The 245,847-nt window shown below is 42.9% G+C and overlaps 3 protein-coding genes and 1 pseudogene across 6 annotated transcripts; 3 read left to right on the forward strand and 1 right to left on the reverse strand.

Moving 5' to 3' along the window:
* Positions 1 to 1,947: 1,947 nt before the first annotated feature.
* On the reverse strand, positions 1,948 to 137,945 carry TMC2 (transmembrane channel like 2). Its single transcript, XM_010591820.3, has 20 exons — positions 137,900 to 137,945; positions 133,924 to 134,079; positions 82,163 to 82,481; positions 78,598 to 78,750; positions 73,544 to 73,634; positions 63,240 to 63,321; positions 62,138 to 62,244; positions 55,683 to 55,781; positions 53,278 to 53,420; positions 51,964 to 52,111; positions 49,860 to 50,048; positions 27,619 to 27,798; positions 25,937 to 26,086; positions 23,361 to 23,489; positions 20,650 to 20,717; positions 19,579 to 19,818; positions 7,414 to 7,539; positions 6,026 to 6,104; positions 4,713 to 4,830; positions 1,948 to 2,225 (listed from the first exon to the last, which is right to left on the reverse strand). Exons 1-20 carry the CDS (start codon positions 137,943 to 137,945, stop codon positions 2,008 to 2,010), a joined length of 2,841 nt encoding a protein of 946 aa, XP_010590122.2. The 3' UTR covers positions 1,948 to 2,007.
* LOC104846039 (zinc finger protein 343-like) lies at positions 133,643 to 155,012 on the forward strand. Its single transcript, XM_064275871.1, has 6 exons — positions 133,643 to 134,519; positions 147,842 to 148,106; positions 148,289 to 148,347; positions 151,713 to 151,839; positions 152,072 to 152,368; positions 154,900 to 155,012. Exons 2-5 carry the CDS (start codon positions 148,064 to 148,066, stop codon positions 152,080 to 152,082), a joined length of 240 nt encoding a protein of 79 aa, XP_064131941.1. The 5' UTR covers positions 133,643 to 134,519; positions 147,842 to 148,063; the 3' UTR covers positions 152,083 to 152,368; positions 154,900 to 155,012.
* A 13,943-nt stretch (positions 155,013 to 168,955) lies between these two features.
* LOC100670047 (zinc finger protein 343-like) lies at positions 168,956 to 223,557 on the forward strand (annotated as a pseudogene).
* Positions 223,558 to 230,006: 6,449 nt separating this feature from the next.
* SNRPB (small nuclear ribonucleoprotein polypeptides B and B1) lies at positions 230,007 to 240,048 on the forward strand. Of its 4 annotated transcripts, none has more exons than XM_064275868.1 (7): positions 230,007 to 230,142; positions 232,663 to 232,814; positions 235,494 to 235,605; positions 237,702 to 237,854; positions 238,380 to 238,518; positions 238,849 to 238,965; positions 239,889 to 240,048. In XM_064275868.1, the coding sequence occupies exons 1-7, from the start codon at positions 230,140 to 230,142 to the stop codon at positions 239,924 to 239,926; spliced, it is 714 nt and encodes a 237-aa protein (XP_064131938.1). In that variant the 5' UTR covers positions 230,007 to 230,139; the 3' UTR covers positions 239,927 to 240,048. The 4 variants fall into 4 exon arrangements, with proteins under 4 accessions (XP_064131938.1, XP_010589879.3, XP_064131939.1 ...); XM_010591577.3 differs by having other exon boundaries at positions 230,008 to 230,142; positions 238,849 to 238,974; XM_064275869.1 differs by having other exon boundaries at positions 230,008 to 230,142; positions 238,849 to 238,974; positions 239,743 to 239,896.
* The last annotated feature ends 5,799 nt before the right edge of the window (positions 240,049 to 245,847 follow it).

Genomic DNA, 245,847 nt, shown 5'->3' on the forward strand with positions numbered 1-245,847 from the left:
TTTGTGAGGTTTTGGTGCTGGGTTAGGAAGGAAACTTGGAAGTTATTTTAAATTGTATAGCTTATGAAATCTCTGTGGTTATCTCCATCTCCCCACCAGGACTTCACCTGAATTTCAGGGTGTGGGGAACTCTCCTGAGAACCTGGAACATAGTTGGGTGGTGGCTGTAACAGTGGGGGTGGCTGGCTGAGGGAGAGGATTCCCTTTAGAACACTCAGACACATGAGGTGAGGGGGTCACTTGGTCCTGAAGCTGCACTGCACTCCTGGGTCTGGGAGCACAGGGTAGAGGGAAATAAGGAGCTTCCTACAAGATATTTGAAAGGTTCTCGACTGTAGCTCCCACCCTGCTAAGCCTTTGCCCTTTCTGGAAAAGTCTTAATGGTCTGGGCTTCCTGGCTAATTTCACCCAGTAGGCATTCTACATAGAGCCACAGTGCCGAAAATGAAGACAACTCAAAGCACTTACTGATGAACGTCAAAGACTAGAGCCTATGGTATGGATTACAATTGAAAGTGAAAAGAAAAAAAAAAAAATGAAAATCTTTACAACTGGATCAGTAATCATCATGATAAACGAAAAAGTAATTGAAGTTGTCAGTGATTTCATTCTAGTTTAATCAACAGTCAACGTCCATGGAAGCAGCAGTTAAAAAATAAAACAATGTATTGCATTGAGCTAATCTGCTGCAAAAAAACTTAAAAGTTTTCAAAAACAAAGATGTCACTCTGATGAATAATGTACACCTGACCCAAGCCATAATCTTTTTAATCACTTTATATGTATATGAAATCTGGACAATGAAAAAGGAAGACAGAAGAGCTGATGCATTCCCGTTGTGGTGTTGGCAAAGAATATTGAATATCCCTGAACTGTCAGTCTTAGAAGAAGACTGACAAATCAGTCTTAGAAGAAGAAATAAAATTAGAATCCTCCTTAGAAGTGAGGATGGTGAGATTTTTGCTTTCCTGCTTGGGACACATTATCAAGAAAGACCAATCAGTAGAAAAGAACATCATGGTTGGTAAAGTGGAGGGTTGGTGAAGGCAGGGGAGGTCCTTGGTGAGATGTATCGACACAGTGGCCAAAACAATGGACTCAAATATAGCAACAATCATGAGAATGGTGCAGACAACCTTTCATTCCGTTATATATGAGGTCACTATGAGTCAGAGCTGACTCAACCGCAACAACAAACAGAATCACCAGAAATAAGGCTCTGAATTTCATCCTTTGCAAAATTCTTCCAAGAAACTATCTTCAAGGTCCCTTATACAAAAAGTACATTATCAAATTCCTTTTAGAATTTAGTGCATGAAAAATTTCTGCCCTAAACATCTTTAAGTTTCCTTCAATTAGGGAAGAACTGTATACTGACATGCTCTTTTGCCGGGCTGCTCAGATGTTCCAATGCATTTTTTGTGCTTAATGGCATCAGCTTCTCTTAGGCCGGGTACTTGGGGGTCATCATCTTTCCCCACAAAGTCTGAACTTTGGTTCATTTGTCTTTATTTTCATCGTCGTCTTGTCCCTTTCATTTAAACCACCTCACTTCCTTTAGTTCGAGGTGATGGCCAGAAATGTGGGCCTCTCTGTATTCACCTCTTAGCTTGTGGAGCTGGCAGAAACCTGCTTCCCAAAAGTGTGCCATGAAAAAAAGTCTATAAGGGGGGTGGTCTCAGCTTTCTTCTTACCTTCTAAACCTTGGAGCCAGGAGAAACCACCATGAGTGCCAGGTACAGAGGTGCCTGACCCAAGGTTATTGGGAAGGGCACTCAGTGGGGTGAAGGTTCCAGCTTCCCTAAAGAGCAGATAAAGTCATTGTTCACCCCTCTTGGTAGCCAACAAGGACCTGAGACTAATTAAAGCTACCACAGTAAATGAGAAGAGAGAGAATGTGTATATATGAGAGGAGACAGGAAGAGAGGACACCAATTAGTGTATGTGTGTGAGACAGTGGGGCCTGAGGATCACCCTTAGAAGTGATGCTCCAGCGAGTCCCAGTTGTCAGGGGGGCGGCCTCTGTGCACTCTTTCTGGAAGCTGACCTCCAAGGATGAGTCTGAGGTAGGGGTTGGCCAGAATCTGGTCTGACTCTAGGGGACTGAGATACAGGGATGTGCCTGTTGGCTGGCAGTGCAGTTCTGCCAGCAGAACTGGAGGTCCCAGCGCCCTGTGCCTTCTTGTCTGGAGTCTGGCTTTGGTGGGAAGAGTCAGGTATGGTCCCTGGAAAATGAACCAAGACAAGAATGATGATGTGGGAGAGTTTGTTCCAGTTTCCTGGCATCAATTTAGAGCTCCCTGAAGCTGCCCTGCAGTACGAGTAGAGTTCTGTCCTGTTTGACCAAGTGAGAGCTCTCAGGTTGCCCTCAGGGGGCTGGCTGCACCTTGGGCTAGTATTTGCATAAGCAGTTGAAGGAGTAGGATCTGTTGCCTGGAGAAGTTAGCTTTGAGCTCTGGCCTTAGCCTAGCCTCAGTCCCAGTTCTCTCAAGTGTGAAACTGGGACAACAATTACAACAGCCTCACAGGGTGGCTGCCAGGGCCAAATACGATTGCAGAGGGGTAGGGACCATGGAAACTATTTGGAATCAGGTCTGATTTCCAGGTCTTTCAGTTACTTGCTTCCTTCTCTTACCCTAACTGCAAGTTAGGGGCAAAGACTGGTCAGCTCTTAATCAAACCCAGTTCCTCTTCTTCTGGGACACAGAAGTAGACTAGGTTTCCCTTGTGGATAGGTGTGGCCATGTGACTGAGTCCCAGACTCTGATGTGCACCACTTGCAAGTGTGTCTCCAGGATCCTCCCCTTGTACCAGTTGGATGCAGGTGCAGCCACAGGCTGGAAGGAGCCTGGGTCCCCACATCGTCACTTGGAAGAAAGTGGCCATCAAGTAAAAGCACCCAATTTGGACTTTACGTGGAGTGAGAAATAAACTTTTATTGAATTTGAGCCTGTTTTTTAGAATAGCTAGAATCATCATAGCTAAAACTTCAAGAAAAAGAAATAAAATGAGGGCAAGTCTACTGGGGATTTTCCAGGCTGGCCATCTTCCTAAGCTCTCCTCCGCACCCTAGTCCCACGTACACGTTCAGATAACTGTTTGATTTTTAAATGGGGACCATCCTTGGAAAATGGGATCATTCCAAAGATGGTCTCTTTCAATTAGACCTGCGATCATTCTCCTTTGAAGCCCGGGAACACTGTCTTTGCAACTTATGTGACCTTGTCTCACATTTCTCTTTTAGATATTCTGTGTTTCTCTTTATTAAGAGAACATAAACTGGTTCTGGCAGGAGTAGCAGCTGTTGGATTCAAATCTTTCTATTTCTCCTCCTAAAAATAAACATTCCAAAAGAGAGAACAAATATCTCTCCCACCACAGGCAGTTATGATCCATTCTCAGCCAACACTCAAGAGTATCTGGAAGATGGGTATGCCAGCCAGATTAAGAAGATCCAGGCAGGCACCAACAGCACTCCTACATTGGATTAAGTAGCCAGACATTAGGAGGATATAATATGGTAACCGACAAAGGAAAGAAAGCGATGAAGGAGACAAAATCATTTCCTAAATGAAGACTAAATTATGAGGAACATAAAGGAGAACAATTGCCATGGGAAACATAGTAAGGAACTTTGTTGTTGGTATTTTTTTTGTTAGGTGCCGGTGAGTTGATTTTGACTTATAGTGACCTCATGTGATAGAGTAGGACTGCCCCATAGTGTTTCCTAGGCTGTAATCTTTATGGGAGCAGATCACCTTGTCTTTCTCCTACGGAGCTGCTAGATGGGTCCGGGCTCTTAACTGTTGTGCCTCTAGGGCTCCTTGTTGATGTTAAACCAAAAACCAAGCCTATTGCCATTGAGTTGATTCCCACTCATAGAGACCCTATAGGACAGAGTAGATCTGCCCCATAGGGTTTCTAAGGCTGTAAATCTTTACTGAAGCCAACTGCCGCAACTCCTGCCTAGCAGCTGGTGAGTTTGAATGGCCAATCTTTCAGTTAGCAACTGAGTGCTTAATCACTGCACCACCAGGGTTTCTGGTGTTGGAGGTGTTAGCTGCCGTCAGTTCGGACCCTGAATCATGGTAACCCAATGCACAATGGAATGAAACACTGTCTGGTCTTGCTCCATCCCCATGATCAGTTGGGGATCTAACCTTTGTGATCTATCGCTGGGACTTTATTCCTAGTCTGTCTTAGCCTGGAAACGCCACCAAAATCTGTCCAGTATCATAGCAACATGAAAGCCTTCACTGAGGGACCAGTGGTGTTTGTGCATGAAGGGCATCGGCCAGGAATTGAACTTGGGTCTCCCCTATGGAACGCAAGAATTCTATCACTGAATGACCATTGCACCTGGTGAGGAACTTAAAAGAATAGAAATGAGAGAAAGACTGCTGTAGAGGTGGTAGTATTTTCCCCATTTCCAGATACTCCTACCCCTACTACTACTACCAGGTAGTATTTATTGATTCTCTCTCTCTGCCGGGAATTCTGTTAAGCGCTTTACATGCATGATCTCATCTCATCTTCCACCCCATGAGGTGGGTGTTATGATTAACCTCATTTTATAGATAAGAAAACAGAACTTCATAACTTGCCCAACTTCATACCACTAATAATTGTCAAAGTCTAATTTCGATCCTAGACTGGTCTGTTTTCACAGTACGTGGTGTTGTAAAATGCACTCATAATGGAATAGAATTTACCTTCTGTGGTGATTTGGAGCTGGGTGGCATTTTTGGAGCTTCCTTTAAGCATGTCCCCTGAATCTTTGACTGTGGCCCTGTCTTTGACAGTCTTATGGCTCTTCTCAACTTCATGGAGCTGCAGAAAAAAAATGAATTGTTGGTCCTGACCAAGGAAGTGGGTGTTTGAGTCTCAGAGCACAGGTGGGTGAAAGCTAGAGAGCAAAGACTCTATTTTCGGTTTTTGGTGGTGGTGATGATTTTGTTAGCTGCCATCAAATCAGCCCTTGACTCATGGTGACCACACGCAATGGAGTGAAACATTGATCGATCCTGTGCCATCCCCATGATTGGTTGTAGATTGGAATATTGTGATCCATTGGGTTTTTATTAGCTGACTTGTGGAAGTAGATCGACAGGCCCTTCTTTCTAGTTCATTTTAGTCTGGAAGCTATTTAGTATCATAGCAACATGCAAACCCCCACTTACAGATGGGTGGTAGCTGCACACTAGGTGCTTTGGCCAGGAACTGAACTCCAGCATTGGAGGTGAGAATTCTACCACCGAAACACCAATGCCCCCCAGTTCTTGGTAACTACCTTAAATCACCTAAGTTGGCAGTCCTCACAACTGACTGGAGAGGAAAGCTTGAGACTCTCAGATTCACATAGTGTTTGAAGGAATATCTGGTCAGGGGAGGGACAGCAACACTTTCGATCCTGTATTTCAGTGGTTTTCTATATCTGGGCAGGAGCCCAGTGAGGTTAACAGAAGGAGTTGTAGATGAGAAACTGGCAGCCAGACAGATGAGATTAGCTCCAGGAGAGGGGGAAAGGGAGCAAGGAGGGGGTGGGCGTTAGGGTCCGCCCTTTAAATTCTACAGGAGGTGGCCGGGGGGTTGGGAGAGTGGAAGAGAGAAGTCAGAGGTCAGAGTCAGCTGGGGTGTTGAGAGAGGCTGCTCAGGAGACCTCTTACACCAAGGGGCACAAGTAATATGTTGTTTGGACAAAAGCATTTCTTTTTTTTAATCTGTAGGAGTTATTGTAAGTACTGGGTTTATTATGTATGTGCGTTGGTTGAATCCATTAAACTTCCTCTGTTCTTCAGCAACCTCTCATAATTTAAATTATTATTGTTATGCACCCCCAAGTACTTCTAGAACATACACGCGTGGTGTTGAACCTCGAAGGCTACTTCTTGTAATACAGCTGTTTTTAGATTTCGTTTAGAAGGAAGCCATTTAGCAAATGCAACTGGACTTGCAGAGCAAATTAGAAAAAAAAGCAAACATGACGTCTTTTTACCCTCCAGAATGAAGCTTCTGCCAGACTCACCGCTTGGATTTTCTTCCTCAGCAGGGCATTAGCTCGGGCAAGGCTTTTGGAAACTGAGTTCAGGTAGTAGATGGCCAGGCTGCAAGAGAGAAGCCTCTTTTGGTCCTACCATCTTGGAAAGAACCCATGCCTTTCCCAAGGAGCCAAGGCAGAAATTCCTGGAACAGGTGCAGGGCCTTTGCCTTGGGGCAGGGGGGTTATCCTACCATCCGAAGTTCCCCACTTGACCTGGGGAATGTCCTAAAGGCCTCTGTTCCCTGCTTCTCCCTTCTCTATTCTATTGAGTGTGGCCATGACCTATATGTCTCTAGCTCTCAAAGTCCTCAATAAGGGTTAGCCTAAAGGATCGCTCCTCTTCTGGGCAGTCTGAAGAGATTGGCGTGTGGCAGGGTTTCCTGCCTGCAAAAGAAGTCACTCCCATTTCCTGGGCTCCTGCCCTGTGCTGAGCTCTATGCCATGTGCATACACACCCACATCTCATTGGTTTTGATGCAAACATCATGAAGTAGGAAGGATGAGCCCCACCTCTACAGATGAGTATCTGAAATTCAGACAGATTAAGTAACTTGCCCAAGGTCATCCATCCCTTGCTATTCTGTCTTGGTTGCTGTCAATTCGAATTGACTCATGGCGACCTCACGTGTGTCAGATTAGAAGGGCACTCCATGGGTTTTCAATGGCTACTTTTTCATAAGTAGATTGTTACAGAGGGTTTATAGGTACTGTCAGTGCCATCCATGTCCCTTGGACACTATCAGTTTGGTCCCTGAAAGACTTGCCACTACTAGTACCTCTGTGCCTGAACCTTTCCTCCCAAATGCCCCCGCTACCTCCTCTACTCCCCCAGAAGCCATTCTATCCATGAACGCAGCTGGTCAAAATTGCCGGGAATTAACATTCCACCTCCTAGCAGCCTTCAACCAATGACTTTGGGAGCTGGTCTTCAAATGCCCCAAGTCCCTACCTTTAGAGTGGGTAACTCTGAGGCATATGTTCTACGCTGTCTCCCAGTGTTCTCCAGCAGGATCAGATCAGCAAGTGGTAGTGATACTAACAATGAACCTTCCCTTCCCTATCTCACTTCCCCACCCACCTACTCAATAAACTAATTGAATTTGAACCTTTTGATTAATTTGTATTTTATTTTTAACAGCCACATTGGACAGTTCAGCTCTAGTGAGAAGAGTCAGGGTGTTAATACAGGCCTGTGTGTCCCCCAGCTAATAAACAGGGGATCAAGTGTTTGAACCAGGAACTTCAAATCCCAGAGTCTGCTTCTGGAGAATTCAGACTAACACAGAAGGCAAGAAAGAAGGACCTGTCAAGCAACAGCTCAATCATGAAGGGAAGCTTCCATGCAGCAGAGCCATGGGCCCTGGTCAACTTACAACATCAGCAGGATGGCTGGAATGATCAGGCCTGGATTGGCGAGGAAAGCAAAGATCTTTCCCAGAAAGGTTGGGAAATCGTTTTCAATGGTCTCGTGGATGACGTCGTACATTCTGTTTTTCCCACTGTAAAGAGGAGAGAATGGGCTTCAGCGTACTGAGAAGCCCATGTGGCACACAGAATCATATCTATGCCCCATGGGTCGAAAGACACCACTCACCACTGCTTTCCTGGAAGACCCAGAGCTCTGCTGCAGATGGGCTGTAAGTAAAAAAAATGCCCCACAAGGGACTGTCATTTTGACTAGAGCTGGGTCAGCACACTGGCTCACCAGTTTCATGTCCTTGGTACCCAACAACTTCTCAAGCCACATTGGTGTTCTGTGCCTGACACATTCCTGATAAAGATAAAAATGGACTTTTTCCTACGTTCTAATGGGGAGAAATTTGCCTATGATGTAGCTACAAGACCAACATGGAGCTTCCTCCAGGTCCCTTGACATGGAAATTGTTCTCCAGAGGCCGATATTATGAACAAGCTCGTGATGTCTCTCAAAAATACCTACAGTTAGTCTTTAGGTTATAATTCTAGGATTAGAACTGACTCCTGGACAGTTCACAATGGTATTTATGATTTTCTTCAAATACCTAAGAACTTCTATGCAGAGTGACTTCCACTAATGCCTGCCTGGAAACCACTGGACTCTGCTGGCTCTTGGTTGCCGGTTTTGACACCAAGAAGTGGACTTTGGGATTTGGAATTTCTGGTTTGAATCCTTGCTCCCCCATTTATTAGCTGAGGGACACACATGCTCGTGTTCACACCCTGACTCTCCTCACAAGAGCTGCACTGTCCAATGTGGCTATTAGAAACAAAATAAAAATTAATCAAAATAAAAAATTCGGTTCCTTAGTCTCACTAGCAACATTTCAAATGCTCAATATGGCTAGAAGCAACTATGTTGGAAGAGCAGATGTCGAATAATGCTATCATTACAGAAAATTCTACTGGACAGTGTTGCAGAAATTTGAGATCTTTGGGCAAGACACAGAACATTTTCTTGACCTAGTTTTATCATCTGTATAATAATATAGCATAGTATAGTATTACAAGTATAATAATAGTACTTTTCTCAGAAGATTGTTTAGAGGATACAGAAGTGAATTCATTAAAAAAAACACTTAATATGGCACTGGTAAGTTATAAGAGTCCTCCAAAATGTTGCAGCGAGCAGCCTCATTTTTCTCTTGTATAAAGTGTAGATCAGGAGTTGACAAACTATGGCCTTTGGGCCAAATCCAGCTTGCAAACTGTTTTTGTATGGCTTGTGAGCTAAGAATGATTTTCACATTTTTAAATGACTGAAAAAAAATCAAAAGGAGAATAATGTTTTGTGCCTCGTAAATGTGGAAATCTGAAATTAAAATTTCAGTATCTGTAATTAATGCTTTACTGGAGCACAGCCATGCTCAGTGATTTACGTATTGTCTATGGCTGCTTTCATGCTACAATGACAGAGATGAGGAATGTGCCAAAGACCACTGGTGGCCCTCATTGTTTAGCACTGCTGTGCAGCACACTACAAATCTCAATGAGGCAGTTACAACAGCATTTCAAGTGAAATGCATATTGCCAAATCATGACATTTAATTAATTTTTTTTATTACCAGAGCATACTCATCATGTCAACACAAGAAAAGAAGAGGAAAGTGAACTTCCAATATCATGCTTTTAAGGCACAGTCAAGTGTGGCTTATTGTGTTATCAGATTAGATGGTGTTATGGATTGAATTGTGTCCCCCTAAAATATGTGTTGTAAATCCTAACCCCTATGCCTGTGGTTATAATCCCATTTGGGAATGGGTTTATGAGGCAGGTTTATGTTAATGAGGCAGGATTAGTGTAAAATGTGTCTCTTTTGAGACATAAAAGAGATTACAGTGGCAGGTGAAAAACAGAGGTGGAAGAAGAAAGATGCCATGCCACATGAAGATCACCAAGGAGCCAAGGAATAGAAGCTGAAGAGTCAAGGACCTTCCCCCAGAGCCAACAGAGAGAGAAAGCCTTCCCCTAGAGCCTGTGGCCTGAATTCGGACTTCTAGCCTTCTGAACTGTGAGAAAATAATTTTCTTAAAGACATCCACTTGTGGTGTTTCTGTAATAGCAGCACTAGATGACTAAGGTGGTATACTAATTTCTAGTGCAGCTGTAACAAATTGTCACAAATTTTGTGACTTAATACATATTTATTCCTTCACAGTTTCGGAGGCTAGAGGTCCAAATTGGCTTCACTGGGCCAAAACTAAGGTGTCAGCAGAGTTGTACTCCCTCTAGAGGCTCTAGGAAAGGATCCATTTCCTTGCTTTTTCCAGATTCTAGAGTTGCGTTCCTTGCATTCTTTGGCTCATGGCCCTTCCTCCATTTTCAAAGCCAGCAGTATAACATCTTCAAATCTCTGTCTTCTTCCATGGTCAACATCACTTTCTGTTCTTCTATAGTCAAACCTCCATCTGCCTCCCTCCTGTTAGGAGGTGAGAGGTTAAGTACCACAAGAACACTTGTGCTTACATTTAGGGCCCAGCCAGATAATCCAGGATAATCTCCCCAGCTCAAGATCCTTAATTTAATCACATTAGCAAAGACCTTTTTGTCATGTAAAGTAACATTCACAGGTTCCAAGGACTAGGACCTGAAAATCTTTGGGGGCCATTATTCAGCCTACCAGAGATGAGAAAGCATTGTGCTTACCATGCAATGACACTATAAACCAAACCAAACCTTTGCTGTTGACTCGATTCCAACTCATGGTGACCTAACAGGACAGAGTAGAACTGTCCCATAGGGTTTCTAAGGAGCAGCTAGCAGATTCAAGCTGCTGACCTTTAGGTTAGCAGTCGGGCTCTTAACCATTGTGTAAACAGGCCTGCACAATGACACTATAGCTGTGCTAAAAGGATACTGTATGCATTGACATTACCAGACTAGCATGCAGCACATTATTCCCACCTCACAGGAAAGTAATGGTCAGAAAAAAATGGAAAATTTAAAACAGTATCGCATTACAGTAGAATTTCTTTAAAAGACAAAAAATAAAAATGAAGCTGAAACCAAAGTTATTTTCCAAGTAGCTCATTTATTAGCTAAGTAAGGAAAGCCACTTACTGAATGTGATTTAATTACGCTGTGTTTCATTGTAGCGGCTGAAGAAATGCATCCAATGAAAATAAACTTTTTAAAGACTTTCAAACAAGATCAGTTTCTTGGACAGTTAGGACACTGAGAGCAATGGCCTATAAAAAAACAAGGCAAATGATTCCAAGTGGTTTTCCTTGGCCCTTGTTTGATGAGTTGACAGATGTTACTGACACTGCTCAGTTATTTATTTGAGGAGTTAAAGTCAAGTTTGAAGTGACTGAAAAATTAGTCTCTATGAATAGTCTGTGTGGAACAAATATGGGTGAGAATATTTTCAAAGAAGTTGAGAAAATACTTGTTCAGTACAACCTGAAGTAGAATCTGCTAAGATGTGCAACAACTGATAATGGTCCAAATATGTATACAGTAGAAAAAGACTAAATTGGACAAAATTACAAAGCTTGTGAAATCTTAGGTGTTTAAAATCTATGGCTATTCATCATATTAGTCATCAAAAGATAATTTGTAAAAAATAGTTGAACGTATCATGTGGGATTGAACTAGTAGTAGTGTCAATGGTGAACTTTATTTACTCTCATGACTTAACCATTTTCAATTTTGTAAATTTTTGTCAGGAATAGAAGCTGAATATCTTTACTTGCCCTACCACATAGCAGTTCAATGGCTTAGCAGTAGTAAAACTTTTTTGTGTGTGTGATTTTTTGAGTTTGGGTTAGAGATTGAAAATTTTCTGAATGAGAAGAACTGCCTCTCAACCACTATTATTGAGCACTGAATGGCTTTGGAAATGAGCTTTTACTACAGGCTTGATAGTGTTTCTTCATAAATTCAAGCTAAAATCACAAGACTAAACAGTGCTTACATGTGAAACTTACATTGTGGTAAAGTCTTTTTGAAAAACTCATGTCTGAATCATAAATAATGCTAAGTGCTCTATACATTTTCAATGCTCTCAAAAGTTAATACAAGAATAAAATTTCGATTCCCAAACATATTTGGAGTGGGTATATTTCCTTAGCTCAAACTACAGTTCCAGCAGTATTTTCCCAACCTCAATACGAGTGCAAAGGAAATCTCCTTATTTTAAAATCCAGTTATTTGTTCAACTGAAGATCTCCCATGTAATTCAATTGGACGTGATTAATCTGCAACATAATGACATGCTAAACAGCAATTATCAACAACAGATCTAACAGATCTTATAGAATTCTATAAATGCCTTCCAAGGGATGAATATGCTCAATTAAAATCAGGCTTGTGGATTCATATCAGTTATCTGGGAGTGCCTATCTGTGTGGAAAGACATTTTCCAAAGCTAAATACATAAAATCTCATTACAGGTCAGCATTAGCAGATGAACATTTGCAATCAATTTTGATGATAGAGAACACTAATTTTGAACCACTATTATGCGAAATATTATCCCTCCCCTAAACATGAATTCCATTCTTCTCATTGGTAGACCTGTATTGTAAAAAAATATATATACTCTATCACTATATTGACATCTTTGCTTTTAATACTTTAAAGAGGTCTTTTGCGGCAGATTTGCCCAATGCAATTTGTCTTTTGATTTCTTGACTGCTATTTCCATGGGTGTTGACTGTGGATCCAAGTAAAACAAAATCCTTGACAACTTCAATCTTTTCTCCACTTACCATGATGTTGCTTCTTGGTCCATTTGTGAGGATTTTTGTTTTCTTTATGTTGAGGTGTAATCCATACCGAAGGCTTTGATCTTCATCAATAAGTGCTTCAAGCCCTCTTCACTTTCAGCAAGCCAGGTTGTGTCATCTGCATATTGCAGGTTGTTAATGAGTCTTCCTCCAATCCTGATGCACTGTTCTTCTTCATATAGTCTGGCTTCTTGGATTATTTGCTCAACATACAGATTGAATAAATATGATGAAATGTTCTGTTCGAATGACTGCCTCTTGGTCTATGTACAGGCTCCTTAAGAGCACAATTAACTGTACTGGAATTCCCATTCTTTGTAATGTTATTCATACTTTGTTGTGATCCACACAGACGAATGCCTTTGCGTAGTCAATAAAACACAAGTAAACATCTTTCTGGTATTCTCTGCTTTCAGCCAGGCTCCATCTGACAGCAGCAATGATATCCCTCATTTCACATCCTCTTCTGACTTCGCCTTGAATTTCTGGCAGTTTCCTATCGATGTACTGCTGCAACCGGTTTTGAATGATCTTCAGCAAAATTTTACTTGCTGGCGATATTAATGATATTGTTCAATAATTTCCACATTCTGTTGGATCACCTTTCTTTGGAATAGGCATAAATATGGATCTTTTCCAGTAAATTGACCAGGTAGCTGTCTTCTAATTTCTTGGCACAGACGAATGAGCACTTCCAGTGCTGTATCCATTTGTTGAAACATTTCACTTGATATTCCATCAGTTGCTGGAGCCTTGTTTTTGCCGATGTCTTCAGTGCAGCTTGGACTACTTCCTTCAGTTCCATTAGTTCTTGGTCATATGCTACCTCCGGAAATAATTAAATGTCAACCAATTCTTTTTGGTACAGTGACTCTGTGTATTCCTCCTGTTTTCTTTGGGTGCTTCCTGCGTTGTTCAGTATTTTGCCCATGAAATCCCTCATACTGTAACTCAAAGCTTCAATTTTTTCTTCAGTTCTTTCAGCTTGAGAAATGCCAAGCATGTTCTTCCCTTTTGATTTTCTAACTGCAGGTCTTTGCAATACTTTGTCTTCTCGAGCCACCCTTTGAAATCTTCTGTTCAGCTCTTTTACTTCATCATTTCTTTCTTTGGCTTTAGCTACTCAACATTCAAAAGCAAGTTTCAGAGTCTCTTCTGACATCCATTTTGGTCTTTTCTTTTTTTAATTCTTTTTAATGACCTCTTGCTTTCTTCATGTGTGATGTCCTTGATGTTGTTCCACAAATCGCCTGGTCTTCAGTCGATGTGTCAAATCTATTCTTGAGATGGTCTCTAAATTCAAGTGGGATAAACTCAAGGTCATACTTTAGCTCTCATGGACTTGTTCTAATTTTCTTCAGCTTCAACTTGAGCTTGCATATGAGCAATTGATGGTCTGCTTTGCAGTTGGCCCCCAGCCTTGTTCAGACTAAGTTGATAATGAGTTTTTCCATTGTTTTTTTCACAGATGTAGTTGATTTGATTCCTGTATATTCCATCTGGTGAGGTCCAGGTGTATAGTCGCCATTTATGTTGTTGAAAAAAGATATTTGCAATGAAGAAGTCATTGGTCTTGCAAAATTCTATCATGCAATCTCTGGCATCCATTTCTATCACCAAGGCCATATTTTCCAAACACTGATCCTTCTTTGTTTTCAACTTTTGCATTCCAATCACCGATAAGTATCAATACACACTGATTGCATGTTTGATCAATTTCAGACTGCAGAAGTTGGTAAAAATCTTCAGTTTCTTCATCTTTGGCCTTAGTGTTGATGCTTAAATTTGAATAATAGTTGTATTAACTGGTCTTCCTTGTAGGCTTATGGATATTATTCTATCACTGACAGCGTTGTACATCAGGATAACACAAACAACCCAGTGCCTTTAGATCTTGAAATGTTCTTTTTGACGATGGATGAATGCGATGCCATTCCTCTTCAATTTGTCACTCCCAGCATAGTAGACCATGCTTGCCCGATTCAAAGTGGCCAATACCAGTTCATTTCAGCTCATGAAGGCCTAGTATATCAATGTGCATTCTATTTCATTTTTGGTGATTTCTGATATCACTTTAAGGACTAAAGTGTGCCTGATCCAAGTCATGATGTTTCCAATCGCCTCATATGCATGTGAAAGCTGGGCAATTAATAAGGAAGAATAAAGGAGAATTGACGTCCTTGAATTATGGTGATGGTGAAGTCCATCAAATATACCATGGACTGCCAAAAGAACAAACGTATCTGTCTTGGACAAAGTATAGCCAGGATGCTCCTTAGAAGCAAGGCTGGCGAGACTCATCTCACAATCTTTGGACATGTTATCCGGAAGGATCAGTCCCTGGAAAAGGACATTATGCTTGGTAAAGCAGAGGGTCAGCGAAAAAGAGAAAGACCCTCAACGAGATAAAGTGACACAGTGTCTACAACAATGGGCTCAAGCATGACAATGATTGTGCAGGACTGGGCAATGGTGCAGGACTGGGCAATGTTTCGTTCTTTTGGACGTAGGGTTGCTATGAGTCAAAACCGACTGGACTGCACCTAACAATAATTATCATATTTTGAATTTGCCAATAAAAACTTTGTGGACATTTATTTTGTCTTTTGCTATATAAAAAAAAAAATTTTTTTTTATATAACAAAAGACAAAATATTTATAAGTACCTACATAATATCCCTGATTTTACTTCTTTACCTGCAAAGTCTAAAATGTTTACTATCATCTCTTTATAGAAAAAGTTTGCTGATCAAGGGGTAGATAATGCTTCCCAACTCACAGCACTGTTATAAGGATTAAATACACGCCTCATGCAATGCCTGGCAAAAACCAGTCATTCAAGATACTTTGGCTACTTCCTTATCACAACCACTGTCCCCTTCACTGAGAAGTGAATGATCACGTTGGGTTCCTGGCACCTTTCTTTCTTCTGCCTTCCCTCTGGCCAGCTATAAGGCCTGTTGATAGAATTCAACAAACCAGGGAGATAAGGGAAAGGAAGTTCGAATCAGCCCTTATCTCCCTTAGAAGTCAAAAGATTAGAGAGATCCTCAGGCCAATAGGGTGAAATGCTGACCAATGCACAGTCCATGTCCACAGGTTTGTTCAGTGGGCTGGAAATTATATATCTATATATATATATTATATACATATTATTTTATGTTATTCTATATATATAAAACTTTAATTCCTGTAATAAGAATATTAAGCAGTTTCACTGTGAGCACCAGTTGCCCCCCAACTTGGGCAGGACTCAGGCTTAACAAACTCATATGCCCCTTTCTATGAACCCACATACTCCTCTATGCACTTTACAAAAACACGCTTAATCCTCATAACAACTCTAAGACATAGGCACTACTATTATTTCCATCTTATAAGCAATGAATCTTTGGTGCAGAGAATTTAAATAAGTTGCTCGAGATCACCCAGCTGGTAAATGGCAGAGCTGACTTCAGATTCCATGCCCTAAACCAGGAGGTAACCAGTAGCAAACTTTCTCTGAAAAAGGCTAAATAATAAAGATTTTAGGCTTTATGGGCCAGATCATCTCTGTTGCAACTTCTCATATCTGCTGATGTAGGGAGTAGGCAGCCGTAGACAATATGTAAGTGAATGGACATGGCTGTGTTCCAATAAAACTTTATTTACAAAAACAAGTGGCCATCTGGATTTGGCCCATGGGCTATAGTTTGCCAACCCTTACTTTTTTTCCCCCTTTTTTAAAAATGTATTGTACTTTAAGTGAAAGTTTATAAATCAAGTCAGTCTTTCATACATAAACTTATATACACCTTGCTATGTACTCCTAGCTGCTCTTCCCCTAATGAGACAGTACACTCCTTTTCTCCACCCTGTATTCCCAGTGTCCATTCAACCAGCTCCTGTTCCCCTCTTCTCATCTCAGCTCCAAACAGGAGCTTCCCACATAGTCTCATGTGTCTACTTGAGCCAAGAAGCTCACTCCTCACCACTATCATTTTCTATCTTATAGTCCAGTCTAATCCCTGTCTGAAGAGTTGGCTTCGGGAACGGTTCCAGCCTGGGGCTAACAGAAGGTCCAGGGACCATGACCTCTGGGGTCCCGCTAGTCTCAGTCAGACAATTAAGTCTGGTCTTTTTATGAGAATTTGAGGACTGCATCCTACTGTTCTCCTGCTCCATCAGAGATTCTCTGTGTGTTCCCTGTCAGAGCAGTCATCAGTTGTAGCCGGACACCATCTGGTTCTTCTGGTCTCAGCCTGATGTGGTCTCTTGTTTATATGGCCCTTTCTGTCTCTTGGGCTCATAATTACCTTGTGTCTTTGGTGTTCTTTATTCTCCTTTGCTCCAGGTAGGTTGAGACCAATTGATGCATCTTAGATGGCTGCTTGCTAGCATTTAAGATGCCAGATGCCAATCACTAAAGTGGCCAACCCTTGCTTTTAACCACATTATACAATGCTGCCCACGTCATTCATTTATGCTACCAGCCTGGCTGCTGTATGCATTTGATCTGGTCAGAGCCCTAACTCCCTCCCTGTACAAATGAGTTCTTGCTCACTGTGAGGGATCTGGTTTGAGCATCTACCATACATAAGGCATTCTCTTTTAGACACAAAGCATGAAAAAAAAGGCAAAAATCACTGCTGTCAGTATTTATATCCGATGGTAGAGACAGACAACAAACAAGACAAATAAGCCATGATGGTTAAAATTGTGTGTCAACTTGGCTAGGCCATGATCCTCAGTGTTTTGGCAGTCATATAACGTTGTGATCACTTCCCTGTTGAGATTTGATATGAGATCACCCCCATGATGGAATCTGCTGTGGGTAGCAATCAGTTGAAAGGGAGTTTCCTTGGGCGTGTGGCCTGCATCCCAATATAAGTGGGCATTTTAGCTTTTGTCTGCTCTGGATCCCACAGCTGGCTCTTGTTCATCTGACCTCCAGTTCTTGGGACTTGAGCTAGCAGCTTATCTGCTGATCTTGGGTTTTCCAGCCCCTGCAGCTACATGAATCAGGAGAATACTTGCATTCTTTCCTGCCAGTCTTGGGATTCATCGATCTTTACAGCCTGTGAGCAAGAGCCCTGCTCTCTGGCCTGCTGATCTTGGGTTTGCCAGCCCCTGTGGCTATCTGAATCAGGAGAGGACTCTATCCTGATCCACAGACTTGGGATGTTCCAGCCTTTACAACCGCATAAGCCATTTCCTTGATATAAATCTCTCTCTATATACATACTTATACACTTTACTGGTTTTGCTTCTCTAGAGAACCCAGCCTAAGACATAAGCAAAAGGTATGGTATGGTATGTTAGATGGTGATACAGGCAAAAGAGATACAATAAGCAGAAACAGTGATACAAAGTATGTGTGCGTATGTGACATTTTAGTTAGGGTCACTAGGGAAAGCCTCACTGAGGTGACCTTTGAGTAAAGGCCTGAAGCAAGTGAGAGGACAGCTAAAGATGACTGAGGGATGAGCGTTCCAGCCATAGGTGGGTTTTGAGCAGAGGAGTGAGAGTTCCATTTTCAGGTGCTTTCTTCTCCTATCTGGTGTGGATTGTCAGGGTCCCTCAGGGTAGCGGGTGAGGTAAGTGTGGGGCAGATGGCGATGGCCAGGCACAGCACAGGCCAGCTTACTGGCCTCTTGCCTGGGGAGACATGTGCAGCCTGAGCTAAGGGCTGCTGGCATTGGCACCCAGAACCTCACCCTCCAGAACCAACAGAGACTTCTACCACGTGGTCCCCCTTCAGCTTGCATCCCAGGCCTTCTACAGTTCAGCATGTTCCTGGCACTCTAGATCTACCACCCTGCCCCACTTTTCCTTCTGTGGGAATTTCTGCTCCAGCTGGCTTGTGCTCTGCTGTGAACAGCCCTGCAAACATCTCTTCTGGGCTCCCATGCACTCACTGTGGGGGCACCAGCCACAGGCCTTCCTTCTAGATAAGTCCCTTATAAACTAAAAAGTACCCAAACAGCATCTCCCAAAGTGTGTTTTCCATGCTGATAGGCAGGGCTGGGACTGGAGGGAGGAGTCTGGGGTAAACCACTTAAGGGTTCTCACTCTCAGGGTTGTGTAAGTGCAAAGTCAACACCCACTTGCCTCACCCTGGTCACTTTCCTAGTAGGCGTTACATGAAGAAAGGATCCTGCACTCAATAGGGATGTGAATACTGGCTGAAATACATTATCTCACTGCATGTTTCTTCAAGCTTTTGATAAGGGAATGTGCACTATTTCAGGCGAGAAAGGTAAATATGAAGGGCAGCATGTTCTAGACTGCTCTACCCACAGAACTCCTTTTTATGGTGTAGATAGAAGACTTCGTCTTCCAAGGACTACGCACTTGGAAAGAGCAGTAGATGCACATTATTGCTCAATACCTCCTTGTATAATTATTTATCTTTTTACATGATATCTAACCTCTTAAACTTGTTTGACCTCTACCCCTGAACCCATAGTACTAGCAAATGCCCTGCAGAGTGAAGAGGCCCAGTTAAGAATCTCAGTGGAGAGTCGACTACAGCTGCTTCATATTTGAATGGCACTTGTAAATTTACAGTCATTTAATCCTCAGAGGGAGCCCTGGTGGCACAGTGGTTAAGAGCTACAGCTGCTAACCAAAAGGCTGGCAGTTTGAATCCATCAACCGCTCCGTGGCAACCCTACAGGGCAGTTCTACTCTTCCTCATAGGGTCACTATGAGTTGGAATCAACTCGACGGCAACGGGTTAATCTTTGGAATATCTCCCCCATTACTCAACCTATGGTAAAGTAATCCAGGGCAGTGGATTACCTATATATTAAAATGTTTTCCCAGTTACCATTGAGTTGATTCTGACTCATGGCAACCCCATGTGTGTCAGAGTAGAACAGTGCACCATAGAATTTTCAAGGTTGTGATTTTTCAGTGGATCACCAGGCCATTCTTCCTAGGCACCTCTAGGAGGACTCAAACCATTAACTTTTTGGTTAGTAGCTGAGAGTGGAACCCAGGGACTCCTATTAGAAAGTTAGAACCACGCAGTCCAGTACAATACCCATTAGTTTCTGGTTATTTAAATTAAAATTAATTAGAATTAAATAAAAATTGAAATTCAGTTTCTTAGTTGCTCTAGACACATTTTATGTGCTCAGTACTTGTGGCTAGTGGCTACCATATTGATCAGTGCAGACATAGACATTCCATCATTGTAGAAAACCCTATTGAACAGCCTGATGATTTGTCTAAAGCTCCATGACCTTTTACAGGCTGATGTGGAACCAGGGCCAGGATTTTGAGCCAGGGCCATTTGGGCAGACAGCCCTGGTGAGGAGCTGCTCATGTGCAACCAAGACTCTGCACCTGAATGGTCCACAGTCGAAGGAGGGCGGGAGGGACATGACGGTGTAGGCTACAGGCAGGAGGCTGAGGAAGAGCACCAGCAACAGGATGCCCATGTAGAAGTTGTTGGATCGGGAGGCCTTGAACACGCGCTCGTGGGGGACGTTGCTGCTCATCACCGCCCAGCACTGGAAATACATGGAGGTCAGCAGGCGCAGCACGTTAATGCCCACCAGTCCCGGGGCATAGAAAGAGCCCATCCTGGAAGGGCAGAAACCAGACACCTGGTTGGCCCAACAGCAGAGAAGGTGAGGGGAAGATGACCAAAGGAAATGGGATTGATGGGCTAGGGCCAAGAGATCATGCTGCATTCCCTGTGGGTCCCAAAGGAAGGGACCTCCTAGTTAACAAGGACATTTATCATCAGGTCATAGCCATTTGTTCCTCAGGGGAGGGAGTCTCCTTGAGCATTACTGTTTGGGGTTCTGGCCAGGACTTTACCACTGCCTTGCCACCGGGCATCCAGCAAATTACATGGCCCCTGCTTGCTTCTCCTTGGTCTCCATAAAGTTTTGGTGCTCAGAAAAGTATTAGAAGTTTTTAAACTAAGAGAATTGGACGGTGGCTTGCAGTGAGCCCTTGGCAGCTCCTAAAATCTTTGGTTGAAGTTATAAGACATCCTCTAATTCCCATTTCAGAGAAGGGAGTTCCTTAGTTTTTCTTCCTTCCTTCTTCCCTTCCTTCCTTCCTTTTTTCTCCCTGCCTCTTTCTTTCTCCTTCCTGTCCTCCTATTCCCCTTCTTCCTCTTTTCTCCCTCCCTCCCTCTTTATTTCCACGGTAGCTCATGGGTACGCCAGAAACTGCCCTGGTTCTCATCTAGTCCTAGCCCCTATTTTTCATGTGAGTGACAGAAGCCTAGGAGGCAAGGTGATTTGTCCAGTGCCTCCCAAGCTTGTTCTCACCCAAGACTACGAAGTTTTCCTTGCTGCTGAGATGGAATTGAGTAGGCTTGTCTAAATGACAAGGCTGGGAAAGGATTCCAGTTTTTTGACTCCTGAATGAGGTGATTCCTAGGCAAAATGAGTAACTCACCAGATCATTCCTTGATTGAAGATCAAACCCAGTACATTTCCACTAATATCAAACTCAGCATATGAAGGCTGGAGAGAGTTAGAGTGAGAGAGAAAGAGAGAAGCGTGTTAGGTAGTGTCAGCCAGACCCCACTACCTGTCAAAATGCCGAGCCAAGACCATTTTATCCCAAAGAGCCTGCTCTGGTAACCAGAGAGGGACCTTAGATTCAGGGTTCTGTTTCTTTAATATGTTTCTAACTTTTTAAGAAAAGACTTGAATATTCTTAAAGTTGAAATTTTTTTCAATAAAAAACCTGAGAATTTCTACCTTTTAGGCCTTCAGGCTGACAGTGTGTTCTTGGGAGATCCCTGGCCCCTAAGAATGGATTTTATCAATTCTCTAATCAGATATTTCTTGAAATTATAATCAAGGAGTAAATCTAATAATTAATTAAATACAAATAATTAAATCAACATAAAAAAAAAAAGCTTTAAAACAAACAAAATGCAAATTCCCCCTCCAACTCTCCTTTCTGCTTCTCATCTTCCCCAAGAACAGTTCATGGAAGAACAAGAGGTCAGCCTAATTCCTGATTCTGATGTTCAGAGTTTTGGTGATTTGTCGAGTATCTGAAAGAACACAAAGTCTGTGAGCATTGGTGGGCTGGAGGCCCTCATGTAGCGTGCATAAACCTGTTTCCCAATTTGCCTTTCAGAACTGGAGAGAAAAGGTGACAGGAATGAGAAAAGGAGGAATGAGAAAGTTGGAAAGAGAGAAAGGAAGGTCAGGCACACATGGATCAAAGGAGGAAACATACATAATCCACATATATGAAAGTTAAATCTTAGGAATTTAAGTGTTAACATTTTAAAAACCTTAGAAAAACCTTCCCTACCCCAAGATTATAAATGAATTCATACATGCTTTCTTTTAGATTTCTATGATTTAATTATTTTGATGTTTAAAACTTTTATTTAGCTGCTGTTTTACTTATTTTTGTGAAATGAGTGAGGGTTACACCCCTGCTTCCCCAAATGGTTAACCAGTTGTCCCAACCTGTTTATTATATAGTCCTTTTCTCCCCACTGGTTTGAAAGGCTCCTTTTATTATAAGCTAAAATCCCACATAAATTGCATCTATTTCTGGACTTTCAATTTTTTTCCATGGATAAGTTTTGTCTATTCCCCAGTACCGGTTTTAGTTATTATAGCTTCATAATATGTTTTAATATAATGGTTGTGTTAATCTCTTTCATTCTTTTTCAGAATTTTCCTGCTATTTCCACAGGCTTATTTTCCTAGTGAAATTTAGTTTTATTGTGGGATCTTGTTAAATGTATGAATTAATTTGAGGACTATGACATCTTAGCAAGATTGTGTCTTCCTATCATCTTTGTTCTTGGACAAGATTATGACGTTTTCCTTGCTGCTGGGGAGTTGAGTAGGCTTGTCCAAAGCTGTGGCTGGTGACTAAAAGAAAAAAAACATGACAGAAACCTGTACCGAGGCCCTTACTTGGGCCAGGCAGTCTGATGCAGGCCAGGATGAAACCTATACAGGTAAACAAGATATGAACCCTCTTGTTGGCTCATTTAAAGGGGGAGGCCCTCCACGCACATACCGGTGACCGCACAGTGTGCGAGTGAGGTGTCATGGAAGAGACATCCACAGGACAGATGAGTGGGCCAGCATTTCTGGCAGATCAGAAAGGGCCACTAAAGAGAGGGGGTGACACAGACCTAGGATGAGCAGTTTACCAGGTAGGTAGAGAAGAGGAGTATCATGGGTGGAGGGTGTAAGAGTCAAAAGAGATTTCCCAAAGCATAATCCAGAAGACACTACCCAAAATTATTGTTATTGGTGTGTTCCAGGATTTTCTGAAATATTTTTTTTATACATCTGCCCTCCCCTGGCCCAGGACCTCAGCTCCCTAATGAGGAAAACCTGGTGGCATAGTGGTTAAGAGCTATGGCTGCTAACCAAAAGTTTGGCAATTCGAATCGCCAGGCGCTCCTTGGGAACCCTATGGGGCAGTTCTCTGTCCTTCAGGGTTGCTATGAGTTGGAATCGACTTGACCACAATGGATTTTTTTTTTTGAATGAGAGTTGATGGGGGCAGTTCTGGTTCAGTGGTAGAATTCTTGCCTTCCATGTGGGAGACCTGGGCTTGATTCCTGGCCAATGCACCTCATGTGCAGCTAGCACATGTCTATCAGCGGAACCTTGCGTGTTGCTATGATGCTGAGCAAGTTTCAGCAGAAATTCTAGACTAAAACAGACTAGGAAGAAAGGCCTGGTGATCTACTTTAAAAAAAAATCAGCCATTGAAAACCCAATGGATCACAATAGTCTGGTCCCAATGTGTATGGGCCACCTTGAGTCAGGCTACAACTTGGTGATAGCTAACAACAACAACAACGAGAGTTGACACTTCTTAGGCATTTCTCTACCAACAATTTGCTCAGTTCTATAGTGTGTGGTCCACCTTTTCCCAAGGCCAAATGCCTCCATTTCCCGGGTAAGAAAATCGTATTACCAATTACACTGGGAAAAAGTAGGGTTTCCTTTTAGAAGGCAAATAGGACACATAAAGGAAATACAGATTAAATACTTCACAGAGCAGAGATTGGCATGAAGCATCTAAAGTGCATAAGAGCACATCTGCCTGTAAGTATCAAACAAGATTGTCGAACCGCCTTTCTGCAGAATGTCCATGAAACCACGACCTACGAAGCCAGCCTCCAGGTCCCAGCACCAGCAGTAGTTCATGAATCGGACAAAACATGCCCGTAGGAAGTCCGCTAGCAGGATTGTGATGTATGTTACCAGCATGTCAGACACCGTCAGCCTCATGAATTCCTGCCAGGAGGAACACAGAAAAAGATAGTGGTCAGGGTTTAACCTTGCCCACTTCTCAACCTAGTGTAACCACTTGATCTCTCCCTCACCCACCTGAATTCATCTCCAAATGCCCACCCCCCCCCCCAAAAAAAAAACAAATCCATTGCCGTTAGTTGATTCTGACTCGTACAGACCCTATAGGACAGAGTATAACTGTTCATAGCGTTTCCAAGGAGCAGCTGGTGAATTTGAACTGCTGACTTTTTGGTTAGCAGCTGAGCTCTTAACCACTGCATCACCAGGGTTCCATTTCATCTCCAGGACCCTCTGATTCTTGGTGGCAGAGTAAGGACCCTAGGCTTTGGAAAATGCTTAATTTAGGTCCCAGCTCCACAAGTTACTAATTGGAATGATCTCTGCACCTCTTGAAGCTGATAATAGTATCAGCTCTGCAGAGTTATTGCCTGACACATTGGAGATGCCCAATGCATAGCAGTTATCACCACTATTGCACAGAAATAGAATCTGAGGGTTCACTCCATGCCTTCCCCAACTGCTCTGAAGTACCAGTCTGCCTAGGCTCAGACTGAATCTGACTGTTGGTGATGGGGTACAACAGCTGGCATTCTTCACCTCCTGTTAATCAGATCTTGCACAGAGGAATATAGCAGAAGAGCCAAAGGCAAAGAAACAAAGCTTTACTCTGCTTTTGTACAGCATAAGACATGAATTTTTCTGAAATATTAAAAAGATGTACTAGACACCATCACAACTTTTAAGACATCTGGTAGATTTGGAGCTCCTAGGGACAGAGGGCCTGCTTTATTCATTTTTGTACCTGCCAGGTGATTAATAATGTTTGCTGCGTGAACAGCTGGTGAGTTTTCAAGCTTATTTCTCAATAAGAATTCAGGTGAATGCTAATAGTTAAAGATACGCCAACATGTATCAAGTCTCCAATCTGTGCAAGGTGATGCTCTGGGGCTTGGGAGGTGGTGAAGCATGTAGGTAAACAGGGCATAATCCCTCAAACCTCTCATTACTCACAAGCTCAGAAAGAAGCAAGCTTTCATCACAATGGAAAAGTGATGGACAGTTAGGAAGGAGGACAAGAGAGATGCCTTACAAGGATGTGAGGCAGGAAATGAGAAATTCTATCACAGAATATTCCAAACGAATCACGTATGTAATTAACTCCTTTCTGCCTTCTAAAGGGAGTCCCTGGGTGGTGGAAATGGTTAACACCCTCAGTTGATTACCAAAAGGTTGGCTGTTCAAGTCCACCTAGTGGCACCTTGTAAGAAAGGTCTGCCAAACTACTTCTGAAAAATCAGTGACAGCCTATGGTGCACAGTTCTACTATGACACACACGGGGTCACTATGAGTTGGAATTGACTCGATGGCATCTGATGGTGGTGGTGGCCTTCTAAAGAGAGTGGATTTCATTGACTTGAGCACCCTTTTTCTGTTACACACCATGATGGGTTTGAAAATGCTGGAGCTGGGGAAGCTGAATTGCTCTGCATGATAACGAAGAGGAAGACTGGACGAGTGTGGGGAGTCTGGATTGAAGGAGACAAGAAGCAATGAGTCTGAGCCTTTCATGAAGGAAGCAGGGAGAAAAGACCCACAGGGCTCCATGAGAAAGAGACTCCACAACAGGAAAATATGTGCTGGTGGAGTTGTAAGGAGTGTTCTATGGAGCGTGTGATACAATTCCATTCTCTGTTGTTGTTGTTAGTGCTGTTGAGTTGATTCCGACTCATAGCGACCCTATGTACAACAGATTGAAACATAGCTTGGTCCTGTGCCATGCTCTCAACCATTCTCTGAGGTACTCAGTTAAAAGTGCTGTGTTGTCTAATGCTTCACGTGAGTGGATTCTTCAGGGGATCCAAGAAGAAGTAACGAATTATATATCTCAGTGGGGTGGCAGATGAATAGAAACCCCATGCAAAGAGGCAGAATTGAGGAAGAGAGGACAGCTGATCCCTGTTATTCATCGATATTGAAATTATCTACCTTGGAAGGCAAAGAATTCTAGGCTCTGAAGTTCGCATTGCATAAAGCACAGGAAGAGGCAGTACATAAAGTAGATGAGGGGAGATAGTAATTCTTAATTGTGAGACTCTGATGAAAACCATGAATCCTTTCCACAGAAAAATGCACAGATGCATATACACACAAAATCTTGCATTGAATTTTCAGGATTATTTATTAATAATTTCCTGAAGAACCCGTGGTTTTAAGTGAAACCTGCATTAAGACTCTAAATAAATCTAAGCAGTATTAGCTTGATGTATGGATCATCTAGAGAAATATGTGACTAAAAAAAAGGGAAAGTAAAAAGGTAGAACTTTGCTGAGAAATATCTACTTGGTATTTTGGTGGCTTAGAAACATCAAGAAAAAGAATAACAAAGAACTGAGAAGGGTCACCTTTTCAAGACAGTTTAATTACTCACAATGCCCACAGCTGTCTCCCAGCAAGAACCCCGGGGCACATCTGCAGGGTGCAGGGGTGGCCGTGGAACACTTTCATTCCAACCCGAGGAGTTGTAATAGTTAAACAGAGTCCAATGAGTGATGTTCTTTATTCTGTCTTCATTAGAAAGCTAGAAAGGAAGATGGAGATGCAGGGTTGGAAGGAGCAGGGATAGTCCCGCCATGTTCATAGGAACTACAATTTAAGCCAACATATGCCACATCCCTACCACCTAGTCTTTGCCCTAGACCGTGGTAGAGTCTCTCCAGAAATGTTCTCCCAGGCTTTCAATCTGTATAGGATAGGAATGCAGTTGGCTGGAATCCTTAGATCTTCTCATCAAATTACCTTCTCCTCTAAGTTAGCATCTGTGATGGTTAGTTTCATATCCATTCATATGGATATCCATCCATCCATCAGTCCATATCTCCGGTCATTCATTCTTCTTTTGAGAATAATTTATTCAGGGTCTATTCTGGGTGTATAAGGCACTGGAGATATAGGAGTGACCAAGAGAGGTGGGACTTACCTCAGAAAGTTCACAGTCTAGTAAGTGACAGAAATGAATAGACAGACAATATACAACAGAGTGATGTGAGCTGTGGGAAATTTGCTCTGGCTGCTGAGAAAGATCTGCACCAGACAATGCGGGCCACAGAAGGCTTCTTGGAAGCAGTGACATCTGAGCCAAAACCTCAAGGAAGATTAGGCAACTAATGGGAAGCCAGATGGGGAGATAGACAAGAGAGAATTTTGCTCCATGGGAGGCACAGTAAGATGGACCACAATCTACTGGGGTAGGAGGAAAGCCAGAGATGACGGTGGAGGGGTAGGCAAGGGCAGATACAGTCACTTTGCTTCTTAGAACCTGCCAATGGCTCCTCGTTATCTTCGGGAAGAAGTTCATGGAGCACGATAATGAGGAGTGAGAGGTGGGGATGAGGAGCATCATATTCCGGCCCTTCCCCCAGTCTCAGTTTTTCACTTCTTCCTCTCTATTACATTGTTCAGTTACCCCGCAGGTCCCTGTTTGCACCATCTCTTCCCTCTGCTTTTTCCAATGCCTGCTCAAATCTCCCAGGGTGGGGCCCATAGCCCCTTCTATGGGCTTGCATGCTGCACTGGGCTTACCCTCATTGAAACAGATCCCACAACATGCTGTAATGAATGGTGTATTAGCCAGTCTGTCTCCTGCCCCAGAGTGTGAACACCCTTGGAGCAGCAGGACTCTACTTTGCTCTCTGCTGTATCCACAGGGCCTGATACAGAGTGCTCCCAATAACTGGTGAGGATTAATGAAGGATTAAGTCAACCATGACATGTCACCACGATGGACTCTACTCAGCTGTTAAACATTAATGGCCATTATGGAACAACATGGAAAAGACTGCAGATAAGATAGTAAAAATTCAGGGTACAAAATTACGTATATATGATTTGAGCCCTGTGAAAAAATACAACCTAAGAAAAAGAAAAGAACAGCAGCAAAACATTAACAATGACTGTCTTTGGGTCATAGGTTTCTGGAGATAATTTTTCTTCATTTCACTTTTCTAGACTTCCCAAAATTTATTTAATTAATATGTATTGTGCATAATAAAATTATATTAAAAATAAAAATATGGCAGATACCAGGCATTGGGGGGAGTTTGTGGCTTTTACCTTGAGGTGGACGTCATCCATCAGGGCCAAGAGAAACGTGTAGAGGTTCCCCAAGAAGAGCGCAAAGATGCGCCCCAGCTGCCACTTGAGTCCAATGCGTGGGTGGTAATTTTCCAGGGCTGCAATAGTTTCAAAGAGAGGTGGACAAAACATCCCAAGCAGGGACATCACAATCTCTACCTGAGAAATGAGGAAAGCTTGGGTTACTTGTGTCATCAATATCCTTTGCTTAGTCACTGTTCTTACACCCCCAGGGTCATCCATCTCCATGTCCTACTGCTACCTCCTCTATCCCTGGTAATGCCCTGGAGTCTTCACAATTTTCTATGTGGTCCTGGCTAAGGCACCAACATGCCTGCAGCTGTCAGTATATCCCCCACACATCGTAACTGTTTGGCAACTGGTTGCTATCATGATTGTTGCTATTAGTACTGTGTAAGCAAACCCCAATAATCGAGGTGCTTGGCATGACTAAAATGGCTGACTTCAGGTGTAAATCAAAACTTCTTTTTGAGTCAAACTGCGGTTTGGTCTAAAATATCTGATGCTGCTTTTCTGAACAGACAATTCAGCTTTTTATAAAAGTTTACCTGCTGGTAACACAGAAAGGAGCAAGGGTCAAGACTTTAGCTTGTTTGAGGAATTGTTTGTTAAAAGGTGTTTGTCAAGAATGTTTATGCAGCCTGATCCAAGAAGAATGCCTTGGTCAACATGTTCCAGGAGGTTAGAGAATAGAATTGATAATGTTTAGAATGTTTGTAGTTTAATGGCCCTCTGTAACTTTTTTGCCATGTACCCCCCTTTTTGTGCTTGTGAGCACATAGCCTTCGTTTATCTCACCTGTGATAGCCAAGGTTGTGTGTTAACTTGGCTGGGCCATGATTTTTAGTGGTTTGACAATTATAATGTAGTTTGGCAGTTATGCAATGATGTAATCTGGCAGTTACTTGACAATGTAATCGCCTCCGTGATGAGCTCTGATATAATATAATCACCTCCATGATGTCTGCTACAAGTGGTCAATTAGTTGAAAGTGGAGTTTACTTGGGGGTATGGCCTGCATCCAGTATATAAATGGGTGTTCCCGCAAGGCTCACTCTTGCTCCGGATACTGCATCTGACCTCTGATTCTTGGGACTTGAGCCAGTGGCCTGCCGTATTGCCTGCTGATCTTGGGATTCATTAGCCTTCTCAGCCTGTGAGCCAGCAGCCTGCCATCTTACCTGCCAATCTTGGATTGACCAGCCTTTGCAGCCCGTGAGCCAGTGGCCTGCCTTCTGACCTGATCTTGGGTTACTAGGCCCTGCATCTCTGTGAGTCAGGAGAAGCCTCCAGCCTGACACCTGATCCATGAACTTGGGACTTGCCAGTGTCTACAACTGTGTGAGGCATTTCCTTGAGCTAAATCTCTCTCTCTCTCTCTATATATATATATACACTTCACTCCACTTCACTAGTTCTGCTTCTCTAGAGATCCCAGCCTAAGACATCACTTGATAAAAATCTCACTGTCCTGCAATACAGAAAAATGTTGTACCTTACGTGGGTGCTATGGTGGGTCCTGATATGTGAATCCTTCTGTCCTGCAATAAAATTTTTAATTTCACTTCTAACAGAGTGTAAAGAGCTGGTGCTTTGCTATGACATTTCTTGGTGACCACGAAGGGACCTGAAGGTAAATTGACCTCTGCAACCTCTGAAGTGCCAGGAATTTGGGCCAGCAACAGTACCAGGTTGAGCCATTTTTGGGCCTTCCATCTCCCTGGTGGATTCAGGAGTTGTGGTAAGTTAAATACCTCTCAAGTCTGAGCCTACACTTTTCTTTACATTGGAGCTCCTTGAGTTTTATTTTAGAATTTGCCTTTCTCTTTTCATGAATGGGACATAAGTTCCTTTGGTTTTTTGGTTCCATACAGTCATTGCTTAAGGATATTTATCCAGTTCTAAGACACTGAAAACTCCAACCTTTGGTTCAGAAGCTTCCAAAGCTAACTTTTCAGTGCCTGTGGAAACAAGGGAAATGCCAAATCTAAGAATGATACTCAGCCTTCTCCAGGGACTCCCACTCTACATGAAAAAGTATTTCGATTCTTTGACATATTAGTTTCTGACACAACCTAGCTAAAGACAGCTTAGATTATCAGTGATTACTTTGGGGGACTTTCAGACTTCCTAAATTATTTTTTCTGCACAGTAAATTCAAACAGAAAGGCTCTGGAATTAAGCAAGTGCAATGGGAAGCCTATTTTTACTGGTATTTTGAAGCCTTTAAAAGACATCAAACAGCAAACTAATCTCTCTGGAAGAGAAGGTTTCTAAATCAACTAAAGAATTGCACAGTACAGATATTGAAGTCAGTAAGCAAAATAAGGAATTACAAAGTCAGAGCTCTACTATATTTACACCATCCACTGCAGCTCCTTCTGCACCTCTTCCAGCAGCTGCTACTCTGTATCCTTGTCTAACTTCCTAGCCTTCTGAAAACACTTTGCCTGAACTTCCTTTCTTCCCTGGAGAATCTGATAAAGATTCAAAGCCAGAGAGTCCAAAGCCCATTCCTGGAATGCCTTTTAAGATTTGCCCTGCATAATCTGGAGTGGGCACCAGAGAAAATCCAGAGAACCATATTATTTCTTTTGTTCCTTGGACTCACACAGAATTATATAGATTGTTAAAGATTTTCCAAATTTACATGAGGGTCCTTACAGATTTGCTAAAGAATTTAAAGTCTTATCAAACAGGGTTGCCTGATTTATAGCAATTAGTCCATAATTAGTTGGCCCTGGGGAAGCCAGATTGTGGTTAGAATCTGTTGAATGGAAAAATCCCCAAGACAATTTAGATTTTGTTGTTGTTAGGTCCTGCTGAGTGTGATATTATTGATATTGTTTGTTAATTTTTATATTCTGATGGATCATCTTTTTTGGAATGGGCACAAATATGAATCTATTCCAGTTAGTTGGCTATGTAGCTGTCTTCCCAATTTCCTGGCATAGATGAGTCAGGGCTTCCAATGTTGCATTTGTTTGTTGAAATATCTCAGTTGGCATTCCCTCAATTCCTGGAGCCTAGTTTTTCACCAATGCCATCAGTTCAGCTTGGACTTTTTCTTTCAGAACCATTAGTTCTTGATAATATGCTACTTCCTGAAATGATTGACTGTTGACAAATTCATTTTGGTACAGTGACTCTGTGTATTCCTTCTATCTTCTTTTGATGCTTCCTGTGTTATTCAATATTTTGCCCACAGAATCCTTCAATATTGTAACTCAAGGCTTGCATTTTATCTACAGTTCTTTCAGCTGGAGAAATGCCCCTGTGTGTTCTTCCTTTTTGGTTTTTAACTCCAGGTCTTTGCACATTTCATTATAATACTTTACTTTGTCATCTCAAGCCACCCTTTGAAATCTGTTGGCCTCTTTTACTTCACTATTTCTTCCATTTGCTTTAGCTACTCGATGTTCAAGAGCAAATTTCAGAGTCTCTTCTGACATCCATTTTGGCCTTTTCTTTCTTTCCTTTTTAATGACCTTTTACTTTCTTCATGTATGATGTCCTTGATGTCACTCCACAACGCGTCTGGTCTCCAGTTGGTCATTAGTGTTCAATGTGCCAAATCTATTCTTGAGATGGTCTCTAAATTCAGAAGGGATGTACTCAAGGTCACACTTTGGTTCTTATGGACCTGCTTTAATTTTCTTCAGCTTCAGGTTGAACTTGATATGAGCAATGGATGGTCTGTTCTTCAGTTGGCCCCTGTCCATGTTCTGCATGATGATATTGATCTTCTCCATTGTCTTTTTCCACAGATGTAGTCGATTTGATTCCTGCGTATGCCATCCAGTGAGGTCCACATTGATGTTGTTAAAAAAAGGTATTTGTAATGAATAAGTAATTTGTCTTGCAAAATTCTGTCCTGCAATCTCTGATGTCATTTCTATCACCAAGGCCATATTTTTCAACTATTGATCCTTCTTGTTTCCAACTTTTGCATTCCAATCACCAGTGATTATCAATGCATCCTGACTGCATGTTTGATCAATTTCAGACTGCAGAAGTTGGTAAAAATCTTTAATTTCTTCATCTTTGGCTTTAGTGGTTGGTGCATAAATTTGAATAATAGTCATACTAACTGGTCTTCCTTGTAGGCATGTGGATATTATCCTGTCACTGACAGCATTGTACTTCAGGATAGATCTTGAAATGTTCTTTTCGATGATGCATATGCCTCCATTCCTCTTCAATTTGTGATTCTTGGCATAGTAGGCCATATAATTGTCTGATTCAAAATGACAATACCAGTCCATTCATCTCATTAATGCCTAGAAAGATCAAAGACCACAGCCTTCAGTATGGATTGCACCTCAACATAAAGAAAACAAAAATCCTCACAACTGGATCAATGAGCAGCATCATGATAAATGGAGAAAAGATTGAAGTTGTCAAGGATTTCATTTTACTTGGATCCAAAATCAACAGCCATGGAAGCAGCAGTCAAGAAATCAAATGACACATTGCATTGGGTAAATCTGCTGCAAAGAGCCTCTTTAAAGTGTTGAAAAACAAAGATGTCACCTTGAAGACTAAGGTGCACCTGACCCTAATCATGGTATTTTCAATCCCGTCATATGCATGTGAAAGCTGGGCAATGAATAAGGAAGACCAAAGAAGAATTGACAACTTTCAATTGTGGTGTTGGTGAAGAATATTGATTATACCATGGACTGCCAAAAGAATGAACAAATCTGTCTTAGAAGAAGTACAACCAGAATGCTTCCTAGAAGCAAGGGTGGCGAGACTGCATCTTACATACTTTGGACATGTTGTCAGGAGGGACCAGTCTCTGGAGAAGGACATCATGCTTGGCACAGTACAGGGTCAGTGGAAAAGAGGAAGACCCTCAACAAGGTGGATTGACACAGTGGCTGCAACAATGAGCTCAAGCATAACAATGATTGTAAGGATGGCACAGGACTGGGCAGTGTTTTGTTGTGTTGTGCATGAGGTCTCTATGAGTTAGAACCGATTAGATGGTTTTAAACCTTTTAATCAATCAAAAACAGATGTCTGTCACTATTGTAAGATACCTGACCACTGGAAAGATGAATACTTTAAGTTGAAGAATAAGCTGATGGTTTCTACCTTTCCAACCCTCGATTCAGAATGAAGGGGCTGGGGAAAATACAGGGAATTTTCCTATGGTAGCTCTAAACACCTAAGGAGAAACAACTATGTACATTAGTGAAGAACCATGCCAATTTTTAATTGATACAGGATCCACCCTATCTGCTATTAATCCCACGTCTTTACAAGAGTCCCTGGCCTGGAGTAAAAAGACCATAAAAATTGTTAGGGTTACAAACAAAGAACAAACAGTAGTTTATAAAGAAATAACACGGGTTCATGCTCAACCTGCGCCAATAGCACTTGATCCCATAGAAGATTTACGTCGTTTATTACTAAGTCTTGACACACCTGTTATTTTAATAGGAAGAAATATTTTATCTAAGTGGAATTGTCATTTACAATTAAATGAAAAGGGAGAAAACATTAATCTTGCCAGAGAATCAGAATTTAGAGATGAATAAATTCTGAAGGAAAAAGCTCTTTGCCATATGCAAGCCCTTACTATGCCTCTTCTGAATCCTGCTTGTTCAGGCTCCCTCATCCCTGAAGTAATTTCTAAAATTACTTAGACCCTGTGGGCTACAACCTCTAATGACGTTGGTCAGGTTCTGTCTGATAAACTTATTAAAATTCAAGGGGACACATCTAAGACCTTCCCCAAGATTTCCCAATATCCAATTAAATGAGACGCAAAGGAAGGACTAACTACTATTATTCAGGATTTTTTTTTTCAGGATTGTCTCCTGCACTAGTCTTTGCAACACTCCTGTCCTTCCAGTTAAGAAGCCAAATAATCACAGCTGGAGATTTGTTCTTTGATACAGCAGCTTCAGCTTGTTCATATCATTAAATCCAGTCTGACTACTAAAGACAAACCAAGTCATAGAAATAGGAGATAAAATATTTAAAATACCTTATAAATGCATTGTTCCATTTTGTTGTGCCAGAATATAGACACACTTTAAGCTTTCTTATTAGTGCTTGCACATCTTTAAAAAACAAACAAAAAACATGTTCATACATTGCAGATTCTGTGTCCAAATTATTCTGTTAGCCTCCCTTTTTATATAAATTTCTCCACTTTGGCACCTTAGTTTGACAGCAGAAATAAGAAAACATTTTTTAATTCAAAACAGGTTTTAAGCCACTTGGGGCTTCCAGAATATAACAATTTTTCAAAAAGAAAAACAAAGACAAAAATAAACAAGGTCAATTGTAACGAAAACTACCCTCAATCATTTAAAGGCAGTTATTATAATTGCAGAAACACTCGTGGCATAATGGTTAAGTGTTACAGCTGCTAACCAAAAAGGTCGGCAGTTCAAAACCACCAGGTGCTCCTTGGAGACTCTATGGGGGCAGTTGTACTATGTCCTATAGGGTCACTATGAGTCGGAATCAACCCGACAGCAATAGGTTTCGTTTTTTTGGTTTTATTATAATTGCAAAACTGGCAGAGGCTATTTTAGACTACTAAAAAATCTTCAGAATTTTTATTAAAAATGTCAGCATTATCTAAAAAGCAAGGGAAAAGGCTGTGTGCGAGCCCCCAGATTGAGACACTTGACATGATTAAAATGGCTGGCCAAGGTCTGAATAAAGACCCATTTTTTTTTTTTCTGAGACCAGTTCTTCCTGAATGTGTGATCCCGGACTGCCTTAATGGAAAATTTCTAAATGCAGAAAAACGAGGCAGACAGCAAATGGCAGTTATAGATCCATGAACTGGTTAATAGAAAGTATGAATAGCTGATGCTATAAGGTAAATGGTGGTGGTCTTATGACTAATTGCGTGCTGATGCTACTCAAGATAAAGGGTGGGGGCCTTATGACTAAATAAAGAATTCTAGAAATGACTCATGAAGAGAGGAATCCCTCAGATTTATTCATAGAGGACGCCAACCTTTGTAAAATAACTTCAGAAAGGCTTTTAAAGCATCAACGGCTAGCCCAAACTGAGGTACTTGAAAAGTGGAAAAAGTCTGTCATGCAATGGGTCGCTTTTATATGACGTTTCTCCCCATGGTATTGTAACTCCCACCAAATGACTTAGTGGAACTAAGCAAATGAAGTGCTTGTGGCCCACTGAGGGGATTGTATAAAAAAAAAAAAAAAAAGTATAGCTTGCTAATAATGCAAATAAGGTGCATGACATCCTTGTTGGGGTGGAACTATGCAAATAATGTGTATGGAACCCTAATGAGGGGATTGGTTAGTTTTGCATTTAGCTAGGCTTAAAATGAGCCATCTCAGAGGCAGAAAGGGGGATACTAACTACCACCAAGAAGAACTAGGAGTGGAGAGTGTGTTTTGGACTCAGGATCCCTGTGCTGAGGACCTCCTAGATGCAGGAGAGAGAGAGAGAGTGTGTGCTGTAACATAAGAGATAGTGAGAGATGATAAACAGTGGCAGAGAAATGACAGCAACAGAGGCAGCAGAACCAGGAGACTGGCAGAAGGCAGCACGGTGGGCTTCCTGGCCCATGGAGCAACGTAGTTACAGTGGGTGTGCTGACCCATAGAGCGAGAGAGCTGACAACCTTTGGGCAAGAGGCTTGCTGGTGTAGTGGGGTGCCTCTGGGCACTTGTCAGTGGAGCTAGACTTGCTGATCCATGGAGATAGAGCTGTGTGCCTTCAGCTTGAGGCTTACTGGTGGAGTGAAGTGTCTCTAGGCACTTATCAGTGAAGCTAAAAGAGCTTTGTAATACTTGTCTGAGCAGGGCAGAGTCTGGTCTGGCCCTAGAGGCCCGAGGGGGCTGAGGGTTCAAAACCCAGAAGCCTGCCTGCAAGCATGGCTGAGAAGAGGCTGTCCTGACTGAAGAACTCTATCCTGAGTCATTTCTGATCCTGAATTGTAACCTGTTACTTCCCTAATAAACCCCATAACTATGAATATGATCTGTGAATTATGTGACCATTGGAACAAATTATTGAGCCCAGCAGAGGAGCAGTGGGAAAGACGGTTGGTGTCAGAATTGATAAAAAGTTTGGAGGGTGGAGTCATGTCTGATCTCTGCCTTATAGGCATCAGCCTTGGGCTGTTGATATTGATTCTCCTTCTCCCTAGTGAAGTTAGAGGAGGTCAGACACCTGTGCCACTCCGTTCTTACAGCAGGTTGCTTCCAAGACCTTGTTACTAATCTATGGACAGGACCCAATCAAAATTCTGTCCTCCCTAAGTTTTTCCATGTCCCCATGATGTGAGCTCTACAGGAGAACTCCCAGATGGGATGTGACAAGGTGGTTAGGAGTGTAAAGAAGTATTGGTGGGGAATTTCTTTGAGGGTGCTGAACTTGTTGCCGTTGTTCCATCTGCCCTCACCAGAATCCTGGGAAACATCTCAGGGTATCTCCCGGACAATACCCACCGCCTTCCATCCAGGCCTATGCTTGAATGTTAGATTTTATTCGCTTCTACTCTCAAATGGATATAACTATGTATTGGTAATTATTTGTAGGTTTTCTCAACCTCAACTTTTGTAGCTAAGAAACTTCTTGAAAATATCATCCCCACTTGGGGAACACCCTAAATACTTTGTAGTGACTGAGGAACTCATTTTACTGGCCAAATTATTAAGGAGATCTGCTACATTTTTCCCATTTATCAAAGGCTACATCGCCTTTACCATCTTCAATCTTCTGGGCCTGTAGAAAGAACTAATGGGCCAACTAAAACTCAACGTGAAGCTTTATATTTGCCTTGGATCAAGGTTCTTCCTTTGGTTCTCCTAAATTTGAGATCCACTCGATTTGGTTCTCACAAGCTTTCTCCTTATGAGATAGTAACAGGGAGAGCTATGTTCCCTTATATTGCTTATACTGATCCAAACATCACCCAAGTTGATTTATGAAAATATTATCAATCATTTGCTAACGAGCTATTCTAAAGAACATCATACTCAAGTTAAGGTGGCTTTTAATAGCCTAGAATTGCCAACCCAATATCTCCTTAACATTAATCTGGGAATTTATGTATATTGAAAAAGACATCAACTAAAAGATTCATTAGAACCTTGATGGAAAGACCTGGTCTGGTCCTCCTTACTAACCCACATGCAGCTAAGTTAGAAGGAATTAACCTTGGATTCACTTATCACAGTTGAAGAAAGCCAGGTTGCCTTTGTGGACCTGCCAGACCACCAGTGATCTGAAGCTCACCCTCAAATGCCCTTGAGACCAGAATCAGGCGACATGGGACGAGACATCATCCAAGTGGCTGAAATCTTTAGCCTTTTGTTTCTACTTGTTGGTTTCTTTATGATAATTGCCTTGTTATACCAAGTTAGCATCATTACCTCGTGATGCACAGTGTTGAAATTATTGGAATCCATATAATACTTATTACTTTTGAGATTGCTTTGTTATACAAACTTGGTTATATTACTTGGTAGATTAGTTAATAAGAAGTTTCAATTAAGTCTCATTGTTTTAGCTATAGGCACCTTGTCTTATGCTTGGCATGAAAATGCATTTGTTAAATTAGTCCAATTAGTAGTTAGTACCAGTAACTTAAGTGAATGCTGGATATATCATCCTTCCCCAAAATGTATGCATGGAAATTCAGATCCACTTGCATTGCCTATATCTGACTACAGCTTAACACACAGTGCTACTGTTCAGTGCCATTACCAAATGAGGTATATGTGTCAGACTATGGAATTCCCCTGGACTATTAGATCAATTCCAAATACCATGTTTAATTTAACCCCAAAATGGTATGGTTGGCCCAGATACATGATCACACCTACAGGCTATTCCCCTTGCCTCAGTAGTCCCCATTCCCCTTCCTGCACTAAAATATTACAGATAGCCCCGGAAATGCTCCAGCAATTGTTTATTTGTAACCACTCCCTAGCATAAAACTGGCTTGAACAAGCTGATCAATCCATTCTAGTCCCACACAGTGATAGTAGAACTGGAATAGTTTGTGCCCCTTATGGATGTGTATTTTTATGTGGGGAATCAAAATACCCAACAGAGAAAAAACAAAATCCAAATAATGAAATTTACACTTGGGCACTACCCTACTTGGATGGTTGGAGACTGATGGGTCAAAGTACTTTAGGTCTATTAGGAATTCCTCTAGACATATCCTCATATAATGATAGCACTTATTGGAGAAACAATTTATAGACCCTTGTTAAACATGTAACCCATCACAAAAGAGGATGAGAAAATCCTGGAAATCCTATAGCAGAGGGACCTGGCATGGGATGGGTGTTTCTTCAAGCTTTCCTATCTTGGCATGGTGTTCCTCAACTTGAAAAGCCCACTTGTAATTTATCTGCTGCTATGGCTCAAATTGCTGATGATGTTGCTGATGGAATGGTAGCTAAACCAAAACGTTTAGAATCTCTAGTTAAAGTAGTACTAGACCATAGAATGCTTATTGACTTCCTTCTTGCTCAACACAGGGGAGTCTGAGCACTAGCCAATATTCCTTGTTGTACTTAAAATAAATACCACATGACAGGTAGAAGGTAAGTCCTTTCCACCCAAGAAGTGAGGGAAACCTATTTCTGCTGACCAGTAGTTTGGAAAGGAGAAAGGAGATGCAGGAGGAGAAACAGGATTTTAAAAAAAATTTATTTATTTATTGTACTTTAGATAAAGGTTTACAGAACAAACTAGCATCTCATTAAACAGCTAGTACACATATTGCTTCCCGGCATTGGCTAACAACCCCATGACATGTCAACACTCCCCCTTCTCACCTTGGGTTCCCTATTATCAGCTTTCCTGTATGCCCCTTTACTCTCATTTTGTTTTGTGGGCCTAATTTTTGGATGAAGGGTGAACCTCAGGAGTGACTTCATTACTGAGCTAAAAGGGTGTCTGGGGGGCCATACTCTAGAGGTTTCTCCAGTCTCTGTCAGGCCAGTAGGTCTGGTCTTTTTCTGTGAGTTAGAATTTTGTTCTATATTTTTCTTCAGCTCTGCCTGGGACCCTCTATTGTGATTCCTGTCAGAGCAGTCAGTGGTGGTAGCTGGGCACCATCCAGTTGTACTGGACTCAGTCTGGTGGTGGTCGTGGTACATTAGTCCTTTGGACTAATCTTTCCTTTGTGTATTTAGTTTTCTTCATCCTCCCTTGCTCCCAATAGGGTGAGACCAGTGGAGCACCTTAGATGGCCACTCACAAAGCTTTTAAGACCCCAGACACTACTCAGCAAAGTAGAATGTAGAACATTTTCTTTATAAACTACGTTATGCCAATTGAGCTAGATGTTCCCTGAGACCATTGTCCCCACAGCTCCCATTCCAGTTATTCAGTCTCTCAGGGAGTTTGGATGTGTCTATGGAGATTACACGACCTTGCCTTGTACAAGTTGTGCTGGCTTCCCCAGTATTGTGTACTGTCTTACCCTTCACCAGAGTTACCACTTATCTATTGTCTATTTAGTGTTTTTTCATCCCCACCCCTCTCCTCCCTTGCAACCATTGAAGAATGATTCTTCAAAGAATGTGTAAATTTTTCATGAGTTTTTATAGTAACGGTCTTATGCAATATTTGTCCTTTTGTGATTGACTTATTTCACTCAGCATAATACCCTCCAGATTCATCCATGTCATGAGACGTTTTGCAGATTCATCATTGTTCTTTATTGTTGCGTAGTACTCCATTGTGTATATGTACCATAGCTTGTTTATCCATTCATCTGTTGATGGGCATCTAGGTTGTTTCCATCTTTTTGCTATTTTGAACAAAGCTGCAATGAACATGGGTGTGCATATGCCTATTCATGTGACGGCTCTTATTTCTCTAGGATATATTCCTAGGAATGGGATTACTGGATCATATGGTATTTCTATTTCTAGGTTTTTAAGGAAGAGTCATATCCTTTTCCAAAACAGTTGTACCATTTTGCATTTCCAGCAGCAGTGCATGAGTTCCAGAGTCCCTGAAGGCTTTCCAACATTTACTATTTTCTGTTTGTTTTTTTGATTCATGCCAGTAATTCCAGGGTGAGATAGTATCTCACTGTGGTTTTGATTTGCCTTTCTCTAATGGCTAGTGATCACGAGCATTTCCTCATGTGTCTGTTAACTACTTGAATGTATCCTTTGGTGAAGTGCCTGTTTATTTCTTTTGCCCATTTTTTAATTGAATTATTTGTCCTTTTGTTGTAGACATGTTGGATTTTCCTGTAAATTTTAGAGATTAGACTTTTGTCAGATTTGTCATAGCCAAAAAGCTATTCCCTGTCTGTAGGTTCTCTTTTTACTCTTTTGGTGAAGCCTTTTGATGAGCCTAAGAGTTTAATTTTTAGAAGATCCCAGTTACCTAACTTATCTTCTAGAGTTTGTGTCTTGTTAGTTATGGTTTGTATCCTGTTAATGCAGAGTATTAGGACTTCTAACACTGATCCTATTTTTTCTTCTATGATCTTTACAGTTTTTGGTTTTATATTTAGGTCTTTGATTCATTTTGAACAAGTTTTTGTGTATGGTGTGAGGTATGGGTCCTGTTTCATTTTTCACAGATGGACATCCAGTTTTTCCAGCACCATTTGTTAAAAAGACAGTCTTTTTTCCATTTGATGGACTTCGGGTCCTTGTCGAAGATCAGGTGACCATAGGTAGATGGATTTACATTTGGGTTCTCAATTCTGTTCCATTGGTCAATGTATCTGTCATTGTACCAGTAACAGGCTGTTTTGACTACTGTAGCTGTATAGGTTCTGAGGTCAGGTAGTGCATGTCTTCCTACTTTATTCTTCTTCTTCACTAATGCTTTACTTATCCAGGGTCTCTTCCTTTTCCATATAAAGTTAAAGATTAGTTTTTCCATCTTTTTAAAGAATGTTGTTGGTATTTGGATTGGGATTGCATTATATTTGTAGATTGCTTTGGGTAGAATTGTCATTTTCACAATGTTGAGTTTACGCATCCACAAGTGCAGCAAGTTTTTCCAAGCACTTTGTAATTTTACATTGTATTGCCTTCCCTGGTTCGAACTGTTCTATTCCCTCAATAAACTCTCCATTTGCTTTTACAGAGCTAAGTAGTTTAATCTTTGACAAGGCAAATTGAATGACAATAAATTTTTAAGAAAGAATAGTTTTACCTTCAAACAAAATGTTAGGTTATGCCAAAATTAAAGTCCAATGAAGAAATAGAAATAATTGTGTTTCTTGGGCTTGATCTCTATAACACTTGGTGCCAAAATGAGGAATAAACAAATAATCCTTTCTGCTTTCTTTTGGGTTTGAGATCACTACCACCAGGACCCTAGATCAAGCCTGGCTATGGATAAGTCCCTTCAGGGCCCCTACAAACCTTTATTGTATGTATTAATTGTGTTGCTATATTAATGGACAACTCTGTAAGCTTTTGCTTCCAAGCACTGAGGGGAATCTTTGCAGTTAGGGACATTTGTAATGGGGCTATATAGCTAATAACCAGGTCATTTGATCTGGCCACTGATAAGACTAAGACTGGCATATAAGGCAAGCTCCTACAGCAGCGGTGTATCTACAGAAAATGGCACCTATAGCAATTAGTTTTAAATTGCTGAATGATCTCTCACAGCTGGTGATGGAATCTGTGATGGCCAATAGAAACTCTTCATTGGCATTCCCCCTCGACCAGTGCCCAGGGCACTTGCCATATCTGCCATAACTTCAATAAGCCTCTTCCCTAGAGGGATAAGACATTTAGATAAAAATTAGTTCTGCTTTTATAAAGCTTCTGTTACGCATATGGATGTTCACCAAAAAGGCCCCTAATGCTTAGGGGGGAAAACATAACCAGTGAACAGTTCACCAAAAAGACACTATGGCATGATAAGAACTCAAGGGATTGTTGATTTATTCATTCCAGGGTGATGATGACTCTCCTGGGAATGATAAACTGGCAATAGTACTGGCTTACCTCTGGCCAGATTGAGATAAATGGGATGATGTTAATCTCCCTGATAGCAGGGATGAACTGGTGTGGTGGTTGGAAACAAAGGCTGCTCTCATGCTCCCATGCTTCCCACCTTCTCTCATGGTATCTCAGGGGTCACAGAGATGATGCCCAAGGGGAATCTGGAGCCACCATGCAGGGAGTTTCATCCAGTCTGGGCTACTTGCGGACTTGATGTTGCTGAAAATGAAACTATTAAAATGAGGTTTAGCCTGAAGGACAGATATGAGCAGAATCCAGCTGGAGTCTGCTGCAATCCAGCTGATGCCTTTGTGAAAGTGAGAGTGCTTTACCGTCCTCTTGATTTGGACTGATGAAGGCATGAGAACTGTGGTCCAACCTGCTTATAAAGCTATCAAGGCACCCTAGGTAAAAACCATAAACACCTGGTTTTATGGCCCTGTCACCACATCTAATGTTGATACTATTCTGTCATGGAAGGCACTGGAGGCTTTCATGTACCAGAACCCTCCTCAGTTAAAACTCCCTGCCTTTGTTGTTGTCTGTTGATATGACAAAGAGAGAGACAATGGAGGAGCTCCATATAAAGTCCTGCTTTTGAATGGAAATAGCAAGGTGGTGTAGGCCATTTCTACAGAGTGAGACCTGGAAACTTGGCAACAGGAATTCTCACTCAAAAGGCAAAAGAGAAAAGAAAGAATTGGATCACCTACAAAGTGATATGATTTTGGTTACTGAAACTAAGGGATTCAAGGGCCAAGGGAGCAATCCCCTAGTCCCTACTCAGAGCTGTAACACGCAGCGCAAAGTAAGAGTTAAAACTGCAAAAGGAAAATCAATAAATAAGTCCCTTAATGACTGCTTTTGCTGAGTGGCCTTGAAGAGATCTTAAAGGCTGTCTCTAAAATGCTGCCAAAATAATCAACATCATGATAAATGGAGAAAAGATTGACATTGTTAAGGATTTCATTTTACTTGGATCAGCAATCAACGCCCATGGAAGCAGCAGTCAAGAAATCAAATGACACATTGCATTGGGCAACTCTGCTGCAAAAGACCTCTTTAAAGTGTTAAAGGAGCCCTGGTGGCGTAATGGTTAAAAGCTGTGCTGCTAAACAAAAAGTCAGCAGTTCGAATCCACCAGGTGCTCCTTGGAAACCCTATGAGGCAGTCCTACTCTGTCATATAGGGTCGCTATGAGTCAGAACTGACTCGACAGCATATAGCAACAGCCCAACAACAAAGTGTTGAAAAGCAAAGATGTCACCTTGAGGACTAAGGTGCGCCTAACCCAAGCCATAGTATTTTCAATTGCCTCATACGCATGCAAAAGCTGGACAATGAATAAGGAAGACCAATGGAGAATTGATGCCTTTGAATTATGGTGTTGGCAAAGAACACTGAATATACCATGGACTTCCAGAAGAATAACAGGTCTGTCTTGGAAGAAGTACAGCCAGAATGCTCCTTAGAAGCAAGGATGGAGAGATGTAGTCTCGCAATCTTTGGACATGTTAAGAAGGACATCATGCTTGGTAAAGTAGAGGGTCAGCAAAAAAGAGGAAGGCTCTCAATGAGATGGATTGACACAGTGGCTGCAACAATGAGCTCAAGCATAACACGAATTGTGAGGATGGCGCAGGCTGAGCAGCGTTTCGTTCTGTTTCACGTAGGGTCACTAGGAGTCGGAGCCGACTTGACAGCACTTAACAACCAACAGCATCAGACTCTTGGACTTGACATCTGCAAGGTGATTTAAAATTGCAGCTAACTACAACTAGATAAATTGTTCATAAATGTTATTTTTGCTATTTTTCTTTTTTGGTTGTGTGCATCACCTACTTATTTTATTTCACAGCTAAATATTTCTGATTCTTTCAGTTATCATATGCCTAAGCAAACAGACCAGGCTAATTGTTGGCTGTGTGCTAAGACTTCACTTAGTCCCCAGTCTGAAATTTCTTTGTTAGTTGTTTCCTTGACATTAGAAAAAATGACCATTACTATACAATGTATTCATTCATGCAGACCCTATGCTTCGCCTTTCTGGAATGATACTTCTTTTAGCCTCAGGGGTGCTAACAATGGGGACTATGATATAACTAAGGACATTGGTGTTTTACTTGCAATCAGACAAATGGATATAAAATAGAGACTAGTCAATGTCTAATTACATATAGTTATTATTTTTATAATACAAGCACTGAATACTGGGCTTACTTCCCTTTAGAGATTCTTTCATCATATAACCCTTCAAGCCATTTCTTTCTATGAGGGTAATTGCCTGCTTAATGGAGTTGAAATTTATAAAGCATCTAAAATTTAAGTAGTTACACACCCCCATTAGGAATATATTCTGAATAATGGCATCAAACTAATTTTCTTTCTACAGACTTTAATATTAAGCCTTTCTTTGCTTTAAAAGGACATTATTTTATCTGTAGCCTTTGGCCCTTAACACTAAAGGGCCCTTAACTAACCAAGCCTATTTGGATGCTCAGTTGTAAGACCCATTCCCTATTTATCTGATGTTGGTATGTCATGCATTAAAAAAATAAAGGTTCCGAATGGTTTTAAAAAGTTGAATTAGAATTACAGGATTCAGCACAATAGTTAAAATCTGCTGCAATGATCATCTCCTGAGAATTGCAAACTTCACATAAAATAATTTTATAAAACTGGCTAGTTTTAGATTATATGTTAGCCTTTCAAAGTGGCTAGGCTAAGGTTGATAATGTTATATGTATATCAGTGACGCTCAAACTGAAGTCTTTCAAGATGGTATTGCAGCCAAAGGTCATGCCAGGCTATGGTTGATGCTGCCTGTTTTAAACCTAGCCTTCCTTGGTATCTATTTTCTTGATTGAATGATATTGGAACTTGGTTTTGACAGGGGTTTCAAACAACTGGCCTAAGCCTCTTGGCTATTCTCTACTTTGCATTTTGCTGTGTGGGTCTAGAGTCTTGAGAGCTTGTGAATAGCCATTCAGGTTGTGTCAACTGGTCTCTGTATGAATAATTTCAAATACGAGAATTTGTACAAAGCCAATTCCTATGAGGTGAAAGGTCAAATATATCCCAGCTTTCCACATTCTCCAAGCTGCTCTGCCACTCTACCTCTGACGCTGGCCACTCTCCCTCCCCTCAGCACTGTACTCTCCACAGTTTTGGTTTGGCAATTTGCTGCAACATCTCACAGAACTCAAGAGCTGTACTTAACAGTTAAGTGGTTTATTAAGTGAGTAACGGGGTAAAACTCAGGATCAGAATCAACAGGCAACAACTCAGGATCAGGATCAGGAAGCATGTAGGCAAAGTCTCCCTTCTTCAGTGCAGGAGAGCTCTCTCAGTTCCTCTCGACCATACAGGCCTCCTCTCAGCCCCCTCAGGACAGGCTCCTCTTGGGGCCTGCTCTCTGTCACCATCAACTCTGCTACAGGGCCCCTTCTGGGCTTTTTGCCACCAGCTTTGCTGCTGGGCCCTTTCTGTTGTCTTCAGTGTTACAGCCCTTGACCCCTGTTGCGTTAAAACTCTCTTAGAAGGTTCCTTGCCTCCTCTGTCTCTCTGCTTCTTCTGTCTTCTTTCTTCATTCTGCTTCTTCCTGCTGCTTCTCTTCCTGTCTCACAAGCCTCTGTGGGGTTGGCTGCTTATATACACAAACTCCTTGGCAATTTCAAGGCATGGCCTTCCTACTGGGGCCATGAACTGACCAATCACCTCTTGGTTGGCCACAGATACTTCATTTGTATAGTGTATAGTCGTTCATAGCCAAACCGTGATATTTGAATTTCCCTGAATTCCTATGTAAAACTGGACAGGGCGGCTAAATAACACAACAAAACACCCAATAACAAAACTAGGTGACACAGCCTCTGGGAGCAGCCTCTTCTTCTTTTCCTTCTCTTTTCCATTTTGAGCCTGTGCAGGACCAAGGCTGTCCTCTCAGTTGTACCTGGAGGTGGGGATTTAGATCAGGTTCACCTATACTCTGAGAGTAACCCACAAGACACCCTCCCTCTGCTAATCTGGGTAAATCCCAGTCCAGAAACTTTGCTTCTCTGTCTCAGAGTGTAATGGAGCTGGAGAACAAACATTAGTAGTTGAAGAAGCTGCTTTCAGGGCATAAACCATTTGGAATTGATATTCCCTTTACATTTCTGGTCACAGGTTTTCATTTAAAATTGGCCTCAGGGTCTCTCACTGCATTTTCAGATCCTCATTGTTTTCAAAGTTTGTTTGTCTTTAAACTGGAAATTTTTCAGTGTTTTCAGTTGGCTACCTGATCCAAGTAACCAGTAGCAGAAACCATCAGCCCTATCCTTTTATTTTCAACCTTTTTGTGTTCTGATGCTTAGATGAACCCACTGCCATAGAGTTGATTCCAATCCATAGCAACCCCCTAGGGCTTCCTAGGCTGTAAGTCTCTACAGAAGCAGACAGCCACATCTTTCTCCCACAGAGCCACTGGTGGTTTCACTTAGATGGGTAACTGTAAATAGCATGTTGCTGTTCTGTGGCACTGAGTTGATTCCCACTGACCCATAGCAACCCTATAAGACAGAGTGGAACACTCCCATAGTATTTCCAAGGCTGTAACCTTTATGGAAGCAGACTGCCATATCTTTCTCTCAAGGAGTGGCTGGTGGGTTTGAACACCAACCTTTTGATTAGCAGCTGAGCTCTTAACCACTGCACCAACAGGGCTCCTTAAATGTAGCTTTTTTTGTTGTTCTTTTATTTTCAACATTGATTACCTTTTTGTTCATATTTTCAACTATGAGAGGAACATGATCACTGTAACCAGTGAAGTCTTCAAAATTAAAGAAAAATTTAATATTTTTTCCTACTCCCCTTCTGTCTCAGTTATCTAGTGTGTCTATAACAGAAATACCACAAGTGGATGGTTTTAACAAACAGAAATTTATTCTCTTACAGTTTAGGAGGCTGGAAGTCCAGCGCAATGGAATCAGTGATGTGTATCTAGGTGGGAGCATTCCTCCCTTTGGAACTAAGACCTCTAGACCTTCAGAGTATAACATCATGGCGAGAGGAACCAAAAATCTTGCAAGTGGGTCAGTAGGGGTAATTGTGAGTAGTGTCACTCCCGTTTCCACCTTGATTCCTGGACCCATGAATCCTGGCTAGGGGAGAAATGTCATATATTGGATGCTGGTTTAGAGCATATACAGCCTCCTGGAGAACATTGCCCCAACCCTGCAAGATATTACCGTAATTGTGTCTTTAGGAGGCCATTCAATCATTGTATCAAGCCAGCTGCTTCAGGATGATGGGGAACGTGGTAAGAACAGTGAATTCCACGGGCATGGGCCCACGGTTGTACTTCACTTGCTGTGAAATGAGTCTCTTGATTCGAGGCAATGCTGTGTGGGATATCATGACAGTAGCTAAGCCAGTCTGGAAGTTCACGGTGATAGTTTGACAGAAGCGTGCAGGGAAGGCAAATCCATACCCAGAGTGTCTATTCCAGTAAGAACAAAATGCTGCCCTTTCCGTGGTGGAAGTAGTGCAATGTAATCAACTTGTCACCAGGTTGCTGGATGATCACCTTGAGGGATGGTGCCATATCAGGGACTCAGTGTTGGTCTCTGGTGCTGGCAGATTGGGCTCTCAGCAGCGATTGTAGCTAAGTCAGCCTTGGTGAGTGGAAGTCCACGTTGCTGAGCCTATGCATAACCTCAATCCCTGCCATCATGGCCACTTTGTTCATCAGTCCGTTAAACAATGACAGGAGTGGAGGGGCTAATTGTTCTGTTTGCAGGAGTGATTCAATGGAATTTAGAGTCTCAGTATCTCCAGCTTCCTGATTATCTGCCCACATATCCCCATCCCAAGTTTCAGGATCCCATTTCTTCCCTATCAATGCCCTCACTTTAACTCCAGACACCTCTTGAGGTTGGCAGTCGAGCTGGCAGTGTAATTCAGCCACTCTTATAATAAGACTCTAGATTTGGTTTTTTGCAATATCAGTTCTGTTATAAGGCTTTCTTTTCAAGGGACAAGTGGAAAATATGAGGTTGTTTATGTGGCACTTGAGCTTTGGCTCTGAAGCCCCGAGCTCATCTCTTTCACCAGTTTGTATAGCAAAACTAGGACCAACCAACCAGCTTCCTTATACTTCTCATTATGACAAAATTATAGAAAGGTATCATATATGCAGTCTCCCAGAGCCTTGCCTTTCACCAATACCTGATCTATTGGTGGTGATATTTTTCATATTTGAATTGCCACCACACACCACGGATTAGCAGTGCCCTCTTTACTGCCGGAATCAGAGTCATCAATATCTTTAAGAAGAACCAGACTTGAGAACCAATTTAGAAAATTCATCCTTATAATTTTGTTCCTCCAGAACCACTCTTGGTACCAAATGTCTTAGGCTAGGTTCTCTAGAGAAGCAGTAAAACATATAAATATATATATATATATATGGGTATATATATATATACCCATATATATATTTAAGCCCAGGGAATGGCTCACACAGTTAAAGAGGCTGTAATGTCCCAAGTCTGTGGGTCAGGTTAGAGGCTTCTCCTGACTCACGTAGCTGCAGGGGCTGGCGAACACAAGATTGGCAGGTCAGAGAGCAGGGCTGTTGCTCACAGGCTGTGAAGATTGACACATCCCAAGATCAGCAGGCAAGACCACAGGTAAGCTGCTAGCTGAAGTCTCAAGAACTAGAGGCCAGATGAACAGCAACCAGCTGCAGGATCCAGAACATAAGAAAGACCCCAAGCCCTGCCACACTTGATGCAGGCCACATGCCCAAGGTAACTCCCCTTTAACTGATTGGCTACTCACAGTAGATCTTATCATGGGGGTGATCACATACCAAATCTCAACAAAAAAGTGATCACAACCTCACACAACTGCCAAAACACTGAGAATCATGGCCCGGCCAAGGTGACACACAATCTTAACCATCACAAATGTGAAGATAGAAAAAAGGGCTAATGAATATAGGAGACATACAAAGACATGATTATTATGATGTGCCATAGAATCTCTACTGGGTAAGGAGGCAAATTACTATGTGAGGTGAAATGAGGGTCAGCAAAAATGGTGGAGTCAATGGATTGTTTATTCCAGTGTATTGTTGAAAGATTGCTGAAATTTTAATACTTGAAGGAGTGAGTTTAACGAACAGTTGGATATCCCCTTCCAAAAAAATTTCTACTCAAACTTTTTACACAGTTTTAATAAAATTGTCTTTTGGTCAATTTTTGTATTTTGGATATTAATATTTTATCTCTTATATGTATTACAAATATTAATAGTTATGAAGCCTTTTAGATTCAATCTGATGATTATTCCATATAAACTGTAGCATTAAATTTATTTACATTTATTGTAATCACTGATTATATTTGGACTTAAATCTGCTATCTTATTTTGTGCTTTATATTTGTCTTGTTCTTGTTGTTGTTAATTGCCCTCAATTTTGACTCATGGTGACCCCACGTGTGCAGAGTAAAACTCTTCATAGGGTTTTCAGGGCTATAACATTTTGGAACCAGATTGCCAGAACTGTCTTCCAAAGAGCCTCTGGGTGAATTCAAACCACCAACCTTTCAGCTAATAGTTGAGTGGTTATGCATTTGCACCACCTAGGGAAACTCCCCGAAAGCCTGTTGTTGTCGTGTTGTGTTCTGTCTTGTAGATTCCAACTCATAGTGACCCTATAAGACAGAGTAGAATTGTCCCGTAGGGTTTCACAGGCTGCAAACTTTATGGGAGCAGATCGCCAGGTCTTTCTCCCACGGAGTGGCTGGTGGGTTCAAGCCAGTGGCATTTCAGTTGGCAGATGAGTGCGTAACCATTGCTCCACCAGGGCTCCTTCCCAAAAGCATACTAAACAAAAAACCAAATCCACTACCATCGAGTCAACTCTGACTTATAGTGATCCTGTAAGGCAGAGTAGAACTGCCACATAGGGTTTCTAAGGCTGTAATCTTTACCTAAGCAGACTGTCCTGCAGAGCAGCTGGTAGGTTTGAACCACCGACCTTTTGGTTAGCAGCTGTGTGCTTTAACCACTGCACCAGCAGGCATTTCTTTGTTCAAGATGTTTATGATACTTGAGTGGAAAAGGATGCAATTTCACTTTTCCCCGAAATAAATCCTATAATCCAGACTTTCAATGATTTAGCTGAATAGCATAGGAATCAGTGTGATTTCAGCATTTGCCCTCAACATTTACTTCATCAGAGATGTTTTTCTTACCTCATTCCTTTCATACCAGCTGACATTCTGCATTTTGGAGAATTCCTGGGATCGCTTCACCACAAAGTAAATGAGGTACCCACTTCCACACAAACAGCATATGACGAGAAAGTTGGCCAGGACGCGGAGAAATCTTGTAAGATGGATGTTTTCTTCCTTGTTACTCTCTTGTTCATCCACTATTGACTCCTTAACGTGTGAAAATGAGAAACAGCGTCAGACCAGGAACCATTGCGGTTGGGTTCCTGAGAATACTGCTTTCTATATTCCATAACTGAAATAATAATCAGTGTATGAACTGATACCTTATGGAGAATTAGTTCTTTTCTTCAAGAACATATATTTTGTTGTTATTATTTTGGTACGTGTAATAACGAAAACTTAGATTTATTGAATACTTACCATATGCCAAACATGGTGCTAAATACTGTCCATGCATTCTGTCTCTTAATCCCAACAACCAACAGAGTAGGTATTATTATTACCCATATTACAGGCACAAGGTCCAGAGAGTTTTCAGTAACAGATTGGGTTGTTTTAAATCTACAGATTAAATAGATTCAAATAGAATCTTAACAACGTTGAATCTTAACAATGTTGAATCTTATAACCCAGGGGCCAGCAAACTTTGTTTATAAAGACCAGATCAATATTTTTGGCTTCTAGGCCATTTGGTCTCTCTCATAATGACTCAGCTATGCCATTGTAGCAAGAAAGCAGCCATAAGTAATACACAAACAAATGGGCATGGCTTTGTTTCAATAAAATGTTTTTTACAAAATAGGTAGCAGACTGGATTTGGCCAGTGGGCCATGGTTTGCTGACTTCTATTTAATCTATGAGCGTGGCATATCTTTCCATTTATTTATGACTTCTTAATTTCTTTTAGGAATCCCTGGGTTGTGCATATGGTTAAGGTGCTTGACTGGTAACCAAAAGGTTGGAACGTGGAGTTTACCCAGAGGTGCATTGGAAGAAAGGCCTGGCAATCTACTTCTGAAAAATTAGCCTTTGAACACCCTTTGAAGCACAGTTCTATTCTGATACACATGGGGTAGCCATGAGTCGGAATTGACCTTACCACAACTGTTTTTTTAATTTTTTTCAGTAATGTTTTGTCTTTTTGGTGTAGCAGCCTTGCACCTTTTTTTGGGTTGTTATTAAATTTATTTCTAGGAATTTTGTGTTTTTTGATGCTATTGTAAATGGAATTTATTTTGTAATTGTTTGTTGTTAGTATATAAAAATACAATTGATCTTTTATTATTAACTGTATGTTCTGCATCAGTAACTTTCTAAGTGGACACGAAGAGTAAGTGGCAGAGCCAGGCTGGAAATGAGGTCTCCTGGATGCCGAAGTACCTGGGAAGAGACTTTTCCAGTCAACTAACGGTTACTGTGTTCAGGTTCAGGTTTAACTAACTCACCAGGCACTTAATATACATTAACTCACATAGTTCTTACAATATTTCCCTGTTATACAAGTGCATTATACCTGCTTTTATAAACCCGGAGAATGAACGTTGTCTTTCCCAGATGTTCAAAGCCTTTTATAGAGATTGACCTTCTTTGTCCTTTTCTAGTAGACTTGGAGGAAGAGCCAAAGTTCCTACGTGGCCCTACTTGTCCCTTGGACATACGGGGTCCCTAAACCAGGGTTCTCAACTTTTTCTAGGTGTTCTTGTCACTTGGGGAGCTTTTAAGAAAATTAAAGCCAGGGTCTCTTCCCAGACCAATTACATCAGAATCTTTGGAGGTGGGGCCCAGGAGATTTTTAAAGCCCCTTAGGTGATTCTAGCATGCATAAGAGGTTGAGAACCACTGCACCAAATGAGCCCTTCCATTTCCTCCAGTAGAAAGCAGCTCCATGAGGAAACACGCAAGACAAGATCCCAGCTTCTATGATTTCTCTACCATATTAAGGAACAGATGGTGTGTACCAGCCATGAGCAGTCCTCCTCAAAGGCTTGAGAGGGAGGCTTGGGACCTATTCTAAAGCCTTTGTTACAAGTTTTTTGGGCATCTTATTGCCTTTGCAAATTTCCCGATGGCTGGCAGGACCCAGAGTTCCCCCAGGAAGTGGGAACTGCCCTGAATGGACTACCTTGAAGCTGGTGGTGATGGAGGCATATTTGTTGTCTGCCGTCTCTGAATTTCCAATCAGGTAGTCCCAGCTGGTGAACATCTTGAAACTGAATGTGAAGTTATCGTTCTCCCCCTCGCTTGTGCTTCCCTGGGTATTGCTGGCCATCCTGTAAGGCACACACCACTGTTGTTATGCCTACTGTGTGGTCCTGCTAAAGGGTGGGCCCTGGTGTTCAGATTTGTGCAGGAGTTAGTGCCTCTCAACTCCCAGCCATAGGTGATTGGGTTACCTGACTCAGAAGAAGGCAATTCATGGGCTAGGTCGAATTTTTCTTCAGAGGGTATGAATTAAGAAGTACAGACATATAGAAGGATCATTTCTGCTCACAGAGACAGGTAGAGTTGGGGCCACAGAGGCTGCCATAGTTAATCACAGCCACTTATATTAATTTAGCACAGATTTACTGTTTCTATTATGTATGTGGGAAACCCTGGTGGCGTAGTAGTTAAGTGCTACAGCTGCTAACCAAAAGGTCAGCAGTTCAAATCCACCAGGTACCCCTTGGAAGCTCTGTGGGGCAGTTCTACTCTGACCTATATAGGGTTGCTATGAGTTGCAATCGACTCCACAGCATTGGGTATTATGTATGTGAAGTCCTTGAGTAGTGTAAACAGTTAACATGCTTAGCTATTGATCAAAAGGCTGGAGGTTCGAGCCCACCCAGAAGCACCTGGGAAAAAAAGACCTGGCAATCTACTTCCAAAAAATCAGCCATTGGAAACCCTATGGAGCACAGTTCTACTCTGACACACATGGGGTCACCATGATCAGAGCTGACTCGGTTATCTCCATATGTGCCGGGCTTGGTTCTAATATGCAAGCTAGAGTTACAGAGGAGCAGACAAGGGTTTCTGAGGAAGCCAAGCTCTGGAGAAAAGCAGAAATTGGCCTTGCGAACTCTCTACCCTTTCCAGGTACCATGCTCCCTCTCAAACCTCACTGACCTTTTGACAGTTTCTGGAACTCACTGGGATATTTGGTGCCCCAAGGTTTTTGTACATGCTCTTCCTCTGTGTAAAATACTCTGCCCCAAACTTTCAGCATGGCTGGAGGCTTCCGGTCTCAGCCTCATCTAAAGGCATTTCTATGGCATTTCTCAGAACTTCCACGTTATCCTGTTTCTGTCTTTTATACCACATGTCCCAGATGACATTTGCCTTGTTCTCTCTCTGAATCCCCTACCAGAAGGGTAAGCACACAAAGAGTGGCCAGGGGAATGGGCTGTTTGTATGAAGAAAAGGAAAAGCCTGTAAGTGAGACAGTCATACTTACGATCTAATGACAATCATCAGGCTGTAGCCAAATACGCTAATCCCCACCATAAAGTAAGCCATTGGTAACCGGTACCTCAGCCACCCGATGGTCCTCTGGTTGTTGTAGTAACCGTAGAAGAGAGCCGAATACTTGATGTAGCCCTGTGGGACAGCAAAGCCAAAGGCCCTGGATTTGTAAGCTCAGTGCAGACAGTCATCAGACACTTTGTTCTAGCAGTGATTTCTTTCTCAGGGTTCTAATGGAAGTCTGAGGTGGGGAAGGAAGAGGTCTAGATGTCCTTGTCCTTCCCTTCACCTCTCCCAGTTGCTCCAGAGTTCATTTATGTCTCCCTCTCTTTCCTTTCTTCATTCCTTTGATTTCCCCATCGCACAGAGTATATAGAGACAGAGTTGAGAGAGGAGAGTGTGGTTAATATTTGGGAGTAAAATTATGGATAAGGGGTGTGTGTGTGTGTGTGTGTGTGTGTGTGTGTACATGAGAATGTGCATATAGTTCCAGATTCTTTTTCCACATCCCCAGGTCCTTAATTTCACAGTCCGGAAGTAGATGAAAGTCTGCTAGCTTTCTTAATATTTTAAAACTTCTAAGGAAAATTATACATGATGAAGCTCAGAGGCTAACCCACCTTTCAAGTTCTGTTTTGTTTTTGGCTTTTAGGTGTAATTGGATTTAAGGGCTCGGCTCCTAACCAAAAGGTCAGCAGTTCAAATCTACCAGCTGCTCCTCAGAAACCCTATGGGGCAGGACTACTCTGTCCTATAGGGTCTCTATGAGTCGGACTGGATGGTAACTGGTTAAACGGATTTAGATACACTCTTTAGAGGTAATTGTTTAGGTGTAATTACATAACACAGGGTTTTAGCACTTCCTTTCTTGATGTAAAACAGGGAATTAGTTATTGTTAGATAAATTCAGTTTGTTTTTGGAAGATGGGATGTTTCAACTGGGGTTCTTAGTGAAATAAAGAACTAAGGAAATTCTTAACACTAGTGTAGTTGGGCACTGCAGTTCCAAATAACTTAGAAAAATTCCCCAACTCACTTTCACAAATTTCTGAGAGGTTTCAAATCTATGAGACTGAAGGATGATGACAGCTTTTAGCATCATAGCAATGTCTCCAGGTCTCAGGAGCTCTTGGAGCTGCAGAATCAAACTCCCAGAGGCATGAGGGTGTGGTGATCCAAAAAGGGGAAGCGTACGCCAGGCAGATGAAGTCCCCAGGTGGTGCAAACAGTTACGTGCTCAACTAATAGCCAAAAAGGTTGGCAGTTCAAACCCACCCAGTGGTCCCTCAGAAGACAGGTCCGGCAATCTACTTCTGAAAGGTAACAGCCTTGAAAACCCTATGGAGCAGTTCTACTCTGAAATGCACGGGGTTACCATGAGTTGGAATCGACTTGATGACAGCTAACAACAACAATATTCCAGGCACAGGACCACGAGCAAAGACAGAGAGGTGGTAGAAGAGTGTGGTGCATTCAGAGAGCTCCCTAAAACTTGACGAGACGGGAGCATAAAGTGTGAAGAATTAGAGAGGGATGGGGCCAGAGAGGTGGGTAAGAGCCAGGTCACGAACAGTTCTTTTGTAAAAACAATTAAAAACACTGAATTTTATTCCATTTGGTGATGGGAAATCAAGGAACATCACAGGTAGGGGAGTGACAGAGTCAGATTTGCATTCTAGAAAGATCCCCTGCAACAGAAGGCATAGAGATTTTAAGAACCAGGCCAAGGTAGAGGGTAAATTTAGAAGGCTGTGAGCAGTTCTGGCAGGATGAGGGCATAATTCAAAGCAGAAGTAAGAGGGTTGGAGAAAAGGGGACAGATTCAAGAACCTAGTAGTTTGATTCAGATTGATTAGATATAGTGCGGGAAGTGTTGGTGAAGATGAGGGAGAAGTATAAGATGATACTCAGGTTTCAGACTTGAATCATTGGATGAGCGGTGATGCCAACAAAGGAGAAAGGGAAAAAAGACAAGTGGGTTTTGGTAGGATAGATGTTGAATTTGGGTAACAGGCAGGACATTCAGTTTCAGATGCCATGTGAAACTGTGGCAAAGGCTGGAGTGGAGACTGACCTGGGATCTCAATGTGAGTGTGATGAGGCAAAACCATACTGTAAGATCATCTTACACAGAACTGTTAAATGAGGGAAACAGTGGCCTCATGCGGAACCCACATCCATCAGGGCGTGGCTGGAGAGAGGAACCAAGGAAGGAGACCTAGAAGGACTGTTGGGAGGAGACATAGTTTGCCAGCTCATTTTGCATAGTGCTGGGATCCTATTTGATTAAAGCACTGGTTTTTCAATAATTCAATGCAACATTGCACACTTCTTCATGCAATATTTAGGCCTTACAATCACAAAAATGGAGGTACATTGGTATGCTGGGAACGGTACCTCAAAATCCCAAAGGACTGAAAAGTCCATGGCTTTTTCTTCCTCAGCCCGAGGTACCGTCTTCCTGGGTATACTTCCATAGGGCATGCCCATCAGTACCTAGTGTAGAGACAGAATGACACAATTTTAAGTAGAGAAAACAAACACAGAGAGACATTTGTACGTTGGGTTAAATACTTTCCTTCTCAGAGCAGGGCATGCCCATTTTCTTCTTTAAACAGCATTCACACCTTTCTGATCATAAAAGTAACACACACCCATTGTAGGAAATGTGAAAAAGTGCAGAACATTAAAAAAAGTTACCTATCACCCCACAACTCAAAGGTAATGACTGTTAAAAACCCAGTGCCATCGAGTTTCAGCTGTTTCTGAGTATTATATATATTTTAGCCTGGTTATTTAACTTAATATTATTTTATCACCAATTTTTTTTTTATGGTACAGGTTAAAAAATAAAAAAACAAACTGAGACTAAACGCACTGCCATTGAGGTGACTCTGACTCATAGTGAGCCCATAAGGTTTCCAGGACTGTAAATCTATACCAAAGCAGACTGCTACATCTTTCTCTTGAAGAGCCCCTAGTGGGTTCGAACTGCCAACCTTTCATTTAGCAGGCAAGTGCTTTAACCGCTGCGCCATCAGGGCTTTTCATGATGTGGTTCCAGTTCTGACATAAGTCAAATACCTCATTTTTCTTTTTTAATTTTCATTATTATTGCCTCTTATGATTGGTATCTTTATAAATCTGATCTTTTATTGTCTTTGGGGGTCGGAAACATCACATATAAACTTACGGATATATTTTAATACATACATACATATTACTAAAGATAGGATGTACAAGAAAAACATGATCATAAGTGCAGTTTGTTGTAACTTGAATACATCATAAGTAGAGCACTACCTGTATTTCTAAAAATAAGATGACTTTGGAATAGTTGATCACATGTATGTACCATGAACTTAACTAGCTAATTCCCTATTTGGGGGCATTAGAGTACTTCTAGTTATTCACTGATAAATAATTCTATGGGAAACACAGATAAGGGATTTATCAACAATGAACATACAGAACGCATAGATCAGCTGAATATTGGTGAGTCGAAAAATAGAGTTAAAAATATCCAGACTTAAGAACCTAAAGAAAAGGATGGAGAATGTTGAAAAGAACATCACACATGGGAATATAGACACAGGGTTCTACATGCGTATATGTGGAATCCCAGGAGAAGAGAGAAGGAGTGGCACAGAAGCAACATTTGAAGCGATAATGGCTGAGAGTTTTCCAAAAATGACAAAAGACGTTTTAAGATTCATGAAGTGCTACAATCCCAAGCAGAATATACATTGTAATAGCTTTTAATTGCTGTGTAACAATGACCAGGAATGTAATGGCTTAAAACACCCATTTATTAGTACACAGTTCTGTAGGTCAGAAGTCCAGCATGGCAGGGCTGGATTTGCTGATCAGGTTCTCACTGGGCTGAAATCAAGGTATTGGCAGTGGCTGAGGATCTTATCAAGGGTTTGAGGTTTTCTTCCAAGTTCACTGGTTGTTGTCAGAATTCATTTCCTTGTGGTTATAGGATTGAGGTCCCATTTTCCTTGCTGGATGTCAGCTGGTGGCCACTCTCAGCTTCTAGAGGCCACCCACATTCCATATCACATGGCCTTGTCCATCTTCATGCCAGCAGTTACATGCCAAATCCATCTCTCTGACTTATTGTGCAACACCCAGAGAAACCTCTCTTCCTTTAAGGGATTAGATTAGATTTACCAAGACAACCTCAGATAACCACATCATAGACACAGGTTACACCTATACTCAAAGGGAGGAGATTATAGGAGGGCAAGGATCATTGACAGTCATTCTTAGAATTCTTCCTGCCATATGTACAAAACAAAACAGAAAACAATAATGACCACAAAAACACCACTTAAGCACACCAGAGGAAAACTTGCACAAATTCCTCAAGAGAATAGAAAAAGAAGCAACGTTTCCTAAATCATTTTATGAGGCCCAATTTTGATCTCCAAAATAATAAGGACATTATAGACATAAAAAGGAAATTTATCATACAGTCTTTTAAAGGAGTCCTGGTGGCAAAGTGGTTAAGAGCTCAGCTGCTAACCAAAAGGTTGGAAGTTCCGATCCACCAGCCAATCCCTGGAAACCCTATGGGGGCAGTTCTATTCTGTCCTATAAGATCACTATGAGTCAGAATCGACTCCATGGCCACGGGTTTGGTTTGTTTTAGTCTCTTAAATATAGCTGTGAAAATTTCTAAATAAGATATCAGCAAACCAAAATCTGGTGATACATAAAAAGGAAGGATCATACATAACGATCTACCCGTTGTACCTGTTGCCATCGAGTTGATTCAGTGATCTTTGACGTTACTATTGTGATTGTTCTGGGGCACCACAAACCATCTCCATATAGGATGGCAAACTTAATGAATGTTGTGTGCGTTCTGGCTGCTCCACTGACTGGCCATTCCCCTGTCTCTCTCTCCCTCTCTTCAGGCCTCCCTATTCCCTGAGACATGACAGTATTGAAATTAGGCCAATTAATAACCTTACAATGGCCTCTAAGTATTCAAGTGAAAGGAAGAGTAGCACATCTCTCACTTTAAATCAAAAGCTAGAAATAATTAAGCTTAGTGAGGGAGGCATGTTGAAAGTTGAAATAGGCCAAAAGCGAGGCTTCTTGCACCAAACAGTTAGCCAAGTTGGGAATACAAAGGAAAAGTTCCTGAGGGAAATTAAATGTGTTACTCCAGTGAACTCAGGTATGATAAGAAAGTGAAACAGCCTTGTTGCTGATTTGGAGAAAGTTTTCGTGGGCTGGATAGAAGGTCGAACCAGCCACAACGTTCCTTTAAGCCAAAGCCTAATCCAGAGAAAGACCCTAACTCTCTTCAATTCTGTGAAGGCTGAGGGAGGTGAGGAAGCTGCAGAAGAAAAGTCTGAAGCTCCAGCAAGTTATCCAGAGATCTAGCTAAGATAATTGATGCAGGTGGCTACACTAAACAACAGATTTTCAGTATAGACGAAACAGCCTTATATTGGAAGAAGGTGCGATCTAGGACTTTCATAGTTAAAAGGGAGAAGTCAATGCCTGGCTTCAAAGCTTCAAAGGACAGGCTGACTCTCTTGTAGGGGTAAAGCAGCTGGTGACTTTAAGCTGAAACCAGTACTCATTTAACTTAGAATATTACATAAATTTAGACAATAAAGCAGCAGCTGGGTTTGAGAGAGTTAACTCCAATTTTGAAAGAAGTTCTACTGTGGGTAAAATGCTACCAAACAGCATTGCCTGCTACAGAGAAATCTTTTGTGAAAGGAGGAGCCAATCAGTCTGGCAAATTTCATTGTTGTTTTATTTTAAGAAACGGCCACATCCACCCCAACCTTCAGCAACCACCACCCGGATCAGTCAACAGCCATCCACATCAAGGCCAGAACCTCCGCCAGCAAAAAGATTACGACTCGCTGAAGGCTCAGATGATGGTTAGCATTTTTTAGCAATGAGGTATTTTTTAATTAAGGCACGTACTTTTTTTTAGTCATAATGGTATTGCACATTTAATAGACTACAATATAGTGTAAACATAATCTTTACATGCACTGGGAAACCAGAAAATTCACATGACTTGCTTTGCTGTGATACTTGCTTTATTGTGGTGGTCTGGAACCAAACCCACAATATCTCTGAGGTATGCCTGTATGAACAATGAGTTGCTGATTTTGTTATCTAGAAACATTTACTATGTTTAGTATTTGGGATCCTGTTGTTGTTAGGTGATGTTGAATCTGTTCTGACACACAGCAACCATATGTATAACAGAATGAAACACTGCCCAGTCCTATACCATCCTCACAATCCTTGTTTTGCTTTGATCCCATTGTTGTAGCCACTGCGTCAATCCATCTTGTTGAAGGTCTTCCTCTTTTTCGCTGACCCTCTACTTTATCAAGCATGATATCCTTCTCCAGGGACTAATCCCTCCTGACATGTCCAAAATATGTGAGATGTAGTCTCGCCATCTTTGCTTCCAAGGAGTATGGAATCCTATAATAGTGTAAGTGCTCACTTATCTCCCCATATGATTCACTACTTTGTTCTTGAGTTCTGCTCATAATGTGAAAATCTGCACCACTTTTCTGGACTACTGTGTAACAAAGTTTTGGCAATCTCTCATATGTCTCATGTGCCTATAGCATTTCTCTTCTCATGGGTAGACTAGATACCTTCAGAAAGTAAGCAAAGATCCTGTAAAGGTAATTTTTTCATACTTGCCCAGATGTGGAGGGGAGAAGGGAAATTTCCAGTTAATTTCTGGCAATATTTTCCCCCTAGTGCAAGGGCATTTGTACATATTTGCCAGAAGTTTTAAAATCCTCATTTGGGAGTCAGAGAGTGATACTGGCTTAAGAACTGATTAAACAGACTCATAACCCTTGATTTCCAGGCTTGCACATAAAGTAATATAAAGACTTAGTTAATGACATTTTTATAACTACACTTCTCTCATGAAATGAGTTCCTTTATGTGGCCTTTTGCCTTGGTTCTCTGGAAAAACAGCTTGAGAGATTTTCCCCCTAAGACTGGAGGAGTTATCGTTGCCCCAGTTTTCTACCTCAGAGAGTTTGTTACATTTCCTGGGTAAACTGTAAATGACTTGGTTTGATACTTTTTGCCTGGCCCTGGGCTGCAGCCTGCCCTGTGATTGGTATGCACCTTGCAGATATTGGTCAATATGTTACCCAAATGAAGTGACTATGGACTATGCAAACGAAGTGACTGTAGCCTACTATGCAAATGAAATGAAATGTCTGTGGCCTACCAAGGTCAGTTTCTGGCTCCCAGTGGGAAGGCCATACCTTGAAATTGACAAGGTGTTTATGTGTATACACAGGCAAACCCACAGAGGTTTTTCAGACAGGAAACAGGAATAAAAAGAAAGAAGAAAAGGCAAGAGAGAAGAAGCAAAGAGAGAGGAGGCAAGGAACCTTCTAAAAGAGCTCTAACGTGGGTCAAGGACTATAATACTGAAGACAGAGAGAGGCCTGGAAGGGGCCCCGTGGCAGAGTCAGTGGTGACAGACAGCAGGGCCAAGAGGTGTCCCAAGGAGGTTGCAAGAAGCCTGTCCTCAGGTGGCCAAGAGGAGCTGAAAGAGCTGTCCTGTACTGAAGAAGGGAGACTTTGCCTACATGCTTCTTGATCCTGACCCTGAGTGCTAGCCACTTAACTGTAAATGTGGTCTGTGAGTTCTTTGTGGCTATTCCAACAGATTTTCTAACCCAGCAGAGAAGTAGAGGGTGCTGTGGGGAGGATAACTGGTTCAGAATTGGTAAAAAGCTTGGGAGTGGAGGTATATCTGACCTCCATCTCTTGGAAATCAGCTTTGGGCTGATCCCAGTCATTATCCCTACTGAAATTAGACAGGTTCTGACAACGCAACTACTAACAACAAAACAACATTCCTACGCAACTACTACTACTTGAATTTCACAATTTCTTAGGTAATGTAAGAAAAACTCAATGGTTTCAGAAATAACGTAACACCCCTGTGCTTTGAAGTGCTATTACAATACACCATCAACATCTTCCAAGAAATCCGAGTTAATTTGCATTATGCAGAAGGTTTTCGATTTCCTGAAAAATGGCTGTAGAGACTAGTTTCCTAAGGATGCTGAATGCAGGTAGAATTGACTCCAGTATGCTCTATTTATAATAAAATAAGAATCATCATGTAATCATTGAACTGATTAATAAACCTGGAAGGAAGAACATACTAAATGCAAATATATCTTTACCTTGAAATCTGTTGAATTAAATCCACTTGTGTGCCCAACACCAGCACCAAGCACTTCAGGCAGGACCGTAGCCGTTACTGCGCTCAGTGCTTAGTGCACCCCAGGCTCTCTTGGACAAGATCCCAGAACTCTGGCGGCCTGGGATCTCATTCACTACAAACTTACTGTGTAAACTTGCACAAGCTGCTTATCCCTTTTTTGTCCCTTAATTACTTATCTGTAGGTAAGACTCTACCTATATCCTTAATAAGATTATATCCGGGAGAATAGTGAAGATCATTATTCAAATGCAAGTTTTTTTTTTTTTTTTTGGACAAATTATGATATAATGGATTCCTTCCCTCTCTTTTTTTAAGGTAAAAGAAAAAAAAAACCTATAAACAAAACAAAAAACACACAGTAAGATATTGGTTCTTCACTAATCTTAAGGTTTAAAAAAAAAATTGGTAGACAAATATGAGGCCCACCTTTTAATTCTGAAGCACAACTATTTGGTTCCCAGTCTTTGTATTGAACTGTCTGGACAAAGATGTGCTTCGTAAAACAGAGAGTACTTAGTTAATGTAAATGAAGATGGTGGTGATGATAAGCCTCTACACTATCCAAAGATGTAGGAATTTGTTTCCTTACCTCTGGAATTATGATTAGACCAAATATTAAGCCAAAAAGGACAAGGTTAACTCCATACATCCACCGGAGAAAGATGAAATATGATGCCACTGAAGAACCAAAGTGACCTGGACAGAGAAATGATGGTGGACTTTAAGTGCTGCAGGAGGAGGAAATGAACATGCACTGAGAATTTTATGTGTGTTATAGATCTAATTTTCACACCAGTTTGTGGAACCAACACCCCAATTTCCTTTTTTCCCCTTGATAAATAACCCAAGACTCTGTGGGATTAATCAATATGCCTGAGTTCCCAAAATAAGAAGTTTAAGAAACAGACTTATATCTTGACCTGACTGTTTGAAAGCCTGTTTTTTTTCCATTTTGACACAGCTATCTTAGGCTGGGTTCTCTAGAGATACAAAACCAGTGGAGGGTGCATGTGTGTGTGTATATATATATATACACATATAAACCCAAACCCAGTGCCGTCAAGTCGATTCCAACTCATAGCGACTCTATAGGACAGAGTAGAACTGCCCCATAGAGTATCCACACAAAGAGAGAGAGATTTATATCAAGGAAATGGCTCGTGTGGGTGTAGAGGTTAGAAAGTGCCAAGTCTCTGGGGCAGGCATCAGGCTGGAGGTTTCTCCTGACTCATGTAGCCACAGGGGCTGATGAACCCAAGATTGGCAGGTCAGGTGACAGGCTGCTGGCTCAAGTCCCAAGAACTGCAGGTCAGATGATGATGAGCAGAATGCAGGATCCAGAGCAGAGCAAAAGCCAGCGAGCTTTGCCAGAAATTTCATACATATTGGATGCAGGCTACAACCCAAGGAAACTCCTTTTCAACTGATTAGCTGCTCACAGCAGATCTCATCATGGATGTGATTACATTAAATCAGATCTCATCATGGAGGTGATTACATCATTACATAACTGACGAACGACATCATAACCACCAAATCACTGAGAATCACAGCCCAGCCAAGTTGGCATACAAGTTTAACCATCACAACAGCCTACAAAATAATCTATTCATGATGCCAAGAAAACAGCAGAAGCCCTTGGAAAAAGCTTCAGTAAATGAACTGAAAAACAACGTTGTTAGAATACTCACTTTCAATGTCCTTGATCTTCATCTCCCATGGAATACATTGAGTCTTGAAATTACCCAAATCTCTCTTAAATTTGACCCATTTCTGAAATAAAACAAGCAACATCCTCAGTACATTAACATGCTGACTTGGGTCCTGGACAGGCACTTTGATGTTGACGTATCAACATGAGATTGACATGTAGGTGAGGTTGTCATCTTGGAGTTTCCATTTCCTGCAGTCCATGAGGCCCAGGCTGCCAGGGGTGAATGCTTCAACTTTTGCTTTCTCAAATTCAGGTGTGGAGGGTGAAAGAGAAGCCAGGGCAACAATACTTTGTATTTGTCTGCAGTTCTTATAACATTTCAGGTTTGGACAGTTTATATATGAACTTAAAAGTTCTGTCTAGAGAATCCCTGATGGAGCAGGAGAACAGTGGGATTCAGACTTTGAATTCTCATAAAAACACTAGACTTAATGGTCAGCCTGAGTCTGGAGGGACCCCAGAGGTCATGGCCCCCGGACCCTCTGTTAGCCCAAGACTAGAACCATTCCTGAAGCCAACTCTTCAGACAGGGATTGAACTGGAATGATACTGCTGAGAAGTGAGCTTCTTGGTTCAAGCAGTCACATGAGACTCCGTGGGCAGCTTCTGTCTGGAGGTGAGATGAGAAGGCAGAGGGGGACAGGAGCTGGTTGAATGAGCATAGGGAATACAGGGTGGAGAAGAGGAGTGTGCTGTCACATTAGGGGGAGAGAAGCTAGGGGTACATAGCAAGGTGTGTATAAGTTTCTGTATAAGAGACTGACTTGATTTGTAAATTTTCACTTAAAGCATACACACACACACAAATTTCTGTGTATAGGTTCTGGTTTGGGGGATCAAATTGTCTTAGTAACCTCTGATACATCTTTCTTGATCTTGAAACAAACATTCAAGGGAGAAATAGAAACCTGAAATCTTCAGATCCAAATTTGGCAGAAAGCCAATGCCTAAGTGTGATGGGAATTGTTGCTAAACTACAATACTAGTAAAGAGACCTCAATCCATAGCTGCTCATTCTTCCCCTCATGGAATAGCAGCCACACTTTTCTGAAAGGAGGCAGGAAGGCATTTCACCTCCTTCCATGATCTGTTTCCGAGCTCCAGCACCCAGAGTTTGCATTAACAATCTGCTGGCTGGGTGCTCTTTTGTCAAGTCTCCAAAAGGCTGCTCTCTACCAACCCAAACCCCTGGAAATAAATCTATTTGAAAAAATTAAAACACCATGTAGAAAACAGTCAGGCCAAGAAGTAGTAGGGAGCAGGTTCTAAGCTCAGTTTCTATTGTGAACAAGAGTCTTGTAAGGACTTGATCATGAAGAAAGTGAGATTTTTTTCATTCTAGTTTCACTAAAGGATGAACGGGAAAAATTGCCTGAAGGAATCAGATGGGTTTCTAGACAGAGCGTTTTGACCGTATCCTGATTGGATGATTGCTATATAAGGAAACCAACTGTGAGAAGAGGGAAATGGTCACAGACACAGAAGAGAAGAGGGACTCTGCCTTAGTTTCCTAGTGCTGCAGAACAGAAGCACAAATGGGTGGCTCTAAAGAGCAGAAATTTGTCCGGAGATGAGATGACAAGGCAGAGGGGGACAGGAGCTGGTTGAATGGACATGGGAAATCTGGGGTGGAAAGGAAGAGTGCACAGTCACATTATAGAGAGGACAACTAAGGTCACATAACAATGTATATATACATTTTTGTCTGAGAAGCTAACTTGAGCTGTAAACTTTCACTGAAAGCATAATAAATAAATAAAGAGTAGAAGTGTATTTTCTCACAGTTGTGGGAGCTAAAAGTCCACATCAGGGTCTCAGTCATGTTGATTCCTTCCTTGTTGGTAGCCCTGGGCACTCCTGGGTTCCACAGGGCTCCTCACATGGCATCTGTCTTCCCCTGTGTGTGCCTACCCCTGTGTCTAATCTGTTCTTTTAATAACTCAGAAGTGATTAGAATTGCTCCAGAGGGCTTTCAAGCAGATCACCAGGCCTATCTTCCGAGGTGCTTCTGGGTGGGTCTGAACCACCAACTTTTGTATAGTAGTTGAGCTCTTAAACATTTGCACCACCCAAGGACTCCTTGATAATAATGACAAGAGCTTCCCTAAGACAGAAAGGAAAGGATGTGGGGAATGGTAGATGATGGACATTGGGCGCTCTGGTCCTGTTGCTTCATCTCTTACTTCGTTCTGATTCTGTGCTCAAAAGGAAACCTTTGGTTTATGTGGCTTCCTTTGTAGATCTGCCTATATGGAGAACATTTGCCAGTCACCTGAGCTGTGAATATTTTGGTTTCTATAAACCACCAACCAAACCCAGTGCCGTTGAGTCGATTCCAACTCATAGTAACCCTATAGGACAGGGTGGAACTGCCCCATAGAGTTTCCAAGGAGTGCCTGGTGGATTCAAACTGCCAACCCTTTGGTTAACAGCTGTAGCACTTAACCACTATGCCACCAGGGTTTCCTTGGTTTCTATAGCAGCAATTTTTTACTGTAAATCAATGAATTGAAATTAGGATTATGGTTTAGTTTCCCATATTACTAACTCTACCACACTACCGATGTGGACTTCAAAATTTCCAGTTCTTGCTTCAGTTATATCTCCTTGTAAATTAATAATGTGGCATTTGGTTTTATATATCCATCTCATAAGCTTTATTAATGTGAGTCCTTCCCTGAGAGATAGATCCCCTCTCAGGGTGCTGGTAAAATCAGTACAAAATACAGGCTTGCAAGGCCGATGACCAGTCGGGGTAAGGAATGTTGCCAAGTGAGGCCCCTGGAGAGTCAGTCTGCCAGCTAGTCGTTTGGCAACCACCTGACAACCTTTCAAGGCTGGGGGCAGCTCTGCCTGAAAGGTGATGCCCTGGATGGGCAGAGGCAGACAGCCAGGCCTAGGAAAACCCCTGACATTGAAGTTCTTATCCATCATTAGTGCAGAGTGTCAGAAAACCAGGCTGGGTGTGGGCAGGAGAAAGCCCTAGCTCCCTTCTTCAGAGCTGTGAGAGTGGCAGCTGCTGACCCTGGGGCTGGATCATTAGCTGTGCATGTCATCTTCCTTTCCAGGAGTATATAGGAAAAGAGGTCTCAAACTGCTGTCGAGTAAGCCACAGGCAAGCTACGCATCCGGTCTGTGGGTGAAATCCGGATCTGGATGAATAACATGAGAAAAAGTACTGCAGAACTAGGGAAAAAGGACACTACCCTTTGACATTTTTGGACGCATTTCCTCTAGGATAAACGAAATGGTTTGGCAGTCTTAATAGGATGTAAGAAATATGGGTTCTAAAGGAAAGGATAACCATTTGAGATTTTTGAAAGAATATAGGTGAAGCAGGGAAGGATTACAAGGAAGCTCAAAGTCCAGTAGCAGAATGAAAATAAACATTATACGTAATAAATACTGTCATTGATGCAGAGAAAAACTGATTCAATGATATTGAGGATAAACTGTAGAAATTTCTGAGCATGCAAGAGAGAGAAAGCAAAGAATTAAAAAGAACGAGAGAAGGTAAATATACAGGACAGAGGATGGGCAGCTATCCTTTTCTTAAGGAGAAAGCTAGAAGTATTTGGACAGAAACATGACTAACCAGAAATATTTATCAAAGATATTTGAAAAGCATATTCTTCATTTGGAAAAAAAAGATTTGTGTGTGCAGTTGCTAAGTGGGCAATAGTTTCTAGACAAGTTTAATAAAATGACCCTTAGATAGTTGTCAGGCAATTATAACTGAAAAAGAAGAGAAAAAAGGGTATTAGTGACATGGATTAAATTATGTCTCCCCAAAATATGTATTGGAATTCTAGTCCCTGAACCTGTGGATGTAATCCAGGTTGGAAATAAGGTTTTCTTCCTTAACTTAATTTGATCATAGCCTGATTTGGATGTTTAGCCTCCATAACTGTTCGAAAACAAATTTCCGTTCTTTAAATCTACTGACTTGTGGTATTTATGTTACAGCAGTATTAGGTAACAAAAATAGCATTAAGAATAAAAAAGATGCAAACCCAACAGATATAGAAAGTATTGAAAAAATTGTGAGAATACTACATGCAACTTTCTGTGAATACATATGAAAATCTTAATTAATGATCAAGTTCTGAGAAGAATATGAATTATCAAATGATCCCAAGAAAAAGCAAAAAACCTGAATATACCAATAAAGAGGGGATACATAAAAAAGTAACAAGGTACTGATATAAAAATGACTCCTCATCTATAAAGTTTTATGAATGTCACCAATTCTACTCAAACTATCAGAGCATAGAAAAGGAAGGCATATCCCCAAATTCATTTTATGAAGCCAGCATAATCCTGATACCAAAACCAGGCAGAGACATCACTAAAAAAGAAAAGAACAGACCAATACCACTGAAGAATATAGACGCAAAAATTCTCGAAAAAAATCCTAGCCAACAGAATTCAACAGCATATAATAATAATAATAATACATCTTGACCAAGTGGGATTCATACCAGACATGCGAGGATGGTTCAGCATTAGAAAATCAATCAGTGTAATCCACCACATAAATAAAACAAAGGAAAAGAATGACATGATCATCTCAACTGATGTGGAAAAGGCATTTGATAAAGTCCAACACCAATTCCTGATAAAAAACTGTCAGCAAAATAGTAATAGAAGGGAAATTCCTTGACATAATAAGGGAAATTTACACAAAACTAACAGTCAACATTATCCTCAAAGGAGAGAGTCTGAAAGCATTGCCCTTGAGAATGGGAGCAAGACCAGGGTGTCCTTTATCACTACTCTTATTCCATATTGTAGCAAGAGCAGTAAGGCAAGAGAAGGAAATAAAGGGCATTCAAATTGGTGAGGATGAAGTAAAACTATCCCTATTCACAGTTGATATGATCATATAAATAGAAAATCCCCAAGATTCCAAGAGAAAGCTACTGGATCTTATTAGAAGGATTCAGCAAAGAGGCAGGATACAAGAACAACACACAGAACTCTATTAGATTCCTTTAACAAAGAGAACATTGAAAAGAAAACCAGGAAAACAATACCATGTACAATAGCCTCCCCAAAAAAGATAAAATATTTAGGAATAAATCTAACCAGGGATATAAAAGTCTTATACAAAGAGAACTACAAAACACTACTGTAAGAAGCCAAAAGAGATTTACATAAATAGAAAAACATACCATGCTTTTGAATAGGAAGACTTAACATTGCGAAAATGTCATTACTACCCAAAGGGATGTACAGATATAATGCAATCCTGGTCCAAATCCCAACAGAATTCTAAAATTAGATGGAAAAACTAATCACTGGCTTTATATGGAAGAGAAACAGGCCCTGAATAAGTAAAACATCATTAAAGAAGAAGAATAAATTGGGAGACCTCACATTGTCTAGTCTCAGAACCTACTATACAGCCACTGTAGTCAAAACAGCCTGGTCCTGGTACAACAACAGACACATAGACCAATGGAACAGAATTGAGAACCCAGAGGTAAATACTTCCATTTACAGACAGCTGATCTCGACAAAGGACCAAAGTACATTAAATGGTGAAGACACAGTCTCTTCAACAAATGGTGCTGGCAAAACTCTGTAGAAAAATGAAACAGGTCTCATACCTCACACCATACACAAAAACTAACTTCGAAAGACCTAAATACAAAACCTAAAAGTATAAAGAACATGGTGGAAAAAACAGGGACAACATTAGTGGCCCTAATATATGGCATAAATAAATACCAAATATAACTAAAAATGCACACCCAGCAGATTAACTAGATAAATGGGACCTCCTAAAAATTCAACACTCAAGGAAAGACTTCTCCAAAAGAGTAAAAAGAGAACCTACAAATTAGGAAAAAATGTTTGGCTACGACATATCTGACAAGAGTCTAATCTCTAAAATTTATAGAAAACTTTAACACCTCAGTAAAAGAAAGACAAACAATCCAATTTAAAATATGAGCAAAGGATATGAAGAGACACTTCAAGGAAGAAGGCATTCAGGCTGCTAACAAACATGAAGAAATGCTGGCAATCACTACCAATTAGAAAGATGCAAATCAAAACTACAACGAGATACCATCTCACCCCAACATTACTGGCACTAATCAGAAAACAAAAACAGAAAATAACAAATGTTGTTGAGATTGTGGGAGACTGGAACTCTCATACACTCCTGGTGGGAATGTAAAATGGTACAACCACTATGGAAAATGGTATGGCACTTCCTCAAAAAGCTAGAAATACCATATGATCCAGCAATTTCACTGCTAGGTATATACCCTAAAGAAATAAGAGCAGTGACGTGAATAGACATATGTCCCCTCATGTTCACTGCAGCATTATTCATAAAAGCAAAAAGGTGAAAACAAGGTAAGTACCCATCAACAGATGAATGGATTAACAAACTGTAGTACACACACACAATGGAACACTATGCAATGATAAAGAATAATGACGAATTCGTGAAACATCTCACAACATGAATAAATTTGGAGGACATCATGCTGAGTGAAATAAGTCAACCACAAAAGGACAAACATTGTACGAGATCACTATTATGAAGTAACAACAAAAAGTTTACACACAGAAAAAGAAAAAAATTCTTTGATGCTTACCAGGAATGGGAGGGAGAGGGAGAGAAAATTACCGAATAGTTAGAAGACATGTGTTAATATTGGCGAAGGGAAAGGGAATACACAATGTGGGAGAAGTCAACACAACATGACCAAGGCAAGAGAAGACCCTGAGAGGAACACAAGAATAAATGGCTACTATGGTAACTATGGGGCCCTGGTGGCCCAGTAGTTAAGAGCTATAACGTGCTATGGCTGTTAACCAAAAGGCCAGCAGTTTGAACCCACCAGCCACTCCTTGGAAACTCTATGGAGCAGTTCTACTCTGTCCTATAGAGTTGCTATAAGTTGGAATTAATTTGATGGCAATGAGGGTATGGTAACTATGGAGCCCTGGTGGCACAGTGATTAAGAGTTCAGCTGCTAACCAAAAGGTTGGCAGTTGGAATTCACCAACCGCTCCTTGGAACCCCTACGGCAAAGTTCTATTCTGTCCTATAGGGTCACTATGAGTCGGAATGACTTGAAGGCAACATTTTTCTTTCTTTTTAAATGGTAACTATTATAGCATAGACAATCTTGCAACAATAGTATTAACAAACAATAATTTACAAATGGATGCATAGGTAGATAGACATGCCAAGAGGTGTGGGAGGGTGTAAGAGAGCACACCCACTGGCAGATACAGGTTAGATGGTGGATATTTCTACATACATGACAGAAGATGCTCCTAATATATTAATATAGAAAATAGAGCACACAAGGGGCACAGTCAGCGAAACCTCTTAGACATAACCAAACACCTCGCAGGATGAAGTTCCTAGGCTCAAACCCACAGACTCGGGGAACATATATAAGTCATTGGCATAACAGTTCATGAAGACGACGTCCTGCATTCTACTTTGGTGAGTAATGTCTGGGGTCTTAAAAGCTTGCAAGCAGCCATCTAAGATACAGCTATTGGTCTCTTACCATCCGGAGCAAATGAGAGGTAAGAAAACCAAAGACTCAAGGGAGCAATTAGTCCAAAGAATAAATGGGCCACATGAACCACACTGTACATGACCTTGAGATGAGAAGAGCTAGATGGTGCCCTGCTACCACTGCTACTTGGATCAAAACAAAGGATCCTGGACAGAGCAGGAGAAAAATGTAGAACAAAAAATCAACTTCACAAAAAGGAGCAGACTTACTGGCCTGACAGAGACTGGGGGAACCCCTGAGACTATGGCCCTAAGACACCCTTCTGGCCTGGGACTGAAGCCATTCCCAGAGACCACCTTCCAGCCAAACAACAGACAAGCCCATAAAAGAAACAGTAACACCCAAAAGGAATGTGCTCCTTAGAACAATCAATTATACGAGATCAAAAGGGCAATATTTGCCCAAATGCAAAGATGAGAAGGCAGGAAGGGGTAGAAAAATCCAGATGAAGGGAAAGAGGGAACCCAGGGCAGAAATGAGGCGAGTGCTGACATAATGTGGGGAATAGAGCCAAGGCCATGAAACACTTTATGTACGAAATATCAAATGGGAATCTAATTTGCTCTGTAAACTTTCACCTAATGCAAAATTAAAAAAAAATAGAGAAACATTATATGGACCCCCTGCTGTTTTATGTTAGTCAGGAGTGTGTTTATATTTTAATGACTTGGAGCTTTTTTGATTGTTAAGATTTCGGCGTTTCTATTTGTTACATTGTTTCTGGCATATAAAATTCTATCATACACATGAACTTGAGGAAAAAAATTGTTATGGGTATCAGCTTTTAAGGAAAAAAATAATTATGTTCTATAAACTGATTTGTGTAATACAAAGGAGGCAAAGCACTTGGTTCCTAACTGAAAGGTTGGCGGTTCAAACCCATCTAGCAGCTCTGAGGAGAAAGATCTGTAGATCTGCTTCTGTAAAGATTACAGCCAAGAAAACTTTACGGAGTAGCTCTACTCCGTCACACGGGTGGCTCAGAGTCTAACGACTTGATGGCGTACAGCAACGACAATAAATGCTGTTCATTTAATATTATGAAATGAGTGTAGCCCTAATCTTAAAATCTGCCAGAGAACAAGCACACACACACACACATTCAGACCAATCTTACAAAAATCTATGAAAATATCATAAATAAAATACCAGAAAATCAAAGGTGGCTGTGGAGTTAAAAAATCATACACCCGATCATACACCCAGAAGGGTAAAAAGATGTTTAATAACAGAAGGAAAAGGCACTTAATAAAAATCTTATATTTATTTGTAATAAAATACAAATTTAATTAAATTGGAACTAGAAGGATAATTTCTTATCATGATAAAAAAAACTATTTCAAGCCAACAACTTCATAAAACTTAATGTGAAACACTACAGTCATTTTCATTAAAGTAATTGAAAGACAAGGAGGCCTACAATCAGAATTAGCAATTGAAATTGTCTAGGATTCCTTACCCACATTTTAAGATGGGAATAATAGATCACATTTTGAAGGATCCAACAAAAACATCTTTACATACAGAATCAGATAAAAACAACTGGAACTAAAAAGAAGGTGCAATAAGGGGACCAGATATAAAATGAATATACAAATGAAACCGGCAACAACTAGTTATTAAGTGAATGGAAAAATGATCCCATTCGCAAAAGCAACTAAAATATAAACAATGTGGAAATAAATTTAAGACATAGAGAAGATCTATATGAAGAGAATGATAAACTCCTGAAGGAAATAAAATAAGGCTTGAGAAATGTATGATATTTTTAGATGTGAAGACTAGAATTGTATAGATAAGAGTTTTTTGCAAATTAAATTGAAGATTAAAAATAAAGCAATTGAAATCTCAATGAGCTATACTGGAACTTGGTAAAGTGATTTTTAAAATGTGTCTGTAAACAGAGCCAAGAAATATTTGCAAAACAAGGGCAATAGAGGAAGCCAGCACTATCAGGCATTAGTACCAGCCGATAGCTAAAACAATGAGGTCAAACAATTATTCAGGATAAAAAGTCACAAAACTGGCCCAATGCAAAAATTAAGTGAATTAAAATGGTGGTTTTTCCAATCAGTGGATAAAGGGGGACATTTCCATAAGTCCCATGTTCAATATCCAGTCAGAACCAGAAGCCCTGGCTATGACCTGCGGGCATCACAGTTTATCATCCCTACTATTGCAGTCCAGTCAACTGACTCATGGCAACCGCATGTGTGTCAGAGTAGAACTGTGCTCTACAGGGTTTTCAATGGCTGTTTTTTCAAAACTAGGTCACCAGGAATTTCTTCCAAGCTGCCACTGGGTGAACTGAAACCTCCAACCTTTCAGTTAGCAGCTGAGCATGTTAACCATTGCACCACTTGGGACTCATCCATATGACCCTGATTATACCATGGTGTTCTGGGAGTCCACCAAACCCTGATTTGGGGCTTGGAAAATAAGATCCCGGTGGTTATACTATCATTAATTCTGTGAATTTAGTTATTTACTGAAGTTGTGGAAACAAGTCTCAGATATATTGAAGCCCAAACAAATAAGTATAGAAAAATTGGCAAGATAGAGTTGGTTTCCATTCCTGGATGAATCAGAATGGTCAGCTGGGCCTCAAATTCAGGATTCCTGGGGTTGCTGGACACAGACTAGGGAGGCCGTTGCTAGTGCCTGTGCCAGCAACACAGATTCAGAAGCAGAACAGGCCCTCCCACAGGGGTCTGGCACCACACACCTTGGCCATCAGCATCCTGTAGGCGTAGAGCCGCTTGCCTTTCCCCTTTCCCAAGGCTCCTTCATACTTCTCCACAAATGCTTGGGCCTCCCTGGTTAGGAAAAACAAAAGGCAGGAATTCAATTAACACCTAACCAAAAAAAGTTCGAACTATGAGGGTATATTGTGACTCGAAGCCTCATGTGTTTTTATACCCATAGGTAGAATATAAGTTCCATGAGGATAGGCCATTTTGTCCACTGAAATTTACCAAATGCCAAGGGCAGCAGCTCTGCAGGCTAAAAGACCTAGCAGTCTGCTCCAGTAAAGATTACAGTCTAGAAAACCCAATGGGGCAGTTCTTCTCTGTCCTATAAGGTCACTATGAGTGGGAATTGACTCCACAGCACACAAGAACAATGCTGAGCTCTTGTAAGAGGCAGAATTTATACCCTGGTGTTATATCCATGAATATGTTATGTTACATGGCAAAAGAGCCTTTGCAGATGTAATTAATATTACTAATCGACTGACCTTAACATGGGGAGATTATCCTGGATTCTCCGAATGTGCCCATAGTAATTACATGAGCCCTTAAAAACAGAAAATGAGGGCAGAAGGGTCAGAGAACTGGGGCTGGAGGGGAAGTCAAGATTAAAGCAAACACTCCTGACCACTGCACTGGGTGCTCTTATGCGAACATCACTTTCTACCTGGTATCATCATTCATTATGTCCACGTGCTTCACTGAGTCATTTTTGTACCCTAAACTCAATTCTCAGGGCTCAGCACAACGTCTGGCACAAGAGAGGTTTGAACTTTAACAATAACAGTAACTAAAAAAATTAATTAGACATTATATGCTGGGCACTTTATCTCAATATCTTCACTCCATCAGAACAGCCCTCAGAAGTGAATTTTACAAATGAAGAAGGTGAGGCTCAGAGAGGTCAAGGGAAGGAAAACAGCCTGGGACAAATCTAGTGGCAAGCCAAGACCACTGGAGTGGCAGAAGTGTGAGCTTAGGTTGGCCTCAACCCATTGCCATTGCACCAAGCTTCTCAGAATGTCTACAACTATTATGCCAAGGCCAGCCAAATGCCTGATTGGGCTTCAGGCTGGGACCCCCACACCATTGCTTGTAACAAAGAGGATGTATTCTGGGGATGCTGTCTGTGGTTAGAGACATTACTTCCAGGAGAAAAATCATACAGGAGGCAATGGGGTACATTCTAGAATGTCTGGTAATTCTGGAGAGGTGATTACAAATTAAGAATGAAGGTTCTCAGAGACCTACATCATCCTGAGACCAGAAGAACTAGTTGGTGCCCGGCCACAATCGATGACTGCCCTGACAGGGAGCACAGCAGAGGACCCCTGAGGGAGCAGGAGATCAGTGGGATACAGACCCCAAATTCTCATAAAAAGACCAAACTTAATGGTCTGACTGAGACTGGAGGAATCCCGGCGGCCATGCTCCCCAGACCTTCTGTTGACACAGGACAGGAACCATCCCTGAAGACAACTCATCAGAAATGAAAGGGACTGGTCAGCGGGTGGGAGAGAGACGCTGATGAAGAGTGAGCTAATTATATCAGGTGGACACTTGAGATTGTGTTGGCAACTCTTGTCTGGAGAGGGGATGGGAGGATAGAGAGAGAGGGAAGCAGGCAAAATTGTCAAGAAAGGAGAGACTGAAAGGGCTGACTCAAGAGGGGGGGAGCAAGTGGGAGTAGGGAGTGAGATGTATGTAAACTTATATGTGACAGACTGATTGGATTTGTAAACGTTCACTTGAAGCTTAATAAAAGTTATTAAAAAAAAAAAAAAGAATGAAGGTTCTAGAGCCTTAATTCTGAGTTCGAACCCTGGCCTGTCGATTTAACTCACTTTATGACCTTGGGCAGACTCCCTGCCTCAGTTTCCTTATCAGTAAAATAAAGGCAATAATGGTAGCATCTGCATCACAGGCTGCTTGGAAGGATCAAATGAATTATTACACTTACAGCAATCAGAACAGTGCCTGGCAGGCACATAGGGACCACATAGCAAATGTTGGCTACGTGTAAAAAAAAGAAATACTATTAAAAGGTGAATAAGACAAAATTCTACAAATAAGAGCTTCCAGTCAAATGAGGGTTGGGGATCAGGGGGCAGTGAGTAACTCAGCCTGAATGTAGAGGGGGCAGTGGGGTCTTCCTGCAGAGGGGATTCCAAAGATGGTGACTATGGCAAAGAACCAGACAACGTGTTCTTCTGTTGTTCATGGGGGTTGTCATGAGTTGGAGCCAACTAGACAGCGACTAACAACAACAAAGGAATTAGCCAGGTGGGCTGGCAGAAAGCAAAGATTTTCTAGGTAGAGGCACTGGCTTGAGTGAAGACCCAGATGTCCATGAACCTTGGACTTGAGCCTAGGATAAGGAGTCTTGGGGGAGGAGAGGAGAGTAGGAAGAGGAAGAAAGGTGGCCTGGAGTGACGAGACCCACTGTTTGCAGGGGAAACCTGGCTCCGGTAGAGGGACATGGGTCTTTTCAGCTTCTCAGATTTAGCCAGTGCCCACCACCCAGAAGCAGGAACTTGTCCCTCAGAGGCAGGGAGGAGATGTCATATTTCTTCTCCAGGCAGCCAAACAGCCACTGGGGAGATTTTCATGGCCCCCTGAGACTTCCAGCCAGCTGGAGATCTCATTCCATAGGCATCAGAGTTGCTCTTTTCCACTGTTAATAAAAGATGTGGTCAGGTGACACCCCAGTGAGGATGAGTTTCTCTTAGAGTGACAGCTGGCTGTTCTACTCCCGCTGACAGTTGGGAAGACCTGACCCTGGGGGTGCAGAAGAAGGGGCTCAGAATGAGGCAGCTAGGAGAGGAGACAGCCCATTTCCTGGAGCTGCACCAACCAAACAGCAGCCACGAGCCACGTGCAACTACTTAAATTTAAAAAAACTAAAATTAAATTAAAAATTTTAGTTTTTCAGTCAAACTAATCACATGCCAAGCTCTCAACAGCCACTGTGGCTAGAGGCTACCATATTGGGTAGTGCAGGAGTAGACCACTTCCATCATCGCAGAAAGTTCTGTTGGACAACACTGGCCTAGAGCCTGAGCCTGGAGGCACCACAGTGACCTGCAGGAGAAAATCAGAATTTGCAGAGCGGAAGAGTAAGTGCTATTTACCAGAAGCCTTGTCAGGCCTGAAGTGTCCATTGTGTAGCCAGAATCTGACTCTGGGGTATACAGTGAAGCTGAAAGTGTCAAAAAAGGGCTGCCAAATTGCTCTACATAATAAAGGGTAAGGATTTTGATGTGAGCAATGACGAAACTTGGGTGTAAGAGGAGCCAGGGAAAACGGGGTGGTGCAAAAGGTTAACATGCTTGGTTGCTAACCAAAAGGTTGGAGGTTCAAGTTTATTCAGAGGTGCCTCAAAAGAAAACCTGGTAATCTGCTTCCAAAAAAAACCAGTCATTGAAAACTCTATGGAGCACAGTTCTACACACATGGAGTTGCCACAAGTCACAGCTGACTCGACAACAACTGGTACAGAATAAAGGGAAGAGCGAGTGTCACCCACAACCCTGTGGCAACAAAACAGAGGAGAGACCTGGCGAAAATGGTAATGTTGGATGGGAATTAAAAAAAAAAACAAAACTGTTCACCTGTTTAGTGTTTACTTTTAAATCAAATTACACATTCGCATAAAGTGCTGAATCATTCTAGAATTCCGATTTTAAGAAACAGCATCATTATGTCCTTTATCCCATTCCCTTTTCTCCCACACAAAATCCCAATGTTGGATGGAAGATTTTTAGTAGAAAACCAGAAGTTACGCAATGTGATTCTTGCCCTTGATCTCAAAACTCCAGTAGAGACTGAAGAATCATAAAATACTGGTGTGCCAGCCTTTCAGATAAACCAGAGAAGGGGCTGGGTTGAAATTAAGAGTCAAATGGTACATGCATGAAACTTGGAAACATCATAAAATCCAAAACCCATTGCTGTTGAGTCGATTCTGACTCATGGCAACTCTACCAGGCAGGGTAGAACTGCCCCATAGAGTTTCCAAAGAGCACCTGGTGGATTCGAACTGCTGACCCTTTGGTTAGCAGCCATTAGCACTTAACCACTGCACCACCAGGATTTTCTGAAAACATCATGCTGAGTGAAATAAGTCAGTAGCAAAACGACAAATGCCGTATGATGTCACTTAATGAAATAAGCAAATATATAGCAACCAAAGATAATTAGTGGTTACCAGGGAAAGGGGGGGAGTTTTTGCTTAGTGTGCATTGAGGTTATGTTAATGGCAGTGGAAGGATTTGGAAAAAGCAAGGAAGTTTGCACAGCTTGAAGAATGTCATCAGTGTTACTGAATTGTACGTGTAGAAATTGTTGAAATGGTGTATGTTTTGTTATGTATATTTTCATCACAATGAAATTAAAAAAAACGAAGAGTCACGTGGCATGAGTATGAGGCTAGTTATCATTACAGCTTGGGTCCTGAGTTGGTTATTCGGGAGCTAAGTTTAGCTAAGACAGGCCCTCTCCCCACTTTAGTCATTGTACAAATTATTACCAGTGTGAGTGAGCTACACATGGAGAGGATCTGGGTGCTTACAGAACACAGGGAGATCTGAACTTGTTGAGGTGGAGGTCATAGAAAGCCACCCCCAGGAAGGGACACTGTGTTGGGTTGTGAGGGAGGCACAGAAGCCACCAGATGAGGTGGGCATGGGATAGAAAGGAGGGCCAGTGTTGGGAGAGTTTAGGTGGTGCCTGGGCATTATGAGTCTTCTGTCTCTTCCCTGAGGCCCTGCTCTGTGCTAGTGGACAGCAGGGCCTCACCAACAGTCATGATCATCCCTGCCTTGGCTCTAACAGTGTCTCCCTCAGTGCTGTTCTTACACTGAGGACAGAGGTAGACCAAGGAGAGTGGGTGGGTGAATTCCCTCTACTTGTCAAGTCCCCGGGGGCTGAGGAGCAGGAAGGGACTCCCATTCCCCTGAGAAGGAGGTGAGCCTTTGGACCTCCTGGACCCTGGTGGGGTGGAGAGGCCCTGGTCAACTAGTCTGCTCACCTGAGCTCTGTCAGCTTCTTTGCCATGGGCCAAGGCTTGTTCCGCATGGTAGCAATAAGCTTCTTCTTTTCTTCTACCTGCTCCAGGATCCAGGTCAGTTCCTCCTCAGACAGATGCTCCCCACCAGAGGCACTGGAGGCCACAGAGGTTGACCTGGAGGTAGGGCCAGGGAAGATGCAAAGGAGAGCGGCATTGGTGGTGGGAGTCCTTGGGTGGTGCAAAAGATTATCATGCTTGGAAGCTGATCAAAAGGTTGGAGGTTCTAGTTTCTCAGAAAAAAGGGCTGGCAATCTACTTCCAAAAAATCAGCCATTAAAAACCATATGGATCATTGTTCTACTCTAGCACACATAGGTTTGCCATGAGTTGGAATTGATGCCACAGCAACTGGTTTGTTTGATCATCAGCTGCTCTGTGGATAGGAGAGCATGAAGGCAGACAGGTGGGTTGTGCTCACTGACACTCACAGCTCTGCCCATGGCCTGCCCTTGCTCAGACACCACAATGGCTCACCCAGCCTGCCATGGGAAGCCCAGAACTTTGCCTTTAAAATTTTCCAGTAGCCACATTAAAATAATAAAGATAAACAGATAAACTTAATTTTCATAATACTTTTGACTTAATCTAACATATCCAAAAAAATTACAATTTCAACAAGTAATCAACGGAAAATCATTAATGAGGTATTTTGCATTCTTTTTTGTATGGTATTTAAAAATCTAGTTTTTGTTTTGTACGAATAAAAAAAAGTTCAGATGTTCTCATGAGACATACTTGATCTGAATTTGAATTTCATAAAATTCATACAGTGAAACTTGTGAGAGCTGGACTGCATTGTTTCTCAAACATTTTCCACTTTTGCAGGGTGTAGTCTCACCGCTTTTCTAATGCTGTCCATTAGTCAAAAATGTATGAGTTTTCCTTCTATGACAGGTTTCTGCCTTACACAGTTTCTGGTTTTCACAGGTTTTATTGTTGTTGAAAAAGTAGATTCGAGTACCCAAATTGTTTGAAACATACTGAGAAGTTTTCCAGTAACTGGATAAAGTACAAAAAGATCATTTTTCTTTGATATTTGCACCTGCATTGGCAAAGCTAGTTTGTGTGTTTGTTTAGAAGAAATGCTTTTCCTTCAAAGTCAAATCAGTCTCAAAAGTACATGAGTCCTATTAAGTAAATTCTCTAACTCTTGTGCCAACTTGGTAGTATTAATATCAAATTAAGACTTAATTAAATAAAAAATTCAGTTCATTGGTCACACTAGCCACATTCAAAGTGCCCCCAGGCACACGCGGCTAGTGGCTACCATATTGGACAGCAAAACCCTAGAGAACTTCCAGCTAGAAGAACCCTGTGCGTAAATCCTCATTATTTCACAGATAATGCTACGTGCTCAGCTGCCATAAAGTCTAAGTTATTATGTGTGTGTCTCATAGCCTCCAGGCTGTTCTGAATCCTTCACTGATTGAAAAAAAAGTGACTCTAGCCTCTCAACTTGGGGACATTGGTGATACAGTGATAGAACTCTCACCTTCAATGCTAGAGACCCAACGCAATTGCCAGCAGATGCACCTCATGGGCAGCCAACACCAGTCTGTCAGCGGAGGCTTGTGTGTTGCTACAATGCTGAACAGGTGTCAGCAGAGCTTCCAGGCTAAGATGGATTAGGAAGACAGTCCTAGTGATCTGCTTCAGAAAATCAGCCAGTGAAAACCCTATGGATCACAAGGGTCTGACCTGCAACCCATCAAGGGGATGGCGCAGGACAGGGCAGAGTTGTTCTGTTGTATTTGGGATCACCATGAGTTGAAGGCCAACTCAAAGGCAACTAACAACAACAGCCTCTCAGCTCAGCTAGACAGTGGCCAACAGGGCAGGTGAGGGAGGGGCTAGAGAAAGGCAATGCCTGGGCAGCATTTCCAAGTTTCATAAATGGAGGTATCTGGATGTGGGCATGGGTTACCACAGGTTTCAGAGTACAGTTTGCCGCAGAAGCAGTCTCTGAGTTTTAGCTTCAGATTAACCCCTGAGAAGCAAAAGAGAGGCCTTAGGATAGGCTTAAGGGAGGAGGTGGGATAGGGGAGGAGGCGATTCCAACTCTTGAACTTTAGAAAACCTAGAACATAGTGATTTTTTTTATCAGGTGCATGCACCTGCCTTTTAGTCTTTGCACAGGGTGGTTGCTCACTCTAGGGAACATTCACTCCATGAAGGACCCCTGATGCCCCACATCCCACTAACACAGTGCTCCATTGCTTTCTTGTTCACATAATGCTCTCTACTTTGTCTTATGATTACTGATGCTCATGTCTTATTTCCCCTGCTAGATTGTCAGCACTGGGGAACAGGGACTGAGTCTTTTTCACCTCTCCATGCCATGTCTTGGCACTCAGTAAATACTTGCTGAAAATTGCATGAATGGGTCCTTTTCTGAACCCCTTATTTTCCATCTGCTATCCAGACACCTGTGATCCATTTAGGATGGTGCAGCCTCTTTCTAAAGTTCAGTACACCCCAGGTCCATCAACGAAGCACTGAAGTTCTCTTTAAGTTGCTAAGGACACTCTTTCTCCTTGACCTCTTTAGCTCATATCCAAGGACAACCAAACAGTAGAAAAAAGTCTTACTCAAGCCATGGATGACTGGAAGGGTGACAAAAAGAAGTAAGTGGCTCTTTTTGAGGGCCTAAGTTACCTCTCGGTAAAGGTGGAGAGATATGGTGGCATACCCGACTAAGGGCATGGGCTCGGTTGGTCTGGTTTGTTAGAACCCAGTGGAAAGGAGCATCAACTCTTCGCCATAATCCTGATACCTCCAGCTGTTTCAAAAGCTCCCCCACCCACTACTACAGGAGATTCTTAGAACATCCTGAGAAGTGAGTAGCGCGTATATTACCCCTAATGAGTGAAAAAGGGAGGCAAAGAGAGGGAGATGTCACATCAAAATTGGTGGCTGCCGAATCCAACTTTTTGATTCCATGACCTGGTTCTGTCCACTAACCCATGTGTGCTAGTGCTAATGGAACAAAGGAGATAAAACAAATCAACCAAAGCACAAAATCCTAGAAATTCAGAGCTGGAAGAACTTTTGAGGGTCTTCTAGATCAATGCCATATTTCATAGAAGAGGAAATAGGTCTAGGTCAGGAAGGTGGTGAGCTGAATGCCTCTGATGAGTCCCATACCCAGCTGTGTTCCTCTCTACCAGTCCTCCTCTTCAAGAACTGTAGTGAGTCAGCAGCTGGAATTCATGAGACTTGGGGAGCTTGTCCCTAACCTACCTTCACTGCCATGTCATCTCCCCACTCAGAGCTTCCATCTGCACCATGTAACCTTGGACACTGGATTTGAGAGCACCCAGTGGCCACTCCAACTCTGATGGCTTGTGATTCTCATCCCGGTTCTGCCCCAGAGTGATGGGCAGTGACACCTGGAAGCTAGAGAGAAGCAGGGGCTGCATATTCACAATAGAGGGAGACAGCAGCCCCTCATTGGGGGAAGAATAGTGGCCAGGAAAGAGAGAGAGTAGTTATAATGGAAACACCCTTGAGTCAGAGTCACACACACCTGTGTTTCTTCAGGTGCTTCCACATCTCCTCCTTCTTTGGGGTCTCCTTTTCCTTCCCTGGGGGTGCTCTCTGCTCCTTGAAGGAAGCCTTCCCATCCTTTTTCCTCCTCCCCTCGCGGTTCCTCTCTGCTGGGCTCCTGTTATGTTCTCCCAACTCCTCTTGGCGTCTCCTGTGCTCTGACTGTTTTCTCCTGGGAGACCCAGGCCTTGGGCTGCCCCCAGCCTGCTTCTTCTGGCCAGGCTGGGCTCTGCATCTGCCCAATGTACGTTCGGCCTTGGGAGCCCGCTTCTTTGAGGATTTCCTCCTGGACCTGTCACCTGCAGGGGCAGGAAATGTACAGTTCAGGCCCTACCCGCCTTGGCCCCAGGGAAGTGCCTCAGCTGTGAGAAATCAAAACTCCTGGCTCTTCTGGAATGCTCTGCTCAGGAATGAGAAAGAAAGTCTCCCACCTCTGGCCTCTGGTACCACAATACTCTAACTTGGGTTGAGGTCCACCCAAGGCACCTACCTTTCCTCCTCACTTGTATTTGCAGTTCCGTGGGGTCAGACCCAAGCCATCTGTTATAGACTGAATTTTGTCCCTTAAAATACATGTTAAATCGCTCTGGTGTTGCAACAGTTAAGCACTCAGGTTGCTCACAGAAAAGTTGGCTGAACCTACCCAGCAGCTCCATGGGAAAAAGACCTGGCAATCTGTTCCCATAAAGATTTCTCCCTAGGAAACCCTATGGGGCAGTTCTACTCTGTCACATGGGGTTGATAAGAGTCAAAAACTGACTCAATGGCACCTAACAACAACAAAAAGAAAATACAGTTAAACCTGTGAGAGCTGGAACTTGACAAGACATCCTTGTTCTTCCAGATGTCTCGAGTTTTCTCCCTTTGCCAGGGTGCAGTCTTACCACTTTTCTATCATTCATTTTAGTAGAAAATATTTTACTTTTCCTCCTCTGACAAGTTTTGGCCTTACACAGGTTCCGGCTTTCACAGGTTTTACTGTATGTGCTGGTACTCTAACCCCTAAACCTGTGAATGCAGCCCTAGTGGCTCGGTGGTTAAGAGATCAGCTGCTAACCAAAAGGTCGACAGTTCAAATCCACCAGCCGCTCCTTGGAAACCCTATGGGGCAGTTCTCCTCTGTGCTATAGGGTCAATATGAGTTGAAATCAACTCGACCGCAAAGGGTTTGGGTTTTTTTTTTTTTTTTGGTTTATACCTGTGAATGTAATCCTGCCTGGAAACAAGGTCTTCTTTGTTATGCTAATTACCATATCCGTGTAGTGTATGTCCGCAACCTAATCATTTCTGAGTTATAAGGAGCAGCAAGGACACAAAGATGAGCAAGCACAAAGGCTATGACAGATGCCATCTGATGGAGGTAGATGAATCTAAAAGCCCAGAAATTTCAAGGAGTTAGGAGAGGCTGAAAGCAAGGATCTTCCCCAGAACCAACAGAGAGCATTCCCCTAAAGCCCGTGCCCTGAATTCTGACTTCTATCTTCCAGAACTGTGAGAAAATAAACTTGTTCTTTAAAGCCCCTACATGTGGTACTTCTATTACAGAAGCACTAGGGAACTAAGGTACCACCTCTCACCCCACAGCACCAAGGTCAAATATGGGCCTCTTTTTTTGGGCATCACTGAGGCAGGAAAGTGTCTGCTTAGGCACCATACTCCAGTGGCTGCCCCTGCTGTACCTTGGTACTGCACACAGGAGGTGACAGTGGGTCAGAGTGGCCCAGCTACTTCAGGTCCTGTTCCTCAGCACTATCTAAATGCAGGTTTTTTTCTTTTTTTAAAACAGTGACTTGATACGATTGGCAAATGGTCTGGTTAAGCAGACTCTGCTCTATACTACGAACTTTCCCCAACAGTTTGCCCAACAGCCAGTTTAAGCACAACTATCCGCAAACGAACCAAATACAGGTAAAATATAATGAGATTCCGGTGTTAATCAGTCTTTCTATCACTTACTATTTGGGTGACTTTGAGTAAGTCGCTTAACCTCTCTGAGTCTCAGGTCATCTGTGACATGGCGATGCTAGTACTTAGCCCATTCATTTGTTAGTGAACACAGCACAGTGACTGACATCCCCAGATGTACTTTGACTTCAATACTTTGACACTTTCAGCCAGAAATGTGATTTTCTGTTTATTTGTAGAAAGAACACAGGTTTGGAGTGAGATTGATCTGTATATAAATTTTTGTTTTATCAGCTCTTATCTCTGTGATCACAGATAAACTACTACTCTGCACCTCAGTTTTCTCATCTGTAAAATGGTTCTAAATATCCCCATCTTCCAGCCCCTGGATACCCTTTTAACTCAGTACTGAAGTCACTCCTGAGGTTCACCCTTCAGACAAAGATTAGATAGGCCCATAAAACAAACAATAACACATAGAGCTCAACCATGTATATGAGACAAATGGGACACACCAGCCCAGGGAGAAGGATGAGAAGGCAGCAGGGGACAGGAAAGCTGGATGAATGGAAATGGGGAACCTAAGGTTGAGAAGGCGAGAGTGTTGACATGCTGCAGGGTTGGCAACCAATGTCACAAAACAATATGTGTTTTAATGGTTTAATGAGAAATTAATTTGCTCTGTAAACCTTCACCTAAAGCACAATAATAGTAAATAAGTATATAAATAGTCCATATTTTCCTACATAGTTGGGAGGGTTAATTAAAAACAGGAAGAAGGGATCTGGCCATAGTAACTAATCAAAAAAGGTCCTTCCCCTCCTGCGTCTCCAGCCTTCCTTGCTGCTCTGCATTGTGTGCAAGTGTGAGTCAGAATGCTCACCCCGGGAGCTGGAGCTGGCTGCAGAGAACACTTATTCTCACCGTCATCTATGGAGCTCCCAGTTTAGGCTTGTGTACCGCGGCTAGGAGAGCCCCTCAACTGCATTCCTAGAGTGCAGACTTTGGACAAAGCCTCTATCGTATCCTTGCCCAGCTGTCTGTGCAATGTAGCTGTCACAGGACATTTTCCTCCTGCTTCCCTGACCCTTGAGTTTTTACATTCTGTGTTTAACAGTGACCAAATCTGGTTGATGATAGGTGGGACTGGATTTGGGCAAACTGAGATTGGAATGAGGAGTCTGAATGTTTGGGCCTAGTCCTTGTTCTGCTGGTTATTACCTCAGGGACCCTGGACAGGTGGCTCGTTCTCTCTGAGTTGGCTCCCTCTTGGTGGTCTACCCAGATCCCCTTTATCTGACATACCCTTCCCTGAGCTGCTCTGTGTGTTGGCTGCTAAAAACTCACATGTGCTCCCTTCTCTAGAAACTTGACATTGGTTGATGAGAGCCATCTTTTTGGGAAATGCATGGGAGTTTATACTCCTCTCTTCTCTTCGAATCATCTCCTAGCCAATATATATACCAAATATATATATTTGTATGTATATATATACACACACCAAATATATATATTTACCAAATATATATGCTAAAGAGGCCTGGCGGCACAGTGGTTAAGAACTTGGCTGCTAACCAAAAAGTTGGCAGTTTGAATCTGCCAGCCGCTCTTTGGAAACCCTATGAGGCAGTTATACTCTGTCCTATAGGGTGGCATAGTGGTTAAGTGCTACGGTTGCTAACAAAGAGTTCGGCAGTTTGAATCCACCAGGTGCTCCTTGGAAGCTCTATGGTGCAGTTCTACTCTGTCCTATAGGGTCACTATGAGTCAGAATCGACTTGATGGCAGTGGATATTTTGGGTTTCTTTATAGGGTCACTGTGAGTCGCAATTGACTTGATGGCAATGAGTTTGGTTTTTTGGATATAGACCAAGCCAGTTGCCATTGAGTCGATTCCAACTCAGAGTAGAACTGTGTTCCATGGGGTTCTTAATGGCTATAATTTTTCAGAAGTAGATTATCAGGACTTTCTTCTGAGGCACCCTGGGTGGATTCAAACCACAGCTGAGCACTTAACCGTTTGCAACACCCAGAGAGCTCTTACAAACTGATATCCAAACCAAACCCATTGCCCTTGAGCCAGTTCCACCTCATAGCAACCCTATATAAGGTACAAAAATCCGGCCTTCCTGGGTGAAGACAAGGCAAGTTTGTGGCCCACTCACATTTCAGAGCTCCCTGTGGGACCAGGCTGAGGCTAGACTCCAGCTGAACACACACCCTTGCTCAGCTACTCCCCTACCCTCTCTATTTCCTGCACTCCCTGTCTGCTGAGAGCCCCCCTCAGTAAATCACATGCACAAGCAACCTAATCGCAGACTTTGCTTCTAGGGAACCTGACCTATCTACAGCACCTACCTCAAGTATGGTAGGAAAATTCAACTGAGATGACATCTGTGCCAGTGTGATGTAAGCTGGAGCATGCTAAATTTAATGAATTGAATTGGATTTGAAGTTTGAAGAGAAACTTCTTGGATCTCAAGCTAGGGTATTGGTAGCTGTCTTAGTTATCTAGTGCTGCTATAACAGAAATACCACAAGTGGATGCCTTTAACAAACAGAAATTTATTCTCCCACAGTCTAGGAAGCTAAACATCCAAATTCAGGGTGCCAGCTCCAGGGGGAGGCTTCTTTCTCTGTGGACTGTGGGGGAAGGTCCTTGTCATCAATCTCCCCATGGTTCAGGAGCTACTCAATGCAGGGACCTGGGGTCCAAAAGACATGCTATGCTCTCAGCTGTGCTTTCTTGATGGTAGGAAGTCCCTCTCTTCTCTGCTCAATTCTCTTTTTTATATCTCAAAAGAGATTGACTCAAGATACAACCTGATTCTGTAGATTAAGTCTTGCTCATTAACATCACTGCCTCTAATCCTGCCTCATTAACATCATAGAGGTAGATTTACAACACTTAGGAAAATCACATCAGATGACAAAGTGGTAGACAGTCACACAATACTGGGAATCATGACCTAGCTAAGCCGACACATATTTTGGGGGGACACAATTTAATCCATGGCAGAGGATTATAATACAACAACATTAAACATAATTAAAGACCTAAGGGAAAACATAGACAAAGATCTAAAAGAAATAAGAAAAGCAATGCATGAACAAAATGAGCATCTAAAAAAAGAGATAAAAAGGAATCGAACAGAAATACTGCAACTGAAAGGGACGATAACTGAAATGAGAAATGCAATGGGAGAATTTAACAACAGATTTAATCAGGCAGAAGAAAGAATCAACAAATTAGAGGATAAGATAGTCAAAATTACAGAGGCTGAAGAGCAACAAGAAAGGAAGCTCAAGAAGACTGAGCACAGTTTAATGGAATTATGGGACAACATCAAGAGACCTAATATGTGTATCACAGAAAGAGATGAAAGAGAGAAAGGGACAGAAAGAATATTTAAGAGATAATGACAGAAACTTTCCCCAGTCTGAGTAAGGACCAAACCCAAACCATGACGAAGGACATGAATCTACAAACCCAAGAAGCTCAAAGAACTCCAAGCAGGGGGTCTTAAAAGCCTGTGAGTGGCCATCTTGGATACTCTACTGGTCTCACCCCTTCAGGAGCAAGGAAGAATGAAGAAAACTAAAGATACAAGGGAAAGATTAGTCCAAAGGACTAATGGACCACATCTACCACGGCCTCCACCAGACTGAGCCCAGTACAACTAGATGGTGCCTGGCTACCACTACTGACTGCTCTGATAGGGATCACTCTAGAGGGTCCCAGACAGAGCTGGAGAAAAATGTAGAACAACATTCTAACTCAAAAAGAAAAACCAGACTTGCTGGCCTGACAGAGTCTGGAGAAACCCTGAGAGTACGGCCCTGGACACACTTTCTCCTTAGTAATGAAGTCACTCCTGAGGTTCACCCTTCAGCCAAAGAGTGGACAGGCCTATAAAACAAAACAAGACTCAAGGGGCACACCAGCCCTGAGGCAAAGACTAGAAGGCAAGAGGGGACAGGAAAGCTGGCAATAGGGAATCCAAGGTTGAGAAGGGAGAGTGTTGACATGTCATGGGATTGTTAGCCAGTGTCATTACACAATATGTGTACTAACTGTTTAATGAGAAACTAGTTTGTTCTGTAAATCTTCAGCTAAGGTACAATAAAAAAAGAATTCCAAGCAGGATAAGAGATCTACACTGAGACACATCATAGTTAGGCTTTCCAAAACTAAGGCTTAAAGAGGGGGCAGTGAGAAAGAAGTAAACAGTCACATACAGCGTATCCCCAATAACATTAGGTGCTGATTTCTCCTCAGAAACATTGGAGGCCAGAAGGCAATAGAATGATATATATAAAGAGCTGAAAGAAAAAAAAAAAAAAAGAACTGTCAACCCCCTAGACAAGGGGAAGATTGATGCCAAGACACATGGGGATCTCCATGGAATGCCAGGCCCACAGATGTTGAAAGGAGACAAGGGTCTTCCCCCAGAGATAACAGAGAGAGAAAGCCTTCTCCTAGAGCTGGCACCCTGAATTCAGACATCTAGCGTCCTAAACTGTGAGACAATAAATTCCTGTTTTTAAAGCTATCCACTTGTGATATTTCTGTTATAGGAGCTCTAGATAACTAAGAGAAGTTGGTACCTACTTACCGTGTTATAAATACAACCTGTTAAATGTAATTATCTTAGTCATCTAGTGCTGCTATAACAGAAATACCACAAGTGGATGGCTTTAACAAAGAGAAATTTATTTCCTCACAGTAAAGTAGGCTAGAACTCCAAATTCAGGGTGACAGATCCAGGGGAAGGCTCTCTCTCTCACTGTTGACTCTGGAGGAAGGTCTTTGTCCTCAATCTTCCCCTGGTCAAGGATCTTCTCAGGTGCAGGGACCCCTGGTCCAAAGGATGCGCTCCGCTCCCCGTTCTGCTTTCTTGGTGGTATGAGGTCTCCAACTCCCTGCTTGCTTCCCTTCCCTTTTGTCTCTTGAGAGATAAAAGGTGGTGCAGACCACACCCCAGGGAAACTCCCTTTACCATGGATCAGGAGGTGACCTGAGCGGCATTACAATCCCACCCTAATTCTCTCAACATAATATTACAATCACAAAATGGAGGACAACCATACAATACTGGGAATCACAAAATGTGTATATAAACCAAGTTAATATACACATTTTGGGGGGAACATAATTCAATCCGTGACAGTAATATTCATGGTAACCACTAAGAAAATATCTAAAAAGACATACACAAAAGGAAAGGGAAGGGAAACAAAATGGCTCACTACAATAAACCATCAAATCACAAAAGCAAGCAGTGGTAAAGACAAAAGATGAAGAGGGCTTCTGACGCAAAAAAAAACTAAATAACAAAACTGACAGAAGTAAGTCACTTCTTATCTGTAATTACAGTGAATGTAAATCGGCTAAATGATCCAATCAAAAGGCAGAGAGTGGCAGAATGGATAGAAAACACGATTCATATGTAATGTTCATTGTCTCGGTAAGCATGCTTCATCATTACAGACATTTTGTCCAAAGCTTTTAGATAGCCTTTATGGTGTTTGTTTTGTAGGCCACAAAAACAAACTTCCTTGTCAGTTTTATTATTGTCATGAAATATTGCACTTTTGAAAAATTATCGGTAGTAAGCTAACCACAGCTATGTTAAGTCATCCATAGGCACTCTTTTTTTGGTCCCAATGCTTCTTTGAAGACTCACCTGTGGGCCAGAGGTTTTGTCTTCAACAAAGGATTGTCTCAGAACTTTGGTTTAAAGGACCTTATTTTTATTAGTTGTTAACCTGCCAGGTTCTGTAAACAGCTAGCGCAGTACTGAAACTGTTAAGGGATTGATTCTTGGATTCATGTCCTTCAATAAAAAGAGACAAAAACTACCCTCAAATTATTGGAAGACAGCCCCTATTGGTGTGACCTCAAGCTGAGTGTTCTTAGGAGCCCTCCTGAACAGCCTTCGGATGCAGACAGCTTCTGCCAAGGTCCACAGAACAAGACCACAGATTGTCACTCTTTAATATGCCACTCTTTTAATATGTTTTCTATTCCTTTACCTGCCTTCTGTCCACTCTCCAACTTAAGGCTGCTTTTAACTATGTTAATTATAATTTCCTTATTTTCAATATTGCTGTTTGCATCCTTAGTCATTCCTTGGTATATGAGTCTAATACCTGGATACAGTTTAGCCATAAACTGGCTAAAGTGTACGTTTTCCTTTAGGAACCACCCAGCATCCTTTGGTTTCAGTTTCTTGATAGAAATCAGTTGGTTTCCTGGATAACTGGAAACCATTAGGTGGATTTTTAGATGACAAACACCACAACAGGCCAGGCAACCAGAAGTCTAAAAGCCCCATCATGTTGTAGGAAACCCTTGCCCTCACCGAAACATACTCAGGAACTTTTTGCAGGAGGTAGTCTTTGTAACCACTATTTCACCAAAATAGAACTTGAAAAGGGATTAGGGAATAAGTAGTATATATTTGGAGGCGGTCTCACTTTCATAGATCATAGAGGTAAGACACTGTCTTAGTTACCTAGTGCTGCTGTAACAAAAGATACAGGCTTTAAAGAACAGAAATTTACTATCTCACAGTTTTGAAGTTCAAATCAGGGCACTGGCTCTCAGGGAGGATTGTTTCTTTGTCACTAGTCCTGTGAGTTCTTTGGAATTACTTGGTATCGCTCTCCCCCCATGTGTATGTGTGTGTCTGTGTCTATTCTGTCTGTGTCTATTCTGCTCTGTTTATAACTCAGAAGTGTTTAGGCTTAGGACCCACTCTACTTTGGTATGGCCTGATTAACATAACAGTGGTTAAGAGCTACAGCTGCAAACCAAAAGGTCCCCAGTTCGAATCCACCAGCTTCTCCTTAGAAACCCTATGGGGCAGTTCTATAGGGTTGCTATGAGTCAGAATTGACAAGATGGCAATGGGTTAATGATTTCAATACTACAAGTTCACTGCCTAATGCCAAACTACTTCCAAACAGAATCACATCCATACGCACAGGGGCCAAAATTTCAATACATATTTTTTGGGGACACAATTCAATCCATAACAGATACATTAGTACGTTTCTTTTACCTTAGACCTACTTAATGATCTTGATACTATAAATTCACTGCTTAATGCCAAATTATTCTCGATAGTTGTACCAAAACATTACAGCATTATTTGACGATCTCATAGATGTATTCTGTCCAAACACAGATCACTGGATGGCCCCCAATGACTGGTATTGGATCTGTGGCAGAGAACCTACTGGCCACCACCCACAACTGAACAGGAACTTGTCACCTTGACAAATTGATACCTAACCTCAGGATTGTCTCTGACATCACCCAGCATCCAATTTGGCCCATCAATTTGTCTTTCAGAAAAAAGAGATCAGTAGATAATGTTTTTCAAGGAGGAGAAAAACCAGGCCCTGATTCAGGAACTGAAAACTTAACTACTATGGGGGAGTTCTGGATTTCTTTCTTCTCTCTTCTGGACTCTTCATTTCATGCTTTGCAAGAGGCTTGCATAGTGGGGTGAGTTCTACATGCTGTTGTTGTTAGGTGCGGTTGAGTCTGTTCTGACTCATACTGACCCTATGTACAACATAATGAAACACTGCATGGTCCTGGGCCATCCTCATAATTGTTGCTTTGTTTGAGTCCACTGTTGCAGACAATGTGTCAGTCATTCTTGTTGAGGGTCTTCCTCTCTTTTGTTGACACTTTACCAAGCATGATGTCCTTCTCCAAGGATTGGTCCCTTCTGATAACATGTCCAAACTATGTGACATGAAGTCTCGCCATCCTAGCTTCTAAGGAGCATTCTGGCTGTACTTCTTCCAAGACAGATTTGTTCGCTTTTGTGGCAGTCCATGGTATATTCAATATTCTTCAGCAACACCATAATTCAAAATCGTCAATTCTTCTTCAGTCTTCTTTATTCATTGTCCAGCCTTCACAAGCATATAGGGTGATTGAAAATACAATGGCTTGGATCAGGTGCACCTTAGTCCTCAAAGTGACATCCTTGGTTTTTAACACTCTAAAGTGGTCTTTTGCAGCAGATTTGCCACATGCAATACTATCTTAGGCAGGGTTCTCTAGAAAAGCAAAACCAGTGAAACACACACACACACATATATATAGAGACAGATTTATCTCAAGGAAATGGCTCATACCATTGTAGATGCTGCAAGTGTCAAGTCTCTCAGTAAGGAGTCGGAGTGAAGGCTTCTCTTAACTTATGTAGCTGCAGTGGCTGACAAAACCAAGACTGACAGGTAAGCTGCTGGCTCACTCAAGCCCTAAGAGCCAAGGTGTCATGGATTGAATTATGTCCCCCGAAAGCATCTGTCAACTTAGCTGGGCCATGAGTCTCAGTATTGTGGGATTGTCCACCATTTTATGTGATTTCCCTATGTGTTGTAAATCCTGTCACTATGATAAAATGAGATGAATTAGTGACAGTTATATTGATGAGATATACAAGATTAGATAGTGTCTAAAGCCAATCTCTTTGAGATATAAAAGAGAGAATCAAAGGGAGAGACGGGGGACCTCATACCACCAAGAAAGCAGTACTGGGAGCAGAGCACCATCCTTTTGACCTGAGGTTCCTGAGCGAGATTATCCCAAACCAAAGGAAGACTGATGACAAGGACATTCTTCCAGAGCTGACAGACAGAGAAAGCCTTCCCCTAGAGCTGTTGCCCTGAATTTGGACTTGTAGCCTACTAGACTGTGAGAGAATAAATTTCTCTTTGTTAAAGCTATCCACTTGTGGTACTTCTGTTATAGCAGCGCTAGATGACCAAGACATGAGGTTAGATGATGATGAGCCGGATGCAGAATCCGAAGTGAGACCCTTCCTGGAACATCCGTTTATATACTGGAGGCAGGCCACACCCCCAAGGAAACTCACGTTCAACTGATTGGCTGCTCTCAACAGATCTCATCATGGAGATGATTACATTATATCAGATCTCATTATGGAGGTGATTACATCGTTACATAACTGCCAAATTACGTCATAACTGCCAAACCACTGAGAATCATGGCCCATCCAAGTTAATACACAACCATAATCATCAGAGTCCAGCCCTTGTCAACCTTGGCACCTATGCCAAAAAAAAAACAAAACCCATTGCCGTCGAGTCGATTCTGACTCATAGCAACCCTACAGGACAGAGTAGAACTGCCCCATAGAGTTGCCAAGGAGCGCCTCACGGATTTGAAATGCCAACCCATTGGTTAGCAGCCATAGCACTTAACCACTACTCCACCAGGGTTTACTGGCACCTATGCATAGTGCCTTAAATCATACATGATCTCTAAATAAAGACAATTATAAAGTCATACTTGCATGTAACATGATAAAACTGACATGTGTACAACTGAAAATGCATTAGCCCTGTTTACATCTTATATTTTTAAGTAAAGAAAACAAAACTATTTGATGCACTTGTGCCTTCAGGTCCTGCTCAGGCCCGATCCTGTACATACCACTAACTTTTAACGATGGAGTGCTGCTGTGCACGTCCGACTTTATGACCGTGGGTCAGACAACTCACTGTGATATGCAGCTCAGGCTTCATGGTGACTTGGTGGGCCATGTTTAAGCAATCAATCTCTACCAAGACCCAGTAATAAGCTGTTTCTCAAAATGAGACTAGTTATCTACACAGTTATCCTAAGGGTTTGCACTGTGATTTGTCAATAGGGGACTGCCAAAGACTCCAAATAGCATTTCTATCTGTCACTGCCATTCTAGGCACCATTGGATCAGTTGGATCATATGCACCAAGTGGAAAAGCAGCTTGCATGTTAGCCTGAACCTGTTGCAGAACCTTCTCTTATTCTAAGCCCCACTCAAAACTAGCAGCTTTTGGAGTCACTTGATAAATAGGCTGGGGTAGCACACCCAAATGAGGAATATGTTGCCTCCAAAATCCAAACAGGCCCACCAGGCATTGTACATTCTTTTTAGTTGAAGGAGAGGTCAGATGCAACAACTTATACTTCAGTTTAGAAGAAATATCACAACATACCCCATGACACTGGATCTGTAGAACTTTTACTAGGTGGAAAGAGCCCACATTTTTTTGGATTAATTTTCCACCCTCTAGCACACAAATGTCTTAATTTTTTTATTCTTTTTTAGCACATAAATGTCTTATCAATAAGTCTAGAGTCATGGATATTTCTTCCTTACAAGGTCCAGTCAGTGTAATGCCATCAACGTAATGGACCAGTATAATGTCTTGTGGAAAGGAAAGACAATCAAGCTCCCTGCGAAATAAGTTATGAAATAGGGCTGGAGAGTTGATATACCTCTGAGGTAGGACAGTGAAAGTGTATTGCCAGCCTTGCCAGCTGAAGGCAAACTGCTTCTGGTGGTCCTTCAAACAGGTGTGGAAAAAAAGCATTGGCTAAATCCATTGCTGCATACCAGGTACCAGGAGGTGTATTAATTTGCTGAAACAATGAAACTGCATGTGGAACAGCTGCTGAATTTGGAGTCAGCACCAGGTTAAGTTTATTATAATTCACTATCAATCTCCAAGATCCATCTGTTTTTTGCACAGGTCAAATAGGGGAGTTGTGTGGGGATGTGGTGGGAATCACCAGCACCGCATCCTTCAAGTCCTTGATGGTGGCAGTAATGCCTTCAATCTCTCCAGAAATATGGTACTGGTTTTTGTTTACTATTTGCCTAGATAGGGACAGTTCTAACAGCTTCCACTTGGTCTTCCTATCATAATAGCCCTTACTTCACATGTCAGGGACCCACAATTGCGGAGTATGTCTATTCCAATTATGCATTCTGGAATTGGGGAAAACACTACAGGATGGGTTTGGGGACCCAGTGGACCCACTGTGAGATGGACATGAGCTAAGACTCCATTAATAACCTGACTTCCATATGCCCCCACTCTGACTGGTGTGCCACAGTGATATTTTGGTTCTCCTGTAATTAGTGTCAGTTCAGAGCCAGTGTCCAGTCATCCCAGAAAAGCCTGATTATTTCCTTTTCCCCAATGAACAGTCACTTTTGTAAAAGACTGGAGATCCCTTTGGGGAGAGCTGGGAGAAAGATTAACAGTATAAATTTTGGCAGTGCAGTGGGGTCCTTCCTCAAGCGAATCAACCTTCTCTTTGTTCAAAGGGTTGTGGGTTAGTAAGGTGGATCAATTCTGGGAATTAATTAAGGGATCATGACTCTTTAATCTGACAAATCAAGTTACACTGCTGTTCACTTGAACTAGAATTTTTCCACTTGTACAGATCAAGTAAGTTTCCTGTCTTTTTCACACCTAGGGACACCATGACTAAGTAGTCAATGCAATAAGTCTTTAAAAGTCAGACTATTCTGATTACTTCTTTGAGTCTGCTGTCCATTATGGCAACCACACACCCACCTTGTCTTTTTTGATTGATTACCACCACTTGGCCTCTACCACCACCTGGTCCAATCAGCCAAATTGCAGCTAGATGTCAGTTATGGCAGTTCTCACTATCAAATCTGACTTACATAAAATAGCAATCACAGCAGTCTTCAAGGATGCTGGGACTCCTTTCACAAATTTGTTCCTCACCATTCTGGTAAAAGGTGTGTCCTCTGGGTACTCCAAGTGTGGGTCTGTGAGTCTAACCTGATAAATCTACTCTAACAAGCCAATTTCCCTAAGTCTTTGGATACTTTCTTCTATAGTATACCAAGGCAGGTCTGGCACTTCAGTTTGATTTAGTGTGGGCTGCTGCATAAACCATACTTCAGCAAACCAACGAACTAAACTATCATATCCTTTCCTAACCTCTCGAGCTGAAACATTGAGTAAAGAATCTGTGCTTAGTGGGCTGATATCAATAAATTCAGACTGATCCAAAATTATGTTCCTTGCACCATTATCCCACACCCTTAATAGCCATCCCCACACATATTCCCCAGGATCTGGTTTGTACATATTAGAAATGTCAAGCAGTTTTTTTTGAAATGTAGTGTACCTCCTCCTGGACCACACTTTGTACTTAGCCTTTTAGGGTTCACTGGAACTTAAGTCTAGTTATGGGCCTAGAATGAAGAATGAGTGGTGTGAGTGTGTTCTGAGGACATTCAGCAATGACTTGTAAGGCATCTGCCATAGGCAATGGCCCAGGCAATGACTCAGACACCTCCCCAGGGGATGACTCAGACAAAGGCTCTTCAGACACAGCTGGGTTAATTTCATCAGATGAGGGTGGAGGGGCTAATGTTTTTACTGGGGAGGGCAGCTTAGCAAACAAAGATGGAGTAATCTCTTTAGATGGGAGTGAGATGGCTGGTTCTGTTGCCAGGAGTGATTCAATAGAACTTAGGGGCTCAGGGTCCCCAGTTCCCTGATTATCGGCCTATATATCCCCATCCCAAGTTTCAGGATTCTATTTCTTCCCAACCAACACCCTCACTTTAACTGCAGACACCAATGAAGTTTGGGAGCTCAGGTGGTGTTGTAATTCAGCTACTCTTACGATAAGGAGACTGTGGTTTTTGGCACTATCACCTCTGTTACTAGAAGAAATAAGGCTTTCTTTTGGGACATATGTGACAACTTTGAGGTCATTTATGTGGCACTTAAGCTGTGACCCTGAAGCTCTGAGCTCATCTCTTTTATCACTTTGCCTAGTGAAAGTAGGACCAACCAGCCGCCTTCCTTATGCTTCTCATTACAACAAATTTGTAGAAAGGTGTCAAACATGCAATCACCTAGAGCCTCGCCTCTCACCAATACTTGATCCGTTGGTGGTAATATTTTGCATATTTCTATTCTCACCTCACACCATAGATTAGCAGTGCCCTCTTTACTACTGGAAGCAGAGCCATCAGCACCTTTAAGGCTAGCCAGACTTGAGAACCAATTTCAGAAACTTATCCTTACAATTTTGTTTCTCAAGAACAACTTTCAGCACCAAATATCTTAGGCTGGGTTCTCTAGAGAAGGAAAACCAGTGAAGCATATATATATATGTATGTGTATGTATGTATTATATATATGTATGTACATGTATGTGTGTATATGTATATACATACATACATATATATGCATCTATACACACATACACAGAGAAACAAAGAGATTTATCTCAAGGAAATTGCTCATGTGGTTGTACAGCCTGGCAGGTCCCAGGTTAGTTGGTCAGGTGTCAAGCTGGAGGCTTCTTCTGACTCATGTCGTTGCAAGGGCTGATGAATCCAAGATTGGCAGGTGAGCTGCTAGCTCAAGTCCCAAGGCCAGAGGTCAGATGATGATGAGTCAGATGCAGACTCTAAAGCAAGAGCCTTGCTGGAACATTCATTATATGCTATAGGCAAGCCACACCCCCAAGAAAATTGCCTTTCAATTGATTGGCTACTCATAGCAGATCTCATCATGGAGTTGATTGCCTCATTATATAAGTGGCAAATTACATCATACCTGCCAAACTACTGAGAATCATAGCCCAGGCAAGTTGACAACCAACCTTAACCATCACAAATATGTCATTTGATTTCTTGACTGCTGTTCTCATGAGCATTGATTGTGGAACCAAGTAAAATGAAATCCTTGGAAACTTCAATATTTCCTCCGTTTATCATGATGTTGCTTATTGGTACATTTGTGATGATTTTTGTTTTCTCTGTGTTGAGGTATAATCCATACTGAAGGCTGTAGTCTTTGATCTTCTTCAGTAAGCACTTCAAGTCTTCTTCACTTTCAGCAAGCAAGGTTGTGTCATCTGCATATCACGGGTTGTTAAAGAGTCTTCCTCCAGTCCTGATGCTGAGTTCTTCATATACTCCACCTTCTAGGATTATTTCCTCAGCATAAAGATTGTATAAGTATGGTGAAAGGATACAATTTTGATGCACACCTTTCCTGATTTTAAACCACGCAGGAGCCCTTCATTCTGTTTGAACAACTGACTGCCTCTTGGTCTATGTACAGGTTCTGCATGAGTGCAATTAAATCCTACATGTTATGACTGATAAAAAACAGGAGAGTTAGACAATGCCACTAGAATCATAGGATTACTCTCCTGAGAGCTCCATGAAATTGGATGGGTGGTGGTTTAGAACAGAGCTGCTTTAGATATAATATAGGCCTCTCAAGGGGGGAACCAAAAAAACCGTACCAGATTCCATCAAGTCAATTCCAACTCAGGGTAACCTCAAGTGTGCCGGAGTAGAAGTATACTCCTCAGGTTTTCATGGCTGTGACCTTTTAGAAGCAGATCACCAAGCCTTCCTTCTAAGGAGTCTCTGGGTAGTTTCAAACCACTAACCATTTCATTAGTAGCCCGGTGCTTAACTGATTGCACCACCCAGGGCCTCTTGGGTCTGTGAGGGAGAACATGTGCTCTTTTATGACAAGATTGTTGTACTTACATCCCTGCAGACTTCCCTGAGATCTCTAATATTACTAAAACTTTCAATGTTACTGAAATTTCTAGATTTACAAAGTAAGCAAAGGGTGATTCAGGAAGTAAACAAAGAAATCTGAAAACTGGAGAATTGGGCTAATGACTTCTGTAGTGAAATGGGTTCTCTTATTGCCCTTTTGCCTTGGTTCTTTGGGAAAATAGATTGAGAAATTTCTCCTCTAAGCCCTGAGGGGTTACCTTTCCTTAGTTTTCTACCTCAGAGGATTACTTACTTTTGTCCAGGTTGATTGACATTTCTTAGGTAAGCTATAATAAACTGATGGTTTGATACTTTTTATCTGGCCCTGAGCTGCAACCTCTCCTGTGATTGGTCTATTTTGTGCATCTCACGGGGATTGGTCAATATACTTATGCAAATGAAGTAACTATAGTCTACTATGCAAAGAAGTGCCTATGGTCTATTAAGAGGGGATTAGTAAGTTTATGGCTGTGGAGTGAGTGCCATGCCTTGAAACTGACCAGAAGTTTGCTTATATACACAGCCATCAAACGGAGGTTAGCAGACAAAGAAGAACCAAAGACTCAGAAGGGAAAAGAGGCAAGAAGAGAAAAGAAGCAGAGAGAGGAGGCAAGGAACCTCCTAAAAGAGCTGTAACACAGGTCAAGAGCTGTAACACTGAAGACAGCAAGGGTCCCTTCAGCAGTGCTGGTAGCAACAAGCCCCAAAGGGGCCCTGTGGCAGATTCAGAGGTGACAGCAGAAACCCGCTGCTAGGAATGCAGCTAAGAGAGCTGAACAAAACTGCTAGACTGCTATAAGCTGTGTCAGTTAGCAGTGGAAAGTCTGATGGCAGGAAGGCTGAAGGCAGAAAGCCCTGTCCTGAGGGGGCCAAGAAGAAGCCTGTCCTGAGAGGGCTGAAAGTAGGCCTACATGGCCAAGACGAGGTGTGCACGGCAGGGAGATGGGCCTGCAACTTGTGTGGCTGAGAGAAGCTGGGAGAGCTATCCTGCACTGAAGAAGGAAGGAATGTGCTCTCTACTTCTAGGGAGCCTTCCAGACTTTTCCTATATGCTTCCTGATCCTGATCCCAAGTTGTACCCTGTTACTTCCTTAGTAAACTACTTAACTGTAAGTATGGTTTGTGAGTTCCGTGTGGCCATTGCAATTAATTATTGAACCCAGCAGAGAAGTAGACAGTACCATGGGAGGGACAACTGGTGTCAGAATTGGTAGAAAGTTTGGAGTGGAGGTATTTCACACCTCCACTTTACGGGTCAGCTTTGGGGTGATCTTGGTCATTAACTCACCCTGAAGTTAGACAGGTTCTGATGATACTACTACTATTTTACAACCTCATATATGGTTCTGTGGGCTCTTTGGATTGGGGATGAGATCTATTCTCTTGGTTTGACCTGGGTACTCTTGGCTCCCAGTTGAGAAGCGGGCTATAAAAACTCTCTTAGCAGTTGTCTGTGTAGCAGTGTTCAGATGTGTCATCTGCAGAGTTTGAAATGCTACTGCATAGCCACTGTCTGTCAAGTGATCCAGCCAAGGGTAATCCAGCATAAAAAACTTGAAAACCTGATACAGAGGTTGAAACCACCGGAAACTGTTGACGGATACTTGACATGCAATTATGATGGCTTAAACAGCAGTGTTGATCTGAATCTATACACTCTCAGATATTGATGGTCTTTCCTTAGCTTGGTGGGAAGAATAACCCAAGTTGGGACTGAAACTCGAAACCTCCCACCCCAAAAACACTGTACACAAAACAGAATCACACTGTATTGTCCACATTAAGGCGGCCTCATTCTATTCCTCGGTCTTCATTAGCATTAGAAATGGTTGGATATTTCATTATAGGATTTTTCCAAAAGACCCATCAACTCTTCAATGGTAAACATCAACAGACAGTTTGCACCCTAAGATTCTTTGAATCATTCTCCTTAAAATCCTGGCCTTGCCGTTTCCACTCAACCTGGACTATTGTGTTGTGATTCATAGCCAATCCTAATCAAGCTTCCATTCTGAAAGTCCTGCCTTAAATCAAACTTCCAATTCTCAATAAACTCTGACCTTACCTTCCCCACTCTGAGATACTTCCAAAGCTTTGACCATGGTAAGCAATAAACTCGGCTACGCCTTATCAACAGATTGGTGATACTTAGAGAGTTGGCCTTTGATGATAACTTAGATAAAAAAGTATTTTGTTTTTAAAAGAAGAAATAAATGATGAACTAAAGAAGACTGGTAATACAGAGAGGGACTGATGAATTCTATCAGATGGTTGGAAATGCTTCACAGAAAGCTAATGTTTACTCTGAATCTTGAAGCATGAGTAGGAAATTTCCAAGAGAAGGAGGTGGTAGAAGTAGGAAGGTGTGGTCGTGGAAGCAAGGGTGGGGGTTTTGGGCAGAGGGAACAGGGACATGGGAGGCCCAGGCGGAAATGCCAAGTGGCCTTCAGCAAGGGTAAACAAGGTAGAGCTGAGTCTCGGGTATGTTCTCGCAGCAGAGGTGGGACAGTGTGGATAAGAGCGACGCCCCCAAGCTGCAGAAAATGCCACTGTCTCAAGCAGCTTGCTTGGCACGCCCATAGTTTTACATTAAAATCCTGATTCCCTTCTCCTTAACTGCCGCCCCAAACTAGAAGAAATTGATAGAAGTCAGTTTAGGCACTATGTTGACATTCAGGATAACCTTTCAGTGCATTAAATACCTCATACACAGTAACTTCCCTGCCTCTGGGTGGAGTTTAACTGCCATTTTCTGAACACGCGATGCATGAAGTTATATGTAAACCGCATTGAGCCTGCGTAGTATAATTATGTTGCTGATGTAACTTGTATGACCTTCATACTTGTAAGCCCCTTAAAACTAACCTTCCCCTCACCCTCGCTGAGCAGTCTTGGCGGCAACAACCCTGACCGTTCCTTTCCTCGCACAATGAAACAAAGGCACCTTTCCACTCTCCCATCTTGGTCTCTCGTTTATTGGCTAAGATGAGTTGTGTTGAGCAGAACCTGGGGTTCCCACTCAGCAAGATTTCTGGCGAACCAGCCAGGAATCATCTGCTCAGTTCAGGAGGTGGATTGAACAACAGACTGTCCCTGATGTCTGGCGCCACCAGCACATTTCTCCCGGAGACCTTGGAGTAGCCCTGGAAGGCAATACACCTTGGACCCAATGTTTACCCTGTGGGAGGAAGGAAACATACCTGGGTTATTTGGTAAGTACCTAGGTATGGCCTTAGAAGAGTCCCAAGAAGTGGGAGGAATTGACCACTGAGGGCGTAAAAGGTTCTAGGTATTTGTTATTAGTTTAGTGCATCAAATTAGATTGTCTGAGTGTGTCAGTGTGTGTGTGTCCAGAGAATATGGAACATTCAAGGGGTCCCAGAATACAGCCTGCTAGGATGCATCCTTAAGAACTGGGACTATTTCCAGTCAGACCCTATGAAAAAGAAGAAGATCCTTTTCATTTTTAACACCACATGGCTTCAATATGAATTGGCAGAGGAGGAAAAATGACTAGGAAATGGGTCTCCAAATAACAATACTATCCTCCAACTTGACCTTTTCTGTACTTGTGAGGGTAAATGAGATGAAAGTATTATGTGGAAGCCTTTATGACTCAGTATCGGTACAAAGGATTGCAGAAGAAATGTAAAATTCTACTCCAGAAAAGAGGCCTGCAGATTGCAACTACCAGTCATCCTCTCTTATCCCAAGGAAGAATCCTTGTTGCCCTTGCCTTTGCTTTGCCCCCCACCCCTAATGCTTCTTTTGCAGGAGAAGCTGCTGTGCCGACAACAATTTCTGCTGCTAAACCCTCTCAATCCCTGTATCCACCCCTCCCAAGCCCTTCCACCCTGGCGTTGGACTTGCTACCCCATACACAGAGTGGAATGGCCTTTGGGCACCCCAATCTGGTGACTAGGGAGAACAAAAGTAACAGGAGGGTGATCGATGCTTGGGAGAGCCACAGCACCTCCAAGCCCAGGGGCATGCACTCCCTCCAACAAGTCCCAACAGGAGATGCAAGCATGATCTGTGTCCACCAACCTTTCTCAACAAGTGGCCTTTATAACTGGAAAAACCATTGCCCAGGTATTGGGAAGACCCTAAAAAAATGCAGGATCTTTTTGCTTCCATTTTCCGCACGCATACCCTAATTGAGCAGATTGTAGATGCTGCTAGATGTGCTCCTGATCCCAAAAGAAAGGCGCATGGTCCTAGAAAAGGCTAGGGCCAAGGCTGACAGGAAACATGAAGTGCAGGCAGTAAATCAGCCAGGGGCAGAGACTTTCCCCATGGAAAACACTGGCTGGGATCAGAGTACACCCTACCAACCAGAAACAGCTCTTAGATTTTTTGAGAATGGCTGGTTTTTGCCACAGCTAAATCCCAAATTTTGGACTTATTGCCAAGCCTTTACACCGAGCTTTAGAGGGAAAAGACGCAGGCCCCTTAAAATGGACCAGGACAGAGCAACAAGCTTTTGTACCATCATATGATTGGGGTTAAGAGACATCTAATTGGACCAAAAGTCCATGCCACTATTTTGGCAGTGGTAAAGAGCTGCCCCACCTGCGTGAAAAATAAACCTCAAAACACTGCTGAGGTGTCCCCAGGGGTCAAGTGAACTGGGACAATGCCTGGAGAAATCTGGCAGGTGGATTTCACTGAGATGCCTCAGGCTACCAGGAGTTATAAATATTTGCTAGTCTTTATTGACACCTTTACTAACTGGGTTGAAGCTTTTTCTTACAGGACTGAAAAGGCAACTGAGGTTGTGAAGCACCTCCTGAATGAAATCAACCCTCAATTTGGACTTCCTGTATCCACTGGCAGTGACAACAGGCCCCATTTTATGGCCTCAGTGGTGCAATCTGTGGCAACCGCCCTGGACATTAATGTGAACTTACAAACAGCCTGGAGACCCCAGTCCAGCAGTAAGGTAGAGCAGCCTAACCAGGCTCTAAAGAGACACCTAGCAAAGCTATGCCAAGAGACCAAGTTGGTATGGACAAGGGCACTGCCTATAGCTCTCCAGAGAGTTCAGTCTGTCCCTAGAGGCCAACTAAAACTTAGTCCGTTTGAGAACCCCAATATGACCAATGTAGCTTGCCTTAATAATGACCAACTTCCCTCCCTCCATGAAGTTGGAGATGTTCAGATGCTTGCAGTCTGTCATGGATTGAATTATGTCTCCCCAAAAATGTGTATATCAACTTGGTTAGGCCATGATTCCCAGCATTGTATGGTTGTCTTCCATTTTGTGATTGTAATTTTATGTTGAGAGGATTAGGATGGGATTGTAACACCACCCTTACTCAGGTCACTTCCCTGATCCAAGGTAAAGGGAGTTTCCCTGGGGTGTGGCCTACACCACCTTTTATCTCTCAAGGAAAGGGAAGCAAGCAGAGAGTTGAGGACCTCATACCACCAGGAAAGCAGCACCGGGAGCAGAGTGTGTCCTTTGGACCTGGGGTCCCTGTGCCTGGGAAGCTCCTTGCCCAGCTCCTGGAGCCACCAGGAGCTGGATGATTGAGGACAAGGACCTTCCTCCAGAGAGAGAAAGCCTTCCCCTGAAGCTGATGCCCTGAATTTGGACTTGTAACCTACCAGACAGTGAGAAAATAAATTTTTCTTTGTTAAAGTCATCCACTTGTGGTATTTCTATTATGGCAGCACTAGATGACTAAGACACAGTCTCTTTGGGCGATTCTGTCTTCTCTCCACAGATAATGCTCACCTGAGGAGACCACCTGAGCTAGAGGTGCTCCTTCATCTGTTCCAGCCTGGTGATTGGGTCCTTCTCAAGGTGTGGAAACCCAACCCCCTTCAGCAGAAATGGACCAGCCCCTTTGAAGTCCTCTTTGGCAACACTGATGGCTGTCAAGCTCAAAGGGCTCAAAGCCTGGATCCACCATACTTGAGTAAAGAAATCCACCCCACTGGACATCAAGGGGCAAAGTCCACAGAACTGTGAGAACTGGACTTGTGAGCCAAATTGAGGACCTTAAGTACTTGTTTTCCCAACACCCTCCTGCATGGGTGAGATTCCGCCAAAGACTCTTAACACTGCTAATACCCTTGGTGTTAGTATTCTGTCTTCTACACCTGCACACTCTATTTGAACACGTTAGATTGCCGTAGACCTTTCAGTGAGCAAATCAGCCCTGACCAGAGTGATGTGGTTATTCCTAGGAGTTACCCTACGTGTAAATGCTGCATGAGATTTCAATGTTCTTAGTAGGTTGCACCAGGTAGTTGTAAACCATACTGCATGGGCTAACAATTGCTGGATTTGTTCACACTCTCCCCTTCACACGTAGGGCTAGGGTTACCCACAATCCCTGTTCCTGTCCATCCAACTTACTGGCTAAAAGAAGACGGGACATAATTAATAAATGAAAAGCAAAACCCTAGGCAGAGTCTTATACACCACTGTGAGATCTGCCTACCCATAATACCTCAAGAGTAGATCAGTGGCCACAAAGAAAGGCCAACTGTTCAAGCCTGTGTACAATATTTGCTCCCTTCCTGAGAACATGTCAAATGATTCTGACCCGGGCTATAGTTCAGAATGGACACTAGTCCTGGATGACCAATCTCCAAAAAGAAAAGGAGAGAATAAGAGGTCCTCAGGCTGTGGAAGATTCCATGGCCTCAAGCAGCTTGCTTGGCACATCCTGTAGCTTTACATTAAAATCCTGGTTCCTTTGCTTGACACCCCTGTAGCTTTGCATTAAAATCCTGGTCCCAGTCTCCTAGACTGCTGTCCAACACTAGAGGAAATTGGCAGAAACCAGTTTAGGTGACATGTTGACAGGATAACCTTTCAGCACATTAAATACCTTCATACAAGCTGGCTGAATGGACATGAAGATAGAGGGTGGAGAGAAGGAGTGTGCTGTCTCATTAGGGGGAGAGAAACTAGGAGTACATCAAACCCACTGCCAATAGCAAGCTGTATATAAATTTTTGTATGAGAGACTGACTTGATTTGTAAACTTCCACTTAAAGCACGATAAAAATTAAAGAACAAACAAAAAATCTTCATACACAGTAATTTCTTTGCCTCTGGGTGGAGTTTAACCACCACTTCCTAAACATGTGATGCATCAAGTTATATGTAAACCCCATTGCACCCACATAGTACGATTAAGTATGTTGCTGATATAACCTGTATTAACTTCCTACTTGTAAACCCCTTAAAAGTAATGCCAAGACTGCTCACCCTCACTAGCAGTCTTGGCAGCAACAGCCCTGACTGTTCCTTTCTTTGTGCAATGAAATAAAGGCATCTTTCCACTCTTCCACCTTGGTCTCTGGTTTATTGGCTAAGACAAGTCACACCAAGCTGATGTCTACTCTGAATCTTGAAGGATGAGTAGGAATTTTCCAAGAGAAGGAGGAGGTAGAAGGAGGAAGGTGGTGGTTGTGGTAGCAAGGGTGGGGGTTTTGGGCAGAGGGAACAGGGACATGGGAGGCCCTGGTAGAAATGCCAACAGGACTTGGGCATAAGTGAATGAAGCTAAGCTGAATCTTGGATATGTTCCAGCAGTAGAGGTGGAAGAGCATGGAGAAAGGATATACTGGGCTAGAGAGTGTCCCCGAAGGATTTCTGTCCTTTCCAGACCTCAGAATGTGACCTAATTTGGAAATATGGTCACTTTAGATGTAGTTAGTTAAGATGAGGTCATACTGGAGAAGGGTGAGCCCTTAATTCAATATTACTGGTGTTCTTACAAGAAGAGAAGTATAGACACAGAGGGAAGACCACCATGTGAGAACGGTGGTCAGGTTGGAGTTATGCTGCCACAAGTCAGGGAACTCCTGGAGCCACCAGAAGCTGGAAGACTCAAGGAAGGAATCTTCCTTACAGCCTTCAGAGGAGCATGGCCCTGACAACACCTTGATTCCGTATTTCTAGCCTCCGGAACTGTGAGAGAATAAATTTCTGTTGCTTTAAGCCACTCAGTTTGCGGTAATTTGTTATAGCAGCTCTAGGAAACTAACACAAGGAGCTTGCCCTGAGAGTAGTGCACACCCATGGGGAGATTGGTTGGAATTCAAAGGGTGGGGCATGCTTTATAGAGTGAGGCCTACATCAAAGGATCACATTGGCTACATGGAAGAGACTGATGTAAAGTCGGGGACACTCATCCCCTGTCACTGGAGGGGGCCTTGGGAGCGTGTTTGCTGTGGTTGCTTCATTTGCTGTGGAGGCAAGAAGTGACATCAAGCATGGGTCTGATTGCACTGTTAACAATCTCCATGTCTTTGGGATTTGGTGTCCTCAGCTGTAAAACGAGCCTCCTGGAACAGCATTGCCCTTCTCAAATGATTACTGCAATTACTGCAGGGACAGATCAGATACCCGGTGTAAACGCATTGAAAAGTGATGAGTGCTGCTTACAAATTCAAAGATAGTTGTATGTGTGGTAGGACAGGCTTACTTCGTTCACTCCCACCCCAACACCTTTCTTCTCCTCCTCAGTCTTTGTGGGAAGAGGGTCTTTTGTAAGACTAAGGAGAAAAGGACCATGTTAGCATAACTACAACTTATCCAAGGTAGGAAACTGGTTAGTATTAGCCAGTCAGAGATGAGTTTCTCCTGTAGATGCTTCCCCCCACCTCCCCATGGCTCTAAAAGGCTTTAGTCCCTCTTGGAGGTGAGATGGAGCCAGAAATAAATATCACCACAGCTGTGGGCCCTTGGAGAGTTTCTCCAGGACGAAGCCAGGCCTTTTGGGAAGGGGAAAAACCCACCAGATGCACTGCCATCAAGTTGATTCCGACTCATAGTGACCCTATAGGACAGAGAAGAACTGCCCCATAGAGTTTCCAAGGAGCGCCTGGCAGATTCAAGCTGCCAACCTCTTGGTTAGCACCCATAGCACTTAACCACTAGACCACCACGGGTTCCTTGGGAAAGGCAGAGGAGCATAAAACATTGAGTGTAGTGTGCAAGGGAAGCAAGGAGAAGGATCTCCCGGCCCCTGTTCAAGATGTGGGTCCATATTGCTTGAAAAGACTGGATAAGAAAGTCAATACCTCTTTGCATCATCTTCTGAACTTGGTATGTGTTCTCAATCAGCTAAGAAAACTAAACAAAATTCCTGTGGAATGTGGAAAACAAGGCAGAATTTGCCCTTTGGCCTTCCCCCAGGCTCTTCTACACAGCTTTTTTGTTTTTCTTTCACGGTTAGTCTTCAATGGGCGCCACACCATGCATAATTTAAACACAGGAAAGGCAGCTGTGGCATTGGGAAGCCCTCCAAGCAGTGTGCACTGACTTAAACGTAAATAGGCCTCCTCAGGACTAGTCACCTGGCTCTAATCAGAGTATTCAGAGCACAAACTAGGCCGAAGAGAAGCTGGAAGGGCCGGTGGGCCAGCTTGCCCCTCACTCGGTTGTTTTAACAGTTAAGTGCATCTACCAAATGATACAGAAGAAAGAAGAGTCCTGCCTTTTTCAACTAATACAATATCAATTTGTAAGTTTTTTTTGAGAAAAGAACTTTGCATTCTCAGACATTTTTTCTCCCTCCTATAAGAATATAAGCTAAAGGAATAGGATATCAGATCTCCAGAAGAGATTTTAAACAGAAATCTTGTTTCTTTTTTTAATTTTATTGTGGTAAAATATATAACAAAACATTTGCCATTTTAACAAGTTTTAAGTGACAATTCGGTGACATTAATTACATTTGCCATGTTGTGTAATCATCACCAATATCCATTTCCAAATGTTTTTCATCACCCCACACAGAAAACTTGGAGTCCCTGGATGGTACAAATAGTTAACGCAGCAAATACTGCTTGGCTAATAACTGAAAAGTTGGGGGTGCAAGTCCACTTGGAGGTGCCTCTAAACAAAGTCCTAGCAATCTACTTCTAAAAAATCAATGACTGAAAATGCAATGGAGCACAGTTCTATTCTGACATACACAGTTTTATCATCAGCCAGAGTTAGCTCGACAGCATGCTATTTTTTTTTAAAGAAACTTAGTAGTCATTAAGCAATAACTCCTTATTCACCATTTCCCCCATCCTGAAATGAAAATCTTGATGTAATTAAGTTTCTGTTAATTTAATGAATTTCCAGTATTGAACTTCATTGCATCCCTTGGCCATTTGGATCCCTGAAGTGAAAATCCTGACCCATGTCCCAGCTACCTTTTTACTTTGAGAAAGGAAGAACAAGTGTATGTCCATATTTCAGTAAGAAAAGTCATGAGTTTTAGGCAAAGTGGTGTTCCATGTCAGTCCTGCTCACGGGCTATATGCCTAGAGGTCACTCTATCAAGGCCCAGCCCCTTCAGCTGGGCAGAGGGGAGTCAGGTTGGGTGTGGTAGGGACAGCAACTAGAGAACAACTGGGGGAATGGACTGTGGAAAACCACATGGGAGCCTTCACAGGCCTCTGTCACCAAAGGACCCTGTGAGGAAGGCCATTGGGGCGCAGCACACTTTCCTCACTCTCTCCCATGTCTGAGCGAGGTAAGGAGTGGCTAGGGAAGGCAGGTGGAGTGGTTAACAGGGACAGTGTTCAGGGCAACTCAGGAGGGAGCTGGAGAGCCAAGGATGCAGGAAGGGGTGTGGAGGTGCCAGCATACAGCCATAGTCCTTCCCTCTGCCACAGCCCTAACTCCTTGGGCCTTCTTGCTCTTGGGTCTCTCCCCTTGTCATGGGGCTCCTTCACCAAGGACACAGGCTCCCAACAATGGGGGAGCAGTGAGTGACGGGAGGGGAAGAGCTTGGCAGAGCAGGCCTCTGGGGTGGATCCTGAGGCCCATACTGTGTGCCAGGGTGGGTGCCAGGGCGAGTCCCTTCCCCTCAGAAAAAGGTGGCGGGGGAGGGTGTCTCTTCTAACCCCCAGAGTCCATCACTGCCCGGGATTCTGCTTCCTTCCTTGTAATCAGGGTGGGGACCTGCCCCTGCCTGGGATGTGAGAGAATGGGATCATAACATAACATGAAGTGTAGGATGCCCAGCCTGTGGGTATGACTTCTGTCCCCTCCTCATCGCAGCTGAGGGTCTTCTCTCCTGCCTGGGGCTTTCTTGCACTCTCCAGCTTCTCCTGGGGCAGATGGACCCTACCCAGCCGGCTGGGGTAAAGCCCTCACTGGCTTACAGACGGGCTGTGGCCACACTCCCAGGAAGGTGACTGACCTCACTGCTGCTGGTAGATTTGGAGGTTAGGAGTGTGCCCTCAGGAGTCAGGTGGCCTGGGTGTGAGTCCTGCCTGGAACGCACTTCCCTGCCCCCTAGTCTGTGAATGTTACTGCTTCTCGGGGCTCATTGAAACCATTGCTGATCTGAGAGCCTTCCCTGATGTCCAGGGCTGAGCCTTGGCCCCCTCTAGCAGTACGGTGGGCTCTGTCCCCTCTCCAATTATTCTGCCTGCCTCTCAGGAGGTCAGTGCATTGTTGAAAGAGAAGGTGAGCAGGAGGAAGGAGGGAGGCTGGGAGGGAAGGAGCCAGATGAAAGAGAAACATCGGATGGGTGGCAGGCCGCCAGGCTGGGCCAGAGGGTGGGCGGGTGCTGCAGGTTCCCCCCAAATGCACCGCCCCATCTTACCTGTGTCTGGAGAGCTGCTCCTGGCCCGCCCTCTCACTTCATCCTTCACTGTAAGAGACCAGAACAGGGATAAATGCTGGCCCCTGGAATGTCCACCTCCCTGCACCAGACCAGTTTCACTGTCGGACCCCTCAGTGGCCTCAGACTGCAATCTGGCTCTGATTATTTGACTCAACAAGCTCTAGAGCCCCCATATCTGTGACATATCTCTGACACCCTGGAAAAGTAATCAAGTTAGAACATCCCCACAATCCCCTGCCCCACACAGACAGACAAAAACAAATAAACAAGCAAACAAACAAACAAACAAAAACAAACCAGTTGCCATGGGGTTGATTCCGACTCATGGCTACCCCATGTGTTTCAGAGTAGAACCGCTCCATAGGGGTTTCAATGGTTATGACCTTTGAGAAGTAGATCACCAGGCCTTTCTTCCAAGGCACCTCTAGGTGGGTTGCAACTGCCAACCTTTAGTTAGTAGCCAAGCACTTAACTATTTGTACCATCCATGGACAAAGAGAGGCCTTGAGAAATCTGCTGAGGGGTTGCTAGGCAAGGCTACTCTAAGCAAGACAATAGGAGGCTGAAAGACCCAGGGGCTCTGAGAAATCAGCTACCATGTGGCCTCACCTTGTAGGGACTTCATAGTTCTTGTTTTAATCCCTACAATAGCTCTGCAAGGAAGTGATGACTATCTTCATCTCCCGGATGAGGCAGGGAGAGGTTGAATAACCAGATCGAGGTCACACAGAGAACAAGTGGTATGCCTGGATCCAAACCCTGTCCCTGAAACTCATAAGACCCTATTGCTTCCCCTGAGCCCTGCAGCTGCCAAGAGCCATGCAAGTGGACCCCAAGGGGATGAGAATGTGGACTCACTTTCCCCCTCCAGGACCTCCAGGACCTTCAGCTGGCTGGTCATGGCATCAGGCTCACCTCCCCAAAGCCTGCTCCTCTGTGCACACCTTCAGCCCAGCCTGTTCTCCAGTCCTCATGATAGCAGGCCTCCCTTCCTGGGCCAAGGGTGGCCAAGGCTCCCTGGGCAGTTTGAGATTGAATGTGGCAGTGGGTGGAGTTTGTGAGAGAGGCTGGGAAGGGAGGTGGCAAGTTCCCAGCCAATCAATCAGGCCTCACACTCCTCCGCTCAGGTTTCCTGCAAAGATGCTGTGTGGCTTCACATTTCAGGCATCAGTTAAACATGAAGGGGCCCTAGAGGGGCACGAGCTCTGGCTCATCTCTGGGCAATGATGCCACTTGCACTCAGTCAGGGTAGGTGTGAGGAACCAGAGAGAGGGGCACAGCCAGGGGCTCTTCCCTACTACAGCCTTCAGTCCCTGCTTGGGAAAAGGCACTAGGGATGTCCTAGATTGTATTTGTGTGAGCCAGAGAAATAGAACCAATAGAGACATGTGCATATATATATAAAACAACCAAACTTGTTGCCTTTGAGTCAATTCCAACTCATGGAAACCCAAAACTCATGTGTGTCAGAGCAGAACTGCCCCATAGGGTTTTTTTTTTTTTTGACTGTAGTCTTTCTGGAAGCAGATCACCAGGCCTCCTTTCTTCTGCAGAACTGCTGTATAGGTTCGAAACGCAAACCTTTTTGGTCGTCAAGTACAAACCCTTTGCACTACCCAGAGACCTATATAGGTGATATATGTGTGTGTAAACATATATGTATATTTACACACACATATATATAACATTGCTTGCTGAAAGTGAAGAGGAGTTGAAGCACTTACTCATGAAGATCAAAGACCACAGCCTTCAGTATGGGTTGTAGCTCAATATGAAGACAACAAAAGTCCTCACAGCTGGACCAATAAGCAAAATCACGATAAACAAAGAAAAGACTGAAGTTGTCAAGGATTTCATTTTTCTTGGATCCACAATCAACACCCATGGAAGCAGCAATTAAGAAAACAAAGACGTATTACATTGGGCATATCTGTTGCAAAGGACCTCCTTAAAGTGTCAAAAAAACAAAGATGTCACTTTAAGGATGAAGACGTGCCTGCCACAACCATGGTATTTATAATCACCTCATATGCATGCAAAACCTGGACGATGAATAGGAAACAGGAAAGAATAATTGATGTCTTTGAGTTATGGTCTTAAAAGGAGTACAGCCAGAATACTCCTTAGAAGCAAGGATGGCAAGGCTTTGTCTTGTGTAGTTTGGTCATGTTTTCAGGAAGGACCAATCCCTAGAGAAGGACATCATGCTTGGTAAAGTGGAGCATCAGCAAAAAAGAGCAAGACCCTGAATGAGATAGACTGACACAGTGACTGCAACAATGGACTCAAGTATAACAATGATTGTGAGGACGGCACAGGACCAGGCAGTGTTTCGTTCTGTTGTGCATAAGATTGCTAGGAGTCAGGACTGATTCCATGGCACCTAAAAACAATTATACATATAAATGGACAGTTTGTTGTACTGTGGTGGCTGGATTCAGAAGAGGACGTAGAATAAGGGATATCACTGCTGATGTCAGATGGGTCCTGGCTGAAAGCGGAGAATACCAGAAAGATGCTTACCTGTATTTATTGACTATGCAAGGCATTCAACTGTGTGGATCATAACGAGCTATGGATGATGTTGCGAAGAATGGGAATCCCAGAACTCTTAATTGTGCTCGTGAGGAATCTGTACATAGACTAAGAGGCAGTCGTTCGAACAGAAAAAGGGCATACTGTGCGGTTTCAAGTCAAGAAAGATGTGTGTTAGGGTTGCGTCCATTTACTGTACTTATTCAATCTGTAGGCTGCGCAAATAATCTGAGAAGCTGGACTATATGAAGAAGAACAGGGCATTAGGATTGGAGGAAGACTCATTAACAGCCTGTGTTATGCAGATGATACAACCTTGCTTGCGGAAAGTGAAGAGGACTTGAAGCACTTACTAATGAAGATCAAAGACCACAGCCTTCAGTGTGGATTACACCTCAACATAAAGAAAACAAAAATCCTCACAACTGGACCAGTAAGCAACACCATGATAAATGGAGAAAAGATTGAAGTTCTCAAGGATTTTATTTTACTTGGATCCGCAATCAACACCACGGAAGCAGCAGTCAAGAAATCAAATGATGCACTGCATTGGGCAAATCTGCTGCAAAAGACCTCTTAAAGCAAAGATGTCACTTTAAGGACTGAGGTGTGCCTGACCCAAGCCATGGTGTTTTTAATAGTCTCATATGCATGTGAAAGCTGGACAATGAATAAGGAAGACCAAAGAGGAATCGATGCCTTTGAATTATGGTGTTGACGAAGAATACTGAATATACCATGAACTGCCAGAAGAATGACAAATCTATCTTGGAAGAAGTACAGCCAGAATGCTCCTTTGAAGCAAGGATGGCAAGACTTGATCTCACATACTTTGGACATGTTATCAGAAGGGACCAGCCCTTGGAGAAGGACATCATGCTTGGTAAAGTAGAGAGTGAGTGAAAAAGAGGAACTTCCTTGACAAGATGGATCAACACCGTGGCTGCAACAATGGGCTCAAGCATAGTAACGATTGCGAGAATGGCACAGGACTGGGCAATGTTTCGTCCTGTTGTATGTAGGGTCACTCTGAGTCAGCACCAATTTGACAGCACCTAACAACAACAACATGTACGTGGAATATATATGTATACACACACATGCGCAGAATATTTAAAAAAAAAAAACAAACCCGCTGTTGTCGTGTTGATTTTGACTCCTGGTGACCCCATATGTTACAGAGCAGGACTGAGCTCCACCGGGTTTTCTCGGCTGTAGTCTCTATGGCAGTAGATAACCAGGCCTTTCTTCTGTGGAGCCACTGGGTAGGTATGAACCAACACCAAATTACATGCTCATGGGGCATCACGTATGCTGTATGTCAGTGGGGTGGTATATTGCATGCATCTCCTTACGCACATTCTCCATCGTCCTATCACACTTCACTTACAAAACACAAGTTCAAAGACAAAGCTATTGAAAATTTCAAGATTGTGACAGCACAGTGTTAAACCAAATGCAGGGCCTTTCTGAGTATGGGGCCATGAGCAACCACACAGGATGCACACCCACGAAGCCCACTGTTATGGACTCAATACATGTGGAAATCCTAACCCCTGTATAGATTATCCTGTTTGGAAATAGAATTTTTCTTTTATCATATTAATGAGCTCATACTGGAGTAGGGTGGGCCCTAAACCTAATCCCTTCTCAGTGGTGTCTTATAAAAAGGAAAAACATACCTGGAGGGACAGAGTCACAGGGGGAAGACTCGTGAAGATACATCTAAGCAGCCAAGGAATGCAAAGAAATGCCTGGAGCTACAGAAGCTGCTCCCCTAGAGCAGACAGGGAGAGAGAGAGATGCCCTGTCGATCCCCTGAATTCAGACTCCTGGACTTCAAAGCTGTGAAACAATAAACTTCTGTTCTTTAAAGCTACTCACTTTTGGTGTTTTTTGTTATGGCAGCACTAAATAACAAAAACACCCACCCTGAAAGACAACAAAAGCTGAGAGTTATCCATTACTTCCTTTTTGCCAGGCACTTGCCAAGCCCTTAAAATAACTTATTGAATCATCACAACAACCATTTGAATTTGAGGCATGTAGTCTAATTGTCTTTTCTAACAGATGAGGAAACTGAGGCTGGATAAGTCATGTGTCCCAGTAGTCCCTGGAGATGGAGTCTATACCATTTGTTGCTCTCACTCCAGAGCCCAGTCTTTTAGTCCCTATAACCTTCTGACCTCTCAGGAAAAACCTGGGCCACACCATCTCCTCCTTTCCAAAGGTCCCTGCATTTGCATCTCTCCTGGGCACCTGGCTTCTGGCCCTGCCCCTTCAGTGCCTCTCCACACAGGAGCCAGGGGACCCAACAGAACAGAAGTCTGACCTCATCTCCCTTCCACTTAAAATCCTCCTCTGGGATCTGACAGCCACAGGATAGAGCCCAGACTCCCTAATATACCTTCCCACCCCTGAGAACTCCAGGTCTCTCCAGCCCTCCTTGTTTGTCCATTTCAGACCATTCCAACCTGCTTATGTGACTTGCTCTCGCTCTTGGTACTATTTATTTTCCTCTGCCTTTGCTCCACTGTCCTCTTTGCTTGGGGCACAACTCTGAAGGGCTGCAGCAGAGTCCTGAACATACTGGCCAATCGACATTTTAAAATGCTTCTTGGAATGATATTTCCCAGCATATTTTTCTGCAGGGGCAGGATAAGGAAGAGATTCAGAATGTGAGCTTGGAAATCAGACACGGTCCAGGGTCTAGTCTTACTTGACCTCCTGCAAGCTATTTATCCTTCCTGAGCCTCTGTTTCCTCATTTGGAATATGGGGATAACAGTATGGTCTCTGTTGTTGTTACCAATGGCCAATCTGACACAAGGAGTCCTTGTCTTTTCCCAAATAACAATACATGCAAAAAGACAAACTTTATCTTCAGCAAGCTTTATTTTGCTTGAGCGAAGCAAAAGGAGTCAGCCGGGATTTAAGCCTCTCCAAAAGACTGACTTGAAAAGGGAAGCAAGGCTGGGCTTATATGGGTTTTGCGGAGACAATAAGCTAATGAATATTCAGTGGACTTCTTTCAAGGGGCGGGTACTTCTCAGAATGGCGCGCATGTTAATTAGATTGTGTGCGCACCTGGAATCCAAGATGCACCCCACGGATATTCAAGATAGAGTCTCCCCCGCAGTCCTTGGCATCACTTATTATGGGATATAGCGCAAGCGCACTGATCTTTGGTACTACATCACCATCTTCAGAGGGCTAAGGAAGGTTAAACAGTGATTGCACTGTTCTGCGCATGTGGGAGCCTGTAAGGGGGAAGGGACTAGAAAAACACTAAGAAAGAGATAGTAGTAATTCATGGGTTGTTTCAGCCTTATCTAATGTTGACAGGGTGTGGTTCCTGTTTACCTAACTTCTAGATGGTAATCTTTTAACAGCTCTTTTGTTCCATCAGCACAGTTGACTGTATCTCTCTTATTGTGAGGGTTTTTACATGAAAGCAGGCCAAAGAGACTGCACAGGCCAGATAAAGCCCAGTAAATGAAGGTTGTGTCTTACTGCCTATCCATGGTATGGTTGTATCCACTGCTCACCCATGCGATGTGCCAGCTGCATGTTCTGGGCCCTCCTTGTCCCCAATTAACTCTCCTCTCCCATGCTCTCTTCCCATGCCTCTGTGTGTCTCTGGTGGCTGTGCAAAGAAGCCTTGTCTCTTTCTTGTCACAGAGAAGATCCCAAGGTCAGTGCTGTTCCAGCCAAGAAACTCTGCTTACCATCAACAGGGAAGCACCTGGAACCAATCCAAGCCAGATTCCAAGAACAGCTCCTCCAGAAAGCTGCAGGTGGGAACCTGAGGCCATTCAGACTCATTTTTCTACTCTGAAATGATGTTTGTTAGACTTTGATTAACATCCTTCCCAACCAGGTGAGAGTCTTGTTGGAGCAGGCATATCCACACAAGGGTGTCCCTAGGGTCCAGTGTCCATAACAGGGCCACCTCCTGATGCTACCACTGGGTTGATTTCACATCCCTCCACGCCATACTGATTTTTCAATGTCTATGTGGCAAAGTAGACGGTGACTGAAAACAAGGGAAACCCTCAATGAGATGGATTGACACAATAGCTACAACAATGGGCTTAAACATATCAAAGATAATGAGGATGGAGCAGGACCGAACACCATTTTGTTCCATTATATATCAGGTCGTTGTGAGCCAGAACTGACTTGACAGCAACTAATAATGACAATAGCCTACAGGCCTGTGGGATTCTTGGAGGCATGAGCCAATATTGTGTGAGTCTGGTTAAACTTGAATATCTCCAGAGACGGGAAGCTGACTTCAGTTCTAAGGCTGCTCTTTCTACTGCGGCACAACACTGGCCGTTGAGATCATTTATTCTTGTGGCCTATTTATAAAAGATTCACAGACAGAGAGAAGTTCACTCACAGCCTTTTATGAGGGATGCTGCAGAGCAGGGTCAAAGTCTTACCCAAGCTCTTCTGATTTTTGAAAGGTTCAGGTTAGGTTCTCAGGCTAGAATGTTTTAAGGAGTGGAAATAAGCACAGGAATTCAACAATGGGAGTGCCCAGGGCTCTGACATCCCAGCTGGCCCATCACGCACACAGGTTTGGTTGTTAGGATCCATAGAGCCCAAACCAGCCCAAAGGAGCCACCACCCCATTTCCCACTGTTCATTGATTGAGTTGACCATACTTGACACCTTGAAATATCTCTCTCTCTCCTGTGAGGCAGGTCTTGACCCTCCACAATGCCCAGAAGAGCGGGTGCCCAGTCTTGCTGATGCGAGGATCTGAGGAGACCTCCAGGAAGCAGTATGCTGAGTTGAATTTTAAAAGATGAGGAAAAGAGGCACGGGGATGGCATCCTGTGCAAAGTTAATATGAAGAACAAGGCAAGAAGCCTGGTATAACTTGTGTAGTGTTGCTTTGCTGGTGGGTAAGTGTGAGGGAGGCCAGCAGGAGGATGAGGCCAATGGGCAGGCCAGGCAGACTGTGTGGAGGAGACGAACCATCTTGTCAAGACACAGAACCCTGAAAGGTGTTGAGCAGGGGCAAAAGTGGCTCAAACAGAGGGTTAGAAGTAGAAGATGAGTAATAACCTCTGTGATACTAAGTCATCAAATCCTAAAGATTTTACTGTCCTTAAGAAGATTTTGTCACTGGATATGGAGTGTCAGAAAACAATGTCTAACTCCAGCCATCAGTGGAGAGAGACCATATATCCTGCCTGGTAGCCTCCAATGATGCCAGGGCAGGTGGAGCAGCCACAAGGTGTGGAAAGTCTGGGCAGCTGTGTTGGAGATCACAATTACACTGATATCCATGTTCTTTATACCACTTTCATGTTGTGCTTCAGAGACCACTTGGGATGAAGTTAGCGGTTTGCCAAATTTCTGATTTTGGCTTGTATTCCCCTTGCATCATTGATCTTCTGCTCCAGAGTGGTGGGATACTCCTGGAACTGGACATACCATGTCCCTGCAGAAGGTGGTGAATTTCTTTTGGAGGATGTCTTAGTTGCCTAGTGTTGCTGTAACAGAAATGCCATAAGTGGGTGACTGTAAAGAACAGAAATTTATTTTCTCACAGTTTAGGCTAGAAGTTCAAATTCAGGGCCTTGGCTACAGGGGAAGGCTCTCTCTGTCAACTGTCTGTGTCAGGAAGATCCCTGTCTCTTTCAGCTTCTGTAGCCCCTTTGTTCCTTGGTTCCTTGGAGATTTCCATGCAGCATCTATTTTATTTATATTACCCAACAGTGGTTTAGGATTCACTCTACGCTGATATGGCCTCATTACCATAACAAAGAAAACCCTATTCCCAAACAGGATAACATACACAGGTATAGGGGTCAGGACTCCAACCTGTATTTTTGGAGGATACAATTTAATCCATAGAGAGGATGAGGACACTGTATATATTGAGCCTATCCTAAGAATTGCTGTTAAACTACTTTATTTTCGTGAGACACAGAGTGGTATATGTTAATATTTCATTTTTGAAAATCGACGTAATTGTCAAGTGGGATCCAGTGTTTGAGATCTTTCAAGCCCCTGGGAAGATTCCTTGTCTTCTTTGCTTTGCCTTCAGAGTTTTTACTTCATCAAGAAATGCCTTTTTATTCGTGGTGATTCACCATGTTTGTAATGAGAAACCTTTTGATTTAGCACATTTGCACATTAAAAAAAAACAGTAACAACCTAGTTCAGAGGCAGCAAAACCAAAACAGGTGGCATAAAAAAAAAATCTCAACTTTTCATCATACAGTCTTTTAATTTTCTTTTCTTCGGCCTAACATAAGACTTTATGTTGAGCTACACTTATTGGACTCTCGACTTAACATAAAAAAACATTGCTCTGAAGGATAATAATATTGGTGTGCTCTAATATTTTATCAGAATGATGAACATTCCTCTGCTAGGGCTTAAGGATAGGAAGCTCTGTAGTAATTCTCTTTCATGGATGTGGCTTGATCAGAGACAATTAAACCCAAGACAACAATATTAACAAAAATAACACATGAAATCTCAACCAAAAGTTTTAGGGTGTGTAAATTCAGTTTGTCACAAAATCCCTTGTTAATGGGGAAGCTTCTTGAACATGATTTCAATTCATCCCTCCAACAAAAAATATATAGGCACATAATTAGCTGTGGGTATATCTACTTACAAAACATCCAGTGTCTGCTCACAGAACGTGGTAAACGAGCACGATGGAGAGAATTCAGTTACGGGGAAGGTTACACCCCAGTGGGATACTGTGAGCTGGAGCTATCAAAGCCCCTGTGCTGCACCTACTAACCCCCAGAGAAGGGCTCACTACTCGGGGAGGGTTGTGGTGTAGAGCAGCAGGGGGGTCATGGAGATCTGGAGGTTAGCTAAGTGTGCCTGCAAGCTTTTGGCTTGTATTACGATCAGGATGTTGTTGTGGGTTGAACCGTGTCCCCTCAAAATATGTGTTGGGATTTTAACCCCTATACTTGTAGATGTAATCCTTTTTGGGAATAGGTTTTTCTTTCTTATCTTAATGAGGCCTGGTGCACAGTGGTTAAATACTCAGCAGCTAACTGAAAGGTCAGCAGTTCAAACCTACTGCTTCATGGGAGAAAGGTGTGGCAGCCTGCTTCTGTAAAGATTATAACGTTGGAAACCTATGGGGGCAATTCTACTCTGTCTCATAGGGTCCCTATGTATCAGAATCAACTCGAAGGTAACAGATTTGTTTTTGTTTCTATCAGTGTAGGGTGTGTTCTTAACCTAATTGTTTCTGAGTTATAAGAAGAACAGATTAGACACAGAGGCAAATGTGTACTGGGGAAGACAGATGCCATTTAAGGATCATCAACAAGCTAAGGAACCAAGGAAGGCCCAGAGCTACCAACAAGGAAAAACTGACATGGCCGATACCCTTTGACTTATAGCCTCTAGAATTGTAAGAAAATAAATTTTGGTTCTTTAAAGCCACTCACTTGAGGTGTTTTTGTTACAGCAGCACAAGGAAAGTAAGACAGGTGGTTTCTAGGGTTCCTAGAAGTAGGACCTACTTCCTCCACCTTTCTTGGTCAGCACTGAAGGACAAAGGGGTCTTGTCTATGGGGAGGTGCTGGGGGTGGTCCCTGCCATTTCTGACTTCAGTCAGGAAGTTGCACCTACATACACGTTTCTGGGACCTGAGGGAGCACTGGTTACCCCCAGGGCAGCAGATATTACTGCCAAATACAGTCAGGTAGGTGAAGAGAACTGTCTGGGCACATTATACACAATCCAAGAGAAAAGCATAAAGCCAGGTGGTGTCTAGGGGGGCATGTTGCTGTTTGTTTGTTTTTGCCTGCTTCCTTCCCCATCACCCCAAGAGGCTGAGTCAGAGAAAAAAAAAAGAGAGAGCCAAGAGGTGGGCCCAAGATGGTGGAGTAGTCAGACGCTTCCTGTGGTCCCTTTTATAACAAAGACCAAAAAAAAAAAAAAAAAGTGAATCAATGATATGTGACAATCTAGGAGCCCCAAACATCAAAGACAAAGTTCAGGAATCAGACTGAGTGGTAAGGGGAGAGAGAGACAATTCAGAAGCAGCTAGACGTTGCCAGACCTGACCTGGCCAGCACCAGCAGCCTACAGGCTGGATGGGCTGGGACTTGTGGTGCTCCAGACATATTTCCCACATCGGGAGAGACTGAACAGCAGAGCTTGCTCAAGCCTCCGGAACCTGTGAGAAATGGTGCTCGGTCAGAGAAAGATAGGTACAAGCATCTCACTTACCTCATGGATCAAAAAAAAAAAAAAACCCACTTTTTGGGAAATACCTCTCTCCCATTTACCTGCCCCCTCCCTGCTCTGCTCCAGGTCCTAGGCCAGCTTCAGCGATTGCTGCTCTCCCTGGACCAGAAGTAGGACATATCGTACACCCTGAGCCATTCTCCTGGCTTTGGAGAGGGAAGAAATTAACAAATGAAAAAATCTCCCAGCTCTCCTGAGCCAGGAACTCAGGGCAGGCAACAGCCGCTTTACCTAAGCACAGGCATAAGGAGTCCATGGACTTTGAATGCCTTTCACCCCTGCATAGACCTCTGTGGGCCCATTTCAACTGTGTAGGCCCTTATTAGCGCAACATAACAGGATATATACCTGAAGCCTATTTTCATCTGTATCTGCTATAACGGAGAGTGGTAGGTTCATGACATTTGACACCACCCTGCCCATTAAGCAGGGTCCTCACCTACCTGCATTAGGGGCCTAAGGACTGAAGGCTCCACTCACTCCACCCAGCCACTTGCAGCAGGGGTCTAAGAATAGTTGGTGACTCCCAGTCCTTACAGCCAACAGCATTGGATTCCCAAAGTCCAGCTGCAAAACCCACCTACCTACATGCTGTAGGGAACAGGGATGTGACTTCCACCCAGACACTCAGGAGCAGCAGTAAGCCCCCTGCCTTGATCAGCACATAACCCCCTACTTCAGCCAGACATCTATGCCTACTCCAATCACTCCCACCTATCTAGGGCTATAGGTGAGAGCCTACACCACACAGTTGATGACTGATGACCTGGACACCTAAGCTGAATCCACACAAAAAAAGTAAATGGACTCCTGGGCTCACATACCTAGTAACAGCTCTCCACCTGGTCACAGAATGTGAGAGCTTCAGGGACACCAATAATCAGTGTAGCTTACATGACCAGCCTATTTGGGCATATCAAAACAAAACAAAAGAGGCCAGGACACAGAAAGCAAACATAAAATAAATAAAGATAATAACTTATTGATGGCTCACAGACAATAGTCAATATCAAATCACATAATGAGGCAGACCATGGCGGCTTGAGCAAGCAACCAAAACAAAGAACAAAGAAACCTCCTGGAGGAAGATAAGGAATTGGAGTTACCAGAGGCAGAATTCAAAAGGTTAACATACAGAGCTCTTCAAGAGATCAGGAAGGAGATCAGGCAAAACCCTGACCAAGCCAGAGGACACACAGACAAAGCAAAAAAGAAACTTAAGAAGGTTATATAAGAGCATAATGACAAATTTAGCAGGCTGCAAGAACCCATAGAGAGACAGCAAACAGAAATCCAAAAGATTAACAATAAAATTTCAGAATTAGACAACTCAGTAGAAAGTCACAGGAGCAGAATGGAGGCAATGGAAGTCAGAATTAGTGAGATTGAAGATAAAGCACTTGACATCAATTTATTTGAGGAAAAATCAGATAAAAGAATTTAAAAAAAAGGAAGACACCCTAAGAATTATGTGGGGCTCTATCAAGAGGAAAGACGAGAAGATATCTATTCAAGAAGCTCATCGACCCCCACACAGGGTAGATCCCAAAAGAAAGTCACCAAGACATACTAAAATCGAACTTGCCAAAACCAAAGATAAAGAGAGAATTATAAGAGCTGCTAGGGATAAACAAAAACTCATCTACAAAGGAGAGTCAGTAAGACTAAGCTCTGACTACTCAGCAGAAACCATGTGGGCAAGAACGCAATGGGATGACATATACAAAGCCTTGAAGGAAAAAAAATGCCCAGCCAAGAATTATATATCCAGCAACTGTCTCTAAAATATGATGGCAAAATTATGGCATTTCCAGATAAACAGAAGTGAAAGAATTTGTAAAAACCAAACCAAAATTAAAATAAATACTAAAGGGAGTCTAGTTAGAAAATCAATAACTTCATATAACAATCCAAGACTAGAACACAGGACAGAACAACGAGATATCAACCCAGATAGGGAAGTCACAAAAATAAATCAAAGCTAAAACACTGAAATAGGGAAACAGAGACGTCAATATGTAAAAGATGACAACATTAAAACAAAAAAGAGGGACTAAATAATGTAGTCATAGAACTTTCATATGGAGAGGAAGTCAAGTCGATATCAAGAAATAAAAGATTGGTTTAAACTTAGAAAAACAGAGGTAAATACTAAGGTAACCACAAAGGAAACTATCAATCCTACACATCAAAATAAAAAACAAGAAAAACATAAAGACTCAACAAATACAAGATGAACAAAAATGAAAAAGATGAAAAGAAAATAGCAACTCAGCACAGAATATTAAGTGGAACAAAGAAACTGTGAACACCACACAAAAAAATACATCAAAATGACAGCACTCAGCTCATACCGATCGATAATTATGCTGAATGTAAATGGACCAAATGCACCAATAAAGAGACAAAGAGTGGCAGAATGGATAAAAAAACATGATCCGTCTATATGCTGCCTACAAGAAACACACTTTAGACTCTAAGATACAAACTAAAACTCAAACGGTGGAAAAAAATATATCAAGCAAACAACAATCCAAAAAGAGCAGAAATGGCAATATTAATCTCTGGCAAAATGGACTTTAAAGCAAAATCCACCACAAAGGGTAAGGAAGGACACCATACAATGATTAAAGGGTCAATACACCAGGAGGACATAACCATAATAAATATTTATGCACCCAAGGACAGAGCTCCAAAATACATAAAACAAACTCTAACAGCACTGAAAAGAGAAATAGGCAGCTCCACAACAATAGTAGGAGGCTTCAACACACCACTTTCGGTGAAGGACAGAACATCCAGAAAGAAGCTCAATAAAGACACGGAAGATCTAAATGCCACAACCAGCCAACTTGACCTCGTAGACATATACAGAACACTCCACCCAACAGCAGCCAAGTATACCTTCTTTTCCAGTGTACATGGAACATTCTCTAGAATGGGCCACGTATTAGGCCACAAAGCAAGCCTTAAGAGAATCCAAAACATCGAAATATTACAAAGCAACTTTTGTGACCAGAAAGCTATAAAAGTGAGAAATCAACAAAAAAAGCAAGTAAAAAAAAAATCAAATACATGGGGACTGAACAACCCCTTGCTCAAAAACTACTGGGTTATAGAAGAAATCAAGGGCAGAATACAGAAATTCACAGAATCAAATGAGAATGAAAACCCATCCTACCAGAACCTTTGGAACACAGCAAAAGCAGTGCTCAGAGATCAATTTATAGCACTAAACACATACATCCAGAAAGAAGAAAGGCCAAAATCAAAACATTAACCCTGAAACTCAAACAAGAAGAAAGAGAAAAGCAAGAGAAGCCCACGGGCACCAGAAGGAAGGAAACAATAAAAATTCAAGTAGAGTTAAATGAAATAGAGAATAGAAAAAAACAGTTGAAAGAGTTAACAAGATCAAAAGCTGGTTCTTTGAAAAGATCAACAAAATTGATAAACTATTGGCAAAACTGACAAAAGAAAAACAGGAGAGGAAGAAAATAACCCAAATAAGAAATGAGATGGGAGATATCACACCAGACCCAAATGAAATTAAAAGGATCATAACAGAATACTATGAAAAATTGGACTCCAACAAATCTACAAGATACTGGAAAACCTCAACAACAAATGAAAAGTAACCCAATTAAAAAATGGGCAAAGGATATAAACAGGCACGCCACCAAAGAAGACATTCAGATACGTGAGGAAATGCTCATGATCATTAGCCATTAGAGAAATGCAAATCAAAACTACAATGAGATACCATCTCACCCCAACAAGGCTAGCATTAATCCAAAAAACAAAATAATAAATGTTGGAGAGGTTGTGGAGAGACTGGAACACTTATATACTGCTGGTGGGAATGTAAAATGGTACAGTCACTTTGGAAATCGATTTGGCCCTTCCTTAAAAAGCTAGAAATAGAAGTACCATACGATCCAGTAATCCCACTCCTTGGAATATATCCTAGAGAAATAAGAGCCTTCACACGAACAGATATATGCACAGCCATGTTCATAGACTCCATCAGCCTGAGACCAGAGGAGCTAAATGTTGCCCTGCCACTACCGATGACCGCCACGACAGGGAACAAAACAGAGAGTTCCTGACAAAGCAGGAGAAAAGTGGGGTGGAGAACTCAAATTCACATAAAAAGACCAGACTTAATGGTCTGACTGAGACTACAGAAACCCCAGAAGACATGGCCCTTGGACTTTCTATTAACCCCAAACTAAAACCATTCCTGAAGCCAACTCTTCAGACAAAGATTAGACTGGACTATAAAACAAAAAATAATACTCGTGAAGAGTGTGCTTCTTAGTTCAAGTAGATACATGAGACTAAATTGGCAGCTCCTGTCTGGAGGCAGGATGAGAAGGCAGACAGGGACAGGAGCTGATTGAATGGACACGGGAAACCAGGGGTGGAAAGTGGGAGCGTGCTGTCACATTATAGGGATTGCAACTAGGGTCATAACAATATGTGTATAAATTTTTGTACGAGAAATTAACTTGAGCTATAAACTTTTGTCTAAAGCACAATAAATAAAAAAAAGGTGTCATTTCTCCTACTGGTTGAGTAGTATTCCATTGTACGTATGTACCACATTCTGCATATCTATTCATCTGTTGATGGGTATTTAGGTTATTTCAGCTTTTGGCTATTTTGAATAGTGTTGCAATTAACATTGGTGTAAAGTATCTATCTGAGTCTCTGCTTTCAAGTCCTTTGAGTACATACCTACGAGCGGAATTGCTGGGTCGTATGGTAAAAAAAAAAAACAACCATTGCCATTGAGTGGATTCCAAGTCATAGCAACCCTGAAGGATAAAGTAGAACTGCCCCATAGGGCTTCCAAGGAGTGCCTGATGGATTCAAACTGCTGACCTTTTGGCCAGCAGCCATAGCTCTTAACCAGTGTACCACCAGTGGTTAAGAGCTATGGCACCACACTGTTTTCCACCATGGCTGTACCATTTTGCTTTCCTACCAGCAATGGGTAAGGGTTCTGTGATAGTTAAATCTGTGTGTCAACTTGGCTGGGCCATGATTCTCAGTGGTTTGGCAGTTATGATGTAGTTTTGCAGCTATGTAATGATGTAATCAGCTCCATAATGAGATCTGATGTAATGTGATCACCTCTGTGATGAGATCTCCTATGAGAAGCCAATCAGTTGAAAGGGAATTTACTTGGGGGTGTGGCTGCATCCAATATATGTGGACTTTCTGGCAAACCTGGCAGGTTTTGCTCTCTTTGGATTCTGTATCTGTCTCCTGTTCATCTGACGTCTGGTTCTTGGGACTGGAGCTAGCAACTTACCCACTGATTTTGGGATTCGTCAGCCTCCACAGCCTGTGAGCAGGTGACCTGCCAGCTTACCTACCAATCTTGGGATTCATCAGCCTCTGCAGCCTGTGATCCAACAATCTGCTACCTTACTTGCAGATGTCGGGTTTGTCAGCCCCTGCAGCTACATGAGTCAGGAGAAGCCTCGAGCCTGACCTATGGACTTGGGACATTCCAGCCTCTACAACCGCATGAGCCATTTCTTTGATATAAGTCTCTCTCTAAATACATATATGTTGTTGTTAGGTGCCATTGAGTTGGTTCAGACTCATAGCAACCCTACAGGACAGAGTAGAACTTCCCCATAGGGCTTCTAAGGAGCGGCTGGTGGATTTGAACTGCCGACCTTTTGTTAGCACCTGAGCTCTGAAACACTGTGCCACCAGGCTATATAAAATATGCTTCACTGGTTTTGCATCTCTAGAGAACCCAGCCTAAGACATTTGGTACTGAGAATGGTTCTAGAGAAAGAAAATTGTAAGGATGAGTTTTCTAAATTGGTTTTCAAGTCTGGTTAGTCTTAAAGATGTTGATGACTCTGCTTCTGCTGGTAAAGGGGGCACTGGTAATCTATGGTATCAGGTGGCAATAGAAATACACAAAATATCACCACCAATAGATCATGTATTGATGAGAGGCAAGGCTCTGGGTGATCGCATGTTTGATACCTATCTACAATTTTGTCAGAATGAGAAGTATTGAAAGCTGGTTGGTTGGTCCTACTTTCATCAGACAAAGTCACAAAAGAAAGAGATGATCTCAGGGCTTCAGAGTTACAGCTGAAGTGCCACATAAACGACCTCGAAATTTCCACTTGTTCCTTGAAAGAAAGGCTTATTTCTTGTAGTAACAGAGCTGATATTGCCAAAAACCAAACCCAGAGTCTTATTGTAAAAGTGAATTTATTACAACACCAGTTGGATTCCCAACCTCAAATGTTGTCTGAAAGTTAAATTGGGCATTGATTGGGAAGAAATGGGATCCTGAAACTTGAATTGGGGAGACATGGGCAGATAATCAAGATGCTGGTGACACTGAGCCCTCGAATTCCATTGATTCAGTCCTGGCAACAGAACCAGCCCTCTCACTCTCATCTGGTGAGATTAATCCAGCTGCAAGTCTGAAGAGCCTTTGCCTGAGTCATACCCTGAGGAGGATTCTGAATCATTGCCTGGGGCATCACCTGAGGCAGATGCCTTACAGCACATTGGTGAGTGTTCTCAGAACACATCTTCACCACCCATTTTTGCTTCTAAATCTATAACCAGACTTAAGTCCCAGTGAGCCCCAAAAGATGAAGTACAAAGCGTGATCATAGAGGAGGTACACTACACTCCAAAAGAACTGATTGAGTTTTCTAATATGTACCAACAGAAACCTGGGGAATATGTGTAGGAATGGCTATTAAGGGTGTGGGATAATGGTGCAAAGGACATAAACATGGATCAGCCTGATTTTATTGATATGGGCCCACTAAGCACAGATTCTTCATTTCGTGCTTTAGCTCAAGAGGTTAGGAAAAGATGTATGAATTTATTTGATTGGTTCGCTGAAACATGCATTATGCAATAGCCCACACTAAATCAAGTGAAGTGCCAGAGCTGCCTTGGTATACTGAAATTCAAAGACTTGGAAAAATTGGCATGTTAGAGTAGATTTATCAGGTTAGACCCAAAGATGTACACCTGGAGTGCCCAGAGGAAACACCTTCTACAAAAATGGTAGGGAAAAAATTTGTGAAGGGAGCTCCAGCATTCTTGAAGACTGCTGTGATTGCTATTTTATGTCAGTCAGACTTGACAGTGGGAACTGTCCTAACTGAATTAACACGCTTAACTACAATGGGGCTGATTGGCCCCCAAAGTGGTAAGGGACAAGAGGTGGCTTACCATAATGGACAACAGAGTCAAAGCAGTAATCAGGATAGTCTGACTCATATAGACTTATGGCATTGGCTACTTAGTCACGGGGTCCCTAGGAGTGAAATAGGTAGGAAATCTACTGATTATTTACTTGATCTGTACAAGCAGAAGAATTCTAGTTCAACTGAACAGGAGTCTAACTCGAATCGCTAGAATAGAGAGTCACGGCCCCTCCATCAAATCCCAGACTTGAGACAGTTTATAGATTCACAATCCCTTGAATGAAGGAGAGGCCAGGTGCCCTTGAGGAAGGACCCCACTATATTACCAAAATTTCATGCTGTTAATCTTTCTCCCAGCCTTCCCCAAAGGAATATACAGCCTTTTACGAGAATGACTGTTCACTGGGGAAAAGGAAATAATCAGACTTTTTAGGGATTACCAGACACTGGCTCTGAACTGACACTAATTCCAGCAGACCCGAAACATCACTGTGGCCCACCAGTCAGAGTGGGGCATATGAGGGTCAGGTTATTAACAGTGTCTTAGTTGACTTTTGGCTCACAGTGGATCCAGTGGGTCCCCCAACCCATCATGTAGTGGTTTCCCCAGTTCCAGAATGCATAATTGGAATAAACATACTCAGCAACTGGCAGAACCCCCACAGTAGATTCCTGACATGTGGATTAAGGGCTATTGTGGTAGGAAAAGACAAGTGGAAGCTATTAGAACTGCCCCTACCTGGGAAAATAGTAAATCAAAAGGAATACCACATTCCAGGAGGGATTACAGAGATTACTGCCACCATCAAGGACTTGAAGGATAAAAGGGTGTCAATTCCCACCACATCTTCATTCAACTTGCCTATTTGGCCTGTGCAAAAAAGATGGCTCTTGGGGAATGACGATAGATTACTGAAAACTTAATCGGGTGGTGACTCCAATTGCAGTGGGTGTTCCAGATGGGGTTTCATTGCTTGAACAAATTAATATATCTCCTGGTACATGGTATGCAGGTATTGATCTGGCTAATGCCTTTTTCTCCGTACCTGTTTTGAAGGATTGCCAGAAGCAGTTTGTCTTCAGCTGGCAAGGCCAGCAACACACCTTTTCTGTCCTGTCTCAGGGGTATATCAACTCTCTAGCCCTAAGTAACAATTTAGTCCGCAGGGAACTTGATCCTCCTTCCCTTCCACAAGATGTCACACCGGTCCATTGCATTGATGGTATTATGCTGATTGGATCTAGAAAGGAAGAAGTGTCAATGACTCTGGACTTATTGGTAAGACATTGGCATGCAGGAGGGTGTGAAAATAATCTGAAAAAAATTCAGGAGCCTTCCAACTCAGTGAAATTTCTAGGGGTCCAGTGGTGTGGGGCATGTCGAGATATGCCCTCTAAAGTGAAGAAGTTATTGCATCTGGCCCCTCCCAGAACTAAAAGGGAGGTACAATGCCTGCTGGGCTCCTTTGGGTTTTGAAAGCAACATATTCCTCATTTATGTGTGCTACTCTGGCCTATTTATCAAGTGACTGAGAAAGCTGCTAGTTTTGAGTGGGGCCCAGACCAAGAGAAGGCTCTGGAACAGGTTCAGGCTGCCATGCAAGCTGCTCTCCCACTTGGGCTGTATGATCTGGCTGATTCAATGGTGCTTGAAGTGTCAGTTGCAGATAGAGATGCTGTTTGGAGCCTTCGACAGACCCCTATTGGTGAATCACAGTGCAGACCCTTTGAATTTTGGAGCAAAGCCCTCCTATCCTCTGCAGATAACTACTCTCCTTTTGGGAAACAGCTTTTGGCTTCTTATTGGGCCTTAGTGGAGGCTGAATGCTTAACCATGGGCCACCAAGTCAACATATGGCCTGAGCTGCCCATCATGAACTACGTGCTTTCTGACCCACACAGCCATAAAATCAGACATGCACAGCTGCACTCCATCATTAAACGGAAGCAGTATGCATGAGATCAGGTTGGAGCATGACCTGAAGGCACAAGTGATTTGCATGAGGAAGTGTCCCAAATGTCCACAGTCTCCACTCCTGTCACCCTACCTTCCATTTCCCAGTCTGCACCTAAGGGCTTTTGGGGGGTCCTCATGAGCAGCTGACTGAGGAAGAGAAAACTAGTGCCTGGTTTATAGACAGTTCTGCGCGATATACAGGCACCATTTGAAAGTAGGCAATGGCAGCACTACAGCCCATTCTAGGAACTTCCTGATGGACAGTGGTGAACGGAAATCCTCCCAATGGGCAGAGCTTCCAGCAGTGCACCTGGTTGTTCACACTGCTTGGAAGGAGAAACGGCCAGATGTGCAACTGTATACTGATTCACCAGCTGTGGCCAATGATTTGGCTGGATGGTAACGGGCTTAGAAGGAACATGATTGGAAAATTGGAGACAAGGAGGTACGGAGAAGAGGAATGTGAACAGATCTCTCTGAATGGGCCAAAGAAGTGAAGATATTTGTGTCTCATGTGAATGCTTACCAAAGGGTGACTTCAGCAGGGGAGAATTTTAACAATCAACTCCATAGGATGATGAGTTCTGTGGAAATCAGTCATCCTCTTTTCCCAGCCATCCTGTCATTGCCCAACAGCTCATGAACAAAATGGCCACGGTGGCAGGGATGAAAGTTATGCATGGGCTCAGCAACATGGACTTCCACTCACCATGGCCGACTTGGCTACAGCCATTGTTGAGTGCCCAGTCTGTCAGCAGCAGAAACCAACACAGAGTCCTGGATGTGGCACCATTACTCTAAGTGATCAGGCAGCAACCTGGTGATGACAGGTTGATTACTTTGGACTGCTTCCATCATGGAAAGGGCAGCATTTTTGTTCTTACTGGAATAGACACACTGAATACGGATTTGCCTTCCCCATAAGCAATGATTCTGCCAAAACTACCATCCATGACGTTAGAACGCCTTATCCACCGTCGTATTATCCCATACAGTATCGCTTCAGATCAAGGGACTCACTTTGCAGCAAATGAAGTGTGGCAATGGGCCCATGCTCATGGAATTCACTGGTGTTATAATGTTTCCCGTTATAAACCCGGTTTAAGGTGTGTCTCTTGTAAACAGTATACAGTTGGATCATGTTTTTAAATTCATTCTGCCACTCTCTGCTTTTTGATTGGAACATTCAGTCCATTTACATTCACTGTAATTACTGATAAGAAGTGATTTACTTTTGCCATTTGCTGTATGTTTTTACGTGCCTTAAGCCTTTTTTGTCATTTTCCTTGACTACTGCGTGCTTTTGTTTTGTTGGTTTACTGTAGTGAGCCATTTTGGTTTCTCCTCCTTTCCTTTTGTGTATGTTTTTTAGATATTTTCTTAGTGATTACCACGAACATTACATTTAGCAGCTTGTTTTATTTATAACATCCTAGGGTAAGTCGGTAACATACTAGAAATCCTATACTTTTACCATTCCTCCCACTCCCACCCATTTTGTTATCACTAATAACATTTTTTTATGTGTCCTGTAACAATTTTATCATTTCTTTTTATACATTTATTAAAAAGCATAAAGGTCAAAACAATTACAATTATTAAGCTTGAACACCTATTACTAGCCCTTACACTTGGCCATGCAATTCACCTTTTTAGGAGTCTTTCTTTTTTACGTATGGCTTTGAATTACTTTCTAGTGTCTTTCCCCTTCCATCTGCAGAACTCCCATTAGTATCTTACATATGGCAGATCTGGTGGGTATGAACTCTCTCAGCTTCTGTTTGTCTTGGAATGTTTTGATTTCACCCTCATTCTGGGAAGATAGTTTTGCCGGGTATGGTATTCTTGGTTGACAGTGTTTTCCTTTCCACACTTTAAATATATCATTTCATTGCCTTCTGACCTCCAGTGTTTCTGAGGAGAAATCGGCATTTAATCTTATTGAGAATCCTTTGTATGTGACTGTTTGCTTTGCTCTGTTTTCAGGATTCTTTCATTTTCTTTACTTTTGAGAGCCTAACTATGATATGCCTTGCTGTGGATCCCTTTGGGTTTATCCTGCTTGGCGTTCTTTGAAGTTTTTGGATTTGCAGATTCATGTCTTTCACCAGATTAGGGAAATTTTCTGTCGTTATTTCTTCAAATATTCTTTCCCTTTCCATCTCTCATCTCCTTCTGGAATCCACATGGTGTGTGTCTTAGTTAACTGTAACAGAAATACCACAAGTGGATGGCTTTAACAAATAGAAATTTATTTTCTCACAGTTTAGGAGAACAGAAGTCTAAATTCAAGGTGCCAACCCCAGGGGAAGTCTTTCTCTCTCTGTCTGCTCTGGGGGAAGGCCCTCGTCATCAATCTTCCCACGAGTCTAGGAGTTTCTCAGCGCAGGGACCCTGGGTCCAAAGGACATGCTCAGCTCCCAGCTTTTCTTTCTTGGTTCCTCTCTGCTCGATTACGTCTTCTCTTCTTAGAAGGACATCAGTCATTGGATTTAGGTATCACCCTAAATTCAGGATGATTTGTTCTTGAGATCCTTAGCTAATTACTATGCAAGGACTCTAATTCTAAGTTCACATTCTGAGGTTCTGGGTGGACAGGAATTTTGAGAGGACACTATTCAATTCACTATGTTTTCAATTCTCTTGGGTGTATATCTAGGAAAAGAATTACTGGGTTAACTGTATTCATAACTGTTTGAGGAACTGCCAGAATGTTTTCCATAGCAGCTGCACCATTTTGTATTCCCACCAGCAATGTATGGGTGTTCCATATACTTGTTACAGTTGATCTTTTTGAAAAGACATTCTAGTGTATGTGAAGTGGTATGTCATTGTGGTTTTGAGTATCTTTTTATATGCTTATTGGTCATTTGTTTATTTTCTTTAGAGAAACGTCTATTCAAATTCTTTGCCCATTTTTTAATTAGGATATTTGGTTTGTAACACTGAGTTATAAGCTTTCTTTATATATTCTAGATACAAAACACTTATCAGATATATGATTTTCAAATATTTTCTTACATTCTGTTGTCTTTTCACTTTCTGGAAGGTGTCCTTTGAAGCAAAAATGTTCTTAATTTGATGAAGTCTAATTTATTGATTTTTTCTTTTGTTGCCATATCTAAGAATTCAATGCCTAATCAAGGTCTCAAAGATTTAACCCTATATTTTATTCTAAGAGCTTTACTGTTTTAGCTTTTACATTTAGGTCTGTGATTCATTTTGAATTGATATTTGTATATGATGTGAAGTAAGGGGGTTCAATTTGATTTGTTTTAACCACGACCACAATTAGGATACAGAATAGTTTCATCAGTTCAAAAATCTTTCTTGTGCAATCCTTTTGTAGTAAGATCTTCCCACCCTCCCTGGCAACCACAGATCTGTTCTCCATCTCTGTAGTTTGTCTGAGAAATGTCATATAAGGTATCTTGCCCTTTTGGCAACAGGGAACATTCAATATAATTTTCATTTACCGTTACAATTTGAACACCCTTTCCATGAGCTGAAATACACCCCAGCTGGCGTGTTGCAGAAAATACAGGAGTGTCCCAGTTCTCAATCAGCGTCAGTCCTATAAAAAGGCCAGAGAGCCAGGATCCAGCCTGTGAGTTAGACTTCCATTCTCCATGAGCAGGGTGAGAATTTGCTACCAACTTCGACAAGAGGAAAATGACTGCAAGAGACAAGCGCTGGAGTTGAGGAATTGAGCTCAACTGAGACTTTGGGAGCACGCTTTGCTTTCCTAGCCTCTTACCCGGTAAGTAAAAACAGGCTGATCATAGGGGCACGTGGGCAGCACGAGGCCAGGCCTGTATGTCGCTCGGTATGTTACCGAGGCTAAGCCTGGAGAACTCAGCTCCGTTTCAACGGAAAAAATTAACTCACCAGCCAGCAAGCATTCCAGCCAGGTAGCTGCGCCAGCCAAACATGCCAACCGGAAGCGCCTTCTCACGTATTCTCGCGTGCCGCGGGGCGGGGCCCGGAAGTCGTCTGCAAACGCTGCGGCACAGGTTGCTCCCGAGTGTGTGGTCTTAAGGCGTACTGGCAGGACGGAGACCTCATTCGGAAACCGCTGCCAGTTTACCGGATAGGTATTTTACGAAGAGCGAGTGAAGGATGCCGCCACAATGGCTATCGTCCGGGTAAATTCACCGCGCGGCTCAGAAGCAGGTTTTGTGACGGCCAGTGGGATCCGCAGGCTGCAAGGATTCTGGGACTGTAGTTCTGGCGCCTTGCTGCTGCCGACGTTTTGATGGAGCAAGTGAGGTCCTCACGGATCTTTGAACTGGAATGTCTTTTCCCGCAAGGAGGATCAGGAAAGATCGGGCCCAGCGTCATGCCCCGAGGTGGAGCTCGGCTGGCAGGAGAGTCGGGGGGCTGCGCCCTCGCGGTTCAGTGCCTGAGGGTTCCGGATGTTCCATTTTTGGAGAAGGGGGCGCCGGTCAAGACGCGCGTTTGGGGCGAGGAGCTTGGGGACACAGGTTTGGATCCTTGAGTTGCAGGGCGCTACTCGCACCTTCAGTCCCCGGGTTGTGGCTGGGGCGGGAGTGACCTGGAACTTCGAATTTCTTTTTTGAACTTAGGGGTGGGATTCGTCTGGGACAAACAATTGCCGAATAGAGAGGACTGCTCCGGCCGTACATTGTCGGGGTTATTCGAGCTGTAGGGATGACTTCTAAAAAAAAAAAAGACTTCAGCTAGGAGCAAATACAGTAACATCCTCTGTTGGTGGGGGCGCGGCAACGGCTATAAAACCCCAGGGTTTTTTGGTGGGTTCCCTTACTTGGTCCTTCCTTTCCGAGTCATTGTGGAAATCCAGGACTTATCGTACATGTCAAGATTTTTTGTTTTTGTGTTTAGTAGGTGCTGGAGACATCACGTGGTAGTTGAGCGGGGGTGGGGGAGGAGGGGAGGGTTGTGTTTCATGACCTGCTGTGCCTTGGTTTTTGCTGATCTCTGAACTGCTCCGGGGATGTTTTTTTTTGTTTTTTTCCGTTCGAGCACTAGAGATGTAACTTCTTTGGCCTTTTTCCTGCCTGTAGAATTCCAAGAGGCAGACAACATTCTTTCCTTTTGTTTTTGGTCTGTCCCCTTCGGTCTAAGCTGATGTTTTCTGCTGTGTTAGTGTTACAGGGCAGGGCTTCCCACCTCGGGACTAAGCCCTGCTTAGGTTCTTACCTTCTTCTGACCAAGAATGACCAGGAGAGGCTCAGAGGTTCCACATGAACAAAAGTTTATTAGAGACAGAGTAAAAGGCTCGTGAGGGAGAGACGGAGAGGGGTTTCCACCTATGCTAGCCTCCAGTCTCCCACTGAACAAAGGATTCCCCAGAGCTTACTAAAGTGTTTTGGGGGGAGGGGGAGACATTATCTTTATTCATTAGGTGGGTGGAGATTTCCAGGAGAAGGGGAGGGATTATGAAAATCAAATGTTTGTGCAGTTAAAATTCAAGATGGACTTCCTCACAGGTATTCCTAGAACCAGGATGGAGTCTGTCACAAATGCTGCCAGGATGTCCAACAGGACTTATTCTGGGATATTGTGCATGTGTGATGCCCCTGGATCTTGGTTCGAGCCCCGGGAGGGGTCCCCCTTCATGTTTGTCTCATGTGGAAGGTCCTTCATAGTCCATGTTGATGTTTACTGTGCATGCTCTGCACCTGGTGAGGCCTTGAAAAACACTCAGGAGGATTATCCGTAATTTATGGCTGGTCAAGCACACAGGGCTTTTAAATGTAGCCCCTTATCTTGTCTAAGCACCTAGTTTGTTAATTACAAGTAGGTTTCGGGTGCCAGCAGCAAAAGTTACATGGTGGTCTGCACTTAGGTTTAGATTCAGAGACTATTTTATTATAGCTGGTCAAGCACACAGGGCCTTGAAATGTAGCATTTATTTAATTCAGCCAGGCCGATCTCTTCCTTGTTCTCAGTAGTTGGTTAGATCCATCAGTCACAGGCCTAATCTCTTTTAACGAAAGATTGGGTGGTAACATCTTTGGTGAGCACTCTAAGATATGTGTCCTTAGTGTGTACAACAGAACTTTCCAAGTCTTTAGAGTTTTTTTGTTTTGCACTGTTCGCTTTCCTCTTGCATTTTACTATAAGCAGCAAGGAAACCACATGGTCCCTTTAAAATCTTGCTTAGAAATCTCCTTAGCCATATATCCATGTTTATCACTTACAAATTCTATCTTCCATCAAACATTTGAACATCATTCTGACAAGTTTTTTGCCACTACATAAAAAGCATCGACATTCCTCCAGTGTCCAATAACATGTTCCTCACTTTCTTTTAAAGCCTTACGGAAGGATGGAAAAAAATACTCCACACAAACCATAACCAAAAAAGAGCTGGGTGGCAATCTTAATATCAGGCAAAATAGACTCAGAGAAAGAATTTGTCAGAAGAGATAAGGATGGACGTTATATGGTGCTAAATGAATCCATTACTCAAGAAGATTTAACAATCAAAATATATATGTACCCAAAATTGGGGGACCTGAATGTATTACGCAAACACTGATGGAATTGAAGGGAGAAAGAGATAGTGCTACAATAATAGTTGGAGACTTTAATATACCACTTTTAAAAATAAGATTAATTAGACCCCAGATCCTCTTCCTCACTCCTTCAGAAGATTCAAATTTGACTCTAGAGAGGCCGAAGATGTGAGTATCGCACCCCGTAAAGGTTTTTCTGCCCACCCAAAATTATGTACTTGAATTCCTGGACATTCTGGTTTATGAGAGGTATCTTGCTAGGAAGAGTGACCTCCACAGATCGAATTCAAAACAGCCAGAGTAAGCTGTACAGTGTATGGGATTTCCTGCCCTGGGCTCTGCCTCAACACCACTAGGTTACCCAGAAATTGTGGACCATGATTGATCACACACCACAGCCTGGGGTTGGATATTGAATATACCACAGACTGCCAGAAGAATGAACATATCTGTCTTATAAGAAGTACAGCTAGAATGCTCATTAGAAGTGAGGGTGGTGAGACTTTGTCTCACATACTTTGGACAGTTATCAAGAGGAACCTGTCCCTGGAGAAGGATGTCATTTTTGGTAGAGAGTCAGTGAAAAAGAGACTTTCATTGAGATGGAGAACTTGAAACTTGCCACCAAAAATGGAGGATGCCCAACTGGTCTCAACCCACCTGGATCAAAGGAGAATGAAGAACACCACGGGCACCAGGCGATTATGAGCCCAAGAGACAGAAAGGGCCGGATGAACCAGCGACTACATTATCCTGAGACCAGAAGAACTAGATGGCACCTGGCTACAACCGATGACTGCCCTGACAGGGAACACAACAGAGAACCCCTGAGGGAGCAGGAGAGCAGTGGGATGCAGATCCCAAATTCTCATAAGACCAGACTTAATGGTCTGACTGAGACTAGAAGGACCCTGGTGGGCATGGCCCCCAGACCTTCTGTTGGCCCAGGACAGGAACCATTCCTGAAGCCAACTCTTCAGACATGGATTGGACTGGACAATGGGTTGGAGAGGGATGCTGGTGAGGAGTGAGCTTCTCGGATCAGGTGGACACTTGAGGCTATGTTGGCATCTCCTGCCTGGAGGGGAGATGAGAGGGTGGAGGGGGTTGGAAGCTGGCGAAATGGACACGAAAAGAGAGAGTGGACGGAGATAGCGGGCTGTCTCATTAGGGGGAGAGTAATTGGGAGTGTGTAGCAAGGTGTATATGGGTTTTTGTGTGAGAGACTGTCTTGATTTGTAAACTTTCACTTAAAGCACAATAAAAATTATTAAAAAAAAAAAATGGGGGATGCCGAGAGATGGAAAAAAGAGTTCAGTAACTTCAGGGTGGTAGCAGAGGAGTTTGTTAGGGAGACTTACCCACAAGGCAGGTCCTGGGCAGCAGCAGGATCAAGCAGATCTCCATGGCAGTAGTTTTATAGTAGTGGTGAACAATAGTGGCTACATGCCAGGGATGCCTCTAGGCTTCTGTAAGGCCGCCTCAGCAAGAATTACATAAAAATGACTGAGCAAATGGCAGTGTACCAGTAGAAAGCATGAGGGCGGCCATGTTGGCCTGGCAAAGCCTGTTTGCCCTTCAGGGCAGAGTTTCCTTCCATTGTACATAGCGTTGCTATGAGGAATCCTAATTTGCTGCCTTTCTTCTGCCTGAATAAATCTGTTGGTAACTCCTTCTGTTGTGTTTCTTATTTCAGTTATTGTCCCTTTCAGTTGCAGTATCTCTTTTTTTCAGATCCTCATTTTGTACTTGCATTGGTTTCCTTATTTCTCTTAGATCTTTCCATTTTATTTTCAGTGACTTCCAGGTTTTCTAGATTCATGCTTCGCACATTGGATGTGCTAATTATTCATGCATGTTTGCAGCTGATTCTTCTCGTTTCGAGTTGTGCCACCGCAACAAATGAAGGGTCCTGAAAGTTTTACTCCATCCACCTCATTAAGGTCTTCTGTACTTTGAGGAGGTAGCTTTCCGCATTCGTGTTTTGAGTACCTTCCAACCTGAGGGGCTCATCTTCAGGCAGTTTATCAGACAGTGTTTCGCTGCTATTTATAAGGTTTTCACTGGCCCATGTTTTCAGAAGTAGATTACCAGATCCTTCTTCCTAGTCTTAGTCTGGAAGCTGTGCTGAATCCTGTCTGCCATGGGTGACCCTGCTGGTATTTGAAGCATCGGTAGCGTACCTTCCAGCATCACAGCAACAAGCAAGCTACCACTAATATGTCAAAACGACAGATGAATCTCGTTATAATTTTTCCCTGATACTTCTGTATTTAACTACCCTGCCTTTGCTGGCTTCTGGAAGCACTTTGTAATTTCACATTGCATTGTGTTTCCCAGTTCCAATTGTACTATTCCTTCGATAAAGTCTTTTACTTCTACAGAGCTGAGTATTTTACTTTCTGACAGGTGGCAGGGGCCTGTTTGATTTTGTGACAAAGATATCTAGCTTAATTGTAGTGTAGGTAGCAATTTGGTTGATTCCCCCTTCCTCTATCTGCCTCTGCTTCGAGTCTTGGGGCTCAGCTGGCCACTTCTGGTTTGGGGCTGTAGGGAAGTTAAGTAGAGTGGGAACCTCTGAGCACTGTTGGCCAACTCTCCAGATCACGTCCAGCATCTTTGGTGGTGTCCAGGTATCAGGACTTCGATTTTTGATTTGTTATTAAGGACAGATTTTAAACCTACTCAGTAGAATGGCACAATGAAATCCATGGACCCACCAACAGATTCAGCATTTATTAAATCATGGCCAATCTTGTTTCATCTACATTCTATCTACCCTATGTATGGATACAATTAGAAAATTGTACACTCCATAGGGGTAAGTCACTATTGACGTTATCACTGGCCTAATTGGCTAAAAATGTGGCACGCCACAGCTAGAGTTCAAATCTTTAGCTTTGTCACCTTGAGCAAGATAATATAACTTGTCTGTGCCTCAGTTTATCACAAGACCTAACTCATCGCACTTTTGGGAGGTAAACTTGTACAGTGCCTGGAGTTGTTTCTGGTATGTAGTAAAGAAATTAGTAAGTATTCACTATTTTTAATAATAATACAACTTGTGGCCTTGAGGCACAAAAAAGATGAATTCCCTACTCAGAATGAGTTAGACTGGTTAGTGCGGACTGTATTCTGATGTAAACACTTGGCTTTGTGCACCAGAAGCTGCCGATACTCCTCTGTGACAGGTCTGAGGATTTTGTTTGTTTCTAAAGAAGAGGAAGCCTCCTCATTTGAAATTTGGGAATTTCTAGCCTGTTATCTGGGGACAGAGAAAGACAGTCGTTAGGCTCACACTGCCTGTTTCATTTCTTGGTTCACCTCAGATCACTGCCTGTCCAGAGAGGACTGTGTAGAGAAAGGGAGGACTCCTGGCTCCTGACAGACCCCTTCTGTGTGGGTGCCACTTAGCTTTCACATTCCTGCAGTGTCTCGTCTGCTCTAAATGGTGGGTGAATTTCCTTTGCGCATCCTTGACATTTTGTGCCCTGCAATATCCTATTTGAGCCTTGGAGGCCCAGTCACCTTTCCTACATACCAGATGTGTTTTAAGGAGAAGGGCCTCTACAGGGAATATTACCCCAAACCAGTGCTCTCATTCAGGTTTCCACCATTCTTACCCCACCCTGGCAACTGGATTCCCACAACTGGGCCAGTTGCTGTGAAAACCAAAATATAACCCACTGCTGTTGAGCCGATTCCGACTAATAGCGACCCTATAGGACAGAGTGGAACTGCCCTGTAGAGTTTCCAAGGAGCACTTGGCAGATTCGAACTGCCGACCTCTTGGTTAACAGCCGTGACACTTAACCACTACACCACCAGGGTTTCTATCCAAAATATAGTTTCTGTCATTTACTAGACAGTTTTGCTGTGCCAGATGCTTCACTTTACAATCACTGTGATACTTGATTCCCTCAGCCAGTTCAAAAGTTAAGTCAAAATTCCCATTTTACCAAAGAAGTAGTAGCACATTACAGAAGTTGATATGATTGCAATATGGCTAGGATCAGGGTTTGGAGCTTCATCAGTTACCCACTGTCTTGGATTGAATTGTGTCCCCCCAAAATATGTGCCAATTTGGCTAGGCCATGATTTCCAGTATTGTGTGATTGTCCACCATTTTGTCATCTGATGTGATTTTCCTATGTGTTGAAAATCCTTCTATGATGTTAATGAGGCAGAATTAGAGGCAGTTATGTTAATGGACAAGACTATCTACAAGACTAGGTTGTGTCTTAAGCTAATCTCTTTTGAGATATAAAAGAAGCGAGCAGAGAGACATGGGACCTCATACCACCAAGAAAGTAGTGCCAGGGGAATAGCACTCCTTGACTGGGGAAGACTGATGACAAGGACCTTCCTCCAGAGCCAACAGAAAGAGAAAGCCTTCCCCTGGAGCTGATGCCCTGAATTTGGGCTTCTGTTGAAGCCATCCACTTGTGGTCTTTCTGTTATAGCAGCACTAGGTGACTAAGACAGCCACATTCTGCTATTCTTGTTTCATCTAATACTCCTGAGCCCCCATTTTTTGTTTTTCCTGCTAGAGTATTTGGAACCAAAACCCAGACAACATACCATTTCACTTGTAAATAGTACAGAATGCATTTCCAACAGGTAAGAATTGTTTGTTGAAAATAAACTACAATACTATAGTTTTTGTAGTCAACAAAATTAACAGTAGTTCCTTAATGCCTTAATACCCGGTTTGGTTTGAATTCTTTCCATTTGTCCTAAAAATGTCATTTTACAGCTCAAACCTTATACTCCTTCAACAGTAAGAAGTATGAGTTGTAGGAGTGTCTGGAATTCAGCAAGGTAAATTCTCCCTGTCCCTTCCTTTTCTCTTTCCCTGTTGCTGATCTCTGTAATGGCTGCAGTTTCTGTACCTTGTCACAAACTGGAACACTGGGTCCTTTTTGCTTCCTTGTTCTTTCAGATTTCCCATCCATCTGATTAGCTCTTGAGCGATCTCAATTCTGCCTTAACAGGTATACCCCTTTGTTATTCCCCTCCCTTCATCTCTACTCCTGTGCTAACCAGATTTTCATCTCTTCTCTGTATTTCAGTTTACCCTTCAACCTGCCTTTTGAGTTGTTCCTCTGAGTTAAGAATGATCATGCCACTCACCCACTAAAAAGGGCCAGTTTTTATTGCCTACCTCTGACTCTGCCCAAACTGAATAATTAATAGTGTTGACCTTCCTTTCAGGTAGTCCTGGTTGGTTTCTTGGTTCCTTGGCTTATGGACAATCCTTATATGACGTCTGTCTTTCCACCATGTTTGTGTCTGTTGCCTATTCTGTTTTTTTTTTTTTTTTATAACTCAGAAGTAATTAGGTTTAGGACTCACTCTATGGCATGACCTCAATGACTGACTGATTACATTAGAATGTCTTAGAACGTGATTGCATTATATTACATTATATGTGAGGTAGTTAGATTGGAGCCCTGGTGGCACAGTGGTTAAGTGTTCGGCTGTCAACCAAAAAGGTCAGCAGTTCAAACCTAACAGCCACTCCTTGGAAATTCTGTGAGGCAGTTCTTCCCTGTCCTATAGGGTCACTGTGAGCTGGAATTGACTCAGCGGCAACGGGTTTGATTTTGGTTTTGGGCGCATTAGATTACATCACAGGTAATGTGGTTAGGACTCTAACACATATTTGGAAGGGGACATAATTCAGTCCATAATAATACTCATTATTTTTAGGAGATTTAGTTCAGATGGCTTTTCTGTCTTTACCAAGTTCCCTCCTTTGCTCTTTTTATGTATTTATTCTTCTGGCTTCCTCTGCACTGGGTCATCCCAGTTAATTGTGTAACTTGGCTGAAGGCCAAAATTTCCGTCAAGCAACCCTCTCTACATAGTTCTGTTTCCTGATTCTGCTAACTGCCCCACCACCTTTAGACCTAGGGTTGGTAAAGGCTGTGCTCTTTTAAAAACTTACCAGCATCCTTTTTCGTTTCCCTAATCCTGCCCACACTTTTGTAAATAGTCCTTTTCCTAAACTCTCCTTAATTACCCAGTTGAGTTGCCATCTTTTGCTGACTGATTCAGGGACCATGTACTTTAAAACATCTATGTTAACGATATTGGATCCAGATAAATGATTTAATAGCTGGAGACCTCTTGAGAAAAAATACTGACCAAGAATTTAGAGAGTGTTCCTGTTACATCAGAACTTTTCTGTAATTCCATAGCAGCTTATAGAAGATTATGCACTTGAAATATTGGTATTCTTATTTTTTTTTTTTATAAGGAAATAGATTTGTCACAATGGACTTGGCATACAAAGGGGAAAGTGAGATTTATAAATTATATCATTGGTCATCTCTGAGACTAATGGAACTAAAAGAAGATTATATCCATGGCATGTTGTTGAGATATAGGATTTTATGATGGAAGTTGTGCTTATGATGTTTGTTTTCTGCACATTTCATATTATACTTTATAGCTACAGATAGCGTTTCATTCCTGAAGTCTTTTATAGTGTGGTCAGAGATACATTTATTTATATTTGAGTAAAAATCAGACAGTTGATTTATCTGGGAAATAGCAACAACAGATAAAAGTGCTCTTTTAGGCTTGTGTATTTTAAAAATACTTAAGTCTCTTTGAATCCTATTTTCTCCCAGTGTTTTCTGATGACACTTTTCATGCGTACAGAAAATTGAAAGATATATTACACTGATACCCACCTATATGAATGGATAGATATGTGATGAAGCAAATAGGGCAAATGTTAATAAGATTTTTTCAGATAAAAGTTTTCTAAAATACCAGTTTACTGGAAGACGAATGGAGATTCCTCCTCCCATAGTAGATTTTCTGATGTTAAACTGTCCTCTCATTTTTGGAATAAAATATACTTGGTCATGATGTGTTATTTTTTAAGGTACAGCTCTATTCCATTTGCTAGTGTTTTATTTAGGATTTTTTTTTTTTTTTTTTTATCATGCTTATAAATGGAATTGACCTCTTGTTTTCTTTTTCTGTAGTGCTCTTGTTTGCTTTTGGTGTCCTTGTTTGAATGAGTTAGGAGCATTTTTTTATAATGCTTTGTTGCACTTAATATTTAATACAGGAATTACCTATTCACCAAAATTTTGCTAAAACTGTCCAATAAATTGCCTGAGCCTGATGCCTTTCAGAGAGTGGATCTTTGACTGCCTTTTCACTTTCTTCTTTGGTTAACATTTTTTTTCCCTTTCCCTTTTTTGAGTCAGTTTTAGATAATTTGTATTCACCTAGGAAAATAGTCATTTCTTCCAGATATTTTTAATTCCTTATTACACGGTTGAACTCATACCATTGTAAAATTTCCATCTGCAGACATGTTGCCTTTTTAGTCCTGTGACCATTAGTCTTAATCTTTTGTTAATGGTGAAATGAGTTCCTTTATGTGGCCTTTTGCTTTGGTTTGTTTTGAAAAACTGCTTGGGGGAGAATCGACTTGACGACACTGGGTTTGGTTTTGGTTTGATTTTAGTTCTTTGAAGGAGCAACTTGGGAGTGGTAGTGGTAGGCCTCCCAGGTTATTTTCTACCCCAGAGGGTTTGTTAGTTTTGCCCAGGGGATTTCTTGAGTTGATGGACATTTCCTAGGTAAGTTGTAAACAACTTGATGTTTCATACTTTTGCCTGGTAATTAATATGACCTGTGTTGATTGGTGTGAGTGATCGAGGATTGGTTCAACTCTGGTCTTAAACTGTTGGTCTTAACGTTTTCTCTCTATCCTTCTCCATCTCAATCTTCTTCTATTCTCTTTCTGTCTCTCTTCTGTCTCTGCTTGATCAGACTATCCCCTTGGCATAGGGTATCTTTTCTTGCCTAGATAGGTGGACAGACATCTTCCTATGCTCTGAATAGTAGCTTTCTTTGCACTCCTTTGGATCTTCCCTCATAGCATCCTATTTTTTCTGTGCCGAGTTAGATTTTTCTTGGTCAGTATTCCTGCCTGCTCCCTGATGGTATGACAAGCGTAGAAATTATGTTCTTTATTTTTGTGACCTGAGCATGGCCACAGATGCTAGCACATTGAAGTCCCAGTCAGTTGTGGGGACGGTGGCTGAAAATGGGTCCATGAGCTTGGGACCTTGTTATAGCATGTTTAATCATTCATCAAATATCCTGGCATCCCCCCGTGTGGCTTCTCGCGGTAAGGATACATCCCTACATTGTTGAACTGAAGAGTGACCATGTGACTTGTTTCACCAATGAGCTATGGGCAGAACTGTTACTGGGTAGAATTTTTAAGAGCCTGGGTATGGTGTAGTGAGTTCCTTTCTGTGGCCTTTTGCCTTGGTTTTTTGTAAAAACAATCTGGGAGATTTTCGTCCTAAACCCTGAGGAATTGTTACCATTGCCCTAGGTCTTTGGAGTAGCAATTTGGTTGGAGGGAGGAGTGGGACTCCCAGTTTATTTTCTACCCTGAGAGGTTTGTTACTTTTGCCTAGGTGATTCCCAGTTGATTGACATTTCCTGGATAACCTATAAACAGCTTGATGGTTTGATATTTTTATCTGGCCTGGACTGATAATTTAGGTAGAGAGAGAGAGAGAGATGTTGGCTAAAAGCTGAGGTAGCAGAGAAGTGGAGCCACATAGGAGCTGAGTGGTCATGGAGCTACTATACTGGCTATGGGCTGGGCCAGTAAGTGGCACTGAGGTCTGACAGCAGGGAGCCTTGATGGGAGAGAGCACCTAAGAGAGCTGAGCAAGCTGCTACATTGGCTGTGAGCTGGGCCAGTTAGTGGCAGAGATGCCTCGATGGCAGGGAGACCCTGAGAGCAGAACTGTCTAACATCCTGATGGAGAACTGCACCAGTAGGGAGCGTTTTTGCTCCAAGGGTTATCCTGCAAGACAGCTGTCCTGACTGGCATCCTGAGTTGTGTTCTGTTACTTTCAAGTTGCATTCTATTCTGAGTTGTCTCCTGAGTTTATCCCAATAAACTACTTAACTGTAAGTACAGTTTGTGAGTTCTGTGAGTGTTGCGATGAATTATTGAATCCAGTGGAGAAAGAAGAGTGGTGAGTGGAGGGGGAGTGGCTGGTGTCAGAGACGATGGACTGGCACAGCAGCTTGAAGAAGTTGAAAATCAGGGATATATTTTACTTCTGCCTCATAGGAACTAGCTTTGTGTTGATTTTTATTCATAATATTATTCTTCTACTGTGTATGATTCTTCATTTTTCATTTCCTTATTCTACTCCCTTCCTCTGCCATTCCCACTAGTCATGTTCCAATTAGAGCCTACACTGTTGGCCTCAGCCCTGGAGTTAAGACGACATTGAGCACGATTACAGTTGACACATGATGGACATAGAGCCTGAGTGAGAAACAAATCTTTATTACTTTAAGTCACTGAGAATTTGAGAGGTTGTTTCTTACTACAGGATAACATAGCCGATCCTATACAATACGGACCATTTTCCCTACTTCGTTTTGAAGGTCCTCCTTTCTTCAGCATGAGTTTTGAACCCCTATGAACATCTGGTCATTCTGTTTTTTCATGTAGTCATTTTTTCAGTGGATATTATTTTAGGTATTGGTGAGGAAATGGGGCTTTGGAATGAGAACCTTACATTCTAGTCTTGGCACCAACACTGATAGCGATATAGTCACAGGGACAAATCAACTTCTTAATGCCTCCGTTTTCTCTGTGAGATGGAAATAATACTAGTGTCTATATCTTGGCTTTGTTGTGAAGGTTAATGGAAGTCTTCGTTTAGCATAGTACCTGCTTTATAAATGTTAGCTACTGATACTAGTATTACTAGAAGGAAAGCTATATTTATCTGCTTAGGCTAAGTTGTGAAGCAGTGACATGTGACCCAAAAAACTCACAGCGATCTAACCTTAAACCCAACCATATTCCTCATTCTTTGTAAGTTGGTTTTTGTTCTACACCGTGACCTTTTCCAGCTGAATCAAGGCTAAAGGAAAGCCTCTTTTGGAACACGTTACTCTCATAAAAAACAAAACAAAACAAAAAAACATTGTTGCCGAGTAGATTCCCACTCAAAGCAACCCCATAAAACAGAGTAGAATTGCCCCATAGGGTTTCCAGGGAGCTTCTGGTGGATTCGAACTGCCGACCATTTGGTTAGCAACCTGAGCTCTTAACCACTGGGCCACCAAGAAGTGGATAGTAGGGGAAAATGATGAAATCTGCCACAAAGGCCTATTTTATGCTCATCACTAGAATTAGCAAAATGACTGAGATGCATTTCTTCTTACAGGAAGCTCACATTGGAGTAATAAACATTTAAGTAGAAAAATTGCAGTATGGTTTGATTAAGGTGACATGTCTAGGTTGGACTGAAGAGGGGGTTAGCAGCTCTGCCTGCAGTGTTGGGGGATGAGTCAGGAGAGCTTTCTGGGGGAACCCCAGCTAGCCTTAAAGGGGTACTAGGTGGTAATAAGGAGTCCTTGGCTATTGCAGACGGTTAAGCTCTTGACTACTTGCTGAAAAGTTGACAACTTGAACCCACTCAGAGGTGTCTTGGAAGATAGGCCCGGTGGTCTGCTTCCAAAAGGTCACAGCCTTGAAAGCCCTACAGAGCAGTTCTACTCTGAACACATGAGGTCACCTTAAGCTCAAAGCAACTCAGTGGCAGGTAACAGCAATGAGGCAGCAGTAGGACTGTAGTCATGTGGGCTAAGATCCTGGCCAGGATGTCAGAGGAGCTTCTAAAGGTGGCATTATTCCTAACACCACCTGCCTCCTCTAGACTACATGAGTGGAGGACTTTGACTGATAGGGTCGTGTGGCATACACACACAGAAATGGAAGGTAGGGTGTTACCTTTGTAGAAGTCACTATAAGACCTGGAGGGACTTGGTTCAGACCCCTAAACTCCTCAGAGTACAGGGACATAGGGAATTGAACACAGCTGGAACCTTGGGCTAGGGGAGTCAGAAGCTGACGGCTGCATGCCCTGATTGGTCTGGAGGGAGATGTTAGAGGCTTTTTTTCCACAGGCTTTAGGCTGTATTCTGTCTTCTCTGACTCATGTAGCAGAAACTGATCTGGGACATGGAGCTCGAATCTGAGATGTGGGGACCAGAGGGACACAGTACATTTTGACAGGTAAGGGAGGGTGTCAGGTAACAGACTTGAGGGCTTATAGGCCAGAAATGAATACATGTAGAAAAATCCAGAGAACCCAAGTAGACTGAGACACTGTGATTGTTGAATGAGGAGGGTGTGAGAGACCAGGATCCCTGCTGAAGAGGCATGGGTTTAGAGCACACAAGAAAGGACCCAGCAGCATCAAGTTGCTTCTCCATCCCACAGGTCCTGGATGCATGGAGACAAGAGAGGCTTTCATAACTGAGGTTTGAAGAAGTCAGCCCAGGCAGCAGAAATCCACCTTGAGATGAAGTAACTTCCAGCTGGCCCTGTGGCAGAGTGTCAAGGCAGTCACTGGACTGACTCTGAGGCCATTAGGTTGCCTGATCCTTCTGTCCAAGGAGCAAGGACTGGGAGAAGAATTTGGCTTCAAAGAACAGGAAAGAGATGGAGACCATGAAGAAATTGACTCAAAAACATAAGGCAAAAGGTGAGAGTTATTGAGGGTCTGGAGAGGTGAAGAGGGGAGCCAAGGCTCCAGGTTCAGGTGAGAATGCTTCAGTGGCCACAGCTAGTAAAGTGGCTACTTCCTTCCATCCCATGGCTCAGAAGAGCTACTCTGGGAGCATTATGGGAGGTCTGCTTTCTCACAGCTTCTCTTTCATCCCTTAGGTTTGTCTTCTAAGGATACTGACTGGACCCAAGAGAAGAAGAGCAAGCCCAGAGTACTGGTGAGTCAAAATTACCTTATTTTTCTGAAACGCTGGCTCATTTTCCAGAGAATAGGTATATATTCTCTGTCTTGGGAAGGGAGAAGGTGATCAACACTTAGGTATTTCAAGCCTTCCTGTCAGGTACCATGTTAGGCATTTTAGAATGGTTTCTGCATGTTATTTTTCTTGCTGGAAAATATACCCAAGATTAATATTAAGAGTCCGGGAAACTCTAAGATGAGCTCTTAAGACATAGGAATATTTTAAAAAACCTGAGGTTATTAAAATTTTTAAATGTACTGTTAAATTTCACTACACATGCACGTATGTACTATCTAATGATACCGTCTTATATACTGGGCATCTTTTTACTTATTAATCATTGAACGTTTTAAACATACAGAAATAGAAAGCACAGTAAAAATAGTTTGTCAGGTACCAACATGCAGCTTCAACAAACATCTATAATGGCCAGTCTTACTTATAGAAATATACTATGTCGATAAATCTTAAATATAAAATAGTCACTTTTCCACTTGTCCAGTTCTGACGTCAGCTACCGCATAGCACTTCTTTCTCTGACCCTACCAACTGGAGCTAGGTCAGATCTCACGAGTGGAAAGGATACTGTTCTTCAGACTGCCGAATAGGCAGATTCTAGCCTCAAGTTTGAAAGCCTGAACAACACCCTCACTTCTGACCTGCTGGCTACAAATTTGAGCTGTCCCTTATCCCTTCAGGATGCTAGCTGCAAGCTTGGGAGACCTCCCTGCGCTCCTTTATCTCTGACCTACTGGCTCCCACTACTCTTTTGGGTTTGCTGATTTGCTGGAATGACTCACAGAACTCACAGAAAGTGCTACATTTATTATTACAGCTTGTTTATAGCAAAAAGGATATAAATAGATGCATAAGGCAAGGTCTGCCCGAATTCCCAGCATGGAGCTTCCATGTCCCAAAAAGAGATGTGCTGCCATCCCATGTGCATCGATGTTTTCCACCAACCAGGAAGCCCTTGGAGTTTCTGTGTCCAGAGCTTTTGTTGAGTTTATTATATAGTTATGATTGATTGGATCAGCACCTCTCCCTCCCCTACCGTCAGCTTTACTTTGAAAGAAGTGATATGATTCATTACTGATCTTGATGTACATCTGTATTTATGTATTTATCTGTGAACCAAAGAGCTAACAGAAAAGTTTGTACTTTATCAATTACTCACAGTTAATGTACCATGGGAACTGAAATTTGAACCACTTTGTTGGGGGACTGGGGTTATCTAACTAAACCATGGTAACTGAAATCAGTGCATATTGGAACAGTGCACAGTCAGGAATTCCTGTATTTAAAGTGGGTGAATTATAAAGCAAATGAATTTTGAATTATTACCTCGATAAACTGTTCGTAGGAGACCTGATGGTGTAGTGATTTAAGCACTTGGCTGCTGACTGAAAGGTCTGCAATTCGAATCCACCAGCTATTCCATGGGATAAAGATGTGGTAGTCTGCTTTTGTAAAGATTACAGCCTTCATAACTTATATGTGGCAGTTCTACTCTGTCCCATAGAGTTGCTGTGATTTACAGTCTTCTTAACGGCAACAGGTTAATGTGCTTGTCTTTATTTTTTAAAGATTAAGTTATCTGAAAATGTCCTTTTTCTGGAATATTACTGCCATTCTCTTGCCAGCTTTTTTTTTTTTTTTTAATCTTTATTGTGCTTTAAGTGAAAGTTTACAAACCAACTCAGTCTCTCATACAAAAACTTACATACACCTTGCTATATACCCCTAGTTGCTCTCACTCTAATGAGACAGCACACTCCTGGCCTCCACTCTGTTTTCATGTCCATTCGGCCAGCTTCTGACCCTCTCTGCCCTCTCATCTTTACTCTAGACAGCAGCTGCCCACATAGTCTCATGTGTCTACTTGATCCAAGAAGCTCACTCTTCACCAGTATCATTTTCTATCCGATAGTCCAGTCCAATCCCTGCCTGAAGAGTTGGCTTTGGGAATGGTTCCTGTCTTGGGCTGACAGAAGGTCTGGGGACCATGACCTCTGGGGTCCTTCTAGTCTCAGTCAGATCGCTAAGTCTTGTCTTTTTACAAGAATTTGGGATCTGCATCCCACTGCTCTTCTGCTCCCTCAGGGATTCCCTGTTGTGTTCCCTGTCAGGGCAGTCATCAGTTGTAGCCGGGCACCATCTAGTTCTTTTGGTCTCAGGCTGATGATGTAGTCTCTGGTTTATGTGGCCCTTTCTGTCTGTTGGGTCTTGCCATCTGTTTTGCATAGATGAAGTATATTACTCTATATGATGAGCGAAGTGTTAAAGATTTTATTAGAAAGGTTATTAAAATACATAAGCAAAGATAGCAAATTTACAGATCATATTTGGTAACCTGAACTCTTCAGAAATGCTCGTTTCAGACCCCATCTGTTCGCTCACACTTTTCTCTACAGTTGAAGTTTCCTTCCATCTTCTCCTTTAAATCTTCACCATCCTTTAATGGCCAGCAGAAGCCCCACCTCCATGATGCCTTCTGTTCTTTTCTAGCCCATCATATACTCTCCCATCTTGGAATTCCTCCATTATCAATCCTCAAAGTCACTTTCTTGAATGCTGCTTAATGCTTTCAAATTGATTCACAAATCATTTCTCCAGTGAAGTCATAGGTGTGTGTCATGGATTGGATTATGTCCCTCCAAAAATGTGTATATCAACTTGGTTAGGCCGTGATTCCCAGTATTGTGTAGTTGTCCTCCATTTTGTGATTGTAATTTTATGTTGAGAGGATTAGGGTGGGATTGTAACACCGCCCTTACTCAGGTCACCTCCCTGATCCAAGGTAAAGGGAGTTTCCCTGGGGTGTGGCCTGCACCACCTTTTATCTCTCAGATGAAAGGGAAGCAAGCAGAGAGTTGGGGACCTCATACCACCAAGAAAGTGGTACCAGGAGCAGAGCGTGTCCTTTGGACCTGGGGTCCCTGTGCCTGAGGTGCTCCTTGACCAGGGGAAGATTGATGACAAGGAATCTTCCTCCAGAGCTGACTGAGAGAAAAAGCCTTCCCCTGGAGCTGACACCCTGAATTGGACTTGTAACCTACTAGACTGTGAGAGAATAAATTTCTCTTTATTAAAGCCATCCACTTGTGGTATTTCTGTTATAGCAGCACTAGATGACTAAGACAGTGCGTGAGGGCCGGGATCTGCTTTATGCATCACTCGTGCTCCCCACAGATTTTATGATAAAACCAGGTATACAGTCGTGTCCAGGAGAACTTGATATGGAGAACTGAATTCTCTGAAGAGAATGAGAGAACTTCTTCAGATCCAGACTCTGGAGGGCCAAACTGATGGTGATGGCACTGAGTTATTGCTTATTCCAGGGGCCAGTTACATTTGAGGATGTCACCACGGTCTTCACAGAGGCAGAATGGAAGAGATTGAGCTTTGAACAGAAGAACCTGTACAGAGAAGTGATGCTGGAGATTTACAGGAATCTCCTCTTACTGGGTGAGGATGTGCTTGCTCTTTTCCTTCTTTAATTTCACTAGATATTTATTTTTAGCCACCTATTATGTGCCAAAGGAGCCCTGGTCGTGTAGTGGGTAAGCACTCGTTTGCTAACCAAAAGGTTGACTGTTTGAACCCACTAGCAGTCTATGGGTGAGAGATGTGGCAGTCCACTTCTATAAAGATTTACAGCTGTGGAAACCCTATTGAATACTTCTACTCTGTCTTTTAGGGTCGCTGTGAGTCTGATTCGACGCGAAGGCAGTGGGATTTTCCGGTTTTCCATGTGCCAAAGGTTCTTGGGTGGTGCAAACAGCTTGCGCTCAACTGTTAACTTAAAGGTTGGTGGTTCGAACCCACGCAACGGCACCACAGAAGAAAGGCTTGGCAATCTGCCTCTGTAAAGATTACAACCAATAAAACCCTGTGGACCAAATAAAATAAATAAACAAAAAATAAACCATATGGGACAGCTCTACTCCGTAACACAAGTGCTGGCTGTGAGTTGGAATTGACTCTACGGCAACAGGTTTGTTTTTGTTTTGTTTTGTTTTTACTATGTGCCAGATAATATTCTAGACACTTAGAACACATTAGTAAATGTAGTAGTTAGAAATTCCTGCCCTCACTGGGCTTACTTTTGAGTATAAGGAGACAGACAACAAACAGTAAACTTATATACGTAGATATTACAGTATGGTACGTTAAAATTTCACAAGTGCTATAAAGTGAAAAACTAGTAATAAAACGTTGTTACGTTGTTAGGTGCCATCGAGTCGGTTCCCACTCATAGTGACTCTATGACAATAGAATGAGACATTGCCCGGTTCTGCACCATCCTCACAATCGTTGTTAGGCTTGAGCCCATTGTTGCAGCCACTGTGTCAGTCCATCTCATTAAGGGCTTTCCTCTTTTCACTGACCCTCTACTTGACCAAGCATGCTACTCTCCAGGGACTGATCCCTCCTGACAACATGTCTAAAGTATGTGAGATGTAGCCTTGCCACCCTTGCTCCTAAGGAGCATTCTGGCTCTACTTCTTCAAAGACAGATTTGTTTGTCCTTTTGGCAGTCCATGGTATACTCAATATTCTTCGCCGGCACCACAATTCAAAGGCATTAACTCTTCACCGGTCTTCCTTTTTCATTGTCCAGTTTTTGCGTGCATATGAGATGATTGAAAACGCCATAGCTTGGGTCAGGCGCACCTTAGTCTTTGAGATGACATCTTTTTTTTTTTTTAAACACTTTAAAGAGATTTTTTCAGCAGATCTGCCCAGTGCAGTACACCATTTGATTTCTTGACTGCTGCTTCCGTGGGTGTTGTTTGTGGATCTAAGTAAAATGAAATCCTTGACAGCTTTAATCTTTTCTCCATTTACTATGATGTTGCTTATTGGTCCAGTTGTGAGGATTTTTGTTTTATGTTGAGGGTTCTAGGTGTGACACGGTGGCTGGCTGAATTTTGAAATTGGATATTTGAAAGCAGCAAGAAGGTGACATTTGACCAAAGATGTAGGTGGTGAGGGAGAACTCTAGGTGCCTAGGGTTAAGAGCATTTCACATGGAGGGAGTTGTCATTGATACTAAGGCCTGAAGGGAGGGATGTCCTTGCCAAGTGTGAGGAACTGTAAGGAGGCCAGTGAAGTTGGGGGTACAGTTTACAAAGGGGAGGGCTGTGAGAGATGCTTTCTGCAATGGAAGTTAAAATTAAATGCCAATTTTTTTGTGGGTTTTGATTTAATCATATTTTTTCTTTTTTTCATTTATTAAAACTATTTACAGAGATTCTTCAAATTGTGTGATAGATATGTTTATAATAATGACAAAAAGAGAGTAGCTGCACAGGTTGCTTATGTATAGCCAAAAACCTCATGGGATTTGATTGCTTGGTTTGGAGGTTTAGGGTCATGGTTTCATGAGACATCTCAGTTAATTGGCCTGATAACATGTTTAGTGCTTCTGTACTACATCCTAGTTCGTTGCAAAGTGCCTGTGGTTTTAAAGGCTCGCAGGCGGTTATCCAAGACATGGCAATTGGTCTCTTTTCACCTGGAATAACAGAGGAATGAGAGCCAGGAATAGGAGGAGGATATGGAATGTGTGGCTGATCGCCTCCATAAACAACTGCTTCCTTTGCCAGGAGACCAAAAGAACTGAATGGTGCCTGGCTACCATTTCTGAACATTTTGATCAAACATTCTGTAGGAGAATCCTGATCAAAAGGGGGAAGATGCAGAGCAAAATTTAAAAATCTCATGGATTCCAGACTTTCTGGAGCCACGGAGGTTAGATGAACCTCTGAAATCATTGCCCTGATATAATCTTCAAACCTTAAACCAAAAATATCCCCTGAAGTCTTTTTAAAACCAAATAATAGTTTACTGTAACTAGTAAAAAAAAAAAAAAAGTCTGCCCAAAACTAGTAAAAAAAAAAAAGTCAGCTTTGAGCATTATTCTCTCTCTCTGTATATATCCAGAGAACCAGACCCATTGCTGTTGAGTCAATTCCAACTCATAGTGACCCTATAGGAGAGAGGAGAATGCCCCCATGGTTTTTCCAAGGCTTTAAATCTTTATGGAAGCAGACTGCCGCACCCTTATCCCATGGAGTGGTTTTGTGGGTTTGAACCATCAACCTTTTGGTTCGCAGCCAAGTGCTTTAACCACTGTGCCACCAGGGCTCCTTCTGGATTGCAACAGAACATGTAATTTGCAAAGGAATATAAATGAATTATTGGTGAGAAACAAATATGTGTACGTTGTCGATTACAAGCGTGGCAGTAAGATTGTTAGTTGCCGTCAAGTGAATTCCGACTCGTGGTGCCCCATGTGTGCAGAGTAGAAATGTTGCGTAGGGTTTTCAAGGCTGTGACCTTTCTGAAGCAGGCCACCAGGCCTGTCTTCTGAACCATCAACCTTTCAGCTAGTAGTCAAGCACTTAACTTGATGCCACACGCAGGGGCTCCAGCAATAAGATACCGTCTGTAATGAGAGAGGACAGAACAGCCCAGGCAGCCCACTTATCGCTATTCTAACGGAAAACTTTCTCTCTTCAGCGGAACTGAGGCCAGAAATCCACTACTGCTCCTCCTGTTTTCCTACTTTCTCCTGTCAGCAGTTCCTCAGCCAACATGTGCGTCAGACCTTCACAGGCTTATGTGCAGAAAATCACTTCCATCCAGAGGCTTCCAGCCCAGGGCATCAGAAGCAGCCAGAGCAGCAGGATTCTGATCAAAGGTGTTGGAGTGAAAACACGGAAGGTCAAGTGAGAGAAGAAGTCTCCAAACCCTTGTGTGGGAGGACAGGGGAGAGAGAGACTTCAAGGGCATTCTCCAGCCCACCCCAACGACACTCAGCAAGCCCTAGAAAAGGCAACACAGTGGTAGGAACAGAGCCCAACTCAGCCCGAAGAGTAAACTCCGTGGAAAAAGACAAAGGATTGAAGGAATTACAAACCTCAAGATTTGGAGCAGTCACCTATAGAGAGGATGAACCAGACTGTGGCCTGAAACTAAACTTCATTACCAACCAGAGGGCCCGCTTATAGGAGAAGCCCTATGTTTGTAGTGAATGTGGGCAAGACTTTAGCTACAAGTCTGATTTCATCAGACACCAGAGGACACACTCAGGTGAGAAACTCTACATGTCCCTGGAGAGCAGGCAGTGCTTTAGCCTCAAAGTCAGATCTCATCACACACCAGAGGACACACCCAGGGGAGAAGCCATATGTTTTCAGTGAGTGCGGGCGAGACTTTACCCAGAAGTCAGGGCTCCTTCACCACCAGAGGACACACTCAGAAGAGAAGCCACATGTGTGCAATGAGTGTGGGCGAGGCTTTGGCCAAAGTCAAATCTCATCAAACACCAGAGGACACACTAAGGTGAGAAACATTACATGTGCCTGGAGTGTGGGTGAGGCTTTAGCTATAAGCAAAGCCTCTTCATCAGACATCAGTGGACTGACACAGGAGAGAAGCCCTGTTTTTGCAGTGAGCGTGGCCAGGGTTTTAGTAGAAGTCAGCCTCATCAGACATCAGAAGACACACTCAGATAAGAAGTCTTATATTTGCAGTTCGTGTGTTTATGTAAGGGAATTAAACAAAAGTTCCTACCTGGTAAGATCTGAAATGGCCAGTTTGAGGATTGGATCCTGTCTTAGTCATCTAGTGCTGCTGTAACAGCTGCTGTCAGCTCTGGAGGAAAGTCATTATGATGCCTCAGTCTTCCCTTGGTCTGGGAGCATCTCAGCGCTGGAACCTCAGGTCCAAGGATGCGCTCTGCTCCCGGCACTGCTTTCTTGGTGGTAAGAGGGCCCCAACTCTCTGCTTGCTGCCCTTTCTTTTTTATCTCTTAAGAGAGAAAAGGTGGTGCAGGCCACACACTAGGGAAACTCCCTTTACATTGGATCAGGGCTGTGACCTGGTAAGGGTGTTACAATCCCACCCTAATGCTTTTTAACGTAAAATTACAGTCACAAAATGGAGGACAACCATAGAATACTGGGAATCATGGCCTAACCAAGTTGATGCACACGTTTTTGGGGGGACATAATTCATTCCCTGACAGGTGTGATTTGTTTTCTGGTTCCATTTTCACCCTAGAGGCAGTCATCTTCAGTACCATTTCTAAGAGAGGAATGTCCCGTAGTGATGTAATTACACTTCGACCTTTCCCTGTCACATACCTGAGTAATTGCCACACTGTAATCAATCTAAGAAAGAAACGTATACCCTTTTAAGCCACTTGCCTTACAGAGCTTGCCACAGGAATCCCTGCTTCACAAGTTCCCGCCCTAGGAAGTCCTGCCTTAAACTGATCTACTACCAATCAAGTAGTGTCTTTCAATGATCTATGCCTGTAATTACCAATCAAGTAATGTTTTTCAGTGATCTAAGTTTGTAAATGCCAATCAAATAATGTGTTTCATATCCATTGTTTTCCCCCCTATAGACTGTCACTGCTGAGTTGCCATTTTCAATTACTGGATTCTACCACTTGGAGTTCAGTCTGTTCCCAGCGTGAGCAGTCTCTTTTCTTTCAGTAGATCTGTCAATTTTATATTAAGCAGAGTTCAGATGGTTACTCTATGACAGTGGCCACTGTTCTAAGTGTAAATCACTCCTCACACACTAGAAGACACAATAGAAGCACTGTGTGTTTGGGGAGAATGGTTAAGATTTGGGGAAGTGGTACACTTCATTGTGGATCAGAGAACAACTTTTTTTTTGTTTTTGCAGGGAGGGGAAGCTTTATGTGGGCAGGGAGAATTGAAGTGCTTTAGGGCTAGGTTATACTTCCTGTTGCTTCAGAAGACACAGTCAGGGAGAAGAGCTGTGTGGGCAGGGTCTGTGGGTGGGATTTTATTCCAGTGTCCCTCAGCTGACTTAAGAGGACAAAGTTTTGCCTACAAATCATTACTTGACCCCCACCTCCGAGGGGGTTTCAGGAGAAATCTCCTGACTGCCTGTGCTCTCGGGACCAGGTGGAAGCCCCAGATTCTTACTCGGCGTGACTTGTATTGGCCAATAAACGAGAGACCGAGGTGGGAGAACAAGAAGATACCTTTATTTTGTTGTACAGTTGGAGCTGTTGCTGCTAAAAGACTGCTCACCAAGGGCAGGCAGGCAGGTTACTTTTAAAGGGGTTTACAAGTAGGGAGTTCATACAAGTTACATCAGCAGCAGTCTTAATCATACTACGTGGGTGCAATGGGGTTTACATATAACCTCCCAGCAAAAGCAGGATTCAAATGCAAAACTGAGGAGGGGAAGCCCAGCAAAGAATATGATTTTGCAATACAACACTAGGGGAAGAAGCCAGGTAGAGAATACAGCACTGTGGGGGTTCTATCTCACTCTAAGGGTGAAGGTGTTAGTAGTAACTAACTAGGCAAGTGTTCCCAAATTCTATAACTAAATGGAATAGAAAATTAGAAAGCTTGTTTTCTTTTCACACACCAATTTTTTCCCATGCCTTGTTGTCCTTTTGTTGTGGTAAAATTTTTCTTTAATAAATCATAACTCAGGCCGTGTTACTCATCTGTCCTGAAAGTTACATGGAATTCAAATTCACAATCGCAATTTCTTGAATGACTTCAACCCTTCACAAAAAATAAGACCTAGATACTTTTGTCGGAGGATCTGATGGGAGTCCAGGTGCTGAATTACCTCTACTCTTAACTGATTACATTCCGTTGGCTTCTGTGAAAGCTTCCTTCCCTGGTTTTCCTTCGTACTTTATAGTTTCTATTCAGGTCAGCTGAATCTTTCTCTGCCCATTGAAGTATCGCTATACCCTAATGTTCAGTTCCCAGCACTAGCTCCAGGGTCCTTTTAACCACCCACTCTCCCTTGCCCTGAAGTCAGTTTTCCAGAGGATTTTGAGTTCACTCAGGTGGGGAAGAAGGGTGGGAGCGCCTGGGAATGTGGGCCCCCACCCTTTGCCACATTTGCCCTAGTGTCCCTTTGTCAGAGCTCCCCCTACAACACCAACACTCTGTTTATGATCAGAACTGGAAGCCACAGGGAAAGCATATATGGATATGTAATCTCTAGGGGGTTGAGGAGGGAGAATTCCAGATAACCCAAGACGGCTTCCGTGCTTTGAGGAAGAAATGCCATCGAGAAAACCAGCACCTTCCTTGGGAAAATAGGATGGAAATAAAGAGAAAATGCTGCAGACTTTTCTTACTGAAATCCCCCATAACCTGTAGCAACCTCAGCCATGCCCAGGGAATGGACTGTCAGTCCTAGCCTAGCAGAGGGAAGGGGCAAAGGGGTCATCTTTTCAGACCTGGCAAGGGGCTTCCCCAGACTACTGCTTGATTACTCCGCTGCCTCTCAAAGCCTGCTGGAATCAGATCTCCACCACTCCATCCCAGAAGGAAGCAGAAGTGAGGTGTGCTGAGGTCTCCCACAGAGGAAGGAGGAAAGGAGGGGGAGAGTTGAAGAAAGGGCAGTACAGATGCTCTGCTACCCCGGACTTTGGCTTGGTTGCCCAGGGAGCATAAGCATAGTTTTTGTGTTAGGAGCTGATGGCTTATTTCTGACTTTAGGTCAAGGGTCTCAAACTCAAATGCCTGTAGAGTCCAGACAAGTCCTAGTGATTAGGGAACCAAACCCAGATTCCCCAAGTACTGTAGTACTGGAAGTACTGTAGAGAATCAGGAAACTCACACTTAAGTTGCTTTGGGCATCCTTGCTGGCCTCACCATTTGACCCCCCACTCCAAAAAGTCTGAGCCCCACTTCTCTTTAGCATTTTCATTTAATTATCCCCTCAAAAGCTCTGCCCTTTCTTTGAACTTTGACCTTGAATTCAGAACCCTCCATTATTCACCTTCAGTTTTAGAATTGTCTTTTTTTTTTTTTTTATGGTACTTTAGATGAAGATTTACAGAGCAAACGAGTTTCTCATTAAACAGTACACATATTGTTTTGTGACATCGGTTGCCAACCCCATGACATGTCAACACTCTCCCCTTCTTGACCTTGGATTCCCATTACCAGCTTTCCTTTTACCTCCTAACTTCTTGTCCTTGCACCTGGCTTGGTGTGCCCATTTTGTCTTGTTTTGTTTTATGGGCCTGTCAAATCTTTGTCTGCGGTGGACCTCAAGAGTGACTTCATTACTGAGCTATAGGGATGTCCAGGGGCCATCATCTTGGGGTTTCTCCAGTCTGTCAGACCAGTACGTCTGGTCTTTGCGTGTGTGTGTATGTGTGAGTTAGAATTTTGTTCAACATTTTTCTCCAGGAGCGGGTGCTGCTCTAACAGATAACCTAAAATGTGGAAGCGCTTTTGAAACCGAATGGGTATGCTGGACGAGCTTTCAAGTTCCTAATAGTAAAAGCCTAGATCGCCTAGAGGAGACTGTTGGTGGAATTAGGGACATCAAAAACAATTCTAGTGAGAACTCAAAAGGAAGTGAGGAGAGCTGTTACACTGGAGATGGTGCACTCGGTGAGAAGCCACAGCAGAACCAGGAGACCAGTGCAAGATAGTGCTGGAGCTGACCTACAGAGCAAGAGAGCTGAGTGCTTTTGCACAGTAGGCTTCCTGGCGGAGTGGGGGTACTTCCAGACACTTACCAGTGGAGCTAGGCCTGTTGACCTACAGAGCAAGAGAGCTGAGTGCCTTCTGGCCAAAGTTGACTGGCAGAATGGGGTGCCTCCAGGCACTTATCAGTGAAGCTAAAAAGCTTTGGAACACTTGCCCCAGTAGGGCAGATGTGGGCAGTGAGGCCTGAGGGGCCTAGAGGCCAGGGAACCAGGAAGCAGAAGCTGAAGAGATGAGGAACACAGGAAGCAGAGCTGCCTCAGTCTCAGAGGGTAGGGTCAGGATCCCTGGGATCCCAAAAGGTGAAGCCATGGCCTCTGGAGTTTCAAAAAGTGGGGTCACAGCATCCTAGGTTTCAAAGAGTCAGATCTTCAATACCTGTTCTGTAGTGTAGGGTTGCTGTTCGTGAGTGCCAGTGGGATGGGACCAGAACCGCTGGTCAAAGCCAAGGGGGTGGAGGTGGCATGCCCAAGGGGCAGGAGGGGCCTGGCAGGATGGAGGGAGTAGGGTTGCCACTCAGATGGACCCAGAGAATGGGGCCACCCAAATCCAAGGGAACAGAGTTGCCATTCCACTGGGCTTGGAAGGCGGAGCTGAAGCCCAGAGTTGAGGGGCCTCTATTCAGAATTCAGAGTGTGTGGCCAACACCCAGAGCCTGGAGGGCAGGGCCATTGCCTAAATGGCCTCAGAACAGAGGATTATTTTCAAGCCTTTAGAGTTAATGTCATGTGATCTGTAACCCCTTCTTTCCCTCCAATTTCTCCAATTTATAATGGAAGTGTTTAGCTTGTGCCTGCCTGTTCTACCATTGTATTTTGGAAGCAGGTAACTTGTATTCTAGATTTCATAGATGAAGAGTGTGTTATTCATCTAGTGCTGCTATAACAGAAATACCACAAGTGAATGGCTTTAACAAAGAGAAGTTTATTGTCTCACAGTAAAGTAGGCTAAAAGTCCAAATGCAGGATGTCAGCTCCAGGGGAAGGCTTTCTCTCTCTGTTGGCCTTCTCATCAATCTTCCCCCACACTAGGAGCATCACTGCACAGGAACCCCAGGTCCAAAGGATGTGCTTTGCTCCTGGCACTGCTTTCTTGGTGGTACAAGGTCGCCCTGTATCTCTGCTTGCTTCTGTCTTTTATATGTCAGGAGATTGCTTCAAGACACAATCTAATCTTGTAGATTGAGTCCTGCCTCACTAACACAACTGCTACCCATCCTCCCTCATTAACACCATAGAGGTAGGATTTACAACATATATGAAAATCACACAATACTGGGAATCATGGCCTAGCCAAATTGATATACACATTTTTGGGGGGACATAAGTCATGACAAAGAGGAATTTTTGGATTTTGGACTTGGAATTGATTTAAGATTTTGCTCTGAGGGGGTGAATGTGTTTTGCAGATGGCAAGAAGATGAATTTTGGGGGGCCAAAGGGTAGAATGTTGTGGACTTAATTGTATCCCCCCAAAATATGTGTAAACTGGGATAGACCATGATTCCCAGTATTGTGTGATTATCTACCATTTTGTCATTGGATGTGATTTTCCTGTGTGTTGTAAATCCTGCCTCTATGATGTTAATGAAGCCGGATTAGAGGCACTTATGTTAATGAGGCAGGGCTCAATCTATAAGGTTAGATTGTGTCTTAAGTCAATCTCTTTTGAGATTAGAAAAAAGTGAGCAGAGAGACTGAGGGACCTCATATCATCAAGAGGATAGTGCTAGGAGCAGAGCATGTCCTTTGGACCTGGGGTTCCTGTGCTGAGAAGCTCCTGGACCAGGAGAAGATTGATAGTGGGGACCTTCCTCCAGAGCCACTGGAGAGAGAGGGCTTTCTTTCCCCTAGAGCTGGTGTACTGAATTCAGATTTCTGGCATACTGGACTGTGAGAGAATGGACTTCTGTTGTTGAAGCTGACCACCTGTGGTATTTCTGTTGTGGCAGCAGTAGAAAATTTAAGACAGTGTTTCACCTTAGCTGTTCAATTATGTTTAATATTTTTGTATTATATTCCTTTTTTTTTTTTTTCCATTATTTGGTCATTCCTACTTCACTCTCTGTCATGTTCGTTTGGATGGGCCATTGCTTCTCTGTTCTTTGTGTGTCTTGTGTTTTTTTGTTGGGGATTTGGAAATTTGAAGGGTGTTAACTTTCTAAGTTTTCTCCAGTATTGGTGTTTTTTTTCCACACTACTTTCTACAAGAAATTCTTAGGTGAGCAGAGCCTTCAGCTTTTGCTTACCATTTCCTCATTCTCTATTTGATAGTTCCTTCTCCCTCCCTGGTTTAATGGGGATTCGAAAGTTCCAGAACTCATTTTTCTACTTTCAATTTCTCCCAAACACACCAGAGAACATTGTGTGTTCAGCCTGTCCGCCAGTGGGCACCACTACTCATGTGAGATATCATGTACTAACCAATCTGCCCACCAGGATGTACAGTCCTGTCTCTCTAGTTATTACTCCTTTCCCTTCTCTGTTTCTGCAACCTTGTTTTCAGTCAGAAAACCTACATCCATTGAGCCCCCTTTGGGGCACAGTGTTGCCCTATAGTTTTGCCTGAGGTTTCCTTCCCTGCTCTGTGGAGGCTGCTTATGTCTGAGCTGGCATTCAGGAGAAGCACAGGCAGACATTCCACCGTTTCAGGAGGAGGAGTGGCTGGCACTCCCCAGAAGGACCTTTGAGAGATCTGTCTTGCTGGTTTCAGTGCCCCAGCAGCCCTTTAGTTGTTGGGGGAGTAGTTTCCGCTTAGGTGACCCACCTCCTGACTCCACTGTAGGGAACCTTCTCTAGCAGTTAATATCAGTCCGGCAGTTACTAGTTGGGGGGAGGGGTTAGTCACACTTCGAACAGACCCCAAGGAAGTCTGCCTTGTTGCTCTCAGAGCCAGTCCCGTAGTCTGTTGGCTGTGGGTGTGGCCTCCACTCAAGATGGCTGCTTCCTAGCACACAGCAGCTTAGTTAGCAGTCCTCAGCGCCAACTATCAGGGGAAGCATACAGATCCAAAATGATACCCAGAGAGGTCAGTCCTGTTGGTTTCAGAGATCTGTGCTATGAGGTGCACAGGGAAGCATATAGTGTGCTGCCAGGGGAGCAGACTCTACTGTGGGGGCCTTCTGTGGCAGTTTGCAATACCCCGGCAATGAACAATTTCCAGGTGGTAGAGGGAATGTCACACTCTGGTTAGATCCCTATGGAGGATTGCCTTGTTGCTGTAGAGTCCTCACTGGTATATTGTTGGTTGTGAGTGCAGCCTCGACTCCAGGCTCCTGCTTCCTAACACACAGCAGCCTCAGTCAGAAGTTTTCAGTGCTAACTGGAAGTGGGGGCAGACTAACCCAAATTGACCCCCAGGGAGGTCTGTCCTATTGTCTTCAGAGGATAGAGCTGTGGGGTACTCTGGGAGGCAGGTAGAGTGCTGACCATGGGAGCAGACTCCACTGCAGGGCCTCTCTATAGTAAATTCACAGCAGGCTTGCAGGTGACAGTGTCCAGGTGGAGGAGGGGCTGTCATACTCCAAACAAACCTCCAGGGAGTTCTGCCTTGTTGCTATCAGAGCCCTCCCTGTAGTATCTTGGCTGTAAGTGTAGCCTCCACTTAAGATTCCTACTTCTAAGTACATAACAGCCTCAGTGAACAGTCCTCAGCACTGGCGGGGGGTGGGGGGGCGGTGCAGATAGACCTGAACTGACTCCCCGAGAGATCTGTTCTGTTGGTTTCAGAGGCCTGAGCTGTGGGATGTACAGGGAGGCAAGAAGAGTGTTTACTACAGGAGCAGACTTTGCTGCACGGGCCTTCTGTAGCAATTCGCAGTAGGCTTGTAGCTGACAATGTCTGGGTAGGGGAGGTGCTGCACACTCCAGATGGACCCCTGGGGAGGTCTGCCTTGTTGCTATCAGCACCCCTCCTAAAGTATGTTGGCTGTGGGTATGGCCTCCACTAAAGATGCCTGTACTTCTTTGTACACGCAGCCTCAGCCAGAAGTTCTCAGCACTGACTGGGAGAACAGACAGACCAGAACTGACTCCCCAGGAGGTTTGTCCTGTTGGTGTCAGAGGCCTCAGGTATGGGGTACACAGGAAGGCAGGTAGAGTGCTGACTATGAGAGCAGACTCCATTGCACGGGTCTTCTGTAGCAATTCTGAATAGGCTTGAGTGGACAATGTTTAGATAGGAGAAGTGCTGGCACACTCCAAACAGACCCCTGGGGAGGTCTGCCTTGTTTACGCAGAAGCTCAGGGTACTGTCTTTTTGTACAGGCGGGGGCTGTGGTGAATAGAGAAGCAGGCTCTTTTTCAGGGCCATTACCCCAGTTCACAGCAGCCAGTGGCCTGTGTGGGTGGAGAAGGGGCAGGGATGATGGGAGAAGCAATTTTCCTACTGTATGCAACTCATTGTTGAATCTTCCCTGTCTGCAGTTCCCCACTGCTTTACTTTGCTCCCCAATTCAGAGTCTCTTAAAGGCAAGCACAGTTTCCTAGTTGTACTTCTTCTTGTATTTGTGGGGAGGGTCAGAACAGTGGTTTGTTTATGTCGCCATCTTCCCAGAATTTCTAATTAATCTTATTTTTTAAATAACAGCTTTATTGCAGCATAGTCTACACGTAATAATTATTGTGTAAAATTCAGTGGTTTTTAGTATACTCATTGAGTTGTGCAAATGTCATTTTTAGCTGCTGTAGAGTCAGCCCCCATCTCATGGTGACCCCAGGCACAATAGGATCGAGCTATCGTGATCCATAGGGTTTTCCTTGCTGATTTTTAGAAGTAGGTTGCCAGGCCCTTCATCCTGATCTTAGCCTGGAAGCTCCAGTGAAACCTGTTTAGCATCATAGCAAAGCGCAATCCTTTACTGACAGATGAACAGTAGATGCGCTCGAGGAGCATTGGTTGGGAATTGAACCAGGGTTTCTGGCATTGAAGGTGAGAATACTGCCACTGAACCATCACTGCTGTCTGTGCCATTGTTGTTGTTGTTCATTGCCTTTGAGTAGATTCTACCTCATAGTGACTCCGTGTGCAACCATTAAACCAAAAAGGCAAACCAAACCTGTTGCCATCAAGTCGATTCCGACTCATAGCGACCCTATAGGACAGAGTAGAACTTGCCCTATAGGGTTTCCAAGGAGCGCCTGGTGGGTTTGAACTGCTGACCTTTTGGTTAACAGCTGTAGCTCCTAACCACTACACCACCAGGGTTTCAACCATTACCACTACCTAATTCCAGAACATTTTTTTCACTCAAAAAGAAAACTTACAACTATAAGCAGTCTCTTTCCATTCCTCACTCCCTCCACTCTAGCCTCTGACAACAACTAATCTGTTTCCTGTCGCTATGGATTTGCCTATTCTGGATATTTCATATAATTGGAGTCATACAATACATAGCCTTTGGTGTCTGCCTTCTTTCATTTAGCATAATGTTTCAATTTTTATCCATGTCATAGCATGAATTAGTACTTTTCTTTTTTGTGGCTGAATAATATTCCATTGTTTGGGTATACCACATTTTGTTTATCCAACAGTTGATGGACATTTGGGTCATTTCCACTTTTTGGCTGTCATGAATAGTACTAATGTGAACATTTGTGTACAAAGGTTTGTGTGAGCATATGTGTATCAGTTTCCTAGGGCTGCCATAACAAAGTACCTAGGTGGCTTAAAACCAAGGTTTCAGACTGGTTTGAACTGGTTCAGTCATGGCCAACGAAGCGAAACCTGAACAGACCCAGAGTTTTATAATTTGGCAGATTCGGTCAAAGAGCTGGAATGGGAAATTCGGAAGAGGAGCTGTGAGCCCTCTCTGGACCCTGATGCATGAAGATGGATAATATGCAGGACTGTAGGAGAGCGACACACATTTAAAGCAGCGTGGTTGGCTGCGAACTTTGAGCGGGGTGCCACCATATTTGAGTGGGGTGCTGCCATCTTACAGGAGGGCAGCACTGCTTTGGACTTCGCTCAGAATCCAAGGGCAAGAAATTTGGTTGCTATGCAATGCATAAGCTGCACCTGTTCTCTGAGAGAGAGATTATATTTCTAGCAGGGCTTCGACCTGTAATTTTTCCTGTTCCGATTATCTCTCCGATTTACTGTAACTTAAAAAATTCAGGTCTGTTCTGGTGATGGTTCCTAGGTCATGACTGAACTGGGCAGAACTGGTTTCAATGTCTGTTTAAAACAGAAATTTATTCTCTCACAGTTTTAGAGTCTAAAAGTCTGAAATGAAGGTGTCGTCAGGGTCATACTCCTCTGAAGGCTCTAGGGGAGAATACTTCCTTGACTCTTTCTGCTTCTAAGTTCCTTGCGTTGTGCCAGTGAAACTCCAAACTCTGCCTCTGTGTTAACATGGACTTCTTCTGTGTTCCTGTTTATGTCTTCTCCCCTTCTTATAATGACATCAATCATTAGATTTAGGCACTACCCTAAATTCAGGATGATTTGTTCTTGAGATCCTTAGCTAAATATTCTGCAATGACCCTGATTCCAAATAAGGTCACATTCTGAAGTTCTAGGTAGACATGAATTTTGAGGAGACACTCTTCAACCCATTTAATATGTTTTCAATTTCCTTGGGCATATATCTAGGAGTAGAATTGCTGGATTATGTGATAACTCTGTGCTTAACTGTTTGAGGAACTGCAAAAATGTTTGCCATAGTAGCTGTACCATTTTATATTCCCACCAGTAATGTATGAGGGTTCTTGTCTTAGGCTGGGTTCTCTAGAGAAGCAAAACCAGTAAAGGATGGATGGCTGGATGGACGGGTCGGTGGATTCATATCAAGGAAGTGGTTCATATGGCTCTAGAGGCTGGAACGTTCCAAGTCCATGGATCAGGATAGAGGTTTCTCCTGATGCATCTAGCCACAGGGGCTGGCGAACCCAAGATCACCAGGTCGGAGGGCAGGGCTCTTGCTCACAGACAGACGAATCCCTAGATTGGCAGGCAAGACTGCAGGTAAGCTGCTAGCTCAAGTCTCCAAGACCTGGAGGTCAGATGAACAGGAGCCAGCTGCAGGATCCAGAACAAGTAGAAGCCCTAGAGCCTTGCCAGAACATCCACTTATATTTGCATACAGGCCACACACCCAAGGAAACTCCCTTTGAAACTGATTGGCTACTCACAGCAGATCCCATCACTGGAGTGATCACATATTGAATCTCAACAGGGAAGTGATCACATTATACGACTGCCAAAACACTGAGAATCATGGCCCAGCCATGTTGGCACACAGTCTTAACCACCACAGTTCCGTACACTTGTGTTTATCTTTTTGAATAAAGTCAATCTAGTGGGCGTGAAGTGGTATCTCATTGTGATTTTGAGTATCTTTTCATATGCTTATTGGTCATTTATTTTCTTTGGAGAAATGTCTAATCAAATTCTTTGCCCATTTTTTAATTGGGGTATATGCTTTTTTTTTTAATATGCTTTTTAATATTGAATTGCAAGCTTTATATATTCTAGATACAAGTCCCTTATCGGATATAGCATTTTCAAATATCTTCTCACATTCTTTGGATTGCCTTTTCACTTTCTGGATGGTGTCCTTTGAAGCAAAAAGTTTTTAATTTGATGAAGCCTAATTTATCTATTTTTTCTTTTGTTGCTTATTTTGATGTCATATCTAAGAACTCATTGACTAATCAAGGTCACAAAGGTTTAACCCTATACTTTCTTCTAAGAACTTTACAGTTTTAGCTCATACATTTAGGTCTGTGATTCATTAAGAATTGATATTTGTATATAATGTGAGGCAGGGGGTTCAGCTTCATTTGTTTTAACCATGACTACAATCAGGATACAGAACAGTTCCACCAGCTCAAAAATCTTTCGTGTGCAATCCCTTTCTAGTAATACTGTAACCGAACGAGGAGTCTTGTCCTATTAGCCAGTTGAAATAAGACAGATGCCACACCACCAGTTGCAAGGGAAACAGAAAGTGGAAATTTATTGCCTTCACAGACAAGGACCAATGTGGTTGGTGTCTAGCGACCATAAGGCCACATGCTCACAGTCTAAGGGGGCTGGAGACCTTTTTGTTAACAGTAGCATTGGGGGTGGTGTATGGTATCCAGAACTCTCCGTGCTTAGCCCTCCCATGCTCATATTTGGAGGTCCGGATATTAAATCGACTAACGTCGGATGTGCATGTAGTGGGACCCCTCGCTTATAAAATAGGATCGGATGAAATCAAGGGCTGGGAAATACTCTTTCCGGTGACAGTCGGGTTTGGGGTGGGTTGAAGGACTTGATCTCTTTAATCTGGGCATGCTTCAAAGTGTAGCTTGGGCTAGTTCAGTGGATGAAGCCACCTGTTTTGACTTCCTGAAAAATGTTGCTCAAAACAAGCTTGTGGTTAGCAAGACAAAGAAGCGGGGCGGTGGGGGGGGGGGTTGATTGGGGTTTTCAGTACCTTCCCACCCTGCCGGGCAACCACAGATCTGTTCTCCATCACTGTAGTTTTGTTTCTCTGAGAATGTTATATAAATGGAATAATACATTATGTAGTCTCCTGAGACTATGGGAGAAAGTATCTTTACCATTTGACAACAGGGAAAATTCAATTGAATTTTTATTTATCCTTACTATTTGAACGCCCTTTCCATGAGCTAAACTAAAGTACAACCGCTTTGCAGAACCCCAGTTGGTGTGTTGTTGAAGAGACTAGCATTACCCAGTCCTCAACCAGGGTCCTAGAAAAGAGGCCAGAGAGCCACGCTACAACCTGTGAGTGAGGCTTCCGTTCTCCACAGGTAGGGGCGAGCGTTTGCTACTAACTTTGAGGACTTCCACAGGAGGAAAATGATTACAGAGTAAAGCGCGGGAATTGAAGTTAAGTGCTTAACTTTGGGAGTCTGCTTTGTTTCCTCGTAAGTAAAATGAGCCTGAGCACAGGGGTACGCGAGCAGCACGAGGCCAAGCCCATACGGCCCTCACGGTGGTCGGGGGTGTATTACAGAGCCTAAGACAACTTCGGCAGAAAAAGTTCGGTCGTAGCTGGGCGGGCCATTGATGCCAACCGGAAGCGCACTTATTTACTCCCCGGCGCGGGTGGGCGGGGCCCGGAAGTCGTCTGCTGCCGCGCGGCCGCATCGCCCTAGAGAGGCTGACGGGCCAGACGGAGCCTTACCTCGGGGACCACTACCGGTTTGATGAATAGGTATTTCAAGGAGAGAGGCCGACGAGGCTGTCCTCACAATGGCTATCATCCGGGTAAGTTAACCGCGGGGTTCAAAAGCCGCTCTCGTGACGGCCAATGGGAGCTGCAGGCTGCGAGGATTCTGGGGACTGTGGTTCTGGAGCAGTTCCGCGGCCGCTGATTGGATGGACCGAGCGAGGCCCTCGTGGCTCCTTGACCCCACGGTGTCTATCCCGCGCGGTGAGGAAGACCGGGAAAGGTTGAGCCTAGCGTAAGGGCCCGCGGTGGAGCTTGGCTGGCAGAGGAGTGGATCCGGTGGTGGGGCGGGCGCTGCGCCCTGGCGGTTCAGCGCGTAAAGGTTCTGGATGTTCTTTTTTTGGAGAAGGGGGCGCGGCTGAAGACGCGCGTTTGGGGCTGGGAAGTTGGGTTAGACACAGCCTTGAAACCTGGAGTGGCAGGGCGCTACGCGAACCTTCCGTCCCCGGGTTCTGGATGGGACGAGAGTGACCTGGAACTTCGGATTTCTTTTTTGAAGGGGGTGGGATTAGTCTGGGACGAGCAATTCCGTAATAGAGAGGGCTGCTCCAGTGGTGCATTCCCCGGGGTATTTGGGCTGTGGGATAAGGTCAGCCAGGGGCACATAGACCAACATCCCGTTGGTGGGGGCGCAGCTACGGTTATAAAACCCCGGGGTGTTTTGGTGGGGAGCGCTTACTTGGTCCTGCATTTCCGGGCCATGGTGGGAATTCAAGATGTATCATGTACGTCAAGGTTTATTTTTGTTAGGGACTGGAGACATCCCAGTTGGTAGTAGAGCGGGGCCGGGGTGGTGATGACTCAGGGCCTGCTGCCTTGGTTTGTTGGCGGGGTGCAGAGGTGATTGGAGGTGAGCTTGATATTGGAATAATATCCCTAGGGGGTCGTGAGAGAGTTTATCTGGTCTGGAGTCCCTGGGGCTTTTAGGAGCTGGGGAGGTTTTGGCCTGGACCTACAGTGAAACTTGCCCAGGTGGTGAACTGCGCTGCCGGGCGTTTGCATCTAGGCAGTTTTTTCTGAGTGGGGGCAGATCTGCTCTCTGGAACCTGCTGTCCTAGTATTTGTTGGATGGCAGGGTCCCCTTCTACTTTGTCACAAAGATCTCCAATTGTAGTGCGGATGGCCACTGGGGTGATTACTCCTTCCTCTCTCTGCTTCTTCCTGGAGTATTGGGGCTCAGCAGGCCACCTCTGGTTTGGAGCTGTAGGGGCGTTAGGTAGGGAGGACTCTCCAGATAACTTCCAGCATCTCTGGTGGGGTCCAGGTATGAGGACTTCAATATTTAACTAAGGATAGATTTTAAACCTACTCAGTAGGCTAGTATAGTGAAACCCATGGACCCATCAACAGATCCAGCATTTGTTAATACGTCGCAAAGCTTATTTCAACTATATCCTCTGAACTCTGCGTGTGAATACACTTTGAGAATTGTCACCCCCCACAGGGGTCAGTCACTACTAACATTATTCTGGCCAACTGGCTAAAAATGGCATTCCACAGGTAGAGTTCAAATCTAGGCACTTTAGTTTTGTCACCTTGAGCAGGATATATAACCTCTCTGTGCCTCAGTTTACCACAAGACCTAACTCAAGAGACTTTTGGGAGGCACAATTTGTAAACAACCTGTTGCCACTGAGTCAATTCTGACTCATAGCGACCCTATAGGACAGAGTGAAATTGCCCCATAGAGTTTCCAAGGAGTGCTTGGTGGATTTGAATTGCCAGCCTTTCGGTTAGCAGCTGTAGCACTTAACCACTATACCACCAGGGTTTCCTAAACTTGTGTAGTGCCTGGAATTGTTTTTTGTGTGTAGTGAGCGTGTGGTATCAACGGCGCTGGTTTTTTTTTTTTTTTTGAAGCGTGTAGTAAGTGTTAATTATTTTTAATAACAATACAGCTTGCGCCCTTGAGGCACAAAAAGATGAATTCTCTACTCAATATCAGCTAGATGTCAGGACAGATTGTATTCTGATGTAAACACTTGGCTTTGTGTACCAGAAGTGACCACTCTTCTTTTCTGTGACGGATCTGAGGCTTTTTGTTTGTTTGTTTTTTAAAGAAGAGGAAGCCTCTACATTTGAAACGTGGGGATTTCCAGCCAGATTTCTGGGGACAGAGAGGGACAGTCATTAGGCTCACACTGCGTGTTTCATTCCTAGGTCCACCTCACATCACTTCCTGTCCAGAGAGGACTGTGTAGAGAAAGGGAGGACCCCTGGCTCCTGGCAGACCCTTTCTAGGTGGGTACCACTTACCTTTCACATTCCTACAGTGTCTCATTTGCTCCAAACATTGGGTGAATTTCCTTGTGCGTTCTTGACGTTTTATGCCCTGCAATATCCCATTTGAGCTTTGGAGGTCCTGTTTGCTTTCGCACATACCAGGCATGTTTTAAGGAGAAATGCCTCTACAGGGAATATTACCCCACGGCAGTGTTCTCATTCAGGTTGCTACCATTCTTTCCCCAACAGCATTTCATCCTGGCCGCTGGATTCCCAGGACTGTGCCAGCTGCTATGAAAACAAAAATAATAAGTTGATGTCATTTATTGGGCAGTTTTTCTGTGCCGGACACTGCACGTAACAATCAATGTGATATTTGAATCCCTCAGCTAATTTGAAAGTTCATAATTAACATTCCCATTTTACAGAAGTAGTAGCATAATACAGAAGTTAATATGCCTGCAGCGTGGCTGGGATTAGGATTTAGAGCTGCTTCAGTTACCCACATTCTGTTTTTCTTGTTTTATTTGCTACCCCCGAACCGCCATTTTTTGTTTCCTTGCTAGAGTTTTTGGGAGCAGATCCCAGACAGCATACCGTTTCACCTGTAAATATTTGTCTTAGGCTGGGTTCTCTAGAGAAACAAACCAGTGAATCACCAGACCCACAAACTTGGGACTTGCCAGCTTTTAGAACTGCATGAACCATTGGATTGAGGTAAATCTTCTCTCTTTCTCTCTACACACTTCATTGATTTTGCTTCTCTGGAGACCCAAGCCTAAGACATTTTGCACCAGGAATGGCTCTAGACAGAATTGTAATGATGAGTTTTCTAAGTTTGTTCTTAGGTCTTAAAGATGTTGATGACTCTGCTAATCCATGACATGAGATGGCAATAGAAATTTGCAAAATATCACCACTGTTAGACCAAGTATTGGTGAGAGGTGAGGTGCTGGGTGATTGCATGTTTGATACTTCTATAGTTTTATCAGAATGAGAAGTATCAGGAAGCTGGTTGGGTGATCTTACTTTCACTAGCAAATTGGTGAAAGAGATAAGCTCAGGGCTTCAGAGTCGTTGGGAAGAAGTGGGATCCTAAAACTTCAGATGGGGATGTATGGGCAGATAATCAGGAAGCTAGGGACGCTGACCCCTAAATTCTGTTGAATCACTCCTGCCAACAAAACCAGCCCTCTCACTGTATCTGAAGAGATTATTCCATTTTTATCTGATAAGCCACCCTCCCCAGTAATACTGTTACCGCCTTTACCCCCATCTGATGAGATTAACCCAGAAGAGCCATTGTCTGAGTCTTTCCCTGGGAAGGCATCTCAGTCATTCCCTGGGGCATCGCCTGAGGCAGATGCCTTATGAAACATTGCTGAATGTTCTTAGAACACATCTCTACCACCCATTTTTGCTTCTAGACTTAAGTCCTAGTGAACCCCAAAAGGTGAAGTACAAGGTGTGACCCAAGAGGAGGTACATTACACTCCAGAAGAATTGCTTCACTTTTCTAATATGTACGAACAGAAACTTAGAGAGTATGTACGGGAATGGCCATTTAGGGGGTGGGATAGTGGTGCAAGGAATGTGAAGTTAGATCAGTCCAAGCTTATTGATATGGGTCTATTAAGCACAGATTCTCCAGTGTTTCAGCTCAGTGGGGTTAGGAAAGGACCTAATAGTTTATTTGGTTGGTTTGCTGAAGTGTGGATTATGGGGTGGTCTACACTAAAGTTGAAGTACCAGACCTGCCTTGGTATACCGTAGAAGAAGGCATCCAAAGGGGATTTAGGGAAATTGGTGTGTTAGAGTGGATTTATCAGAGTAAACCTACAGACCCACACTTGGAGTGACTAGAGGACACACCTTTTACCAGAATGGTGCGGAACAAATTTGTGAAGGGAACGCCAATATCCTTGAAGCCTGCTGTGATTGCTTTTTTATGTAAGTCAGATTTGACAGTGGGAACTGCCTTAACTGAATGAAGACACCTAAAAACAGTGGGGCTGATGGGCCCCGTGATGGTACGGACCAAGTAGCGACATTCAGTCAACACAAACAAGGTGGGTGTGGTTACTGTAATGGACAGGAGAGTCAAAGCATAAGTAGAATCGTCTTGACTTGTATGGACTTATGGCATTGGTTACTTAGTAAATGGTGTCTCTAGAAATGAAATAAAAGAAAAATGTACTAAATAATCACTTGACCTGTACAAATGGAAAAATTCCAGGTCAATTGAACAGCAGTCTAACTTGAATCACCAAAATAGATTCATGGTCCCTCAATCAATTCTCAGATTTGAGCTGGTTTACAGATGCATAATTCCTTAAGTGAAGAGAAGGCCGAGTCCCCTTGAGGAAGGACCCCACTACTCCACTGCCAAAAATTTATACTGTTGATCTTTCTCCCAGCCTTTTCCAAAGGGATCTGTGGCGTTTTACAAGAGTGACTGTTCATTGGGAAAAAGGAAATAATCAGATTTTTTCAGGGATTTCTGGACACTGGCTCTGAACTGACAGTAATTCCAGGAGACCCAAAATGCCACCGTGGCCCACCAATCAAGTTGGGTGCATATGGAGGTCACGTTACTAATGGCGTCTTAGTTTAGGTCCATCTTACAATGGGTCCAGTGGGTCCCTGAATCCATCCTGTAGTGATTTTCCTGGTTCCGTAATGCATAATTGGAATAGACATAGTTTCTGAACCCCCACATTGTATTCCTGACATGTGGAGTAAAGGCTGTTGTGGTAGGAAAGGCTAAATGGAAGCCATTAGAACTTCGGAAAATAATAAACCAAAAGCAATACCTGCATTCCTGGAGGGACTGCAGAGATGACTGCCGCCATCAAGGACTTGAAGGATGCAGGGGTGGTAATTCCCACCATATCCCTATTCAGTTTGCCTGTTTGGCCTGTGCAAAACACAGGTGGATCATGGAGAGCGACAGTGGATTATCAAAAACAAACAGGTGGTGAATCCAATTGCAGCCTCTGTTCCAGATGTAGTTTTCATTGCTTGAGCAGATTAATACATTTTCTGGTACCTGGTATGCAGCTGTTCATCTGGCTAATGCCTTTCTCTCCTCATCTGTTGTAGAGGACACCAGAAGCAGTTTGCCCTCAGCTGGCAAGGCCAGCAGTGCTCTTTAAATGTCATACCTCAGGGTATAGCACCTCTGCAGCCATGTGTCATAATCTAGTCCAGAGGGACCTTGCTGTCTTTCCCTTCCACAAGATGTCTCACTGGTCCATTATGATGACAAGTGTGCTGATTAAACCTACTAAGGAAGAAGTGTGAATGACTCTAGACTTATTGGTAAGACATTTGGGTACTGGAGGGTGGGAAATTAACGTAATAAAAATTGAGCCGCCTTCCACCACAGTGAAATTTCTAGGGCTCTATTTGTACGTGGCATGTCAAGATATTCCTTGTAAAGTGAAGGATAAGTTGTTGCGTCTGGCCCGTTCTACAGCTAAAAAGGAGGCACAATGCCTGATGAGACTCCTTGGATTTTGGAGGCAGCATATCCCTCCCTCATTTGGGTGTGCTACTCTGGCCTCCTTAACAAGTGATTCGAAAAGCTGCTAGTTTTGTGTGGGCTCTGCAGGAGGTTCAGGCTGCCATGGAAGCCACTCTGCCACTTATGCCATATGATCCGGCTGATCCAGTGGTGCCTGAAGTGTCAGTGGCAGACTGTTCGGAGTCTTTGGTAGGCTCCTACTGGGGAATCACAGCACAGACCCTTGGGATTTTGGAGCACAGTGCTGCCATCCTCTGCAGGTAACTACTCTCCATTTGAGAAACAGCTTTTGGCCTGTTACTGGGCCTTAGTAGAGACTTAACACTTAACCGTGGGCCACCAAGTAGCTATTGATCCTGAGCTGCCCATCATGAACTGAGGGTTGTCTGACCCACAGGGCCATAAAGTTGGACGTGCACAGCAGCACTCCATCATTAAATGGAAGTTGTATATATGAGATCGAGCAAGAGTAAGACCTGAGAGCACAAGAAAGTTGCTTGAAGAAGTGGGTCAAATGCCCAGGTCTCCACTCCTATCACATTACCTGCCCTCTCCCAGTCTTCACCTCTGACGTCATGGGGAGTTCTTTATGATCAGTTGGCTGAGGAATAGAAAATTTGTGCTTGGCTTTTAGGTGAATCTGAGCGATACGAAGGCATTACTGAGAAATGGACAGCAGTAGCACTACAGCCCCTTTCTGAGACCTCCCTGAAGGACAGTGGTGAAGGGAAATCCTCCAAATCGGCAGAACTCCAGCAGTGCACCTTGTTCACTTTGCTTGGAGGGAGAAATGGCCAGATGTGTGATTGTATACTGATTCATGATACCCAGTGATTTGGCTGGGTGGTCAGAGACTTGGAAGAAACATGATTGGAAAATTGGAGACAGGGAGGTATGGGGAAGAGGTGTGTGGATAGACATCTTCGAATGGGCCAGAGAAGTGAAGATATTTGTGTCTCATGTGAATGCACACGAAAGGGTGACCTCGGCAGAGGAGAGTTTTAACAACCAAGCGAATAGGATGACACACTCTGTGGAAGCCAGTCATCCTCTTTCCCAGGCACTACCGTCATTGCTTGGTGGGCTCATGAACAAAATGGCCACAGCTGTGGGGATGGAAGTTATGCATGGGCTCAGCAACATGGACTTCCACTCACCAAGTCTGACTTGGCTACAGCCACTTGGGTACAAGTGGCCAGTCTGTCAGCTGTATAGACCAACACTGAGTCCCTGATGTGGCACCATTCCTCAAGGTGATCGCCAGCAAACTGGTGGCAGGATGATTACATTGGACTGCTTCCATCATAGAAAGGACAGCATTTTGTTCTTACTGGAATACCACTTACCTTAGATATGGATTTGCCTTTCCTGCACGTAGTGCTTCTGCCAAAACTACTTTCCATGAACTTACAGGATGCCTTATCGACCGTCATGGTATCCCATGCAGCATCACCTCGGATCAGGGGACTCACTTCACAGTAAATGAGGAGCAGCAGTGGGCCCATGATGATGGAATTCCCTGGTCTTACCATATTCTGCATCACCCTGAAGCAGCTGGTCTGATTGGACAATGAAACGTTCTTCTAAAGACAGACTTATGGGACCAGCTAGGTGTCAATACCTTGCAGGGTTTGCTCAGCGTTCCCCAGGAGGCTGTATATGCTCTAAACCGTGTCCAGTATGTGGTGCCGTTTCTCCAATAGCCAGGACTAACGGGTCCAGGAATCAAGGGGAGGAAATCGGAGTGACACCACTCACTGTCACCCCTAATGAGCCACTTGCAGCATTTTTGCTGCGAGTGTATAGGTCTTAGTTGTAAAGGGAGGAATGTTCCCACCAGGATACACAACAATGAATCCACTGAACTGAAAATTAAGAAAGCCACCTGGCCATTTTAGGCTTCTCATGCCACTGGATCAACAATCATAGCAGGGAGTTACCATATTGGCTGGTATGATTGGTCCTGATTACCAAGAGGAAATAGGATTCATATTACATAATGGAGATAAAGAAGAGTGTGTCTGGACTATGGGAGATCCCTTTGGGTGTCTTTTAGTACTACCATAACCTGTGGTTAAAGTCAGTGGAAAACTACAGCAACCCAGTTCTGACATGACTACTAATAGCCCAGACCCTTTAGGAATGAAGGTTTGGGTTACCCACCAGCAAAGTACCACAACTAGCTGAGGTGCGTGTGTAGGGTAAAGGGAATACAGAATGGGTGGTGGAAGAAGATAGTTCTAAATACCAGCTATGACCACATGACCAGTTGCAGAAATGAGGTCTGTAATTGTTGTAGTTATTTCTTTTTTGTATACATGAATCAAATATTTTTGTTTTCCTTACATATGTAAGATACAAATGTGGGTAGTACACTTTCAGTTGTACTTGTTTTAGTTGTATCATGTTACATGCAAATATGACTGTATAATTGTCCCTGTTTTAGAGATTATCTGTGGTTTAAGGAGATGTGTATAGGTGCTCAGTTGACAAGGAATGGACTGTGATGGTTCAGGTTGTGTGTCAACTTGGTTGGATCATGATTCTCAGTGAATTGGCAGTTATGATGTAGTTCAGCAGTTATATAATGATGTAATTTGGCAGTTATGTAATAATGTAATGAACTCCATAATGAGCTCTGCTATGAGCAGCCAATCAGTTGAAGTGGAGTTTCCTTGGAGGTATGCCCTGCCTCCAGTTTATACATGGATGTTTCAGCAAAGCTTTTTCTCTGTATCCTACATCTGGCTCATCATCACCTGACCTCCGGTTCATGGGACGTAAGGTAGCTGTCTTCCTGCCAATCTTTGGATTTGTTAGCCTCCGTAGCCTTAGAGCCAGCGGTTTGCTGTCTCATCTGCCAATCTTGGCTTTGTCAGCCCCTGCAGCTATGTGAGCCAAGAGAAGGCTCCAGCCTGATGCCTGACTCTCAGACTTGTGACTTTCCAGCCAATACATCGTGTATGTATGTGTATATATATTTATATATATAATGTGTGCGTGTATATGAGGGTAAGTAAAAATCGTAGGGTAAGTCTCAAATGTAGAGTAGCTAAAGCGAAAGAAAAAAATGACATGAGAGAGCTGACCAGAAGATTTCAAAGTGGGCACGAGAAGACAAAGTGAAGTATTACAATGACATGTGCAAAGACCTGGAGTTAGAAAACCAAAAGAGAATACCCTTGGCATTTCTCAAGATGAAAAAAAACTGAAGAAAAAATCAAGCCTCAAGTTGCAATATTGAAGGATTCTACCAGAAAATATTAAATGATGCAGGAAGCATCAAAAGAAGATGGAAGGTACAGAGTCACTGTACCAAAAAGAATTGGTCGATGTTCAGCCATTTCAGGAGGTAGCATGTGATTGAGAACTGATGGTACTGAAGGAAGAGGTCCAAGCTGCAATGGAGGCATTGGCAAAAAACAAGGCTCCAGGAAATGACAGAATACCGATTGAGATGTTTCACCAAACGGATGCAGTGCTGGAAGCACTCAGTCATTTATGCCAAGAAATTTGGAAGACCGCTACCTGGCCAACTGACTGGAAGAGTTCCATATTTGTACCCATTCCAAAGAAAGGAGATGCAACAGAATGCATTATCAAACAATATCATTAATATCACACACAAGTAAAATTTTGCTGAAGATCATTCAAAAGCAGTTAAAACAGTACATTGACAGGGAACTTCCAGAAATTCAAGCCGGGTTTGGAAGAGTACATGGGACAAGGATGTCATGGATTGAACTGTGTTCCCCCAAAATATCTGTCAACTTGGCTGGGCCATGATTCCCAGTAATGTATGATTGTCCACCATTTTGTCACGTGATGTGATTTTCCTATATGTTGTAAATCCTGCCTCTATGATGTTAATGAGGTGGGATAAATGGCAGTTATATTAGTGAGGCAGAACTCAATCTACAAGATGGGATTGTGTCTTGAGCCAGTCTCTTTTGAGATATAAAGGAGAGAAGTGAGTGGAGAAACAGGAGGACCTCTTCCCACCAAGAAAGCAGCTTCGGGAGCAGAGCATGTCCTTTGGACCCAGGGTTCCTGTGTGGAGAAGCTCCTAGTCCAGGGGAAGATTGATGACAAGGACCTTTCTCCAGAGCCAATAGAGAAAGCCTTCCCCTGGAGCTGATGCCCTGAATTTGGACTTCTAGCCTACTAGGCTGTGACAGAATAAACTTGTGTTCGTTAAAGCCATCCACTTGTATTTCTGTTACAGCAGCACTAGGTGACTGAGACAAAGGGATATCACTGCTAATTGCAGATGGATCCTGGCTGAAAGCAGAGAATACTAGAAAGATGTTTACCTGTGTTTTTATTGACTATGCAAAGGAATTCGACTGTGTGGATCATAACAAATCATTGATAACGTCGCAAAGAATGGGAATTCCAGAACACTTAATTGTGCTCATGAGGAACCTGTACATCGATGAAGAGGCAGTCATTCGAACACAACAAGGGGATACTGTGTGGTTTAAAGTCAGGAAAGGTGTGTATCAGGGTTGTATCCTTTCACCATACTTAGTCTGTGTGCTGAGCAGATAATCCGAGAAGCTGGACTATATGAAGAAGAACACGGCATCAGGATTGGAGGAAGACTCATTAAAAATTTACGATACGCAGATGACACAACCTTGCATGCTGAAAGTGAAGAGGACTTGAAGCACTTACTAATGAAGATCAAAGACCGCAGCCTTCAGTATGGATTACACCTCAACTTAAAACAAAAATCCTCACAGCTGGACCAATAAGCAATATCATGATAAATGGAGAAAAGACTGAAGTTGCCAAGGATTGCATTTTGCTTGGATTCACAATTAACACCCATGGAAGCAGCAGTGAGAAAATCAGACGATGCATATCTGCTGCAAGAAATCTTTAAAATGTTAAAAAAGCAAAGATGTGACTTATGGACCCAAGCTATGGTGTTTACAATAGCCTCATATGCATGTGAAAGCTGGACAATGAATAAGGAAGACTGAAGAATTGATGCCTTTGGATTATGGTGTTGGCAGAGAATATTAACTATACCAAGGATTGCTAGAAGAATGAACAAATCTGTCTTGGAAGAAGTACAGCCAGAATGCTCCTTAGAAGAAAAGAGGGCAAGACTATGTCTCCCGTACTTTGGACATGTTATCAGGAGGTATCAGTCCCTGGAGAAGAACATCAAGCTTGGTAAAGTAGAAGGTCAGTGAAAAAGAGGAAGACCTTCAATGAGATGGATCGATTGACACAATGGCTGCAGCAATGGGCTCAAGCATGGCAACAATTGTGAGGATGGCGAAAGACCAGGCGTTTTGTTCTGTTGTACTTAGGGTTGCTGTGTACTTAGGGTTGCTGCGTACAACAGAGCCGACTCGACGGCACCTAACAACAACAACTTTCTGTCTTACCTTGAATATACATGTGTATGTGTATGTGCATACATACACACGGATTTTGCTTTTCCAGAGAACCCAACCTAAGACACCTGCATACATGAATGGATAGATACATGATGAAGCAAATAGGACAAAATGGTAATAATTGGATCCTAGTTTAACAAGAAGATTTTCTCTGATAAAAATTTTCTAAAATATCCATTTACTAGAAGAATGGACATTCCCTTGCCCATAGCACACCATCTTCTGATGTTAAACTGTACTGTCATTTTTTAAATAAAATATACTTGGTCATGATGTGTTGTTATTTTTTAAGGTACAGTTTCATTCCGTTTGCTAGTGTTTTACTTAGAATTTTTGTGTCTATGTTTATAAGTGGAGTTGACCTCTTGTTTTCTTTTTCTGTAGTACTTTCGTTTGATTGGTGTCCTTGATGAATGAGTTAGGAAGCTTTTTTTTTTTTTTAATGCTTTTGGACACAATATTTAATAAGGAATAACCAATTCCCAAAAATTTTACTAAAACTGGACAACAGAATTATCTGAGGTTGATGCCTTTTGGAGAGTAGATCTTTGCCTGCGTGTTTATTTTCTTCTTTGATGATGATGTAGTGAAACTCTAGACTTACATTCTGTTAGAAGTGAAAGCAAAATGTTTTATCAAAGGATAGACAGTTTTGTGAAACAGGAGATGCACCAGCACCCAGGCAGGATACTGTAGTGTTCCAAATTGCAAGGAGACGGTTTTTAATCAAGGGAAGCAAACAAAGGGGTATGTGTGCTCGCAGGTATGGGCTGAAATACATGCTAAGAGTTACAGGGGGAACTGTTAAACTGTTATCTTTCTTAAACAGTCTTAAAGTTAGTCTGTTTTATAACATCCTAGGGTATGTTGAACAAGACATTCTGTTAGGAACAATTAAGTAAATTTTACTGTTACAGCTGCCTTTTCTTCTTTCTTAAAGTAACAAGCTATATTTTTACCTTAGTTAACGCATTTACAAGGAGTTAGTAGAAAATGGAGCGAAGGTCTCAGTGAGTGAATAAAATGAAGTTTGATTTGAGGGAGTCAGGAAACTAAGACTTGGTTGACTGGCGTTTACCTCATCTTGGGTACAGAGTTATGAGACAATTGTAGGGCTTCATCTTAACATTATTAATTGTTTCCTTATTTCCTGGGACAGTATTGATGAAAAGTATTCGCCCTAGCACAAGCTGCACAAACATTCTTGACAAACATCTTTTAACCAACAGTTCTTAACAGGAGCCAAAAATCCTGATCCTTGCTTTTCTTGTGTGCTACCAGCAGTTAATCTTTTCCAAGAAGCTGAATTGCCTCTTCCAAACACCAGAGGCAGAGACTTAGGTCAGGCTGAAGTTTAATTTAAAATGAAGTTTAATTTAGGTCTAAGATTAGCCATCTTAGTTATGCCAAGCACCCCATATTTTGGAGTGCCCTTACACAGTTAATTTTTTTTTTCTTTCCCTTTTTTTGAGTCCATTTTAGACAATTTATATTCTCCTAGGAAATTACTCATTTCTTCCAGGTATTTTAAATTCCTTATTACAAACTTGAACTCATACAGTTTTAAAATTTGCATCTGTAGACATGTTTCCTTTTTAGTCCTGAGACTGTTAGTATTAATTTTTCCTCTCTTTCTCTAGTGAAATGAGCTCCATTATATGACCTTTTGCCTTGGCTCTTTGGGAAAACACCTTGGAAGATTTTTTTCCCCTAAGCTCTGAGAAGTTACCTTTGCCCTAGGTCTTTGGAGAAGCAGCTTGCGGGGAGGGGGGCACTACAAGGTTGTTTTCTACCCTAGAGGGTTTGTACTTTTGCCCAGGGGGCTTCCAGGTTGATTGACATTTCCTGGGTAAGCTGTAAAGAACTTGGTGTTTGTTACCTTTGTTGGTAATTAACATGTCCTGTGCTGATTGACATCTCATGGGTAAGTGAGAATTGGTTGAACTTCATTCTTCAACTGCTGGTCTTAATCTTTTATCTCCATGTCCATCCCCATCCCCATCCCCTGTTTCCCTCTTTCCATCTCGCCCTCATCCTCTCTTCCCCCCTTCCCCTTGCCCTTGTTTTTCTCTGTTCTCTCTCTCTGTCTCTGCTTAATCAGACCATCCTCTTTGCCTAGAACGTTTCTTCTTGCCTAAATAGATGGACAGACTTCATATTATGCTCTAAACAGTAGTAGCTTCTTTTTCGGTTGTTTGGTGCCTCCCAAATAGTGTCCTATTCTTTCTGTGCTGAGTTAGATTTTTCTTGGTCAGCATTCCTATGTGTTCCCTGATGGTATGGTAAGTGTAGGAACTATGTTCTTTATTTTATGTCCCGGAAATGGCCACTGATGTTAGCACATTGAAGTCCCAGTCAGTCCCAGTCAACTGTGGGGACTGTGGCTGTGTGAGAATGGGTTCATGAGCTTGGGACCTTGTTATAGCATGTTCTGTTGGTCACCAGATATCCTGCCATCTTCTTTGTGTGGCCTCTCCCTATAAGGATGGATCCCTACCCTGTTGAACTCAAGAGTAATCATGTGATTTGTTTTACCAGTGAGCTATGGGCAGAGGTGTCCTGGGTAGAACTTTTAAGAGCCTGTGCATGGGGCAATGAGTTCCTTTATGTGGCCTTTTGCCTTGGTTCTTTGGAAAAATAGCTTGGGAAAAATTCCTCCCTAAGCTCTAAGGAGTTGTTAGCTTTGACAAATTCTTTGGAGAACCAATTTATTTGGGGGGAGGCTCCCAACTTATTTTTTACCCCAGAGGGTTTGTTACTTTTGCACAGGGGATTCCCTGTGTTGATTGACATTTCCTGGATAAGCAGTAAACAGCTTGATGGTTTGATACTTTTGTCTGGCCTGGACTGATAATTAACAAGACCTGAGTTGATTGACATCTCATGGGTAATTGAGGATTGGTTGAACTCTGATCTGGTGAGGGAAGCCCTGCCTTGTAACTGGAGAGGGTCGAAGAGATACTTGGCTGAAAAGCAGAGGTTTTTGAGTCCTGGTAGAGAGAAAGAAGAAGCCTGGTGGTAATAGTGGTTAAGAGCTTGGCTGCTAACCAAAAAAGGTTGGCAGTTCAAATCCACCAGTCAATCCTTGGAAACCCTGTAGGGGAGTTCTGCTGTGTCCTGTGGGGACACTATGAGTCAGAATTGACTCCATGGCAACAGGTTTGGTTTTTGATATGAGTAGAGATAGAGAGGCTGGCTAAAAGCTGGGCTGCCTCAGAAGCAGAGCCACGTGGGAGCTGAATGGACCTGAAGCTGCTACACTGGCAATGAGCTCGGCCAGTTAGTGGCACAGGGTCCTGATGGCAGAGAGCAGCTAAAAGCTGATCAAGCCAGTACACTGGCTGTGAGCTGGGCCAGTTAGCAGCAGAGATGCCCTGACAGCAGAACTGTCCGAGGTGCTGATGGGAACTGCAGCAGCAGGGAACATTTTTGCCCCAAGGGTCATCCTGCAAGAAAGCTGTCTTGATTAGCCAACTGCATCCTGAGTTGTATTCTTTTACTTTCAAGTTGCGTCCTATTCTGAGTTGTCTCCCAATAAGCCACTTAACTGTAAGAACATATCTTGATTTCTGTGAGATGTTGCAACGAATGCTGAACCTAATGAGAAAGAGTGCTAAGGGGAGGGGGAGTGGCTGGTGTCAGAGATGATGGACTGGCACAGCAGATTGGAGAAGTTGGAAATCTGGGATAGATTTCATCTCTGCCTCATAGGAACCAGCTTTGTGCTGATATTTATTCATGAAGTTATTCATTTATTATGTATGATCCTTCATCTTTTATTTCCTTCTTCTACTCCCTTCCTCTGCCATCCCCACTGGTCATATTCCAAATAGAGGCTGCACTGCTGGCCTCAGCTGTGGTGTGAAGATGACATTGAGCACAATTACAATTAACACATGAGAGAGACATACAGCCTGAGTGAGAAACACACCTTTATTACTTTAAGTCAGTGAGAATTTGAGGGGTGGTTTCTTAAACAATAATACAGCCTATCCTAAGCAATACAAACCTTTTCCTCCACTTCTCTCTGAGGGTCTTGCCTTCTTTAGTGCGAGTTTTGAACCCCCTATGGACATCTGGTCAGTGTGGTTTTTCATGTAGTCATTTTTTCAGTGGACATTATTTTAGGCATTGGTGAAGAAAAGGGGCTTTGGAATGAGAATCTTATATTCTAGTCTTGGCAGCAACACTTGATATGGGATCTTAGGGACCAATAAACCAACTTCTTAATGCCTCAGTTTTCTGTATGAGAAGGAAATAATAGTGTCTACATCTTGGCTATGTTGGAAAGATTAATGGAACTCTGTTTAGTACAGTATCTGCTTTGTAAATGTTAGCTACAGATATTACTAGGAGGAAGAGAGCTGTATTTATCTGCTTAGGCTAAGTTGTGCTGCAGTGACACGTGACGCCCAGAACTCACAGCGATCTATCCTTAAACCCAACCATATCTGCTATCCTTCGTAAGTTGGTTTTGGCTCTACACCATGACCTTTTCCAGCAGAACCAAGGCTGAAGGAGAGCCCCTTTTGGGAACGTGGTGCTCTCACAGCAGAGGAAAAAGAACAAGAGAAACGTTAGAGTCACGCGGTGCTTAGAAATCGCATTGTTGCTTTCACTCAACATGCATTGTCCAAGGCAAGTCACAAGATCAAACTTGATGTCAGGGGCAAGGAAGTATAAGCCTTTTATTGAGAAGCAGATAGTAGGGAAAATGGTAGAATCTGCCACAAAGGCCTGCTTTATCCTAATCACTAGGATTAGCAGAATGACGGAGATTCATTTCTTCTTACAAGATGTTCGCATTCTAGTAACAAATCATTTAGGTAGACAAACTGCAATGTGATTTGATGAAGGTGACATGTCTAGATTGGACAGAAGAGTGACTGAGCAACTCTGCTTATGGTATTGGGGGATAAGTCAGGAGAGTTTCTTAGGGGAACCTCAGCTAGCCTTAAAGGGTTACTAGGCAGCAGTAAGGAGTCCCTGGGTAACGCAAATGGTTAACGCTCTCGACTGCTAGTTGAAAGGTTGGCAGTTCGTACCCACGTAGAGGCGCCTTGGAATATAGGCCTGGCAACCTACTTTTGAAAGGTCACAGCCTTGAAAACGCTACAGAGCAGTTCTACTCTGCATAGATGAGGTCAACATGAGTTGGAATCTACTCAACAGCAGCTAACAATGGCAACAAGGCAGCAATAGGACCATAGTCGTGTGAGCTGAAATCCTGGCCAGTGTGTCCAAGGAGCTGTTAAAGGTGGCATTGTTCCTAACACCACCTGCCACCTCTGGACCACATGAGTGGAGGACTTTGACTGATAGGGTAATGTAGCACACACACACACAGAGAAATGGAAAGTGGGGTATTATCTTTGCAGAAGTAATTGTGAGATCTGGAGACACTTGGTTCAGATCCCCAAAGTCCGCAGAGCATAGGAACATAGGGAATTGAACACAGCTGGAAATTTGGACAAGGGATGTCAGAAGCTGACTGCTACATGCCCTGATTGGTCTGGAGGGAGTTGTTAAAGGCTGTTTCTCCACAGGCCTTCGGCTGTATTCTGTCTTCTCTTGACTCATGTAGCAGAAACTGATGTGGGACGTGGAGCTTGTATGTGAGGTGTGAGGACAAGAGGGCTGCAGTAAATTTTGACAGGTAAGGGAGAGTGTCAGATGGCATCCTAAAAGCGGTAAAGGTATTATGCAGACTCGAGGGCTTATAGGCCAGAAATGAATAAATGTAGAAACATCCAGAGAACCCGAGTAGACTGAGACACTGTGATTGTTGAATGAGGCGGGTGTGCGAGACCAGGATCCCTGCTGAAGAGGCATGGGTTTAGAACACACAAGAAAGGACTCAGTGGCATCAAGTTGCTTCTCTATCCCACAGGTCCTGGATGCATGGAGGCAAGAGGGGCTTTTATAGTTCAGGTTCGAAGAAGTCAGCCCAGGCAGCAGAAATCCACCTTGAGATGAAATAATTTCCATCTGGCTCTGTGGCAGAATTTCAAGGCAGTCACTGGACTGACACTGAGGCCATTACGTTGCCTGATCCTTCTGCCTGGGGAGAGCAGGACTGGGAGAAGATTTTGGCTTCAGAGAACATGGGAGATATGGAGACCATGAAGAAATTGACTCAAGAAGGTAAGGCAAAAGGTGAGAGTTGGTGAGGGCCTGGAGAGCTGGAGAGGGGAACCAAGACTCCAGGTTCAGGTGAGAATGCTTCAGTGGCCACGGCTGGTAAAGTAGCTACTTCCTTCCATCCCGTGGCTCAGGAGAGCTACTCTGGGAGCATTATGGGAGGTCTGCTTTCTCACAGCTTCTTTTTCTTCCCTTAGGTTTGTCTTCTAAGGATACTGACTGGCATCGGGAGAAGAGGAGGAAGCCCCAAATGCCAGTGAGTTGGAATTATCTTGTGTTTCTGAAATGCTGGCTCATTTCCCAGACATCAGGTAACTGTTCTCTGTCTTGGGAAGGGAGAAGGTGATCCAACATTCAGCATTTGGTGCTTTCACGTCAGGTACCATGGTAGGCATTTTAGAATGGTTTCTGCATTTTTGTATTTTATCTTTCTTGTTGGAAAATACACCCAAGGTTAATATTATGTATGTAGGAAACTCTAAGACATAGGGAATGTTTTTGAAAAACTATCATCATTAAAACTTTTAAATGTCCTTTTAAATTTCACTACACATCTGCATATGTACTATCTAACAATTCCACCTTGTATACTGGGCATCTTTTTACTTTTTAATTATTGAACTTTTTAAACAGAGAGAAATAGAGACCGTAGTAAAAACAGATTCCCAGGTACCATCATGTAGCTTCAACAGTCATCTCTAATGGCCAGTCTTATTTATAGAAACATGATACTGTGTTGGTCAATCTCAAAAATAAAATATGCACTTTTTTCTATATGCACTTCTCTATTCAGTTGTGACACCAGCTGCCCACACAGCGCATCTTTCTCTGATCCTAGCCACCTGGAGTTAGATCAGATTTTACAAGTTAAAAAGATGCTCTTCTTCAGACTGCTAAATAGACAGATTCTAGCTGCCAGTTTGATAGTCCACACAATACCCTCCTTTCTGACCTGCTGGCTCCAAATTCAGGGTTTTCTTCTACCCCTTTAGGATGCCAGCCACAAACCTGCGGTCCCCCTTGGGCTACCTCACTACTAACCTGTTGACCACCACTACTCTTTTGGGTTTGGTAATTGGCTGGAATGACTCACAGAACTCATAAAAAGTGCTGTATCTTGATTACAGCTTTATTATACAGTAAAAGAGGATATAAATAAAGAGATGTGTCAGGCTGGGAGAGTTCCCAGGGTGGAGCTTCCATGTCCCAAAAAGGGATGCACCGCCACCCCACATGCATCAGTGTCTTTCAGCAACCAGGAAGCTCATAGAGCTTCTGTGTCCAGATCTTTTGTTGACTTCATTACATAGTCGTGATTGAGTGGGTTAGGTAGACTTTGAGTGAAATCATGTGATTGATTATTGATCTTGATGCACATCTATATTTATGTAATGATGTGTGAACTGAAGGGCTAGCAGAAAAGTTTGTGCTTTATTTAATTACTCACAGCTAATATACCATGGCAACTGAAATTTGAACCATTTAGTTGGGGGCCGAGGGATATTTAACTAAACCATGGTAACTGAAATTCATGCATATTGGAACTGTGCAAAGCAAGGAGTTCTTGTATTTAAATTGGGTGAATTGTAAAGCAAATGAATATTAAATTATGCCTCAGTAAAGTATTTTTAGGAGACCTGGTGGCACTGTGATTAAGCGCTCAGCTGCTAATCAAAAAGGTGGGCATTTTAAACCCACCAGCTGCTTCTGTAAAGATTACAACCTTGGAAACCCTTTGGGACAGCTTTGCTCCGTACTATAGGGTTGCTGTGAGTCGAAATCGACTCAAAGGCAAGAAGTTAAAGTGATTTCTTTTTAAAGATTAAGTTATATATAAATGTCCTTTTTTTGAAATATCAGTGCCATTCTCTTGCCAACTGTTCTGCATAGATGAGGTACATAGTCTATATGATAAGTGATGTGTTAAAGACTTTATTAAAAAAGTTATTCAAATACATAAAGAAAATTTTAAAACACATAACTTACAGATCCCATTTGTTTACCTGAACTCTTCAGAAGTACTCATTCCAGACCCCATCTGTTTGTTCCCTCTTTTCTCTGTAGTTGAAGTTTCCTTCCATCTTCTCCTTTAAATTTTCACCATCCGTTCATGCCTAGCAGAAACCCCACCTCCATGGTGCCTTTTGTTGTTGTTCTAGATAGGTACATTTGACACTCTTCCATCTTTGAATTCCTCTATTATGAATTCTTCCAAAGTCACTCTCTCGAATACTGCTTAATGTTTTCAAATTGATTCAGAAATTATTTCTCCATTGAAGTCATATGAGTTTGAGGGCTAGAATGTGTTTTTGCATCATTTTGTTCTCCACAGATTTTTTTAAAAACCCAGGTATGCAGTCATGTCCAGAAGAACTTGATACAGAGAACTCTGTTCTCTGAAAGAATAAGATGAACTTCAAATCTAGAGTCTTTGGGGCTACCAGTTAAACATCTGTCATTAGGAAAATTGATAATAATTTACTCTGTGTTGATTCATTGCTTGTTCTAGGAACCTGTTACATTTGAGGATGTCACTGTGGTCTTCACGGAAGCAGAATGGAAGAGACTGAGCACTAAGCAGAAGAACCTATACAGGGACGTAATGCTGGAAACTTACAGGAATCTTCTCTCGTTGGGTGAGGGTGTGTTCTTTCTTTTCTTCCATTAATTTCAATAGATATTTATTAACCACCTATGTGCCGAAGGAGCCCTGGTGGCACAGTATTTAAGCACTCAGCTGCTATCCACAAGGTTAATGGTTTGAATCCACCATCTGCTCCAGGAGAAAGATGTGGCAGCCTGATTCCATAAAGATTTACAGACTTGGAAACCCTCTAAGGCAGTTCGACTCTGTCCTTTAGGGTTGCTGTGAGTTGGAATCGACTTCACAGCCATGTTTTTTTTCTTTTTTTCCCTGTGTGCCAAAGGTTCCTGGGTAGTGCAAATGGTTTGCACTAAAATGTTAACCTAAAAGTTGGGTCAAACCCATTCAATGGCACTGCAGAAAAAAGGCCAGTGATCTGCTTCCATAAAGATGACAGCCAGTAAAACCCTATGGACCAAATAAAATAAACAAGAAACAAAAATAAACCCTACAGAGCAGTTTTACTCTGTAAGATGGGGTGGTCATGAGATGAAATCAGCTCAGTGCCACTGCTTTTGGGTTTTGTTTTTACTATGTGCCACATAATGTTGTAGACACTTAGAACACATTAGTAATTGTAATAGAAGTCTCTGCCCTCAGTAGGCTTACCTTCGAGTATCAGGAGACAGACAATAAACAGTAAACTTTATATACAGGGGTACCACAATACGATATGTTAGAAGGTGGTAAGCGCTCTGCTATGGATTGGATTGCATGTTGACTTGCCTGGGCCAGGATTCCTAGTGTTGTATGGTTGTCCACCATCTTGTGATCTGATGTGATTTTCCTAAGTGTTGTAAATCCTGCCTCTATCATGTTAATGAGGCAGGATTCCAAAACCCAGAGCCCTTGCCATCTACTAGATTCAGACTCCTAGCGACCCTATAGGACAGAATAAAACTGCCCCATAGGGTTTCCAAGGAGCGGCTGGTGGATTCCAAATGCTGACACTTTGATTAGCAGCTGAGCCCTTAACCAGGATTAGAGGCAGTTATGTTAATGAGACGGGACTCAATCAACAGGATTAGGTTGTATTTTGAGTCAGTCTCTTTTGAGATATAAAAAAGAGAATCTAGCAGAGAGGAGAGGGACCTCTTGCCACCAACAATAAAGACCCAGGAGGGGAGCACATTGTTTGGACCTGGGGTCCTGGTAGTGAGAATCTCCTAAACTAGGGAAAGATTATGCCAAGGACCTGCCCACAGAGCTGACAGAGAAAGCCTTCCCCTGGAGCTGGCACCCTGAATTCAGACTTCTAGCCTACTAGTCTATGACAGAATAAATTTCTCTTTGTTAAAGCCATCTACTTGTGATATTTTTGTTATAGCAGCACTAGATAGCTAAGACACACTATAAAGTGAAAAACTAGTAAAAATAGAACAAGTGAAAGGTTACTGGGTGTGAAAGGGTGGCTGGCTGAATTTTGAAACTGGATATTTGAAATCAGCGAGGAGCTGACATTTGACCAAAGACATAGGTGGTGAGGAAGTCAGAACTCTAGGTACCCAGGATAAGAGCATTTCGCATGGAGGGAGTTGTCATTGGTGCTAAGGCCTGAAGAAAGAGATGTGCCTGCCAAGTATGAGGAACTGTAAGGAGGCCAGTGAAGTTGGGGCAGAGCTTGCCAAGGGGAGAGTCGTGAGACATGCCTTCTGCAATAGCAGTTAAAATTAAGTGCCAAGTTTTCTGTGGCTTTTCCATTTCATAAACATTTTTTCTTTTTTTGTTTATTAAAAATATTTACAATGATTCTTAAATCAGGGTGGATAAATATTATCAATTACAACGTTATTCTGGATCAAGGTTTAGGCTCTGCAGCCATCTGATCTCTGTCACAGGTCGCAATTCTGCTGTTAAACTGCAGAAGCAGTCATTAGCAACACATAAAACAAATGGTCATGGCGGTGTTTAATAAAAGTTTATTTGTGGACACTACAGTTTAGACTTTATATGATTTTCACATATTACGAAGTATCAGGAACCTTGGTGGAGCAGTGGTTAAGCATTTGGTTGTTAACCAAAAGGTCGGCAGTTCAAATCCACCAGCTGCTCCTTGGAAACCCTGTGGGGCAGTTCTGTCCTGTCCCGTAGGGTCGCTATGAACTTTTGATTTTTTTTTCCTAACCATTTAAAAATGTAAAAAAATATTCTTAGATTGGGTCTTATGCAAAAACAGGCAGATGGCTACATTTGGCCTCTGGGCCATCATTTTCCCACCTCTTGTTCTAGATCAACATTGCCTAGTAGAAATATAGCGTGAGCCACATAGGTAATTAAAAATTTCCTAGTAGTCACGTTAAAAAAAAGTAAACAGGTGGAATTAATTTTAATAACGTATTTTATTTAACCCAATGTGTCACAGTATTATCATTTCAACATGTAATCAGTATAAAAAATACTCATTAGGTATGTTGTTTATTTTTTTTTCTATGCATAAAGTCTTTAAAATCTAGTATGTACACTTTGAACACATCTTTGTTCAGACTAACCACATTTCAAGTGCTCAGTAAACATACTTGGCAAGTAGCTACCGTATTGTTGATTGCATTTCCAACATTCCTATATTTCTAGAGAAACCATCTAGAGAATAATCACATTTTTGGAGACATAAACCAGTTCCAGGGAAGAGTTTTGTTTAAAAAGCATAGCTATTTCCCTGATGCAGGTTTACTTTGTTCCATTTTTATCTTCTTTGACTTGTTTTTTTTTTTTTTTAATTGTGCTTTAAGTGAAAGTTTACAAGCCATGTCAGTCTCTTCATACAGAAACTTAATATACACCTTGTTTATATACTCCTAGTTGCTCTCCTCCTAATGAGACAGCACACTCCTTCTTTCCGCTCTCTGTTTTCATGTACATTTGGCCAGCTTCTGACCCCCCCTGCCCTCTCATCTCCCATCCAGGCAGGAGCTGCCCACATAGTCTCATGTGTCTATTTGATCCAAGAAGCTCACTCCTCACTAGTATCATTTTCGATCCCATAGTCCAATCCAACCCCTGTCTAAAGAGTTGGCTTTGGGAATGATTCCTGTCTTGGGGTAACAGAAGGTCTAGGGACCATGACCTCTGGGATCCTTCTAGTCTCAGTCAGATCATTAAATCTGGTCTTTTTACGAGAATTTGAGGTCTGCATCCCACTGCTTTCCTGCTCCTTTCAGGGATTCCCGTCGTGTTCCCTGTCAGGGCAGTCATCGGTTATAGCCATTTCTCTGGTCTCAGGCTGATGTAGTCTCTGGTTTATGTGGCCCTTTCTTTTCCTTGGGCTCATAATTACCTTGTGTCTTTGGTGTTCTTCATTCTCCTTTGCTCCAGGTGGGTTGAGACCAACTGGTGCATCTTAGACAGCCGTTTGGTAGCGTTTAAGACTCCAGGCACCACTCTCCAAAATGGGATGCAAAATTTTTTTTAATAGATTTTATTATGCCAATTGATGTAGATGTCCCCTGAAACTATGGTCCACAAACCCCCACGCCTGCCTTTGAAGCATTCAGCTTATTCAGGCAATTTCTTTGCTTTTGGTTTAGTCCAGTTGTGCTGACGTCTCCTGTATTGTGTGTTGTTTTTCCCTTCACCTAAAATAGTTCTTATTTACTGTCTAATTAGTGAAAACCCCTCTCCCTCACTCCCTCCCCACTCTCATAACCATCAAAGGATATTCCCTGTTTAAACTATTTTCAAGTTCTTATAATAGTGGTTTCATACAATATTTGTCCTTTTGCAGCTGACTAATTTCATTCAGCATAATGCCTTCCAGATTGCTCCATGTTATGAAATGTTTCATGGATTCATCATTGTTCTTAATTGATGCATAGTATTCCATTGTGTGAATGTAACATAATCATCCACTCATCCATTGATGGGCACCTTGGTTGCTTCCACCTTTTTGCAATTGTAAACAGTCCTGCAGTGAGCATGGGTGTGCATATATCTGTTCATGTAAAGGCTCTTATTTCTCTGGATGTATTTGAAGGAGTGGGATTGCTGGATCATATGCTAGTTCTATTTCTAGCTTTTTAAGGAAGCGCCAAATTGATTTCCAAAGTGGTTGTACCATTTTACATTCCTACCAGCACTGTATACATGTTCCAGTCCCCCCACAACCTCTCCAACATTTATTATTTTGTTTTTTGGATTAATGCCAGCCTTGTTGAGTGAGATGGAACCTCATTGTAGTTTTCATTTGCATTTCTCTAATGGCTAGTGATTGTGAGCATTTCTTCATGTATCTGTTAGCTAGATGAATGTCTTCATAAGTGTCTGTTCATATCTTTTGCCCATTTTTTAATTGGGTTATTTGTCTTTTTGTAGTTGAGTTTTTACAGTATCATGTAGATTTTAGAGATCAGACACTGATCAGAAATGTCATAGCTAAAAACTTTTTCCCAGTCTGTAGGTAATCTTTTCACTCCTTTGGTGACATCTTTGGATGAGCATAGGTGTTTGATTTTTAGGAGCTCCCAGTTATCTAGTTTCTCTTCTGCATTATTAGTAATGTTTTGTTTACTGTTTATGACATGTATCAGGGCTCCTAGCATTGTCCCTGTTTTTTCTTATGTGATGTTTATCATTATAGATTTAATATTTAGGTCTTTGATCCATTTTGAGCTCGTTTTTGTGCATGGTGTGAGGTACGGGTCTTACTTGTTTTTTTTTGCAGGTGGATATCCAGTTCCATCACCATTTGTTAAAGAGACTGTCTTTTCCCCCATTTAACTGACTTTGGGCCTTTGTCAAATATCAGCTGCTCATATGTAGGTGGGTTTATGTCTGGATTCTCAGTTCTGTTCCATTTGTCTGTGTAGCTGTTGTTGTACCAGTACCAGGCTGCTTTGGCTACTGTGGCAGTATAATAGGTTCTAAAATTAGGTAGAGTGAGGCCTCCCACTTTGTTCTTCTTTTTCAGTAATGCTTTACTTATCTGGGGCCTCTTTCCCTTCCATATGAAGTTGGTGATTTGTTTCTCCATCTCATTAAAAATATGTCATTGGAATTTGGATTGGAGTTGCATTGTATCTGTAGATGGCTTTTGGTAGAATAGACATTTTTACAATGTTAAGTGTTCATATCCATGAGCAAGGTATGTTTTTCCACTTATGTAGGTCTCTTTTGGTTTCTTGCAGTAGTATTCTTGTAGTTTTCTTTGTATAGGTCTTTTACATCTCTGGTAAGATTCATTCCTAAGTATTTTATCTTCTTGGGGGCTACTGTAAATGGTATTGATTTGGTGATTTCCTCTTCAATGTACTTTTTGTTGGTGTAGAGGAGTCCAGCTGAGTTTTGTATGTTTATCTTGTACCCTGATACTGTGCTGAACTCTTCTGTTAGTTTCAGTAGTTTTCTTGAGGATTCTTTAGGGTTTTCTGTGTATAAGATCATGTCATCTGCAAATAAAGATACTTTTACTTCTTCCTTGCCAGTCTGGATGCCCTTTATTTCTTTGTCTAGTCTAATTGCTCTGGCTAAGACCTCCAGCACAATGTTGAATAAGAATGGTGATAAAGGGGATCCTTGTCTGGTTCCTGATCTCAAGTTGAATGCATTTTAGACTCTCCATTTAGGATGATGTTGTCTTTTTTTTTTTTTTTTTATAATAACTTTTATTAAGCTTCAAGTGAACGTTTACAAATCCAATCAGTCTGTCACATATAAGTTTACATACATCTCACTCCCTACTCCCACTTACTCTCCCCGTCTTGAGTCAGCCCTTTCAGTCTCTCCTTTCTTGACAATTTTGCCGGCTTCCCTCTCTCTCTATCCTCCCATCCCCTCTCCAGACAAGAGTTGCCAACACAATCTCAAGTGTCCACCTGATATAATTAGCTCACTCTTCATCAGCATCTCTCTCCCACCCGCTGACCAGTCCCTTTCATTTCTGATGAGTTGTCTTCGGGGATGGTTCCTGTCCTGTGTCAACTGAAGGTCTGGGGAGCATGGCCGCCGGGATTCCTCCAGTCTCAGTCAGACCATTAAGTTTGGTCTTCTTATGAGAATTTGGGGTCTGCATCCCACTGATCTCCTGCTCCCTCAGGGGTCCTCTGCTGAGCTCCCTGTCAGGGCAGTCATCAATTGTGGCCGGGCACCAACTAGTTCTTCTGGTCTCAGGATGATGTAGGTCTCTGGTTCATGTGGCCCTTTCTGTCTCTTGGGCTCTTAGTTGTCATGTGGGCTTGGTGTTCTTCATTTTTCTTTGCTCCAGGTGGGTTGAGACCAATTGCTGCATCTTAGATGGCTGCTTGTTAGCATTTAAGACCCCAGACGCCACATTTCAAAGTGGGATGCAGAATGATTTCATAATAGAATTATTTTGCCAATTGACTTAGAAGTCCCCACAAACCATGCTCCCCAGACCCCCGCGCTTGCTCCGCTGACCTTTGAAGCATTCATTTTATCCCGGAAACTTCTTTGCTTTTGGTCCAGTCCAATTGAGCTGACCTTCCATGTATTGAGTGTTGTCTTTCCCTTCACCTAAAGCAGTTCTTATCTACTGATTAATCAATAAAAAAAACCCTCTCCCACCCTCCCTCCCTCCCCCCCTCGTAACCAGAAAAGTATGTGTTCTTCTCAGGTTTACTGTTTCTCAAGATCTTATAATAGTGGTCTTATACAATATTTGTCCTTTTGCCTCTGACTCATTTCGCTCAGCATAATGCCTTCCAGGTTCCTCCATGTTATGAAATGTTTCAGAGACTCGTCACTGTTCTTTATCGATGCGTAGTATTCCATTGTGTGAATATACCACAATTTATTTAACCATTCATCCGTTGATGGACACCTTGGTTGCTTCCAACTTTTTGCTATTGTAAACAGAGCTGCAATAAACATGGGTGTGCATATATCTGTTTGTATGAAGGCTCTTGTATCTCTAGGGTATATTCCTAGGAGTGGGATTTCTGGGTTGTATGGTAGTTCTATTTCTAACTGTTTAAGATAACGCCAGATAGATTTCCAAAGTGGTTGTACCATTTTACATTCCCACCAGCAGTGTATGAGAGTTCCAATCTCTCCACAGCCTCTCCAACATTTATTATTTTGTGTTTTTTGGATTAATGCCAGCCTTGCTGGTGTGAGATGGAATCTCATCGTAGTTTTAATTTGCATTTCTCTAATGGCTAATGATCGAGAGCATTTTCTCATGTATCTGTTGGCTGCCTGAATATCTTCTTTAGAGAAATGTGTGTTCATATCCTTTGCCCACTTCTTGATTGGGTTGTTTGTCTTTTTGTGGTTGAGTTTTGACAGAATCATGTAGATTTTAGAGATCAGGCGCTGGTCGGAGATGTCATAGCTGAAAATTCTTTCCCAATCTGTAGGTGGTCTTTTTACTCTTTTGGTGAAGTCTTTAGATGAGCATAGGTGTTTGATTTTTAGGAGCTCCCAGTTATCGGGTTTCTCTTCATCATTTTTGGTAATGTTTTGTATTCTGTTTATACCTTGTATTAGGGCTCCTAGGGTTGTCCCAATTTTTTCTTCCATGATCTTTATCGTTTTAGTCTTTATGTTTAGGTCTTTGATCCACTTGGAGTTAGTTTTTGTGCATGGTGTGAGGTATGGGTCCTGTTTCATTTTTTTGCAAATGGATATCCAGTTATGCCAGCACCATTTGTTAAAAAGGCTGTCTTTTCCCCAGTTAATTGACACTGGTCCTTTGTCAAATATCAGCTGCTCATACGTGGATGGATCTATGTCTGGGTTCTCAATTCTGTTCCATTGGTCTATGTGTCTGTTGTTGTACCAATACCAGGCTGTTTTGACTACTGTGGCTGTATAATAGTTTCTGAAGTCAGGTAAGGTGAGGCCTCCCACTTTCTTCTTCTTTTTCAGTAGTGCTTTGCTTATCCGGGGCTTCTTTCCCTTCCATATGAAATTGGTGATTTGTTTCTCTATCCCCTTAAAATATGACATTGGAATTTGGATTGGAAGTGCGTTAAATGTATAGATGGCTTTTGGTAGAATAGACATTTTTACTATGTTAAGTCTTCCTATCCATGAGCATGGTATGTTTTTCCACTTAAGTATGTCCTTTTGAATTTCTTGTAGTAGAGCTTTGTAGTTTTCTTTGTATAGGTCTTTTACATCCTTGGTAAGATTTATTCCTAAGTATCTTATCTTCTTGGGGGCTACTGTGAATGGTATTGATTTGGTGATTTCCTCTTCGGTGTTCTTTTTGTTGATGTAGAGGAATCCAAGTGATTTTTGTATGTTTATTTTATAACCTGAGACTCTGCCAAACTCTTCTATTAGTTTCAGTAGTTTTCTGGAGGATTCCTTAGGGTTTTCTGTGTATATAATCATGTCATCTGCAAATAGTGATAACTTTACTTCTTCCTTGCCAATCCGGATACCTTTTATTTCTTTGTCTAGCCTGATTGCCCTGGCTAAGACTTCCAACACGATGTTGAATAAGAGTGGTGATAAAGGGCATCCTTGTCTGGTTCCCGTTCTCAAGGGAAATGCTTTCAGGTTCTCTCCATTTAGAGTGATATTGGCTGTTGGCTTTGCATAGATGCCCTTTATTATGTTGAGGAATTTTCCTTCAATTCCTATTTTGGTAAGAGTTTTTATCATGAATGGGTGTTGGACTTTGTCAAATGCCTTTTCTGCATCAATTGATAAGATCATGTGGTTTTTCTCTTTTGTTTTATTTATGTGATGGATTACATTAATGGTTTTTCTGATATTAAACCAGCCTTGCATACCTGGTATAAATCCCACTTGATCAGGGTGAATTATTTTTTTGATGTGTCGTTGGATTCTATTGGCTCGAATTTTGTTGAGGATTTTTGCATCAATGTTCATGAGGGATATAGGTCTATAATTTTCTTTTTTTGTAATGTCTTTACCTGGTTTTGGTATCAGGGAGATGGTGGCTTCATAGAATGAGTTGGGTAGTATTCCGTCATTTTCTATGCTTTGGAATACCTTTAGTAGTAGTGGTGTTAACTCTTCTCTGAAAATTTGGTAGAACTCTGCAGTGAAGCCGTCCGGGCCAGGACTTTTTTTTGTTGGGAGTTTTTTGATTACCGTTTCAATCTCTTTTTTTGTTATGGGTCTATTTAGTTGTTCTACTTCTGAATGTGTTAGTTTAGGTAGGTAGTGTTTTTCCAGGAATTCATCCATTTCTTCTAGGTTTTCAAATTTGTTAGAGTACAATTTTTCATAATAATCTGAAATGATTCTTTTAATTTCATTTGGTTCTGTTGTGATGTGGTCCTTCTCATTTCTTATTCGGGTTATTTGTTTCCTTTCCTGTATTTCTTTAGTCAGTCTAGCCAATGGTTTATCAATTTTGTTAATTTTTTCAAAGAACCAGCTTTTGGCTTTGTTAATTCTTTCGATTGTTTTTCTGTTCTCTAATTCATTTAGTTCAGCTCTAATTTTTATTATTTGTTTTCTTCTGGAGCCTGATGGATTCTTTTGTTGCTCACTTTCTATTTGTTCAAGTTGTAGGGACAGTTCTCTGATTTTGGCTCTTTCTTCTTTTTGTATGTGTGCATTTATTGATATAAATTGGCCTCTGAGCACTGCTTTTGCTGTGTCCCAGAGGTTTTGATAGGAAGTATTTTCATTCTCGTTGCTTTCTATGAATTTCCTTATTCCCTCCTTGATGTCTTCTATAACCCAGTCTTTTTTCAGGAGGGTATTGTTCATTTTCCAAGTATTTGATTTCTTTTCCCTCGTTTTTCTGTTATTGATCTCTAGTTTTATTGCCTTGTGGTCTGAGAAGATGCTTTGTAATATTTCAATGTTTTGGACTCTGCAAAGGTTTGTTTTATGACCTAATATGTGGTCTATTCTAGAGAATGTTCCATGTGCGCTGGAAAAAAAAGTATATTTTGCAGCAGTTGGGTGGAGAGTTCTGTATAAGTCAATGAGGTCAAGTTGGTTGATTGTTGTAATTAGATCTTCCGTGTCTCTGTTTAGCTTCTTACTGGATGTCCTGTCCTTCTCCGAAAGTGGTGTGTTGAAGTCTCCTACTATAATTGTGGAGGTATCTATCTCGCTTTTCAGTTCTGTTAAAATTTGATTTATGTATCTTGCAGCCCTGTCATTGGGTGCGTAAATATTTAATATGGTTATGTCTTCCTGTTCAATTGTCCCTTTTATCATTATATAGTGTCCTTCTTTATCCTTTGTGGTGGATTTAAGTCTAAAGTCTATTTTGTCAGAAATTAATATTGCTACTCCTCTTCTTTTTTGCTTATTGTTTGCTTGATATACTTTTTTCCATCCTTTGAGTTTTAGTTTGTTTGTGTCTCTAAGTCTAAGGTGTGTCTCTTGTAGGCAGCATATAGATGGATCGTGTTTCTTTATCCAGTCTGTGACTCTCTGTCTCTTTATTGGTGCATTTAGTCCATTTACATTCAGGGTAATTATAGATAAATAAGTTTTTAGTGCTGTCATTTTGATGCCTTTTTATGTGTGTTGTTGACAATTTCATTTTTCCACACACTTTTTTGTGCTGAGGCGTTTTTCTTAGTAAATTGTGAGATCCTCATTTTCATAGTGTTTGACTTTATGTTAGTTGAGTCGTTACGTTTTTCTTGGTTTTTGTCTTGAGTTATAGAGTTGTTATGCCTTTTTGTGGTTACCTCATTATATACCCCTATTTTTCTAAGTAAAAACCTAACTTGTATTGTTCTATATCGCCTTGTATCACTCTCCATATGGCAGTTCAATGCCTCCTGTATTTAGTCCCTCTTTTTGATTATTGTGATCTTTTACCTATTGACTTCCATAATTCCCTGTTATGTGTATTTTTTTTTTTTAATTAATCTTAATTTGTTTGTTTTTGTGATTTCCCTATTTGAGTTGATATCAGGACGTTCTGTTTTGTGACCTTGTGTTGTGCTGATATCTGATATTATTGGTTCTGTGACCAAACAATATCCTTTAGTATTTCTTGTAGCTTTGGTTTGGTTTTTGCAAATTCTCTAAACTTGTGTTTGTCTGTAAATATCTTAATTTCGCCTTCATATTTCAGAGAGAGTTTTGCTGGATATATGATCCTTGGTTGGCAGTTTTTCTCCTTCAGTGTTCTGTATATGTCGTCCCATTCCCTTCTTGCCTGCATGGTTTCTGCTGAGTAGTCAGAACATATTCTTATTGATTCTCCCTTGAAGGAAACCTTTCTTTTCTCCCTGGCTGCTTTTAAAATTTTCTGTTTATCTTTGGTTTTGGTGAGTTTGATGATAATATGTCTTGGTGTTTTTCTTTTTGTATCAATCTTAAATGGGGTTCGATGAGCATCTTGGATAGATATCCTTTCGTCTTTCATGATGTCAGGGAAGTTTTCTGTCAGAAGTTCTTCAACTATTTTCTCTGTGTTTTCTGTCCCCCCTCCCTGTTCTGGGACTCCAATCACCCGCAGGTTATCCTTCTTGATAGAGTCCCACATAATTCTTAGGGTTTCTTCATTTTTTTTAATTCTTTTATCTGATTTTTTTTCAGCTATGTTGGTGTTGATTCCCTGGTCCTCCAGATGTCCCAGTCTGCATTCTAATTGCTCGAGTCTGCTCCTCTGACTTCCTAGTGTGTTGTCTAATTCTGTTATTTTATTGTTAATCTTTTGGATTTCTACATGTTGTCTCTCTATGGATTCTTGCAACTTATTAATTTTTCCACTATGTTCTTGAATAATCTTTTTGAGTTCTTCAACAGTTTTATCAGTGTGTTCCTTGGCTTTTTCTGCAGATATCCTAATTTCATTTGTGATATCATTAAGCATTCTGTAAATTAGTTTTTTATATTCTGTATCTGATAATTCCAAAATTGTATCTTCATTTGGGAAAGATTTTGATTCTTTTGTTTGGGGGGTTGGAGAAGCTGTCACGGTCTGCTTCTTTAAGTGGTTTGATATGGATTGTTGTCTCCGAGCCATCACTGGGAAACTAGTTTTTCCAGAAAATCCGCTAAAAAAAAAAATGCAGTCAGATCCCTATCAGAGTTCTCCCTCTGGCTCAGGCTATTCAGATGTTAATGAAGCCGCCTGGGGAGGGTGGGGGAGGGAACAGAGAGATAGGAGAGTAGCACCTCAGAATATAGCCAGAGTTGCTTGTCTTGCTTGGAATGACTGTTATATCTGAGATTCCCGCGGGCGCGTCGCCTATGTGTGCTGGCTGTGTGGAGATTGCCCCCAGGGGGTCTGGCCTGCTGGAGTCACGGTCAGATCCTCCGCTTCCAGCCCCACGCCCAGCGTCAAGGCTCCCCTACTGGGACGGTGCACTCTCAACTCCAAAATCAGTCGCTGCTTCCCGGGGACTTCTCGTCCCTCCAGCCGCGTGGCCGTGCCGCCCCCGTGAACCAGGTAGGCCCCCTCCCGGGGTTAGTTCAGATGGGTGGAGTAGCTCCCCGTGCTTGTGCCGCGACCAAGTGTCCCGGCTGGAACGCTGTTCTCCCCACTCCAATACCAGTCGCTGCCTCCCGGGGACTTCTCCTACCGGCTGCGTCCCACGCCGCCCGCGCGACCCGGCTGGTCCCCTTCCCGGGGTTAGTTCAGGGGGTGGAGCAACTCTCCGTGTTTATGGCGTACCTGCGAGCAGTCCAAATCCCTGCGGGACGGTTCCCCGGCTCGGATGCTGCTCTTTCTGCTCCAAGATCAGTCACTGCCTCCCGGGGACTTCTCCTACCGGCTGCGTCCCACGCCGCCCGTGGAACCGGCTGGTCCCCCTCCCGGGGTTAGTTCAGGGGGGTGGAGCAGGTCCCTGTGCTTGTGCCGTACCTGACTGGTACGCTGGCTCCAGGCTCTGGAAACTATCGCTGCTTCCCCGTATTAGTTCGTTCTCCGTCTCTAAATCCGTGTTTGTTGTTCAGGGTTCGTAGATTTTTATGTATGTGATCGATTCACTTGTTTTTCCGTGTCTTTGTTGTAAGAGGGATCCGAGGTAACGTCTGCCTAGTCCGCCATCTTGGCTCCGCCCCCCTGATGTTGTCTTTATATCAATAAATGCCCATTATGTTGAGGAATTTTCCTTCTGTTCCTATTTTGCTGAGAGTTTTTATCATGAATGGGTGTTGAACTTTGTCAAATGCCTTTTCTGCATGGATTGATATAAGGGATACAGGGCTATAATTTTCTTTTTTCGTGGTGTCTTTATCTGGCTTTGATATTAGGGGTATGCTGGCTTTATAGAATGAGTCTGGGAGTATTGCGTCCTTTTCTGTGCTCTGAAATACCTTTAGTAGTAGTGGTGTTAACTCTTCTCTGAAAGTTTGGTAGAACTCTGAGGGAAGCCATCCGGGCCAGGGCTTTTTTTGTTGGGAGTTTTTTAATTACCCTTTCAATCTCTTCTTTTGTTATGGGTCTATTTAGTTTTTTACGCCTGTTTATGTTAGTTTAGGTAGGTAGTGTGTTTCTAGGAATTCATCCATTTCTTCTAGGTTTTCAGATTTCTTAGAGAACAGTTTTTCATAGTAATCTGGCATGACTCTTTTAACTTCAGCTGGGTCTGTTGTAATATTGCCCATCTCATTTCTTGTCTGGGTTATTTGTTTCCTCCCGTTTTTCTATTGTCAGTTTGCCAATGGTTTCTCAATTTTGTTAATTTTTTCAAAGAACCAGCTTTTGGTCTTGTTAACCCTCTCAGTTGTTTTTCTGTTATCTATTTCGTTTAATTAATTCAGGTCTAATTTTTATTATTGGCCTTCTTCTGGTGCCTTAGGGTTTCTTTCGTTGCTCTGGTTCTGTTTGTTCAAGTTGTAGGGATAATTCTTTGATTTTGGCCCTTCTTTTTGGATGTGTGCGTTTATTGATATAAATTGACCTCTGAGCACTGCTTTCGCTGTGTCCCAAAGGTTCTTATAGGAAATGTTTTCTTTCTCATTGAATTCTATGAATTGCTTTATTCCATCCTTGATGTCTTCTGTAACCCATTCTTTTTTGAGCAGGGTATTGTTCAGTTTCCAAGTGTTTGATTTCTTTTCCCTGCTTTTTCAGTTATTAATTTCTACTTTTATGGCCTTATGATCAGAGAAGATGCTTTGTAGTATTTCAATGTCTTGGATTTTGCTAAAGCTTGCTTTATGACCTGATACGTGGTCTACTCTAGAGAATGTTCCATGTGCACTAGAAAAGAAAGTATACTTGGCTGCCGTTGGGTGGAGTGTTCTGTATATGTCTATGAAGTCAAGTTCGTTGATTGTGACAGTTAGATCGTCCGTGTCTTTATTGAGCTTCTTTTCTGGATGTTCTGTCCTTCACGGAAAGTCGTGTTGAAGTCTCCTACCATGATTGTGGTGCTGTCTATCTCATTTTTCAGTGCTGTTAGAGTTTGTTTTATGTATCTTGCAGCCCTGTCATTGGGTGCATAAATATTTCATATGATTATATCCTCCTGATATATTGTCCCTTTAATCATAGTATAGTGTCCTTCCTTATCCTTTGTGGTGGATTTAGCTTTAAAGTCTATTTTGTCAGAAATTAATATTGCCACTCGTGCTCTTTTTTGATTGTTGTTTGCTTGATACATTTTTTTTCCATCCTTTGAGTTTTAGTTTGTTTGTGTCTCTGAGTCTAAGTTGTGTCCCTTGTAGGCAGCACATAGACAGATCGTGTTTTTTTTGTCTATTCTGCCATTCTTTGTCTGTTTATTGGTGCACTTACCCCATTTACATTCACTGTAATTATGGATAGGTATGAGTTTAGCGCTATCATTTTGATGTCTTTTTTTGTGTGTTGTTGACAGTTTCCTCTTCCCACTTAATTTTTTGTGCTGAGTAGTCTATATATTGTCTTTTCTTCCTATTCGTTGTTGTTGATTTTGTTTCCCCTGAGCCTCTATTTTTTTTCTTGTGTTTTATTTTGATGAGTAGGCTTGTTAGTTTCCTTTGTGGTTACCTTAATATTTACCACTGTTTTTAAGATTAAACCTAAACTTTTATTTCTTTATATCACCTTATCTTCCTCTCCATATTAAAAATCTATGATTACATTTCTTAGTTCCTCTTTATTGTTTTAACGTTGTCTTCTTTTACCTAATGACATCGCTGTTTGCCAAATGTTTTGAGCATTTTTTTATTTTGATTTATTTTTGTGATTTCCCTTTCTGGGTTGACATCTGATTGCTCCATCTGGTGTTCTAGTCTTGGGTTGATATCTGATATTATTGATTTTCTAACCAGAGAACTCCCTTTAGTATTTCTTGTAGTTTTGGTTTGGTTTTCACAAATTCCCTAAACTTCTGTTTATCTGGAAATGTCCTAATTTTGCCATCATATTTGAGAGACAGTTTTGCTGGATATATGATTCTTGGCTGGTAGTTTTTTTTCTGCAGTGCTTTATATAAGTCATGCCACTGCCTTCTTGCCTGCATGAGTAATCCGAGCTTATTCTTATTGATTCGCCTTTGTAAGTGACTTCTTTTATCCGTAGCTGCTCTTAAAATTCTCTCTTTATCTTTGGTTTTGGAAAACCAAACCCAGTTCCGTTGAGTCAATTCTGACTCATAGCAACCCAACAGGACAGAGTAGAACTGCCCCATAGAGTTTCCAAGGAGTGCCTGGTGGATTCGTACTGCCAGCCCTTTGTTTAGCAGCCGTAACACTTAACCACTACGCTACCAGGGTTTCCTTGGTTTTGGAAAGTTTGATTATAATATGTCTTGGTGACTTTCGTTTAAGATCTACCTTATATGCAGTTTGATGAGCATTGTGGATAGATGTCTTCTCATCTTTCACGATAACAGAAGTTTTCTGCCAACAAATCTTCAACAATTCTCTATGTATTTTCTGTTATTCCTCTCTGTTCTGGTACTCCAATCACTCATAGGTTATTTCTCTTGATAGAGTCTCACATGATTCTTAGGGTTTTCCTCATTTTGTTAAATTCTTTTATCTGGGTTTTCTTCAAATATATTGGTGCCAAGTATTTTATCTTCTGTCTCACCAGTTCTGCCTTCCACTTGCTCAGTTATGCTCCTCTGACTTTCTATTGAGTTAATCTAATTCTGTAATTTTATTGTTAATCTTCTGAATTTCTGATTGCTGTCTCTCTATGGATTCTTGCAGCTTATTAAATTTTTCATTATGTTCTTGAATAACCTTTTTAATTTCTTCAGCTGCTTTATCTGTGTGTTCCTTGGCTTGTTCTGCGTATTGCCTGATCTTCCTGATCTCCTTCCTGATGTATTGAAGAGTTCTGTATATTAACCTTTTGTATTCTGCATCTGGTGTTCCAGGAAGGCACCTTCATCCAGAAGATCCCTTGATTCTGTGTTTTGAGAGCTTGTTGAAGCAATCATGGTCTGCTTTACATGATTTGATATTGACTCTTGTCTCCAAGTCATGTATAAGTTATTGTATTAGTTTATTTTATATTTGCTTAGTGTATTCTCGTTTCTTGCTTGGTATGTCCAGATAGGTTGCTTGAGTATGCTAATTTGATTATTTTCGCCTTTGAAGCTCTAGCGTCCTATCACCAGATGGCTAGAGCTGTTTCCAGGTATGTCAGTCTAGGAGTCCATTCACTTTTCTTGTATGGATTCAGCTTAGGTGTCCAGGTAGTTGGTCATCATGTATGTGGTACAGGCTCTGTCCTACAGTCTTAGAGGGGCAGGGGTGATTGGTGTAGGTACAGGTATCTGGTTTCAGGAGGGGTCATGCTCTGAATAAGGCAGGGGGCTGACAACTGTCCCCCAAGTGTCTGTGAGGAAAATGTGTCCCTGTTCCCTCGAGCGCACAGGTGGGTGGGTTTTGCAGACGAACCTCGGGCACCCAATGCTTTTGGTTGTAAGGACTAGGAGATACCATTTATCGTTAGACCACTGTTGCGGGTGGCTGGGTGATCTGAGTGGAGCCACCAGTCCTTAGGCCCCTGATGTGGGTAGGTGAGGACCCTGTTTAATAGGCAAAGCGGTGTCAAACATCAAACACATGCCTCTCCACCACGCAGCTGAAACAGTTGAAGTCTGCTAACAAGGGCCTGTTCTCCTGAAATAGGTCCACACAGGTACACGCAGGGGGGGAAAGGTATTCAAAGTCCACAGACCTTTTATGCCTGGACAGGAGCTGCTTCTATCCTGACCTCCTCAGGTTAGTGGAGCTGGCAGATTATCTTTTCCCCAATTGTGAATTTATACCTTCTCCAAGGCTGCGAGAATGGCTCAGGGTGCGCAACAGGACCTATCTCAGGCTCAGGGTGCGCAACAGGACCTATCTCAGGCCCAGGGAAATGGACAGCCACTGAAGGTGGCATGGGGGCTAGGGGTGTGATAAAATATACACAAAAATACTTAGGTTTTGCTAGAGCACCATTCTTCTCTGGTTCTGGAAGTGTGAGTAGGCTGTGCAGCTGGCTGTTTCTCCCTGAGGAAACTGCAGCCGAATGCTAGTGCCAGCCCAACACAGCTGCTCCCAGGAATGGTGCCTGAGGGATCCCAGTGATTCAAGTCCAGCAACTCCTCTCTGCTTCTGAACCATCTCTTCCTGCTTCTGCCACTGAGTCTGTTTTTTCACTTTGCCTTTGATGTTCAGAGCTTGTAGCTTGTCATAAATGTGATCGTTTCATTTGTTTTTTCGGGTCTTTGTTGTAAGAGGGTTCACCGGAAGTGTCTGACTACTCCACCATCTTGGCCCTGCCTCCTCTTTGACATGTTTTTATCAGATTTTATCTGGTCTGGTTCGAGCTAGCCCTATCATGAGCTGGTTCCATCAAACTCAATACAGGTAGTCCCTGACTTACGACGTATTGGAGTATGCAAAACTGCATTTACGAACGTTGGCTTGTTTTTGTACATCATTAGTAATATGTACTACAGTACATACAGTGTTGCAGCATGTAATTTGCTGATATTTTCATTTTCATACCAACCCCCAGGGACAAAGTTTGGATTTATAAAGATGCTGATAATAAAAGGCAATAATAATGGAAACTAAAAAATAAAATATTTAACTTACATCAGAACCAACTTAGGACAGAACCCTTTTGTAAGTCAAGGGCTACCTGTATAGATTTATCCATTTCAGTCTAGGTTTGTGTGTTTTGATTTGGCTATAGCTATTCAATCGAATTAGATTTGGTGTTTTTTTTTTTTTGTTTTTTTTTTTCTGGTCATAGTATTCTTTTTCCCTATGTTAATACATCTAAGTGGTTCAGAGGAAAATATTAAAATTACCTGGTTCAAATTAATCTTGATAATGGACCACATCTACCATGGCCTCTACCAGACTGAGTTCAGAACAACTAGATGGTGCCCAGCTACCACCACTGACTGCTCTGACAAGGATCACAATAGAGGGTCCTGGACAGAGCTGGAGAAACATGTAGAACAAAATTCTAACTCACCAGACTTGCTGGTCTGACAGAGACAGGAGAAACACTGAGAGTATGGCCCCTAGACACCCTTTCAGCTTAGTAATGAAGTCACTCCTGAGGTTCACCCTTCAGTCAACGATTGGAGAGGCCCATAAAACAAAACGAGACTAAAGGGGCACACCAGCCCTGGGGCAGGGACCAGGAGGTAGGAGAGGAAAGGAAAGCTGGTAATAGGGAACCCAGGGTTGAGAAGGGAGAGTATTGGCATGTTGTGGGGTTGTTAACCGATGTCATAAAACAATATGTGTAGTCACAAGGTAACTATGACCCCAAGAGGCAGAAAGGGCCACATAAACCAGAGACTGTATCAGCCTGAGACCAGAAGAAGTAGATGATGCCTGGCTACAAGTGATCACTGTCCTGACAGGGAACACAACAGAGAACCCCTGAGGGAGCAGGAGAGCAGTGGGATGCAGACCACAAATTCTTGTAAAAACACCAGACTTAATGGTCTGACTGAGACTAGAATGATTCCAGAGGTTATGGTCCCCAGACCTTCTGTTAGCCCAAGACAGGAACCATACCCAAAGCCAACTCTTCAGACAGGGATTGGACTAGACTATGGGTTAAACAGTGATACTGGTGAAGAAAGAGTTCTTGGATCAAGTAGGCACATGAGACTGTTGGCGTCTCCTGTCTGAAGGGGAGATGAGAGGGTAGAGGGGGTCAGAAGCTGGCTGAATGGACACCAAAAGAGAAAGTGGAGGGAAGGAGTGTGCTGTCTCATTAGGGGCAGAGCAATTAAGAGTATAGCAAGGTGTTTATAAATTTTTGTATAAGGGTCTGACTTGATTTTTAAACTTTTCACTTAAAGCACAATAAAAATAAAAACAATGTGTGTACTGACTGTTTAATGAGAAGCTAGTTTATTCTGTAAACCTTCATCTGAAATACAGTAAAAAAGTTTAAAAAAAAGAAATCTTGATATTGAAATCCTGGATCCAGTTGCATTTCTTGAAATGTTTTCCTTTGTCTTGCTCGATACCAGTGTCTAAGGTCCCTAGTCTCTTATCTGTTTGGGGTTTTTCTCTTATAACTTCATATTTTCTTTAGACTATAGTGGTGCATGGAACTTAGTGCCATATACTCTTTCTCTGTGTCTGTATTCATATCCTTAAACAACTTGTGAACTTTAATGATTTTGACCATCGCATATTATGATGAACCTATGTTCTCTCTGTCACTGTCTCACCTGTATTTCTGCTTGTCTATAAAACATCCAAAGTTTATTCTCAAACGTACCAGAATTTGAAATCAGACTGTTTTTCTCCTAAACCAATCTCTTTTTCTTTACATATTCATGTTATGATATCTTCAAGTGCAGTGTTAATAAATGGTCCAATTTTTGCAGAAATAATCTTTCAAGACTTCATAGAAGAGATACTTCAGTCAGTTTAGGCTGGGTAGTTTTGTAATACACAACTCCAGTAATTTAATGGTTTACAAAAGTAGTGGAACCGAAGAGGAAGTAAGGAAATCAGGACAAGTACATATGTACTTTCAGCATATTGTGAAGGTGGATGTTTTAATAAATGATGCTGGGCAAATAGATATCCATTTAGGAAAATATAATATTGGACCATACTTCATACCATACACAAGATAAGTTCCGAATGATCTAAGATCTAAATGTAAAAAAATTAATCCACAGATATACCGTGGCAAATTCCTCTATAACCTGGGCATAGAAAAAGCATTTCTAAATCTGGCTGAAAATCCAGATGCATAAAAGAAAAGATTCATAAATTTGACACTGGAAGCAAAGACAAATGACACACTTGAGGAAATATTTGCCACATATATCCAGATATGAAGAGTTATTTCCTAATGTAGAATGAATTTTAAAATTTGAGGGAAAAATAAAAACAAATATCAAATAGAAAAAAATAGGCAAAATACATGAACAATTGACAAAGTATGATACAACATTGGCTCTTAAGTGTATAAAAAGATGTTTAACTTTACATCTAATGAGATAAATGCAAATTAAAATTACACTTAGATACATAGCATTCTCACCTTTTATGTTCCCCCACTTGTCTGTCAGTTTCTCGTACTGTGGGATAGTGTGTTGCTGTGATGCTGGAAGTAATGCCACTGGTATTCAAATACCAGCAGGGTCACCCGTGGCAGATAGATTTCAGCTGAGCTTTCAGACTAAGACAGATTAGGAAGAAGGACCTGGCAGTCTCATTCTGAAAAGATTTAGCCAGTGAAAATGTTATGAATAGCAGCGGAACATTGTTTGATATAGTGCTGGAATATGAGCCCCTCAGGTTGGAAGGCACTCAAAAGATGACTGGGGAAGAGCTGCCTCCTCAAAGTAGAGTTGACCTTAACAACATGGATGGAGTCAAGCTTTTGAGGCCTTCATTTGCTGATGTAGCACGACCTGAAATGAGGACACAGTGGCTGCAACAATGAGCTTAAGCATAACAACAATAGTGAGGATAGCGCAGGACCAGGCAGTGTTTCATTCTGCTGTACATAGGGTCACTATGAGTTGGAACCAACTGAATAGCACCGAACAACAACAACACCTCTTACACTGACAATATTTCAGAAGGTGACAAAAAACTGTTGTCAAGGTTTTCGTTTGGCAATGCAAAATGGTGCTACCATTGTGGAGGGAAGCTTGGCAATATCTAACAGATGGAAATGTGCATATACTTGGATCCAGCAATCCTACTTCTTATAGGGCTTTACCCTGAAGATTCACATTCAACACTTTGAAAATACATTTATACCAGGTTATTCATTGCAGCATTATTTGTACATAAAATGTTGGAAGTAACCTAATGCCCATATATAGTAAATTGGTTGAAGATATGATGGAACAGCCAATGAGTTTTTATTCTGCAAAGCTATAAAAAAGAATAAAGATCTTTCTGAGCTGTATGGCGTGAATTCCAGTATATATTATGAAAAAGCAAAGTGTAAAAATTGTTTAAAAAAAAACGGGAAATAAGAAAATTACACATGTAACTTCTAGAGCTAATGAGTTTAACAGAGTTGCAAGGTACAGGTCAACAATCATTTGGGTTTCTATACACTAGCAGTGAGAAATCTGAAAGGGAATTTGGGGACACAGTTCCATTTTCAGTGACATCTAAGAGAATAATACACCTAGGAATAAATTTAACCGAGGACATGAAGGACTTACACAAAAAAAATTACAGAACAGTGCTGAAAGAAGTTAAAGAAGACTTAAGTAAATGGAAAGATGTTCCATGTCCATTTATTGGAAGACTTAATATCGTTAAGATGTCAGTACTACCCAAAGCAATCTATAAATTCAATGCAATCCCAATCAAAATTCTAACAGCCTTCTTTTCAGAAATGGAGAAACCAACCATCAACTCTATTCAATGGCAAGAGGTCCCCAAATAGCTAAAGCAATGTTGAAAGAGAAGAATAAAATAGGGGGACTCACACTTCCTGATTTCAGAATGTTCTGTACTGCTACAGTAATCAAAATAGCCTCATGCTGGTATAAAAATAGACACATAGACCAATGGAATAGAATTGAGGGTCCAGAAATAAACCCATACGTTTATAGTGAGCTGACGTTTGACAAGGGTGCAAAGTCCATTCAATGGGGGAAAAAAATGATGTTGAGAGAATTGAGTTTCCACATGCAGAAAGATGAAATAGCATCCATGCCTCGCACCATACACAAAAACAAATTTAAAATGGACTGAGGATCTAAATGGGCAAACTGAAACAGTAAAATTCTTTGAAGGACAAGCATGGGCAATGCTGTCATTCCTAGCTTTTAACAGTGGATTAATTAATAGACCTTCTTTCTATGCAAATAATGGGTGGGTTCTGTGTTTTTATGCCAACTGCGCCCTCCCCGTGAGGTGTTTATGTAAACGCACTATGCCAGTGGAATAGACATTTATCCAAAGAGGAGAACATTCATATGGCCACGAAACATGAACAAATGCTCAGAGTCATTAGCCATCAGGGAAATGGAAACCGAATCCACAATGAGGTACTGTTTTACTCCCATTAGAATGAATAAGATAAAACAGAAAATAACAAATGTTAGTGAGGATTTGGGGAAATTGGAGTCCTTATCCGTTTCTAGTAGGACTGCAAAATGGTGCAGCTATTGTGGAAAAAATGTGGTAGTTCCTTAATGAACTGAAAATAAAGCTACCATATGACCCAGCAGTTTTACTCCTAGGTACATACCCAAATGACTTGAAAGCAGAGACTCATAGACTTGTATACCAATGTTCATCGCAGCACTGTTCTTACATGAAATGTTGGAAGTAACCCATATGCCCATCAACAGATGAGTGGGTAAACAAAATGTGGTACATACGTACAGTAGAATACTATTCAGCCAGTAGGGGAAGTGAAGTCTTGATGCATGCTACAGTATCGGTGGAACTGAAGACATTATGCTGAGTGAAATAAGTCAATCACAAAAAGACAAATACTGTATGACGTCACTTATATAAAAAGTAAAGGCAAATGTATAGAGGCCAAAGTTGATTAGTGGTTACTAGGGGCGGGAAGGAGAGGGAAAAGGGATTAATGGGATAGAAAAATCGCATTGAGAAAAGGTAGGGTTGCATAGTCAATTATTGTATTTGTTGTCAATAAGTTGTATACCTGTAAACAGTCGAACTGGCAAAAATTATATGACAGGTATATTTACAACAAAGACAAAAAAAGAGTAGCTGCTGAGACTCTGTATAACCAGACACCTAATGGGATTTGTTTCCTTGACTTGGAAGTTTGTTTTCTTGACTAGTGAATTGGCCTAATAATGTGTTTGATTTTGAAACTTCATTTTGTCATGAGCTGCAGCCTGCTCTGTGATTGGTACGCACCTTGCAGGGATTAGTCAGTAAACGATACGAATGAAGCATCTGTGGCCTACCAAGAGAGTATCTGTCAGTTTGTGGCCTTGGTGGGAGGGCCACGCCTTGAAATTAATGAGGAGTTTGTGTATATACGCAGTCAACTCCTCAGAGGTTTTTTTCAGGCAGAAAAAAGCAGGAAGAGAAGCAGCAGGAAGAAGCAGAAACAAAAAGAAGAGAGAAGCAGAGAAAGGAGTCAAGGAACCTCCTAAAAGATCTGTAACACAGGTCAAGGGCTGTAACACTGAAGACAGCATGATGCCACAAAGGGTCGTAGTGGCAGAGCCAGCAGTGACAGGTCCAGGAGGGGCCCAGCACCAGAGCCAGTGACCACAGACAGCAGGCCCAAGAGGATCTTTTTCTGAGGGGCCCAAGAGGAGCCTATCCTTGGAGCTTAGAGGAGTCCTGTCCTCAGGGGGCTTAGAGGAGGCCTGCGTGTCAAATGAACTGAGAGAGCTGCCCTGCACTGAAGGGAGACTTTGCCTACTTGCCTCCTGATGCTGATCCTGAGTTGTAGCCTGTTGGTCCTGATCATGAGTTGTACCCTGATCCTTAATAAACTACTAAACTGTGAGTATGGTCTGTGGGTTCTGTGTGGCCATTGCAAAGGTTGATTGAACCCTGAAGAGAAGCAGAGAGTACTGTGGGGAGGACAGCTGTGTCAGAGTTGGTAAACAGGTTGGGGGAGTGGAGGTCTGTCGGATCTCCACTTCAAGGGAATCAGCCTTGGGCTGATGCTGGTCATTATCCCCCCGAAGTTGAGCAGGTTCGGATGCTACTACTATGCCATTTTCACACATACACTGTCTCTTACCCATGGAAGCCCGCCAGACTGAGTGACTTTTTATATCTATCACTCCTTTTTTATAATAGGAAAAGTCATGAAGGAGATTTCCACATAGGTCATAGAAACTGTTATTGCCAAGTGTCTTAGGCTGTTGTTTTAGTCATCTAGTACTGCCATAACAGCAATACCACAAGGGGATGGCTTTAACACAGAGAAATTTATTCTCTCACAGCCTAGGAGGCTAGAAATCTGAATTGAGGGTGCCAGCTCCAGGGGAAGGCTTTCTGTCTCTGTCAGCTCTGGGGGAAGGTCCTTAATCAGCCTTCCCTGGTTGAGGAATTTCTCAGCGCAGGGACCTGGGGACCAAAGGACACACTTCTCCTGGCTTTTGTTTCTTGGTGGTATGAGGTCCCATGCCTGTCTGCTTGCGTCTCTTTTATATTTCGAAAGAGACTGGCTTAAGACAAGATCTAATCTTGTAGATCCCAACAACGTAACTGCCGCTAATACGTCTCATCAACATCATAGAGATAGGATTTACAACACGTAGGAAAATCACATCAGATGACAGAATGGTGGACAATCACACAATACTGGGACTCGTGGCCCAGCTACGTTGACAGATGCTTTTAGGGACACAATTCAATCCGTGATAGCTAGATTTTCTAGAGACTCAAAACCAGTGAAGTGTGTATATATAGAGAGAGAGAGATTGCAAGGAAATGACTCACACAGTCATACAGACCAGCAAGACCCAAGTCTGTGGGTCAGGTGTCAGGCATCAGGCTGGAGGCTTCTCCTGATTCACGTAGCTGGAGGGGCTGATGAACCCAAGATCCACAGGTTAGATGGCAGGCTGCTGGCTTATGTCTGCTGAGGCTAAAGAGGCAAAGGTCATCAAGTAAGACAGCAAGCTGCTTGCCTAAGTCTCAAGAACTGGAGGTCAGATGCTGATGAGCTGAATGCAGGATCTGGAGCAGACAAAAAAGCTAGTGAGCCTTGCCAGAAATTTCACATATATTAGATGCAGGCCACACCCCCATGAAAACTCCACTTCGGCTGATTGGCAGCTCACAGCAGATCCTTTCATGGAGGTGATCACATTACATCAGATCTCATCATAAACGTGACTACATCGCTATACAACTGCCAGACTACATCACAACTGCCAAACCACTGAGAATCATGGCCCAGCCAAGCTGACACACAACCTTAAAGGTCACACCAAGTAATAGCAAAGTGTTATAGGCGGTATGTATCAGTGTGTCTTCGGCTTAGAGGGTTTTAGTAGAAGAAAAAGTCTAACTGTAATAGAAGCTGTTTACAAGACAGAATAGTGTCTGATGCTTACTTGAGAAGGTCCTAGTCTGGCTGACGTGTTGAAGAGGTTTTTGATGTGAAGTAACTGGGTTGCAATAGCTAAACCCACTGCTGACAAGTCTGTCTGACTCATAGCAACCCTCTAAGACGGAGCAGAACTGCCTGCCCCGTAGAGTCTTCAAGGCTGTAAATCTTTATGGAAGCAGAATGCCACATCTTTCTCCTGTGGAGTGGCAGGTAGATTCAAACCACCAGCCTTTTGGGTGGCAGCCGAGTGCTTTTACCACTGAGCCACTAGGGCCCTTTGTGGATTGCAATAGAAAGTATAATTTGTAAAAATGGAATATAAATGAGTTATTGGAAACAAATTGTGTTGTATGTATTATGAGTTACAAGTGTGGCAATAAGAATGCTATTAGCTGCTGTAAAGTCAGTGCCGACTCATGGTGACACCATGTGTGCAGAGTAGACCTGCTCCGTAGGGTTTTCAAGGCTGCGACCTTTCAGATGCAAATAGGCCTGTTTTCCCAGCTGCTACCCTTTCAGCTCATAGTTGAGTGATTAGTGTTTGTGCCACCCAGGGACTCTGGCAATGAGATACTGTCTGTCATGAGAGAATGCAGCACAGCCCACTGATTGGCTACTCTAACGGAACACTTTATCTCTTCGGCAGAACCGAAGCCAAAAAACTACCCCTGCTCCTCCTGCCTTCTGGCTGTCTCCTGTCAGCAGTTCCTCAGCCGACGTGTGCTTCAGATCTTCCCAGGTTTATGTGCAGAAAATCACTTCCATCCAGGGGCTTCAAGCCCAGGGCATCAGAAGCAGCCAGAGCCGCAGGATTCTGATCAAAGGTGCTGGAGTGAAAACACAGAAGGTCAAGAGAGAGATGAAGTCTCCAGATTCTTGTGTGGGAGGACACTGAAGAGAGAGACTTCAAGGGCATCCTCCAGCCCACCCCAAGGACAGTCAGCAAGCCCTAGAAAAGGCAACACAGTGGTAGGAACAGAGCCCAACTCAGCCCAGAGGGTAAACTCCGTGGAAACAGATGACGGGTTGAAGGAATTAGAAAGCTCAGGATTTGGAGCAGTCACCTATAGAGAGGATGAACCAGTCTGTGGCCTGAAATTGAAATTCATCACCAACCAGAAGTCCCTCTTACAGGAGAAGCCCTATGTTTGTAGTGAGTGTGGCCGAGACTTTAGTCACAGGTCAAATCTCACCACACACCAGAGGACACACTCAGGTGAGAAGCCTTATGTTTGCAGTGAATGTGGCCGAGGCTTTACCCAGCAATCAGTCCTCCTTATGCACCAGAGGACACACTCTGGAGAGAAGCCATATGTGTGCAATGAGTGTGGGCGAGGTTTTAGGCACAAGTCAGACATCATCAGACATCAAAGGACACACACAGGAGAGAGGCCTTATGTGTGCAATGAGTGTGGGCGAGGCTTTAGCCACAAGTCAAATCTCACCACACACCAGAGGATACACTTAGGGGAGAAGCCTTATGTTTGCAGTGAGTGTGGCCGAGGCTTTACCCAGAAATCATACCTCCTTATACACCAGAGGACACACTCAGGGGAGAAACCGTATATGTGCAGTGAGTGTGGCCGAACCTTTAGCCAGAAGTCAGACCTCATCAGACATCAGAGGACACACTCAGGGCAGAAGCCTTATGTTTGCAGTGAGTGTGGCAGAGGCTTTTTCCGGAAATCACACCTCCTCATACACCAGAGGACACACTTGCGGGAGAAGCCATGTATGTGCAGTGAGTGTAGGCGAGGCTTTAGCCAGAAGTCAGAGTTCATCAGATGTCAAAGGACACACTCAGGGGAGAAGCCACATGTTTGTAGTGAGTGTGGCCGGGGCTATAACCAGAAATCAAACCTCCTTATACACCAGAGGACACACTCAGGAGAGAAGCCGTATGTGTGCAAGGAGTGCGGGCGAGGCTTTTACCAGAAATCACACCTCCTTTTACACGAGAGGACACACTCAGGGGAGAAGCCATATGTGTGCAAGGAATGTGGCCGAGGCTTTAACCGAAAATCAAATCTCATCAGACACCAGAGGACACACTCAGGTGAGCAACCTTACATGTCCCTGGAGTGTGGGCGAGGCTTTAGCCAGAAGTCATGCCACCTCCACCAGGGGACACACTTAGGGGAGAAGCCACATGTGTGCAAGGAGTATGAGCGAGGTTTTAGCTGTAAGCAAAGCCTCATTAGACATCAGCAGGCTCACTCAGGAGAGAAGCCCCATGTCTGCAGTGAGTGTGGCTGAGGCTTTAGCCAGAAGTCAGACCTCCTCAGACATCAGAAGACACACTCGGATTAGAAGGTTTGTTTGCAGTTAGTGGGGTCAGTGCTTTAACTTTAAATCATTCCATTTCACCCAGTAGAGGACACAGAAGCTCAATGTGAGCAGGAAGAATGGGCAAGAATTTGGGGAAAAGGCACACCTCATTATACGTCAGAGAACAGCTTTTTTCAGGGAGGAAGAGGGAAGCATTATGTGGGCAGGGAGAATGTGAGGTGCTTTAGTGATAAGTTATGCTGCCTCTTGCTCCAGGAAACACACTCAGGGAGAGGAGCTGTGTGGGCAGGGTCTGTGGGTAGAACTTTATTCCAGTGTTCCTCCTCAACTGACTTAAGACGACAAAATTTTGCCTACAAATCACTACTTCACCCACTTCTGAGGGCGTTTCTGACTAGACAAATGTTTCCACATCCTATAACCCAACGGAATAGAAAATGAGAAGGCTTACTGAAGTAATCTAAGAGCGGTTAGCTTGTTTTCTTTTCACACAACTATTCTTTCCCATGCTTTGTTGTCCTTCCATTGTGGTAAAATTTTCCTTTAATAAACCATATCTCAGGCTGTGTTCCTCATCTGTCCTGAAAGCTACATGGGATTCAAATTGGCAGTCCAAGTTTCTTGAATGAATTCAACTCATGAGAGAAAATAAGTCCTAGATACATTTATCGGAGAATCTGATCCTTTGCATGGGGAGAGCAGTGATCAAGATTTTGGAGACAGAGGCCAGGTGAAGAGAGGGAATGTCCCATAATTCAAGGGGCTGGATTCCTGCTTCTCCTACCTGATTGCTTTTTTCTGTACTTCACTTGGCTTCTATGAAAGCCTTCTTTCCTGGTTTTCCTTCTTTCTAGTCTCTACTCAGGTCTGGTCTGCTGAATCTTTCTCCACTGTTCAAAGTTCTGCTGTTGCCTAATGCTCCGGTCCCAGTCCACTCTCCTTTGCCCTTAAATCAGCCTTCCAGAGCCTTCCAGATTCCAGGGTCAGAACCAAACTTCTCCATGCCCAAACTTCCCCAGTCTTGTTGCTTTGGGCTTCTCTATGTCAGATGGACACATTTCTAATAGCAGGTGTAAGGTCCTTTAGCCATGTCCCCTCAGCCCTCTGATCCTGGGACCCAGTCCTGCTAGTGACACTTCCACATTGTTCTAATAACTGCTCAGAGACAACCTAGCCGTACCACCTGCGTTGGTTTTCACTCCAAGGACCTGACCCTTTAGCCACACCTGTCTCTAGTGCTCTTCCTTCAGAACCCAAATTGCCCAGTTTTTTGACAACTCTGCACGTCCTGGCTCTTACCCTGTGTCCTGGGGCAATAGCTGCTCACTAGAGAGGGTTGCCTTGGCTGCAGCAAATTTGTTTCCCAGGTCCACAGGATGGATATCAGACTTCGAGAACCAGAAAAAGTAGTGTTCTTGACACCCCATCAAAGCAGGGTATGGAAGAATGTCAGAGGAGTCCCTGGTCCCACGGCCTGTACCCACTTTTCCTCACCTTGAATTCAGGTTTCCAGAGGTTCCTATGTCTGGTCAGGTGGGGGAAAAGGGTGGGAGCGACTGGGAATGTGGGCCCCCATCCTTTGTCACATTTGCCTTAGTGTCCCTTTGCCAAAACTCCCCCTTCAACACCAACATTGTTTCCAGTCAGAACTGGAAGCCACAGGGAAAGTGCACGTGGATATGTAATTGTGTTGGTTATCTAGTGCTGCTATAACAGAAATACCACAAGTGAATGGCTTTAACAGAGAGAAACTTATTCTCTGACAGTCTAGGAAGCCAAAAGTCCTGATTCAGGGTGCCAGCTCCAGGGGGAGGCTTTCTCTTTCTGTTTGCTCTGGGTGAAGGTCCTTGTCATGGATCTTGTCCAGTTGAGGAGCTTCTCAATGCAGGTACCCTGGGTCCAAAGGACACATTGTTCTCCTGGTCCTTGTTTCCTGGTGGTATGAGGTTCCTATGTCTCTCTGCTAGCTTCTCTTTTATATTTCAAAAGAGATTGGCTTAAGACACAATCTAATCTTGTAGGTCTCATCAACATAACTGCCACTCCTCCATCTCATCAACATCATAGAAATAGGATTTACAACACATAGGAAAATTACATCAGATGACAAAATGGTGGACACAATACTGGGACTCATGGCCCAGCTTAGTTCACGGATATTTTGGGGGATACAATTTAGTCCATGACAGCTGAGTCTCTAGAGAAGCAAAACAAGTGACTCACGTATATATAGACAGACATTGATCACAAGAAAATGGCTTTCATGTGGTTGTAGAGACTGGCAAGTCCCAAGTCCCTGTGTCAAGCTTCAAGCTGGAAGCTTCTCCTGACTCAAGTAGCTGGAGGGGCTGATGAACCCAAGATCCATAGACCAGATGGAGGGCTGCTGGCTCATGGCTGCCAAGGCTGACAAGTCCAAGACCGGCAGTTGAGACAGCAGGTTGCTTGCCCAAGTCTCAAGAACCAGATATCAGATGCCGATGAGCTGAATGGAGATCCACAGCCGAGGAGAAAGCCAGGGAGCCTGGAGCGAGGAAAAAGTTTACAGGTAGGGGATGCAGGCCACATCCTCATAGAAACGCCCCTTCAACCGACTGGCTACTCAGCAGATTCTTTCATGGAGGTGATCACGTTACATCAGATCTCATCATGGGCGTGACTGCATCATTATACAACTGCCAGACTACATCACAACTGCCAAACCACTGAGAATCACGGCCCAGCCAAGCTGACACACAACGTTAAAGATCACACCAAGTAACAGCAAAGTGTTATAGGCAGTTATCAATGTTTCCAAGCCCTGGTGGTGCAGTGCTTAAAGTGTTTGATGGCCAACCAAAAGGTTGGCAGTTCAAACCTGTTAGCTGCTGCTTAGAAACCCTATGGGGCAGTTCTCTCTGTCTTATAGGGTCACTGTGAGTCGGAATTGATAGCAGCGGGCACGGGTATATATCAGTTGTGTCCTTGGCTCAGGGTTTTAGTAGGAGAAAAAGTCTATAATAGAAGCTGTTTACAAGACAATAGTGTCTGATGCTTACTTGAGAAGGTCCTAGTCTGGCTGACATGTTGAAGAGGTTTTTGGTGTGCATTAACTGGATTGCAATAGCTAAACCCACTGCTGACACGTCTGTTCAGAGTCATAGCAACCCTCTAAGACAGAGCAGAACTGCCTGCCCCATAGGGTTTTCAAGGCTGTAAATCCTTTTTTTTTTCAATTGTGCTGCAGGTGAAAGGTTACAGCTGAAATTAGTTTCTCATACAAAAACCCATACACTCACTGTTATGTGACCCTAGTTGCTCCCTCTATAATGTGACAGCACACTCTTCCGTTCCACCCTGAATTTCCTGTATCCATTCAATCAGCTCCTGTTCTTTTCTGCCTTCTCACCTCGCCTCCGGACAGGAGCTGCGCGTTTACTTCCGTGTATCTACTTGAACTAAGAAGCACACTCTTCGTGAGAATGATTTTATGGTTTATAGTCCAGTCTAATGTTTGTCTGAAGCGTTGGCTTCAGCAGGGGCTTTAGTTCTGGATTAGTAGAGAGTCGGGGGTTCCTCCAGTCTGTCAGACCATTAAGTCTAATCTTTACTAGAATATGAGTTCTGCACCCTACTTTTCTCCTGTTCCATCAGGACTCTCTGTTGTGTTCCCTGTCAGGGTGGTCATTGGTGGTGGCCAGGCAGCATCTAGTTCTTTTGGTCTCAGGCCGATGGAGTCTCTGGTTTATGTGGCCCTTTTTGTCTCTTGGGCTAATACTTTCCTTGTGTCTTTGGTGTTCTTCATTCACCTTTGCACCAGGTGGGTTGGGACCAATTGATGCATCCTAGATGGCTGCTTGCTAACTTAAGAACTCAGTCGCCACTCCCCAAAGTGGGATGCAGAACATTTTCTTAATAAACTTTCTTATGCCAACTGACCTAGGTGTCCCCGGAAACCATGGTCCCCAGACCCCCACCCCTGCTACTCTGTCCCTTTGTTTGATTGTATTCAGGAAACTTCTTAGCTTTTGGTTTAGTCCAGTTGTACTGATTTCCTCTATATTGTGTGTTCCTTCTCATCACCTAATTCTTGTCTACTGTCTAGTTAGTGAATACCCCTCTCCCTCCCTCCCACTCTAAACTCTTATTCATCAAAGAATGTTTTCTTTGTGTTTAAACATTTTCTTGAGTTCTTACAGTAGTGATTTCATACAGTATTTGTCCTTTTGTGACTAATTTCACTCAGCATAATGCACAAGGCTGTAAATCTTCATGGAAGCAGACTGCCACATCTTTCTCCTGTGGAGTGGCAAGTGGATTCAAACCACCAGCCTTTTGGGTGGCAGCCAAGTGTTTTAACCACGGAGCCACTAGGGCCTCTTTTGTAAAAGTGGAATATAAATGAATTATTGGTGGGAAACACTGTGTTGTATGTATTCTCGGTTACAAGTGTGGCAATAAGAATGCTATTAGCTGCTGTAGAGTCAGTGCCGCCTCATGGTGACACCATGTGTGCAGAGTAGACCTGCTCTGTAGGGTTTTCAAGGCTGCGACCTTTCAGAAGCAAACAGCCAGGCCTGTCTTCATAACCACCACCCTTTCAGCTCATAGTTGAGGGGTTAGTGTTTGTGCCACCCAGGGACTCTGGCAATGAGATACTGTCTGTCATGAGAGAATGCAGCACAGCCCACTGATTGGCTACTCTAACGGAAACCTTTCTCTCTTCGGCAGAACCGAAGCCAGGAATCTACCCCTGTTCCTCCTGCCTTCTGGCTGTCTCCTGTCAGCAGTTCCTCAGCCAGCATGTGCTTCAGATCTTCCCAGGCTTTTGTGCAGAAAATCACTTTCATCCAGAGGTTTCCAGCCCAGGGCATCAGAAGCAGCCAGAGCAGCAGGACCCTGATCAAAGGTGCTGGAGTGAAAACACAGAAGGTCAAAAGAAAGAAGTCTCCAGATCCTTGTGTGGGAGGACACTGAAGAGAGAGACTTCAAGGGCATCCTCCAGCCCACCCCAAGGACAGTCAGCAAGCCCTAGAGAAGGCAACACAGTGGTAGGAACAGAGCCCAACTCAGCCCAGAGGGTAAACTCCGTGGAAACAGATGACGGGTTGAAGGAATTAGAAAGCTCAGGATTTGGAGCAGTCACCTGTAGAGAGGATGAAGCAGTCTGTGGCCTGAAATTGAAGTTCATCACCAACCAGAAGTCCCTCTTACGGGAGAAGCCCTATGTTTGTAGTGAGTGTGGCCGAGACTTTAGTCACAGGTCAAATCTCACCACACACCAGAGGACACACTCAGGTGAGAAGCCTTATGTTTGCAGTGAGTGTGGCCGAGGCTTTACCCAGAAATCAGTCCTCCTTATGCACCAGAGGACACACTCTGGAGAGAAGCCATATGTGTGCAGTGAGTGTGGGCAAGGCTTTAGCCATAAGTCAAATCTTAGTACACACCAGAGGACACACTCAGGGGAGAAGCCTTATGTGTGCAGTGAGTGTGGCCGAGGCTTTACCCAGAAATCAGTCCTCCTTATACACCAGAGGACACACTCAGGGGAGAAGCCATATATGTGCAATGAGTGTGGTCGGGGCTTTAGCCAGAAGTCAGACCTCATCAGACATCAAAGGACACATTCAGGGGAGAAGCCTTATGTGTGCAGTGAGTGTGGCCGAGGCTTCACCCAGAAATCATACCTCCTTATACACCAGAGGACACACTCAGGGGAGAAGCCATATGTGTGCAATGAGTGTGGGCGAGGCTTTAACCAGAAATCTCACCTCCTTATACACCAGAGGACACACTCAGGGGAGAAGCCACATGTGTGCAAGGAGTGTGGCCGAGGCTTTAACCAGAAATCATACCTCGTTATACACCAGAGGACACACTCAGGGGAGAAGCCACATGTGTGTAAGGAGTGTGGGCGAGGCTTTTACCAGAAGTCACACCTCCACATACACCTGAGGACACACTCAGGAGAGAAGCCGTATATGTGCAAGGAATGTGGGCGAGGCTTTAACCAGAAATCGCACCTCCTTATACACCAGAGGACACACTCAGGGGAGAAGCCGTATGTGTGCAAGGAATGTGGCCGAGGCTTTAACCACATATCAAATCTCATCCGACACCAGAGGACACACTCAGGTGAGAAGCCTTACTTGTGTCTGCAGTGTGGGCAGGATTTTAGCGAGAAGTCAGATCTCCTCCTCCACCAGGGGATACACTCGAGAGAAGCCACATGTGTGCAAGGAGTATGAGCGAGGTTTTAGCTATAAGCAAAGCCTCATTAGACATCAGCAGGCTCACTCAGGAGAGAAGCCCCATGTCTGCAGTGAGTGTGCATGAGGCTTTAGCCAGAAGTCAGACCTCCTCAGACATCAGAAGGCACACTTGGATCAGAAGGTTGTGCAGTTAGTGTGGCCAATGCTTTAACTTTAAATCACTCCATCTCACAGCAGAGGACACAGAAGCTCTATGTGAGCAGGAAGAATGGGCAAGAATTTGGGGAAAAGGCACACCTCATTATACGTCAGAGAACAGCTTTTTTCAGGGAGGAAGAGGGAAGCATTATGTGGGCAGGGAGAATGTGAGGTGCTTTAGTGATAAGTTATGCTGCCTCTTGCTCCAGAAAACACGCTCAGGGAGAAGAGCTGTGTGGGCAGGGTCTGTGGGTAGAACTTTATTCCAGTGTTCCTCCTCAACTGACTTAAGACGACAAAATTTTGCCTACAAATCACTACTTCACCCACTTCTGAGGGGGTTTCTGACTAGACAAATGTTTCCACATCCTGTAACCCAACGGAATAGAAAATGAGAAGGCTTACTGAAGTAATCTAAGAGCGGTTAGCTTGTTTTTTTTTCACACAACTATTCTTTCCCATGCTTTGTTGTCCTTCCACTGTGGTAAAATTTTCCTTTAATAAACCATATCTCAGGCTGTGTTCCTCATCTGTCCTGAAAGCTACATGGAATTCAAATTGGCAGTCCAAGTTTCTTGAATGAATTCAACTCATGAGAGAAAATAAGTCCTAGATACATTTATCGGAGAATCTGATCCTTTGCATGGGGAGAGCAGTGATCAAGGTTTTGGAGACAGAGGCCAGGTGAAGAGAAGGAATGTCCCACAATTCCAGGGGCTGGATTCCTGCTTCTCCTACCTGATCGCTTTTTTCTGTACTTCACTTGGCTTCTGTGAAAGCCCTCTTTCCTGGTTTTCCTTCTTTCTAGTCTCTACTCAGGTCTGGTCTGCTGAATCTTTCTCCACTGTTCAAAGTTCTGCTGTTGCCTAATGCTCCGGTCCCAGTCCACTCTCCTTTGCCCTTAAATCAGCCTTCCAGAGCCTTCCAGATTCCAGGGTCAGAACCAAACTTCTCCATGCCCAAACTTCCCCAGTCTTGTTGCTTTGGGCTTCTCTATGTCAGATGGACACATTTCTAATAGCAGGTGTAAGGTCCTTTAGCCATGTCCCCTCAGCCCTCTGATCCTGGGACCCAGTCCTGCTAGTGACACTTCCACATTGTTCTAATAACTGCTCAGAGACAACCTAGCCGTACCACCTGCGTTGGTTTTCACTCCAAGGACCTGACCCTTTAGCCACACCTGTCTCTAGTGCTCTTCCTTCAGAACCCAAATTGCCCAGTTTTTTGACAACTCTGCACGTCCTGGCTCTTACCCTGTGTCCTGGGGCAATAGCTGCTCACTAGAGAGGGTTGCCTTGGCTGCAGCAAATTTGTTTCCCAGGTCCACAGGATGGATATCAGACTTCGAGAATCAGAAAAAGTAGTGTTCTTGACACCCCATCAAAGCAGGGCATGGAAGAATGTCAGAGGAGTCCCTGGCCCCACGGCCTGTACCCACTTTTCCTCACCTTGAAGTCAGATGTCTAGAGGTTCCTATGTCTGGTCAGGTGGGGGAAAGGGTGGGAGCGCCTGGGAATGTGGGCCCCCATCCTTTGCCACATTTGCCGTGGTGTCCCTTTGCCAGAACTGCCCCCTCAACATCAACATTGTTTCCAGTCAGAACTGGAAGCCACAGGGAAAGTGTACATGGATATGTAATTGTGTTGGTTATCTAGTGCTGCTATAACAGAGATACCACAAGTGAATGGCTTTAACAGAGAGAAACTTATTCTCCCACAGTCTAGGAAGCTGAAAGTCCTGATTCGGGGTGCCAGCTCCAGGGGAAGGCTTTCTCTTTCTGTTTGCTCTGGGTGAAGGTCCTTGTCATGGATCTTGTCCAGTCGAGGAGCTTCTCAGTGCAGGGACCCCAGGTCCAAAGGACACGTTCTTTTCCTGGCTCGTTTCTTGGTGGTATGAGGTCCTCACTCTCTGCTCACTTCCCTTTTATCTTTTATAAGATAAAAGGTGATGTAGGCCACAGTCCAGGGAAACTCCCTTCACACTGGATCAGGGATATGACCTGATTAAGGGTGTTACATCCCACCCTAATCCTCTTTAACATAACCGAATCTGGACAGATTAACCACAGGCAGGGATTAGGGTTTACAACACAGAGGAAACTTACATCAATCACAGTTTGGAGGACAACCACACAGTAGTGGGAATCATACCCTAACCAAGTTGACAAAATTTTTGCTAGACAAAATTCAGTCCATGACAATAGTCTAGAGGTTTGAGGAGGGAGGCTTCCAGATAACCCAAGGCCCCTTCCTTGCTTTGGGGAAGAAATGCCATCAAGAAAACCAGCACCTTCCTTGGGAAAATAGGATGGAAATGAAGAGAAAATGGTGCAGACTTTTCTTAGTGAAATCCCCCATAACCTGTAGCAACCTCAGCCATGCCCTGGGAATGGACTGTCAGTTCTAGCCTAGCAGAGGTGGGGGGCAAAGGGGTCATCTTTCCAGACCTGCCAGGGGCTTCCCCAGACTACTGGATTACTCCTCCGTCTCTCAGAAGGTCTGCTGGAATCAGATCCCCCCTACTCTATCCCAGAGGGAAGCAGAAGTGAGGTGTGCTGAGATCTCCCACAGAGGAAGGAGGGTAGGAGGAAGGGGGAGAGCTATAGAAAGGGAGGTTAAGATGCCCTGCTTCCCTGGATTTTGGCTGGGATGCCCAGGGAGGATAAGCATAGTTGTTTTGTTAGGAGCCGATGGCTTATTTCTGACATTAGGTCAATGGTCTCAAACTCAAATGCCTGCAGAGCCCAGACAAGTCCTATTAATGAGGGAACCAAACCCAGATTGGGGGTTGGAAGTACTGTAGAGAATCAGGAAGCTCGCACTCAAGTTCCTTTGGGCAACCTTGCTGGCCTCACCTTTTGACCCCACACCAAAAAGCCTGAGCCCCACCCCTTTTTTGGCAATTGCATTTAATTTTCCGAAAGCTCTGCCCATTTTTTGAGCCATGACCTTGAATTCAGAACCATCCGTTATCCCTCACCTTCAGTTTCAGAATTGTCTTTTTCATGTTGATTTTTGCTGAGTTTTCTGAAAGGTGGTAGTGGATTATGAAAAAAGAATGTCAATTTTAGCATGTATATTTGACCCAGTAATTGTGATGATGCGGAAACCAGCTGGTCATCACTTTCCACCTTTTCCCCACTCTCCGCTTCCTTTGGGAGCTAGAAGACTATTTTTTGACTGGGAGAAAGAGAGCTTACTTTTATGAATTTAATGGTACTTAGGATAGTTTTGTCTTAGCTGCCTCTCTTTTGTGTCTGTTCTAATACCCTAGGGTAAACGTAGCAGGGCCTATACCTTCCAAGGCTAGTGAACGCTGCCACTAAAAGAGGCTTACTTGTCTTTTGAGAGAGAAGCCCAACCTGTAACAATTCTTAGAGAGTAAATTAATGTGGACAGATTGGAGGTTTGTCTGCCTAAACTTTGAAACATGAGATTTGCTGCTGAATATATTGGTACAGGAATTATACGGGGGTTGAAGACATGCTTGGAGGAATATGAGAGGAAACTTAAGAGAATGAAAGATGAGAATTGAACAACGTGGAAACACTAGGATAAATTTGGGAAGTCAGAAGTGTTGCAATTGTCCAGGCAAAATTTATATCTGAACTATAGTGATAGGAGTATGGACTGAAAGAGGTGATAGGAGTTTGTAGGTTTGTCTTAAAAGCAGTTGGTGATCGACTGGATGTAGAAGCTGGGGGAGAATTTAAGAGGACTCCCACAGACACAGCTCTCCACCAGCAGAATAAGGCAGCAACAATGCCGCATCAGTTCTGAACATAGGTCTCATGAGACCTGCAGCTTCTGTTCTTGCTGTCCTGAGACCATAGTGTGAAGAAGTCTGGGCTGTCCACCTGGAGAGGTAGGTTCAGCCGATAGCCAGCACCTCCAGATACATGAGTGAGGCCACATGGATTATCCAGCACTAATCTATCTGCCAAATTAGCACGGTAATACCGGGGAGAGCAACAGAAGACTCCCCTAGTAAACCCATAAAACAAGACATTGTTGGTGTTTTAAGCCAATAAATTGGGGTGGGGTGGTTTGCTACTCAGTTTTGTAATAGTAGTTAATATTTATTGAATGTTTACTCCATGCCAGTCCTAGTACTCGGCTTCGTAATTGCATTCTCATTTCATCCTCTCAACAACCCTATCAAGGTTGTAGTATTACAGATGAGGAATCTGAAGTACTGAAATGTTAACAAACACACCTAAGGTTACCCAGTCAGTAGAGGAGCCAGTAGTAAAGCACGCGCTTTAACCACTCCGCTGTTATTTTTTTCTATAAACCTCATTCCTGTGTCCCAGACTATACTGCCATCCATCATTTTAACTTTCTATCTCCTAAATAGCCGCCATTTGACTAATTCTCATTCATTTAGAAGGATTTGCTGCTATAGGCCAGAAACTGTATTAGGGACGAGGAGTACACACATGAATCACAGTGGAATCCTCTTACTTGCAGGCTAAGTCACGTGCGCATGCACACACAGACACGCACACCCACCAGAAATAAGGTCAAAAGCATTCAGTGCCAAGATGAGTCTCCGAACTGTTACTATCAAGAGCTGTTTTACAGAATACTTACTACTGTCAGGCACTATTCTAAACACTTAGCGTGTATTTTCGTACCCTCACACCACCTCCAATAGCCATGTTTGTCGTCCTGTTCCTGTCAGCCTGTAGATGAGGAGACTGAGGCTCAGAGAGATGAATAATCTTGCCCAAGGTTACATATCCAGTAAGTGGCAGAACCAGAACTGGCTTCTCAGCTGTTCTCTTGCCCCCAAGTTACCTGCCTCCTAACACATCATGCATGCATGCGTTCAAAAATATTTGGCACATATTAAGCAAGTCAGTTCCGACTCACAGTGAATCAGTAGGATAGAGTAGAACTGCCCCATAGGGTTTCCAAGGCTGTAATCTTCATGGAAGCAGACTGCCACATCTTTCTCCTGCTGAGCAGCTGGTGTGTTCCAACTGCCAGCCTTTAGGCTGGCAGTTTAACCATTGCACCACCGAGGCTCCCTGTCCCTTCCTGGAACTTATGTACTAATGAGAAAGACAAGAAACCGAACGAGTAAGTATACAATGTAACACTAGAGTGATAAATGATATGCAAAGAAAAATAAAGCAGGATGGGGGACTGAGTGATGGGTACACTTTTGGCTAGATGTCAGGAAAACCTCTGAGGAGGTGTATGTGAGCAGAGACCTGAAGATAGTAAAGGCTCTGCCATATGAATATCCAGCCATATGAATATCCGGGGGGTGGAGGGAGTAGAAAAAGACCTGAGGTGGGAGCTGTCCTTGCTGGGTTTGAACAGCAGGGAGACCAGCGTAGCTGGAGCATGATGAATGAGGGAAAAAGTTGAAAGATGAAGTTGGAGGAGGCAGCAGCCTGACCATGCAGGGCTGGATTTTACTCCATGTGTGCTGGGGAGTCATTGCGAAGTGGGGAGCAGGGCAGTGACCACAGCTGACATAATCCCAGTACATTATAGAAGGTTCCCTGTGGGTGCTATGGGAGCAGAAGTGGAAGCAGAGACCACTTGGGGGCTTGTTCAATGATCCAAGAGAGAAATAATGGTGGCTGGGACTAGAGTGCTAGAAGCAGACCAGGTTAAAACTGTCAGATTCCAGACCTTTTGAAAGTAGGGCCCAGAGAAACTGAGAAAGAGAGGAATCAAGGATGTTGCCAGTTTGGCATTTCATTTTTTAACCTGAGTAACTGCTCAATGCTGGTGTTGCTCTCTTCCAGGATGGGGAACACTGGCAGAGAAATTGTTGGGGGAAGAGTGAATAGAATCTAGAATTCTCTTCAACGTGTTAAATTTAATATAAATATTAGACATCCATATGGAGCCCTAGTGGTGCAGTGCTTAAGCACTTGGCTGCTAAGTGAAAGGTTGGCGGTTCAAAGCCATCAAGAGGCTCCGAAGAAGACCTGGCAGTCTGCTCCTGTAAAGATTATAGCCTAGACAACACTATGAGACAATTCTACCCTATCACGTGGGTTGCTGAGTTGAAACTGACTTGATGACACAAAACAACAAACTTGGACATCCATGTCAAACAGGCCACTAGATATAAAAGTTGAATGGAGAAACTAGGGTTAGAGAAATAAACTTGGGAAGTTTTCAGCACGTAGGTAGTATTTTAAAGTCACGAGACTGGATAAGATTCATTTATTCATTCAACAAATATTTGCTGAGTCCTTATTTTGTAGTAAGCATTGTTATAAGTGCTGCAGGTGTGGGCAATACACAAAGAAAAATCCTTACCCTCATGGAGCTTACATTCTCGGTGTGTTGGAGGGGAGAGTAATAAACAAAATAACAAAAATACGTAGTGTTTTTCCTTGCCATGGAGTCAATTCTGACTCATAGTGACTCCAGGGCAGAGAAGAACTGCCCCATAGGGTTTCCAAGGCTATAATCTTTACAGAAACGGACTGCCACATCTTTCTCCTGCGGAGTGACCACCAGGACCCCTTGTGTAGCGTTTAAATAACAATAAATGCTAAAGAGAAAAATAAAGCAGGGATAGGGGCTGGGGTCGGTGGGAAGCTTACGGTTTTAACAGGATGACCAGGGAAGTCCTCGCTGAGAAACTGTTATTTGAGCTTAAATTTTGAAGGAGGTCAGCGCATGAGCCATGCACATACCTGGGGGAAGAGGCAGCCCCAACAGCAAATACAGAAGTGCTGGGGCTGAATCACATCAAGAAGTTCAGGGAAAAACAAAGGGAACAGGGTGTCTGGAGAGGAGACAGCGAGGAGTGAATGGTGGGGGAAGTAATGGCGAGCGGGGAGCAGACCGCGTACGGATTCAAATAAGGAGGGCGTCCGAAGAGGATCCTAACAGTCTCCGCGAAGTTCAGCCTGCTGTTAGCCCCGCCCCGACGCCCCGCCCCTCCGCTGAGCTCACAGAGCGGCGCCGTGTCCGGAACTCGAGCGCGGGAACGGAAGTAGCGCTCTACCCGACCACTTTTTACCGACGGCTGCATTTCCGGTAGCGGCGGCGGGAATCGGGCTACTGAGTGGCGTCTAGGCCTCTGCAGAGGCGAATCCGGGGGGGATCTGAGCCATCAGAGCCGCCACCATGGTGAGGGGGCGCGGGCCGACAGCTCGGGAGCTGCTGAGTTTGTTGTAGAGTGGGGACAGCGGCTGATCCGGGAGGAGGCCAGGGGTTGGAGCCGGTCTTGGCGATGAAGGCCGCAGCCGCTCGTTACGGGCAGAGGAGGTCCGGACCCGGGCGGTTCGGCGGAGTGGAGGAAGGGAAGGCAGGAGTCGAGGGATGGAAGCCCGGGTCACTTGGTGGGGGTGAGCGTAGAACGCGCCTGCCGACACCGTTGTAGCCACAGTGCCTGGGACCTGGCGGTAGGCACTGAGTAGACATCTGCTGAGTCGCTGTGTGTCCAGGGTTTCGGATCAGGCGCTAGAGCCGTGGACCCGGGAAAGGGCTCAGACTTGTGAAAAAAGAGTGAGGGGCTGAGATGGAGTTGGGGAAAAATGGAGGGGAGGGTGGGCTTGTGGCCGGAAAGTAGCCTCCCTGGGTTTAATGAACGGGGAGGAGGAAACGGGAGGGCGAATGAGAATGCTTGGAGGGAGAATTCAACTTGTTTGTTCAGTATGTATGTACTGAGTATGTCTGACTGCCCAGGCGTTGGAGCTACAGGATGAAAAATATTCACTCCTCCACTGAGTTCACCTTGTAGTTGGGGACACAGATATTCACAGCGCAGGGTGGTAATCAGGAGTTGGTAAAAGTAACAGGGGGGCGGGGCAAAAATGCTTTCTAGGATAGAGGATTCCTGAGTCGACTCTTAAGGAATTGTCTGGAGGTTTCCCAGCAGGAACGGGAAGGGATATTATAGACGTGCAATGTAGCGGGAGAGTTTCTGAAGGGGAAAAGGGAGGGAGAGGAGTAGAAGATGAGGCTGGATACTAAAGACCTTGTGTGCTACTTTGTTTTTTTGTAATGGGGCTTCCCATTGAAGGATTTTAACCAGCAAAATGATGTGAACTTCTTTGTGTTAGAAAAATCATTCAAGCTCTGATGTATTGGGTGAGACTAGAAGTAAGGAGACCTGTTCGGATATTGTTTAGAGCATTGATTAAAAGAATAGGCATGGGATTCAGGCTGCCTGGATTCAAACACAGCTTCCCAGGTGTGAGACAGTGCAAGTTACTTAACCTCTCCCAGCCTGGGTGGCCTTATGTGTAAAGTAGAAATAATAATGGGACCAGTTTCAAAGATTAAATGAGGCAAAGGATGTACAGTGCTTATCATATATCCTCTGAGACACAGTGAGAACCTAATAAGAACTGTTACAACGCAGGTGGATCAATGAATGTTGCCATAAAGGGTCAGTTTCATGTGCTCAGAAGCCGGTTGACGTAGTCGTGTAAGGGAGACTGAACCACATAACCAATGATCTTCAGGGTGGCAGGAGATAGTAAAGCGGAGTCAGGGTGCCGATCTACGCATTTGTAAGTTCAGAAACTTGTCCTTATCTGAGCTCAAACTCGCTGCTGTCCAGTCGATACCAACTCATAGCGACCGTATAAGACAGAATAGAACTGCCCATAGGGTTCCTAAGGAGTGGCTGGTGGATTCGAACTGCCAAGCCTTTTGGTTAGCAGCCTGAGCTCTTAACCCCTACGCCATGAGGGCTCCCGTTATGTGAGCTCAGTGTCTTGTTTATAGAAGGCACTCGATAATTGGGTAAGTTAGGATTGGCTCACACCAGCCAGACTGATGGGAGGCTGATATATAGATCAAATGCCAAGTCATTTGTTTCTAGAGAAGTATAACTGCCAAGAGCTTCTGATGGTTCACACTGGGATGTTAATAATAGCCTTTCCCCTTATTTTGCCAAAGCTACATTTGTTGGCAACTAACAACATTGGAAACTAAATTAAAAGCAGAGGTTTGTTGGGTTAATTTAGAAATAGTGTAACAACCTATATATTCTTTTTTGTTGTGGTAAAAATATGTATAACAAAACAAAGCTGTGTATTCTTAAAGACTATTATGTGCTCAAATTGGCTAGCACCCTGGCCATTAGAAAATTTGCCTCACCCAAAGGCAGTCTTGTAGGCACATTAAGGAATTCTTGATTTGGGGATCCATGTTCCTCACATCTAAGCAAATCAACTCCTTTCTGATAACAAGCTTCTTGATTAGATTTCAGCCTTCTTAGTGCCATCCCAGCTCTTCCTTTGCTCAGTCTTTTTAACGGGATGTGTGTATTGCCCAGCACTTAGGTCACACATCTGTAATCTGCAGTGTGGGAGATGGCTCATCTCCATTGTGGGTGGAGTTGATTAGTTTGTGGACACCCTCGACTCTCATCCCTGAAAACTATGGCACAACATAGACAAAGGCAATTACAATATGTGAAAAACTGAGAGGAGAATAGCAGAGCAGAGGACAGGGATCAGGGCTGAAAACAGAGGGTAACATAGGAGAATTCCAGGGAAGGGGTGGCAGGAACAGCTGAGAATCTGTTGAGAGAGATAGGTGTGTGGGTAAAAAAGGCCGTGGCCGGAGCTTAGGAAGGCCTGGGGTGTAGGGGTCCAGAACAGCTCGAGTCTCACCTCTGCCGATTTCTCTTTGCAGACTGTGGGCAAGAGCAGCAAGATGCTGCAGCACATTGACTACAGGATGAGGTGCATCCTGCAAGATGGCCGTATCTTCATCGGCACCTTCAAGGCTTTCGACAAACATATGAACTTGATCCTCTGTGACTGTGATGAGTTCAGGAAGATCAAGTGAGGAGGGGGAGGCGGCAGAACTGGGGAGGAAGAAGGTTGGGTGGGTGGGGCAAGTGACAGGTGTTTGTGTAGCTAGTTGGTTTCTCTCCGTTTGCTCTCCTTTTTTAGAGGGCAGGCTTAATTGGGACATTAGACACTAAAACATCTCCCGCCTTAGCCCAGCAAGCCTTGTTTCTACTTCTGGTAAAGTACAAGTTGTGAGGAGGGCTGCTAGGCTTTTTGTTTCTCTATTTTTTGTGCCCCTGGGTACTGGGGTAAAGGGCTGTCATGTTCTCCCCACAGGTGTGTAAGGGGGGAGAGCTTGATTTTCTGGCCTCATTGCCTATTTGTAAAGCTGTAGCCTAAAGGGCTTTCCCAATGCAGCCTGGTCTGAAACTGCTTTAAGAAGCCTCTGACCCTCTTCAGGGTAAGTGCTCAGCTCCCCATGTGGGTTTGGGGCCAGCGATTTTTGTTGGCATTTAATAAAAACATTGGGAGATATTTTCTACTTTCCTACAATTTCAAAAGTTACTAGATGACTCCTTTGCCTAAAGACTTGCAGATCTTAAACTTCAGGCCCATTGAAAGATTGCTCTAGCTTTCTGTCCTTACGAGGCAACTTGAGGCCCAAAGTGGTTCTGTTACTGTTCTCTTCTGCTGCATGTAGTGGCCCAGTTACGTTGTCATGGCTGTGAATGCTTTGATTCCCATTGGGCATGTTGTTTCTTCCGCGGCTCAGAGCCAAGAAGTACAGGGCAGAAATGCCGCAGGGACTCCTGCAGTGCTAGGCACAGATTAGAAGGGACTAGCAGATCGATGCCGAATGATTCTAGGAGGTTCCCTCCTATTTTTTAAGTAAAATTGATTTTATTCTGAAAATAAAAAAAGTGTTTATTATAAAATTATTTTTAAAAATACAGGAAGGTCTTTGAGAAAAAAATTAAAATGCCCAGAAGTTTTTTTTTCCCCTGTATTTTGAAAGGACATACATGCTCATAATTTTCAAAAAATAAAAAAATCATAATTTTCAAAAAATCAGCTAAAAAAGAAGCAAAAAATGCCCATCTAGACAAAATCACTTGTAACATAAAATATCAAAATGAGACCTTTAGATTGTTTTTGTTTTTTTTAATTAGGGTGTTTTGTCATTGCCTTTCCCTTGTTTTTGGATGTTCACTTCCTTGTTTTTTTGCCTGTCCTGTTGCAGTTATTTTTTCCAGTTTCCATGTATTTTATGCCTTTGTTTTCTGGTGGTTTGGGGCTTGCTGCTCTCACTTGTGGTTTGGAGGAACAGATATGTAATTTTTAAGTAATTAACTCTTACCTTTTCCTTTATGGCTTCTGTTTCTGATGTGAGGGACAGAGGTGTAGGCCTGTGGGGTTCACCTGGTATTAGAAGGATGTTGTGTGTAGGTGGGTTGGGTGGGAGTCAGGTGATTTGGAGAATCGTTCAGGCAGCCTCCTGATATTGGCGAGGCCTTATGCTAAAGGAAAGAAACGGGGTACTAGCAAAGAAAACTTGAGCAATGGAAAGGGCTTCATAGTTGCTGTGGGATAGCATCGAGTCAGGGCTGGGCTTCCTTTTTTCTTAATTTTATTTTGTCGTTGAGAATATACACAGCAAAACATAGACTAGTTCGGCAGTTTCTACATGTATAATTTAGTGACATTGATTACGTTCTTGAGTTGTACAACCATTCTCACCTTCCTTTTTTGAGTTGTTCTTCATTAACATAAACTCACCACCATCTGAGATTCCTATCTAATCTTTCCAGTTAAGCTAAACTATTGTTCGGTTTTAAGATGACTTCAGGGGTTATTTTTGGTTTAAAGTTTAAAGATTATCTCAGGGCAATAGTTTCAGGGGTTCATCTAGCCTCAGTGGCTCCAGAAAGTTTAGATTCCAAGAGAATTTGAAATTCTCTTCTACATTTTCCCCCTTTTGATCAGGGTTTTTCTATATATACTTTGATCAAAATATCCAGTAATGGTAGTTAGGTACCATCCAATTCTCCTGGTCTCAGAACAGAGGAGGCAGTTGTTCATGGAGGTAATCAGCCACACATTCTATTTTTCCTCCTATTCCTGATGCTCCTTCCTGTGTTGCTCCAGGCAAGTAGAGACCAGTTGTTGTGCCTTGGATGACTGCTTGCAAGCTTTTAAGACCTCAGGCACTACACAGTGAACTAGGAGGTAGAGCAGAAGCACTAAGCACAGTATTAGACCAGTTAACTGAACGGCCCATGAAATCATGACCCTAAACCTCCAAACCAAGGAACCAAATCTTGATTGTACATAAGCAGCCTCGGCAGCTACTCTTTGTTTTTGTTGTTGTAAATTTCCGCACTGTTTTTGTCACTTCAACTGTTTATAGGTGTACAACTTACTGATCACAGTTGCAGTAATTGGCTATGCAACCCTACCCTTAATCAATATGATTAGGGCTGGGCTTTCTTGACTCTTGTTCTGTCTCTTGGTGTATTCATCCTTTTCCTTTGATGTGATAGGAAACAGGTAGACATTCACCTAAGGGATTATAAATTCAACCTTTGAAGACCATCCAGAGAGGCTGTCTTAGGGGAAAGATTATGTACCATTTGTCAGGAGATGTAGTGTAAAGCAAATCTTGGAGGCCCCTGAGAAACTTTACTTTCTCTCTAATGTTACTTTTTTGTCTTCTCCTAAACCTGTCTTTAGGCCAAAGAATTCAAAACAAGCAGAAAGGGAAGAGAAGCGAGTCCTTGGTCTCGTGCTGCTGCGAGGAGAGAACCTGGTCTCGATGACTGTAGAGGGACCTCCTCCCAAAGATGTAAGTCAGCGCAGGGTGCCAGTAAAAGGCCAGGAAGCCCTGTAGAAGGAAGGACCTACCATGAGCGAGGCTCTGCGTTGGGTTCTCTTGAGTTTCATCATAGGCCTTACAGACATCCCCTGGTGTAAGGTTTTATACCCCTTTTACTGCTAATAAATGGAATCTTAAAGAGGTTGCCTTCAAGTAAGAAATGGGGATGTGGAATTAGAATTTGGGCGTTTCTAACTTTAAAGCCCTCTTTCTACCGATCTTCTTTCTCAGTTGATGTACGTAGTCTGCAGAAGAGGCACCTCAGACCGCATGGGTCATTTCTTACGTGACGACAAAGCCTGGCTGGGCCTTAAGTGAAATTCCAAACAAAATGGAGTAACCATATACAGGCTTCTCCCCACTATCCAAAAGTCGAGTGGCCTTGGGGGAGGAGCTGCTGAGCTTTCTGACCAGGCTGCCCACTGGCCTGGACTGCAGTGCCCTGGACCAACACCTGGACCTGCTGCCCCCCTTTGGACATGTGGCACTTTGAGTTCCCAGAGTACTGTACCCCCACAGTTACTGAGATGATCGCCTGTCTAGCATTGCCAATCTGGTTTTTACCTACTGAGCCCAGCGTCAGCAGGGTGCGCACGCCCCCAAACCATCTGTTTACGTACAGAAATGCTATTTTTGCTTTTCACCGTAAAGCAGAATCCTCTTCGGGTTAGCAAAAACAGGTGCTGATGTAGGACTTTGTAAAAGCAAAGTGGCAGAAGGCAAATTTTTGGGTAGTGGGGCAAACCTGTATTTTGGTTCGTAACTTAACAGAAAAATAGTTATATTTATTGAGCATCTGTGCTCTGTGAGGCATGCCAAGCACATCAACATTTTATTTAATCCTTGTAGCAGTCTAGTGATGAATTATGCCCACATATACCAAGGTGTCACACGTAGTAAGTGGTGAAGCTGGGATTTGATCCCAGGGCATCTTGGCTCCTTAATACCAAGTGCCATTTAGAAATAGAGCAGGCTGTAGGGAACCTGGAGACCTGGTGGTAAAGCAGTTAAGAGCTCAAGCTGCAAACCAAAAGGTTGGCAGTTGCAGTCCATCAGCTGCTCCTTTGAAACCCTATGGGGCAGTTGTACTTTGTCCTATAGGGTCGCTATGAGTCAGAATCGACTAGATGGCACACAACAACAACATAGAGAATCTAGTAGAATTTATTTTCCCTTTTTCGTTGTAAAACATTATTAATTAAAAGAGTAACCTTCTTACCCTAACTGGTTTTATTTTTATCCACATTTATCTGTTTTATGTACTTCACGTACACCATACGTATGTGTTCTGCTTTTTCACTTAATGTTGTAAACGTTTTTCGAGTTGCTGTATAATTTTAAGAAATCATGTTAATGACTTAAACAGTCCATCAAAAAAAATTTTTTTTTTTTTTTTTTTTTTCAAAAGGGTACAGAGTAATTTATCCTAGCCATTTCCTTTTTGGATAACTACGTTGCATTTTTTCCCAATTATAAATATCTGAAAGGCATATTACCTTATTATTTGGTTCAAAGCACATACACTTATTTATGAGTCTTGGTACCTATTTCCAGCGGAGCTGGCTGCTTTACTTGGAGCCCAGTGTAAGCCTGCATGACCACAATGATGGGTTTTACCACCTCATCATTTGCAGATCAGGAAACCAAGTCCCAGAGTCTTGGGCTTACTTGCTCACGGTCACCTAGCAAATGAGGGTCGGAGCTGGGACTGAATCTTCTGTCTCTTTACGCCAGGTCAAATGCGTTTATCTACTGTGCCATTTTGCATGGTCCCCTGACTGTTTTCTCTCTGCTTAATTTTCATAGGTGTGCATATAAGTGGTTGAGTTGTAGCATGTTTCTTTAGACTTAACCTAGGTGTTCTTCTGGCCTGCTTCATGGGTGACAGCTAGACACAGAACCTTGCATAGAAGAGAAATGGTTCTAGCACATAATGGGTGGATAGTGTTAATGAGCTCTTTTCACGCCCTGTAAATCTGAGGGGTGCTCTTGGCAATGGTATTTCCAAAGCGTACTTGCAGTTCTCTGGGCCACTGAACATCTTAGGATGTTTCTTTATTTTTCAGACTGGCATTGCGCGAGTACCACTTGCTGGAGCTGCTGGAGGCCCAGGGATCGGCAGGGCAGCTGGCAGAGGAATTCCAGCTGGTGTTCCAATGCCACAGGCTCCTGCAGGACTTGCTGGGCCAGTCCGTGGGGTTGGTGGGCCATCCCAGCAGGTGAGGAGTTGGGGAAAGTGACCAGCTTCTAGTGGCTAAAATAGAAGAGAGGGGAGTCCACAGTTTGGAAAGAGTCCGGAATGACCATCTTTCAGACTATGAGTGTTTTTCTGTTTTGTATGTGGCCTGAGTATCAAGGGAAGAGGCAAACTTGCCGTTAAAAGTTACATCGATGTTGTTAAAGAGATGCATAAAATGTACTTTTGCCAGCTGTTTGAGCAAATATATTCCATAGCAACATCGAAGTAAACTCTTTAAGCTATTGTCAGTCATGTATGAAAATGTAGGCTCTGTCTCTGAGTTGGATTGGGCATCCTTAACTTGGGTGGTCTAGAAGGTGGAAGTTGGGCATTCAGGGTTGGTCTTCCCTGGCAGGTGGTTTTGGATAGGAAGCCTGAAGCCATAGCTGTAGCTTGAGGGGGTTTCGTGTCTTATCGTTTCCTTACTAAGTTAGGGAAGGGGACAGGGTGCTGCACTGTACTCTGCCATTCTGCCTCACCCTTTTCCCTCTTGTGGTTCTCTTAGGTGATGACCCCACAAGGAAGAGGCACTGTTGCGGCTGCTGCAGCAGCTGCCACAGCCAGTATTGCAGGGGCCCCAACCCAGTACCCGCCTGGCCGTGCAGGTCCTCCCCCACCTATGGGCCGAGGAGCACCCCCGCCAGGTGAGGAGCCCAGAAGGAGACCAATGCTAATTGATAGAGGATACCTTGGCTGGATTCATGATGAGATGTGACCTTGACTGAAACTGTTGATGAGTTTGTATAATTAAGCAGGATTACTCTGAGATCCAGCCTAGCCGACTGACATGGAACTAGCTGGACAGGAGCCACTAGGAGCCCAGCTATTTGGCTCTTCGGCTCAAGTCCCAGCTCCCAGAAGCTGGGAGGGTGGAATGGTCCATCTGTGTCAGAACTTGGTGGATAGCTTTTACATGTTTCCTGCTATGGTTTCAAAACACGCTGAGCTATCTTCTTGGGGTTTTTCTCTTGTAGGCATGATGGGCCCACCTCCTGGTATGAGGCCTCCCATGGGTCCCCCAATGGGGATTCCCCCTGGACGGGGGACTCCAATGGGCATGCCCCCTCCGGGGATGCGGCCACCTCCCCCAGGTATGCGAGGTAAGTGCCGGTAGCATTGACCTTGGATTTCTCCCCTAGAGCCTTGCTGGGATGGGATATGGGAGGGAAGATTGGGTTTAGACCATATCCTCTGGGCTTCCAGGCCTTAAGCCTAGGGAACTGAACTATTGGGAGACAGCTTTGTCCAGAAAGGAAGGAGGGAACAGGCATTTCTAAAATTGTCCATGCCTTCCCTCTTAGAACAGTTGGAGAAGCCCTGTACCCAGGGTACTTCTCATCATCCCAGGCAGTATTCTCAGGGCATTAGAAAATGGTGCCATTGGAGGGTCCCCAAGAAAGGTCATAAAATTTTCTCATGCCCTTTGGTTTGAATAGGGTATACTGATTTTAAGAGGGGGCTCTGGATATATATATATATATATATAACTATTTAGTATGTATATCTGGTTAACTCCCATTTGAGAAATGCTGACAGATCAGCCCCCTCATTTTATAGATGGGGAAACAGTCCCAGGAAGAGTTCAGTGTCTTGACTCCCAGTCCAGTTCTTTCTACCAAGCCGTAGTGGCCTCCAGAATAATACCTGGCTTAACTTAATGATCCCTGTTTTTAGTTCAGGTTTTCCATTTATGGGTTTTATAAGCATAGGAGCCCAGATGGTCCCCGAGAAGTGCCCAGTTAGCACATATGCCATGTACATCCCTGTGATCACTTGATAACTGCAGGATTGGGTGGGGGGTGCTGGGGTGGGGCTGGGGATTCGAGGTCCAGATCAGGCACTGACTGAACTTCTTACTCTTACTTCAGGCCTCCTTTGACCCTTGGCCACAGAGTTACGGAAGTAGCTCCACAGAGGCGTGGGCCCGATTCCCCAGGGCCAAGTTACCACAGACCTGTTTGTTTGTTATGCTGTTGTTCGGGAGTCTCACCGGATTGTCTGGTTTCCCTTACAGGGCCCCCTCCCCCGGGAATGCGCCCACCAAGGCCCTAGACTCATCTTGGCCCTCCTCAGCTCCCTGCCTGTTTCCTGTAAGGCTGTACATAGTCCTTTTATTTCCCTGTGGCCTGCGAAACTAGTTTCTAATAAACTCTTAAGAGAATATTATAAATGTACCTGGGTGCGTCTGTGGTGGTTTATTTTTAGAAAAATCTTTGCGATAGGTACTCAGTAGAGTCCAGGATTGCCTTGGAAAAATTAGTCCTAATGCTCTCAGCTCCTTCCTGTATAAAATATCTCACCACACATTTTTTAGAGATGCACAGCGTCATATACTAAACAAATTAGAAAAACTACAATGAGACATTCCCACTCTGAAATTGGCAGTGATCACAATTTGATGATACATTGAATCAGTTGAAATAAACTGAAAACTTTTTAAGTAGTATGACTTTTTATATCCTCTTTGGAGGGCAAGGTGATGATCTGTCAGAACTAACACTTACACATTTTAACCCAGCATTTTCACTTCAAAGAATTTATCTTAAAGATGGTCACAAAAGTAGGTGACTGCTAAAAAATTATGGCCTATCCATACAAAAATATACAGAACATTTTCTGAGGTATATTGTTTTAAAAATAGACTACAGTTAGTGTACAGTATGCTGCCATTTGTGTTCTTTTGTTGTTAGGTGCAGTCAAGTCGGTTCCGACTCAGCAACCCTGTGCACAACATAATGAAACACTGCCCGGTCCTGAGCCGTTCTTAAGTCATTGTTATGCTAGAGCTCATTGTTGCAGCCACTGTGTCAATCCACCTCGTTGAGGGTCTTCCTCTTTTTCTCTGACCCTGTACCTTGCCAAGCATGATGTCCTTCTCCGGAGACTGATCCCTCCTGAAGACATGACCAAAGTATGTAAGACGCAGTCTCGCCATCCTTGCTTCTAAGGAGCATTCTGCTTGTACTTCTAAGACAGTTTTGTTCGTTCTTTTGGCAGTCCATGGCATATTCAATATTCTTCGCCAACACCACAATTCAAAGGCATCAATTCCTCGGTCTTCCTTATTCATTGTCCAGGTTTCACATGCATGTGATGCAATTGAAAATACCATGGCTTGGGTCAGGAGCACTTCTGTCTTGAAGGTGACATCTTTGCTCTTCAACACTTTAAAGAGGTCCTTTGCAGCACATTTACCCAATGCAATGCGTCGTTTGACTTCTTGACTGCTGCTTCCATGGCTGTTGATTGTGGATCCAAATGAAACCCTTGACAACTTCAATCTGTTCTCTGTTTATCATGATTTTGCTCATTAGTCCAGTTCTGAGGATTTTTGTTCTGTGTTGAGGTGCGATCTATACTGAAGGCTGTGGTCTTCGATCTTCATTAGTAAGTGCTTCAAGTCCTTTTCATTTTCAGCAAGCAAGGTAGTATGATCTGCATAATGCAGATTGTTAATGAGTCTTCCTCTAATCCTGATGCCCCGTTCTTCATATAGTCCAGCTTCTTGGATTATTTGCTCTGCATACAGATTGAATACCCAAAAAAGCCAAACCCACTGCCATCAAGTTGATTCCAACTCATAGCGACCCTATAGGACAGGGTAGAACCGCCCTGTAGAGTTTCCAAGGAGTGCCTGGTGTATTTGAACTGCCGACCTTTAGGGTAGCAGCCGTAGCTCTTAACCACTACACCACCAGGGTTACCATAGATTCAGTAGGTATGGTGAAAAGATACAACCCTGACGCACACGTTTCCTGATTTTAAGCCAATCACTATCCTCTTGTTCTGTCTGAACAACTGCCTCTTGATCTATGTAAAGGTTCCTCGTGAGCACAATTAAGTGTTCTGGAATTCCCATTCTTCGCAATGTTATCCATAATTTGTTATGATCCACAGAGTTGAATGCCTTTGCACAGTCAATAAAACACAGGTAAACACCCTTCTGGTATTCTCTGCTTTCAGGCAGGATCCATCTGACATCAGCAATGATATCCCTGGTTCCACATCCTCTTCTGAAACTGGCCTGAATTTCTGGCAGTTCCCTGTCAATATAGTGCTGCAGCCGTTTTTGAATGATCTTCAGCAAAATTTTGCATGTGTGTGATATTAATGATATTGTTCTGTAATTTCCACATTCAGTTAGATCACCTTTCTTGGGGATAGGCATAAATATGGATCTCTTCCAGTCTTTTAAGGATGTCTATACATGAGGTTGCCATGAGTTGGAACGGACTAGATGGTAACTGGTTTTTTATACAGGCAGTTAGATAAATGGCCTTGTGTGTATAGGTAGCTAAAATATCAAAACTTTAAAAAATTGTTATAAAAACCTACAAAAGAGGAAGCTTACCATAACTGGTTATTTTTTTTAATACTGGAAAAAACTCATCTAGGTAGCTCCTTGAGCAGTATTGTTGTCTCTTGTTTTTGTATTCAGTAAAAAAGTGAAGCAGGTGCTAAAAATCCTGTTGGAAGAAGAAAGATGTTTGTGTAACTGCTGGGGTCACAGACACACCCTAAATCGATTTTTGGATTGTGGGACCTCCATTACTTCTACCAGAAAGTCTATAGTTAAGATGGTCACAAAGCGGCATTGTTAGGTGCTGTCAAGTTGATTTCGACTCGTAGTGACTATGTGACATGGAAACTGCCACATAAGGTTTCCTAGGCTTATAATCTACAGGACCAGATCACCAGGTCTTTTCTCGCATGGAGCCACTGAGTAGGTTCAAACCACTAACCTTTTGGTTAGCAGCCCCGCTTAGCCATTGTGCCACCAGGGCTCCTTAGAGCACCATTGTCGTGTCATTCTTTTGGCCGTTGTTATGGATTGAATTGTGTCCCCCAGAAATGTGTGTCAACTTGGCTAGGCCATGATTCCCAATATTGTGACTGTCCACCATTTTGTCAACTGATGTGATTTTCTTTGCTGTAAATCCTACGTCTCAGATGTTAATGAGGCAGGATCAGAGGCAGTTATGTTAATGAGGCAGGACTCAATCTATAGGATTAGGTTGTATCTTGAGTCAATCTCTTTTGAAACATAGAAGAACTGAGGAGAGAGAAGGACCTCGTACCACCAACAAAGTAGCCAGGAGTAGAGCATGTTCTTTGAGCCCATTGTCCCTGTACTGAGAAGTTCCTAGACCGGGAAAGATTATTGACAAGTACCTTCCCCCAAAGGCAACAGAGAAAGCCTTCCCCTGGAGCTGGCGCCCTGAGTTATGACTTCTGGCTTACTAGACTGTGAAAGAATAAAATTCTGTTTGTTAAAGCCATCCACTTGTATTTCTTTTATAGCAACACTAGATAATAGACAGCTGTCAAGTTGATTTCAACTTACAGGACCCTACTAGTAGTTCAAGCTTAAAGGATACAGAAATAAAAGATGGAATCTCTGCTCTTAAGTTTATCATCTAGTGGGAAGATGTAATTCTACTTCTAAATGCAAAAGAGACCTTAATGAAGTTGTTGTTGTTGTTGTTTTTTAATAAACAGACTGGCAGTATAGCCACTAAGTGTTAAGAAAATAGTTTCTTCATGGAAATTGTATTTTACCAAGGCTTTTGTGGTAGGAAGGTTGTTTCCAGTAGAGGAAAAGGCTGAGTAAAGATGCGATTTTTTGTTCAAATCTGGATATTTGAATGTTATTATTCATTCTGGACATCAGATGTCCTTGAGTGCCAGGGGAAAAACACCTCCATTTTTACAGATTGTGTCCTGGGACACTCCTTCAACACTAAGCTAGGCTTATGCTGGGTCTAGAGATCTGCTTGAGGTGAAAGCTTGGGGTTTTTCAGGTCTTTTTGGAGCATGTGTCTGACACTGTGTGTGCTTTGTAAATTTCTCTTTATGGGTGTCTTTGAATGCCCTAATTTCCCAAAGAAACTCCAGCTTTCCTCTCAGGTCTTAGATGGTCTATTGACTTATTTCTTTTCGTGTATACTGGAAACCCTGGTGGCTTAGTGGTTAAGAGCTACTGCCGGTAACCAAAAGGTTGGCAGTTCCAATTCACCAGATGCTCCGTGGAAACCCTATGGGGCAGTTCTACGCTGTCCTGTAGGATCGCTATCAGAATCGACTTGACGGCACTGGGTTTTCGTGTATACTATTATATTTTTGTGGTTACCATGGGGATTACTCTTAACATCCCAAATTTATAAGTCTAATTTGAACTCATACCCACTTGACTTCAGTAGCATACGATAACTGCACCTATAAAGCTCCATCCCCGTATGTCACAGCTTATATCTTTATACCTTGTGTGTACAATAACGGACTTGTAATTGTTTTTTTATGGATTTGTCTTTTAAATCATGTAGGACATAAGTAGTTACAAACCCAAAATACAATAATACTAGCTTTTATATTTAACCACACAGTTATCTTTACCAGAATATTTCTTCATGCAACTTCAAGTTACTTTTCATTTCAGCCTGAAGGACTCTTTAGGATTTCTTGCAGGACAGGTTGAATGGTAACAAACTCCTTCAGCTTTTGTTTATCTGGGAATATTTTAATTTCACCCTCATTTCTGAAAGACAATTTATACAATTCTTGGTTGACAGTTTTTTGTTTTTTTCTCTGTCACCACTTTAAATATGTCACCCCACTGCCTTCTGGCCTCTGGTTTGAGGAGAAATTGACACAACCTTATTGAGGATTCTTTGTATGGGACAATTTGCTTCTCTGTTGCATTCAAGATTTTCTCTTTATTTTTGGCTTTTGATACCCTCTGATTATACTGTGTCTTGGTGTGGATTTCTTTGAGTTTCTCCTACTTGGAGTTTGATGCACTTGTTGGACGTGTAGATTCATGTCTTTCATCAAATATGGAAAGTTTTCAGCCATTATTTCTTTAAATATTCTGTCTCATTCTGTCATTCTGCATAGGTTGGCCTGCTTGATGGTGTCCCACAGGTGTCTTGGGTCTGTTCATTTTTATTTACTCTTTTTTGTTTCTGTTCTTCAGACTTACTTCAATTGATCTATCTTCAAGTTTGCTAATTTTTTTCTTCTGCCAGGTCAACTCTGCTATTGAATGCCTCTAGTGAATTTTTCATTTCACTTATTATACTTTTTAGCTCCGGAAGTTCTGTTTGGTTCCTTGTTTTATTTTTTAAGCTATTAATATTCTCATTTTGTTCATACTTTGTTTTCTTGATTTTCTTTAATTCTTTGTCTTCCTTTAGGTCTTTGAACATATTTAAAATAGAAAAAAATCTTTAGTAAGTCCAATGTCTTGCCTCACGCAAGGGACAGTATCTGTCTCTTTTGTTCCTTTGATGGGCCATCCTTCTCTGTTTCTCTGCCTTCTGATGTTTTTGTTGAAAACAAGATATTTGAGTAATATTACATGGTAACTCTGGAAATCAGCTTCTCTGCCTCTCCTCAGGGTTTTCTGATCTTTTTTATTGTTGAAGACAGTGGTGGTCTGTTGGTTTAGTAACTTCTTAACTATTTTTGCAAAGACAGGAACTTCTTGCAGTCTTTGCTGACTGGCTGTGTGCTAGAGCACTCCTTCCTCTCTTGCCCCATGCAGCTACAGGACTTTCAGTCCTCCCTACACCTGTTGTTCCTCTGCCCTGCTGTACCTCCAGGATGGGGAAGAGATGCACATTTTAGATAGCAATCTGACAGGTTTGAACAAACATAATAGAGCATAAGGTGTAGTCTGCTCCCTTCAGAACCCAAGACCAGGTATCAAGCTGGTAATATGGGCTGCTGTTTCAAGCTAGCTGCTGAGCTGGGGACAGGGGATGGATGTGCTCCAGTAACAAAAGGGCACAGCTTTCCTACCTTTTTCTTGATGTTACCCTTCCTACTGTTTTTTTTTTTTTTTTTTAATAACTTTTATTAAGCTTCAAGTGAACGTTTACAAATCCAATCCCTACTGTTTTCTTGATTCAGAATTTGCTTGGTTACTGTGAACCTCTGTTTACGAGAGTTCTGAGAAAGTTAGGCCTGACAGT

The sequence above is a fragment of the Loxodonta africana genome, chromosome 24 (genome assembly GCF_030014295.1).
Source record: "Loxodonta africana isolate mLoxAfr1 chromosome 24, mLoxAfr1.hap2, whole genome shotgun sequence".
NCBI classification, from domain to species: domain Eukaryota; kingdom Metazoa; phylum Chordata; class Mammalia; order Proboscidea; family Elephantidae; genus Loxodonta; species Loxodonta africana.

What these genes read in the sequence shown, in the direction of transcription:
- TMC2 (XM_010591820.3), bottom strand. Translation starts at nt 137,945, where the DNA reads ATGGAGATCTGCTTGATCCTGCTGCTGCCCAGGACCTGCCTTGTGG. An exon ending in GCTGGAATGCTTGCTGGCTG is followed by an intron (nt 82,482 to 133,923) that starts GTGAGTTAATTT and finishes CTGCCCCTGCAG; the next exon opens with GTGACAGGTCCAGGAGGAAA. An exon ending in CTGATGATTGTCATTAGATC is followed by an intron (nt 52,112 to 53,277) that starts GTAAGTATGACT and finishes TGTGCCTTACAG; the next exon opens with GATGGCCAGCAATACCCAGG.
- LOC104846039 (XM_064275871.1), top strand. Translation starts at nt 148,064, where the DNA reads ATGGAGACCATGAAGAAATTGACTCAAAAACATAAGGCAAAAG. An exon ending in TCAAAAACATAAGGCAAAAG is followed by an intron (nt 148,107 to 148,288) that starts GTGAGAGTTATT and finishes TTCATCCCTTAG; the next exon opens with GTTTGTCTTCTAAGGATACT. An exon ending in AGAGCAAGCCCAGAGTACTG is followed by an intron (nt 148,348 to 151,712) that starts GTGAGTCAAAAT and finishes TGCTTATTCCAG; the next exon opens with GGGCCAGTTACATTTGAGGA.
- SNRPB (XM_010591577.3), top strand. An exon ending in GATGAGTTCAGGAAGATCAA is followed by an intron (nt 232,815 to 235,493) that starts GTGAGGAGGGGG and finishes ACCTGTCTTTAG; the next exon opens with GCCAAAGAATTCAAAACAAG. An exon ending in ACCTCCCCCAGGTATGCGAG is followed by an intron (nt 238,975 to 239,888) that starts GTAAGTGCCGGT and finishes TTTCCCTTACAG; the next exon opens with GGCCCCCTCCCCCGGGAATG.